At 40.2% G+C, this 288,358-nt stretch overlaps 6 protein-coding genes across 7 annotated transcripts; 1 reads left to right on the forward strand and 5 right to left on the reverse strand.

Moving 5' to 3' along the window:
* Window positions 1-37,146: 37,146 nt before the first annotated feature.
* HSD17B3 (hydroxysteroid 17-beta dehydrogenase 3) lies at window positions 37,147-58,403 on the reverse strand. The gene is made up of 11 exons (XM_054397595.1): window positions 58,376-58,403; window positions 57,855-57,901; window positions 52,264-52,339; window positions 45,722-45,829; window positions 44,945-45,012; window positions 43,758-43,793; window positions 41,557-41,591; window positions 40,519-40,600; window positions 38,393-38,458; window positions 37,938-38,087; window positions 37,147-37,257 (listed from the first exon to the last, which is right to left on the reverse strand). Exons 1-11 carry the CDS (start codon window positions 58,401-58,403, stop codon window positions 37,147-37,149), a joined length of 807 nt encoding a protein of 268 aa, XP_054253570.1.
* An 8,376-nt stretch (window positions 58,404-66,779) lies between these two features.
* On the reverse strand, window positions 66,780-85,296 carry SLC35D2 (solute carrier family 35 member D2). Its single transcript, XM_054397498.1, has 12 exons — window positions 85,160-85,296; window positions 83,179-83,212; window positions 81,452-81,538; window positions 78,739-78,806; window positions 76,643-76,714; window positions 74,723-74,791; window positions 73,596-73,698; window positions 72,150-72,242; window positions 69,566-69,633; window positions 68,814-68,892; window positions 67,492-67,574; window positions 66,780-66,885 (listed from the first exon to the last, which is right to left on the reverse strand). The coding sequence occupies exons 1-12, from the start codon at window positions 85,294-85,296 to the stop codon at window positions 66,783-66,785; spliced, it is 996 nt and encodes a 331-aa protein (XP_054253473.1). The 3' UTR covers window positions 66,780-66,782.
* A 2,954-nt stretch (window positions 85,297-88,250) lies between these two features.
* ZNF367 (zinc finger protein 367) lies at window positions 88,251-92,394 on the reverse strand. Its single transcript, XM_054398200.1, has 5 exons — window positions 92,053-92,394; window positions 91,316-91,466; window positions 89,621-89,740; window positions 89,081-89,219; window positions 88,251-88,488 (listed from the first exon to the last, which is right to left on the reverse strand). The coding sequence occupies exons 1-5, from the start codon at window positions 92,392-92,394 to the stop codon at window positions 88,251-88,253; spliced, it is 990 nt and encodes a 329-aa protein (XP_054254175.1).
* A 4,613-nt stretch (window positions 92,395-97,007) lies between these two features.
* Window positions 97,008-119,004, forward strand: HABP4 (hyaluronan binding protein 4). Its single transcript, XM_054398114.1, has 8 exons — window positions 97,008-97,305; window positions 105,975-106,119; window positions 106,992-107,153; window positions 107,339-107,410; window positions 109,076-109,159; window positions 116,353-116,521; window positions 118,162-118,368; window positions 118,954-119,004. Exons 1-8 carry the CDS (start codon window positions 97,008-97,010, stop codon window positions 119,002-119,004), a joined length of 1,188 nt encoding a protein of 395 aa, XP_054254089.1.
* A 19,734-nt stretch (window positions 119,005-138,738) lies between these two features.
* CDC14B (cell division cycle 14B) lies at window positions 138,739-178,168 on the reverse strand. 2 transcript variants are annotated; one of them, XM_054398264.1, is made up of 13 exons: window positions 178,120-178,168; window positions 177,109-177,184; window positions 175,227-175,319; window positions 164,887-164,963; window positions 160,471-160,537; window positions 159,430-159,492; window positions 158,463-158,550; window positions 157,900-158,130; window positions 155,996-156,134; window positions 155,710-155,863; window positions 154,876-154,976; window positions 145,343-145,459; window positions 138,739-138,919 (listed from the first exon to the last, which is right to left on the reverse strand). In XM_054398264.1, exons 2-13 carry the CDS (start codon window positions 177,148-177,150, stop codon window positions 138,883-138,885), a joined length of 1,209 nt encoding a protein of 402 aa, XP_054254239.1. In that variant the 5' UTR covers window positions 177,151-177,184; window positions 178,120-178,168; the 3' UTR covers window positions 138,739-138,882. The 2 variants fall into 2 exon arrangements, with proteins under 2 accessions (XP_054254239.1, XP_054254238.1); XM_054398263.1 differs by having other exon boundaries at window positions 138,739-138,922.
* An 11,210-nt stretch (window positions 178,169-189,378) lies between these two features.
* Window positions 189,379-193,707, reverse strand: PRXL2C (peroxiredoxin like 2C). Its single transcript, XM_054397924.1, has 6 exons — window positions 193,525-193,707; window positions 192,911-192,979; window positions 191,454-191,507; window positions 190,956-191,061; window positions 190,582-190,713; window positions 189,379-189,983 (listed from the first exon to the last, which is right to left on the reverse strand). Exons 1-6 carry the CDS (start codon window positions 193,705-193,707, stop codon window positions 189,856-189,858), a joined length of 672 nt encoding a protein of 223 aa, XP_054253899.1. The 3' UTR covers window positions 189,379-189,855.
* Window positions 193,708-288,358: the final 94,651 nt, after the last annotated feature.

A 288,358-nucleotide genomic window follows, 5' to 3' on the forward strand; every position in this document is an offset into this window, starting at 1 on the left:
GGATAGAGAGAAAGTGAGGACATATACCATTGACAAAACCACACAGGAAACAGAGCAAAATAATTTCTCATCTGCCTTTACCCTCACTGTGAGAACATCCTAAAAGTAAACAACCCTTTGGCTGCTTGAGACTTTTTTTTTGGGGGGGGAGGGCAGGGGTAGGAGTATGGAGTGCAAAATGTTCAGGTAGTCATCAAGTACCAAGTGGTGAATTCTTTCCACCGTGAATCATTTCAAGAGAGGAAGTGATAACAGAAGCTAATGAGGCTCAGGACTGAAATGCGGGATCTTCTGTGCATTCATGATCTTCAAGGTATCATTGCCGCCTCTTAAACTTCCCTCAGCTGGCGTCCAAATCTTGTGCTTCATGACATGTCTAAAATCATGAATGACATTCTTGCAAACACATAGACATCAACCTAGTCTTTCTGTGTGGCTCTGAAAGCCAGAGAGCAGGACTTTAAAAAAAAATTACACTGGAAATGAACATGCTGGTGAGGGTGCCTTTTTCAGTTTCTCAGTTCTATTCCATGCCAAGAAATTTCACCATCCGAGCTTCCTCCAAGGCCAAAGGGACAATATTGCTGTGAAGAGAGAAAGGACATGTATCTATTTTCCCACTTGTGCTGTTTTAACACATTCTGCTCTACCAAGCCAACAAAGAAAGACTGGAAGGGAAGGTACCACAAAAAACCCTGGGTTGAGATAAGGAGTGTTTCATGAGATGATACGATATACAGTTACATAGAAAAGCAGAAGCAGAAGCAGCAGCAGAAGCCAGATGTCAAAAATTACACCCTTCCACCCCAAGCCCTCAGCCAGTCCAGTGGAAAAGACCAACCCTCAAGAACCAGAAACCAGAAACAGGAAGCCTCTCATGTTACAACCAGAACTACAAGCCCCACTTTTATTTTAAAGCTGGCATGATGTCAGCATGGTATTGAATATTCATCAGCAGATTCAATTGGCTAAACCCATGACACCACTACATGCAGCCATGGAATTTAAGCCTATCTGCTTTCTAGATACTTCAACCCATCACGCCAAAGAGCAGCAACTCTTTCCCAAACTCATTCAGTTCTTATTCCTGACAGTGCTTGCAAAAAAGACATCAAATACAGTGGTGGGTCATGTGGGGCATGGGGGTTGGAGAAGGAAGTTGAAAATGGCTATTTTTTCCTTCAGGAAATAGGCCAAATCCCAACAAAGAGCCACTGTAACCAAACCAATGACCCTGAGTGTGATGCTTCCAGAGTGTGCTTTTCAAAAGGCAGCTTGTTATGCACATAGGATGAAAAACTGTATCCTGGAAGACACAGAAGGTAAATATTTAAAGAAAAAGAGATACAATGAAACAAATGCTTTGTGTTTATATTCCATGGGCCAGTGCCAAGTATCTCTCAGCCCACTACCCATCTAATGTTTAGTATACCATATATTTTCTAACCAGTGGATTAAACTCCTCCATGCTTCAGAAAAAACATCAGATTATTTGTTCTGGACTTCCTTTCCCTGCATTTGTTGTTAATTTACAAGTTTCTCACATCCTTCTGACAATTTCTATCTGTCTGTTTACATGCTTTAGATTTTTGATGGAATGTATATATTGCTCTTACCACCATCCAGGATCTGTTGCCTATTATCCTTAGGAACATCAAATGTCAATCAACTATATTTTAGTGGAGAGTTTCTGTGATGTCCAGACTAGGAGCTTCTGTGATGTCTTTTCAATTGCAAGTTCCTCAATGCATGCTCCTAGCACTATGTTCTTTCAAAAACAAGAAGACTTCTGTTCAAAGCTCAGGAAAAGGCTTAATCTGAATCTTTTGTGAGTAAGAATAAGAACTAGAGATTCCTAATTCAAACTTAGCCTCTCTCACCAGCTACTTTAGCCATATACTTCTCTTACTGACTTTGGATAGTCAAGCATCATGTCAGAAGCCAGCTAGGAAGCCAGGTGTTTGCACATTGCTGTTTTGCGCATCTCTGCATAGTAAGAGATGTACATGGCTTCTCAGTCTGAGAAACCTGGCCCTTGAAAACACAACCACCAGTGCCATCCATTTTGCCTCTTCTCAGCTCTCTGATCTGCCAAATGGACAAAGGGCTTCTATTAACTCCCATTCACACAGGCCTATTAATTAAACAGCAACACTAATATAAAGCACAATTTTAAAATTCTCAAATATTGCTAATATCCTCCTGGAGGCACTACTGAGACAGAAGAATAGTGAAGAGGTGATTTGGTACAGTGAACATGGCTTCACCAAGGGCAAATCCTGCCTGACAAACCTGGTGGCCTTCTATGACAAGGTCACAACATTAATAGATGAGGGGAGAGCAACTGATGTCATTTACCTGGACCTGAGCAAAGCCTTCGACACTCTCCCACACCACATCCTGGTCTCCAAGTTGGTGAAGTCTGGGTGTGATGGATGGACCATTCAGTGGATAAAGAACCGGCTTTATGGCTGCACCCAAAGAGTGGCTGTCAATGGCTCCATGTCCCAGTGGAGGCCAGTGACAAGCGGAGTCCCTCAGGGATCAGTCCTGGGACCAGTCTTGTTCAACATCTCTGTCAGTGACATGGACAGAGGCATTGAGTGCACCCTCAGCAAGTTTGCTGATGACACCAAGCTGTGTGGTGCAGCAGACATGCTGGAGGGAAGGGATGCCATCCAGAGGGACCTGGACAGGCTGGAGAGGTGGGCACAAGCCAACCTCATGAGGTTCAACAAGACCAAGTGCAAGGTCCTGCATCTGGAACAAGGCAATCCCAAGCACAAATATAGACTGGGCAGTGACTGGCTGGAAAGCAGCCCTGAGGAGAGGGACTTGGGGGTGCTGGTGGACAAGAAGCTCAGCATGAGCTGTCAATGTACACTTGCAGCCCAGAAAGCCAACCAGATCCTGGGCTGCAACAAGATAAGAGTGGCCAGCAGGTCAAGGGAGGTGATTCTCCCCCTCTACTCAGCTCTGGTGAGACCCCACCTGGAGTACTGCATCCAGTTCTGGAGCCCCTATTACGAGAGGGATATGGACATGCTGGAAGGTGTGCAGAGAAGGGCCACCAGGATGATCAGAGGGCTGGAGCACCTCTCCTGTGAGGACAGACTGAAAGAATTGGGGCTATTCATTCTGGAGAAAAGAAGGCTCCAAGGAGACCTTATTGTGGCCTTTCAATATCTGAAGGGATCCTCCAAGACAGCTGGGGAGGGACTTTTTAGTATATCAGGTAGTGATAGGACTGGGGAGAATGGAACAAAGCTGGAAGTGGGGAGATTCAGGCTGGATGGAAGGAAGACATTTTACATCATAAGTGGTGAGACCGTGGAAGAGGTTGCCCAGGGAGGTGGTTGGGGCCTCATCCCTGGAGATGTTTAAGGCTGGATGAGGTTCTGGCCAGCCTGATCTAGTATGAGGTGTCCCTTCCCATGGCAGGGTGGTTGGAACTAGATGATCCTTGTGGTCCCTTCCAATCCTGACTGATTCTATGATTCTGTTCTACTGAGGCTGAGGCTTGGAGAATTTGTTTGAAGAATAAGCATTCTTCTCTTTCATTTGCAGTTTCCCTGGAAGTCGAAAATATGGAGCATGAACAGAACTGAAGTAAAGACTAACAGAACTTCATCCTCCTTTTGAAGACATGAACAATTGGTGATACCTTTGTAATGACTTGCAGTAAATACTCTGGAGTATGTGTCTGTTAGTGAGAACCTGATTGCAGCAACAAGTATAAAACAAATTGCTTATTTTGATTTTTAAATGTGGCTCTTGCCTGCAGGAATCACATTGTCAGCAGGGTACTCACCCTCACTGGAGAAATATGGGTGTACCACATACAATGTGCATGTTAAACATTATAAAATACTTGTCTTTGGGTGCCTGCATAGAAGATAGTTAGGTAAAAGAGGTCACAAACAAACAGCAAGCAAACAGCCCTGCCCACACATTTCCTACATGATCACAGGTACAGTGCCTGGACATATGTTTGATTACCTCCACCCTCAGATGTGGTTGGGAACGTATCATTGATACAGTTCATGGGATGCTGGGAACTTGCTTATTAACAGTGTGAAGTCAGAGAATTGTCAGGATTGGAAGGGACCTCAAGGATCATCTAGTTCCAACCCCTCTGCCACGGGCAGGGGAGTTTAACAGAGGCAGATCCTTGAGGTCCCATCCAACCCTGACAATTCTGTGATTCTGTGACAGGGACACTTTCCACTAGAACAGGTTTCCCAGAACCACATCAGCCTGACCTTAAAAGCTTCCATCAACCTCATGACAACTTCCATCATCATCAGAGTCCAGCTCTCAGTGTTGTCAGAGGAGATGGAATGTTGCAGGTTGTGCAGAGAACATGGATGCATCAGCCTCCTGCACTATCCACAAGATTCTGGATCTCCACCACTGCAGATTCCACCAGGGCAAGCCCCCAGAGTGTCCCCTGTTAATGCACCTATGTGCATTTAAGGAACAAAAAGGCACCTTCAGTCTAGTCAGTTTCCATACATCCCTAAAACCCTCCTCACCTGCTAGGTCTGGACTTATCCTGAAGAAACAGAGATGTGTAGAGAGCCTGGAAATGCCCCTCTCAGCCCAAACACATGTGTGCACACATGGTCAAAGAAAGTTCGAAGCTGGGTATTATACTAACTCTGTCTCTAAGGCTATGTCATTGGTCCTCCAGGCAAGAAAATTGCAGTGAGGTTGCAGGTGGAGCTTGTTTGTGAAATACAGTGGGAAAGGACTGTATTGCACGCTTCTGGATGGAAATATGTACTATGTACTGAGAACTAAACTGCTGTCATCTTTACAAAACAGCCACAGGAATGTAAACGTTCTTCAAAAGCTGTATTATCTACATCTGGTCAAAGTGCTGCCTAGAGAACTGGCAGGTGTTTGTTCTCGTAGGACCTCTTCATTTCACAGTTCGTCTGAATATTAAAAGAGATCATTTGTGTGTGAAGGGGTAAAGAAGGGTCAGGGTCACATTGTTCTTTGCTCTCTTTGTTCTGTTAGAACAAAGTAAGGAGTCAAACTTGAATCGCGGGGGGGGGGGGCGGGGGGGGCCGTAAACTACATGTTTGGGAGCCTGTTTGCATTTGTAATTAACATAGTGTTAATTAAATTGAAATAGATTCACAGACATTGTTTCTGTGCTGTTTTACATGCGTTTTTTCGGGGGTGGGGGTTGTGGTTGGGGTTTTGTTGTTTATTTGGGGGTATTTTGTGGTTGGGGTTTTTTGGTTGGTTGGTTGCTTGGGTTTGGGGTGGGTTTGGGGCTGTTCAGTGTTTGTTTTCGTTTGGTTTGGGGTTTTTTTTGGAGTGTGATAAAGTTTTGGTTCAGGGACAGTAGGGAAAGAGGAGTTCAGGGACAGTAGGGAAAGAGGAGAGAGATTCCTTTTGTGCATGCATGTGACAATATAAGCACAGTTACTCAGGGCTCCAGATGTCTCTGCATGCATGGAGGGAATCACAAGAAAAAAATTCAGGCTCCAGAATATCACAGCTCTTATAGTAACTATACTTCAGCTTTGTTTTTTTAACTAGAAATTCTGCAAGTGAAATAGTATAGTTACATTGTTAATAAAATTTCAAGTTTAGTTAAATTAAAATGCAGTATATTTACTAATAACAGCTCCAAATTTCAGGCAGGATTAAATTACGTGTTATCTCATTAACATTCGACATCATCACTACAGCCTTCAGTGCAGCTTTATGCCTCCAAATCAATCTATATCAGGTTAGCTCAATGATACACAGAGAGAGCAGACTCTCTTCCTGGTGCTCTGCTACCCATCTGTGCTTGCAAGGCTAAGGGATACGCACAGCACATTGGACTTCAGTCTGTGAGACAGCAGGTAGTTTACATTTTACATTCATTCTTCAGAGCGGAGTGGAACCTGATAATAAAACCTTATACTTACTGAGTAAGTAATAAAGAAAGAGAAATATGTTGCTCAAGTAGGGAAAAAGAAGACATTTAGATAGGCTGTGAGATTGCTATCATTGCTGTGTTTAATGCCATTTGTATCTGGTTCAGCTCTGAGGAGGTTTGTGTAGAGTTATGGGTCTTCTACGTCTCTGAAATGTTTGCAGCAGAAGCCGGGGCTCACACGGAGGGCTAGAAAGACTAGCTCCAGACCCACTGCAGTCCTGTCTACCACTTGTTGCCTGCTGCATTGGGAGGGATGTTGGAATCCAATTATTTGTAATTAAAGCTGTGGAAGCCTAACTCCCATAACCAGTGTTACAAAAGGCTTTAAAATTCTTTGGGCCATATTATTTAGTATGCTTTCTCTTATTCACACTCCTTTAACTATGCCAATGGTGGTTTACCTACCATCAGATGATTTTTTTGTGGAATAGGGGAGTCTGAAAGCGAAGGCATTTCTCAGAGTTTCAAAATTCTGTATTAATTGAAATTATTGGGGGTTTGTGGATCTCTTTTTTACTTCAATTTTTTTGTTTCAATCAAAGAGAATGCAAATATTGAACTTTCTTAAATTGAAGGAGAAAGTAGAAATGCAATCTCATGAAAATTTACTTCTTCCTGAGAACAATAGATCTTTCCTTCCTGTGATTTCAAAGCTTGACATAAATTTTCTGATATCTTTGGCAAATGAATGATGAACTTTGATTTCATAACGAAAAACACCGCTAGGATTTTTCAAAGTTCAGAAGTAAGTTTCCAGGAAGTGGAAAAGATGCTCTTATCAAGCACTCACGACTCCATTGTCACTTTCTGTGCTTATGTGTGATGCATCCTAAATTTGGCATTAAACCAATTTTCTTTTATATTGCCTGCTTGTAGAAGTTGAAACAATTCTGTGGTAACAAGACCTGTGTTGAGGATGGTGAGAAAGTAAATAAGTTGAATGTAAGGATACAAAATAATCTTATTTCTAAGGATTGGGATTTGGGAACTTGGGGGTGACTTTTCAGGTTTTTGTACAAATTTCAGATGCAAACAGATGGAGTAGCAGACACTGGTAGCAAACACTGCTGAACTTAGGAGAAACTCAGATCTAAGAATCTGCCTCTAAGTTTTGAATCTTGGTCCTTTGGGGAACAGCAGGGGTAAGTGGTATGATGAGAGAGTGTTATTTACTTGGACCTGGGACATGGAGAGATTTCCAGTAACCTGTTTGTGTTCATTATTGCCTGAACCCTCCCAGCCTGTGGGCTTAGTCTTGTTGCCCCACTTGCCTAATTTAGAGGTGTTGATAGATGTGAAAAGTGTCTTTTTTAGATTACTTATGAACAACCATAATGACAGACTAGGGAAATCAATGAACCATCCTCAGAATGTGCTGGGGTTAACTCATTATTTATGACATCTTCACTGAATCAAGCACTACTGGAAGCCAGTTTTGCTAGGCACCCTATAAAACCACTCAGTTTAACTCTCATGCATTTGCAAAATACATCTAGTAAGGGAGTTCATCTTACGCCCTGTGGTGCCTAATGTTCATCAGTCCATCCTCAAAACAGATGAACATGACCGGGGTGGAAAAGAGGCTCAGTAGAGCAAATCCTTGTGATCTTTCACATTTCACCAGGCAGCTTATTTAATTACTGAGTTTTCCACATTTGGATGATATGAACACCAATGGATCACGAACAGAAGTATATGAAAAACTCTGTGCTGTACCAGTAAAAATGAAAAGTTCCCATTAACTCTAGAAACAACCTAGATTGTAGCAAATTTGTTTTCCCTGGCATAGCTTACTACAGAGACAGAAAAAGAAAGAGACAATGGGGATGCAGTAAACCCCAAATTAAACCTGTTCACAGCCTTCATTGTGCACACTTGACAAAACTGGTGTAGATTCATGATCTCTCATCTCCCTTCTACACCAAATACATTGCCTCTCCTAGAAAGGAGACAAGCAGACAACAGTGTCTAACAATATACCTTCAGTTTTGCTGAAGGTGACTACTGACGTGGAAGGTTCATTTGGAAGAACCCAGAAAAACAGAAGTATCCTGTGACAGTCATTTCCCAGAATCTTAAATTTGAAAACAACAGGAAAGATGGTTTTGAAATCACCTCCACCATGGACTTCCCATCAGAAGGCTGAGTGCTGACAGGATGTTTGGGTCTTTAACGACACCATTTGGTCACTGATTATTTGTAGATTGGGGCTTAGTGGGTGGCGTAGGAGCTCTCTGTGAAGTTTTTCATCATGTTGTTGCTTTTGGCTGTTTTCTTCTTTCCTTTTTTATTTTTTTCCCCTTCTGTTCCCTGGAGTGGCCATGAAAGGGTGGTGGTGGTGGGAGGACACAGCATTCACAGCTCGCCTGAGACACTGGCCAGTTTATTTACTTAAACAACAAACATCCAGCATGCCAGAAGAACAGTGACAGAGGGCAGTTCCTGAATGCAATGAGACAGTGTGTCTTCTAAAGCGCCCACCCACATTGCCTGAAAGGGTTTAGCCTTGCTAACTTCTTGCTAGGAAATGACAGTTTGTGTTTTCAGAAACGTCACAGGCTACCCAGCAATGCGTGTGATGTGAGTATCTCACAGGCTGTTTGCAAATGGCCAGAGGCAAAAATCTGCTTATTTTCCTTTTATTTCTTTCACCCTTCTGTGTCCCCCTCCTCTGGCCCCACTTTGGGGGCCTTCATTCTTTTCACCATCCTTTGTGCAACTGTAACTAAGCAGCATAGCTCATTCTCTATCAGATGTAAATAGAAAGGGTGTCTTCTATAAACAAACAACACAACAAGAACATTTCCAGGAGCAACATAAAAACCTGGCTTTTTGTTTTATGGTGAAAAGAAACAAAGATGTTCTTTGGAAAAAACAGCTTAGCCAAGAGAGGAATAAACACAAACCCTTGAACTGCTGTGCCTGTGCTGAGCTGACCAAGCAGTGCTTTGCTTTTTCAACTGGGCTCTGAACTCTGCTGGACTATAAAAATGTACGTTGTTGTTGTCGTTCTGTAAAAGCTGGTAACTTCAGAACTCAGCTGAAATAAAACAAAACAAACCTTTTGCTATCTGTTGTTTTTCTAGCAATCCTTGAACTGGATTTCTGCTGACAGCTCTTCAGAATGGCAATGTGTGACAACAGTGTTCTGTGATCTCTGTTGCTTGCCTGCTGCTTTTCCAGATTGAAGTGAAGATATTGACTTTGACCTACAAAGCCCTAAATTGCTTTGGACTTTCCTACTTGATTTTCTTTCTGCTATCTGTGGCTAGCAGAGATGTCCCAGATGCTACGTTTAAGAGACTGGTGAAAGTGGTTTCTCACTAAGGATGCCTGATGGATGGCATAAACTCCACTCTCATGAGCCCTGATCATGCAAAAAGCTTGCACCATAGCAATCCATTTAACCTGTCACAAGCCTGATGCACCCTTGAAAGAGGACCGTGGTATTTAGAAGTTTAGTCCTAGAGTTTCTAAACACCAATTCAGTGGCTTTCTTAGAGGAGTTTTGAGCAACTTGGGTACTGGTAATGAACTACGTCATCACTTAAGAGACTCATTTCCTCAGTAACAGAGAGTGAAATTAATTTCATGCCTGAAATGTAGACATCAACATCTCTTATCTAATTAATGGGTACTTATCATTTAATACTGCTAGATCTAGAGGTCAGTTGATACAAACTGTTAGACTGGACTTCATCAGCACTCAATGGGGAGAAATTTTTGTGACATATCTAGACTCCTGCCATGGAATTGGAGGAACCATGTCACAGAACTTTCTTTTTTTTCTTCACTGATTAAAGACAGCGTCAGAGAAAACTGACATGCATCTGAAACTCAGTTGTCTAAGTAATTTAGACAAATCACAGAGGGTCACAGCAAAATTATTGATTTTATGATTTTACCCATTCCCTTTTAACTAAAATACCTTTCTGTGGTGCATAATCTTTCCCAAACTGTTTACGACTGCTTTGCCAACACTGTTCTTTTTATCCACAACTTTTAAGTTAGGAATGACAGCAATGGTTAACTTTCTTACACCCATATGGCACCTTAGATAGCTTTCCACATCTGGATTTTGCTACCTTAAGTCACAGTCTATCACATCCACTCTCGCCTGGCATTATACAAATCCATGCACAGATCCACCCCTGTGTTCCTTATTCTTGTGAGAAGTAGATAAACTAAAGCTCATTCTCAGAGTACACATTTTGGGCCCATTTAGAAATCTGCTAGATTGTACCACATGTTTTTAGGGGACCAGTGAAAGCAAATCCTGAGGTGGCATCAGAGTACAGCTCAGCAGCCTTCTCTGAAAAGGGCAATTCTTCTTTTCATACAAAACACTAGATCAAGCTTATAAATACTTGGTATTTCTTCAGCAAACTCCACAGATTATTTATGTGATAATCACATTTAACAGCAGGATCCTGAACTACAGCTAATTGTGTATTTGGAGCAAGGAAGGCTGGATTCCCGTGCATGTATGTACACCAACATTTGTGAACCCATTTCTTTGCGTGTAAGAAGCACAACTATAAATGAAATTAATCTAAATATTTGAATAGATGGAAAAGCTAAGCTCCAGAACTGTGGAGAGACAAATCTGATCCTCAGTGCTGTGACCAGACCATGAAATCCCATAAGTATGTGATTATTTGTAAAGTATACCTATCTACTTTCATAGATAATGCTATCTGCCTTCTACTGCTTCACCATATCACATAGATGGAGTTGAATCCATACAGATCCTTGCCAGGCGATGTGAGGTCTCTTCTCCATAAGGGGCCATAGCAGAAAGAAGAGTCAGCTACTCTGACATCTCAGTGGACTAATCCACAAATACCCACACACACACTCAGATTAACTACTACAGTAGACACTCTACCTGAGGGGGAAGGCACTTGTGTTGTCTGACTAATAATGACTGAATCTGAACAACTGACTTTAGGCTTATGTTTCACTTGCCCAATTTTGTCCAATTTCAATGTCAGCACATGAGAAGCAGTAGGAGCCCTATTTGATAACAAACCTCTAGTGAAAAACAGATCTTTAAGAGAGTACTGCCAGTGGCAAGTATTTTAGTTGTGGCAAGAGTTTGAATCCCTTTTCAGTACCTGTTCTTGAGGAGGAAAGAAGTGGGTCACTGACACTTGCAAACTTTTTGTACTTCACTAAAATATTGCCTTCTGCCCACATCCACAAGTGACAGAGTTTTGTGGAAAGTGTGTTTTTGTAGAAGTGTTTGTCCTCAGATTATCTTTGCATGCTTCTTGGTGCAGCTCCACCAGTGGACCTTTGCGGGCTATGCTTTGACTACTGTGCGTCTTGATCTTCTGAGATAGCATGCAGATGAAATTAGCTAAACCATATGTGATGGTTTTAAAACTGTCTTTTTAATTTTTCTTTACAAAGTTCAAGCAGAGAAAGTGAAAGAATATAAATAAATCACTATTGGGTATAAGAAAACAATATAATGATTTGAGAGGTAGAAATGTTTAAGAAGTACTACTCAAAACAAGGTTGGGGAGTTGGCAGTTCTCAGCTTGCTTGATGGGCTTCTGTCTGGCTGCTGCTTCTTTTCTGGCTGAAGATAACACACTGACCTTGGCAAGCTAAGTCTAACAGCCTCTCTGCTTCTTGACTCTGTGCCTTCTGCCAGGGGGGTCTGAGGGGAGTCCTGGCTGGGGGGGAGGCCCCTTGGGGAAGACCCCTTGGGGGAAGCAAAGGGGCTTGGTTGTGCTTTTCTGTTGATTGTACATATTTATAAATGTTGTGAATAGTGTATATTTGCATATATTCATTGCATTTCACCATAGATTGTAGATTTGTTTGTAAATACAACTTTCATTTGCTTCCAGACTGAGCTAGCCTGGTTATTGTTGGTGTGGGACGGGGATTTCAGCTCTCACACTGTTACACCACATGATCTGTCTTGGAGCTAGAGTGGAAAAATCTAACTCAAAACATTAGAGTAGATACAGATATAGAGGATGAACAGCCCTCCCATGTACTATCTTAAACAAAAAATATTTAGAACAAAAGGAAGCAACATCGTGTTAATACACAAACCATACATAAAAAAAGAAGGTATGTGGAAGAGAAGGTTATAAGGAGTAGTCAGCATGGATTTACCAAGAGGAAATCCTGTTTGACTAATCTTATAGCTTTCTATGATATTGTAACTGAATGGATAGATGCAGGGAGACCAGTGGATGTAGTCTACCTTGGCCTTACAAGGCTTTTGACACTGTCTCCCATAACATCCTCATCAGCAAGCTCAGGAGATGTGGGATAGAAGAATAGTAAAATGGATTAGGAACTGGTTACACAATAGGGTGCAAAGAGTGGTGATCAATGGTGCCAAGTTGAGCTGGAGAGATGTAATTAGTGGAGTTCCCCAGGGATCAGTGATGGGTCTGTGATGTGAAATGTAAATTCTCACCAAAAATAAGCAGCAGAGATATTTATAGAGGTTTTATGAATATTTATTTACACTATATTACAAGTTATTTACAACTGATATTTACAGGTTCTATTATTCAGTTGGAAAGAGTCAATTCTGCAGAATGTATATATATACAGGCGCTTTAAACAGTTTGAGGAAATGTAGAAGTTTAGAAAGTGAAACTAACTTGCAAAGAGGTGGGGGGGGGGGTGAGTGAGTGCTTGTCGGGGATCGGCAAGCCCACAAACAGACAGTTTGGCACAAACTACTACAGAAACTCTATGAAGAAATATTTAGCTTACTCACTAACTGAAGAACTTCATGAGGTCTTTTCTTAATACTGTTCTGTATTTCCAGAAATTGTAGGGTACGGATGTACCGTAATAAAGCAATTGAAACGGCGCCAACCGCGTGGCGCTGTGCCACGTGGTTACAGCGTCTCTCAGAACAAAAGGCTCCTGGGAGTTCGACGGTGAGCCTCGGAGGCTTTTGCAAGTCAGTTTGCAGGGTGCGCTGTGTAAAACGATCTTGCTACTCCAGGGGAAAAGCCTTGTCGCTGCAGTCGCACGGCACGGCAAAAGCAGCTTCTCTGCAAGGCTGGGGCGACCATTTCCGCAATCCATGGGGATCGGCTGAGCGGGTGCCGGTCCTGCCAAAGCAATGTCCCCACCTAAGGGCGGCTGTAGTGATCCAGGACAGGTGGTGTGCTCGGCAATCAGTTGGGCAAAGGTGGCGATCTGCGGTGATGCACTCGAACACGCCGGTTCGAGTCCTGAGCAAAAGCGGATCTCTCGGCAGTGCAAGGCACAAGGCAAACACAGGCACGCACATGGGAACAGGCACAGGGGCAAGCATGGAGCAAGGAGCATGGAGCATGGAACACGGGGCACTGAACACTGGTTTACCAAAACAACCCCTATTTAACATTTGCCACATGAACACTGGTCCAGTGAGCATCCTTGGTAAACAGAGCAATTAACCAATGAAATGATGTTTCCCCAAATTTAGTGTGAGCATAACCCTTAAACAAAGCCAGTACGAGCATGTCGCCTGAGCTTTGTTTACCCCAATGGGCCCAGGGAGATTGTTTACCCAGACTAAGTGGTGCCAAGACTTCCCCCCCACTCCAGAAGGGAAAGGGAAGAGGGGGTTCAAGCTGAACATGTAGGGACATGTCCTGCCACTATTTGGGATGTAGTCTTGGGCACAGGCATCATTCACCACAGTCTGGTACTCTTCAACATCTTCATCAATGACATTGATGAGGGACAAAGTGTCTGCTCAGCAAGTTTGTTGATGATACCAAACTGGGAGGCTTGGCTGATAAACATGAAGGCTATGGGGCCATTCAACGAGACTTGGACAGACTGGAGAGCTGGGCAGAGAGGAATCAAATGAGGTTCAACAAGGATAAGTGCAGAGTCCTGCATCTAGGAAGGAATAATAAACTGCACCAGTACAGGTTAGGAGGTGATCTGCTGGAGAGCAGCCCTGTGGAGAGGGACCTGAGAGTCCTGGCAGACAAGAAGTTATCCATGGGTCAGCAATGTGCCCTTGTGACCAACAGGGCAAATGGGATCCTAGAGTGCAGTAAGAGGAGCATGTTCAGCAGATTGAGGGAGAATATTGCATCCAGTTCTGGGCTCTTCAGTTCAAGAGGAACAGGGATCCACTCTAGAAAATCCAACAAAGGGCTACAAGGATGATCAAGGAACTGGAGTATGTGCCTTGTAAAGAAAGGCTGAGAGACCTGGGGCTTTTTAGTCTGGAGAGGAGATGACTGAGAGAGGATCTAATAAATGATTATAAATATATGAGGGCTGGGTGTCAAGAGGGAGAGGACAAGCTCTTCTCACTTGTGCCCTGTGACAGGACAAGAGGAAATGGATGTAAACTGCAGCACAGGAGGTTCCACCTCAACCTGAAGAATGTCTTTCCTTTAAGGGTCACAGAGCACTGGAACAGGCTCCCCAGAGAGGTTATGGAGTCTCCTTCTCTGGAGACTTTCAAGACCTGTCTGGATGCATTCCTCTGCAACCTCCACTAGATTCTACAGTCTTGCTCTGGCAGTGGGGCTGGACTCGATGATCTCTGGAGGTCCCTTCCAACCCACAACATCCTGTGACATGCCACTCAAGCATGTGTATAAATGACCTGTTAGCTCTCATTCTGAAAATTTTAATGTGGTGGAAGGTCTGCTGAAATCCATGTGAAATAAAAATAAATTCTGATTGTCCAAGTAGCTCTAGAACAGCTCAAAAGCCATGATTTTGAATAAACTCAAAATTAATATCAGAACTGAAGGATATGTTGACATCAGGATAACCTGAGATTTGGTTGCATTAAATCTGGACCATCTGCTGTATTACCAATATCTCTATTACAGATTTCCAGTATCATCAGATTCAGACTTTTGCAGACATACAGTCCATCCACCCCAGATATCTGCCTGAAGAGAAAGAAGCTGTTTTCTGCTAAGAGGCATGCCAGACATTTTGATTTTACCATTCTAGGTTGTAGGGGTTTGGCAGAGGCTGGACATCATTAACTCCACTACAATTTTCAGTACAATTCCTACACATAGAAAAATTCCCCAAATGAGAGACTAGAGTACAGTAAATGATTGAGGAATTTTTCCAGGGAATCATGTTGCCTCAGTTACATAGAAGGTCAAAAAGAATTGTAGTAACAGCCTCCCGTGGCCTTAAAATCCATTAAATTTAATTAAATCTAGAAACAAGTGCATTTAGAGAAAGATGAACCACCTTTTCAGTGAGGTTATTTTTTCTTCTGTTTACTTTGTAACAAGTAAGATGAAATTTACATTGAACTCATAGAGCTGTTTTAGCCACACAGGGGAAAGTAAAAGTTCTATTAGATACCCTAAATAAAAAAAAATCCAAGTTACTTTGGCATTTAAATGCAACGTTCTGATTAAAAATTTGTCTAGCTTTATTTTACAAGAGACAACAATTTCCAAATTAAATTATGTATTTTGGGGATAAGCAAAAGATTCCTTGTCCATTCTCTTTTGAAATATTTTCCAAAGTCCTGGTTTGTCTGTGATTGAAAACCCAACCGATCCTACAGGTGTACTACAGGAAGATGCAAGTTTTTAGTGAAACTTGAAATATCTTCTCAGGAACACTCCCTGCCAGAACAAAATAGTAGCAATGAATGCACATGCAGGAGCATACTGATCAACCTTTGATTACACTCTTGGCAAAAGATAAGAACATGTAGTACCCAATCCACTGCACATGCCCTTTCAATTGGAGAAAGCCAGGCAACTGATGAACTTTGGCTGTACAAAATGGAAATACATTTCATCTCCAAGGTATTTCTGATTTACTGACCACTAGTAAAGGAGAACAGAATTGAGACTATAAGCATGTGGTTATTTTTATTTTTCTTTCCTGCTGAAACAAACACAAGAGCTTCAACTTCTAGAGAAAATCTTGGGCTACATTTTCTAAATTCAGCATCGTATTAATTAGATAAATAAACAATATAAACATTAATCTTCATATGGGACTGCAAACCACTTGTCAACTTCAGGAAGCTCAGATAGTCCTCTTAACTTGATACCCTACTGTGAATCATAGAATGGAACCCTTAAGTTGGAACGGACCTCCAGATAGCAAGTCCAACCCTCCTGCCAAAGCAGGATAACCTACAGCAGGTTGCACAGGAATGCATCCAGATAGGTCTTTGTGCTGGGTTACACCCATCCTGGATGGGGCTGAAAGAACCCAGCACCCAGGTGGACAAAAGAAACTTAATCCAGGTGGGACTTGGCTCCTCTCCTGCCGGGAGAAGGGGTCCCCTGACTCAGAGGTGATCTATTCCACTCCCCCTTCCTGTCCAGCAAGCTTATAAAAGGGCAGACATCTCGCTGCTTGATCTCTTTCCTTCCTTGTCTGCTTGAAAGAACATCACTGCCTCCTGTACTGATCACGTGGCCGGGGCTACTTCTTCCAAGTAAATCCACTCACATCCAGGGGAATCAAGGCCATCCAGGCTGGCTTTTGTGTATTTTCCCATTTACCCTCATCCCTCACCTTTGTGAACCCTCCCTGTTACTGCTATATATATATCATTTATTTTTTGTAAAAATAAAAATTTACCTCTTCTACTTCCAAACCAATTCCAGACTATTTCTTTCACTAATTTACTTCTCTCCACTGCCCTTTTTTTTTCTTTCCTTCCTCTCCACCTTGCTGGGAGAAAGGGAGCGGGGGGGCTGGGAAGGAATCTCAATCTATTATCATTTGAGCTTCTAAATTCCAGTCAGAGCTCAAACCACCACAGTCTTGAAAGTCTCTAGGGACTTACAAGAACAAAGGAGCCCCACAAAATCCCACCACATGCCTTGCTGAGGACAGCAATATGGAAGGGGCCTCATCACACTTCTGTCTAAAATGCAAGCAAAATTAAATAAATAAATACATACATACACATATACATCAATAAGAGAGAAAAAAATACATGGGCAACGCCTATCCTCAAAAACTATTTTTAAAATTGATCTCTTCAGTGTCCTTTTTCATAGATACAATCATGGAAGTCTGTGAAAAACATGACAAAACTGTACACAGATAGACAGACCCATAACAGAGCAAGCTGATCACGTGCTAAACCTATGGGAGTCACTCTGTTTCCTGCACTGGTTGTTTGAGGGTCTGAGCTTACCGAAGCCAGGGTGATCTGAAACAGCTTAGAGAGAAATTATTGACTGAAGAGCTCTTTTTCATGGAAAACCATTGTCTGTTAAAATTTTATGACTTCACAGCTTTTTAACGAGAGGAATTTTAACACAGAAAGTTTCCTTCAAGGTTTCTGTATGAAGTGAGTGAGCTGAGCTCTGCATTTCTCCACAGATTAAGCTCACCTTTCTCATCTTTCACCTACTGTAAAAACCAAAAGGCATAGCCTGGGTTTCTCATTGCAAGCCCCTCACTGTGAATCAAGAAGAACTGCCAGCATAATTATTAAAATCATGGTGTTTTTTTAGAGGAGCTGCTGGTAGTTGCCAGAGTATGTCCTTTGGCTAATAGTCATGAGGAATCACCTCCCTGCTGGCCAGGACATTTGCCAGGAAGAAAGGATTCAAATTTCTCTTCAGCATCACGTCATTGCAACAGAGAAGCAGCAGGGACAACTAATGACTACCATGTCACCTGAGGTCTTGTCCTTCATGGCATTCAGTGATCAAGAGGTAAAAGACCTTTCACTAAATGCGAAAAGGTGAGAAGACTTGAGGTACTAAAACACAGTATGAAATATATGCTGGGGGTGTGTGTCTTCTCTTGACCCATCCCATTGTTGTGAGGAGGTTATACTCTGTGGCAGGGTTTTCTTCACCTGTTCATCCCCAGGAGGCAATCCAGCACTTAAAACAGCATAGTATCATGTATATAGTAGCATTCACTCAGCTTTTCTAACACTACAGCACTAGCTCTGGAGTATATGGAAGGAGAAGATATCAAAATTTACACACATCTAAAGTACCTTCATTATATTCCAAAGCCTTATTAAAATCCACTGTAATCCTCCCTGCCAGGATCTTTCTGTCAGACTATCTATCACTCATGGTCTTTGCAAACCATACTCATAAACCCGAAGAATTACTTTTCATCTTACATTGAATTTTAAATTCTATTTCTGAAATGCTGTTCTGTGTCAGAACCCACCCAGGACACTAACTGATGAAAAACTAACTTTTCATTATACTTTCAAAATATATCTGAAGGAGGGCTACTACAAGTGCAGAAATAATCTGAACTGCCACATTCCTATGATACTTTTCTTAGTGTTGTCCTCCTTTCCCAACACCAGAAACATTTTCTGGATCATATGTCTTTTATGCTGTGCTCTGTTTTATTTCCCCCAACGCAAGGAACTTTCATGGTAATTAGAATAAGCCAAGGTCAAAGCAGAGGACATGAGTGAGCCTAACAAAGTGAAGACCCTTTTTAATAAATTTTAGTATACTAAAGCTTCATGCTTTGTAAATTGCATAATTGTAGGATTTATTCTTCCCATTTTTCCAGTGTTTGGACTTGATAGGAAAGCCCAGTCATCTCAAAAGAAAAAAAAGCTGCATCTTGAAAGGCAACAATTGCTCCCTAAGTGGTAGTGAACTCCCACATCTACAAGTTGATGTCAATGCACTACACAGCCATCTGGGGAGAAGGGGGTGGCAGAGCAGGGGGCGCAGCTAGAAACACACCACAGGGACAAAAGCACCACAGAGTCTTGTCTTAACTGAGCAGTGAAATGACAAGTCCACTGGCACTGGATTTTGGTGAGGATTTTTGCAAATCACAGGCAGAGCACTACAGAAAATGTTCGAAAAAGCCACAAGCTTATTTCATTTTCCTGACATTTGTATCTCTGTGCTCTACCAGCACAGTAGAAAACTCAGAGAATTCCACCTCTAATTCCTTTACACTGTGCTCTGCTGGCAGGCTCCCTGATGTTGCTGCATAGGGAGCAGTGGCAGCTACAGCAGCTCACTGTAGACTCACACCAGATCTTTAGTGGCAGCTTGAGTCATTTTGCATTCTGGTGTTGATGAGCTCTGCAGTGGTTACTATACTCATTGTGTGATCTAGAAGGGAAAAAAGCTCTTCCTTGAGGCACAGTAGCACAAGTGCCACATGTTTCATGCAAAACAACTTTGAGCTCCTCTAGCATCATCTTGGTTTTGTATATGGGGGGAAACCAAGTTGTTTGGGTACTTATGCCTTCATTCTTGTTGGAATTTCATTTTAAGATGTTTTCTCCCATTGTGCAGTCTGTGCTGTGGCAGCCTTTCTGAGCAGGTATGAGTTATACAACTTACAGAGTGACAGCAATGTGGATGGTGTCACAATATGTAAGAGTGGCTTATGGTCCCTGCAGCTTATTATGAAGTCAGAGGTATGATTTACAGCAGCACCAACAAAGAGCTGAATTCCAGTGATTAGCAGTCCAACTGTTTCTTTAAAATTATTATCTCTAAGATCAAGACATATTAGATGAGCAAGTATTTTAACCAGCAACATCTCCATTTTCTTCTCTCAGAGTAAAATAATTGTCACACTTGAGAAACCTAACGGATGAATACTGCATTTTTCAAGGAAATAATGTGAGAAAGGCAAACAGGATATGTGAGAATTGCAGCACCATTATGGCCAGGTGCATGAGAATATCTGCTACTTTGTAACACTTTTATGAATATGCAATGTGTACATGAATAATTTTCTGTCTACTTGGTAATAAAAAGTAAACAGCATTATAAATGACCTGACAGTCTCAGAGCATTCAGGTCACGCGCATGTGTGTGTGTAGAGATATGACATGATTCACACATACTTTATTCCTGTGAGTGCTAAAAGGCCTAGTCTCTCCAGAAGCAGAAAAAGACCTAATATGGTCATGAGACTGCTTGGGCTTAGCCAAGTGTTACACTGGCTTCCAGGCTGAGGTGCAGCTTTCCCTACCTCAACAGTGCACATGATGCTGTTGAACCCATCTGGGCAGTCACCACAGCTGGACGAAAGCAGTGTGTTGGTGCTTAGAGGGACTCTGACTCCCCCTTGAACTATGTTGCCATATTCAACAGAGAAAGCAGTTTCTGAAGGTGAAATAAGCTGAATTCCACTTCTGAGTATGCAGGTGTCTCTCTCTCTCTCTGTGACCAGAGAGAGGGCCTCCAGCCACACTGCTGGAATAGTCATGGAAGCTAATGTCAAGAACCAGAAGGAAGAGCTGCCCATCATAAGTGAAGATCAGGTTCGTGATCACCTGAAGAACCTGAAAGTGTTCAAGTCCATGGGACCTGACGGGATACACCCATGGGTACTGAGAGAACTGGCAGATGAGGTTGCTAAACCCCCCTCTATTATATTCCAAAAGTCCTGGCAGTCTGGGGAAGTCCCCACTGACTGGAAAAGGGGAAACATTACTCCCATTTTCAAAACGGGGAAGAAGGAAGAACCAGGGAACTACAGGCCAGTCAGTCTCACCTCTGTGCCTGGTAAGATCATGGCGCAGATCTTCCTGGAGGCACTACTGAGACAGAAGAATAGTGAAGAGGTGATTTGGTACAGTGAACATGGCTTCACCAAGGGCAAATCCTGCCTGACAAACCTGGTGGCCTTCTATGACAAGGTCACAGCATTAATAGATGAGGGGAGAGCAACTGATGTCATTTACCTGGACCTGAGCAAAGCCTTCGACACTGTCCCACACCACATCCTGGTCTCCAAGTTGGTGAAGTCTGGGTGTGATGGATGGACCATGCAGTGGATAAAGAACTGGCTTGATGGCTGCACCCAAAGAGTGACTGTCAATGGCTTCATGTCCAAGTGGAGGCCTGTGGCAAGTGGAGTCCCTCAGGGATCAGTCCTGGGACCAGTCTTGTCCAACATCTTTGTCAGTGACATGGACAGAGGCATTGAGTGCACCCTCAGCAAGTTTGCTGATGACACCAAGCTGTGTGGTGCAGCAGCCACGCTGGAGGGAAAGGATGCCATCCAGAGGGACCTGGACAGGCTGGAGAGGTGGGCACAAGCCAACCTCATGAGGTTCAACAAGACCAAGTGCAAGGTCCTGCATCTGGGTCAAGGAAATCCCAAGCATAAATATAGGCTGGGCAGTGACTGGCTGGAAAGCAGCCCTGAGGGGGTGTTGGTGGATGAGAAGCTCAACATGAGCTGTCAATGTGCACTTGCAGCCTAGAAAGCCAACCAGATCCTGGGCTGCATCAAGAGAAGTGTGGCCAGCAGGTCAAGGGAGGTGATTCTCCCCCTCTACTCAGCTCTGGTGAGACCCCACCTGGAGTACTGCATCCAGTTCTGGAGCCCCTATTACGAGAGGGATATGGACATGCTGGAAGGTGTGCAGAGAAGGGCTACCAGGATGATCAGAGGGCTGGAGCACCTCTTCTATGTGGACAGACTGAGTTACAGCTGTTCAGTCTGGAGAAGAAAAGGCTCCAAGGTGACCTTATTGTGGCCTTTCAATATCTGAAAGGGGCCTCCCAGAAAGCTGGGGAGGGACTTTTTAGGCTATCAGGTAGTGATAGGACTAGGGGGAATGGAATAAAGCTGGAAGTGGGGAGATTCAGGCTGGATGTGACGAAGAAGTTCTTCCCCATGAGAGTGGTGAGAGCCTGGAATGGGTTGTCCAGGGAGGTGGTTGGGGCCCCATCCAGGCCAGGCTGGATGAGGCTCTGGCCAGCCTGATCTAGTGTGAGGTGTCCCTGCCCATGGCAGGGGGGTTGGCACTAGGTGATCCTTGTGGTCCCTTCCAACCCTGACTGATTCTATGAGTCTATGATCAGACTCACCACTGAGAGCTTGCTGAGAGATCTAGAGGGAACAACTCATCCCCAGAGGGGCTGGCCTCTTGCTCTGCGTTGAATTATATGACACAGTTTCAAATTCCTCAGGGTCATGGTTAGCACCATGGGACCAAGAGCAGTCTTATGAGAAAGAGAAGGAGGGATTCTCTGTGCAGTTGGGGTCCCTGGGTGCAGCAGGGGAGGCAGGAAACTGTGCCCAGACCAGGAGGGCAGCACCTCAAATCCTGTACTTGAAGTTGTACTTGATCCTTGCATGGCTTCTTTGGGAAGGGAAGTGACAGCCTGCAACAGAAAATAAGGTTTCATAGGAAGGCAGTTGATGAAGAAGAAGGAGAAGGCAAAATACCCTTGCAGGACCAGCTTTAAAACAGGAATCAGTCACTTTCAGTATAGGCATGAATGCGCTAGGTGAACGTCTACAGTTACCAGAAGGTGTGAAAATGCACTGAATAACAGTTACCAGCTTCTTCCTGTGTTTGTTAGCACCTTCACCATATCAGACAGTGCTGGGTAGCCCTTTTGTTTTTTGGTGTTTTGTTTTTTTTTTTTAAAGTAGTAAATTACTTCACATTTAAATGAGATTTAAGGATACGCACGCTGCAAGAACTGAAAGGCACCTCAGAGAGCTAGAGGGTGTCTCTAGTGAGTCTTTGAGAAACTGTTAATAAAAGAAAACCTATTGCTGGCATTAAGCAGAGGTCTGCATCTACACTGGAGAATGTTCAGAAGTCTAAAAATAGAAATGATATTTGAAAATAACTTGATTTTTACCTTTACTATGAAGCCTGTAACATTGATGGATATAAACAAGAAATAAGAGATTGCTAAGAATGTATCCTTAAAAACACCAAAAGCAATATTCTAATATTCTCATTATAGTAATTGATGCATTAGTGTAGCTATGATAGTACAAGGGAAAAAGCAGTCAAAGGGAGAGTCAACATCTTTTATTGCACTGGCATACAAAAGGCCTATGTCCCTGTGAGATCATCTGTTCTGAGTATAGTCTGTCTAATAAAGGATATTATTTCTCCTGACAAACTTTATCTCATTCTTATTATACTATGCAGTTTTCTTTCTTTCTGCAACCCATGCTTACACTTAAAAAAAAAAAAAAGTTGCTTGTGTACAACATTGATTTAATATTGCTTTGATACTATTCCAACAGGCAGGCATGGGGAAGGACGTAGAGGAGAGGGTGTTTCTCTGCTATAATACATTTCTCTCCCAACAAAATGTCACAAGTCATTTAGTAGCAATGTGTTTGTTTGGACTGCAACTGCTGTAAATAAACTAAAACAGTAGATTTATAGTACAATAGATTGTTCATGTGCTTGCATTATGCCTGTGTTGCAAACACTACCAAGTCCACACACAGTTTTTCGATACTGAGAGAGTATTGTTCGACTTTTACAGAAATTCTCCATGTTTTCATCAGTAACTTGGGTTTCTGTAATCCATATGAGATCAATGGCACAACATAATAGCAGAGGTAGCTCTGGAAATCAAGGTGATTATCAATGTGTGGACCACCCACTCTCTGCCATCCATATCTACTGAACAGAATAGGAAGAGAAAGTGGCATCTACTGTGTATCAGCAACAGAGATATTTTGTTACTTTATTTATTGATCTATTTGTTGATTTATGATGTGGGTGAAGCTTTGGGGGAAGAAAGCTGCCTTTAAAAGCCTGAATCTATAAAATCAGCATGTGAGGATGGTTAGGCACTGTTCTGCAAACATTTTTGTCAGACACCAAGGGCTTCTAACGGTTTTTGTGGAGTATGTCATTAAACCTCTTCCTTTTCCAAATTGTTCCTGCCCTGGAAATAAAGCAGAATGTGCTTCGTTTATCCCTTCTGAACAACTCATTGACTATATTTGGGTGCAAGGGATTAAGCCTGATATACATAAAATTCCCTCAGAAGATTTTAGTCAGTACAATCCAGAGGACTTTGTTACTGAAAAAATTTCATGCTATAATTAAAACTATGGTCTATGGAACATACTACATTGCAAGAAAGTAGCCCCAAAACAATTGTTGAAAGAAATAACTCCACTCAGGTGGAGTTATTGTTAACTATTGAAATTAGGAGATGCAGTTAAACTAGAGCCAGTGGTGAAATCAGCAGCCCATCTGAAGTGCATGTACACCAATGCACATAGTATGGGTAACAAACAAGAGGAACTGGAAGCCTTGGTACACCAGGAAAACTATGATGTAGTTGCCATTACAGAAACATGGTGGGATGATTCACACAACTGGAGCACTGCACTGGATGGTTATAAGCTCTTTAGGCAAGACAGGCGAGGGAGAAGAGGAGGAAGAGTGGACTTGTATATTAGGGAAACTCTTGATGCCACAGAACTTGAGGTTAAGGATGAAAGGATTGAGTGCCTGTGGGTTAAAATCAGAGAGAGGGATAACAAAACTGACATCCTGGGTGGAGTCTGTTATAGACCACCCAATCAGGATGAAGTGGTCAATGAAATATTCTACAAACAGCTGGAGGCTGTCTCAAGATCACCAGCCTTGTTCTTGTGGGTGACTTTAACCTGCCAGATACCTCTGTGAACTTAACACAGAGGAGAGGAGACAGTCCAGAAGGTTCTTGGAGCGTATGAAGGACAGCTTCTTGGCACAGCTGTTCTGTGAGCCTACCTGCTGTTCTCAATTAGAGAAAGGCTGGGGGAGATGTGATGGTAGGAGGATGTCTAGGATGCAGCAATCATGAAATAGTGGAGTTTTCAATATGCAGGGAAACAAGGAGGAGCAACAACAGAACCCTCATTTTGGACTTCCGGAGGGCAAACTTCACCGTATTTAAGCAACTAATTCAGAGAGTACCCTGGGTAGCAGCCTTTAAGAACAAAGGGGTCCAGGACGGTTGGACCTACTTCAAACAGGAACTTTTGAAGGAACAAGAACAGGCTGTGCCCATGTGCCAAAAGATGAGCTGCTGGGGAAGACGACCGGCCTGGATGGGCAAGCATCTTCTGAAGGAACTAAGGGGAAAAAAGAGGTGTATCACCTTTGGAAGGAGGGGGAGGCAACTCAAGATACTTTTAAGGATGTTGTTAGAACATGTCAGAGAAAAATTAGAGAGGCAAAAGCCCAGTTAGAACTCAAACTGGCCACTGCTGTGAAGGACAAAAAAAGCATTTTTATAAATATATTAATGGTAAAAAGAGGGGCAAGAAAAACCTCCACTACTTTATTGGACCTGGAGGGGAATATTGTAATTGAAGATGAGGAAAAGGCTGAGGTACTTAATACCCTCTTTGCCTCAATTTTCAACAGTAAGACAGGAGGGCTTCAGGATAACTGACTTTCTGAGCTGGCCTCCTGAACCAGTTGATGGGGTCATGGAGCAGTATAGTCCCCCTGTAATCCAGGAGGAAGAAGTTAGAGACTTGCTGAACCACTTGGATCCTCACAAGTCCATGGGATTAGATGGGATCCATATTAGGGTGCTGAGAGAGCTGGCAGAGGAGCTGGCCAAGCCGCTTTCCATCATTTTCCACCAGTTCTGGCTCACCGGAGAGGTCCCAGATGACTGGAAACTGGCCAGTGTGATGCCCATGCACAAGAAGGGCCAGATGGAGGAACCTGGAAACTACAGACCTGTCAGCCTGACCTCAGTGCCAGGCAAGATTATGGAGCAGATCATCATGGGGGCAATCACAGCACACCTGCAGGATAGCCAAGGAATCAGGCCCAGCCAACATGGATTTAGGAAGGGCAGGTCCTGCCTCACCAACCTGATCTCCTTCTATGACCAGGTGACCCTCCTGGTGGATGTGGGTCAGGCTGTGGATGTAGTCTACCTGGACTTCAGCAAGGCCTTTGACACTGTCCCCCACAGCAAACTCCTGGCCAAGCTGTCAGCCTGTGGCTTGGACAGCAGCAGTCTGTGCTGGGTTAGGAACTGGCTGGAGGGCCGAGCCTAGAGAGTGGTGGTGAATGGTGCCACATCCAGCTGGCAGCCTGTCACTAGTGGTGTCCCCCAGGGATCAGTGCTGGTCCCAGTCCTGTTCAATATCTTTATTGATGATCTGGACAAGGGGATTGAGTCCACCATTAGTAAGTTTGCAGATGACACCAAGTTGGGAGCAGGTGTTGATCTGTTAGAGGGTAGAAGGGCTCTGCAGAGGGACCTTGACAGGCTGGACAGATGGGCAGAGTCCAACATGATGTCATTCAACAAGTCCCAGTGTCGGGTGCTGCAATTTGGCCACAAAAACTCCATACAGCGCTACAGGCTGGGGTCGGAGTGGCTGGAGAGCAGCCAGTCAGAAAGTGACCTGGGGGTACTGGTTGACAGCTGGCTGAACATGAGCCAGCAGTGTGCCCAGGTGGCCAAGAAGACCAATGGCATCCTGGTCTGTATCAGGAATAGTGTGGCCAACAGGCACAGGGAAGTTATTCTGCCCCTGTACTCAGCTCTGGTTAGGCCACACCTCGAGTACTGTGTCCAGTTCTGGGCTCCTCAGTTTAAGAAGGACATTGAGATACTTGAACGTGTCCAGAGAAGGGCAACAAGGCTGGTGAGAGGTCCTGAGCAGAAAGCCTATGAGGAGAAGCTGAAGGAGCTGGGAATGTTTAGCCTTTAGAAGACGAGGCTCAGGGGAGACCTTCTTGCTCTCTACAACTACCTGAAAGGAGGTTGTAGCCAGGTGGGTGCGGGTCTCTTCTCCCAGAATGACAGAATAAGAGGCCACAGTCTCAAACTGCACTAGGGGAAGTTTAGGTTCGAGGTAAGGAGAAAGTTCTTCACAGAAAGAGTAACTGGCCAGTGGAATCAGCTTCCCGGGGAGGTGGTGGAGGTGTTCAAAAACAGATTGGATGTGGCACTTAGAGCCATGGTTTAGTTGTCAGGTGGTATTCGGTAACAGGTTGGATTTGATGATCTCTGAGGTCTTTTCCAACCTGGTTGATTCTGTGATTCTATAACATGAAATTGCTCTAATGCTGCCACAGCCTAACATCCAAGCAGCACATTTCAGCGGGTCACATCTCAAAGCAGTTTGTTACAAAAAGGCAGAACTACAACAGATGTCATGACATGGGACAGCCTGCTGAGTGGGACAGTGCACATAGCTGAGTGCAGAGAACAGCAAGAGTCATGTAACCTCCAACTCTCTGCAGTTGTGTGAGTGAAGTCATGTTTGTGACAAACACCAAAATGTAGAGAAGGAGAAAAGAAATAGGATGGTCCTGGATTTGGCCAATGAAGGGGACATACTTCAAGGCATGTGGCATGGATTAGTTTCAGGACCTTTAGGAGTAAGGGAGGCCAGCAATTACCTGCTAGAGCAATTCCATGAGCCTGCAGCCTTGTGGACAAACAATGGGACAGACAATAATAACTGAAATGTTTTTAGATTTTGGTTGCTCTTAAAGTACAGGAGCCAGAAATATCCAGAAAACTGGATATTAAACCTCCAGGTGACTTAAGCTGATGCAAGTTACAAGCTTTACTTGTCTTGTAACTCTCACATGCACTCAGAACTCCATCTACATTTTTAGAAAATCAGCCCTGGACTCTTTGATTCAGGACAATTTAGGTTGAAGTATGCTTTTTAAATACCAGTGTGTGTGTGACTATTTGGCTGTGCTGCCAAGGGCAGCACTAAGTGGCCCCTGACTGTGCTCAAAAAACATCCAGGCAACTTGCAGCTACCAATCTGCCTTGGGAACTCCAACTTCTCTTTGGCTGTTAATGCTGAAATTCAGTTCCTTTTCCAGACTATTTCTTCTCCTTAGATTTCTTTCTCAAGAAAGAATGCATACTCAAGTCCCTCTGCCACTGTCCCACTGTATGTGAAGGAGAGCACCATTCTGGTCACGTCTGAGAGATTTCTGTTCTAAGTGAAATGTTTACTATATTGTTAAGCTAACTGTTCAGCTCAGCTGATGCACATAAGCTGGAGAATAGAGTGTGGAATGGATTAGAAAAGAGATGCAGGTGAAAATCCAGGATAGAATAAAAAGGGAGCATAAACATTTAGTTACACTTTCACACTAAACTTTGTTGGTCAAAGCGTAGGTGAAGCCAAAGCCAGACAAACTTGGAAATCTGAGTGGCAGATTAAAGCACACTGTAAATGTTAGATGAATACAACAGTAAATCTCTATCTATGACAAAACGGGAAATATAACAACCTTTGATCAGTGAGAAGGTATACAACACTATTTCTTGTTCAAAGGCAAAACAGGTCCTTTATTTACCTAATGTCATTTATACCATTGTTTGCTCTACCAGAGAAAGACCTAGAAATATTTCTGATTGTGTGGAGCACAGTGAAAGACAAGAGCCTGTAAAGCAGTTAGATGATCCAACTCACAGCCATATGTTAGCCCATGAGTAGTAACAGAACAACACAGAGATTTAGACCAAAGTCTCAAAGCAGAGAAGACATAAAACAGAACCAGGTGTGCCCTTATGGGTTGATCTCCTGTAGTGTTGATCCTTCTTCAATATTGTGTTGACATCAGTCGGTTTTTGGTGTAAGCATGCCAAGCTGGATCTTTTGGAAGTTATTCATGTGGGCAGCATATTGCTGAGAACTGTGAGAAAGGCAGAACTTTCTGCAGGATTGTAAGACTTTCCAGCTCAGGATGGAGCTGAAATGTGCTGTGTGGTCTGTGCATGGCTGAGTTTGGAACACAGACCACAAGTTCTAATGTCTTTACCTGGGTTTCACTGAGTTCTGGCTCATGAAAAACACCCTTGAAATCAGCATGTGGTTTGGTTTTTGTTTGGGGTGGTGGTGGGGCGGGGGGGTGTTTGTTTGTTTGTTTTAAAGAAACAAAACTGTATATACTCTTGGAGAGAAAAGTTGAACCGATGTATAAAGCATTAGAAGCACATTAGAAGATACAAAACGGGGATAAAACAATCGGCAAATATGACAAGTTTCTTCTGTGGTGATAGTGCCCCCATCAGGTACCTGTGTTCAGATATCTGCCTGGCTTTAATTTTTAAAGCTTTGTTATTTATGCAGCAGTGTACACAAACGCTAAGGATCTAACTTATTTTCCTAACTCTGTTTCGTTCCGATTTTTGAGAAGATTGGTCTGATCACGAATTCTGCAGATTTTAGCAACGTGCCGTTAGCGTTTTCCAGCAGGAGCTGCAGTTATATTGCTGCATGTGTTGCAGTTACATATGCTCGTAGCACCCCTTAGTGGCGAATCCACTTCTTGCTTTTCCGGTTCCCGGGAGGAAGCTTCAGCCACCAGGCAGAGTTTCTGTTTTCCAGCAAGGCATCTGAAGAAGGAATCTGCGTTGAGTCAACAGCACAAGGGCATCTCTGCAGCACTCACCGTTCACCCGGTTAGGGTCCCTGCAGTGTATCTTTGCTGTGTCTGTGTCTGCCCCAGAGGTGAAACCAATCCACACCTTGTTCCCAAAAATATGAATCCTGGACTACATTAGTGTTTCAGATGTGATGTTTTGTTCTCTTAGTTTCAATAACAGCAGTTCAATACTCAGTAAGATGTATCAATTGGTCTGATTAACACTATCAGTCACTTAACCTGTAAGAAATTTGCGCTACCTCAAATATTCTATTAGGACTGAGTATCTGAGTAAACTGGTTTTCAACACTATATTTCACTTGAAAACACAATATCTGTTCTCAGCAGAAGATGTCTGGTTTTATGCAAAGAGTCGATTTTTCTCACTAGGGATTGAGCCAAAGCCTACTGAGATCACTGGAAATCCTTCTCCCTTGCTTTCCATGCTGATAGATCAGTGTTTTCTAAAGCACACTTGCACAAGTTGGCCTGGCTGCTCTGGTCAATTCAAGCAACTATAATACTATCATATGGTGCTTCTTTTCCCTTAAAGAAGTTATTTTAGACTATTCGTTCTTTAGGGCAAGAAATTACATTTTTCCAGCATTTGCACTAACATGTTCTACATCATTAAAGAGTAGTAATACTAACCAGCCATCCTTTATGCTTGTGTTAATAAGTCTTCCAAGAAAGTGGCTTCACATCTTAATACCTCTGATGTGGGACAAACATTCCTGTTTCTTGTCTCTTTGCCCTAGAGTCCTCAACTAACATCTCTGATTACATACTGCGTTTGTGCCAGCATCAGTCCTCAGTCTAGGTCACTTCCTTTCTATTGCTCTAGCTCAGGCACCTGAGTCACTCCTCTCTCGCTCACCATCTATGCTTTAGTCACTGTCAAAGCAAATCCACCTGTGACTTCATCCTTTCCTTTCCCAATTACATTTCCTTTGCATGAATGTTTTTACCATTATTCCCTTCCACTAGTTTCTTACATTGTAAATCCTAGATCACCTGTCTGTTTGAAGACAGTGAGCAGAACTTTGACGTGCATTCATTTAACTTTCACTGAGCTACTCACTAAAGATATTTCCCTAGCACAAACTCACACTGTGCTCACCATGCATCAGGGGGACACCTCCTAGGTCACAGCATTTCAAGAGGATCCAAGTGGTTCAGCAAGTCTCTAACTTCTTCCTCCTGGATTACAGGGGGACTATACTGCTCCATGACCCCATCAACTGGTTCAGGAGGCCAGCTCAGGAGGTCAGTTATCCTGAAGCCCTCCTGTCTTACTGTTGAAAATTGAGGCAAAGAGGGTATTTAGTACCTCAGCCTTTTCCTCATCTTCAATTACAATATTTCCCTCCAGGTCCAATAAAGAGTGGAGGTTCTTCTTGCCCCTCTTTTTACCATTAAAATATTTATAAAAGTGCTTTTTATTATCTTTCACAGCAGTGGCCAGTTTGAGTTCTAACTGGGCTTTTACTTCTCTAATTTTTCTCTGACATGTTCTAACAACATCATTAAAAGTATCTTGAGTTGCCTCCCCCTCTTTCCAAAGGTGATACACCTCTTTTTTCCCCTTAATTCCTTCAAGAGCTGTTTGCTCATCCAAGCCAGCTCATCTTTTGGCATGTAAAGCTGTGACTGATCTTTCTGCTCACTCCTCCTTTCTGTAGCATTCAGCTCTGAAGTTTGCAGAAGAGTAGAGGGAAGAGAAGGGGGGAGAGGAATATAATACCCCTCTTGGGCTAGCTACCTTTCCTGTGTTTTTCTTCACTGAGCAAGTAGCCAGTAACGCTAGTCAGACTTCTTTCATTTAGCTTTTTTCATTAGCAACATAAAAGAAAAACATTTTGAGAGATAGAACCGTTCAATAGGTTATTTCTTTTTTGCTCCATTTGTTACATTTTTCACGACAAATGCCCAGATTCACTTCAATGTGAAACACTGAAGAAGCCTATATTACTTCAATTTGAAACATGCTTTATATTCACTTTTCAGTTATTCTTGTTTTTAATCATTTACCAAAGGTTAAAATACACCACAATCAATACAGATTACTTTGGTCAGAAATGAGTTTTGCTATCACTCTAACAAGTGGCTGAGTAAGCTTGCCAGCAATTTGAATGTAAATCTCACATACTGTTCTGAAATGGGGACTAAAGTGTGTAAGTGTGGATGTAGGTACCTAGCTTTACCATCCAAGACTAAAAATGTGTTTTAGAAAGTTCTCATTGTCTCACAGCTGTCGCAGGAGATGCAGGGGAATGTCAAGGAGCAGTTTACACCAGATGTGTGCCATGCTTCTCCTTCAGCCACAGACAGTGACTGATAGCCTGTCTCACTTCAGAAAACTCTTTAGTTGTAATGTTGAATTCTGCCTTCACTCTGAAACCCAGATACACCAAGATTTGTGCTACCCATTTCTTAGAGAACATGCAGAGGGCCTGCAAGTGTGCTCTTATCCAAGAAAGCTCTTTAAAAAGGAAAGGGAGGCAGAAATGACCCTTCACAGGTTGTGATTAATTTGAAATGCCATTATGATGGGAAGATGAGAGGACACAGCAGAGCTTGAGGGAGACCATTTGTAGCCTCTCTGTCTGTTTGTTGTGTTTTAAAAGGTCTGCCATTTTCTGAAGTGGATACTCCAGTCACTGTCAAGGCCAATGTCATCAGCTGCTTCCTCAGCAAAACACTCCTCTCTCCTACAGCTCTTTCGTGCTGTTACCACATACTAGCATATCACAAATAAAATTTTCAGGCAAGCTGCCATATCAAATTCTTTCTCTTGTGGGTGGTCCTTGAGAACAGTAAAGCCCTGTCTGTGTTACCAATCTTGGTAACAGATTGTTTACAACATTACGATTCAACAGTTTAGATTCCCCCACCACCCCACACACCCTCCCTCACACACACATACACCCCACTGTAAAATGCTTGTCTAGACAGATTTGTAACTTCAATCTTTGTGAAAGTAAGGTTTTGACTCTGTTACTAATGTAACCCACTGACTGAGCACATTGTATTATTAAAAGCAATCTTGCACTGTGTAGGTTCCATTTTCCTTAATTTAGCAGACTAAATTTTTTTCTTGAGTGGTTGTCTCCTTTGCCTGAACACTGGGCTAGTTCAATAACTGAGATCCATGAGTCAAAGATGTGCTGTTTGCATCCAACAGCTGTACATTGTTTTAGCTTGGAACATCTTTATTCAACAAGCAGCAGTTTTGGAAGTGGAGCAAGAAAAATATGGAGTCAAAGCTGAAAAATAAGGACTCAGAACTCTGTACTAGCCTACAAATTCAAATCCTTTAGTGAACAAGTGATACCTACAAGGAGACTGATGTTCAAAAATACCTGATGTTCTGCAAACTGGGGCCTGTATTGAATCCCATATTCAAGTAAACCAAATCCACTAACACTTTATCATCACACATGGGTGACTCTGCACTTGCATGCACACAGGAGCAAAGCAGGGGAATATAATCAGCGTAAGTGTATGAAAGAAAGAATACTAGGTTCTTAAAACATATTGCTTTGTGTGCTGTGCTTTGTGTACTTTCAGAACCTATTTGCTCCTTTCCACAGACCAAGTGGTTTTCCATCTCTCTCTCTTCAGCTCACTGACTGCTCAGAAAAACAGGGAAGGTTTAGTTGCATGCAGTAAAATTCCCATACAAGTCCTTTTTGAGAACAGCTGTGGGCACAACACAGTCCTGAAGGGCCTGCCATACCATACCCTTCAGTTAATGCTTTTGAGCCACCACCGATAGGATGATTTCCTCAGGTTCCCAAACAAAATTATGGTTCTTCAACTTCCCTGGCATCCAGTCCATGAGAAAGGTGACCATGACTACGGGTTTTGTGCCATGAAAGTCCAAGAGATAAGGGGAACTGGAACCAGTGGTGGCCTTCCCTGATGCCTGTCTGCAAGACGATGGGGTCAGCCAGGGAAATTATGGAGGGTTTTTTATCACATGACCCCAGCTGGGGCAAAATTGGCATACTGTGGGTAGATCATTGCTGAAGCAGCCCCAAGAAACACAGACTTCAAGCACAGGCTTGAAGGCACCATGAGATTTTGAGGTGTCATATGTCGCTTGGGACCAGTACTGTTTAGTATATTTATCAACAACGGAGACAGTGGCATTAAGTGTACCTTCAGTAAGTTTGTGAAGGAAACCTAGCTGAGTGCTGCAAATGATACACTTGAGGGAAGGGATGCCATCTAGAGGGACCTGGACAGGCTCGAGATGTAGGCCAACGTGAAACTCATGAGTTTCAAAAAGGCTGAGTCCAAGCCTCCAGTTGAGGCAATTCCTAATATCAATATATGCTAAAGGATGAATGGATTGTGAACAATCCTTGGAGAAGGACTCCAGGGTGCCAGTAGATGAAGATGTAGATGAAAAGTAGATGCTTGCAGCCAAGAAAGCCAACCACATTTTGAGGGGCATCAAAAGGAGCATGGCTAGCAGACTAAGGGAGGTGATTCTCCCCTTCTATTCCACTCTTGTGACAGCCCACTTGGAAAGCTGCAGCCAGGGTCCACAGTATGAGAAAGACATGGACCTGTTAGAAGAGGTCCAGAGGAGGGCCACAAAAACCAGTCAGAGGGCTGGAACATCTGTCCTTTGTGAAAAGGCTGAGACTTCTCCCTGTTTTGGGAGTTCAGCCTGAAGAAAAGGTGGCTGCAGGGACACCTTACTATGACTTTCAGTGTATAAATGAGTCTCACAAGAAAGCTGGAGAAAGACTTTTTACCATGACCTGCAGTGAAAGGATAAAGTGCAATGGTTTTAAAACTGAAAATGGACAGATTTAGATTTCATGTAAGGAAGACATTCTTTACTGTGAGGGTGGTGAGACACTGGAGCAGATTGCTCAGAGAAGTTCTGGGTACTCTGTCCCTGAAAGTATTTATGGTCAATTTGGATGGGGCTTTGAGCTAACTGATTTAGTTCCTTTCCAGAGCGTGGGCATTGGACTAGATTATTTTTGTGGAGTAGATGATGTTCGAAGGTCCATTCTAACACAAACCATGCTGTGATTATGTGATTCTGTGACCCCGAGGAAAGAAGGCATAACCCTCCATTTAAGGCCCTGAGGGCAATTTTTCCCTAGGCTTTCAACAGGAGTCAGGGTATAAGCACAGAAGCACTTGCAGATGTGCATAAGCACATATGCACAGCAGAGTTTGGCTCTAAGTGGTTAGATTTGTTGTTGTTGATGATGTTGTTGTTGTTGCTAACTAATTTGATTATATTCACTTTTCTCAGCCTCAGGACTGCCTCATGACCCAGGCACCTCACTGGCACTGAGGAGAAGTGGACAGTGTTTTTCTCAAGGTGATCCTCCTTCCCCTTAGTAGCTTGGGGCAAGCACTTCGCTAACAGGGTTAGTGCCCCAAAGTCCATGGAGAGCCACTGCTCCAGGGTGCAGGATTTTTTGTTATTAGCAGTGTTTTATTACAAAACAGGAAATCCTGTCTGATGGGTGCTTTGGCAAAGTGGAAGAGCCGACATACTGGCTAACTCCACTACTTTCTCCTCATGCAGGCAGTGCTGTGAAAAGCTCTGTCGTTTTCCTCTTCTGTTTCTGTTTTGCCACCAACTAGGTCAAAGTTTAGTAGCAAGAGCAGATGATACAACTTTTGAGTTGTCTGTTTGGCACTCAGAGGAGACATGTGGTCTGCAAAATGAAGAGGAAGGAATGATTGGTTCTCCTTCAGGCTTATGTAATGATAGATGATTCACTCACCAGCTTCTTCAAAGTGCTGAAAGAGGAGAAACCTCTTTCTGCAGCCTTTTGTTAATGCACCATCAGAAACAGCACCCAGAAGATTGCAAATCAGCATGGTGCCAACCTAATATTGTGCAAATAACATGCCTAAAGATCAAATCATGGCTGCTTTAACAGCGATCATGCAGCAAGTAACAAGATTCTCCTGTTCTTCGAGAGAAACACATCTATGCTGAACCAATTGTTTTACTTCAGTAACAGCCTGCACGACTTATGCAGCATGCACAAACATAAACATGAGACAAGAAGTATGGAAATCTCACTCATAGATTACAGGACTTGTAAACTTTCGAAGCCAAGTCTCCATTGCTTACAAACTTCTTGCCTGTGCCAATGTTACTTCTGTGTTACTGGGGTCCCTGTATGACACATTAGCTGTTATTTACCCCCAGCAGCAAGCATACAGACCTTTTGTCATTGTGGTAAGGATGTGAAACGCTGTTCTTTAACATGAGTTAGCTAACTCCTGTGAAAATGAGAGAGAAAACGAGTGAATTTGTAGCTATGCAGGCAAGGGAGTCTTCAGGTTTGCTGCTGCTGCCGCTGAATCGCCTAAGTGACCCCCATTACCTCAAGCAGAGTGAGAGTACTCACTGCTCTGCAGAAGTTGCTTCACTTTGCTGGGACTACTCATATGCCTAAGTCAAACACCCAAAAAGCCTCTGGTGGTCAAGGCCTCAGAATTTGTTTGGACTGGAGAGACAAAGGAAAGAGACATGCACTGCATTTCACTCTGTATCTGAGAACATATTGCTTGAACATCTGTTTTGTGGAAAAATAAGCATTTATACCAACGGCAAACACAAACTCTTCATTCAACGGTCAGGCTTCCTATTGACTTATTTCCCTCAAGGACTTAGGTTTTTGGCACACATGTAATGTGTATCATATATTATATTCCAAACTTATTTGTTGCACAGCTGCACAAATATCACACTTAGAAATTTATTTCAGTCACTTGAAAACATAGTCTTTATGGATTTATGCCTTGTTTTTCAAAGCAGAAATGCTGAAATGTCCAGCACAGATGTATCATTTTCACTTCCAGATGTTTTCTACATTGGGAGGTAATAGTCAGTTGTAGTTTTATTTGAAGAATTATTTTATTTTAAGGCATGAAATACAAGAGATCATAGGACTAGGACATATGATAGTCATGTAGTACAAGAAGAGTTTTTACAAAATTTCTAGAGTCACAGAAATAAATGTCTTCCTTTTCCAAAGAACAAGAATATCATTTGACTACAAGACGGAATGAAAAATAAATTAATTAGAAAATATTTTGAAAAGAGTGATTTCATACTCCAAGAATCAGTGATAACTTTGCTCCTGAACCACAGGATTTATTAAAAAAAAAAAAAAAAAAGAAGAAGAAGAAGAAAGAAAAATAAAAAAGAAAACAACAACAACAAAACCCAAAACAACTTTTTCCATTGCTTTTATTTCTCATGACAAAAGAACTTAAATGTCTCCCACACTGCTTCCTTAAAACTTTCAATTATAGTCCACTAAAACTAGTAGGCAGAATTTCTTCTGGGGTCCAGGGGTGACATTTATTAAGCTTTGTCCTACGCAGATGTAATCACACCTATTTCGTGTTAGGGAATTCTGGAGAAAGCTTTCACATCAGGATGTCCTCCCAAGCAAGCACTGCTACTGTGACAATGCAGCACTCCCACATCTCAACACTTTTCTTGCTCTGCAGAGTGTCTTGTCCCTTAACAGACACAACAGCACCTCCTAGTTTTGTACCACCAGCAAACTTGCTCATGGTGCACCCAGATCATTGCTAAACACGTTGAACAGAACTGCCCTAGAATTGAACACTGACCAACATGGTTGATGTCTGACAACCGTTAGGCTTGTCACTTGGTCAGTTCTTCACTCAGCACACCATAAACCCACCCATCTCACAGTTGGACATGTCCAGAAGAATGCTGAGAGAGACAGCTTCAGAAGCCTTACTAATATCACGAAAAACTACATTCACCACCTTTGCCTTCATCCACTAGATGACTGACCTTATAATGGAAGGATATCAAATTAGTTAAACAGGCACCTAAGGCCCACGGAAGTTACTGGAACAGCTTTAACAAATTTTATGGTCTTTGTAAAAGGACAGGAATTAATTTACTTAATAGACTCACTGGATCAAATCACATAGCATGCCATAGGTGATTTCAGTGGAGCTGCATTTCGAACTGGTTTAATTCTTTTCACATTCACACACACAGAGACACAGTAAAAGGCATCTTGTTGAAGTTCCCCATCTTCTGAAAAAAAAATGACTGTTAGGGGTTCCTCCACCTCTTCTTCAGATAACTGGTAAATTCACGCAGGACTGCTTCTTGAAGTCTGTTGCTGTGGAATACCCATAAAGGGATGAACTGCAGGACACACGCCTTCAGAATAATTAAGCAAAAAAATACAAAGGAAAAAGGTTAAAGGAACCTCTTGAAATAAATTAACTGAATGTTCAGAAAGATCACAGAAAACATCAAATGTAAAAGCTTTTACTTTATACTTTCAGCATATATGTTTCTCTTAGAGGTAAATGTTCTTTCCTCTCAGTTTTTAGCTAATCCTTCCTCTTCCCTGTACTTTCATTTACTGCTCATCAACAGCTGCCGTGTATAAATATTTATTCTATTTTTTTTAGCTCGGTATGCTAAGGAAATAATGTTTATGTGATAGCACACTCTGGTTTTAGCTCCTTCCCCACTAACAACTTTTGAATCTGCTGGACAATTTCTGTAAAGGAGTATACGTCTCAGAAATATTCCTAACAGGCTCATGAAAACAAGCAGCTAGAGAACAGGTAAAAATCAACCAAATATCAAACTGAGCTCAGCTGGAGACAAAAAAGCAGAGAAAGCCACCCTGTGCTGCTACCACCGTGCTTTACTTGTGCATTACTCTCTTCATAGTTTACTGGTGCCATAGTAACCTTAACAACCTATTCACCATTTCTTAGTTGATGTCCAATCCTAAATTCTCTGAAATAAGTCAAAAGAACCTGCCAAGGCCAGACAGCCTTGGTTCAGTCTTTGGAACACATTCACACACTCTCAAATTCAATTACCAGCATTTCATGAGCTAAGCATCCAAAAATCTCATCTCCAAAGGTAACATAATTCAGTGATTCACGAACAAACTCTTCTGCCGTCTTTGTAATAAGACCAGGTTTTTGGTACATTGTCATTGGAGTAGAAAGACCGTAAGGGGTCAGTGCCTAAAACAAGAAATCATAACAATGTAATGTCATCTAACACTTACATAAGGCCATTCGCTTTGAAGCATCACGGGGCAGCTAACAAACTGGAACAGGTATTTGCAAGGGACTAAAGTGCTATGTGGAATAAGTAATGGCAATGTGACAGAATAAGGAAGAATAGCTGCATGCAGGGAGGAGACAGAGCTTTGTCAGGGTCAGCCAGCACTTCATCAAGGATGGCTACACTATGCAGATTTAGGCATCTCAGATATAACTGAAGAAATTGCTAAAATGAAGGCAAATATGGCAAGATATAGGCTCACCTGTATGATAATTCCCTTTGCTTTATACTCTGCTTGTAGTGCTTTGGAGAAAGTGCTTATAAAAGCCTAGAATGAAATAAAACAAACATTAACATAGGAAATTATGTTCTTTCACATATACTCAGAAACATATGTGAACAGGTCCTTAACAAAAATGACCAAGCAACACACAACCTAAGGCACAGTGCAGTGTTGAACAGCAAAGATACAAACTCTGCTGGACGGTTTCTGCTAGTGCATATGAGCAATGGCAAAACTGATCCTTCATCTGCACCAAAAAAGGATTGGCCTGGAATTGTCTCAAGCCAGATACGAAACAACTACTACTGCAGACTGGACTGAACTTTTGTCGCATTTATGAAAATGCAGAGATATAAATAATTGAGTCTCACTTATTCGAGCTACTGTTTCATGTGGCTCTCATCTTGGGCTGACACATGCTCTCCCAGTTCATTGCTTATACTGTTGTTTCGCTTGGGGGAGGGGGGGTGGGATTAAAAAGTTTAAAAAGCAGTGAAATATAGCTCATACTTTCAGTGTATACCTGTCAGCATAGTGCACAAATATGATTCTCAGTGTCAGGTATTTGAGAGTTGGGACAGAGGGAGGTTATAGCTTCAGCCCTTAAGGTTTATCTTTCCAGTGCTTCTCTGCACCATGAAGGGTATGCATACACTAACTTCTTTGTGTGGAAGTTTAAATTCTTTTAAGATTGATTTTAGAACTTATAGCTTTGAGAAATGTTCAGAAACTGGACAATGTTGGATTCCTCTTCTCCAAATAAAAGTGTGAAAGCCCTACTAAGGAGACAAAAAAGACAGCAAGTGTTTCAACACCATAATTTGATAGGTTGTACAATTTAAACATTGGTAGTGCTGTGATATTGCATAAAACATCAATATCCTACAAATAAGACAGTTTCCTTTCAGGGCATTGCAAAAAAAGTCCACTTAAAAAGAAACAAGGGTAAAAAGATATCCAAGAAGATAATACAAACAATGTACCATATCACTTTGAATAATGTTAACTAAACTTTTTTTTAAGGAACTGAAATAGTCTGGTTTGAATTTAGTTCAAGTTTTGAATAATGGGAAACTTACATTAAAAAGAGACTAAGGAAATGGAAAACTAGACTTTCTTACCAAGAATAACTACTTTTTTCTTTTAAAGCTGAACTTTATCTGTCTTCAAGCAGTTATTGTTAGAATTTTTCATTTGTAGGAAACCTGAGATAAGCAAGTTGCTTTAGGAGTTTCCGTAAAAACCATTCGCTTCCCATTTTTATAAGCTCTGAGGTTTTAATGCATAGAAAAAGGACAAATGGAAATCTGTGAAGTCAGCCAACTCACCACCAAGCTGATTTTACTACCTGGAATTTTATTTTTGGTTCCCTAAGCAAAATCAAGCACTTTTCTGCATCTAGAGTTTTGAGTACACTAGTTAATTCAGTCTGGCAAAAGTTATCACTTCCCAGCATGAGGACAGATTGTTAGCACTGGTATAATACTATTTAATGAAAGACAAAAATTTTCCAATGATCACAGTATCACAGGATGTTTGGGGTTGGAAGGGACCTATGAAGGTCATTGAGTCCAACCCCCCTGCCAGAGCAGGACCATAGAATTTAGCACAGGAACAGATACAGATGGGTTTTGAAAGTCTCCAGAGAAGCAGACTCCAAAACCTCCCTGGGCAGCCTGTTCCAGTGAAGAAGTTCCTTCTCACGTGGAGGTGGAACCTCCTGTGCTGTAGTTTATATCCATTGCCCCTTGTCCTATCACAGGGTGCAACGGAGAAGAGCCTATCCCTCTCTCCTGACACCCAGCCCTCAGGTATTTGTAAACATTTATTAAATCCCCTCTCAGTCTTCTCTTCTCCAGACTAAACAGCCCCAGGTCTCTCAGCCTCTCCTCAGAGGGCACGTGCTCCAGTGCCATAAATTCACCTGGATTTCATTTATGTAGCTTCACTGACTCTTAGTTCTCAGCTAGTGATAATTCACATAACTTCACTATTTCAGTGAGCAACTGACTTACATCCTGAAAACACAGCCCCAGGTTGCTAATGCAAAGACTTTGGTAAACACTTAATACATATTTCTTTAAAAAGCAATGTGAAAGACTCACCTTAGAGGCTGAGTATGTTGTGTATAATGGACAAGGGAAAGTACCCAGACCAGAAGACAGATTCAGAATAAGACCTTTCTGTCTGAAATTCAATTTAAATAGTTACATTTATTTTACACTTGACAGTTTTATAGTAAATGCCTGCACAAGTGGAAAACAACTTTATTCCCCAGAAAAAATACCTCTCCTTAATATTATACTATAGACTACACTTTCAAAAGACTCATTTTTTATGTTTTAGTTAGATACAGTTAAATCAAAACCACCTAGGAATAATGTCATAAGTGACATTTTAATAGTTATTGCAGTGAGAACCATTGTGCACTACTGTGCATCTAATAGAGCAAAAAATGCCACTGAAGATTTTCATGCCTCTAAGGAATTGGTAGGTTCCCTTTGATTATTAGTCAACACATTCTTTCTCCTGCTCCATGTATCATTTCTTTTAGCTTTTCTATCCACAACACTCCATACAAATCACTGAAAACAATTCTTTCAGCATCAAGTGGTGTCGATGCACTGGCATGTAAAATGCAGTGGTTAATGTTTTCTAGAAACTCCATCTGATGACTTTATCTTATGGTTTAAGTACCTCTGTAAAATACACTGTACTGGAGAGAAAGGATCCTCAGCTGCATAGGTGAATTAATCTTTCTGATGTACTACAGGTACTTCCAGAGTTTGAAAAGTATTATTCCAAGCAGAGCTATCAGTCTTAGAAGAATACAATTATATATTCAAATTATATTCTTGCCTAATTAGACCCATCACATGTCATTTCATTTCTGCAACATCTCATGTTTTTACTGGACACAGACCTACGTTTTATATTTTCTGTCTTGTTCTATAGCTGACTGACAATTTCTGGCTATTGCTATTATTTATTCACATAACACTAACAATAACAGAAATAAATCTTACTGACTAACATACTGAAAAGAAAAAGTTAACTATGAAAAGGCATAGCTACCACTGAATAAATGGAAAGTAGCAGCTAAAAAGCTATTGAAAATTCTACAGGAGGGGTGGAAAGTTTACCTTGGTTCCATTTGCTTCAGTATTATTTTTGTCATCTGTAAGACAAGTATGTTAGGAACTACATCCATCCTGCCTCTTTCTGATTGCCTTTTTCAACTGATCTTGTTCTATTCACAAGATTTTCCAGTTGTACAAGCCTAAGTCATATGTATACAGTTCAAATAGTTAAAATGTAGCACATTAAAATCTTTGGGCAATATTTCAGAAATGCTAACGGCCTGCAATTCATCTGAATTGTCAAAAAATTCCAAGTATTAGTCTTCTGAGCAGTATCCAGGGCTTTCCGATTGTATCTGAATTTCATGATTTTTCCATAGTGAATCACGACTGTAGGGAGACCATTAATTTCACAGCAGTTTTGCATTTCTGTGTCTGGCTCTGCCTGAGTGGTGGTTCAGGCCCAGCTAGCAGCTGAGCCCCAAGCAGCTGCTCACATGACTGCTCACCCTCTTCCCACAGTAGAATGAGGAGGAGAAATTAGAGCAGAATGCAAAACCCTGCAGCTTGAGATAAGGAGAGTTTAACAGAACAATACAAAGTATGAAGAAACAACAGGAATAATAATACTACTACTAATGATGTAAAATAAAAAGGAGTGATATAAAATGTGAACAGCTCACCAGACACTGCTCGCACTTGCTGCACACACTGAAAACATCCACACTGAAATCCCACTACACCTGTCCATCCCAGCCCTCCCCTTATATAGTGGACATGACATCAGTATGGTATGGAATACCCTCTTGGCTGGTTCAGCTGACTATGCTGGGTGTAAGCCCTTCCCGACTTCTTGTGAAGAAAATTAATACTATTCTAGCTGAACGCAGGACAACCTGAATCAGAAACAACAGAAAATCATGAAAAGACAGCTATTTTCTGCTACTAAAACCAGGTTTAGTATTGCTAACGCTAATTATTTAGTAATCTATTCTTATTTTAACTGTTCAACACAGGTGAATCACATTGTCTTGGGTGAAGGTGAATTTCCAAGAAAAGTGGTAACCATGCTTTTGCAGTGCTGACATCTGTGGCAGCCAGGCATACCTGGAGCTCAGGCATCTCACTGCTAGGAGTGATGGTCAGGATCCTAACAGGAATTAAGGCAGCAGGTGAGAAAAAAAGGCAAACAGATTTAAAGATTATTTGGACCTAATAATGAGAAATGCTGGTTGGGAAAATGATTTCTTGCTTGTATTTTAGAAGAAAGGGAATGTTTATGAAAGAGTGAAAAGGACGTGGCTGAAGCAGTGGGGGAAAGAAGTGCCCAGGCCCTAATGAAGCAGAAGAGGTTGTTTCTGAGGTATGTATATGGTGGGAAATGGTAAAAGAAGAAATCCTTTGCATTTAGACTGAAATTATACCAAAAGTTTGCTTTTTTTTTTTTTTTTGAGATGTATGTAGAGCATCAGATATTGCAGGTATTCCTGTTCTTTTGGTGTATGTATAGAATAAAACCTAGGATCAGAAAGTTCAACAAGTACTTTATGGAAGAATTTGTTTCAATTGACTGATATGGCATGATTTAGTATCTGAAGTCATTAAACAGCATTACAGATTTGGGATGTAAAGTTTGTTAGCCAAAGAAACGTGAACATCTGTTGATAATTTTTGTGTCATATTTAGAATGACATTAGCCAAGGTTGAGATGAACCACAAAGCTCTTGTTCTGCTCTTGTTCATGTTAACATGCTGCTTGAAAACAACAGAGCAATACAAAGCTTAACCAGAGGTGGAACATTCTTGTAAGGGAAGCAGCCAGCCAGAAATTGCACCAAGAGGTAACGATGTAGAATTGGGAGCCAGCTCCTTGACTTTCTATCCTGCACTGCTACAAAAATATTTTGGCAGAACAGAATTGTGACAAAAAATGCAAACACAGTCTTCATGTCTTCATGTCTTGAAGATTTTGATTCTGAAACAAATCTCCCTGTTTAGCAGAACAAACATGTTTCTACAAAATGTTCCAGACACAGTGTAATGATGCATCTCAGCTGAGCAACTGTGTTAAAACATTTCCAGTCAGCTTCATCAAAAACAAATAAGGCCTTGGAATAATGCTGACATTCACACTGAAAATTACTATCTGCTGGTAAGTTAAATGAAAATATACAGGAAAGCTAGCTGGTTGCTCTTGTGTGGGAATAATTTTTTTTCCATTAAAATACATTACAGAGTAGAATAGATGTGAATATGTCACATACCTTTACAACAGAAACAATGTTGCAGTTGACAAGATTCTGCAGGAAGTGTGAAAACAGTAAGTTCACAGAATTCGAAGCTTGTCTAAATAATAAAGCTAGCAATTCCAACTGAAAAGCTTTCTGGTAAGGCAGCTGCTCTTAGAATGTCATAGCTTGCCTTTATTTGTCACTGACTGTGCCTTTGGCATGGGATACTCAAAGGCGGGTAAGTTCTGATTCACTTCACTTTAAACATGGCATTTGAATCTGCTCTGCAGCTCTAGATTCCATGCCCTCCATTTTGTCCAGACACATCATTGTCTGTGGCAAAGTCTGAAAGCCTGGCATACAGGCAGTGATGGCACCAACAAAACAAGCTGGATGCACACAGAAATAAATTACAGAGGTGCCAGGAAGAGGGAAACTGAGTGGCTCTCAGTGACAGAGTTACACTATCTGTGCACCAAAAGCACTGCCACATAGAGACATCCTCCCAAAAACCAGAAAGCAAATATAAGTCCTAGCAGCATCAGAGATGCCATCATATTGATGCATCTCTTAGAGTAGCAGTCTGCTTGGGCAATCTCCGATTTGTAATAATGAAAATATGTGGATCCTGAGATAGGTGCTAGTAAAAAATACATTTAGAAATCATGTTTTCTTCATGGCTAATACTACAGAGGTAAAAAAAGCAAGGAAAACCAGAACACATCCTTAATCCTGTTAAATTACATGAATAAATCAGCCCCATACTAAACGTAAATTATGTTTAAATTAGACTTTTTTTTCAATTTTTTTCACATACTTAGGCAATGATGTTCCAAAGAAAGTAAGTTTTAACAATATCAATAAGAGCCAAACATTTCAGCAGTGGCTGTAACTATGCTGGATTCCATTACATTCATTACAGGTGAGGAGTGAGCCAGGGCACTGATCCCTGCTAGATCAGCTCTGCTCTCTCCTCTGTTACTGGGAGATAAAACTACTTGCTGCAGTTTAGCTAAAATCTACAGTTCTTTTTCTCTTGCAAGCTCTTCTGAGCATTGAAAACAAGTCAAAATAGTTTCCCTTAGGCCCAGTCCTTATCCCACTCAATGGAACAGTTAAATATATGTTGACTGTAGCAGGGGCAGAATCTGTCCCTTGTTAAATAGAATTACAATTCCTCATTGTTATATTTGGAGTAGAAACCCACAGAGTAATCCTACCTCATCTATGTCTGGTCCATTAAGGAAACGGCACGGAAGAGGATTATGAAGCATTCCAACATTGTTAACTAATTAAAGGAAATATAATGATAAGAACCAAATCGAGACAAACTGCATAGTTTAGCTACTTAAGCTAATGGTTTCTTCTCCAAACTCAGAAGCTTTTGAGTCGTATGTGAAGAGAAATACTGTTTAGTTCTGTACTGACCAGTGCTGACTTCAAGGAACAGAAAAACCATCTGTTCCTACAGTTCAGGACTTTGTTTGCTTGGTTTGGGTTTGTTGTTGCTGTTTTATTTGTTTCATTATTAAAATTATTGTTTTCTTTAAAACCAAAACAAAAACATACAAACAACAACAAATAAACAAAAGCAAAAAAAATTCTCCAAAATGCATGTTTTCATTGTTGCTGCATGGATCATACCAATTACTGTTTTGTAACTCATTTCAGATTGAATATAAGAATTGCACACAGCTGTAAAGCAATCAGTAGTGAAAATTAATTCCTTCAGGCCATATAGAGATGGATGTTGCTTCTAAAGTGTCAAAAGAGGTTTAACAATAAAGAAGCAACTGTACAAAGAAACAGCTCTTGGAGAATCCTAATTCACTTTTTAAACTTGTTCATGGTAAGTAATGCTCAAATGTTTTGGTAAACTATATGCTTGGCTCTAAGTGTCAGCTAACAAGCTGTTCTGACACATCATTTATACAATTCTTTGTTTAATTCATTGGAGCCCTAAAATACCCTTCAATTAACAGACCTTAATGACTCACCCAGAACACCAATATCCAAGCCTTGCAGACCCTTTTCAATGTTTTCATATACTGAATTTTTAGTGAAATCAGCTTGTATAATCTTCACCTTTTGACCTGTGGTCTGCTCTGTAATTAAGAAAAAAAAAATTAGAAAACCTCTTTCCACCCACCTAGAAAGAGAGAGAGCTGTAATTAAGTAATGAAACAATCAGTCTGCTGATTATGCCTGTTATAAACTCTCTTAGTTTAAGAAATATTACAACACAATCAAAACACTCTTGCTGTACGCAGCTGTTTTCAGGAAGATAGCCTAGCAAGTATAGGATGAATTTATGCCCTGAAATCAATGGCAGTCTCCTCACAAAAATCTAAACATGATTTGGTCCTTCGATAAGAGAGAAAAAAAAAAGAAAAAAAGGAAATAAACAACACAGGACTTCTTCCCTTGGTTATCATAATATTTATAAGCGAACACTGTCAGCATACATTAGGCAAGTGATGATGGCAGATCCTCAACATAAGTAGTTTTGCAGAATGATTTAAAAGTGTTTTGATGTACAAGCTGAATATTTTAAGAAGCATTGGAGAAGAGGGAAACACGGCTGGATGTGATGTAGATCTTTTCTGTATCATTTTCAAACCATTCCTCTTTTGTTACAACATTTGTACTCCTGTAGAGTGAACCTTCCTCAGGATTTTTCAGTACTAAAAGGCATTTTAGGGAGGATATAGCTTAAATATTACAAGGTCAGTTTACATAGAAGGGAAAGGGAAATATGTGTGATTATTCTAGTGTCATTGCTATGCAGGAGTGAAGTCCAGCTGTACATTACCATTTTTCTCACTGTTTGATTTATTGCTGTTCCTATTTTCCACGAAGTTTCATAAGGAAAAGAGGTAGAGGATTTTATTTACTCATTTTTAAAGGCAAAATTCTCCTTTAATGGGGAATAGTAAAGTCTCTTCTAACTAAACGTTCACACTGTAAATTCTTGTTACTAAACCTGCTTTCAAATTTTATGGGCAACCAAAATCCAGATGAAGTTTGCTGAAAATGTGACAGGCAAAGCTTGGAAATGTCAACAGACCATCGGAGTGCAGACACTCTTTAAGCAGCAGGAATTTAGGTGCCAGTGGATGGCAGAAAATCTGCTTTGAGTTCTGTCTGGGAAACTGACTCTGTTTGGAGCAACAGAAAGCACTACCATGAATGATATCTACCCATAAATCTTGCCTCATCCCTTGGTGCACATTTGGAACTTAAGAGGCCTTGCAGGAGACCAAGGCTTGCAGAAAGAAAGCTTTGGGTCCAGCAGGCCAGTTTGCAACAAAACAGAGCTTTTATTGAAGGATGAGTGAAAGTCACTCCTCCTTGCTGCTCAATATACTGCAAGTCTTGACAGCCTTACACAATTCAAGTAATGCAAGCAATCTTAGAAACATCAAACACTCCAACTTCAGATATGAAATGTGGGCTACATCTTGTGCGTAATTTTAGAGGACATTTGTCTCCATGACAGAAGAAAGGAGGAGGAAGAAAAAGCTGTGGCTGTGTATATGAAAGGGATGAAACAGCCTTTGAACCTTCAACCTATAAAAGCAACTCTAGTGGGAAATGATCCCCTCATGGTTCCAGGCTGGGGAAACAGTACAACTATAAAGACAAAGACATTGTTAGTAGAAAGGCAGCAAATGGGAAAGAATAGAGCAACAGCTGGGAGCAGACACCTACACTGACCCTCTGATTGAAGAGTTCTATAAACCAAGTGAGGTGGTCTTAAAAAGTGTAGTGATGTTGTGGCCATCCTTCTTTTGAGCAATCAGGAGGGCAGCCAAAACTAAAGCAATATAAAAATGAGGATCAAACAAACCATTTGGACTTTCTCTGCATCCCCTTGTCTACAGTACTGCTGCAACCAGCACTGTCAGCCAACAAACAAGTACTCCAGATGACTTTCTTCTGTCTCATTTATGAATAAAAAAATATATTTAAACCCCATAAAACTGTCATGCTGATAAATTAATTATCCAGGGACAGCTTTTCAGAAAAAGATAACAGTTCAGTAAATCGGAGAGCTAAAAAATTATTTCCAATGTTTCTCATGTCTATCTCTCTCTCTCTCTGGCAAAGATTTATGACAAGTCTTTGAAAAAATAAGACATTCCAACTCTTTTTAAAAGTCCTAAGCATGCAGAAGCAAAAAAACCTAGATTTTCAAATGTTAGGACATCTTATCATCTTTTTTTGAAAATACAGGGAAAACAAATTTAAAGAAAACTAAAAACTTGATCTGAGTGGTTTAATCTGATGTTTTATAAAATGTGTCATAAAGAAAGATATATCTAACTCCTTCTGACTTCAGACCACTTGGGAATCTTACTTCTCAGATAGTATAATGTGATGCCTTTTGAAATTTACCAAGAGAATAAGTCAGGATGAAGCGTGGAATTGGTTAGGACATGTGGTCTGTCCAAAACTCTCCCTTTCTATTCAGAGAGTTATGAAGATCTTCTGAAAATCTGAAGTAGCAAAATGAGTGATGAAGTGACCAAGTCTCTGTAGAAAGGGATGCTTTTGAAATACTACAGAAAAAAATTAATATGAAGAGAAATGCACTCAGTCTAGGATGACATTCATATTCAGTGGAAATTTGCAGAGAGAGGAGCAAAACGAGAATTTATTTTAACAAAAGAAAATGTTTTTTAAACTATTTTAAGATGGGAGAAATATTTTTGTTAGATTGTAAGTTCTGGCTGCATTTCCAAAGTCTTTTGGACAACTCAAAAAATGTAAGACAACTCCATTTCAAAGATAACAGAAACAAAACAAAGTAAAAAGAATGAAGGTAAAAGCAGAGTTGCAAAAGATGATAGAGAATACCAGGGAATACAAACTCAGTCAGGGAAGGAGGGTGGGAGGGGAAAGACATGAGAATTTGCACTATTTACCAGAGCACTTAGAAAACTGTCAAGGACCTCAAGTGATCTGTTGTGTAATAATTCATGTTGGGAAAACGGTGGTGAGCAATAACACTTCATCCTCAAGGGATCAGTAAGACACAATAGGCATTTTTAACAGCCTTTGAGGATTAAGAAGAATGTGCCAAGGGAGTTGTTTTGTGCTGTTCAGTCATCTCGTTACCTGCTTAGCTTTTGGAGCAGGAAGGGTGAGAGGCAGAGGACACAGTACAGCAGATTGGAAACTGAACCTGTAGCACAGGGCACAGCTAAAGGAATTAGTACCTTCACAGGTCTTAGTGGGAGCAAGGCCCATTCAGTTCTCAACCATGTCGGGTAATTTTTTTTTTTTTTAGTCACTGTTTTATTCAATACCAACAGGTGTAATTTCAGGAAAAAGAGGGGGGTAAACTAATTCCTGCATCACCAAATCCAAATTCATTAACCACAAGTTCAGCTAGTCTGAAATGGTACAGCTGTGTCTTTTACAACTTTTTGAGGATCACATACCTTATCTTTCCTCAATTAAAGATTTGTTTCTTCTGGAAAAACAAAACAAAACAAAACAAAAAAAAAAAGCAAAACAAAACCAAAAAGCAACCCCATCCACCAACAAAACAAAACACAAAATCAGTCGAACAAAAGCTAAAACTCCAATCCCTGCCCAAAACAAAACCAACACAAAAACCTAAACAACTCACCACCCTTGCTGTGGATAATTTTAGTGTCTTATAGAATGTAATTTTTGTTTGTTTGTTTGGCATTAACACCCAAACACTGCCAACTCTAGTCATGTATATACTGAGAGAAAAATTTTCAGTGAGGAACTAGTCCTGCCTGTACATCTTTCTTAGGAAACACAGCAGAAGAAACAAAAATAGGAGTACAGTTAGTAAAATTCCATAATCTCTAATCTCCTGGGTTTGTGGTTTGATCGATATTCCACAATCATAGTACTAAATGTGTTAAATAGGCAGTCCCCTAACCCTAACCCACTACCACAAATTATGCAGTTCTCTCTGTCTACACACCACAAGCCTTTTTTTGTTATCTTTTATTTCATTACAAAAGAGCTTGCCAGTCCAAGCTCTGGGTAGACAGCCGGGGCTCAGTTCCAAAGCTTCTTTAATAAATGTTTTGTTACTGTGGATTTCTGCCTCCTCCAGCTCTGAGAACTGTTCTCAAGCACACCTGTGGCACAACACTGAGATCTCTGAAATTGCCCACAGTCTAGACTCTTTAGATTTATATTGTTCAGTATCCAAACTGAATGTTGACAGTGTAACAAGGTAAATAATATCATCAGTTCCAAGAGGGAGGCAAGTCTTTCAATTATGTTGCCCAACTGACTGCAAAAAAAGGTACATGGTGTAGCTGCTAAGGAAAATGACCCAATCAAGAGTAATGTGTCCAGTCCTGCAACACAATTATATAACCCTTGACGAACTTTTGTTCTCTCTATGCCTTAACCTCCTTGTGTGTTACGTCAGGGTAACAATATTTGCTTGGAAAAAGATACTGCTTTTTTAAGCAGTTTATACAGAAAAAGTCAATGAGAATTGGTAAATTTGGAAAACACTTCTGGTTAAGTTTCTGCTTCATTTTTGGTTTCTATTGTGTATTATTTCTATTATGTTATGTCACATAACATCACAGTAAATTTATCTTTCTTTCTTCCCAGCATCTGCTCAATTACAGTAAAGTCTGAGTCTGAAAACTGGAATCAGCAGAACATTTCCAAAGCTTTAGCATAAACCCACAGCCAGAACTCCCTGCTGGCTTTACTGGCCTCCAGGTCAGTTACTCTGTACTTTTTACCACCGTATCTTCCTCTCTTTTCTTTTGTTTGTGCCATCTATGTACTCACTTCCAACCTGAGCTCCAGCCAAAATTCACTGAAAACAATGGAAAGGTTGCACTGGAATTTGCCACCAATTCAGCAAGTTTTGGGGAAGACTTTTTATACACACAACTCAGCTGAAGTTAGCATGGAAACCCGAGCTCCTAGGTCACACCACCCACCTCCCTGCACCTTGTATTACATGGATAACTCTGCTGCAGTCAGTGAAGCTTCCTTAGGTGTGAGAATACTACGTCACTTTTGCACAAGCAGTAGGAGTGTTTGTAGGATAAGCTATGTCTGCAAGTGGCAAGTCCTTCATTACATGCTGCCTCACAATTCAGCGCAATGTAGTCTCAAAGAGGAAGGTAGCCAGTGGATAGCCTTGCAATAAATTATAATGCAGTGTAATTTACAGTATGTCATCTTTTCAGCCCTCCACTACATTTTTTTTTCCTTTCCTTACCTGTGTCAGTCTCAGGAATCTTAGTTTTCATTCTTTGCTTTTGATTATAGTTTACAATGCAAAGAAACTGTAAACTATCTGGCCTTTTTTGGTTGGTTGGCTGGTTGGGGTTGTTTCTTTTCAGATTTCATGTACTGTAATTCTTTAGCATTTAGCTGCAAAGAAATTACATCAGAGCTGACCTAATTCCCACAATTTATTTATTTTTTTTAATGTCCATATACTTAAAAGAGGCTAGCGTAGGCCATAGTTAAATTGGTCTCACAGATACCACTGCTTAGAGAGACTGTTCAGGGAGGTGGTCCTCTGAAACGTCTCACTTCACAAGGGAAAAAAAACCTATCCTGCGAAAAAAGGGAGGGAAAATTGACCAAAAACTTAAGGGTCCAGTCCTTGATTTTGGTAGCTGTGGGTTCAGAAATTAAGATTTTTCAGCCATTTCTAGTCTGCTATGCCACCACAAGATGCACTGCTTTCTCTGCAGGTAAGTGTCCTGGACCTGTTGGAGTCAGCTGCCAAACCTTTAAAACAAACTTTTCTGACAGAGTTATAGTCTTGGAGTGACACAAGCTTAAGATATGAAACTGTGAATCAAGGAATCTGATGGATAGAAGTCGTGTAGAAAAAGAGGCAGTAAGAAGAACAACCTTGATTACAGCAATCTTTAAACTTAATGGAGGATATGAACTTACTTGACTCCTAAAAAGACCCTAACCATCAATCTTAATGTATCTAAGCAAGCAGTTCTATAGGATAAATGCCTAATTTTCTTTGAAGAAAAAAAAGGGAACATTCATTCTAAAAACATGCTATTGAACAGTTTTATAGAAAGCCAAATGTAACTAGAAAACCTTTTAAAAACAGACAGCCAAAACCAAATCAGGTACCTTGACTTGATTTTGACGTGTTTCAAGAGCTAGCCTAATGGTAACGTCTTCCTAAGCATAAAATGTTTAACAGATTCCTCCAGCAATTCTAGCATTACATCTCCTTTGCAGTATCTACAGATTCTAAGGGCAGATAAAGCTAGCAAAGAATACACCTTCACTTTTTTTTTTAATTAGATCAAATTGTGCAGTTTGAAAAATAACATAATTTTTTAAATTGATGTACAACTCAAAGCTTCAAACACCATTATCATACTAAATATTGTTTGTAGTACTGGAGCAACACCTGGGGCTATATCTGTAACAATATTTGGAGATTCTGCTGTACTAGATACTGGACCAACGGAAGAGATCTCCAAATCCCTGTAAAGCCAGGAAAAGGAAAGGTAAGTTTGAGACGAACACTTACCAACTTCAGAGGCTACTCTCTGCAGTTTTTCAAGAGTTCTGCTTATCATAACTACATTTAATCCACGTTTTGCCAGCTACAAGAAAGGAATACAAAAGCCGTTAGGAAACAGTAAGGTGGCAATAATTTTTCTTTTTTTTCCCCAGTTTTTCAATAAAGGAAATTCTGGTTTGGGGGGCTTTTTAATTGTTTTCATTCACCTATCACCTGCTTAGTGGCTAAACAACCAATGCTAAAGCCATGGTAAACAATAATCAGTTTTCTAACAGTCTTCCAAAAACATCTCCTGCACTGTATAGTCTTGGACCCTTATAAAAAAGAACACTGAACAACATTCAAATCCCAACAATATGAGCAAAAATAATCTGAGCCAATTTCAAATGAGTGAAACCCTGCAGAGAGTGAAAGCAATGTAATATTTCCCAGAAACATACTTATATTTCTACATGGATTTTCGAGGCTAAATATTTTGAAGACTTCCTAGCAGTTTTACAACATCACCTTTCAGCCTCATGTATTTTGGTTTGGTTTGGTTTGGGTTTGTTTGTTTGTTTGTTTATCCTGAGGAAGTAGATTAATCATATTGAGTTGAAGGATCAAGAGTTTGAAAGGATTTGGGCTTCACAGAAATAAAATCTGGTTCAGGTCAGATGGACACGTTTTAACTATTTTGTTGTGGTTTGGGGGGGTGTTTCTGTTTTTATTGTTTGTTTGTTTTGTTTTGTTGTTTTTTCCCAATATATGCAGACTGAAAATAAAATAAAAAACAAGGGGAATATGTTAAGTTCATCCATAAAAACTCAAAATACAATCACACACAAGTACATCCACAAAGATGTTGGCAATAGTTGGAGTATACAGCTGTGACTGCAGCAGTCTGTTTATAGTCAGTTTGGTATCACCATATGAAGAACAAATTCACAACAAATAGAGAATGACTTTCTCCTCTTTTCCTGAGGCCTACTATCCCATCAGAGTTTTAAGTATAGCCTGAGGGAGAATCATGGCCCCAGATTAGAAACCAAGTTACTGACAAGTGGAGGCTAGAGGGAGTTGTGTGAGTAAAGAAAGGAAAGATAAAGCTGAAACTAGAAAAATAACTGTCAGAACAAGCAGAGAGATGAACTGCTCAATACAAAAGATAAAGCCAATATCATCTGAATGTCATCCTGAGACTTGCTCAGAAGAGGAAACTAATCAGTGCAGGCCACACACTGAAGACCTATTCATTTCCCCATCTGACTCCCTACAATGCCTTCTCCTTAAACCCGTTTGTGGGAAACAGTTTGTCCTGTTGAGCATTTCTGAAACAATGCAGAGAATGTTAAGGAATGAGGACTTTTGTACAACATTTGCTACGTTGAAAGTACAAGTGGCAGACTGTCTATTAAATGCGTCAGCAGCAATCACTTTCATTTTCAGCACAAAGGTTGTGCTCACCATTCTGTGCTTTTGGGGACCCTGTAAAGTAATTGATTGATGCTCCAAAAAGACCTGCACAAATTTAGACACTTAGCAGTTTTGAAAACATCTTTTAAGAGTTCCATTTGAAGTTCTCAGGAGGAGAACTCCAATTGCCTACAGAGTAGCAGATATCCCTTTACCCACAATGAGCTTGACTCAAGTTCTTTCAAATCAGACACATGGTCTCTGTTTCCATGGTCACTTGCTCATTACTGCCATTGTGAATGTTTGAATGGGGATTATTTCAATTTTTGTGCCTACAAATACAAGACCAAATACTAACTATAAAAAAAGTAAACAGTTCTGCTTCAATGTGGTTCTCAGTATAATCTTGGCTATGTCTCTGTGTTTCATATGGTAGAAAAATTCCTCCTGAAATCCATGTAAAAAGTTATTCCTGTTTCTAAGATTGCATTGTATTTCAGATAAAAGCACATATTTGTGGAAATCTTAAGGAATTTTTAACCATCAGGTGAGAGGACTCTCCCTTGCTGCCATATAACAGACAAACCAGAAGTGTAAGGATGTAGCAGCCATTTCTCAGGGCAAATCAGGCTACAGACCTGACTACTCTTTTTTGCTTCCTCACCCAGATGGAAAACGTACATCCTTTTCAGAAATTAAGTATGTAGGACATTGTAATTACCGTGCAATTCCAGTGTACTCTCAAGCAAACAAAAAGAACTGTGCATAGAAAAGAAAGGTCAATCCAGACTTAACACTACCACATTTGAAATAAAGGTAACTCTTCATGTCTGTTTCTTGAGCAGAAAGCATTTTTCTGAACATACAAAGGCTTTGGCCTTAGACAATGGTATTTCCCCTGACAGTTAAGAGTAAGTACTGGCTTCCAGCAATACGTAACTTGAAGCTGGTTGGGTTAGGAAATCCTGACTCCCAGTGGCAAAGGACTAAAATGCTCCTGACTCTCAGTCTGCCAAAATGTAAAATCACTGACTCCAGCCATAATTAATTATGATAATTTAGTATTTAGAAATGGGGTTAGTAATGAAGAATGATCAAGCAGAATTTGCAGGAAAATTAAGTACAATTTCATGAAATGGAACAAAGCTCTAAAATTTGAGAAACTGTTGTATTAATAAACGAATGAAGTGCCTGTCTCAAAATGGTTTGCTGAAACACTGACTAAACACAAGCACTGACTTGACTTGTTAGATAGTTATGAACTAGTAACTGCAACAAAAATGGTGACCATGTGAGCTACCAACATCGTGGTTTCACCCTGACATCAGAAGAGAAACACACAGAGACTAAACCTTACATCTCAGAGTATGGCATGGTCTCATCACATTTGAGGTGCTAGGTCAGCAACAGATACTAAAGTGCATCTATAGTTATTAAACCAGAGAACCAGAACAAGTAAGACTTCACCCATACCTGAAATGCTAACAGTTGAGTAGAGAGGTGACAGCCCAGCAGCACACTCACAATGGACTTGATTTTGTCCCTGCTTATGAGTGTGGTGAGCCTAAACCTCATCAGCCCAAGAATTAGCAGATCAAATCTAACAGAAACCTGGCTTTTGGAAAAGAAGTATAGTAAACTAGATCCCAAATCCCAGTACTACGACAACACAGCAGTCAGCTAACATGTATGGGGTTTTGCACTTAAGGTCAGTCTTTCAAAATCACCCTGATGCAGCAGAAATACAGTTTTTCTGGAAACCTGCACTTTCATGTAGAAGATGATAAGCTCAAGTTCTTGCAAGCCTGCCTCTTGATGCAAGATCAGGAGAACGAAGGGACAATTATTTACTCCGAACACTTTGTGTCCTAGCATCAACAAAGTAGAGTTCTGTGTCCTCGTGATTGCCAGGCTCCTCACACAGCCAGGGCTTGAGCTTAATAGACTTTGCAGATCACTGTATCCAGCTGTAAACCTTGGAAACAAGGGCAATGAATCAGTAAATACTGCAGTCTATGTCTGGACCTCAGTGTGATGGGTTTTACCCAATGAATTACCTGCTTGGATTTCCACATAACACACCAAACAAAGCCTCATTATGCTCACCTTCCAAAACACAAGGACTGCTGTTCTCAGTCTCCTCTACCATATTACTATCAAAAAGCGTGGAGCCCTGAATTTTTATCAGCCCGTGTCTGAAGTCAAGGTGTCAGAAAGAAAGTCATCATTTTGTGAGCTCAAACTCTAGAAGACCATCACTGACCATCAAGAAAGTGTTGCCTTCACATCAGCCCATAACAACAGTGAGAAGTGTGCCAGAAGAGCATCAGAGAACTTTGTACTCTGACCTGAGACCAGCAAGGCAGCAGAGTTGAGCCAGAAACTCCAAAGGCACACAGATATTAAAACAGCAGGGTCAGGATTATTTATCCACAAGCCACACATAAGCGTATGCTTTGACCTCAGCCATCAAGCTGATAAGCCAAACTATGAGCTCATGTGGTATGGGCTTGGGCTCTGCCCCACAGAGAAGTAGCTGAGCACAGCTTCTATCAAAGGGATCACCTGGGGAGGAAGGTACATGTCAGCATGGATAAAGATGGCTCAGTCATTCCACAAAAGCCAAAAATAATGAACAAAAGTTCCACAAAATCTATCCAGTTCCAGGAAAGTGTTGTTTGCTTTGTTTGTTTTGTTTTGTTTTTTGGTTTTTTTTTAAAGAACACAATAGCTTTATTTTTTTCCCATGGTATAAAGCAGCAGTTTCCATTCTATAGTTGGCCTTTTAAATGGGATTTACTCTAGCATAACCCAGAGCACAAAGGAAGCAGAACTATGACAGAGACTCTGATTTAGACATTCAGAGGTTCCCACAGACTTCACATGGATAAATTATCTTCAGGTGCTCACATATAAAGTTAATTAAGTAACCTGCATGTACAGGTGACTACACCCAAAGGTGTGGTGTTAAATAAATGTTTAAGCATTTCAGATAATTTCTCTCCATGTCTCAATGCTGTTCCATTCCCCTCTGACCTGTGTATTCACCAGACCCTTACCATTTGCTCATCACTACAACAACTCAGTATGTACACAGAGGGCAACATTCCCCCTTCTTTTTCATGGGAAAGCTTGTAATATTTGTTACAACTACGCCAAATGTTAAACTATAATGACTAGTATGTGGTTTCATGCCTTCTATTTTCAATGCACTTTCGAAAATGCATATTGCCTTTCCCAGTAATGAAAATCATAAGGAAGGTGCTTTAAAAATGCATATAGCTTAAAAAATTAGCCTTAAATTCATGTAAATTATTTCAAAATCCAACTCATTTTCTTTCCTGTGAGATATATATAGTTTACAAGCAGAAGTCGTCACATTCAAACTCTTGTATATTACAGGCTGCTAATTTTTACCTGGTTACCTCATCTCTGAAGACAACAACTCATGGTACATTGTTGTTTATCTTCTGGAAAGGGAGCCAGCTTTGAATGAAAACATCAAAGAGAAAATCTACTGTTCAGTCACTATCAGTAATAGCTAGGCTGGTACAAGACAGTACAAGGCCACCCTGCCTTCAGTGTTGATTATCACGGGTGAATAGAAAGGGACTGCTACAGTAACTGCACAGCAGCAGCTATAGGGACAGCACAGAGCTCCTCTCTCCTCCTGCAGCCTCCTAGAACTACAGATTCTTAATTAAACCATTAGGTTTCCTTATAAGTTCCATAACTTGTATTTTATATTAATTTATACAGATCTTTCAAATGTGTTTGCTAGTATAAAGGCTAGACAACTACATTTTGTATTGTATTTGTATTTTAAATACATTTGTATTTAATGCTGGACCACCCCACTGAAAGTCAAAAAAGCCAATTAGCTGCGTTACTCAAGGATAAAGAACAATTCAGGAGACTTTCTACCCTGGACAGATAATGTAAAATATTTCGGATTACTAATTTTATTTCCATGGTGTGATGAGATCACTGAGGAATGAATGACTTTCCCCTGAAATGCAGCACCAGCTTCCTTTCAGAACTTGAGTAATGCTATTCTGCACATAATGAGGAGGAGGATAAACACGATGTTTATCACAGTGGGTTTGAATCCTAGGATAATTTTGCTAATTTACGGAGGCTGATGAAGGGGTAGCAAGTGCCATTGTGTTAAAACAAACTTAAGGTTATGTAATCTATTTTACCTCAAAGGAATATGCTTTTCCAAGTCCATCTCCTGCTCCTGTGACCACTGCAGAAAGTAAAAAGAATAAGGATTACATCTGGAGCTCTGCTTTAGCTCATGCTTTCTTGAACTCTTTAATCTTCATCATCTGCCTTTCTTGAACATTGCAACCTAAATGCTTCTACTGATGCACACAGAATCAAAATTTTATAAAAGTGATGTCCTTGTGACCTTTTAATATTTTACTTCACTTATGACTGTCTTCAAAGCAGTCATTGAGCACTTTCTATCTTCCAACAGTAACCTATCTGATACAGTAGGTAGATATTACTGTCACCTTCAATGGAGTCAGCAACAAGCAACAAGTCAATTGCCTAAGCATTGGCAGAATTTTCTCCCATATACATATTATATCAAGTTCTGCTTTGCAACTATATGCTGGTAGCAGAATGGTAGAAGATGAGGACTAACTGCTGACTGAGGCTGATATAACACTGTCTCACATAAGAAACCCATAAGGAAACATCATATCAGTCTTACCACCATCTACAAAGTGTTCTTCCTTCATCGCTATCCTACTCAGGACTTTGGATTTACTGTTACTAGGAAAGCAAAAAAGGTTTGGCATTTGTAAAGCACCCTGAACTTCAAATATTCTGCAAACAAATGCCAAAAAGGAACTATAGAAAGAATATTCTTTTCACCTTAGAAATAAAGAAATAAACAAAGTAGGTAAGTAGCACAGCAATTCCAATGTAAACCTGGTAAATTTTCAGAGTAAAATGGAAAATAAGTCAACACAAAAAAAAAATAAGGACTTCTAAATTGCTCTGGGGAAGCAAAGTGATTTTGAAGAGTTAAGTTTGTTGTGAACTCAAGAGCAGGTACTCTCTCATTTCACAGAGACCCTTCAGAGAAGCAGCAGTGGATTTTGAGTTTTCCAACAGACTTACAGATGAAAAACAAGAGTCTGTTGAGAAACAAGCCTCTGCCTGCCTACTTTAATTTTCATAATTCTCAAGAAACAGCATATTATCTCAGCTTTATGAATTTGACTGGACCCATATTTGATCTTGGTAAAGGGGATGGAGCAAAAAAGGTCCACTGAAGGAAACAAATCTCTGAACCTTCAGCAGAAACAAGGATTTTGCACAGAAATTTCTATACTCTGCTCTTCACCTCATGCATAGAATAGGGGTCCTTGCCTCACTTAAATCAAAACTAGACCTGTGCATTGTTTCAGAAACAGCTTGTATTCAGGTAGGTCTCCTGCACAGGGATGGATTCATTTCTTACTAATCTGCTGTGAGATGTGCTTGCTCAACATAATCAATCTAGTCACATCAAGTCTCTAATGCAGGGCAAAGAAATGAAGCACAAATATATGGTCCAAGTCAATTCTTAATGTCATCATCAGTAACATCTGTTACCCAGAAACTGTAGTGCCTGTTCATTCTCAATTCATACTAATAATCTAATTAACTTAAGAAAAATAGCAATGATGGGCAAGAAGATCAGTAATGTTTATTAAGCATTTCTTTTATTTTATGAGAATGCATAATCTCTTTTAAAAATTACTGCCATGTTACAGCCCTTCAAGTTTTTAGGCTAGAATAGCTTTTGCTCATTACAAGTACCATTAAGGGCAGGTCACCAGTTTGGGGAAAAAAAAAAACAACACAGTGGAAAAATGTCACTGGGAACAAAGAAAAGTTGCTTTGAAAACTGGAGACCATATGCTACATATAAACTATTTGCTTCATGTATCAGAAAATTTGGGATATAGACAACGGTATTAAAACCAAAGCATTTGCAGTAGATAGAAACATTAGAAGTAGGAATGGAAGGTGAATTCACGTCTACACATCAGGTGTATCAACTGTTACCAGCTTGATTATTTTCTTGATTATTTCTGACTCTCTCTCTTATATTATCAGGTTAATATATACTTATGTACTATCCACATTATAATTCAAATTTTTTATTAAGCTACTGACTGGTGGAGAGGGCGGGGGGGGCGGGAGGTGGGCGTGGGCTTTGAATAAAGTCTGCAGTTTTGAGGGCTAAGGTGGTGGAGGATAGAACAAGAAGCTGGGAGAATTAAGGGGGGGCAGGAGAGGCCAGCGAGCCTTATGTGTTAAGATCTGGAGTAGGTGTTGGTGGGTGAAGGGAGAGCAAAGGGGGCAAGGGGAAAGGGTGCAAAGGTATGATACTGGGAGTTAGGATGTTTAGTAGATGTGGGTGGATCGAGGTTCAATCTAAGCGGGGGGGTTAGCTGGGAGAATGAAGGTGGGTGGTTGATGTGTGAAGGAAAGGAAATTGGGTAAAGGGGGGAATGGAAGGAAGAGGGGTGGGGTTTATGGATGGTGGGGGATATGGGATTGGAATGTGTGGGGAGGGGTAATTATTTTGGGATGTTTTGAGGTGGGAGGGGTGAATGGAATTGTGTTTATGTGATGGGGAGAAATGATTTGGGGTTATAGGTTAGGGTTTGAGGAAGGGTGGGGTGGATGAGGAGGTATGGGGTGATTGTGTTGATGAGAGAGATAGAGGTTTGGAAGAGGGAATATTATAGAGGGTGAAGAGGTTATAAGGGAGGGTTTTTGGGTTAGGGGAGGTGAAATTTGATTAGGGTGGGGAGGAAGGGAATTGTGGGGGTTGGGTGGGTGTGGTAGAGTATGTGTTGTATTGGGGGTTTGAGGAGGTTTTTGAATTTTTTGTTATGGGGGAGGAGGTTTTTTTGGAAAGAGGGGAGTTTAATAATTTTATTTTTTTTTTTGTTGTAGGATAATGGGGGTGGATGTTGTTTTGTGATTTGATTTAAAGATGTTTGTGATTTAAGTGTTATATAAGATGAAAGTGGGAATGTATTGATTGTTTAGAGAGGAAATTTATTGGAATGATTATTTATAGTTTAGGTGAGTAATGGAATTTATTTATAATAAAAGGTCATTAAAGTCACCTAGTTCTTTCTATACAGAGAAAGCAATATTTTACAACTTTCACAGAGCTTTCTGAAAAGAGATTAATACCATTACACCTATTTTACAAATGGTGCAATTATAACATGAACAAATAATGAGTAATTAACGAGGGAACAGAAATTTGAGATTTTCTAAACAAAGTATGTTTGAACTAGCATTGAAGTTGAGGGTATGTATCAAAATCTTAAGGGAAAGAATGCTTACAAGAACAGTATCTCACTACAAGATAAAGACTAAACTCAGACTTCAATTTTTTGAACTTAACATAAGAGTTTTTCAGGGAAGGCAGAGAAACAACCTTTAGTCTTCTTTGCAGTAGCAATTTGAAACATTATTTTTCAAAGATCTGTTTAAAGTGCAGGAAAGAAACATTGATGCTTGCACATTCTGTTAAGGTAAAACAAAACTTGTCTATGTAGTTTAATTATATTCTTCAACATTTAATATGAGTCATCTCTATATGTCTGACATCTAGAAATCTCCGAATGAAGAACAGCAATATATGTTGTGTCATGTTACTGACACCTTCAGACAGAAAACCACAGTATCTGGATGCTTTACAGACTAACGATGATGCCTGAATCACAAGAAACATAACACGAACTTATCTGTAACAAGAAGATATAAAAATCTGTACTGTCTTGGCTTAGCAATAACGCAGTCTGCTAACAAATGAGCTGTCTTAAAATTTTACCTCTTGGTTTGCCCCATAAGTAAGATCAGTCAAATAATATTTTCTTTAAAAGGTCTAAATATTACATTTCCAAAAATATTTACAACCACAAATTCCCCAAGGAATAATTCATTATTCAAGTTATATTTTAAATTTTAACAAGTTGCACTATATTTTTCATATTACAACAATGGCACTGAATGCAAATGAAGAAACCCTGAGAGACCCCATCACTGTGCATAAATATCTGAGAGGAGGGTGTCAGGTGGAGGGGGCCAGACTCTTTTCAGTGGTTCACAGTGATAAGATAAGGAACAATGGGTTCAAAATTGAACATAGAAGATTTCACCTCAACATGAGGAGACACTTCTTTACAGTGAGGGTGACAGAGCACTGGAACAGGCTCCCCAGGGAGGTTGTGGAGTGTCCTTCTCTGGAGACTTGCAAAACTCACCTGGATGCATTCCTGTGCAGACTACCCTCAGTGATCCTGCTTTGGCAGGAGGGTTGGACCTTATGATCTCCTGAGGTCCCTTCCAGCCTCTGATATACTGTGAAACCCACTAATTTTTAAATGAAAAAAATAATTCTTTTTTTTCTGTTTGATGATGGAGTCAAAGTGCAAGTTTCATAGCTGCTACTCTTTACTTTTGCAATTCCACCTCTGTCCATGCTTCCTTGCTATTTTCTTTTGCTGAGGCTGGTAACAAGCCTGAGACATGCCTACAGTACTTCATGTGCCAAATATTTGAAAATCAGTCTAAGATGCTGAGAGGAAAAATAATACATTCTTACAAATGTGAAGAATTGTTCATCCAGACCAGTTTAATTTTCTTTTTCCTGAAGTATTGCTTCTCTGACTTTCACAGGAGTCACTGCAAGACCTTTACACATTGCATGGGTACAAAGATTCTTCAGGTGACCACAGTACTTTCCCCCTCAATCACATCCCATTGCAGCTAGTTCACTAGTAAGCAATCCCTATAGGATTACAAGTATGATTATTCAATGTATAGAACAATATTCTTTTACAGTTGTTACCCTTTATAAGTTTCTTTCTATGTTTCCCTTATAAGTACACCTTGTCACCTATAAAACTTTTTAAAATATTGGACTGACTTCTGAAAAACAAGTTTTACATCTAGCAGGATATAACCACAAGGCACTTCTGTGAGGGAATATAACTTTCAGAAGGCAGTTCAATATTTCTTACAACAAACTTACATAGTAATTCCTCTAAATGTGTATTCTGAATGCTAATATTTCTCTAACTGTTTTTACCAATTTGCCAAAGAAACAAAAGTAAGCTTTTTACAGCAAACGTTTTAATATTTCATTAAGCTAATATGAAATCTATAGAAAACTAATGCTAGGACTAACTACAAACATATCCTAAGAGAAATCAGTTTTAAATTACTACCTTATTAGCTGAAAGACACAATTACTGAGATTCTGAATGAAATAGCTATTTCTAAAATTGCCTACAGTCTAATATGATAGTTGTGCCTACTTGACCCCATATTCCCAGAGTTTCAAACAGCAAATTTACCAGAATCAACATTCTCTCTGCAGCTACAGAGGAAAATAGTGACTGAAACCGAGCTCCTCTGTGAAAGCATGCAAGCACTTGCAAGTTCTTCTAAGTAGCAGCTACTTTTTGTTATTATTCCTAAATCTGAATTATTCTAAGTAATACTGTCATAAATACTGAATCAGGTCTTTATTTTAGCTGAGAAGTATTAAGTTTGAAGCACTTCAAAAATACAACATAAGCAATGAATTAAATCACTTCCACTATATTACAGAAACAGTTAATGGATAATGGAGGAGGTCCCAGGTGACTGGAGACTGGTAAATGCGATGCCCCCCTACAAGAAGTACCAGAAGGACCTAGAGAACTACAAACCTGTCACTCAGACCTTGGGGAAGTTCCTGGAGCAGATTCATCTTGAGTGCAATTATCCAGCATATGCAGGGCAACCAGATGATCAGGCCCAATCAGCAGGGGTTCATGAAAGGCAGGTCCTTCTCGATGAACCTAATATCCCTCCATAACAAGGTGCCCTTGCTTAGTGGATGAGGTAAAGGCAATGAATGTTGTTTACCTGGACTTTAGTAAAGCCTTTGACATTGTCTTCCACAGCATCCTTCCTGGCTTGGATGAGTGGACACTTTGTTGGATTAAAAACTGTTTGGATGGCTGGGCTCAAAGAGTGGTCATGAATGGAATTAAATCCATTTGGTGGCCAGTCAGTAGCAGTGTTCCCCAAGGCTCAGTTTTGAGATCAGTTCTCTTTTCATATCTTCATCAATGATTTGGACAAGGGAATTGAGTGCACCCTCAGTAAGTTTGCAGATGACACTAAGCTAGGAACATTGACTTGCTTGAAGGTAGGAAAGCTCTACAGAGGAACCTAACATCCACAATCTGTGGATTGAGACCAGCTGTACGAGGTTCAACAAGGCCAAGTGCTGGGTCCTGCATTTTGGTTACAACAGCCCCATGCAACGCTACAGCCTTAGGGCAGAATGGCTGGAAAGCTGTCCAGCAGAAAAGGACCTGGGAGTGTTAAGTGGACATCCACCTGAACATGAGCCAGCAATGTGCTCAGGTGGCCAAGGCCAACAGCATCCTGGCCTACATTAGGAAGAGCACAAGCAGCAAGACCAGAGAAGTGGTTGTGTGAGGGCACACCTTGAGTACTGTGTTCAGTGTTAGGTCTCTTACCACAAAAAATATATTGAGGTGCATGTCCAGAGAAGGGCAACAAAGCTGGTGAAGGGTCTATACTGAACATCCCGTCTGAGGAGTGGCTGAGGGATTGGGGTTTATTCTGGAGAAAAGGAGTCTGTCACTTGGGACCTTACTGCTCTTTCACAGCTCCCTGAACAGAGCTTGTAGTGAGGCCCTGAACAGAGCTTGTAGTGAGGTCACTAGTAACAAGTGATAGGATGAGAGGAAATGGCCTCAAGTTGCACCAAGGGAGGTATAGATTGGATAGTAGAAGAAACCTCTTCACTTAAATTATCAAACACTGTAATAGTCTCCTCAGGGAGACAGTTGAATCCCCAGCCCTGGAAGTGTTTAAAAAACACACAAATGTGGTGCTAAAGGACATGTACCAGGGTGTTAGAGAACTGATGAACTCCATGATTGTAAATGTCTTTTCGAACCAAAATGTTCTAGGATTCTTTTGAAACTACTTCAACTACGCTACAGCAGTTGATCCTACAGATAGCTAATACTCATGCTATGCATGTGTGCTTGAAAGCATTTTATGTGCCCATTCACACAGAAAAAAGTAAACCTTATTAAAATGGTAATCTTTGTCTCTTTATTTAATTAAGGTACAGTAACATATTAATTAATTAAATGCATACAGCAGCTGTTCCTTTCTTGGAAATACATCTTAGTTAGCAGGTGCCACTGTGTGTCCTTCAGTATTGCAATCAAATGGCTCGCATAACCTGTAATTAATTAAAATCTTCTAATGCCTTGTCCCACTTTATTTCAAAATTTTGCATTCTGGAAGGAGAGATGACCTGGAGAAAGTGAAGTCCTATGAAAGAATACTCCCAAAAATACTGAAGGCTTTGTAAGCATAAAGGAAATGGTTAAAACCAGAAATTTCTCTAAAATACCTGCAGCAATTCTTTTCCTTCCCAGCTCTTGGCTAAGTAGAAAATGAAAAGTCACATCTTAAAAGACGTGAGAAACTGCATAGCTCAAACTTCTGTTTCCACTTTGCCTTTATGCTCCACTTCCAGTATCTTCAGCCACTGCCCCTCTTGCCATTCAAATCAACACTACCAACAGGCAGCCCAGTCCCTCCCCAAAGCTTATGCTGTGAGCTGCTCATGTTTCTTAGACCTCTTCCAGTCTGGTCATTCAATTGCTAACACATAGAGTAATGCTTTTCAGATTTAGCTGTATTTTAATTTAAGCAGGGATCAAAGAAGTCATAAGACCACCCAGGTTCCATGTCAATGTCTTCCAAAATCTTTTGATTAGATATTTTAAAAAATATTGGCTCATGCATGCAGGGAATTGAGAGCTTCAACAATATTAATTACTCTGCTGCCTTCCAGCACTGCAGTGCTTCTACTGTGATCTCAGAGACTAGAGCTATATCATCAGACACAGGTAGGCATTACCAACTGTGTTTTCAGAGAAAGAAATAAAGATACAGAGTGGTACCATAACTTTCCCAGATGACACCCCATGCTAGCACATTCTGGACTTTTTTTTTTTTAACCACTGGACCAGCCTTGCCCACTGTAGCAACACCCTGGCACTGCTACAATACCTTCCACTGAATTTCAAGCACAAACTATTACCCACATAAGCTTTCACTGCATATATGCATATATGTTCAGTCTTCAATAGATCAATCTGTTTTTGAAGATTGTACATATTAGCATTGCTTCTCTGCAGCATTAAAAGGCAGTTAAAACATCAGAGGAGGGGACTGTGATATAAAAAGATAAATATACTTAAACAAAAATAGATTCACCTCTGTTATCTCTCATAAGTGCCTGTTTGGTATTGGCTTACATACCAAAAGGAAAACAAAAAAAGTCTTCAAATAGTAAAAAATCCCCTTGATTTTGCAGCAACATTATGAAGGTTCACATGCAACAAGAGTAACAATTATAGCAGTACACCATGATGTTACTGAGGAAGAGATGATTAAGAGACAATGTCTATACTATGTGCCAAACATACTAGGCCATATTCTGAATTCTTTAGTCATCACTTACACAGGGAACAATCTAGAGGCACGTTTCTTCTTTGCTCCATATGTTCTACATCACTTACTCAAGACCAAACGTGTACATGAAATCATTCTCAATCACTAGCATCTTCTATCTCTTCAATGATGTCATGTCGGCCTACATCAAAACGTAATAATGAATCAAACCTCAAGATCTTTACAGCAAGTTTTGCTTCAGAGAATACAGGCAGACACCAAAACAGAATTCAATGATCTTGTTGACTATGAATAGCACCAAAGTACAGATAAACGAAAAAAATTACAACTTGGTATTTGCTTGTGGCATTCCTTCCTACAAATTAGCTCATGGTGTAAAAAAGATATAGTTAAGCTTGTCCACATGTGAAAACATGGGGACCAAGAATACGCTGAATCAATGAATGTGTGCGCATCTGTGGCAACTGAGGTAGGGTTTTTCCTCTTGTTCCAAACGTGTTCCAGCATATACTTATTTGAGTTCTCGGCCACGCTAAACAAGATTGTATTTTCAGTGTCTTTCAAGGCAGGCATTTTGGCTAACTCTTTGACTCAGGAGGTGCATTCTCTTCATCCTCGGGTTGTGTAGGCTTGCTGTTTCCTCTTAAGGTTAAAAAAGAGTATCTCAGTCCCCCTGCCATACTGAAAAAAAAAGAGAGAGAATTAATAGAGGTGTCAGAGATAACTGTTACATATATAATTTTATAGGTATATACCTTTCCTTTCCAAGGATTAAAGAAAGCCAGATAGCATAAATTAGGAATGCCTCAGAGCTATGGAAGCCATCTGAGAAACTAGGCCCAGGTAGACATATACCAGTTATCACCCACTCCAGCTGATTGACACAAACAGATGTAACACTTCATCCAAGTACAAAAATGTAACAACTGACAAGTTATAACTCATACTCAACAGGCACAAGTCATTCAATGTTCTCACTTCCTACACCGCTTGGCTTTTACTTGGAAGCCTTACAGCTCAGAACTGCTGCTGATAAAAAACAGGAACAAACTCAATCCCACACAGTAAAATTGCAGGCATGTTTCCATGGTTAAGATCCTACCACAGTAAGATTCAGAATCTAAAAACAGACACGAAAAGATATAACTAAATGTAATGAACTTTGTATCTTGAGGCAGTGCTTCCTCAGGCTAGTAGTTTCAAAACCACATCACTTAAGTGGGCCAAATCAAGCAAAGCATAAAACTATCAGCTGGTACAAATAAAGACTATTCAAGTTCCACTCACCAAATATTTAGCCCTATGAAGTTCAATATGGAGAATATGTAATCTCCACCAATCAACATTCCAATGTAGGCAATGGATATATTCTGAAAGGAAACGAAATCCATGCATTTATTGTAGTAATTTTTTTACCTCCAAAAATATGAATGATAAAAACTAAATTACTTTTCTAAGGAAATAGCTATACTTTGTTGCTGGCCACTCTAAAATCAGCATTTAAATTAGTTTCACATCAGGTTTATAGGAAATGTAACAGTGAAATAAAGTAATAAAAATCATAATATTTTCTAAATGCATGCAATGCACTGAGAGTGAGATTCTGGGGGAAAATTTAAAAAAAAAAAAAGGAAAATAAAAAATCAGCTATTTGCTATTAGGCAAAATGGAAGCTATGACTAACTTCTGAAAAGAGAATTTTTAATCTTTGGAAGGGTCCCATTCTTAAAAGCAGGTTTTAGGTTCTCAGGCATGGAAAGTATGCTTTAAAAGTTATATTAAAAGCACTGTATTATTGATTTAATAGGGTTATCTCCTTACTTTGCCAACTGAATGTGCGTCAAAAGCACTTGGCTCCAGTTCAAGGCAGAGACAATTTAAGATTCTGCCTCTCACCTCACCCCCATTAAGTTTTGGGAAAATTGTCCCCTATAGACAGAAAGAAAGATATAGAACTGTGTGATCGTTTTACCAACATTGTGTTGACTTCCACTGTTTTAGCAGCTAGCCTAACAATGACATAATTTCTACCAGTGTCTACTGAGTAATGCTGCATCATGAAGTACTTCTCAGCTTTAAAGCTGTTTAAAACGTCTCAAAGACATAGAATCAGTGTTGCTCTATCTTAATGGTTCAATGTGGACACATAAAAGTTAAAGAACATTTTCAAGGCCGCAGAATGAAAGCTATTAAGATTAATCTTGCCAGTTTTCAAAAAAAAAAAAAAAAAAAACAAACAGTCCACACAGATAGAATACAAGTTCTCACTCAGAGGTTTAAACAGTTAACCATAAAGCAATATGCTCTCTACTATGGCTTAGCCACTATTCTCTAAGAATGCCCTGCTACAGAAATTAGTTCAGCCTTGTAGGAAAAGCAAATATTTTTTTTGTAGGAAAAATAAAAATACTCACATTGCTTTCTAGAGTATAACTAAGCTTCAATGGAATAGGACAAAGTGCTGTGAGCTTGTTTGGCATGACCAGTGTCTCAGTATTAGGCCTTATTTTGAATTTCCAGCTCAAAGCATGGTCAGGATCACTGCTGAATCAATGCTCTTCCCTGTCTATGTGAGCATTCTCATCTTGCTCTTCTGCTCTGTAACTCACCTTGATGGCACCAATGACTGTCGTTGTGAGGGCAGAATTGTAATGACTGCATAGGACAGTAGAGTACATCAAGAGAAACCTAAATAAAGGGGGGGAAAATTATAAATTCCACCCAGAGAGCAGTTCAGCAACATTTTGAAAAGTTCAGAATTTTCTGGATCAGTATTTTGCTGGGATCTTCAATCCCACTAGTTTCAAACTCTGAAAAAATATTCTGGGGATGTTTTATGTTAATGATGTGCACACATAGAGGACTCAAAATACATGTTAGAATGTGCTGCTTGAGCTCTAGTGGAGTCACCCCTGCTCTCTGTGCTTCTTAAATGTCAGTATTTGAGGTTAGTTTGACCCCAGGATCCAACTCAACTTTCTAGTCTTCCTTTTACTCTGCAGTTTGAACAGAAACAATTCATTACTTTTGAATTCTTCATACTTTTTCAGGTACTTCAAAGAACAAACGTACTGAAAACAGTTCCTATACTAAAGGGCTTACATTCTGTTAGCTTCAAAAAATCAGTAGGGATGGACAGCAAATAGATACTGAGTACCAAAAGTAAAAAACTAAATGTCATGTTGTTGACCACTGTATTACAAGGCCAAGACTACAGACGGTACTGAAACAGCTATTTACATTAGTGGAAATAACTAAAAGAAAGAAGCCTAATGAGAAAATTTCTTTTATTTTACATCTGAGATTTGCAGTTTGAAACACTGTCATTAGAACACCTTACTTGACTGCCCTATGTCCTTACCCCAAGAAGCAGGAAAGAATAAATTGAAAGACAAATAAAAAATCTGTCCAGTGCTGAAAACGCGTTGCCTATTAAAGAAAAGAAAAAAAGAGAATGATGTGCTATATAATCAACTGTAAACACATAAAAAGGTAGTTAGTATGAAAACGTGCAAAATCACAAAATACATTTGATACATATTGTCAGTATGAAACATCTATATTATTAATGGAAACAGTTTGATGCATTTAACTTCAGAGACAATAGGATGATAGCACCCATGATACCTAGATACCTAGATGCACTCTTGTAACACGTTTAGTACTACAGGTCTAAAACTGCACACTGTAAGCAATTAATACAAATGCAATACACAGAATTTCTGGGTTTATATTTATTGATACAGATACCAACGCTGTGATCAACATTATATAATAGTGTTAAGACAAAGAGAAAAAAAAACAAATAAATACTCTCCTTGAAGCATATTTCATGCCATAGTTCTAAGTTCTAAGCTTTAAGCTCTAGCTTGTACTTTTGAGAAGTACATTAAATAACCATTACTAAGGCATCTCATCAATTATGATCAATGAAATCATCACTTTGAAATCTGCTCCTTACTGATGTGTGGCAAGCAAACACACAGCACCACACAACACTAAAACATGTCAGAGATTCTTTTCCATCTCTAGTAATTCCAGGAAATGTCTCATTTTCATTTGCTTAAAGTCACCTGTACCAGTATAAAACCCAGCAAAGACAGGATGTTAGTCCATGCCAAGCTGTGACTTGCTGAACCTCCACCACGTGCAGTAATGGAGGGATACTTGGGCACCTCTGACAGGATTGTCAACAACCTTGTCAACAACATTGTCAACAGGAGTGTGCAACAACCAACTGCACAGTACAGAGAGCTACTCTGGGGGTTCCTTTCTCTTCCATCACATCATGCTTTCCTGTCCTACTCAAGCCATCTGGAGAAGTGAGTAACTGGGACACTCACAAACTGCAAACACAACAGCTACCATTCCAGAGCTAGCTAGAGGAGCAGATGCAATCTTCCTGTCACATAGACACAGTACTGCCACTAGATGTCTGTGACGGACAAGTGCAAAAAGCAGTACCAGGGTAAAAGCAAGTCATTTCTGTGGCCTGAAAATCCACTAAATACAAGTGTTATCTTCAGTGACTTGTCAGCTTTTAATCGGTATTTTTCCATTTTCTCCTTTTTTCCTGTGATTTAATCCCTGTACATCACACTGACTCTAGTTATCCACATAATTTATTAGGACTTCCAGTATTTAAAAGACCAAGCTAATGTGTATGCACTATGGACACTGTGCATTTCTGGGATATTCATTTCTTTTATTCACATAACTGAGCACTGATCTGCCATTGGAATGTGCTGCCCAGGGAGGTGGTGGAGTCACTGTCCCTGGAGGTGTTCAAAAAAGGATTGGACGTGGCACTCAAAGCCATGGTTTAGTTAGTCATGAGGTGCTGGGTGATAGGTTGGATTTGATGATCTCTGAGGTCTTTTCCAACCTTGTTGATTCTAGGATTCTGTGATTCTATGATTTCATTGTTTGTGTCAAATCAATGTGTGGGCACAACACACTCTTTTGTTTTTCCCATGGAGTAAACCTAGCAACAAGGTCCAGTAGTCCCAAGATGCATCCAGACTTGTATGCTAGGAAGGCAGTTGAAACCTCACAGGCCTACAAACTTGATCCTCATTGCGTCTGCCAAGAAGAGCATCATCAGCTGCATTTTCTAAATCAGCACAGGGTCAGGCTGGCCTAACATCACAAGAGATTTCACACTCAGAGCAGATCTAAATCCATCATTTTCAGGCAGTGATTTTTCCACTTAAAGCAGACTTCCAAGAATGCAGTGACACATTCATGTGAGTCCAGGATACAATGACATAGAACGAAGGACACTGGAATGACTTATGACATACCCAAACTCTGTAACAATTTCCAGTGGCAAATCTCAAACATTTCCAAAAAGGAATGCCAGTGTCTAGCCTCATTGTACTGGTAAGAAAATGGCAACTCAGTAAGTTTGTGAGGGAGCAAGAAAAGCACAAACCTCCTGGTCTGATACTTCACATGCCAGGGTATACTGCCCATGTTATACTATATTACAGCAAGCTATGGAGAGTCATGCTGTTATTCTAAAAAAATGTGATATGTAGGTTACTAAACTAGACTGAGACAAAACAGGTATCTGTTCTGTGCATCACAATGACAGAAGGACTGGAAATTATCTGGTTATTTGCAATCTCATTTTAGAGCACATGGCAAATCACACAGTGGAGCTGGATTCCTAACAAATTACTTTAGCTGAGAATCCCCAATTCTACATAGATCTTAAACAAAGATTCGTGTAAGGGCTATCACATACACTAAGTTTCTCCTTAGAGTAAATAATCACAAGTTCCTACTTGTGAAGGGCAACTCCAAGTCACACATTTCAAATACTAGTCACTAAGAGGGAGACAGGATTACCTCTAAAAAGGAACAAAAAAACTGCCCACCTCTGAACTGAAAAAACAGAACCAAACAATCATCAGTCCGGGATATATAGTATCGCTCCTTACCTGCTGAAAGTCTCCAGTAGAAAAGCTAATAATAACTGTTGGTACCACCATGAAACAAGCATTATAGAAAAGGACACCATATTTTCCCAATTCCTGTGCAAAATGAAACAGCATTTGGAATTACAAGACTTTAGAGAGCAAATTACTAAGTATTACTCTAGCAATCCTTCTGATACTATTGTCAAAGGGCAGACAACAGAATACATTCCAAAATACAAGCTTGCAATCATTAGATCCAGTGTATAGAACTGAGCTGACTTTCCACTTCAATCACTATGCCTGTATGCTCAACAGAGTATTACTTATCTGCTATTCTTGAACAGTTTCTATACAATACCAGCTAGTCAAAAACTTCCCCAGGCATTGGTCCAGAGCACCTTTCTCTTAGGCTCCATGTAAGTCTCTGCCTGGTCAAGGAACTTCCTATTCTATCTACCACAAATCAGCTACAAAAGCACAGGCCAGGGTGGCTCTCTGGGACCAGCATAACAGGAAAATTAATGAAATCTTACTCCTAGATGGCACATCTGTAATCACTGGTACCTGATGTAACTTGAGTCACCTGAGGGATGCCCTATATCTTGTTATTTGACTTACTTAACACAAAGGCAGAAAATTATGGGAATGAAAAGCAATTTTCCCTTCCTCCAGATTCAGCTATGCTACTTAGCAAATCTCTCAATTTTATCTCTTGCTTTGAAATGCAGTCCTGTATTTTGCAGAAAACTGTGAGGCCATCAAGTGCTTCTTCTATAAAGAAAAATACAGTGTGACTTCTGATATTATTAAAAGATGTCTATTTCCACTGTCCAGAGTGAATCACAAAAGGCAGTGATAAAAGTTCTATCCAGCATCTCCAAGACTAATCTTTGCTATGTTTTCACAACACTTCATTTGAAGAGCAGCCTGCTTAATGTTTATATAATGTACAGTGTATCAAGGTATCACCTAATTCTCTGGCATACCTGGATTTGATATAACTTGCTTTTAGATAGCCAAAAATTATATTACTTCTAGTAGTTACTGACTCAAAACGAACAGGTTGCTGCTCCTACCCACAAGTTTACTTTATGTACACCTCACTCAAAGTGTGTTCCTAGCCAAAAAGTAATCTTCCATAGATATATGTATCAAGTTTACAGGTAAACAATTTGCTTTTGGTTTGGATTTATTTTTTTTTTTAGCCAAAAGCAATGTTTTAAAGCCACTACACATTCTACCTAAAAGACTTTAGAGAAAATAAAACACACTTCATCTCAGCCTGGTCTGAGGTACTAACAAAAAGGCTTTTCCTAGGCTGCTGTGTTAAGGATGCATATAACAGCTGAAATACGAAAGCAAATGGAACTATTTATTAGTTTGTAACTGTATGTTCATAAAGTCATATAATAAGTAACTCACCATATTGTCATAACATTACCTTCAAACTAATCACCCTACAGTTACCTTTGGATCAATTTTCTGCTTCGTGTAAACTCCATTAGCCGCTGTGAAGATATCATTTAGCAGTACAAAGGTGTAGCCTTCCAGATTAAAAGACAGATCAGACCTGGAAAAGAATTGTTATATAGTAAATAAGCAAACAGTATAGAGTGCTTTGCTGTGTCTTGTCTACCTATAAAAATACCATAAATGAGGAAATGCAAATCCTGAGAACTGCTGCAAGTCACAAGTTTTGCTTTCAGCCTTCTTTGTAAGTCAGAGTACTTTACATTTCTCCAGTCACAGGACCATGACAAATGAGTAGAAAGTTCCCAGTACTCAGTGCAGAAGTGTCAGGAAATGTTCAGTTTTCATTCTATGAAAAATTCCATCTGTCTGAACCCTAACAACCTCTCCAATTATTACTGAGAATATTTATCTATTTCTTTTCACACAAAAGCCAGATAGTGAATGAAGTCTGATTACTTGCTTTTTATAGTCAGACTAGACATATTGTCATCCCTTCTGTTTTGACTAGTTACTTCAGGGATGTAAGGTAATTACTTTAATAGGATGTGGGTCTATCTGACTCGCATCTCACGGAAGTTGTTTACCTTTGTGTATAGCAAAGCCAAGAAACAAAAACTAATGTTACATTTCCAGTTAAGTAAAGGAATATTCAAACAGAAAGAAACACAGGAGACTAGCACTTTGTGAATTAATCTCACATTTGAGCTTGTTCCAAGTGACTGAAAAAATAGACATTGTCTAACTCAAAAGAATATTTGACAAAAATCAGTCTTTCTATCCGGAACAAGAATATATTTTTGTATTATTATTAAAATGTATTGATACTATGAAATAAATGCAGCATTCCCACACAGTTTTAACTTGCTTCATTTATGTTCCTGCAAACACAGAAAACCTGGGGGTGGGCAGTGCGCAGGGGGAAAGAAGGACCCATATACTTCCAGCTGGAGTTAAATTTTTACCTTTGTATTCCTGCACCTCCCAATGATGTCAGTAGAGAGATTTTCCAAACCAGATCAATCCAGAGTAACTTAGACTTAGGTTTACTTGACAAGGAAAAGAAATCCTCCTATTGTCCCTCCTCTCAGAACATAACTTTGCATAATAAATTAAAACCTTACCCAGCTGCTATGAAAGCTCCAAGAATGATGGCAAACACACTGACTACAATACTCAGTGGATATCGTTTCCTGTAGACAAAAATTAGATAGTTTACATTTTCCTTATTTGAGGAGGAGATTAAATGGTTGTCTGCCTGAAAAGTTTCAAAATAATTAGTAATCGTAGAACATTTATCAAGAGGGCACAGCCTTGATAACGTTACAGAAGCATGTGACTGACGATGTGCCAGGCTTTCAGACACTGGCCCTGAAAATGGAGACTGAAAAAGCATTGGAGTACTCTGCTACTAGATAACCACAAAAGTAAAGACTAAATGTTTAAAGTAACAGTTCTGGAACAAAATGTAATTCACTCTGTACTGGTATTCATAATGGTCATATTTCGGTGTCTTCCAGTAACCCAGCAAAGTCACTACACATCTCTTACACAGTTTTTCTTACCACCTTTCTTGGGGAAGATGCTGTAGAGCACACTACCTGGGCTATTTTTCAAACAGATACTTACTTTGAAGTCAAAGTGAAAACTTGTACTTGAAGGAGAAAACACAGAAGCTTATGATATTCTTCACTGCATCAGCACTGACACAGAGTAGGGAAAAGCACATTGTAAAACCATTATGCTTCTTACACCTGTATTATTTTAAAATGTCTTATTTTTACACCATGCTGCCATGTACCTTACAGATATTCCCCTAGTCTCCCAGGCTAGCCCTGAACTCTGATCTGGCATGCAAGAAGAGATCCATCAAAACAAAACATACAATGCTCTTGGAGAAATCCTCTATGTCAGAGGAGCACAGCTGTAGACCACCATCCCAACCACAAGGCTGTATGCAGTCTCTAGATACATTAAGCTTTGATCATATTGAGTCAGCAGTAACAACCCAAATCTTGATTGCTTTTCAAATCTCGGGATAAACCAGAATAGACTATCAGGAGTCCTTTCATTTTCAGCCCAAAAGAAATACATTGCAGCAGTGTGTATGAACATAGCATTCTGCAATTAAACTTCCCTTAGGTTAAGATATTGCTTGCATTCACACACCACATTGCTGTAGTCCATCTGAGAACTGATGACAATTTCTCTGACTCACAGTTTCCTCACTTACTTGTGGGAATCCTCAGGCCAACAGGAGAAGCCCAAAAGCTCTTTTTTCCCTGAGAGAATTTTGCAGCTGGAACAGAATTCTGGATCATCTCCAATTATGAATCACACTGATTAACTGCTGCTTCAGCCAATAGGCGCTAACAGTCTACTTCAGGGCACCCTTATGTTGCCCAAGTTCAGCTTCAACAAGCTGCTTTTGCTCTTGTGACTTCGCCTCAATCAAGAACAAGCCATCTAGATAGAACTACGACGGTGACAAAGTTTGACTTTCATATTCCTGTATTCATATTCCTGACCTGACTTTCAGGTCAATACACCTAAAACTTCTTAATTTGTCATTAAAATTAATGGAAGTATCTATAATTAAGGAGTTTTCTGATCTAATGACACACTGGTAGGTACCATTTTGCTCCATTAAGCCAGTATGTTTCTAGATTTGACTTAGAAAGCTACTCTCCATAAGCAGACTGCCACACTATCATCACTGTTTGGAGACATAAAGATCTTTTTGAAGCAGTTTGCAGCTTAAGGGCCTTCAATACAAGACAAAACCATAACTGCATAAAGTGTCTGAGCTCTGCTTACGCAATTCCTATGTAAATGAGAGCAAGCTGAAATATTTTTCCTGCATTCATTAAAATGCTTGTATCTATGTCTTTCAAAAAACGCTACATAAATCCACTTTCTTTACTTTTCTCTGTCACTGAAAAGCACTCATGCAATACTCTGATGAGGTGTTACAAGTAATCTATTTGATATAATCTAAAATAAAGTTACGTTAAATGAAAAATAAAATAAAATAAAAGGATCACCCAAGTATGATGATTTCCAGCAGTAAAGTAAGTGGAATGGTAAACTTCCTGAGCACTGTAAACATCGGCAAACTGTCAAAAAAAAGGTTTTTTTAAATAAGTACAATCCAAGCATAGTGTCAAATTACAGTATTTCTATGTCTAATTCTTATCTAATTTTACTAATCAGAAGATGAAACTCTTAGTCCAGCACTAAGCAACCAAAACAAATTCCTAGTCACTTAGCATATAAAAAAATGTCAGCCTGACACTAGAGGCAGATTAGATAACCAAAATATTGAAAAATAACAAGATTTGCCAGTCACTGGATACCTTCTAAAAGGTCCCTCTGCATCCGTGAATATAAACCCCACTTTCACCTAGTACATGCCCTATGAAATAATTCTTTCTGTAGAATTCAAGGGCAGGGTACACATAAATGACATGCAATATAGCCATCTCTGAAAATGTTTAACAGAAATAAAATACAAAGCAATCATGCTTAGTAAACAAGCCGTAGTTTGAAGGAAATAAAATAGGCCTACAAGAAAAAAGAAAGAAGAAGAAAAAAAAAAAAAAACAACAGAGAAAGTACAAGAAACATGAAAGGTGGGACTAACTGCAAGTACCAAACAAACAGATGCACAAAGTAATGCAGTTGGAAACCATGATTAATTTGAGAAAATACTTGTGCCTGAGATCTAACAAATCTAAAGCATAGTCATATGGACCAATCAATCCTCTGTTTAAGGTAACTATTAGCAACTGTGTTAATAAATTACATAAATCCTAACACAGAATTTAATCACTTTACAACAGACATTTAGAAGTTAAGCATAGGATCATCTACACCTCAATCCAAACAAGGTGGAAAATTCCATCATGTAAAGCAATGTCATACAGTGTAACAGCAATGTCATACAGTGTAACACAACACTATGTAACAAAATGCTAAGGGTAAAAACACTGCAGCCATTCTTACTTATCTGTTCCAAAACTAGTTATGAACAGTAAATCTAAAAGAGGTATGTCAGCCACAGGAGAAGATGGTGAATTTATGTTTAAAATAATCTACTGAACTTTTTACTTTAAAATTACAGTTAGGGAAATGGGAAAGAAGCCACACACAAAATTTCTACAGTGATGAAACTTCCATGTCCACAATGGCTGAAGAGCTGCTGAGGACAGTACTGTCAAAGTCCTTACATCTGCCTGAACAGTCACTTCAGAAAAACCAAATGTGTACAACAAAAAGTTGCATAATTAAGCACCTAAATGTTGCTAGTTCTACTAATTCTATAAATAAATTATATATATATAAAATGTAAACAAATTAGAAGTAATACATTTTGTCTCATGACACCTGTCTCAAAGTTATGAAACACTGAAAACCCGCAAAATTCTCTGCTGTGGTTAAGTTTACTACAAGTACTCAACTGCCTCTAACAACACGAAACCACAGGAATGGTAGCACTGTATCCTCCAGGCTTGGTACAGCCACCATGCTTCTGGTCATCCAAACTGCTACAGCATGTCCTCATGTTACATACCTTACACCATTTTAGCACTAGCATGGAAGCAGCTTTCACAAATCTATGTTTACAGGCACACAGGAGGCAGCAAGACCTTCAGCAAGGACCTCACAACCCACTTTGGAGCTAAGCAGGGCTAGGCCACTGCCAACACCACACTACTACACTGTATTTTCCATCTCTTGGTGATCCCTAAATATCCCACACTGACATCATGGTACAAAACTTTCCCTTATTCAAACTTCCCCTTCATTGAAAGCCATCTTTCTTACAGCGTTCAAACTCTTTGGTTAGGACACCCAGGAAAAGCTGATGAGAAGGAAAAGTTGGAGCACTTTCATCATCACAGAGCAGTATTCTGATTTTCTGTCAGTACAGGCCTGGCTAAGCCCCCTTAAAAGAAGCATACAAACTGTAAATGATTCAAACATTTGCGTAAGAATTTCATAGCAGTATCAGGGGTTTAAACAGACAGAGATCATATGCATTGAAGACCCTATTCAATACACTGCTTTAGTGTTTAGCTTTTACTCCTATGAAAGGGTAAAATCCAAAGAGTCTACTTAAAACTTCCATTTACTGTACCTGAGTTTGCTGGTACTTGATAATCCACTTATGTGGTTTCCAACATAAATCAGAGGCAGAGGAAACAACTGTGATAAAATTAAAAGCAAAACTCAGATTATTATGTTCTGCAGCACCTGATAGACTTTGTAACTGCAATACCAGATATACTTCCAGCAAGAAAGAGGAGGAATTTCTCAGGGAAAAAAAAAAGTAACTATGCTGCAAATTGATACATAGCTCTTGTTCACATGAATATTCACAACCACAGCTTCACTGACTCAATTATGACAGCAGCAATCCACCTCTAATGAGAGTCATATTCCATTTAGTGTGAATATTAATCCATTTTATTTTAACTACTCTAACTCTCAGATTATTACCTATTCTAACATTTGAATTTCAATTATAAAGTAATATTTACTGATAGTAGCTGAACAAGCAAAAGAGCAGCTAGAATAAAAGAATGAATAAATTAAGTATGCTGTGCTTCTCTAGGTACTCCACATATATTAGTAGGCCTGGAAGATAAACCATTTTAGATCTACCCAATAAATTATGCTATGTGAGGCATCAGAAGAGAAAGACAACTATTTAGGGGTAAATTAAACTTTACCTTTTCCAGCTTCTACAATAATGAGACTGACTTGCACAGAAACATATGGGCCCTAGCACAATACAGAGAAACTGAACTTCATAGCTTTAAGAAAACATACAAGAAGTCAGGGATCTGTACAAAATACCCAGCTGCAGCTCAGAGCTGTTGATTCTCCTACTACAGAAAAGTTGGCAGAAGATTAAAGCAAATCACAGTAATCAATGAGGACAATGGTCATGTGCATATCTAGTTACATTCACTATCAATAGAGACAAGCTGAAATGGCAGAAAGACAAAATAGATCTTCTACCCTAATGTGTAATAGTTGTACCTATACATGCTTCCAGGAGACATTGTGCTTGGTGAAGGCTATACCCTCTCAAAGTATTTTGTGCTGTAAAAGGTAGACTACATTTTATCTGTGTTAAAAATTCTCTGTTTCTTTTACATCAAAGAGGAGAGAAGTGCAGTAGAGGTTAACTACAGCTAACTAAAGTTAACTCTCAAGTGAAAGTAAGTGGGACTTACTTTTTCCCTTACAACATACAATTACTTTTCCCTTTAAAACACACATTTACTTTTCCCTTCATCAGGACTATAAAGTAAACAGGAGTATAAGTAGCAACAAATATTCGGCCTCGCAAAAATTTGAAGGATTTTTGTAATGCATTATCTCTTCTGCAGATTTTCTTTAAGGGGAAAAAAAAAGTTTATTTCATTTATAGGATTAAAACAAAGCTAACATTACATTGTTTTTCCTCTAAAATTCATTTATTGTAAAGACAAAAATAAAACACCCAACACAACATCAGAGATCAGTGAAACAATTACTTTTAAAAGGTCAAGAAATCCAAAGCTAAAACGAGCACTTAGCAACTTTAAAACATGCGCTGAAAGCACTGAAGACATAAACCAATCCGGGAGTAAAAAGCAGTGATCATCTTCGTGTCAATGAAAGCAAAAAGTTGTCAAAAGGATAAAGAGTCATCAAAAGATGCTTTAAAAAGTCAAGAAATCAACAATGAGCTAAGCAGCTGATTCACTGTGAACAGTCAAATTGAGCACTACAAACAATCTGCAAGTCCTGGATGCTGGAGTGCTGAAGACTCGCAGCATACCCAGGAAAATCTTCCAAAAGTTAGGGTATTAGTAGTTTAAAAGCTGAAGCAACCGTAGAAAGGGAATAGAGGGACAGGGGAAGGTAGAAGGAAGAAACTCGAGTTCTCAACAAATTGTTTATACACAAAACTCCAAAGTACCCCCTGGGAAATCATCCTCTTTCATATTTTGTAAAAGAATTGTCCATTTCATAATCAGTGCTATCGGCATTCCTACAAGAATTTTACATGCAGAAATGCCAGTGATTTCAATGTGGATTATGAATAAACATCATTTACCAGTAGCTGTGTGACATTCATAGTAAACTTACACGTATACACAAGAAGATATTGGTGAAGATACTGAAGATAACTGTAAAGTTATGATGTCTGAACCCTGCAACAGAGCTAGAAGCTAACTCTCTCTGCATCTCTGACTAAATACTAATACTCTGTAACAAAGCATAAACACACAGGCTTTGCATTGATATGCAAAGCTCCAGCAGCATTGCACAAGGATGCAAGCGTCTACAAGGATCACTGCTGTAGCCATTTCAGATCCTAGATCCCAATCTCAGATAATAAAACATCCTCTTTCCTGCCACATACTCTTTCCTGCCTCTTTAGACTGTACACACCTAAGGTCTGTACAATGCAGCTAGCCTTTCCCTCTTCATGCTGGGATCAAAGTTCTTTCTTAAACACAGAGCATCCATTGATCCCACAGAGCTCCCACAGATCCCACAGGGAGAAGTACACATCCAGAAAAATACCTGAGGAACTAAAAAAGATCATCCTATCCCATGTACCACATAACAAGATGGCACTGGATTTCTCTGCAGACAAAGGGCCAGAATACTGCAGTGAAATTAAAATTATCAAATCCAATATTAAATTAATCAAACATACAAATAATCACATTTGACAAACAAATGTAAAATTTTTCATGTTCTTCCTTTTTATATTTTGTCTCCATAGAAAGAACAACACTGTAAGAGGTAACAGTTTCTTATTAATATCAAGCCTACATAATCCTTACCTTCACAGGTATACTTTTGTCAAAATCAGGGAAGTGAACAATCTTATTTAATTTTGACACATACAAGATAAATATAGTGGCTGCCATCTAAACAAAAAGAAAAAACAAGTCATGCAAAAGCAAAATTGAGATGCATTAATAAAATAATTGCTCCAAAGATAAAAATCTTTACATGCATTTAACAAATAGCATTTGTAGTAATGGTAATCAAATTTTAAAAGGAAACAAAGGAAAAAGAAAAGAATAATGGTTGGACTCAATGATCTGAAAGGTCTTTTCCAACTGAAAGAATTCTGTGATCACATATTTCAACAACACAGTATGCAATTAATAAACTAGAATAAATTTACTCTTACTAATGTTGCCAGCTTTTTATTTAAAAGTACAATATAGGCATACGCTTTACTAGCTTGAGAAAATCAGTGGCACTCTGTGAAAAAATGCATGCTGAGAAGGAGCTGAGAAATTAAAACAGGATGTGATCCCAGAACAATCATATTATTTTCACACAGTGTGTTGTTTAATCTGCAAAATCACTCCTATAGCATTTTCAGTAATGTCAATGAATAGCCTCTGTCTTGCATTACATGAGGAAAAAACAATAATGATACTGACAGAATGAATGAGAATACATGAGCAATTTTCATCCTACAGTTTATGCTGGTCCCCAGGGAGGAAAATGTATGTTAAATTTGTCCTTATACGAAAACATAGTAATTGACTATCTAGAGGATGAGGTGGAGTCATGTTCTGCAGACTAAAGCATTACATCATATTATATGCACTTTATAAAGTGTACAGGGAAATCTGGAAAAGGTCAATAGAAAATGAAAATGCCATTGAGTCTAAGGTTCTGCAAAGAAACAAAGCCCTATCATTGCCCTTAAAGTGAACTATTGCCATATTTTCTAGTCTCTGGCTTTCACTGAAACATGGTGTGTGTGTGGTTCTTGGGTAGTCTGGATGTGTGAAACTCTTTCCTTCTCTCACACAGCAAAGAATTTCCAAGACATTTGACTCTCTTCAGCACCAACCAGCAGAGATGGCAGACTTGCAGCAGACTATATTCAACTCTATATTCAACTCTTTCTCACTACTCCTTAGCTGCAAAGGTGACAACTATCATTTGCTTCAAGACTCCATCATTCCAGACATCCCTCTGCAGAACTACACAATCTTCTTTATGGACAACATACACAAACATTTGAACTTTGGTTTTACTATTTCACATTTACTATCTATTAACAAGAAAAATAATGAAAAAAAAATTCTGTTGCCATAATGCAAATAAGGCAATCAAAACCGTGTGGCAGTCCTACTAGGAAATTGCTGGGAAAGAAGGGATAAGAAAATACTTGGTTTGTCTACAAATAGGAGCACTATTTCTGCACATAATCTACAACTGCTTGAGGACTCTCACAAGATCTATGCTCTTGCTGAACAAGTACTGAATTTTTAAAGTCAGACCTCTTAATTACTGAACTCTACAAGGGGAAACAAAAAGCATTTCCAGTCCTTTACATGACTTTTCTCAGGCAATGGTTTTAACTGCAACTTCCTCGATTTTATTGTAACAAATCACTCTTCCTTACAGTGTATCTTCTAGATCAGAAGATGAATAGTGCAGTGTTACAGAGATTTCCTCTCCTAAAATGTATCTCTATACTAACATTAGTTTAACTTTGCAAACAATTAGTATCTTTAGTATGCTTTACTTGTGAACATACCTGTCCAATTCCAAGAAAGATTGGTGATGGAAAGCTGAAAAGCATGAACAAATATTTAATACTAAAAAGATTAAAGGGGGGGAGGGGGGGGGCGGGGGGGGGGGGGAAGAAAAGAAAAGGAAAAAAAGTGGGGGCAGGGAATAAAAAAACAGAAAGGGAAAGATGTTGACCTTGAGCACCAAAGTCAGCCACAGAGTATGTGGATGACTGATCACGTAGCTTTAGCTTAAAGTATGGATACTTTAATGTTAAGTAAGCAGAAACTTTAGCTGGACATCTGAAGAGCTTTTGTGCCTCCATTTTTACCCCCTAAATCTAGATCAAGCTAAAACCAATAAAGGTGTGGCAGCAACTTCTAATCCTCTGCATGCATATTAAAATACAAGCAAAGAAGTTATTTACAATGGATGGCTGCTTTATACTATAATCAGCAGTGTCTGGAGCTTCTCTGCCCAAAAGCCTTAGATGTCAAGGAGCTCTGTGTCTCAGCTCCTGCAGCCTCCCACTAGTCACTCAACACTGCTGCCTGCACTGTCAGAGATGGTCACACACACATCTGCATCCAGTGAATCTAAATAAAATGCCTTTCATTCCCTGTGCACAACTGTACTAACAAATACCTATGGAAGGTCCACATTCTTGAAACGCTTTGTCATTTTCCATTACCAAGGTTCCTTTGAGGTTGTGGCTGTAGAAACAGCTATACTTTCTTGGTGTGCTGAAAAACCCACATGTCAAATGAGCACCACTGGGATAAGAACTAGCATTAGGAAAATAAATAAACGCTCTGAAATGCAGCAGGAAAGCAATAAGGACACTGGAGTCGTAACATCAATATAGGGTGAGGAGCAGCCAGGAGCAAAACGGATTCTGGGAAACAAAGGTATTGGCGGAGAAGAAGGGGGGGGAAAAAGAAAAAAAAAAAAAGAAACATGATTTCTAGTTATAAGCATGTGACATCTAACCTCTGTTTTGGTTTGTACTTACCATACCATGAAAATATGGGGATTTCACTCACCTGTACTACACAGATTTCTCCAAACATTTTTGGTGTGCAGAGCCCGAAAGATTCCCAGAAATGTTTAAGCTTTATACAAAATTCAGGCTTACTGATAAGCATGCTATTCTTGATTTCACAGATGCACTATGTCTGGGATGGATAGGCAACTGCTGATCGTATGATGGAAACAAACCCAAAACCTCAACTTGTCTCATGTGTCATTTCTGGGAGATGATATATATACAATTTTTGTGTTCAAATACAACTGAATATTAGAAAATAACGCTAAGGGGTTTTTTTCCTTTTGTTGTTTTTTTTCCTTTACTGTTTTCAGTGCATAATGAGCTAAACCAGCAAAACCTGAACAAACCTTTTGAATAAAGAATATAATTAGAAAACTACACATACTAGACAACTTGACTTCGTATAGGATTGCCCACGAAGTCAAAAACGTAGTTTTTCAGTGTTTCTACCCTTAAAGACATTTTCTGAGGTTCAGTTTTTGGTCTTGGCTACCTCAGTAAAGAAAGGTGCTCCCAGGAATGTGACATGATTATTTGGTGAGACTGTTTGTCAGGAACACTGCTTCCCTGAAGGGTCTGCGCTGGTGTGGCCAGCAAAACACCAGCCTCCACGCTGGGAATAACGAAAGGCCTTCAAAGAAAAGACTGGCATGCTTGCAAAATACGCTTGCCAAGCACTCTGCTATTACGTGGTGCAGCAACGGGGACTGAAATTGGAGAAAGTGACCCGAGTCTCAGCACATTCCCCAACATCTCCGGTGCTAAAGCTCACATTAATTGCCTCTGTACCCAAAATGCAAGAACATTACTGTTACGGTAACAATAATGAAAACAATGGCCCAACGTCCCACTCCGCTTCAGGAGCAAGGTACAACCTGCCTTCGCGGGGTAACAGCCGCCCGCGGGATGACCAGGCCTCGGCTTCAGGCGCGGCCCTGCTCCAGCCGCCGGCCCTCACCTGTAGGCGCTGAGCAGGGCCTTGTTGACCAGCACGATGAGGAAGGAGCACGTCCCGTAGAAGACGGCTGAGAGCACTTTAGGCAGCGACGAGGGCACGGCAGCACCCGCCTCCTCCGCGGCCTGCCCAGCGCTCATGGCGGCGACGAGCGGCGGCAGAACAGGGCCCCGCTGCGGGCTCCACGAGCGCGACGGACCGGTCCACCTCCGCGGCCCGGCTCGGCCCGGCCCCAAGCAGCGAGGTCTGGCCCAGAGCGCCGCTGCCTATCCGGCCGCAGCCGTGCGACCTCTAGCACCGTCAACCATGGTCACCGCGGCTCGTCGGGACACGGCCGAAGGGGACGGTACTCTGGGAAAAAGTGCATCGCAAAGTACCGCCTCCGTCGGGTGCCGTCACGCCAGCAGAGAGCTCCTGCCGTTCACGGTACCCTCCGGCACTAGCGCGCAACTGGTTCTCAGTCTCACGGGAAGGGAGTTCAGCACTTCTCATCACTTCAGGGAAGAGAGAGGTCCAGACCACCCAAAAGCAGACGGCTCTGCTCAGCTTGACTTCCATGGGCCCTGGCCGCTATGCACCAGCCTGCTCTTGCCTTTCAAGCTCTCAGAAGTTCATCAAACTGTAGAAAAAGCTCAAAACTATTTTCTTCCAGTGGTTAACTTGTGTCATATTTCAACAGACAGGGAAAATAAATACCTTCATGCTCTGCCACAAGCCAGGCTGACCGGATTATAGAAACAAGGAATAGCTCGAGTATTACTTGAAGAATTACCACACAGCACACACTAAACTTGAAAATTTGACCAACTTTTATTAAATGCTTCTATTACTTCTGCCATTAAGTCATAACAAAGTATGACAACCTTTCAAAGCACTGAACACTTCTTGTATGTAATCACTTAATACAAAAAGCAGTCTTCTACACCTCTCCTATTTTTTCAGTTATTTTACCCAAAACTGATCACAACAGAATACTGCTTCAGCTGTCTGAATTTTGTCTACAGCCAAGTATGATTCAATGTAGTCATCATGTTCATGTATTTGAAGAAATATTCTGCAAGTTACTCAAAACATTACAGCTGACAGGAAAAAAATAAATTAAAAAACAATTTCTATCCTAATGAAGTAAGTTACAACTCCAGTCTGCAACTGGCTGGTAATGACACAAATCTTGTGCCCAGTGAAACAGTTCAAGAGTAATTTCTCAGTTATGACTCAGAAGTACAACAGATTTATGCTCAGGGCTCATCTTGGGATCAGATTACATGTGCACACAGGCAAGTGAATAGTCAAAAACATGTAACTTATCTGAGAAACTCTGAACCTATGCACAAAAATTATCAGATTATAGACTAAGAAACCTAGAACAACTACAGTGTTTCATATTTTAAGCCTAAAAGACTCAAAAACAAATGAGTCTGTGACAGCTAAGTTTAGGAGCTGAAAGCAAAATTTAAACCGTATCACTGGTGCAAAATTATTTACATTCAACGAAACTGATTAATTATTCAACTACACTTCAGTTAAGTGCATCAACACATGACTTAAATTTAGTTAATGAGATTTTCAACCACAGCAGGTTATCAATTATCAGAGAACATAATAAACAGTTGCAGTTTCTGGTGTAGTATCACACTACTTTCCTGGAACAGCTGTACATATCTGATCAGTCTATTTCAACTGATTTAAAATTATTTCTTCCTGCTGTCTAAGCCTTCTTGACCTTCAACAAGAGGAAGGAGTTAAAGCAAGCAGGTCAGTAAATACGAATTATTAATATCCCCTAAAGCAGTAGCTTAACAAAAATCCAAACCAAAAGACACACAAGACCAATCTGAAAACATAGTTCTGTTAGCATATTAGGAATCTCTGGCTGCCTTCCAAGGAAAATAGGGAAAAAGATCACTGTGAGACAATGCTATTTGGAAGTTTACAACATTCATAAAGTAACAAGATATCCCACTAAACATTTTCTATCAGCATCTGACTGCTAGGCAGCATCTGGTCTGTAACTTCATTTATTTGGGAAACACATTAAATCACACTGTTAACACTTTTAACTATCTTTGGAAGCCTATATTCTAGTTGTACAGCGAATACTTTTCTGCAGTGTTTAACTGAAAACTGTGCTACAGTTAGTAAACACAAAATTGGCATGTTATCCTGAAGTAAAGCAATAAGGTGGCTTTATGCACAGAAAGTGTGGAGGCTTCTATTTGCTAATAATCATATAAGAGCAATACTTTAAAACTTAGTGTTTGCTAACAAGAGAGGCAGAATAGTTTACTACAAATCCAAACCACCCTGTAAAATATCCCCTTTATTAACAAAATCAAGTGCCAAATCACTACAGGGTCAAAAAATATTACCAATTGCTTACCTTTGTCTAGACTTTGCAAGACTAATCATTTTCAAATAAAACCAACAATGTGCAAAAAATTCCTAACATTACATGTTAGGACTAACAAGTGCTACCAAAAGATTCTGCTGACATCAAACCAGGAATTGTGAAACAGCACTCATACCTTCAGCAGTCACAGTGAAGATCCTGAGTGATCTTACTGTTTCCTGCAAGCAGTTTCTTCCCCTCTACAAGTTGATACAACTAAGCTTTTCCTTCCACCACAATGATACTAAGTAAAGGTAAAACATCAGAAGACTATGACTTCATTCCTGCATTAGACCTACCCCTTCATATAAATTTGCTTACATTGTCAGATAAATACTTTGTCAGCCTTCTTTGGCCACATGACTACCATTCTGCTAATGATGAACACTTTGTTTTGAAAGTGCTTCTCATGAAATCTGCTTCAAATAAACGAGTTAACCTTGCAAAAATCCAGCATCCCACAACACGTACATTTGTTGACCCTGCATTATGCAGTCCCATATTTACAAAATACTTAGAAACTTTACATCTATCTTTTACCTTACAAAAAGTGCAATTCTCTCACCCCATGTTATGAGGCAACAACATTCTTCATAAATTCTACAGAATAGCAGCCTATGATAAGCAAATAAGGTGCTTAGCTTATGCTCAAGATCTAACTGGTTAAGTACCACCAGGAAGTACATTTTTGTATAGGGTTTCTATCTACTTTCGAAGTGGTGCCACAGCTAGGTTTGCGAGCTCAATGAGAGCCAGTGCACCATGCATGCGTTCACGCTGTTCCTGGAGGCGACGGCGAGCAGCTGAATGAGCGCTGTTTTTCTCTTCATCATCCTCTTCATCAGACTGAAGATACTCCACTGGGTCCTGCTGTTCCTGATCTGTTTTCTGAATTGTTTTAGTTTTCAAAGCAGGAGCACGCTGTTCTCTGCTCTCCCAGTATCTACAAAATCAAATGCGGGGAATGGTTTTAAAATAGGTACAACTGACTTTCACACCAAGGACTCCAAATAGGCAAAAATCTCCCAAGCATTAGCTTGCATAAGATTAAGCACTGCCTTTTCCTTTATCTTTCAGCCCTAATAAGGTAGTATTTAAGCTGTCAGAAACCTCCTTTACTTAATATTTTAAGTGTAGTACTCAAGTGAACATCTGTGACAGATTTCTCCTTTACACAATTCCCAGCAAGCAAGCTTTTATCCTGGCATACACAGTTGTTGCCCCTCATACAGATGCAAATTCGGCAAGACAATAGCACTAACAATATTAGCAGGTTCTAATCAAGCAGAGAAGCATTTAAGGAGAACAAAAAAACAAAGGAAAACACAACTATAAGAAAGTCTCATGAGGAACTCTGACTTGACCATGAGTTTGAACTTCTTTAAGGGAAGGCAAGGTCATGCTGTTTCATATTGGAGAAACAGATGGTTTGGGTTTGTTTTGGGTGGGGAGAAGGGTTGCCCTTAAGAATAAAATGCTTTCTTAGACCATTCTTCCAAGTATTTAGAGAAAGACAACAGCTTGAGGGAACTTACTTCGCTAACCACTCAGCCACAGCTTTATTGTCAGCAGTCTCCTTCTTACTCAGCCTGTCTGTGAGCTCTTCCCTCTTCAGTCGGGCATAAGGATGTTTGGGGCAATGACGGTTTGCATGCGTAAATCTACTTAAACAGCCTTAAAAATCACAAAGTGACAATGAAGAACATGTTACGGAAGTCAGATAACCAACAAGTGAGCGCGATATTTGTGGGATGAAGATGCTGCTGAATCCAATCTTCCTCACTCACAAAACCCTATGTTTGACTGAAAACAGCACACTAGTGCAACATTCATAACATGCCCTGTCATTTTACAACTAGTATAAACTGACAGAATTACTGATAACCTACTTATATAATATTGTATGCAATCTTTAGAAACATATTTGTATGATTATACTCCTCCCTTCCCTAGAACCTTCTCCAAAATTAAAATCCAAAGCTTTTATGGATCTTTGATGTGTGAACACGCATACACTTCCTGTACTAGACTGACCCTATGTTCTGAAAGCTGTAAATTGTTCTCCATTGGCTCACCATTTTCTGGGCAGACGAAAGGTTTCTCCCCTGTGTGAAGACGCTGGTGAGTTTTGAGCTGCCCACTCTGAACAAAGGCTTTCCCGCAATCTGGGTAATCACACAAATAAGGCCTTTCACCTTAAAAATAACAGAACATATTTACGAAAAATGAATATAAAAGAAATGTCATTGTAACCAGTGGTAGTCCCTGGCTTGAGATTTACACAAGCAAGCTCTCCTTTTACCCATCCAGATGCTTGCATCTACTTAAAAAAACCCTGGTCTGTCAAACAGCAGAGATTCACTTCTACTTGAAACAGATCTTTATTTTTAAGTACTTGCTCAATGCTACTGGATAGTACCATTATTTCTAGGGGAGGAATTATAATTTTCCTCATATTTTCTGATTTGAGCCTCTTGCACAGTACTACATAAGCTTTATCCCATGAAGCTATGCACTGGAGTAGGAAATATATGAAGCGAGTAAATGGACAAGTAAAGCAACTCAAACAGATAAATGTAACAAGATAAATCTTATCCTTAATATAGCCTGAAGTAGGGTATACAACAGTATAGCAACACATGAAGTTGCAGAATTTCTCATTAAGGAAGCCTACTTGAAAAAGCTGTACTGGATAAATAGAAGTCACATGAGGAACTTATTCCAAACTTATGCCAAGAAAGTCCAGTCATCAAGAAAGACTTCCCATGCAAAATACTACAAGAACAAAGATAGCAGATGTCTCCTTCCTTAAGACTGCATGCATCTGTTCAAAGGCATGCCATGCCACCAGTCCTCAGCAAGGATGATAGAACAAGAGTGATGCTGACTTAGTAAGTCAGGGGAATAACACTAAAGTAAGGTCTACTCGGTTAAGTACTTCATGCGATATTTAATACAATCAAGTGAAATAAAAGCATCTTTTGAACAAAGAACATGAGAAAACAGCTGTTTAATATTACTATCTAGTTTAGTCTTAGTGACTTGAGTCAGTAAAAGAGATCACATAAGCCAACCTTATGCTGTGACTTTGGAACATGAAAAACAAGAAAAAAAACTAGTACTTGCTTGGTCTGAAAAAAAAAACACCATCTTTGTGTTCAGTTTAAGCTCAGCAGAGTTGATCCTAAATTTTAAGTTAACTGTAAGCTGCTTTCTACCTTCAACTCAGTAAATTACATGACCACCTCCACCCCAGAAAATGAGGAGAACCAGGTGGTGATTTTAAGCGTTTGAACTCTTTTCTCAACATTTATGGCACACATATAGGATGTTACACTACCTAGATTATCAGCCACCCTTTTTAATTCAGACTTCTCTAGCACCTAAACTTCAACTGTTGAGTGAAAAATACACCATCAGGAAGGAAGCAAATCACAGAGACCATCAGAATAAAAAGTGTTACCACATACAGAGCACTAAGCTCAAGAAAAGTTCTCCCAAGGAAGCCCATGACAGCAGCAGATAAAATATTTACACAATTTGCCTGTATTGTTACAGCCTATGTTGCTACTACACTTTCCCAAGACAAAACCAATTACAAAGTTATTTTGATTGCACTAACAAGCATCGGAAGAAAAGGACGATTAGCATAACAGTTGTAATGAAATATTAAGACGTTGAGTTTGTAGGGTGGGGAGGGTTTTGTGTTTGGGTTTTTTTAAATTCCTTATCTTCAGCTCACGCCAGCAATTCACTTTCCGTTTACTCACCAGTGTGAGTTCGTTTGTGGGCCTGCAGTGATTTCTCTCGTGGAAACACTCTGTTGCAGATATTGCAACGTATCCTGCTGGAGGAGTGCTCTCCTTCATTAATCAGGTCACGGACGGTGTCTGCTCTGGGCCGGCCTCGCCTTATCCCATCCTTCATGGAAACAATTAACGAAACTGGAATCCCGCACGATACATCTGCAGTTTAGCCAAACCCCACAACTTTCTATAAAGTAACTTTTAAGTCACGAGTGCGACCAAGGACCGGTTCTGTGACGGCGTTAGCGGTCTAGCCGTTAACCTGAGCATGCCAAGCCCTTACTTAGCTCGCTCCCAACAGTTAGACTACGGCTTGTGCCGCGGCGAGGCACGTCAGACACTGCCAGCGCTCTACGTATGCTCAGTGAAATGAGGAAGAACTGACAAAACACTTCTTTCCCTCCCCACCCCGCCCCAAACTTTAAGTGGACCGGCAGAAGCCCTACAGCCGTCGTTACGAAGAGCTCTTGGCTCGGCTCCCCGCCGCAGCGCATTGCCGCCACCCTCCCATCACTCCTGCCTCCCCCGCCGGACAACACTAAGACCCGCGCGCCACCGCCGGAAGTGACCTCACTTTAAATCTCCGGGCGAAGGCGCGGGGGGAGAAGGGACGGGCAGCTCGGAGTCACCCTTTAACTGCCTCGCTCACCCGGCCGCCCCACTGCAGCACAGCCCGACCTACCCCCCACCTACACACTAACCTTCAGGTGCCGATGTCTGCCGCCGCCCTGGTTCCCCGCCTTTTCTTCGTCCCCGTCAGGGGCTCTGCCCGCTCCCCCGCGGGGCGGAGGGAGGGATGGAGGGGCGACGGTGCCGCCGGGGCTGAGGGTCACGTTGTGGGCGTTCTCGCCCCACCGCCAGGGGTACACCATGAAGTCGCTGAAGCCGGGGCTGGTGGGAACGGGCGGGGCGGGTGCCGGCTCCTCGCCACCCCCTCGCGAGGAGGGTTTGATCGGGGTAGTTTTGATAACGGAAACCAAGACGCGCTTCGGAGAGTCCTGGCAAAAAATCACTGGCGGGCCCGGCGGCAGCCGCTCCGCCATCGCCGACCCCTCTCGGGCACTGGCTTGAAAAAGGGGATGAGTGAGTGGGGTGGCTCAGAGGCGACCCAGCCCTGCTGTCTGAGCCCACGTTGCAGGGTGGGGGGATATGGAGTAGCACGGAAGTCCCGCGGCCGCCGCCACCTATCGCTGCCCGGGCCCGCCTCAGCCGCTCATCGATGGGACGGCGGCTCCCACCCTCTGCGGCCACCCCTAAGCGGATCCGCAAAGTCGGCGCCGGCCCCCGGCAATAGCAATGCCAGCCTCTGCACACCTTTCCGAAGTGGCTCCAGTCGCACTGGTAGTCCCGGTCCCCCTGGCAGTCCCGGTCCCGGCGATGCCCGAGGAAGAGCCGCCGCCACCACTCCACGCCAGCAGCTCAGGCCAAACCCCAGGTTTTCCCGCGTTACGTTTCGCGCCTGAGCGTAACCAATCACTCAACCTGGCGCTAGTGTCACGGAGCGGCGGTTCCCGCCAACCAACCGCTAGGCGAGGAAGTCAGCGGCCCCTCCTCCGGAGGAGGGGTCCGAGCGGGAGGTGTCTCCTTTTCTGCCGGCCCATTGGACAGGCACGCGGCTCGCCGGCGGAATTCGAAACTCAGCGAGCTCGCGGGCCGCTGGAGCCGCCCCGCCCCACCCCGGCTCCCTGCGTCGGAAGGGACGGTGATTGGCCCGTGGGGAGTGGGGGGCGGGGTTGGCGCTCTGGAGCAGGCTTGGCGCGCGCTAAAGGTGGACGGGCTGCTTAGGCCAATTGCTGCAGCAGCCTCACAGAATCATCGCATGGTCTGGGTTAGCAAGGACTCCCAAAGGCCATTAGTCCACCCCCTCCCCGCAGTGAACAGGGGCACATTCAACTAGATCAGGTTGCTCAGAGCCCTAAACAACCTGACGTGGAGTGTTTTTAGGGATCCACCACCTCTCTGGGCAACCTGTACCAGGGTCTCACCACTGTCTGTAAAAAAAAGTTTTTTGTATCTCCTCTAATTCTCCCTCTTTTAGTTTAAAACCAACATCCCTTGCCTTGTCACAACAGACCCTGCTAAAAAGTCTGATTCCAGGTTGCTCACAGGCCCCTTTAAGTACTGAAAAGCTGCAATAAGGTGGCCTTCTCAAGGCTGAACAACACCAATCTCTCAGTTTAGCAGACGGGCTCTTAGCCCTTGAACTTCACCATAATGCCAATTTCCTGAGAAGCAGAACTGTATCCTCTTTTCTTACAGAACTGCAATTTACTATAATTCAGATGTAAGCTAAGTACATAAATCAGTACTTTTCTTCTTTTCCCTTTTCCCTTTTCTTTTCCCTTTTCATAATTACAGCAATAAAACCAGAACAGGTTATTAAAATTGTCACCCATCACAATCCTAGTGCTTTGCTTACAGAGCCCAGTCCCTACCATTCACTTTTCTTTTTCTGGTTGCAAACTGCAGAAGCAGCTGATCCACACTAAGGCTCAGCCTAACACTGTCTAATGTTCATTTTGCAGTTAATTATGCAAATGACTTCACTCAGGCACTATAACCTTCAAAATCTGTTTTGAAGATGGGTGGTTTTGTTGTTTTAGCCTTGCTTCAGTAGTTTTAGCCTTGCTTCATTAGTTTTAGCCTTGCTTCGTTAGTTTTAGCCTTGCTTCGTTAGTTTTAGCCTTGCTTCGTTAGTTTTAGCCTAATCAGTTCCATTTTATCTTCACAAGGCTCCACCCACCAGCCAGCTTTGTGGCACTAAATTAACCTGCATTCCTGTCCCACAGCAGCTGGGCAGTTATCTCACAGATGCTTGAAATAAAAGTGGACATCTGGACTCTAAGCATCTACATGTAATCTACTCGTTAGCTGAGAAAAAAGGGAAATAAGGAAAAAGAGGATTTGCATTGTACCAACTGTAAAATGACAAGGCAGAAATCAGAAGACAATGAGGATGTGCAACTGCTATCAGCTTCCTTGAGACAGGCAGAATTAGAATGTCCTAGTGAGGAGGAAACTGAAGCTGCCAGTCTGGTGTCTAGAAGAACTTGGGGGCAATGACATATGATTGAGGCCCTTCTTTGACAGCCTGTGGGACCTGAGGGAAAACTAGTATATTTGCATATATAGTAGTGTTAAAACTGTAATGACAACTCACAAACCTAATGGCACAATCATACAGGCTCTGCTGGAATTTGTTTACTCCTGAGAAAAGACAGAGTTTGGGATAAGGCAGCACAGAAAGTAGCTCAGAAGCAGATACTAAGCCTTAAATATATCTACCCAGGGAGGATACAAAATGGCATCCTAATAAAGGTGATGAACTGGGAAATCTACAAACTCAAGTCATGATATTCATACATGGAATTCAAAATGGAATGGCAAACAAATGGATAAAAAGTTGCATGAAATGAGGTGGTGGTATCATGTAAGGTAGCTCAAAATTAAACAGATTTGCATCTGGAGGATGCTAACTTTACAATTAGCCTGCATCTGGGTTTCATAGGTTGAGCGCAATCTGCTGCTGTTATTCATAGCATGCTGCAGTCATGCCAGCTTCAAATATGAAAGTACTGGCTGGAGCAAAGCATTATAGGGCTTGTTCAGTTTGTGGCATGGGAGGCTTCCTGTTCCGGTTGCTGCTTCTGGGTTCCAGGATTTTGGGTGTTGTCTTTTCCACTGGGATGGCGGTGAGACAAGGAGGGATGGGGGAGTAGTTTTCTGGCTTGGGCTTTTGGCCACTTGCTTCTTCTTGCTGTTGCTTTGTGCCATGATTTTTCTGCAAATGGGCTAAAGTAATTATGCATTTTGTACTATGTTTATCTCATTTTGCTCTGTAAACTCTATTATTATTTCACGTGTTTTTTTTGTGTCTGAATCCCGAGTTTTTGCATGTTACTTTTCCTCTCACTTTTGTGCTGGGGAAGCAGACAGGTTAGCCCTTGTGCTAAAACTATTACACTGGGGCCATAAAATAGCAGTTACTCTATTATCTCATAACCTCTCCCCAGCAGATAAAGGAAATCAGGAAAAGGAAATGACCTACAGACTGAAATGAAAACTGATTTAATGAAATAATCAAACTGGTATCAACATTAATACAAGGTCTATAAAGTTATTCTTTAAGCAGCAAAAGTGCGGCACTCACAATATCCAGGAAGGTAGTGCTCAAGAACAGGAGAAAGAAGAGGAACAGGGAGATTACTCTTGCCTCCGCAAAATTCATCCTTTATAGTGAGTGTAATGCTCATGGTACAGGACACACCTGCGAGCCAGTTCAAGTCAGCTGTCCTGGCTCTCTCAGAACTGCTTATGTCCTGCAGCCTGTGATTCTGTGCCAACCAAATCAGGACCATAGTATTATGAAACTGTTCAGAAGCTGTAATGTGGCATTATCTACAAAAGTTGTCAGAATCTTTCTGTCTACATAGTGCTGTTAATTACTGTGCCCTGCTTCTGGTTATTTTAACCTTTAAGGTCATCCTGTCTTTTAGTCCTTAAGACCTTTCTTTCCTGTTATCTTGGCTTCAGATTAGTTAATGATAAGCTTATTCAGCCTGAAAGTTGTTAACTCTATTTTTCTAGCATCAAGTAAAGGGACTTGAAGCTCACTTCACTCTTCTTTGCTGGCTGTGACTGACATGGCTCCTGTAGTCAGAAGGATTGCTGCACGGGCAGTCACACGTCACGGAGACTTAGTAATGGCTGATGAGCTCCACTTGCCCGTTTTGCTGAAGAGACCAGCTCTCCAAGACAAACTACAAAACCTTTATGTCCACTGTGGTGCTGCGTTTGTAAGCTGTTGGAAGTATTTATGTGCTTGCAGAGGTCCGCTGATGTAATGAACATCTCATCAGCGTTAAAGCAGTAAGGGAAAATTCAGAAACTTGGGGACCACCAATCCAGTTTATCCAAGTTTGCTGGCCACCTACAGCAGAGTTGCCTTTTGACGTCACAGTCTAGTGTGCTCCATCTTTTGTTAAAGTCACCGGTTAGTGGACGTAGATTATGTCAAAACACCGTGATGACACAGTTGTGTGATGACATGAGATGAGAAGATCTGACTAGCCAGCCTGCCCAGGCACGCACACGCTGGGGCCGCTGTGCCCGCAGCAGCGCGGCACGACTCTCGGCGCTGTCTCCACCTGCCGCTGTAGCACCACGGCCACAAGCAGGCAGCGGGCGGGTACGAGGCTCGCCATAATACACCGCTCGTGACTAATCTCAGCTCGGGTGTCCCGAGCCGCACACCGCATTGGTCAGCAGTCCGGCATTGGCTGTGCTGGCGCTGCACTCTAATTGGCCGAAGCCTCACAATAGGGGCTGGGCAGAGACCAAAGCCAGGATTGGTTGCTCACTCCTGCCGTTATTTAACATTGGTCCTACGTGTAGGTGGGGGGTGGGCTTGGTTGCGGGGCCACTTGAAACTCCGAAGCTTGATTGGCTGCCGTGACTCGACGAGGGGCGGGGCGACAGCAAAGATGTGGTGCTCTAATTAGGGCTGAGTGGGGGGGTTGGACTCACGTGGTGGGTGTGCTGTTGTGGTTCTCCTCACCTGTGCGCTTTGGTTCAGCCCTGCGCAGCAGCAGCTCCAGCAGCTCCGGGGGTCGTCGCCTCAGTCACATCGCCGGGGGCGCGAGGGATGTCCGCGGGGATGATAAAGGGGAGGGTGGGCATCCCAGTGGCTGCGGTCATGCAGGAGAACTTCGGCTGCTCCGTTGCAAACCGCTTCTGTCATCTCCTGGACGATGGGTCGGACCCCTTCGACGTCCTTCGCGAGGCCGAGCGTCAGCAGCAGGAACGAAAGAAACGCAACGAGGCCTCGACGGCTGCTGCTGCTGCCTCCAGGAGAGCCGGTCCCGGTGGCAGGGTGGGCAGCGGCAAGAGGGAGACTCAGAAGGAGCGAAAGCAGCGCGGGAATTCCGCCGCTCCCAGTACTCCGTCGCAGACGGGTACGCCGGCAGCGCTTGAGCGAGGTGAGACGGGGGGGCGATGCCGCCTCAGCAAGAGCCGGGAGCGGTACGGGTCGGGTTGGCGGGCGTGCTGGGCGAGCTGCTGGTTCTCCTGAAGGGGGGCGAAGGTCCCGGAGGCGTGGTACAGGTGCAGACAGCGTGGGTACTGCAGCTCGGCGTGGCTCCGCGATTGCCCAGCCTCTTGGCAGCTATGATGTCGCCGTGAGGCCTCTTCTCAGTAGCAGTCAAAGCAGAGCTGAGAAACCCCAGTTTATTGTGTTTTTATCGTTGTGGATGCATGCCTGAAAGTCACTTGGAGAAACAAACGGCAATTGAATTGGGCGTGGCCGTATTTGGGCGCTCCCAGCCTGCGCGGGAATCTTCAGGAGCGAACCAGGCCTTTGGGCTTGGAAGTGAAAACTTCGGAAATAAGAGGAAAATACAAGAGCCTTAATGTTTCCGCTGTATCATGGGTAGTTCTTGTGCTGGTTTAGCATCCCCGTTGTTGCATTTCACCGGGAGCTTGATAGCACGTCAGTATTTTCAGGTTTTATAACGTGTCCAGGAATCTATGCTTACTTTGCCTTAATTTACGTAATTATTTGATGCCATAGTCTTTGAATTAACTTGCTCTTTGGGTGAGCTCTTAACCGTGGTGTTCAATAGCCTATTTTTTTGTCAACTGCTAAGTTTTGATGATAAATGTTTGGGAGAATAGGGAGTCAGTTGGATTTTGCGTCAGCATGTCTGGCACTCTCCTCTTTGCGGCCCGAGGCTTTGCTGGGCTATAGCTTCTTTCATTCAGAGGTGTTTTTCTGAATATGATGTTATTCCTTACCTGATACTGAGCTTCAGGTTGCTGGATTTATCTACAGTATTTCAGAGCAGTCTAGTGGTTTCCAAATACTGAGAATATAAGAATCTTTCCCCAGAAAACTGGTTTTACCTTCTTGAGTTGCAAAGTCCCGTTCTCCTGCAATGGGCAATGAAGATAACACACTGTCTGTTAAGATATTTCTTCCTGTAGTAAAGGCTTCTGTTAAATTCACAGTAACCGATCTGTATGTTATTATGCAAAGGTGTGGCCTTTAAATGGGGGTTTTTGCTCCATCTATTCGTTGCCAGTGCTACCAATTTTATCACTCAGACTTACAGTCGTGCGCTACTCCAACGGCAATTGTCTTGTGGAGCACAGAATCTTTCAATGCCAAATGTACAAGGTAATGAGCATCTTAGCAGAGGATGATCTTTGTTGTCTCTTTTCATTTGGACAGTTGAGTGAAACTCATCCTTTGAGATTCGTCTGCAGTTGTGTGACTCCCAGAGATACTTCTCTGTAAGAGCAATTCTTACAGTAGTACTGGTGCATTATATTCAAAGATGCTTTGCTGTGATTATCAACAGAAGGCAAAAGAGCCTGTTCAGTGAACAACAGTCTCAAGTTTTGATGGAAGTTCTTGAACAAGAATTAGTTGTTACCAGCAACCTATCAGTACTGTGGAAGTATGTGAAAAACATCCTTTAGCTCCTACTTGTGTGTTTAATATACAGGTTGTGAGCGTAATTCTGTGGTGGCACACAGTGACCCTGTGGAGTGTCTTTGACCATTTTCGGACACCTTGATGTTATGAAACCCAGTTTCTCATCAGGCATGTGCATCTTATTTTAATTTCCTGCTAACTTAAAATGGAGGAACGACTACTGGCTTCTGTTCCCTTTGTGAAAAGTGAACTACTGTCTGCCTTGAGAGTTATTTGCTCTGAAAAATTACACATTTTATGCTTTAAAGAAAGTGGCTGAATTTTGTGTGCACTGTTAGTCTTGGGCTTGTTTGTAAGAGATTTTAAGTGCTGTAAATGTAAGTGCTCAGTGTGCTAAACCAAGGCAGAGAGTTAGGACAGTTAGTGTTGTCTGCATGTTCCTCCTTTGGATGTTTTGGTAAGCCTGTTCTGAAGGATGGAGATCACACCCTGATTTAGGACAAATGCAGTGATTGCATAGCTGACAAATAGAAAGCAAATGGCAGCTTGAGAGAAAAATCTAGGGCTTTTTGAAAGTCAAAGGGGTAGTTTATGTAGTCCATGCAAATTTGATTTTTTTTTTTTACATGAGATTCAAGCAGCAAACTTGTTCTGAAGTAGAAGATTAAGGGGACTGTCAGCTTAATGGTTAAGAATGGGGAAACCCTCAGGAAGGTCTTCCTGTCAGATCAATTTGGCATAAAGCTTCTAATGATGGAGACATTGCCCCAAATAAGAAAATACCCAAAGCCCACCACCAAACAAAGAAAAAACCCTCTCAAAAACCCCCACACCCCAACCTAAAAAGATTTTTGTTCTCAGTGTTTGTGTGGTTTGGATTTTGAGATTTCAAGCTTAACTCCCTCTAATTTTGTTTTACTGAACAAGCCTTAAACATCATAAAGAACCATCTAGACCCAGCTGAACGAGATTCTGGTATTAAAATTGAAATGACAAAATTCAGTCTGTGTTGTACTAGTATTCATAGAATCATCACAGAACAGCCCACATTGGAAGGGACCTTGAAGGATTGTCCGTTTCAGCCTTTCCTGGAAAAGGTAGCATAGAAGATGCTGTATAGCACACAGTTCATTTGCATCTTGAACACCTCCACTGATGGGGACTCTGCCATAAGGAGGTTATACCACTGAATGATAGTTGCCAGTTTCTTTGTGATACTGATGTCGAAATGCCACCTTGTGCAGATTGTACCTGTACCAGATTGTACCTTCATCTTCTCCCTGTATCTTGTTTGCAAAGAGAGCTTCCATCCGCTTTAAACTGCTTTTCAGGTACTGGAATACGGTGATGTCACCTCCAGTTATCCTTCTTCAGGGAGAAGGGTTCTAGCTCCTTCAGTCATTCCTTGTAGTGCAGGCTCTCCAACCCTTCGTCTTCATGGGTTTGCTTTGAACTCCATTTGGACTATTTTATCTAATTATTGGTGTATTTTGCCTGTTTTGAGTTACAAAGTTTTGTTAAAAGCTTCATGAATTTTGTTTGATTCTTGTGTTATTTCTTAAGTGTATTAAATCTGACCAAAATAGTCTTTACCTGTAGAAAGACTCTAAGCAAACCTAGTCTTTGATCCTGCTATATGGAGTTTTACCATAGTTTGAGACACCTTTTCTTGGTGTTATGTTTTGATGTTAGAGCGGACAGTTTACTCGCAAAGTTCTGTAAGTCCACATTTCTTTTTTTCTTCACTGCCTTCTCCAGAGGAGCTTTTACTTCATTTCTGTAGAGGTTTAATTTGAAACAGACTTCCTAAGTGCACTTTGACAGATAATTCAGTGCTTTGACCTTTAGAAATCAAACTATTTATTAGGAATTGGCACAACTGTAAGGAGACTACTTTTTTAATCTCTAGGGAAAAAATGTTCTCCTGTTTCATGGCCTACTAAACCATATGCTTTTGACCTTAATGATGTATTTTTTTTCTCTTTTACTGACAGTGTTATGATTTTTAGACTGTATGCTGAAGATTTGTGTAAAGGTTATTTGTAGGTATTAGAGCTCTTATAATTGCACCATTTAATGTTAACTCGGTTCATTCTTAGCACTGTGGCCAAACTGCATATGCCAGCTCTTTATTCAAAAGGCCCAGTTGCAGAGCTTTGCATTCTTTACTGGTCCAGGCAAATTAAATTTGCTGAGCATGCAGTAATAAGCTCTGTTCTGTTGAAATCTCTAAACCTTTGTTGCTAATATTTCTAAAGGGTTTTCTTCTTTCATGTACATTTGATGGCTCATGTAACATGTAGATGCAGTTCCTGAATATGATGTTTTGAGTTTTTAGCAATGTTTTAAAGTTAATACAGCAGAGAGTTTCTGGGGACTTTTGTATTGACTGTCATTTTATTTTTTAATAATTTATTCCAATATAATTCTTTCAGCTATGCAGTTATCAGGACTGTCCTGAGAAAAAGCTGTACCAGGCCATTCTGTACTTGAGTACTGGCACAAGTGAAAATAAAATACTAGTCTAACTCCAAGTGCCTTTCTTTTGTGTATTGAAATGCAGTAGCTGAAGCTTTTTGATTCGTTGGTGTTTTGTTTTGTATTTTGGAATACTGTGGTATTATTTTGTAAATTGTGTGATTAGGCAAGCTTCAGTTAACAAAATTACTGAAGTTTGAAATTAAAATCACATGGACAAACACATGCAAAGGGGCAGAAGTAAGATTGTGCAGTTTTAAATCAGCTGTATTCTGAAATTAAGCAGAGTAAAGTCCTTGAGAATATGAACTTAGTGTGTTCAGTTAAGTGGCTTTATAGTAAAGGAAGATCAGTTTGTCCATGTATAGGTGTTACTGAGATGGTAATGAAGTAGTGTCTTTGCATGCAACCATAATTAATGGCAGAGGCTGTTGAAGTATAGCAGTTTATCTACTTTTCCTCGCTCCAGACCAACCAGAGCAGTGTTTTTGTTCATTTTGTATTTACTTCATCTCCTCCCATTAAATTATTTCTTGAGGCCCATCTGCTTTCATTTAAAAATGAGCTGTTGAAAGCAGAGGAAAGACGGGGCTCTTGGAATAAGTGGAAAGAGATTTGAATTTAGGAACAGTGATTGTGCTGCTGTTAGCTTTGTTTTAACATCTGTAAGGCAGTTGAAACTTGTCTGAAAAGAAAAATGTTAAGCACAGCTTAAATTCCTGATTTTGTGTGTATGTAGGTGTGTGGAAAGTCTGTGCTGAAATAGCTGTAAGAGGGATAAGTAACTGAAATTTGCTGGTACAAGGTTATTTAGCCCAGTAGAAGAACAGGTCCAGAGCAGTGACGCAATGTAAATGAGCTATAAAATGACAGAGAAAATTCACTGCCAGTAAGTGTAAAGTATTGCATGTGAGAGAACATGGACTGAGGTGATCAGCAGAATTATAAGCTGTGCTGCAAGGTGAAAGATTTTTTTTAATTCAGACTGGTGTAGTTTAGGAAGGGGAACTTGAGGTTATTGGGACTGTTGAAAGTACAACAGCAGCTTTTTTTCTAGTTGCCACCTAGGAGAGAAGCAGTGTTGGGAATTACTGAGGTAGCAGTAACAATGAAAACAGAGACTTAATTGTTATGCTTTTGAAGGAACCACCCCTTTCCACATCTTGAAGTGTCTACTCTTCTGTTCACCTCAAAGATGTTAACACTGGAAAAAAGCACACTAAACAGCACTTCGTGCAGATTTTGTGGGATAAGGAGAGAATGCTTCTACAGAAACTAATTGACCTGTGGCCCTTCTTAGTGCAGGGTCAGCTTGATGTATCAAAGCCATGTATCTATTCAGACAGCAGTCTGGGTAAAGATGTGGCAGCCCATCTGTGCATCCATCCTTTGTAAATCAGTGCTTATAGTCTTTGATTCAGAAAACTTTTAATGGTAGGTTTCCAGGTGGAAAGTATTTTTTTCCCTGCCTTGTTAATTCTTTGCCTACATACTCTAAGATATACAAGTCTTTCATCTGGCTACTGTGGTTGATCCCTAACTGAATCAAAACTACTTTCAGTTTGCTCTCATCTTGTGTGGGCTAGTAGGGCAAAACATATCTTCATCCCAGGCTGCATTTGTGGAAATGGTGTATTCATGGAATTGTCTCATTGGGTTTGAATGTTACCTATTTTGGTGGTATGAGTTGATTTCAGCTTGTGAGAACTCAAAACATTGTGGTATTGTCAGATGGATTTTTAGGTCAGAAAGGTTTCTGTGCACTTTGCAGCAGTAACGTCCCTCAGCCTGTGAATTAACACACCAGCTGCCACCCTCACCAGCTGTGCACCTTACATAAAGGAATGGGAGAAAGAGCAAGATTTCTGCTCTGGCTTGTAGTCACTGATAGCAGTTGCAAGCTGGGCTGCTTGTGGTGTTTATCTAAAGTTAAGATTTGTTTGCTGCCTGAGAAACTTGTGTTTTTCTGAAAACTAAAAATTCTAAAAAAACATTGGAACATGTCTCAGGGCCAGTAGAGAAAATAAAATTTCTGCATTCCCAGTTGTGAGTTCTGTGATACTTATTAAACATTTTTTTAGAAGCTCTTCCTATGTAATACTGCAGTGTAAGCAAAACTAGTACTGTTAATAAAGTATGATTGTGGAGAAAGTAAAAACTACCTGACTACATTAGCTTGGTATGGTTTAGAGTTTTAACAAAAGCTTTTAGAACTGGGCTTTTTTCTTTAGCAGTGTCTAGTTCTAGTACTTGGTAACTTTTGTATTTCTACATCTTTCTAATAATAGCTCAGCTGCTGCTTCTGAGTGGAGAGGAAAACAAAGAAAAAAGCTGGCTGTGAAGAAGTTTAATCATCAGATTTCTTTTCCGATTCTTCAGCTTAGAATGTAAAGTGACAGGCAACTCAGCCAACAGACTGGGCTATTGCAGTTACTTCCTAGGGAAGTAGTGATGAGATGGGGAATAGTGAGCAATGTTTTCACAGAATCACAGGATATGTTAGGGATTGTAAGGGACCTAAAGAAATTGAGTCCAATCCCCCTGCTAAAGCAGGATCACCTAGGACAGGCCACACAGGAACACATCCAGGTGGGTTTTGAAAGTCTCCAGAGAACAAGGCTCCACAACCTCTGGGCAGCCTGTTCCAGTGCTCTGTCACCGTTAGTGTAAAGAAGTTGCTCCTCATCTTGAGGTGGAACCTCCTGTGTTCCAGCTTGTACCCATTGTTCCTTGTCATATCACTGGACACCACTGAAAGAAGACCATCACCTTCCTCCTGACACCCACCCCTCAGATATTTATAGATACTGATAAGATCCCTTCTCATCCTTCTTTTCAAGACTGAACAGCCTCAACTCTCTTTCTCCTCATAGGAGAGATGTTCAGGTCCCCCAGTCATCTTTGTACATCCCCATTGGACTCTCTCCAGTAGGTTCCTGTCTCTTTTGAGCTGGGGAGCCCAAAATTTGACACAGTATTCCAGGTGTGGTGTCACCAGGGCCGAGTAGATGGGGAGAAAAACTTCCCTAGACCGGCTGGACAGTTTTCTTAATGCACCCCAGGATGCCACTGGCCCTCTTGGCCACAAGGGCACATATGTGTCCCATGGATATCTTGCTGTATACTAGGACTCCAAGGTCTTTCTCCATGGGGCTGCTTTCCAGCAGGACAACCCCAGTCTGTACTGGTACCTGTATTCAGTTGAATACAATTTACAATTGTAACTGTAAGACTCAGGAAAACCCCATTAAAGAAGGATTGAACTTAGTGACTAGGAAAGAGAAATCTTTAGTTTTCAGCATGATGTTTGTAAGACTAAGTAGATGATGCACAGAACTCCAGAGTTTCTTTGTAATTTTGGAGAAACCCTGCATACTAGTCTGAATATTCACACAAACATGGGATGTACTTGGAGAGTAGTACCTTTTAAGGTAGTCAAGTTGTCAAACCAACACCATTGTGGCCATTAATGCAAGTCCCAGAATGCCATATCTACACCTTTTTTTTTCACTCTTACAGGCATGGTGACTCCAACTCTCTAGACAGCATATTCCATTGCCTGACCACTCTTGCAGTAAATAAATGTTTACTAATATCCTATCTAAACCTTTCCTGGTGCAATTTGGGGCCATTTCCTCTTGCCTTCTATGAAGAGTCTCTGCCTCGTCCTGTAGTGTACAACCAAGATCTTTGGAAGAATGAGAGAAACAGTTTTTATTGTCCATTTCTGTGAATTAATGTTAGCACAAATGAGAATTTTCTCTAGCCTGTCTTTTCTGGAAATATCTGAGCTGTGTCAACATCTGTAGTATGCCCCAAGGCAGTTCTTCAGTACAGAAGGGAAGGTAAGTAGATGTCTTTAAGCCAGAAAATATCTGGTAACATTAACTGTAAGTGTTTTTAATATTTTGGTGCACTTAGGTTTGGAGAGGGTGAAACAAAAGACTACAAGATGTAATCAGCTCATTTCAGTTAGTAGTCTGGTAATTGAAATTCAGTTTTTATTACTGTGGCAGTTTAGGCTGGGTGCCCCCTGCCACTGCCACATAAGCTACACCTCTGGTGTCCCAGGTGCCCACCCAATAGGGTGGACACAGGAAACGGTGTATTTCTACCCATAAATCCTGCGCCCTATAAAGCCATCTGCAAAGTCATTCTCTTCCTCTTTCTTCCCTCTCTGCTCCCATGGGAGATGTCCTCTGTTATCGGGTAATGCCGGGGGGAGTATCCTCAAGACCACTTAGGCCTGACTAGGCCTAATGCCAGGAGGAGAATGGAGGGGGGGCAGTCTCAGACCTGGCCAGCCTGAGACTAGCCTAGCAGTGGGAGGGGGAAGAAAAAACCCTGAGGGTTTGGGTTTACCCTCAGGTGGGGAGAAGGGAAGAATTGGGAAGCTTTGGGAATTCTGTGAGGGGTTCTGTATACTTTTGGGATATTCTTGGCACTATCCTTTGTAGTCTTTTGTAGTTTCACCAATTGCTTTTCCGTTTAAACTTTCCATCACTCTTCAATCCGTTTGTGTGTCATTCTTTTGTCCCTTTCAGGGCAAGAGATGATCTGTCTGGCCTCAAACCAGCACAGATTTTTGGTAGCAGAGGATGGTTACTATGCTGAACTCTGCAAATCGGATTGGAGAAGTGCAGAGGGCGCCCAGCCTAAACTGCCACAATTACACTGCTAGTAATCTATACTTATGTGTGTTTTCTATAGGCCAGAAGCAAGTACCTAAGTGGGGAGAACAGCAAGGGTTCAAGAACAGAGGACCAGAGGTAAAACAAGAAATAACTGAATGGAAACCTTTCAGGGAATACTATGCCTATGAAACTGAAAAACAAGTGCTATTCACAATGGAAAGGTATGTATCATATAGCAGAAGTAAGGGGGGTCTCACGGAGGGTCTGCAGAGGCGTGAAAACATAAATACTTAACATCTTAAAACAGATATAGTAGCCAGACATGACTTAAAAGCACGGTTGAATTATGAGTGTGTGGATTTATTACCTGTTCATGCCCATTAGAGCTATAATTTTAGCTTCTTCCTAGACCAAATTGCAGTGATTCTGGTTACATTTTACAAATATAAGGCAAAACTGAAAAAGCGTGGATATCTAAAAATGTAACCTCTTGTCTGCAACATGAAGTGTTCATTTCTGCTCTTGCGTACCAAGCTTTGCTGAACATGTGGTACAGGTTCCAAATTGAATAAATTTTACTGTTTAAACTGGAAAGAAACATTTTTCATGCTGGTTACTGCTTGGACAGTGAATTTGTATCCATTTTGCTTTCTTTAAGTACTAGAAAATTCCGTCTAAACCTTTAAGACATAAGAATGTGGCTGTTCTTACTTTACATCACAGTAGAGCGTAGCTGTTCTTACATTATATCACAATAGTCAATATTTAACAAGTTCCCTGACACTTCCAACAGATGCAAATACATCTAGGATAGACAGTGGAGCTATGATTGCCTGATACAGATTGATGAAATTTTGGCAGTTCTATAATATTTTACTTCAGTTTTATCAATAAACTGCTGAACTTTGTGTTATCTGTAATAATTCACTGAGTCCAATTTATGTCCATTTTTAATGACAGCTGTCCGGTGTGCTGTGTAAAGGTGCAAGCTAAAAATTCTACAGGAACTCTCAGCTGCACAAATTCAACTGTATTTTTTTTTTCTCCTTGTTAATTGTGGGAACAAAAATCTGACAAGAAATGTTCTTTTTAGAGCAACTGAAAGATTAGACTACAAAAGGCCAATAAGAGGTCGTGGCAGAGGAAGAGGTGGAATGCAGGGTACAGGAAGAGGTGGTGGAATAAATAGGAGTTTCAATGGCTTTAACCAAAGAGGAAAATGGGAATTTGAAAGACAAAGTGGGAATGATAAAACGTAAGTTTTACAAGTGCTACTCTTTGGTGTCTAACCAAACAATAGTCAGCACTGCAGTAGTGTCTCTGAAGTGTTCTGTTGCTTTCTATATCCAAACTGACTGGCAAAGAAGTCAATACTGATTTTAGTTTGAGATTCTAATAAAAAAGAAGCTCTTAAACTCAGAAACCCCTGTTTCTCTCTAGAGGAATGAAAGCAGATGACAAAAAGGGTAGAGGTGGAACTTGCAACTGGGGAACAGTTAAAGATCATATGAGGTACAGCATGTACTTGTGTGTACCATAGATCATAATTTTCTGTGGCCCACCTTAGATAATCATAGATCAACTGAAGTTCATCTTCCATGTCCATTTTGAACTTTGCATGCATTACTTTATGTTAATATCTATGATGAATGTATATGGTTTCTTTAATGCTGGTGAGATTAAACTGTAGCAAAGATATGATGTTTCTTTAAGGTTGCCAAAATAGTTTGGGTGGGTCAAAGTTATCTTTTAACTCAAATACCTTATGACTTTTCTCAACAATCAAACACGTGAGACTCTGTAATGGCATTGCTACAAAATCCTGATTGAAAAATCTTTCTCAGTTTTCACAGATTGTATTTCACCTTCACAGTTTAGGAACAATTCATTGTGACTCTGAAGGTAATATTTAGCTGACTATAACACTGAAATGTATTTGAACGTGCACAGGAGGATCGGTAGCAGAATCAGTAGCTGAAACTGGGGTTTTACAGATTAATTCTGTATTTCTCGTACTGGTTTCTGTTCAGATATGTAGAAAGCACACTGGAAATGCTGGCTGTTGTCCATTCTTTGCACCTTGTAATATGCTACTCTTTCTAGTAGCTTGTTATGTACATCTAGAACTCTTTAACTGAAGGCTTATTAAGGACAGAGAAAAGGCAGTGCTTTGAACCAACAGAAAATATCTTTGGCCACATACACATTTATTTGCATTTACATTTATTAGATTGTGGATTCAGACAATCTGGATAAAAGGTTGAAATAAAAAAATACTACCAGTGCTGCCTTGATGGGCAGTAATTTGGGGCTTGATAATACACTTTTTTCTGAAATGTTCTGAAATGTTGTACTAACTTCTGTCTTTTCTGAAGTATTCCATTCTAGAAGTAAAACATTGGTTAGGTACTCTGGCTTTTTAGAACAAAGGAGCACAGCTAGGTTACCATAATTCTGAGCTTTTAGCACAAAACTGGCTTTCGTAGGATGTCAGAGAAGATTGTGTGAACTTTATAAAGTACAAGAAATTTAAGATCGTTTATTCTCCTTAGTTATATACTTAGTTTTAAGTTCAGCAGCATCAGAACTTATCCTGTAAACACGGGATATCAATGCTTTCTTGTGCTGTGGAGTATGTGGTAAAAGTGACGTTAAATTGGAGTTGTTTCAGTAGTTCTAGAAGTATGTCTGTGCCTTGATTGTACTCAATGATGCACTGAAACTAGAAGGTATTAGTTTGAAATAAATACATCTGCCAGTGGACTGAAAGCAAGCATGTTACTTCTCTCATTTGACAGTGAACTAATCACTGTTACAAGAAGTGTGAACTTAGAATATGAATCTTACCTTGCTTTACAGTTGAAAAGAAACAAAGCAGCCCTAAAAATCACTGATGTACTGGTGTTAGCACTCATGATTGGAATATTTCATCTTTGTGCATGCTTTTTCACATTTTTGAATAAAAGTAGATAGAAGTCAGATTTTCCTAGTACTTCTAATTTTGCTATTCGCTCAACTAGTCAATTTGTAGATGCACTTTCCCCTTATGATCTAGAGTTTTTCTTCTTTGTATTTTCCCCTCCTAGGGAATTCTGGAAAAATGTAAAATACTGATCTGTGAGATTTCCCCCCTGCAGTGTGACCCATGCAGAATGTTTCTTTTGTTTACTGTTTTAGTGGGATTGAACAGACTGCTTCCGTGGAAGAGCCTGGAGAAACAGCTGAGCAGCCAGGGGCGTCTGAAGGAGAGCCTCTGAACAAGTATAGTCTGACTAAAATATTTTCTTTCTAAATGCAAAGAAAACAATGGACTGTTACTGATATTGTGTTGTGAAGCACACTTGAACTGTGAACTGTGAAGTTCTGCTTGTGCTCATATTTAAAAATAGAAAAGCTTTGTCTGTAATTGAGTCAAGAAAATGCATGCTTAATTCTGACTAAAGCTTAGTTTACACAGTGGTGCTTACATTCCTAAGATCTGATGGTAATTGAAGAAGGAGCTACATGTTGTCTGTTAACCTTTTTAAGTTGGCTAACTTGTAAAAACTACCTTGCTTTTTAAAATTTTCTGTGAAAGATTTTTGGGTTGCCTATGCAATTGTACAGACAGTTAAAATAGACAAACACCTAGAGAATTTTATTTATATTACTCTATCACTTACACCATGCAGTTGTCACCTATCCTTGAGGGCCTATGTAGAATTTTAAAAACTTTCTGGAAATTGTCTTTCAGTGAGCTGTAGAAGTAGGGAAGTAGAGAGAGGAATCTGCCCTTTGTATTCTGGTTTTCATTCTGATCAGCATTCAGTGAGAATTTACTTCACAGCAAGTAAACACTACCTTAAGTAGTAACTGGACAACGTTGTCAAGTAAGACATGTCAAGTAAGAGACTTTAAAGAATAATCAAATAGGAGATACTCACCATACGTTAAGGAGTGAACAGGGTCAGTGTAATATCTCAGCTTTGTCCTCTGTTCTGTGAAGCCTATTTTTACTTGATGCAGCTCCAGTTGTTAGTGGCCTTGGTTCATTTCTTAATTGTAAAGACTACTAAACTTGTTTTTTAATGTTCAAGTTGTATAACCTAGTAAGGAGTTCATACAGCTTTGATTCTTTTGAATAAAAAGCTAATTTAAAAATATAGGTAGGGTTGTGTATTCATGGGAGAACCTGTTTCTAAAATTGAATTACTGTGAATGGATTTCTGGAAAACTGTTTATAGACAAACATATCAGATGGATAGTGTAGGTAAACTGTTAAAACTTCACTGTATTTGCTAAATGTCAGAAGAGTTGTTCAGCTGTTTTTTTGACAACTACTCGCACCTTTGTTTCAGGGGTTTTTTATTTGTTTCTACTACTGTTCAAGCTCTTTGTAGAGGTGTCCTCACATCAGTTCCTTGCAGAGTGTAAGGCATGAGAAGTATGTGTAGTGGAAAAGGCATCTGTTGGTCTGCCAGGTGGTCTTTAGTTCATTACCCTTTCTCAGAGATTACAAGGTATTTGGTCAGACTCTGAGCCTCTGGAGATTTTACACCTCTTCATGTTTTTCATAAAGGTTTTGGTTAGGAATAGTTGACTGAAATCTGTAAGATTAAAAATGCAGGTAATTTACAAGTACAAAATTCTGCATTGTGTACTCTTTTCAGCCCTGTAAATATTGTTAAGAAGACTCACAAATCTATACAAATAATGAAGTACATATATGCATACACCACTGCATTTACCTTTGCCGGTAGTGTCAACTTGGTGGCTCAGTTTTAAAGTAGGACACAGTGTGTGAATAATGTCTAGGCAATTAGGCATGGTTGTATGGCATACATCTTAACAAGGTACATGGTTGTTTTTTCTTCTAATATTTAAAAGCAAAAGCTAGTGAGGCTATTTTAAGATCTTGTGTAATTAGAGTTCCTCTGCTCTTCAGAGCTGCTGTTTTCTGGCAGGTAACACATACCAGCAAAATATTCTAGCTAGGCTACTTTATACTTTCAGTATGGCCTCAATATTGAGGGTGCTGGGATATGTTTGCTTAAGCTACTGCTTGATTTGTTTTTATTTTGACTCTTAAACACAGGAACTGCAAGGAATCAATTTCTTTTTTGCTTTTATTGCAATTGTGTGCTTGTAGTGAAGAAGAGATGGAAACTTAAGGTTTTTTTTCATTTTCTCTTCTGTTATGACTCTTTAAAATGAAAAAATGTATTCCTGGAAATGGGGAATAACCTGCAGAAGTACTGTAGAGCTTTCCCGTGTGGTGCTGGCTAATTTCAGTACAACTTTGAAAGGCTTTTATGAGCTAGTGTAGCTTCTGGGGCTTCTGTGTAGCCACAATACTAAGTCAAGTTATTTCTTTACATATATTCCAATTCCCACAAGTGTATCAATATCTACCTCTATTTATAGCATCCCATGCTGCATGCTAATAGTTGGGTTTTTTTGCTGCAAGTAGTTAAGTGTGAAATATCTGTTTATATGGCAGCCTAAGCTTTCCGAACAGCTACTTGCTGTTGAAACATGCCTTTAGGATATAAGTGTAACCACTTGTGTTGACTGGTAATTCAGATGAATGGATTTTTCTTTTTCCACAGTAGGACACATTGTCTTATCAATTCCTGTCAAAGGTATTTGCAGTTAGTACTTACTGTAGGGCTTTCTTCCATTTGTTCACACAGGACTTTCTTCCTTTTTGGTGGAGCTATGTATTCTTCTGGTCACTTAATAGGAAGCTTCAAAATTTGTCCTCAGGTTTACTGAGCTGTCTTGCTCTCTTCTTTTTATTTGTTTGGATTTGTTTATTTGTTGGTTGGGGTTTTTGTTTTGCTTTATTTTTTTTTAACAGTGACATGAAGCTATCCATAGACTAGACTAGGCTTTTTGATAAAAGCTGAATAAAAATTTGTTTTGTGCAACTGCATAATACTAAAATTTACTATTAAATATTAAATAGATTAAATATTAAATACTAAATAAATATTTAAAAATATTATTATTTACTAAAATAATAATAAAAATTGATCAGAAGAAGACCCACTATCATTACTTTTAATTATATAAAAGCAATGAGCCAAGCAGCAGAGCAGAGCGGCTTTCTTTTCTGTTAACATTTCTTCAATATATTAATGTGCTCATATAGAGTGGTTCTCTGCAAGAAAGGTGTGCACAGTAACTGAAGTGTAGCTAGAGGGTAGTGGTCATCCATTGAAAACAGTGGAACAATGGGAACCATTGCTGAAGGCTCCCATTTGGGATTTCAGTGAATTCAGCTTGTTCGTGTTCAGAGCTGTGCCTGGCAATATTTTGTTTAAGCATGATTGCTGGTGTGCCAAGTAGCTTATTAACTTGATGAATGAAAATGCACACCAAGCACTTACTAAAAATGTGTAAGGTTAGATGGTATAAAGTAATGCACAAAGTACCCTCCGTGCAAACTTGGTGCCCAAAATAACATCCTATAATTGAGTTTATGTAAAAAATGTGATATATAGGTTCCTGTTGCTGTGCTCCACTAACGGGAGGTGTTTTCCTCTTGGGAGTCACGGTATTACTCTGTATCAGAGGTTGGAAGGGACCTCAAGAGATCATTGGGTCCAACCCTCCTGCCAGAGCAGGATGACTTAGGGTAGTCTGCACAGGAACGCATCCAGGTGGGTTTTGAAGTCTCCAGAGAAGGAGGCTCCACAGCCCCCCTGTTCCAGTGCTCTGTCAAAGCATCTCTGTCAAAGTCTCAGCATCCTAATCCAAATTTGTACTGCTAATAAACCTAGCAGTTGAAACTTCTTCAGAGTAAAAGTCAAACTGTATTTTGCAGTTGAGAAAACCAAATATTTGCAGTGTAAATTCACTAGTATTTTCGTTAGAACAGGCAAATGGTTGTTCTTGATAAATGTGTACCTTTCAAAGCAATACCTGTGATTGCTTTCTTGAGAGGTCAAGTTGCTGTGTAGTGAAATGCCCATGTGTTGTCATATCATAGAAATGTATATCTGAATGCACTGAACCTAAGACATGACCAACCATACCTCTGATGCTTCTTCTACTCTTATAGTTGATTTTAATGTCTTCCACCCAGTAGGCTGTTGCCAAAGGGGCAAATGCTGTTCTTTTAATGTTCAGCTTGTTTGGCTTGTGTGCAGTACACTTGCACGGTTTGGGGGTTTGGCATCCCTGGCATCCCTCCTTCAGAGCTTCTGCCTTGCTAGTGGTTCTTTCTGTGTTTGGTTTGCTGATACTTTTGCCTGAGAGGATGTATTTCTGCTTGTCTTTGGGACTTCCTGATAATGATGGGTTTGTTTTGTTGTTTTATCAAACCATTTACTTGGTTGTTTTTAGCACCTCATGCTACTTTTGAGTCCTTCCACTTCTTTTGCAAGCTTTGTGCCATAGAAAAGGTGGTAAGTGTATTATGTATTGCACTGTGGATAAAAGCACAAAGCTGGCCTTAAAACTCATTCAAATGCTTGTTTCTTCTTTCAAAATGAAAGACTGATAGATACTTTTCAAATACTTCTTACAACCAATTTTGCATCTTGGTACAGCTTGCCAAGGACTGAAACATTGCTCTCCTTAATGTGTTGAAAATTTAATGGGAAAGACAAAAGACTTCCTAAACCTCAATTATACTGGTTATTAATTCTGTCCTGAGGTAGTCACTTAGGAAGAAATTAAAACTATTTAATAGAACTTTTCTTTTTTATTAGTTTACCTTCTCTTTTAGTTCCTCTAGGTTCTTGCAACTAGTCTTTGTTGTCCTAACATGTATTCCCCAAAGAGAACCTTCAGATAATTGATCGAAACCTATCTTGTTTCTTACTCTTCAGAGTGACAAATTGAAATGTTTGAGATGCAGCTGGTTCTTAGTACTCTTACACATTGGAACAGTATCTGGTGTTTTTCCAGAAGTAGCTGCGTCTTTCATAGGATCATAGAATCATTTTGGTTGGAAGAGACCTTTAAGATCGAGTGCAACCATTATTTAATTCAGTGCTGCAAACTTTGATTTTTGTGTGACTGAAATATAAATGTTTTGGAAAAATAGCAATGTTATTTATTCACAAAAAAAGAGCTGCATGAATTCTTATGCAGCAGCTTAGGGAGATAAAACCCCCAACTCTTCTGCATATTGTTTACTTCATCCTTCTTAACTGTTTGAAGTTTGGGAGGAGATGCTGTGTGAGTTTGAATTGATAAATTATTTTAAGCAATTATTTTAATTAACATTGAACTTCATACTAATCATACAGAAATCAAGCCTCCCCGTGGTCTGAGCATGATAAGATAGTGTGCCTTATCTTAAAGTGATACTGTATCTTATATTAAAAGCTACCTGTCACTATGCCCCCCCACCAGTATCCTTTTTATTGAACTCAGCTGTTCAATTCTTTCTAGTCCTTTCAAAATAGTTTCAGGTATTCTTAATCAGTACAGAACTACAAGCTGCTTACTGGTATTTACTTTGTCTGGTTAATAGAGCTGGTATTTTTGAAATAACAGGGCATGAAGGCATGTTAGATGTTAGAGGCATATTGTATAGAGCTTACATACTTTTTTATTGTTTTGCAAAGTGCACTTAGAACTGTGTTCATCCTAGGACCAGAACGAAGGGCTGTTTTACTGTTCAGGTCTGCTTCCATCTGTCACATGCTGGGTGCTTCAGGAAAATTCTGTATAGTTTTGACTGGCAAGAAATAGAATGGTTCTCTGCAAGATCAAGTAGGAAGAGGGAGCAGGCCTGCTCCTGTATTGACTACTTCTAAATGTACAGAATACTGCCAAGAAATGTGTGTGTTCTGATGGAGTCCTTGTACAAATTAAAAGAAAATGTGTGGTTCACTGACTATCACATGACTGCATTTTTCTGTGATAAAACAAATTTCCTACTTGCGTCTAATACAGTTTACGTTGGAAAAATCAGCGTTTCATAGATGACAACTTGGATGTGCCATTGAGTGGGGGAAAACATGTACATAATTCGCTACCAGAAGGGACATAATGAAAGGGTTTTCTGGAAAAATCAGCTAAAGAAATACTTAACCAACTTTGACTGCTATTGCAACGCATTACAGTTTTGTGTGGAAGAAGGGAGAAATGGTTTCTAAAGTATCTGGAAGTAGTTAGTGCAGCTTTTTGTGTAGTCCATGGTATTTGACTTGTTTCTGTAGCAAACAGTCATTTTGATTGAGTGAGCTGTGCTCACTGCATGTGATACTGCTTAGTAAGGAATAGCTTTCTGCAAATACAATTGTACAGCTGTATTGTACTCTAATAGCTGTTGTTCCTAGGCAAGTCAGTCTTGGTCAGCATCAGAAATGTGGCAGAAGGGTAGTCATGCAGTGATGAGTGGAGAAGAATCTTTAGTTTTGTCTTATGTATCTTGTCTTACAAATACAGACAAAGCCTTGGAGTGGAGAAGAATCTTTAGTTTTGTCTTATGTATCTTGTCTTACAAATACAGACAAAGCCTTGGAGTGGAGAAGAATCTTTAGTTTTGTCTTATGTATCTTGTCTTACAAATACAGACAAAGCCTTGGAGTGGAGAAGAATCTTTAGTTTTGTCTTATGTATCTTGTCTTACAAATACAGACAAAGCCTTGGAGTGGAGAAGAATCTTTAGTTTTGTCTTATGTATCTTGTCTTACAAATACAGACAAAGCCTTGGAGTGGAGAAGAATCTTTAGTTTTGTCTTATGTATCTTGTCTTACAAATACAGACAAAGCCTTGGACTTTGTTCTTTAGTGTTCAAAAATTTGTAAGATATAATCCAACGTACTCCTTATTTTTTCCATTAAAATATCATTATTGTTGTACTTTGTGACAGATTAAAACTGGACTAGGATTAATCTGGTTTTGCCAGGTGATGAATAGTAGCTCTTTATGTATGTCTGACAAAAATTAAAGAAGCATCTTGTGAAATTAACAAAGGAAATGTTAATAATTACCTACAAGATACCACGGTGTGATCATCATGTCTTTTTGCTTACGGAAAGCGGCACTGAAACATGAATCTATCTCATATTGTCAGACATGCACTTGGGGGTGTTTTAAATGTGCTTAGATTTTTTTTTTTTTCCCATGGCTGTATTTGCTAGGAGTAGATCCCTTATTAAACACTAGGGTTGAGAATATGCCAGATCAAAAGACAAACTTACTTTTGTCTAGTGTCTGAAGTGCTTGAACTTACAGTGAGAGTGATTAAACATCAAACCACAAGAGGCTGGAGACAGCATTCGTTCATATGACTAATCTCAAATGGGCCACAGGTATATTTTTCCAACTTACTCCCCACAGTAACTGGACTTGTGAATTTTACATTAATATAAGTGAAACTGAGGCTAGTAATTTGGTGAGGAATATTCTAAACATTTTGTTTAGTGTCCTTACATTAGAGATTAGTGTTCTTGTTCATCCTGGCATGTTACAAGCTAATGGTTTTTACTTTACAACTATAAACCTTTAGAGTTGCTGAAGGAAAGCCAGTGGAAGAAGTAGTTCAAGAAATGACCTTAGATGAGTGGAAAACTCTTCAACAACAGAATCGACCAAAGGCTGAATTCAACATCCGGAAGCCAGAATCCACTGTTCCTTCCAAAGCAGTGGTGATTCACAAGTCAAAATATAGAGATGATGTAAGCATTGCCTCAGGAATTCTGTGAACTCTTCTTTATGCTCAGGATTAGGAAACTGTCTTTTCTTTTTCTACTAGTTTTAGTATAATCTGAGGAGATGGATAATCCATATCTAAACTTTATTACTGTAATGACATATGTGCCCCAAAACTTGCTTTAAACTGAGTCTGTTCATTTTCTTCTCTCAGATCATCAACCCCTATTTTGTATGCAAATGCATAGCACATCAAGTTCTAACTTATGTCTCATTCTTAGCAATATAAAACCTGTGTCCTTGCTGCTGCCACCTATCTCTGGTAATACTGCTAGAAAAACTTTGTTTATTAAACCACTTCTTATTCTAACTTTTAATCCTGTTTAGCTAACTTACCAGTATACACTTGCGAGTTATTATTAAACTCAGGTTTTGGCATCTGCTAGTCTGGATGCTAAGTGTCCTATTTCTCATCTGTGCTGGAACGCAGCTTTCATTGTGCACTTGGAATTTTTTTTCCCTCTGAGTTCTAGGGTTCTTCTTAGAAGTAACTCTGGAGAGCTTGTTCTGTAGTAATGGAGAATTCCCCCTCCTCTTTTTCCCTAACTTGTATTCCACTATATTACTGGGATTGACATTTCAAGGGGGACTTCTATTTTGTTGGTATGGCTGGGGAGGAGGGGAGGCTTCTTTCACAGATTGTTTCTTGCTTGGATTTCGGATTTTGGCATATACTCATGTTTTAGCTTCATGGAATTTTGATTCTTAAAGTCTGCATGCACATATGAATACAGGTATACATTAGCTAGCTATAGTGTCAAAATCAGAACTTGCTGCTTTTTAAGCCTTAGGTCATTGAGCACTTCCAGGGACAGACATAATTGATACTTAAGTGGCCTGCATCCTTTTTAGCATGGCTTTTGGTGGTCACAGTTGCCATTATCCTCTCTTCCTTTGCTGAGAGACACCATGGTAGATGGGGAGTATCTGTCACAAGCTCTGAAGAGTGTGCAAGTGTGTGAAGAGTACATGCAAATTTCTGTTCTTTTTGCCCTTAAAGTTTCTTGACTGGCAGTATCAAGGGACCTTATCAAAGTCAGCATAAAATAAGAGGTACAGGAACTATGTGACATGAGCATGTCAAATCCCTGTAATAGACACTGAACAAAGTAAGTGATCTGTTACTGTTTGGGATGAGTCTATATATGTTATTAATATGGTGCACGCTAAAATTATGAATGGAAATAGTCTTACATCTGCTAACTACTAGGAACACATAGGGTTAAATCAACAGTCATTCATAGATGCAGACAAAGAAATCAACTAAGATCAGCTAGTAGCCACGTAATGTGCTTTACTATGGCCATGTAACCATTGCTTGAAGATAATTGTAGGAGTAAGTAGCTTAAGTCTGATTCTCTAGTTCCTTAGAAAACCTTGTAGATGGTATTTCTGAAAAATCTCTTCAGTGTTGGAGCTGGCACAAAAGATTTTGTTGCTAGGATTCTCTGAGCGAACAAAGAACTATCCCAGGCATATGGGACACTGCAATTGCCTCACATCTGTTAAAACTGCAAGTTAAGGGCTATCTTATCTTTCAGATGTCATCTTGAGGCCAGAAAGTTGTATGTGGAAGCTGTAGGCTTTAACCAGATCATCTTTTTAGTTGCAGAAAGAGAACTTTGAAGCTAATTCTCATGTCTTTCGAAGACCAGTGAATGACATAACATCTCAGCTGGATATTAATTTTGGGAATCTTCCTCGCCCTGGTCAAGGATCAAGAGGACCACAAGGTGGTGGTGGTCGTGGTCGTCGTCGTGGTCGTGGCAGAGGAGTTGAGGAGGCAGGACCTCGACCAAAAGTAACAATATTTGTTTCATGTGTTTTGTTGCTTTTTTTGCTTGTTTTTAACTTTTGATGGCTGGTCTGTGTGTGTGTGTCCTGCCCCATTTTGTGTAGATTTTCATAGTGACAGGCTTGTTTCTAATTCTTGCCTCTTACTAAGTTGGCATCATGGAAGTGACATGATGCATTTTTTTATTTGTTTAAATAGGAATTAAAAAGGCTTTTCACAATAACAGAGCATAGAGTTTAAAAATACAAAGCAGCGTGTGCAGTAGCCTTAGAAGGTAAAAATACAATGATGCTTCTGAAAACAGCATTTCTGGGTGAGATTGCTTTACTTTTTAATTCACTTCAGTGCTGTAGAACTTGATCTTCTGGTCATCAGGAAGTAGATCTGCATTATGAATACATTTACACTGAAGAAATTGTAGTAGTTGAGACTTCTGAGAAATGCTTAGTACTTCTGTGACAGTGATAGATACAAAACATTTAACTTGAATGAACTTTTCAGAGTAAAAACACACGTGTATATATATGTCTTATCTATATACATGTCAGATGCTTTTGACATGCATATGTTTTTAAAACTTCCTGTCTTACTTTATAGGTGCAGCCTGTTGCTCCAAATCCTGACGATCCTGAGGATTTTCCTGCTTTATCTTGAAGAACCATCGTTAATGGTGGTATCTCAAAGTTGCTGTGGTGTAGCTGTGTGTAGACCAGTTTTTATGCTGGTGTGGATAAAGAAAGTGTTACTTCTATTGGAGAAGCTATTTGGGTGTTGGGTTTATGCTGGTGTGGATAAAGAAAGTATTTCTACTGGAGAAGCTGTTTGAGTGTTTGTGGAATGACTGCAGCCCTCTGCTAATGGAGTTGTGTTCTGGAGGTACCAGTGGATGGGGATCCTGTCATAGGTTCCATTGTCTGCCTCCACTTGTGAAAACTGTGTGAAAGTTTACCATACTTCACTACAAGGTGTCAAATTCTAAGTTCAAGAGTGTTCAGTGTTTAAAAGAAATCTTATATAGAGGTTCTATTAAGTTCTCCATGACACCATGGTGAAATGTAATCTGTACAACATGGACTGCAATTAAAACTTTATTTTCACTGTTCAAAGGGAAAGTAGCTTTCAAATGCAGTGTATCTTTCACAAACTCGCTAATTGTATTACTTCAGTGTTTCATGAATAAAGGAAAGTGCTTGTTGGGTTTCAGGTATTACTTTCACAAATCTAAGTTACAGTGTGAAGCTTTTTATATTTGGAAAATACAAACAAACCCAGAAAGAAACCCCAAACAAACCAATCTTCCCCCCTCCCCCCCCAAAAAACCCCCAAAAAAGACTCAACAAACGAAATAGCAGACTTTACTCACCCCAAACAGTGAACATCTCTCTGAACAGAAGTGATCTTCACAATTAAGGCAGCATGGATGCTTTTAGTTGATAGCTAACTGTAAGTGCTGTTTCAGTAACAAGGTACAACCTGCAACTACTTTTGAAGGTAAAGAAAAGTAAGGATTTTGAGTTACAGACAGAGCTAAACTGTTAAGGAAGCTTTTAATTTTAACAGGAGCAACTGCAAACTAAAATGTTTTATGCCTTACTGATATATTTGTGTGACACTGAGGATGAGATTGCGTGTACTTTCCTTGCATCTTTGCCACACTTACTTATTTGAGCCAGATACTCTAACTTGTTCCCTGTGAAAGAGGACACTCAAAGCTATTTTCAAGGATCCAATAGAAACAAGGAAATGTGCCAGAATATATGAGGGTGAGGAATGAGAGAAACAGCCACAGTGGACATTTTGGAAGTAGCTGTCAGCCTCAAAGGAACCTTTAAATGCCTGGTAAACTTGAACTCATTCTTTTAATTTAGTGGGAAAGCAGATGTGGGACTTTACATAAGTAGAATATAATCACCCTAAAAAGACTAGTGACTTTTCTGTGTGCTCCTTGCAAATAGTCTACAAAGTAGTGCTGCCCCAAAGGACTTTTCAGATGTCAATTTGCTATAACATGAGATTTCAGGTTCTACAAGGAGATTGTTTTAGTGTTGTAGAGATACTCTGACAACTTGCAGTAGAAACAAATGTGCAAAAGCAAAGGAAATGTTGGTGTTAGGGCAATCTATACTGCTGCTTTTGAAGTAATTGAACTGAATAACATGAATGACTCTTCCACGTTGTTGGTACAAGCTACTGCTTGAAATCACTGCAGTTTAAGATGTAACTGTTGCTGCTCTTTTTAATAATTATTTGTGTTTCTACCAAAAATGGCAATTTCATGCCTGTGTGGGGATTTTGGCTTTTTTTTTGCCTTCTCTTTCTGTTTCCCTTTTCCTATTGGAGATGGAAGAATGTGTCTGAATTTTTCTCTCGCTTGCAGGGAAGAGCGCATATATAGATGCGGAGAGCTGCTTTGCTAGGGTCACTTGTATTTTCTTACATGTTTTGAAGGTGTAGACTCTTTTACTAACACTTCTTTTTGCTAAGTAAAGCAGTGAAATACTTAAAAGCAATCACTTTCTTTTCTAATAAAAATGGGAAACCTTGTCATGCTGCAGGACTGAATCTGGTATAATGCGATTGGTTCAGATCTGAACTGTCAGGGAAGGCTCAAAGAGTTGTTTTATTTTATAGTCTGGTTCCTGCTTCTGCAAAGTTATTGTTTCCTCCTCTAACCTTTTGCTCTGTTTTTCAAAACAAGAATAAGAAATAGGTTATTTGGGGAATGCTTTAGAGGACTTGTCAGAGTGTATCTATGTAATCAGCATTTCATCATAGAATCATGGAACCATTCAGGGTTGGAAGGGACCACAAGGATCATCTAGTTCCAACCCCCATGCCATGGGCAGGGATACCTCACATTAGATCAGGCTGGCCAGAGTCTCATCCAGCCTGGCCTTAAACACCTCCAGGGATTGGGGCCCCAACCACCTTCCTGGACAACCCATTCCAGGCTCTCACCACTCTCATAGTGAAGAACTTCTACCTCACATCCAGCCTGAATCTCCCCACTTCCAGCTTTATTCCATTCCCCCTAGTCCTGTCACTACCTGATATCCTAAAAAGTCCATCAGCAGATTGTTTTAAAACTCCTCTTTCAAAAATAAAGTGGGCTAGTTTTAAGACTGTTTAAAAACAAAGCCATCCCCACTGATAACACCCACACATCCTTCTAGCCCCCTTCTAAGACCACAGAACTTTGAGAATGAGGTTCAGTGTAGTTAGTTACTGCTTATTAAACCAAAAGTGTCTTACAGCACCTGGGTGCAACTTTTTTTGTTGTTGTTAAGTCTGACTGAACTGGATAAGATACTATCAAATATGGCTTAAGAGTTTAAATCCAGATCCACCTGAGCCACTTTAGTCTTAGCAACCTGCTCTGCCTGCTGGTTTTTTGGGTGTTCTTAAGTGGTCCAGCTCTTGGGTACATAGGTATGGACGGTACTTTCATCACCACATTCCCTACCCTCACAGCACTATCTTGCTATAATGTATCAGCCTAGATGGGTTTTCCTCTGTGCTGCCATTTGCTTTGCTTCCATTGCTGTAGCCACTCCCACAGAGCATTTGCCACTGTCCAGCAGTCTACATACAGAGAGTGCTGTCTGCCTTCCCTGCTTAGCAATAGCTAAAGCAGTTAAATGGCTTTCACCTCTGCAAACTGATTTGGTTCACCTTTTCCTTCAGCAGCTCACTTAGGACTCCACACAGCAGCCTTCCACCTTCAATGTTTTCCTGCCGTGCAACAGGACAGGACCCATCGGTGAGCAGGCCATGTTGCTTCTCATTTTCTGGCAGTACGTTTTATAGCAGGCCCTCTGTAATATGTGTTACCTCCACTTCTTCTGGTGACATCCCAAAAATCTTTGCACTCGGGCCAGTTTGCGATCACTGTCGAGCCTCCTGCGTGGCTAGTGTTACCCTGAGCCCACTGTGTTATCAGTGTAACCCACGTGGCATCACTTGCATGGTTAGTAGAGGAGGCCCTTCACTGGAACATCCAGCCCACCTCCTGGTGTACTTCACTACCAAACACACAGAAGTTGTTGCTCAGACTCCATACGCTGCAAGTATCTTTTTCAGTTGGAGTGTAGCTGGCCTTGGATCCTTTGTCTCCCTGACTCCAAACTCAGAGGTGTCAGCATTTTGCTCTGCGCCTACTGACCTGAGAGTTTCTGCATGCAGAGTCTGCTGTTTAACTTGCTCAGAGGCTTGCCACTGCTTGGCCCTGGTGTGTCGGTGTGAGCTGAAATTCCCCCCCCACCGACAATAACCAGGCTAGCCCAGTCTGGAAGCAAATGAAAAGCTGTATTTACAAGCAGATGAAATGCAATGAATATGTACAAATATACAAAATTCACAACATTCACAAATATATACAATCAACAGAAAAAGCACAACCGATCTCCCTTTGCTTCCCCCCAAGGGGCCTCCCTCTCCCAGGAGCTTCCCCCCCAGACACCCCTGGACAGAGAAGCAGAGTTTAGTTAGAGCAGAAAGTTGTTAACTTAGCTGCCAAGGTCAGTGTGTTATCTTCAGCCAGAAGAGAAGAAGAAACAGCAGCCAGACAGCCCAGCAACTGCCCCCACTGCAGAACGCAGAATGTGCAGAATGCCCACTTTGTTTTGGGTAATAGTTCTTAAACATTTCTATCTATCCAATGGAAGTGTTTAGAACAATCGTTATTTTGCTTTCTTATACCAAATAGTGACTTATTTACATTCTTTCACTTTCTCTGTTCTGAACTTTGCAAGGGAAAATTAAAAAGACAATTTCAAACCATCACACCTGGTGGAAATCGTTCTTCTGGGTCACTTGGTAGAGAAGGCTCACAATCAGTCTGGGATATGCATCCTCCGGAAACCCGCAATACTCAGGCAAGCCTGGGTTTTTATTGGTGGTTGGAGACTGAGCTGCTATCGTTAATCATATCCATCTAGTAGTGATGCCCATCCTGCTGCTTTATCCCTAGAAACTGGATGTTCTGTGCACATCCCTTGGCTTTGTTTTGTGGCAAAACTGACCTTCAGTAGGATCTGCACTATTTTCTTCCCTTTCTCAAAAACTTACTCTGTCATGTCACCAATGTAGTGCAGGTGTTCTGAGTTCCACCCTGTTCCAGTACAGTCAGGAAGAGTCCATAGCAAATGGTGGGGCTGTGTTTCCGCACTGGGGCAGTTGATTTCAGATGTACTGGATGCCCCTCCAAGTGAAAGCAAGCTCTGGCCTACACTTGGGTGATACAGGAATAGAGTGATGCCATTTGTGGTGTACCATTTGGCTGCTTTTTATTTCAGCTGGTTTTGAAGCTCTAGCATATCTGGCATGGCAGCACTCACCAGTAGTGTAACTTCATTCAGGCCACAGTAGTTCACTGTCCGTCTCCGTTCTCCTTTAGACTTCTGCAGTGGCCATTGTAGGGCTGTTGAACTTTGAGTGAGTTTTGCTCGTCACCCCTTGCCTCTCCAACCACCAAACTGACTTACAGATGAAATCAGGGAATTTTGGTGCAATGTTGCCACTGGTGCACTGCTGTAGTAGCAATTGACAGCTGCTGTTCTTTAACCCTCAACAACCCCACCACAGAAGCTTCCTTTGAGAAACTGAGAAAAATGGCCAACTGCTTATTTCCCTCCATCTCCAAAGCAGCTATACTAAAGGCCCACCTGTGTCCTTTTGGGTCCCTGAAATACACTTTCTTGAGGTAGCATTGAGTTAAGGATGCACAGGGCCAGTCACAGTGGAGTGTTTGTGCCACTCATTCCCAATTAGACTCACTTCAGCTTCCAATACACTCCAATACACAGCTGCTGGGATCTCCCTGTGACTCCAGAAATACAGATGGATTCAACCTCCTTGTAGCTTGATGGCATAAGTATACTGTGAACCAGTATCTGCTAGAACCTTATACCCTTGTGGGTCTGACTTGCCAGGCCATTGGATCCACACGGTCCAGTACACCAGCTGTGCTTTTCTTCCACCTGGCTGGAGGCAGGGTCCCTCTAATCCTGATGAGAATTACTCCCTTCTTGCTGACTTGGAAGTCCCCTCAGGAAGCTCAGAAGCAAGATCAGCTTATTTGCCTTGCCTGAGTAATTTGGCACTGGAAACTGAAGAGATACTTTGGAATTGGAAGAATTACTTTTTGTGATTGTTTCCCTTTTAAGTCACATACTCGTGCAGCTAGTCGCTTATGTTCCACTTCCTTATGTCCTCCCCATGGTCATGTAGGTAAAACCACAGGGTATCTTGTAGAGTGTACCTGCCAGATTCTCCCTCTTGGGTAGGGAAGTGCCTCTTCTTAATAGCTGAGATACAGGACCATACAGGTGGGGGGTAGGACATCTATTTGAACTGCTGGAACTCCCTGGACACTTCCTTCACTGTCAAAATCTTCACTGTCAAAATACAGGCCCATACAGAGGAAGAGAGACTTTCTTCATATTGCCAGTCTTTAATGCCTGATAGAAGTCACATTCAGAGGCTGAGGGCTTCTGCCCGTTTTCTGATCACCTTGTCAATGCCCTCTTCCCTGGACAGGGATCCCAGCTTCTTGGCTTCCCTGCCCTCTAATTTGAAACCACTGCCCGCGTTATCCTAGCACAGGAGCAACCAAGTGGTAATTCATATGCCTGGATGGTAGCCAACATCCTTTCACATGTCTCACAGCTCACTCAGGGATAACAACTAGGTGGTTACCTCTGGCTCCTCTTGGTCTCTTGATGGCTCTACTTCATCATTCCCCCTTGTAAGGCAAGCTGGTTATTTTTGTGCATTTCTTTTCCTCTACTGAATTGACTGATGCCTGCACAGACTGGTTCTCTGGTGCAGCTGCAGCACCTGCTGCTGGGGTTTGAGTAGCCACAGGGCCTGCAGGTCTGTCTTTCATAGTAGAGACCTTCTCTTCCCCTTGAGTGCACTGAATAGTGTCAAAGAGGACTCAGTAGGCATGGGGCACATCACTGGGGCACATTTCAGTGATTTCTGTCTCTGGAATTGTGAGGCTGACAATATATTTTTTCCAAATACTTTACTAGTCTGTCCTGATTTTGCATTTGTTCAGGGTTGAAATTCCAAAACAATGGAGGTAACCACTGTCCTAGGTACTATGGCACTTTAGGCTGGGTGCCTCCTGTCACTGCCACATAAGCTACACCTCCCGAGTGTCCAACCCAATAAGGTGGACACAGGAAACGGCGTATTTCTACCCATAAATCCTGTGCCCTATAAATCCATCTGCAAAGTCATTCTCTTTCTCTTTTTCTTCCCTCTCTGCTCCTGTTGGAGATGCTCTCTTATCAGGTAATGGTGGGGGAGTATCTCAAGGCCTCTTAGGCCTGTCTAGGCCTAATGCCAGGAGGAGAAGGCAGGGAGGCAGTCTCAGAGCTGGCCAGCCTGACACCAGCCTAGCAGTGAGGGGGAAGAAAGAGCCCTGGGGGTTTTGGGTAGACCCTCAGGTGGGGAGAAGGGAAGAGCTGGGAGGCCTTTGAGTGTTGTGTAAGGGGCTCTGTATGCTTTGGGATATCTTTGCCACTATGGTTTTAGTTTCTGTAGTTTCACGAATTGCTTTTCCATTTAAACTTTCCATCACTCTCCAATCTGTTTCTGTGAGTGTCATTCTTTGTCCCTCTCGGGGCAAGACAGGATCTGTCTGGCCTCAAACCAGCACAGGTACTTGCCCAGACTCCCCCATGCCCCCTGCAACTCATAACTATCCAGCTTTGGAAGAGCTTTCTGGGGAAAAACTGTGTGTAACTCTAGACAAGACCCAGGGGCACATTCAAGAGATGCAGCAACAAGAGCAAGCTGGCTTGGACATACCAAGGATATTCACAATTCTGAAGAGCTGAGGAAGTGTTCTCTGCTGTCCTGCCCACCGATTGGGTGACATTGTTAACAAATGACAGCACTGGTGTTCAACCTATTGATGATGTGTACAATCATACCGTAATTCGACAGTACCCGGCCAGTACAGCAACATGATAGTCCTGATCTGTTTCCTTGAGGTGAAAGGAAGCATGTAGAGCACATAAGGATTTACATGTAAGCAAATGGAGCAACACTGTAAGCAGGCACGATTTTGCTAATAAAATGCATATGACAAAGTTATTTTAGCAGGCTTTGGTCAAATTTCTCCTTATGTCAACACTTTGAGCCAGCCCTTGCCCCAGCCAGCCCTTGCCTTATGTAGTGGATATGACATCACTGTGGCATGGAATATCCACTGGCTGCCAGCCTTTGGGCTCAAATCCTAAATCAAGCCCTAGTGCACCTGTGCTATTAATTTTTCTTGCATAATGTTCAAGCTATTTTTTTCCCTTCAGAGATGTGACAGGCATATGTGCATACACACAAAACATCAACATAAAAATTTTTATATACACATACATACATAGTGTGTTGAAAGTAAAGCAACATTGATCTTTGCAGAAAAGGTACATTTCAGTCACTGAGCAACAGGCATGGAATTAGAGCTTTTTCAATAACATGATGGTCGAGTACAGAACAGTTCATGCTTGAAGGGGAAGACTTTCAGTCTTCGGAAGAAGTGACAACTGTTACACTGGCTCTCTTGCTTAGAATTGAATATGAAATACATTAAATATTCAGCTGGCTTTTATTTGCAAACAAATGCCACTTTGAAGATATAATATAACAAGTGTTGCAGATAGCTGTGTCTTCAGAGGAGCTTTAAGTACTGCATTACATTTAATAGCACCATTGCTTGTGACAAATTAGCACTTAAGGAATTTAATAAAGTTGTTGCTCTCCCTATTTTGATAGCTAGTGTGAACATGTATATTCTGTGTTCTTTTGTCTTTACAATGTTTTACAGCTAGGTAATAGGATTCAATAAGCTGCTGTCTGCTTTTAGCAGTGATGATTTGTGGTATCATAGAATCATAGAATTGTTCTGGTTGGAAAGGACCTCTAAGATAATCGAATCCAACCATTGACCTAACACCACCGTGGCCATTAAAGTAAGTCCCAAAGTGCTATGTCTACTCATTTCTTGTACACCTTCAGGGATGGTGACTCCAAACACTTTCCTGGGCAGCCTATTCCATTGCCTGATTACTGAGTAAAGAAATATTTCCTAATATCCAATCTAATCCTCCCCTGGCACAATTTCAGACCACTACCTCTCATCCTTTCACTTGATACTAGGGAGAAGAGACCAACTCCCACTACAACCTCCTTTCAGGTAATTTTAGAGAGCTATGAGATCTCTCCTCAGCCTCTTCCAGAGTAAACAATCTCAGTTCTATCAGCCACTCCTCATAAGACTTGCTCTCTAGACCCTTCACAAGCTTCATTGCTCTTCTTTGGACATGCTCCAGTACCTCAATGTCCTTCTTGTAGTGAGTGACTCAAAATGGAACACAGTATTTGAGGTGGGGCCTTACCAGTGGTGAATACAAGGGCAGGACCACTTCCCCACTCATGCTGGCCATGTAGTTCTTGATGCTGGTCAGAATGCTGTTGGCCTTCTTGGCTGCCTGAGAACATTGCTGCGTCACACTCAGCTGACTGGCAGCCAGCACTCCCAGGTACATTTCTGCTGGGCAGCTTTCCAGCCATTCTTTCCCAAACCTGTAGCATTGCATGTGGTTGGTTGTAACCCAAATGCAGGACCCAGCACTTGGCCTTGTTGGATCTCAGAGAAGTGGCCTCAGCCTACTGATCCAACCTGTCCAGATCCCTCTGTAGAGCCTTCCTACTGTTGAGCAGATCAACACTCCTGCCCAATTTGGTGTCATCCACAAACTTACTGTGGATGCACTCAATCCTCCCACCCAGGTCATAGATCCAGATATTGAAATAAAACTGCATAAAACCAAGCTCTGGGGAACACCACTAGTGACTGGGCACCAACTGGATTTAACTTCATTCACCACCACTCTTTGTGGTCCATCCATCAGGTTTTTAACCGGGAGAAGAATCCACTCGTCCCAGCCATGAGCAATTTCTCCAGGAGGATGCTGTGGGAAACAGTATCAAATGCTTTACAAAAGTCCAGATAAACATCCACAGACTTTCCCTCATCCACTAGGTAGGTTACCTTGTCATAGAAAGAGATCAGGTTTGTCAAACAGGACCTGCCCCTCATGAACCTGTGGTGACTAGGCCTGATCACCTGGTTGCCCTGCACATGCTGCATAACAGCACTCAGGATGATCTGTCTGCTCCATGACCTCTACTGGCACCAAGGTCAGACCGACAGGTCTGTAGTTCCCCGAGTCCTTCTGGCTCTACCTGCAGATGCACATCACGTTTGCCAGTCTCCAGTCAGCTGGGACCTCCTCAGCTAGCCAGGACTGCAGGTAAATGATGGAAAGCGATTTGGTGAGTACTTCTGCCAGCTCTTTCAGTATGCTTGGTTGTATTCTATCCAACCATGTGTATGTCTAAGTGGTGCAGCAGGTCACTAACCACCTCCTCTTGGATTATGCCCACCTTCCCTATTTTCAGTGCAGGGGGCTGGGTATCCATTGAACAACTAGTCTTACTACTAAAGATTGAGGCAAAGAAGGCATTGAGTACTCAGCCTGAGGTAGAGCTGAACACTGCTTTCAGAGGTTTTACTAGCTCTGGCAAAGGCTCTGGACCTTGGAAACTGTTACAGGAGAAGTAAAACATAGTAAACTTTTCAGTCAAGCTTCCAGTGAAATGTATTAAGATCATAGGCTGGAAAATGTTTGATCAGTCAGAGGAAGGAACCCTGATAAACCAGTTACTAAATAATAGTTCACTTTAAAATGGAGATGATGTTCATGTGGAAGAGGTGGACAAAAAGTATCTAGAAGCATGGTGCCAGGAGAGATGTCAGCTTTTTCGTTGAGTAGCGATTCAGGCCTAGAAGTATGACATTTTGGGAAGAACAATGAAAGATGAATCTCAGCTTGGGAAGACACACAAGTGGGTCTGGAGAGCAAACTATTTGAAGGAGGGACCATGAGGAGACTGAACCCTGCCGCTGAGTAGAAAATCATGGACCTGCCCTGCTATCTTAAGAGAATAGCATGAAAATGCCGATGGAGTTGTAAGAGCAAGCTCACAAACTGTGCGTTTGCATAGTGTCTATCCTCCCGCTAACAGCAGCAATTGTGTTCAATTTTCTTGCATTAATAATAACTGCTGCCAAAGATAATCTCCTGTCTGCTCCCTTTGTCCTGTCAGGGCACAAGGAGCATGGGATTTACCACTTTATCTTGTTTGTAGCATAACTGGTGTCAGCAACAGGTGTAATTGGAAGAGCTGGAAATCAGAGGTGCTAGGGACACCTAGAACTGCTTTTTATTGCTGCTGTACAGCATGGCTACTGCATACCAAGCTGAGGGATGACAAACAAGAGCTGCTTCATGAGTGGCCAGGTTGTGGAGATTCTTTAGCAGCCTTGTGGACTGTGACAGAGTTTGATAGGAAGGATACACACCAGGAGTGGAACTGTCCTTTAGAACAGGCTTAATGGATGTCCTCCCTGAGTCCAATTTGTCACAGTCCAACACAGAGTTCTTGGATGGAGGATGTCATGTGCAATACCAAATTTACTTATATGAAGGTGGCTGATGTCATGTTTCTGATTTAAAGTGATAGGAAGCATGCTGAAAACAACACAGATATAAGTTACGCTCAGCAAAACACAACAATTGGAATACACGGTTCAATCACAATACCAGTCTGATTCCCATTACTGGGCCCTATAGATATCCTCATTATCACTATGCAGGGTGTCTGCAGTCGCCTGGAAAGAATAGGAGGGTTGTTGTCATCTCAAGCCCATTATAAAAGCTCTTTTCAATTTTCCTTTGGCAGTTGTCTGGGACTTGTATTCTATGTATTCGCTCTCCCACTGCTGATCTGGTCAGCTCAGGGAGACGTTCACTCTAAAAATCCAATTACATCACCAGCTGATCCACTCAACTGTTAATAGCTGTTTATCTAAAACAAAGACCACCCTCCAGTCCCTTTTGTGTTAAGGTGAAGTCAACACTTTGCAACAACTGTGGTCCATCACACGCTGCATCATTCCCTCAGCTTCACAAGCACATCACTCTGACCCATCTCTTCTCAGCCTTACTCAGTTTTAGGGGCTTCCTTTCCAGTCACACCTGTGTGAAACTAACCCCAAAAAAACAAATGCAAGGAAAAGCAAATATCTCCTCCTCAACAAATTCATAATGAGTTGGGCTTAAAGCACAATTTTAACACCAGCGCTGAGTATTTCTACACAGCACAGTTTTGCTATGTTGTATTTTAATCTACTCTTACATAGATTATATGTTCTATCTCTCTCCTCTGCCTTGGTTAGACCACACCTGGAATACTGTGTGCAGATTTGGATTCCCCAGTTCAAGAGAGACAGAGACTTGCCTGAGAGAATCTTACAGAAAGCCACAATGATGACTGGGGGCCTTGAGCATCTCCCCTGTGAAGTGAGACTGAGATCCCTGGAGTTATTTATTCTGAGAAGACTGAGAGGGGATCTGATCAATGTCTATATATAGGGGTGGGTGTCAAGTGGAGGGGGCCAGACTCTTTTCAGTGGTTCACAGTGATAAGACAAGGAACAATGGGTTCAAACTTGAACATAGAAGATTTCACCTCAACGTGAGGAGAAACTTCTTTACAGTGAGGGTGACGGAGCACTGGAACAGGCTGCCCAGGGGCATTGTGGAGTCTCCTTCTCTGGCGACTTTCCTGTGTGGACTACCCTCAGTGATCCTGCTTTGGCAGGGGGGTTGGACCCAATGATCTCTTGAGGTCCCTTCCAGCCTTTGATATACTGTGATGCAGTGAAATGATAGGACTTGACTGTGTTTTCCTCTGGACATCAAATGCATAAGCCTGTGTTTTCTCAGCCAAAATCCATCATTTACTCTTCTGTATTCAACTAGTTTGTCAGGAAAAGATTGCTTAAACATACATGTAGGTTTCAAAAAGTATCACCTTTCTTGCTGATTTTTCCAGCCAGAAAAAGGTATCTTTGGAGCAAGTGAAGCTTGCCTATCAAACAGGCTCTGCTTAGTGTGTGCAAACTCTGCTTTTTTGATGTAGGTGAGGTAAGAATGATTAGAAGTAATTGACTTGGTCAGTATTTTTTACCATTGTATTTGGAGTTCTTGTTTTTTATAAAGACTGAACTAGACCATCATCAGCTCTTTGAAAAAAGTGTTTCTGAAAATTTAGCTTTTACTTTTGAGAAACCTTCATTTTCATAGTAAGAATCAAAGTATATGGTATTTAATATAATGCCTGTTTCACAAAAAATGAGTACTACATGATCACAGAAGAAGGAAACAAATTACCTAGAACCCCATTCTCCTGTCCTATCCATGATTTTTTACTGTTTCAGTGTTCCAACAATTAAAATGCAATTACTATCATTTTCCAGTGTGAGTCCCCTGAAATGTAGAGTCACAAGTTCTCTATTTTTGAAATGATTAAAGTGCATGTTATAAGGATTGTACTTTAATTATTTCAGGCAGCTGAGACTCTTGCATTATTTTTCAGAGAATATTAGTCAGTGTGGTACAGATATGATGAGTTTGTCCTGATTTTATTTTTTTTTTGTAGAATGCTGGACATAAAAGTGAGAAAACAAATTTGTGGTTATTATTTTTAATTTTACACAATTCATGTTTACAATTGTCACTAGTCAATATCTTGTATAAAATTAAATACAATATGCAGTATTTTCAAATGAGACACAAACACATTTTGAACTACTTAGTATTACAAGATAATATGAAGCTTTATCTTAAAAATACCTTCAGCAAAATAAATTCCCATTCTGTCAATCCAAGTTAAAAAATATGAATAGAAATATACAGTTTTAAAATAATCAGGATGAACAGCACTGATTAGTCAAGAAATTCTAGGACTTTACAGTCTTTACATGAGTTTATCCAAGACAGTCTGCACACCATTAATATAAAAACTGCAGTGCAATAAACTGGTCAGCATCACTCTTTTTTGTTTGTTTGGGGTTTTTTATTTGTTTGTCTTGGTTCCCCCCTATTTCAATGCAGGAGTCTCTTGGTGGTTTTTTGTTTGTTTGTTTTAATCAGCAGCACTTTCTGTGGTCATACTGATGCAAAGACAAGGAATGGGTTAACATCTGGCAAGTTATTGATGCTGTAAAGGAAGCTAGCAATTTGACTCAAGATCTTACAACTTTTGAATTATGCTGCACACTTTTCAATAGAGATCAGGGGAGATGCCATGTACTTGAAAGAGGGGACAGAATTTCCAAGGAAAAATCATAATTGGTGACAGCAGAAATAACTTCCTTCATCTACCCTGCAGTACGATGGTGTTGCAGCTGCCACCGCACATTCTGTTTTGGCACATACTACTTCACAATTCAAAGAAGATTTAGAAATCAAGGACTCCCTCACCCATGTCCACTCTTCATTCTTGTCCTTAGGATAGCTTTGGTATAATAAAAATGCTAGACAAAGTACTAAAAATTAAGAAGAACAAACTAAACAATATAGTCAAATGGAACACAATGAGGTAAGGAGTTAATTTTCCATAAAAGGCTGCTTGGAGACTTCAGATGTACAATCCCTTTCACATTTCTCTCTTTCTCTCCAAGATACTGGGTTATGGATGGGGTATTCTAAAATACATTCATGTCAAACATCAGTTTTCGTTTAGCTAGTGCTGTTCTGTGGCGGGGGGGGGAGGGGGGCACTTGTTTTATGCAGATTTACTTCTGATGAACCTGGAATAGCTCTGATGCCTACTTTAAAAAGTAGCATTTCAATTCCAATTTGAAATTTAGGAGGGATATGAAATACGCTTGATTATTTTAGGTTAAAAACAAAGATGCTAAAAAGGAAGATCAGCTGAGAGCCAAACACAGTAAATATTACTAAATCTTTCCTGTTTTGATTCATACCTTCTCACCTCACTAGTTTTATCTCTTGTGCCTTCTAGGACATAAATTGTGTTAAAAAATAAACAGGGATTAATATTTGCACAATATACCTACTATCGTGGTTACCTGTATTTCAACTTTTGGGCAAGTGGCCCATGTTAAAAAAACCCAAACCAACCACCTCCAAGAAATTTTAATTGTGTCAGGGTGAATTCCGTCCCTCTCTTTTAGGTGCTTTTCACCAAAAAAAACAGTGGAAGGGTGAAGATTCCAAGGAAATCAAGAAATATCTAGGTTCTGAGCCTCAGTGTTCTGTTTATTTTACACCATACTAGCCTCTTAAGTTTTCTTTGCCTTCATATTTCCAAATTCTGACTATCCAAATTCAGGGATGTAAGCTTACTAACCCTTCACATCTCGCTTCTTCTCAATTCATAATGCTCTTGCCACAAAATGTTTTCAAGCCAGTATCTGGTTATTCATATTTGCATTCAATAATCACCAGCCTAACAGAAAGCTTTAATTTAAATGAATGTATTTTGACACTAGTCACTGAACCTGCTCATTTACATTCAGAAAATTATCCCTCTTGGAGAGGTAATCTGTATCTTTAAAAACTTCAGTTATTTCATTGCTAACATTTCAGCTCTCTCGTTTCTTTTACTTTCCATTATAAGAGTCACTAAATCAGCCGTAGCATATTTAAGGCTATGTGGTAACAGTCTTTATCTGAGGGATATGCAGCTATAAACTTCAGCTGACAGAGTAAATCACTGCAAAGCCAGCTTTGAGATTTCATAATACAAAAATTGGTAGAGAAAAAATGCCTTCTGTGTTTGAAGACACTCTTGTAGTGGATCAAAATTTCAGTCTTGGACAGATTCCTCTGAAAATGACACTGCTTTTAACAGAGGTAAGCTCTCATTTTTGAAGTGTTAAACTCAATGTTAAAATTTATACCTGGCCCTGAGTTCCATTACCAGCAAGCTTATTTTCCTTTTTTTTTTTTTTTGGTATGCTACTCTCATGTCTCAAAGCTAAAAACCATTGATATCCACATTTTATCAAGTGTACCAGTAAAACCTCGCAAAAATTCTTATATCTGAGATACTGTAATCTACCACATCACCTAAAAGACTTGAAGACAGCAAAAGGAACTGTAATGACATTTCAATATTAGTGCACTGCTTTAAATGGTAAGCTGTTTTACGTCTCCCTTAAAATCATACCAGAGTTAAAGCAATTACAACTAATTGAAAGACTGCATTGGTTTGGCTGAGCTGGAGTTAATTCTCCTCACAGCATCTTTCTAGTGCTGTGTTTTGCAGTGCTGTAGCTGGGTGTTGGTAATGCACCAGAGTTTTGGCTACTGCTGAATGAGCACTCAGGCTGTGCTTTTCCAACATTTCCCTGGTCCAAGAGTATGCTGAGGAGTGGGCCAGATTTTGGGAGGGGACACAGCTGAGACAGCTGATCCAAACTGGCCAAAGGGGTATTCCATGTCATACAATATCAGCTCAAGTATATAAGCTAAGTAAAAGAAGGAAGTGGGGAGATATTCATCCCTGGTGTCTGTCCTCCAGAGCAACTGCTACACGTAGAACCCTGCTTCCTACAAGTAACTGACCACTGCCTGCTGATGGGAAGCAGAGAAATCATCTTTTTGATGTTTGATTTTGCTTCTGCACATGGCTTCTGCTTGTGTTTTGCATTAGTAATTTGCTTATATATTATTACTGGCCTTTTGTTACAGTTTCCCTTCTCCCCTGTCCACCAAAAAACAGGAGTGACAAAGGGCCCAGCCAGGGCCAAACTGCCAGAGTCCTTTTAGGTGCATTGGCCAGGGAATTTTACATAACTGCAGCTTTGCTTTAAGCCTGCTTTAGTTAGGATACAAGCTCCTGTGCAAGTCATGGAGCTTGCTAGCAGGATTACTTTGTTTTGCAACATTTCCTTTGTCTGGCAACATGTCAAGACAGATAATGGCTATGTGTTTTTTCCTGGTAGGTCTGTTGTTCTTTGGGAGCTATGTTGAGGGGATTATCATCTCTTTCTCCCTGCTCAAGATGAATATAGAGAGTTTTATTATGCAGGCCCCAATGTTCTGGTTCATCCTTATATGAGCTCTTCAATACCGCTGATCAGTATCACTGACATGTTACGGGCTTTGTGGGACCTGGTGCCACCACGGCATGAAAGGAGCAGCTTTTGGGTGAGGAAGTTCTGAATGTGCCCTGAAGAAGCCAGTCCCTGGGAAGCAGGGTGTGTGGAAGGATTTGGGTAGATTCCTAGGACAGTTATCACCCCCCATAGCCTGGGACTTCACCCCAGAAGAGGCAAGTAACCCATGGTTGAGATGGGAACTCAAACAACAACCAGAGCGATTGCCCCAGTACTGAAAAAGAAGCAATGGACAAGAAGATAAATTGGCAATGCAGTGGTAAGACATCCAGGGCTCCTTCATTATGGCAGGACATTGCTCTTGGATAGAAAACACGACTCTGAAAGTATGTCATGTTGATGCTCATGTACCTAAGAGCCATTGCTAATGAAGAACACCTAAACAATGAGAAAGGAGACAAGGCTGCCAGAACTGATATAGCTCAGGTGGATTGGACTGGGAGCATAAAGGTGAGCTGTTTGTATCTCGACAGGCCTACGAAACTTCAGTACATCTAGGAAGAGATGCAATATATAGATGGGCTTGTGACTGAGGGGTGGACATGACCATGGAAGCCATCACACAGATCATGCATGACTGTGAAACGTGCTGCAATCAAGAGAGCCACCAGAGTTATGTCTTGCTGGAACAAAGGGCAGTGGCTGGGTTTTTGCTATGGTGAGGCCTGGCAGATTGACTACATTGGACAACAGCCATGAACATGCCAGGACAAATACTACATTCTCACCATGGCAGAGCCAACTACAGGTTGGTTGAAAACATACCCTGTAAACCATGCCACTGCCTGGAACACCATCTTAGGCCTCGAAAGGCAAATCCTGTGGTGACATGGCACCCTGGAAAGAATCAAATCCTACAATGGGACTGACTTCAAAAACAATGGCCTCAGTTCCTGGGCCAAGAAACACAGCATTGAGTGGGTGTATCACACCTGCAAGCCTCTGGGAAGACTGAAAGATATAATGGACTGTTAAAGGCTATGCTGAGAGCACTGGGTAATGGGACATGGAAGCACTGGGATGCAAATTTAGCAGAAGTCACTTGGCTGCTTAATTCCAGAGGATCTGCAAACTGTCATGGTTCTGCCCCACCAGAACCTTTACATACTGTGGGAAGAGAGAAGGTCCCTGCAGTGCACATGGGAGAGTGGCTGGGAAAGGCAGTGTGGGTTGCTCCTCCCATGGGGAAAGGCAAACCCATTTGTGGGATTGTCCTTGCTCAGGGGCCTGGATGTACTTTGTGGGTAATGAGAAGGGGTGGGGAGACTTGGTGTGTGCCTCAAGATTAAACACTGGGTGAAAAATATCTTTGAATGTGAGTTGCATGTTACAGGAAGTGATGCGATAAGGACTCAGAAACGCAAGAAACAACAGTGACACAGTGGCCGAAATCAAGATGGTGTTGGTACCCAACAGTGGAATATCCTGCTTCTCCTGTCCTGAACAGTCCCAAGTAACATCTGGAGGAGTGAAAAGCATCTATCTATTAAAGGACTGGGATACTGATCGAAATGTATAAATCTGCGTGTTGGGTATTGAGAAGGTTTAAACATGTAGTTTAAGTAATGACTTTAAGCAAGAAGAGATTTAAGTATGAGAATCAATCGAGACAGTAAAATGTACTGAACTGTGTGGAACTTGAGCATGATGCAAATGGTATGGAATAATGGGTGGAAATTGTATTGGGTTTGGCCGAGCTGGAGTGAATTCTCCTCACAGCACCTTTCTAGTACTGTGTTTTGCAGTGCTGTAGCTGGTTGTTGATAACACACCAGTGTTTTGGCTGCTGCTGAACAAGCATCCAGGCTGTGCTTTTCCAACATTTCCCTGCCCCAAGAGTATGCTGAAGGGTGGACAAGATCTTGGGAGGGGGCACAGTTGAGCCAGCTGACCCAAACTGGCCAAAGGGGTATTCCATGCCATATGACATCAGCTCAGATATAAGAATGAAGAAGGAAGTGGGGGATGTTCATCCATGGCATCTGTCCTCCAGAGCAACCGCTACCCTTAGATGCCTGATTCCCAAGACTTGAACACTGTCTGCTGATGGGAAGTAGAGGATAACATGTTTGCTTTTGCTTCCATGCGACCTTTTGTTTGTGCTTAGCATTATTAAATTGCTTCTACCTTATTACCAGCATTTTGTTATATTTTCTCCTCTCCCCTGTCCATCTAAGAAGGGGAGTGACAGTGGCTTTGGTGGGCATTTGGCCCCAGCCAGCACCAAACCACCACAAAGAGTCACTGGTTGTGATCAACTAAAAATCTATTACTGTTAAAAACAGTGAGTGTTGACTCGGAAGTAATACCTGTGATTCTGCCTCTGCTCCACTTTGAGACCTCACCTGGAGTACTGTGTTCAGCTCTGGGGTCCTCAGTGTAAGAAAGACATGGACCTGCTCCAACAGGTCAAGAGGAGGCCCACAAAGATATCAAAGGGCTGGAGCTACTCTGTGAGGACAGGCTGAGAGAGTTGGGGAGGTTCTGCTTGGAACAGAAGGAGAGGAAGAGGGAAAGGGAGAGACATAGCAGCAGCCTTTCAGTACCAAATGGGGCCTACAAGAAAGATGGGGAAGGTCTCTTTATCAGAGAGTGTAGTGACAGGAAGAGAAATTATGGTTTTAAACTGAGAAAAAGATAGATGTCAGTAAAAAAAATCTTCCCTGTGAGGGTGCTGAGACCCTGAAACAACTTGCTTAGAGAAGTTATGGATTCCCCATCACTGGAAGTGTTCAAGGCTTTGAGGCTTTGAGCAACCTGGTCTAGTAGAATGTGTCCCTGCCCACGTCAGGGGGATTGGAACTAGATGACCTTTAAGGTTCTTTCCAGCCCAAACCATTCTATGATTCTAGTCTATGAAGTTAATTGCTTATAGTTATTTTTTTCAAAATAAAGAAACCACAAAACATTTGAAAACAAATCATTCTTCAGTGGACAATAGTTGATTTGTGTGCTTGATACTGTGGCTTCATATAAAACCTCATACAAAATAAGAAAGAACAGGCCATTAACACAGGAGAATACCAATACTGTAAGAAAAAACCTTTTGTGGTTCGTTCACATTCTTTAGTGGAGACTTAAGCCCAGTCTAAATAGACAACAGAGATTTATGTATTTAAAAGCTCCCACCGTCTTTTCAGTTCTTGTTGTCAGCATCTACATTGATTGCCATCACAATTTGTACACATGCATCATACATACTAGCAAGCCCTCTTTATAATAGAGAGTTTAAGCATGTACACCTGAGTCTGAATGTACACAGATATTGTTGGTTTTTTCTGAGGAAGTGTTAGCACATTAGGAAAGTATCTACCAAGCATGGTGATAGTTCATTTTATTCTACAAGTGTTTCTCTTCTGATGAAAAATGGAATCAAAATAATCTTCCTTGAACTGCATCAAGTCCTCTCTAGACATATCCCCTTCATTCCTGAATATCCTCTTCAACACTGGTTGCTTATTTGAAATTTAACGCAACACTGTTCTAGTCCTTGGAACGGATTGGCTGCTGAAATAAAACATAGTTGAAGAAAAAAGTTAAATATGTACCCAGTATGTATTTCAAGCAAACATTTCTGGCAAGGTAAAATGAGCAAACAAACCTTCAAAGAAAGAAACAGAAGATGAAAGTCACAGCATTTACAAACACAGCAATATTGGTTGTAAAGAAGGCATGGACTGGTCTGATCACAGACAACTTGAAGGTTCCATTCTGTACACAAAAGAAACAGAGGATTCAAAGTAGCATAAACTCATTAAGTGCTTTTGCTGTAAAGCACTCCTTTTCTTTCTCTCCCTCTGAGATACCAGACTGTAGGAAAAGTAGAAGGAATAGTAAAGAAATACTTATTTTTAAAAAAGTAGATTAGGATTACATACAGACAAGCTCTGAAATGCTGCAGCTAGTTTTCAGTGTTTCAGCAATGGTGCAGAAGGCTGCTTTACTGTTCCCAACAAAGCAAGAAGGTATGAGATTTTTAAAGCACATTCCTCTTTGTGATATTCCTCTCTGATTAACAAAGCAGCAATCCATGCAATAGTTTTAATGTATTTTCCATCAGACCACCCATGATTTTTTTGGCAATCCTGCATTCCCTTAAGCACCCGGTGTCAGTCTCAGAATGTGGCCCATTCTTAATATTAGCAAATAGCAAATGGCAGCAGTGAGCAAGCCTGTCAAAACTGTGCTCAAGTAGAAGAACTCCTCTGCTTAGTGATGAAGGTCCAAGAGGAGGTTAGTAGGTTGAGAACCACCAGGGAATGTGAGATAATCTCTTGGGAGTCACATCCTGCCTTCTCTGAAACAAACCAAACAGGCAGACAGGACCCATGACACAGAGAATTCCGTGTCTCTCTTGACTGTGGTTACTTAGAAGTCAATGGCAACAAGACCCTGCCTACCACAAAAGGCAACCCAGTTTTGTCTCCCTAGCAAGTACCCTAGCTTCCCAGGCGCCCTTGCAGAACAGGTACAGTGCTCTGCAAGGGTAAGTGAATAATTACAAGGATGAAGGTTCACCTGGAGGTGACGCTGAGGTTTAGTTGGTCTACATATACTTCAAAACCTCCTCATTGAAAAACAGAAGATGGGTGTCTGGGGTCACTCACAGGGAGTCATAGGTGACTCAGTTCTGAAGGGAGTGGAAGGACTGATATGCAGACTGGACCCATTTCTTAGAGAAGTCTGCTGCCTGGGTGGGGCCTGTGATGAAAGGAGAAAGCTTCCTTACCTAGTACAGCCCTCAGGCTACTATCCACTGCTGATCTTTCAGGCTGGCAATAATGAAGTAACAACAAGAAGTCCAAGACCACTGAAGAGAGACTTCAGTGCCTTGGGATGACAGGTTAAGGGATTGGGAGCACAGGGAGTGTTCTTCTCTACCCCCCAAGTTGTGGGGAGTGATGAAGGAATAAATAGGAAGGGGCTAGCAGATCAATGACTGGCTCTGAGCCTGATGTCACCAGCAGGGCTTTGGGAGAGGAGAGAGGTGGTGTGGTGGCCCTGTATGTGAGGGTGTTTTGACTGTGTTGAGATTAATGATGATGACAATAGGGTTGAGTGTTTATGCATAAGAATCAGGAAGAAGGCCAACAAGGCAGACATACTGGTGGGAGAGTCTGCCACAGACCACCAATCAGGAAAAAGAGAAAGATAAAATATTCTTCAGGCATCTGGGAGAAGTTTCATGATTGCTTGTCCTTGTTCTTGTTGGGGACATCAATTTCCCTGATGTCTGCTGGAACTGTAACAAAGCAGAGATGGAGCAATTACTGAAGGTTCCTAGGGTGTGTGAAGGACAACTTCCTCATGCAGCTGGTGATGGAGCTAACTAGGGAAGGCACTCTACTGGACCTGCTGTTTGTGAACAGAGAAGGACAGGACTTGTGGATGAGGGAAGCATTAGAGGCACAGGTACAGGCCATCCCCATGAGCTGAAATATGAGTTGGTGGGGAATAAGGCTGGCCTGGCTGCATAGAGAGATTTAGGAAGAATAGGAGAGTTTATGGTTGTTGGAAGAAGGGGAAGGTCACTTAGGAAGGCTAAGAGATTGTCGTGAGGCTATGAAGGGAGAAAACTGGAAAGGCCAAAGCCCAACTGGAAGCTAATCTGGCTTCATCTGTTAAAGAGAAGAGGAAATCCTTCTCCAAATATATTACCAACAAAAGGAGGACCGAGGGGAATCTGTCCTTTATAGGATACAGGGGGGAACAGTGCTCAAGGATGGGGAAAAGGCTGAGGTACTCAGTATCTTGCCTCCATCTTCAGTAACAAGATCAGTTGTTCAATGGATAGCCAGCCCCCTGAGCTGCAAGATAGGGATGGCAAGCAGAACGAAGACACCATAATCCAAGAGGCAAAAAGGTTACTGACCTGCTGCACCACTTAGACATACACCTGTCTCTGGGGCAAGATGGCATACATCCAAGCATACTGAGGGAGTTAGCAGAAGTGCTCACCAAGCCACTTTCCATCATTTATCAGCAGTCCCGGGTAGCTGAACAGGTCCCAGCTGACTGGAGATCAGCAAACATGACGTGCATCTGCAGGAAGGGCTACAGACCTGTCAGTCTGACCTTGGTGCCAGTGAAAGACATGGAGCAGATCATCTTGAATGCCCTTATGCAACATGTGCTGCGCAATCAGGTGATCAGGCTCAGTCAGCATGGGTTCCTGTTTGACAAACCTGATCTCTTTCTATTACAAGGCAACCTACTTAGTGGATGAGGGAAAGGCTGTGGATGTTTATCTGGACTTTCGTAAAGCCTTTGACACTGTCTCCCACAGCATCCTCCTGAAGAAATTGGCTGATCCTGACGTGGATGGGTGGAAGCGTGACTGGGTTAAAAACTATCTGGATGGCTGGGCCCAAAGAGTGGTGGTGAATGAAGTTAAATCCAGCTGGTGGGCAGTCACTAGTGGTGAAACTCAGGGCTTGGTTTTTGGGGACAATTCTCTTTAATATCTTTGTCTATGACCTGGATAAGGGAATTGAGTGAATCCTCAGTAAGTTTGCAGATGACACCAAATTGGGCTCTACAGAGGCTCCTGGATAGCTTGCATCAGTGGGCCAAGGCAAATGGTCTGAGATTCAACAAGGTCAAGTGCCCGGTCCTGCGCCTGGGTCACAACAACCCCCTGCAACAGCATAGTCTTGGGAAAGAGTCGTTGAAAAGCTGTCCAGTAAAAAGGGAGTTGGGGCTGTTGAGTGACGGCCAGTTGATTGTGAGTCAGCAATGTGCTCAGATGGCCAAGAAGACCAACATCATCCTGGCATGTATCAGGAACAGTGTAGCCAGAGGGACCAGGAAAGAGATTGTAGTGATTGAGTACTGCATTCAGTTTTGGGTCCCTCACTCCAAGAAGGACATTTTGGTGCTGGAATGTGTCCTGAGAAGGTGAAGGGTCTGGAGCACAAGTCTTCCAAGGAGTAGCTGTGGAAACTGCAGTTGTATGAAGAAAAGCAGGCTGTGGGGAACCCTTATTGCTCTCTACAGCTGTTCCTATCAACAAGTGATTGGATGACAGGACACGGCCTCAAGTTGTAGCAGAGAGGTTTAGATTGGATATTAGAAGAAGCTTCTTCCCTGAAAGACTTAACCAAACACTGGAACAGGCTCCCCAGGCAGATGTTTGAATCCCCACCCCTGGAGGTGTTTTTTTCAAAAAACACACAGATGTGGTGCTAAGGGACATGCTTTAGCTCCAGACTTGGTAGAGTTAAATAATGGTTGCATTTGATGATCTTAAAGGTCTTCTCCAACCAAAATAATTCTATGATGCTATCGACTATAATTCCTTCACCACTCAAGATTTTGTGTCTCATTAACTATTTACTATACACATAATCCTCATGTTTGGGAACACAGAAAGGACTTTCAGCTGTAATTTAGTACAAATATGAACTTCTCAATAACAGGCAAATTTACAAGGAAGATGTTTTAGCTGGAGAAACAAGAGCATCTACAGAAAAAGGCTGTGAATAATAACACTTTAGTAATGCGATTTGTTGCATTTTAGCAACAGTGTTACTTTAACCATGAGACATAATATTTTGTGTCCACCAGTACTGGTTTTTTTTGTAGATGGCAGCTGGAGATGTTCTGCAAAGAGAATGCAGTGAATGTTATGAACAGGGTTGAAATTCCCTAAGTTCTCTCTGCAAAGGTAGAATAGAGCTTTAGCTATAAATGGATGTTTTGGTTGAGAATTCTTTCTGGAGGCATTCTATGATAGTGTCCAACAGCCTGAAGGATGAAATGGCAAATGAATTACCCAGATCTGCAGATTATATTGCACTAGGATGGGTCACAAATGTGATTTATCTACAGTAAGAACTGACTAAAATGACCTAAGGCATCAACAAATTAGATCAATGTGAAAAACCTGCAAGACGTTTTCAGTGGAGCATATCAGACAAGAAAGCTAAAGAATAAGGGTAAAAAGGAAAGCTGGAAGTTAAGAGATTCCAGCAAGTTCTTGACAAAGACAGATGTTGGTTATGGTATGAATGATCTAAATTCAGTAATAACAAATGTTCTCCTGTACCATGTAATCCACTTGATCTGGAATAGGTCAGTGAATTTGAGCACTATGAGGTAAGGCAAACTGCACAACCTTCAATAAATTAAAATAAACTTTAAAGCAAGTGAAAAAAAATAGTAAGGTTTTGCCAAATGGTCCAGGAAAAATAACAGGACTCCTACAAGATTAACTAAAAAGTACTCTGTTCATAGTCATACCAAAATACCCTTTAGAGGGACCAGCACCCAGTTAGCCCTCTCAGATGACAAAGTAATTAAGAACTCCAGAACCATGACATAACTGTTTATGACAAGTTTGATTATTTGATCCAAGCATAAAGTGAATGATTTTTTTTTTTCTATCTCAGAAGTTAGGAAAAAAGAACTGGTATATAGAGTGAAATGTTTGGGTGAAAGTTTTAAAAAATCCATTAAAATATGAAGTAGTTTATGAAGTTTGAGATCAACCTGATCCTTGGTCCTTACGAGTCATATACCTGGCAATAAACCTGCAGGATTTCTTTCAAAATAACTAAAATCTGTGAACACTGTTCCAAGGATGTTGTTTCCTCCTAAGGATAGGCAGTCTCATTGTACACAACAGAAAGATAATCCTGGAGGTGAGTGTTCCAGAAAGTGAAAATGTCTGTTCAATTACACATGTGCATGTTTACAACTATCAAGCATTCCAAGGAGCTTAAAATTGCTAGAGACATGAAGATTAAAAATGTAGGCAGAATCTCAAATCTTATTTGGACTAAAACTGACATGCAAAATGGAGGAAAAGAAACAATGCAAAATGGTGGAAAAAAACAACCAACCAAACAGGAAAACTCTGAGAAATACTTCAAATTTTGAATAAAAAGTGTTTCAGGAAAAAAAGAGATTATTTTTAACATGGTATACAAATCAAAATGTTAATTCTTATAGCCACTGCTAAAACTCTCTGACTAGAATTTACTGCACTCCACTATTAATAACAGTTTCTTTTGCCTGATAGATTATTTTTCATAACTTCTGTTACTTTCAAGGTAACAGGATGGGGAAGGGAAAAAAAACCTCTATGGGGAAAAAGCTGTGCAAGAATATGGAGTTTTCATCAATATTCATACATGAGGCTACATGACTAATGTTATGTCGTCTGCTACCTTTAACTCTTTTCTGCAAAAGTAAGACTCTTGTCTCTTCATCTCCTGATAGACCCATTCCAAAGTTTTGCACAATAAAGGACAAGATAAATTCTGGTCAATTATAACCACTGGAAATTGCTTGGTACTTGTTTTAAGCTGTACTCTCAGGCTCATCCTTGATAATGACCTGAAGAGCTGCTGTAGAGGAGCATGAACACAAACACACACAAAGAAACATAATACTAGTGTGGCCATGTTTCTGGGCCAAAAGGCATTTTCTGTCTTGGATAAATCTATCCAAATTTAAAATTTCTTTAAGCTCACTGAGCAGGTTCAGTCCAGATTATGAGTCATACTCACAGCATAAAACCTCATGCCAGTGTATACACATGCAGGTTATAAACTTTACCTCTGCACTGACGCTGCATGTCAGCTGTCGATCAATTTGTCTTATTTTTGACCTCATGTGAACAGTTTTTTCATCTCTTACTCCAGGAAGATGTTTGGTAAAGAAAGGATTTAATTTTTTTTTCCCCCTGAATTCCTCATCATCAGTAATTCAAAGTTGAAAGAGTGAGCAACATAAAAAAATGACTTAAGATCTTAGGTTCCAGATATTACTAATACATGACAGAAACCATAAAAGTGTTTCTCATTTCCCATTGCTAGGAAGAGGAGTTGAACTGTGGCAAAAGCTACTGTTAGCATTGGATACCCACCTCAAAGTATGTGCCTAGAGAACAGTTACTAGATCTGTAAGGAGGGTAATTCTCACCTTTTTAAATTGTTTTTTCTTGCAGCAGACCTGGTAGTTCTCTTAGTACTGTCTCTACTGTCAGAAATGCTAGGTTCAGAGGTTTTATTTTTCTGAACACTGGACTGCAGAATTACTCTGGAAAGAGTAGGAAAAAAGAAAGATTATATAACTTGAAAAATTCTAGGAAAACACTGAAAAGAGGGTATTACAGTTGCAGCAGCACTAACAAGTATCAGTTGGCTTTTCAAAAATCATTCTGAAAAGCAAACTTCTGCCTGAAACACATTCTTCTCTTCATAACATCCTTGTCATAATTATGGTAATGCTTGTTGTCTTCTTAGGAGCACAGCAGTTTGTTTCTTTGTGTTTTTTTCAATTAAATTAATGTGTTTGGAATTTCCTGTTAGGTTTTTGGGAGACAAAAAAAGCTAAGAAATTGTACTTTAAGTTACTGAAACAAAACAAAACAAAACAATAACAAACACTGTTTTCTATACTGACACAGAAAACAATTCAGAAAAAAACCCCAAATAATTCAACTTGTCAAAGTCTAAATCTCCCAGAATTAACAAAGATATATTCCCTTCAAATACACAGACTAAGAAAATCACTGCATATGCTGGCATTTTACTCTTACAGAGAATTACTACACCATACTCAAAACTCAGCTTTACATGCTGGTTATGCACAGCTGCTTCCTTGCAAGACTCTAGAGCAGTATATTGACTATTTCTTAAACAGGTAAAGAAATCCTAATGTTCCTTATATCAATGAGAAAAGAAGTCCATATTGTGAAGTGCAAACAACTGTTTTTGGCCACCAGCCTATTGTTTCACAGGGAAATCATGTCTTCTCTAATTAAGAAATGCTTGTAGTGAAATTATAATACTGTAACTGGTCAATGCAGTCCACACATGTCTATTTAGTGCATTATTTTATATGTCTATTCCCTAGTCATTCCATCTATGCAAGGTTCCAACTATAAAACTGCATCATTTTCAAGATGCAGAGCTAAAAGTAACTTAGCTATTACCGTTTTTCTCCCCAAGTTCTTAATAGAATCCCCTTTCAGTGGCTTCACTGAGTCCACCTGTGTCAGCATACTGCATTAGACTGGAAATCAAAACTTCCATTAAGTTGTATAAACTGCAGTCTGACTGCTTAATAATTGCTGATATCTGTAGGTACCAGAATTTCAACCAAAATAAATACTTAACAGCAGTAAAACTGAGAAGTAACCTTATTTACCACATACTTCTAGGCTGTTTAGAAAGTAGATGACTAAAAAACCCACAAAGTTCAAGTGTTTTACATTTCCACTTGGATAATTATCTCAGTATTTCAAACTTGTCACTTGATTTGCAAAGGTCCAAATCAGTCTTTTCTTTAACATAAGATACAAGATTGTAATGGCAAGTAGTATAAAATGCAAAGCAAATTCTACCATAAACACAACACACTCGAAGTTGGAGGAATTGGTAATCTGAGAGGCTGAAAACAAAATGCAGATATCTTTAACATCATATTATGCTTCTGTAGACAATACAAATTTTTCAAACAGTCTGCTTTTCTTGCATGCCCAAGGTGAAAAGGTTAAAAACCTGGAGTTTCACTTCACAATCTTTATTGTACTTGTAATACAGTTCTAACAAGTTCTAATATTAAAAATTATCTTTTCAGTGCCACAGATGTAAACAACATGAACAAATTTGTGGTACTGCATGTTCAATTAAGCTTTAAAAATGACACCAGTAGTGAAAAGATTTGCATTGTACTCTTTATCTGTGCCACTAGCAACTTCCAGTCCCGAACGGAAAGGTAACCCAACCACATTTAATCACTGAAATATAAGCATGACCAGATCATGGCACATGCTGGTTTACTAGTGCTTGTGAAGACAGAAATATAGAAAATTAATTATATATCTATATCTATATACACAGTGTCTCTGTATATAAAATGCATGTAATGTTCATACAAAAGAAAGCAGAAGTTATTGAAACATGATCCAACAGTTATAATCTTTTCCTTATAGATGTCCATTGTTTCCAGACACCACAAGTTCACAAAACAGATCAGTATACATGGGCTTAAACCCATACACTTTTCTACTATGAACTAAAATGGTATGAAGTATTATTGTACTGTCTTGCACAAACACCTAAATATTTGCATTTTGTTGCCCAGGTGGGTGGTGGAAGCCCCATCCCTGGAAGCTTTTAAGGCCAGGCTGGATGGAGCTCTGAGCAACCTGATCTAGTGGTGAGGTGTCCCTGCCCATGGCAGGGCGGTTGGAACTGGGTGATCTTTGAGGTCCCTTCCAACCCTGACAATTCTGTGATTTTCAAGATACCACAGGTATCACAGGTAAGTCCTTACTTCCCACAGAATTTAATTTTACCAATTCAAAACAAAGAAAGATGTTCTACCTGCAAATGGGACTTACAAAAATAGTCACCATATATAATTGCACCTGAATCCCAAACCAATCACACCACCACCCTCTTAAGACTGTTGCATTTACTAAGGGGTAGGGAGAGAAGGAACTGGCTAAAGGGATCAGCTCAGGGCCAGCTGTGAGCGTGGTAGAATTTTAACATCATTTTCTTATCAGTCGTTTTTATATCTCAGTGATGCACAAATTCACACAGTTACCCAAGAGTAAAGATTAACTGAAATTCCCATGAACAAAACATTTGCTGAATGAACAAACAGACATGTTTAAATCAGACCACAATTCCAGACTTCAAGGCTGATAGCACCTGAAGGAAAACAGATATGGTCCTATTTACACCACTGTCTGCCACAGTATTGAACATCGAGAGCCTTCTTCAGGCCTGACAACTGCCAGTTTAAGAGCAGTAACAGTGCTATCAGAGATTTATTAGAATGCTCTTGCATTGTTGTTAAAGGTAAGATAAGAAACTGTATTTAGTGTATGGGACTGTGATTTAACAAAAATAGACTAGCAGCCTCACTTAATATAAAGTTTGATAGACAGGTTTAATTGTTGATGTGAGATGAAGCCACATCAGAAGAAATCCTTCCAAAGTATCAGCACAAAAAAAAATTCCCAAATTGCATTAGAGAAGGGCAAGACATAAAATTGTATGTCATGCTGTACATGACAACAACCAGCTTCCAGAAACACCAGCAGAAAGCACATACGATGTATGCAAAAGGTTTTCTAACTCAACAAAATACAACTTTGTCTTTTTTTTGAAGAAAAAGCAGAACATTGCCTGAACACAGACCACAGGATGCTGTAGTAAGACAACACTACCAAAATAATGTAGTAGGACAGCTGGGCAAAGATGAACCTAATGAACTTCAACAAGGGTAAGTGTGGAGTCCTGCACCTCAGGAGAAATAACACCATGCACCAATACAGGTTAGAGTTTGACTTGCTGGAGAGTAGCTCCACAGAGAAAGACCCTGGAGTCCTGGTTGGTAATAAGTTATCCATAGGACAGCAATGTTGCCTGGTGGCCAAGAAGGCAAATACTATGCTTGTGTGCATTAAGAAGAGTGTGGCCAGCAGGTTGTGGGAGGTTCTCATGCCCTTCTACTCAGCTGGAGTTAGACCGCATCTGGAATACTGTGTACAGTTCTGGACTACCCAGTTGTGTTGGTGTGAGCTGAAATTCCCCCCCCCCCACTGACAATAACCAGGCTAGCTCAGTCTGGAAGCAAATGAAAAGCTGTATTTACAAGCAGAGTCTAAAATCTACGATGAAATGCAATGAATATGTACAAATATACAAAATTCACAACATTTACAAATATATACAATCAACAGAAAAAGCACAACCAATCTCCCTTTGCTTGCCCCCAAGGGGACCCTCCCAAAGGGGCCTCTCTCTCCCAGGAGCTTCCCCCTCAGACCCCCCTGGACAGAAAGCAGAGTTAGTTAGAGCAGAAAGTTAACTTAGCTGCCAAGGTCAGTGTGTGTTATCTTTGGCCAGAAGAGAAGAAGAAGAAAACAGCAGCCAGACAGCCCAGCAGCTGCCCCCACTGCCGAACGCAGAGTGCCTACTTTGTTTTGGGTAATAGTTCTTAAACATTTCTATCTATCTAATGGAAGTGTTTAGAACAATCAGTATTTTGCTTTCTTACACCCAATAGTGACTTATTTATACTCTTTCACTTGCTCTGTTTTGAACTTTGCAAGGAAAAAATTAAAAAGACAGTTTCAAACCATCACACCAGTCCAAGAGGGGCGACCTGGGGCTGTTTAGTCTGGAGAAGAGAACGCTGAGAGGGAACCTTATCAGTGTTTACAAACATCTGAAGGGTGGCTGTCAGGAGGATGGGGCCAGTCTCTTTTCAGTGATACCCAGTGACATGACAAGGAGCAATGGACATAAATGACAGGAAATTCCATCTCAATGTGAAAAAATTCTTTTTTACTGTGAGCATGACAGAGCACTAGAACCAGCTGCCTGTATAGGTTGTGGAGTCATCTTCAGAAATATTCAAAACCTGCCTGGATGTGTTCCTGTGTGAACTGCCCTAAGTTGTCCTGCTTTGCATGGGGTTTGGATTTGATGATCTGTGGTGGTCCCTTCCAACCCCTAGCATTCTATGATTCTAGGTAATCCACATATTTTAAGAACTTTTCACCTCCATTTGATCTGTAATGGAAGCATCATTTGTTGGTTCTGAATCTAATATACTCCCCAAACACCAAACTAGTTTATACACTACTTTCTTTCAACTTAGTATATCTGCCTTTAAAAAAATCAAAATCTGCCTAAATGGAACAGTGCTGGGGTCTGTAGTGCCATCTTTTAAACAGTTGACAACTTTTTTTTACCATTTAACTTGGAGTGCAGCGGGGGAACAGGTACGCCACCAAGACACAAAAGGCAAAACTTTACAACCCAAGATAAAATCCTAGGGAGGGATGAGGGGAAGAGAGGTTAAACAGGAGCATGTCTTCTCCAACCTGCAACAAACATTTTATTCTTGCCAGCCCTACCTGGTTTACGACGTCTGTTACATGCAACATTGCTCTCTCCTTTACCACCTCATGGTTTTTAGGAAAATAAGCCTGAGAGCTCTACCACTGTTACTGACAGCTAACAAGTCACTGGTATTCTTCACAGTCTACAGGGCTGCTAGCCCCAAGGGATTCATGATCCTAATTGTTAATTCGATTTCTTAAAAGACAAAGGACACCAGCCTCAAACTGGAGAGCCACTATAGCACCTAGCTTTTAAGAATAGCTTAAGCATTTTCCCTTCCTGGGTGTAAACCAACACTCTATCACTGTCCATCTGGATGTGGGGTAGCAGTATGTGTAACCTGATTCCTTGCATCATGACACATTTACAAGTATCTAATAGTTTTGCCTCTTTCCCTCTAGCAAGGGAGTTTTCAGACCGAAAATAGAAACTGTAGAAAGATAGGATGATAGGTGAGTGAAACTGATCTTATAATACAAGAAAACAAAAGACAGATTGTCTCATTTTTTAAAACCTGTGTTTAAGTTTAGCTTTTTAGTCTATCTTTAGAAATCTGAGGCTTACATTTGGTGTAAAACTCTGAAAACAAGCCTGTCATTTAAATATGTTCTTTGATAAAGTTAGGTACCAATGGAAAGAAAAAAAAAAACTAAAGAAGCTACGGGGATCTTTAGTTATTTTCCCTTTTTCTCAAAAAAAAAAAAAAAAGATGAAGATTAATCTCAGAGAAGGCCAACAGGATATATAAATTTCCCACAAGTCTCCCAGATCTCATTTTTCATTTATTAGGTCACTTACTTCAGCAAAAAGTACCCTATTCTTTTTAAAAGTGCAGACAAAAAGTTGCAAGGTCAAAGTTAAGAAGAATAGGAACTCTTAACCTTAATGTTCTACCAGGATAGAATGCCTTTTCTTACTTAATACTCTGGTGTAAAACACTTTTTCTGACCATTTTTCCTTTGAGAGCGTCAAAATTTCAAGCATTCACAGAAAGTAACCATTTCAAGGGCAGTGGTGCTGGAGCAGCTCCAATAAGACACATAGTAAGAAAAAAATTCTTGTTGGGTTTCTTGGCAGTTCTGCATGCTGCTGAAGTTTTGTTTGGCCAAAAGATGAAAGTTGTTTGATGAACAAATTGCACCTTCTAAGTGGAAGTGAGGCACAGCAGTAACTGCAGTCACTCTAACAAAAGTGGAGTGGAGAAACAGTAACAACTACACAAGGAACTAACGTTTTTAATGCTTTACTTGGCTCCTCAGCATAAGTAACAGAAAGAAGGGACTTAACTGGTCTCATAAAGCTCTATTAAAAAATAATAAAACCTAATTTGGAACAGAAGATGACGAAACCAGATTTGGCTGGGTAAACAAGTGAGCCTTGACCTAACATTGTAACCTGCCTCACCTTCTGTTAAAAAGCAAGAGAGTCCCAATTTAGTGCCCTTACAGCATACAACACTATGACCTTGGAGTAAAAATAAAGATCTATTAAGATTTTTAATAAATTCTAATTCTTGGCATTTCATATGAGTAAAACTATCATTTGGGAAACTACAATCCTTTGCAAGTTCATGAAAATAAAACTGGAGCTAACATCTTTGGCAATATGGAAAGGAAGGACATATTTTAAAGTACTACTTTTTCCTATTACAAATATAGTTTTGTTTATACAATTTTGCTTATTTGCAGGAGCATGCAGAGAAGACAGGCTTCAAAATTAAAATTATCGTAATTACTAAAGCTCTGCACCTTTTTGAATTGCAAGCCAGCCATAAAAATCACTCAATTATTTCAAACAATATATATAAAAACATAACAAAGCTGAAGCAGTGAAATTTACTCTTGCAACAAAGCTAGGAAGAAACGTGATATGGAAACATGCATTTATGAGACATACTAGACAGCAAGTGTGAGCTATTGTAGAGAAATGGAATGGGACACTTACACAGTGGCTCTCTCTCAGGGGGTCCTGATGGTTACTATGTTCTTAAACCATCTAGACAGAATAGCAGGCTGGGCAGGAGGAGCCACATACAATCCACCAGATCACAATGCTACACAGTGCAGACACCAGCATAGCTAGGAACCATCTAAAAAAGGGGTTGGAGGGGGAGGAAAATATGAACAAAAATTCAAAAGCAAAAGCTACTGGTGTTAAATTTTAGCTTGTTTCAAGTTCTCCAAAGCATATTGCACTACAATCTTTGCCAAGCATTTTCTTACTTTCTACTATTATAACAATCCATGCCACAAAAATCGCCAAATGTAATATCCATGTGTTGCTGCAATCAGAGCAAATCTTAAATCCTCACCAGTCACCTATTCCAAAGAAAGCCTAAATAGCTTTTTTGAAAGTAAGCGCATGCTGGAACAGTACATCTCTGGCTGCTTCCTGCCATCTCTTACACAGTTTGATCAGCCTGTGTGTTCATACATTCTACTTCACAATCATATCTTTTAACAGTAAAACATTAGATGAGAGCCAGATCAGTTTGTAGGAACAACTGATGCCAATGCCCAGGTGACCAGCTTGGTATGTTATCTTCCTGCATTCTAAGTAGCAAAAGCTAATTCATAATCCTTCACCAAAGGTGCAGACTATTGCTAACTAGAGCATATACAAAGTTCATACATTCATCAAAGCACAGCATTTATATAACCAACTTCAACAAACATTAACAAACATTATGCACAAATCCCTTGTGACCTACGCGTAAGCGATGCCTCTAAAATGGGTTGCAATTGTCCCAACTTCTGGTGTTCATATTTTGTTAGCTTTGTTTTTTTCCCTTTTCTGTGAAATAAAGCTACATAGCGGATTTAAAAGTTTCTTTTTCTTTGTTTAAACGAAACAATTTCACTGCCAGTTTAACTCCTTTTAACAGTCTGAACTAAAAGGGAAAAAGACTGACTAGTAGAGAAAACTCTCTACATCTAGTAGAGAAAACTTTGCCTTGAGCAGGGCAGCTAAATATTCCTATAAATATTTTGTTTAATGTTAGTTACACAAAAATGTACGAAGTTATACCTTCATTTTTCATCAAATTATTTCAATACAAGCTGCAAACCATGCAAGTCCAATGGAGGAACAGAAGTAGCCACAACAAACATTATAAAAAGCAACTATAAGCTCTAGATCAATTAGTTTAATTCTATGGTAGTGCAAGCTAAATAGTTCTAATTAGAGCAGACGTGCTGCAGAATGCTCTGTGAATGGAATAACATTTTAATAGTCAATAGGCTTCTCCATGTTAAGACAATGGTTCTGAACAATTATCATACAGTCTACATTCATTCCATTGAACATACAGTAAATGAGATCTTTCACAGCCTTTATTACATGATTTCAAGTATCTTTTATGAAAAAATAATACAAACTGGATACTAAGGCACTATGTGCCTTAGAAAGTAATGTGCAAGGCAGCTGTATTTTACTGTGCTATTTGAAATAGGTGATGTGTTTTGGTGTTTTTTAATGTCAGGCTTTATTCTGAATCTGTTGTTTCTTACAAGGTTGCCTGCGCAAATGATGAGCGTGAACAAAAGAGAATATTTAAAAACAAAAGCAGAATTCATACATAGCAACGTGAAGGTTTCCAAAGACATGTTCCTTTACTTTCAGCACACTTTAACCACACACCTCTTGTTTTTACTATAACTCTGATGACACTGGTCTTAAATAAAAGAGGAGGAAGAAGACCAGGCAGTAAAAAAACATACCAGCAGCTAGCAGCACCATCCCCTACAGAACAACTACAACAAAAGCCAAGTTGCTTTTGCCCTGTCACTGGTGCTCCTCCTTGCAAAAAACTGACAGCTAGGGGTCACCATTCCTTTAGTAGGAATCAAATAAGATCAAGGTAAGTCTTGCAAGTCTTGCACTGTTTTGTAGTGTATTTAAAGGCAGACAGAAAGCATTCCTACCTACAGGTGCTACAAGCTACAACAGATGCAAAGGTGGCTATGAACCTTTCCTTTATGGGTAGTGTTTCAGTACTTGTCTAAAATAGACTAGCATACCAGATTCCCTGACAGAAATGTACTTCTTTTGAATTTATTTACTGAAATAGTGATACTCTATGCCTTCCAGATCTACCAGCCATTATCACAAAGCCCACAGGATTTAGGGGAAGTTCCCCTTCAAGGTAGAGGAAATGAAATAAAGCTAGAGATTCTCCTTCTAAGTATCTGACTTTACTTCAAAAAACAGCATGTAGCTTATTTCAGCTAATCAAATGCCCGCACACAGTTACATTCTTCCATTTTCATATCACCCCAGGAAAGAGAAGACAATGTTTGTGATTAAGCTAAAAGCATAGCATGTAGAAATACCATGGGAGCTTGTAAAGTGGAGCCTACTGAGATCAAATACAACACAGAAAAATATAAACGAGTAATGTAGTTCTTTAACTACATTCTTCTGCTTCCTTAGTGCTTACCCACCCTCCAGAGAAATGGTGAATCTCGTGTTTGTTTTAAATGACAAAAAGTAGCCTTGGCAATAAACTTTTTTGGGGAAAGGAAAGTACATATAAAGAAGAGATAAAAGTTTTTCTGGCATTTCTACGTTCAGCAAACAACTTACGTTAGCGGAGACACAGTTGGAACTTTTGATTGCCTTCTACTTTTCAGAGCACGAAGCTTGTCACCTTGTGTTAAACAGTTTGTTTCATCTTCATCACTGTACTGGATAAATAGAGGAGGGGAAGGGATAAATCAGTATTAAAATATAGACAGACATTTAAGAATTAACTTTATCCTGAATCTTAAAGTTAGAATTATTCCAACAGGAAAGTCTGCCAGAATAAAACTGAAAGTAATTCACTTGGGTAAATACAACTGTTCTTTCTAGTTTCTGGTTCGCTGCTTTTGAGGCTGTAAAGCATTAAGTGGTGTCATGAACTCCATGCATCACAATATTGTCTGTCTTTAAAACAGTGTAGACATATTATCAAATCTTTGCTTAGGCACAGTGAAATCACTTAAGTAGAGCATTTCCCTCCTTCACTTAACCCCTCTAAAACAGCTGTACTGTTTCTCACAGGGCAGCAGCTAAAGGTATAGAAGTTGCCATTACTTAGAAATGAAAAGGAACAAAAAACTTTTCATCCCTTGCCTTTAAATGCAGGCAGTAAAGTAACAGGTAACCCAAAACAGTGGTTTTGACTGCAAATCTTGAGTACATTTTCATTCTAATAATTAGCTAATTACTAAAATATTGATAAGGATTCTACTGATTCAGCTATGTAATCCGTTTTTCATACTTGCTGTCCATACCTTTTTTCCCCCTATAACCCTCAATAAAAAGGACACACAGAAAAAGAATCTGGTTTTAGTGTACTCATAGATTTGTCCAGAAAAAGAGATATTCTCAAGAACAGTTAGAGCTTTTATGAAAGAACAGTATTCAGATGGTTACCAGTTCAATGTCCTTTTGGATGGTTCTCCTGTTTCTCCTTCCATTAATTGAAATATCATCTACTCCTGACAGGATTCTTGTGACAACAATTTTATGGTTTCCTTTCAACTTTGCACGGAAAATATCCCCTTCTGTCCAAAGTTCTGCCTGTTTACTATCATAAAGTGAGAAAAAAAAAGGCCCAAACACAACAAATTAACACCAAAGATTATTAAGTGTACAATAAAAGAAGAAAAAGAAAGACATTTAGATTTATTTTTGAAATCTTTATAGTCAATATACTCACTCCACCAGGAAGTGCTGTTGTGGTCCAATCACTGAACCAGGTCTGTTTATTCTAATCCAGCCAATAGCTTCAGCAGCTGTCATCCGATAATGCTTCATAATGTAACAGGCAATAAGTGTCCCGGTCCGTCCAAGACCAGCTGTGTAAAATAACAGAGTGGCTTCTTTTTATCTGCTCATCTTCATCTGGAATCTCCTGTACCTACAGACATTGCTACTTGAATAAACAGTTACTTGCCTAGTTTCTTAAATCCATTACTGATCAAACTTGGTAAGTGCAACTTACCCTTTGAATTTTTTTTCCATATACAGGTTTACTAACACATTGTTCCCATGGGTTTGAGTGAGATAACCTTCCAAAGCCACTGAATTTACAAGTATCTGTACGTCTATCTATTTTTATTTACCTAGATATCTATGAGATAGATATGTATATATGAGAATATATTTACACATGGAACAGCTGGCTTTTTTCCAAAATTCTCAAAGCACCTTCCTGCAAATTGATCATACATTTTACTGAAATAAGCTGCTCTTCTGATTGCTCCTCTAACTAATTTCTTAGTTTAGTTTCCAAGGAAAAGACAAATTTCGCAGTAAGCCGGTCTAAGTACTAGCTGACACAGGCAAAAAGCACACAAGAATGGAGATGCTTCTTTGCAATGGCTCTCAGAACAGTTCTATTTATCTTGGGAAACAAGAAGGAAAGGGGGAAAGCTCCAGCTAATTGGCTCCCCTCCTTGTTCACTTGCTGTTAGCTGTCAAACCACTCATGACGTTTGTCCGTTTAACAAACAGCTGATCAATACCAGTATAAAATCTTCAGCACAGCCCAACAGTCAAGAAAACTGTACAGCACTTGCCTTGCCTAGATCTTAGAACAAAGTACAGCATTCTGTTTTTTCTCAAGAGTAAAAGCAGGTCGAGGAACATAAGGTACACTAGACACCACTGGTATCTTAACTATCAAAGAACATCTTCATCTGAAGGAAAACAAAGCACTTGTGGGCCTGACACTCAACATTCAGGCATAATCAAGTCAGTGATATGCCTGAATTTATCATCTTGGTGGAGAGTATGGCTATGCACGTGCTTCCCAACAGTCAAAATGCTGGTTTGCACCAATGCTTCCACTTCACAGTAGAATTCTGATAAATATGTGGCAAATGGATGGCAGATCCAGGAACAAAATTGCATTCTCTGCAAGCCCCATGTTAAAGTGTTAAGAAAAGGCCTTTCTCCTTCAATCACAGCATTGTCAGGTATGCCAGTAATGCAAGGTTTGTGTAGAACAAATGCCTGATAGACTATCAAAGATAGTGTGGAAAAGGGAAACAAGTCCTCCAGGATCACATGAAACTACCTTCATATGAGCTGCATTGGGCATGCTCTGAATATCTCTTCCTTGGCAGGCTAACTGTAGAGAAACAGCTGTTCAGAGCACCTCCAATGTAGCTAATGTAAAGGCTTTCTGAAGAATAAAGATTTCTGTGGTTCTGAACTAACACTCATACTTCATGAGGAATCTCCTCAGAAAGCTACACTGATACTTTCAAAGTTTCTGACTTGGTATGTTTAATTGTGTGTTTTCAGAAAGATCTGGAAACCTTGCCAGGGCTTCAAATTCCTGCATAAAAGCATCCTTTGAAAGTGCTAACACTTTCTAGCAGAAAGAGCTGTTAATACTGGCAAGCTCACTTTACCTAGTCTCAATGCTGGAAACAGCTGGGAATGTTTTTCTGGAACTTGAAAAAAATTAGAAGATGAAGTGCAAAACAGAAGCACAGAGAGAATCTGCATGAAAAATTGCAGTTTGGCAAAAAAGTAGCAGAATTATAGTGCAAACTACCTGAGGAACTCTAACTATAACTATCACTTGTAATAGAAATTATTTTTACACAATACCTTTGCAGTGAACAGCTATAACACCTTCTGCATTGTCACAAATATTTAGAAATGATTTAACTATAGTATCACTAGGTGTGCTTCCATCAGCAAAGAAGAGGTCAAAATGCTCAAATCCAGCATCTGTAAATCGTTTGGCATCATACAGTTTTCTGTTAAGGCGTATTATGGTAGTGACCTTATGTTTCCTGAAGTATGGGAAATAAGCCTCTGGAGCATGGTGGGGATAGCCTAGTTGGAAAAAAAAAAAAAGGAAGAGAGTAAGGCTCCAACAGCAAAAATAAACAAAGACTCAAAAGCAAAAGATGAGAACACTTTCAAAATAGAACTCATGTTCAACATGAAGAAATAGACTAACTGAAAGTAGAATTTTACTATAATCACCTAGGTCAGATGCAATTAAACCAAGCATTAAAATTTTACTGCCAGGGTTCTTACAAAAGAAAAAGAGCCAAGGAAAAAACACACTGTTTGAAGAACAATTTCTAAAGCTTGTTCTTACTGGTAACAATCAACTAAGAAAGCAGTGGGCTTGTGTCCCCCACCTCCTTTTTTAAGCATACCATTTTCAATTTTACTTCTTGAATGAGGTCCACTGAAGGCAATGAATTTGTTTGGTATTATCCAGTTAAAATCTCCATTTTCTGCTCTCTGTCAAGAGAAAATGCTTGTTTTATCATTATCCCTGTATTTTCATGCTTTTTTCTTTTTGTTTCAAAATACATGCTAGATAGAAATGATGCAACGTTTTGCCAAAGGAATTTATATTAGTCACCTGCTTTTTGTTTCATTGGGAGAATGCTAGATGCTCTTAACAGCATTTTTCTTGCCTGTGTTCTCCTCTTTCTAAATCAGTTTTACAACAACACAACTGATGCCCTTCAGATGAAGGGTAACTTGCATTTTTTATTTTTTACAGGTTTCTGCATTATAACCTTGGCCTTATCTCTGTTCACAATTTAAATGATGAATTTTTAAATTCCAAGAACATTTAATTTTCTCTTTATCAAAAACTGTCAGCTTTTAATTTCTAAGGCTGAATATAGTCAGTAGTTCCAGTCCTTCACTGTTACATTGGCTTCCCATACCCCAAAGTGAATTTTATAGGCTTGGAGTTTCCCAGCCCTGTTTCCTGTTATTACACCTTTGCCATGTGTTCATAGGTGCATAGTTCGATTGCTTTCCACAATACACTTACACTTGGACTTGTATGCCCTCAAGTTTGTTATAAAGACTGCTCAAGAATATGCATGACCTGTAAAAGATGTCCAAATTCCCACTCACAGATAATCTTCCAGGATTTGAATAGTACTGGAAAAGAGTATTCATATCCATTTTGCTTTCCCTCCATCTTTGATGCTGACTATGCCTAAATCTGAATTTTAGTATTCTCTCTCTGACCACCACAAAGTTTAAAGAGACTGAACAGAAATGGAGTCTAATACTACAAAAAGAATAGCATGTATTATAAACAATCATCTTAGCATTAGTAACAGCAAACAAATCAGAAGATTAATACTGAACACTCACTTCATAATGCTCATATTCATTTACATCAAATGTGTTGAAATCCAGGAATCCATATTGCAAAGCCTAAAATTCAGAATACAGCTTTTCAGAAAGACAATACCTTTTCAATGGTGGCAGTTTATCAGTCTTCAAGGTTAATGAAATCCCCTTAATACATGTTGTACTCTTTCAGAGATTTCTTAATAAATGTGAAAAAATTACAGATCAAATCAGTCTTAGTTCAAACCAGATTTGTACATTTTGCTGTAAGTGAAGTTAGACAAGTAAATCAAATAAACATTTTCTGTTTTCATTGAATGACTACAAAACTCCAGACTACATGAGCATTCAGTCTTTTTTTTTACTGCTAGGGGCACAAAATAGTTTTTTTTTTTAATGGCAAAGATTATCTATTGAAGTTGTGAGTATATTCTAAATTATGCAGTCAAGGATTGCAATTTTTTTGGTGTGAATGTTATTCACTTTCATTACAATGCTAACATCTTAGCTGATTTTAAGTTATTCTGCATTGCCACTTTACTGCAACACTGTTTTACTATAAAACACTAGATCATCATAATTTCTAATGAATAAACCACCTGCCTCTTAACATTTGTTCTACTTGTATTACAAAAGCAAAAAAATATGAAGCCAGTAGCACGTGCTGCACATGCCTGAGAAGTATCCGTAGCCAGTCCAAAACCACTCTCAAAGGCTGTATTTGGTCTAAAACGTAACACCGTGGGGGCATGTAATAAACCTATCATGCAACTCTTAGGGATTAGAGGTGTGAATTACTGTCTTGAAAGATAACATAAATAAACCTCATAATTCTCTTCATAAAATTTCTCTAGTTGATTGCACAAGTTATTGGTTAACTTCTATGGAAGATGGATCTAACAGTTTTTTTACAGTGCACAAAACATAAGAAGCTCGTCAACAATCAATTACAATCTGCTACTGCACAGCTCTAATGGGATCCTACCTTCCTAAGATGCCCTTTTTTACGCTGGTCAGTGTTTAGTCGACCTTTTGCGACACGAAATGTATTATTTTACTGACCTTGTTTATTGCATGAAAACAGTCCAGCAACGTGAGATGAAAGCTGCAAGTACCAAAGGAAGCATCCCTAGAAGATATGATGGTGAAAATGGTAAAGTTATTATCATTTTAATCCAAGTAAAAGCAATTGAAGATATTTATCTAAATGACTTTTAAAAAACGCTTCAGGATTATTGTGAAATAATTACGTCAAATGATTTCCTCACCTTGCATCTTACAATAACAAAACACAGTAAGTTAACAGATGATCCAAGAGTCAGATTACTCCTTTTACGGTTTTGTTATAGCTGACATGTTCGGATTCTGAGACGAACACCGAAACTCACATTTCAGTGTTCATGTCAAAAAAAGAACAAACAGCACAAACTCCTTGTGGCAAAACTCATGCCTGAATTAGTATCAAAATCTAGCATACATTCCTGGAACGATTTCATCTGAAGTACACTTTCAAAAAAGTTGAATTCTAATATACTGCAAATTCTTTTCTTCAAAGTCTATTTTAAAACATGTTGTTCACATGCATTCTATGCATACATTAACAGCATCTTCTTACTAAAACTGCCAAGATATTTTTGTAGATATATTAAAAGACTTTCCATAAGATGCATAAATTAATTTATACTTAAAAGATCAGGAGAAAATGGCTTTCATTAAAACCTCTTCTTGCAACTACAATTAAAAAAATTCTGTGGATCCAAGAATGGCATGTTCTTAATATGTGTTCATTGTTACATCCCATAAGCATTGCTGAGTAAGCATTCTACAGGAATACTATGGTCAAAAAATTAATTTAAATTGAATCGACATCAAAGAAAATTATGTTTTGGCAGAACACCTTCTGCTGAGGCATTGGTGCCCCCATCAGAAGAGAACCATTAATGTTTCAAAAGAGTAAATATATCATGTTCAAATTTCAAATGAGAGGAGCAAGAACTTCAAAAGAATCTGGATGGATCCCTAAAAATTTGTTTGTATCTTTTTCTTCTCTACTGAATCAGTATGAAAGGAGAATGGAATGAAAGGCTGAGAGAGTGTGCTGGGTTGCATCCACCCTGGATGGGGCTGAAAGAACCCAGCCCCCCAGGTGGACAAAAGAAACTTAATCCAGGTGGGACTTGGTTCCTTCCCCCCTAGGTGAAAGGGATCCCCTGACTCAGAGGTGGTCTATTCCACTCCCCCTTCCTGTCCAGCAAGCCTATAAAAGGGCAGACATCTCGCTGCTTGATCTCTTTCCTGCCTTGTCTGCTGGAAAGAACATCGCTGCTGCTGCTGCTGCTGCTGCCTCCTGCACCAACCACGTGGCCGGGGCCTACTTCTGCCAACTGAATCCACTTGCATCCAGGGGAAGACAAGGCCATCCAGGCTGGCTTTTGTGTATTTTCCATTTACCCTTGTCTCTTACCTTTGTGAACCCTCCCTGTTACTGATATATATATATTTTTTGTTTGTTTGTTTTTTTGGTTGTTAAAAATTTGCCTCTTCTACTTCCAAACCGATTCCAGACTATTTCTTTTGTGAATTTACCTCTGCTCTCCCCTACTCCTTTTTTTCCCTTTCCTCCCTCTATCTTGCTGGGAAAAAGGAAGGGGGAAGGAATCTCAATCTGTTATCATTTGAGCTCTTAAACTCCAGTCAGAGCTCAAACCAGCACAGAGAGCCAGGACTGTTCAACCTAGAGAAGACTCAGGGAGAACCTTACCCACTTATATAAATATGTGAAGGGAGGGTGCAAAGAAGACAGAGTCAGGCTCTTTCAGTGGCGTCCAGTATTTTTCACCTCAAGTATGACAGAGTACTGGAAGAGATTGCACTGAGAGGCTGTATAATCTCCATCCTTGGAGACTTTCAAAAGCCATGTGGACATGATCCTAGGCAACTAGTTCTAGGATGCCAGGACATGGTATGCCAGGAGGCTGGACCAGAGGCCCTCCAGAGATGTGATTCTGTCATTCTGTAAGTGAAAACAGAAGTTTTTTGCATCTTGCCAACAAAAGTTTTTGGGTTGGTAATAAACATAAGTAGGAACTACCTCACTAGAAGACAGGAGCTTCTCTCTGGAAAAGAGAAGACTGACAGGGAATCTTATAAATGCATACAAATATCTAAAAGGTGGAGGTCATGAAGATGGGGCTGGGCTCTTTTCAGTGGTGTCCAGCTATAGAACAAGAGGCATGAGCTACAAACTAGAAGACAGGAGATTTCTCTTAAGAAAAACCTTCTTTACTTTGAGGATGGCAAAGCACTGGAATAGGCTGCTCGGAGAGGTTAGAGTCTCTTTCTCTGGAGACTTTCAAAACCTGCCTGGGTGAATTCCTGTGCAGCCTGGTCTAGGTGACCCTGCTTTAGCAGGAGGGTTAGACTAGATGATCTCTGGAGGTCCCTTCCAAGCTTTACCATTCTGTGGTTCTGTGATTCTTTTAGTAGTGCTGTTGCAGTGATGATCTGGGAATTGGAGCAGGGCATATAACCTAAATTTAAAGACACTATCTCTATCACCCACACACACACCTTTATGCATCTTGATACTTAGAAACCTTACAGTCTCCGTAAGGAAGACTTTTGTTCTTCTGGGAATATAAAAACAGAAATTAAAATCGAGAAATGAGATGGCAAACTTATGCAAATAAAGAGAGGTGCAACTACACCATTATACTACAGTGGTGGCAGAGGGAAAGTAACAGAAATTCAAATCATCAGAAGCCATTGTCAAGAGCTACAAAATACAAACAAGTAGGAACTGAATTAATCACCCCATAACAACATGTTGGGACAATAAATGAGCCTCCTAACATTAATTTTGGCCATTTTCTTCCACATATGGTGGCAGCCAAAGGAATGTTACTTTAGTTCAACTTTTTAGAAACCCTTCTTTGAAAGAAACTAAGAAGTTGTTCCTCTGCACTATGGATGAGCTTTATTTGCTTAATTAGGCAACACAGTATATCCCACTAAGAGAAGTCTGTGGTGCAAAACAGCTAGGATTAGATTCCTTCAGAGTCATGCAGCCACGACTCAATGATTTTTACACAATTTTTCATATATTTTAAATATTTCCTCAAATACTTTAAAGATACACTAAAAGGACATTAGCTAGCATTCTTTATGCCCAAAACAGTATTTGTGGGTTACTGCATACGTTCATCAAGTGGGGAAGATGGAGTTCTAAAAGTATGACAAACCATTTGTGGTGAATGACAGATATTCTGATATGTTAAACTATCAAGTGGAAGCAATGTAGGTCAAAAAGCTCAGTGAGAGGGCACGCAAAGCAGTGTAACTGCTTTACCTTGCATGAGCACACTTCAGTACCAGTCACTAACATCCATATCCAGCAGTTGCACTTCCAAGTTCAGACTATGTGAGTGTGCCACATTTTTTCAAACCTGCATGATTCCATGACTCTATGTTTCCTAGTCCTGCGTTCAGTTTTGAGGCCCCTTCTACAAGAGGGACATCAAGTTTATGGAGCAGATCCAGCAAAGGGCAACAAAGTTGGTGAACGGTCTGAAGAACAGGTATTACGAGGAGTGCCACAGGAACTGGGGTTCTCTAGTCTGGAGAAAAGGAGGCTGATGAGAGACCTCATTGCTCTCTACAACTACCTCAAAGGAGGTTACAGCAAGGTAGGGGTCAGTCTCTTCTCCCTAGTAACAGAAAAGGACTTGGGGGTTCCAATGGACAAGTGGCTGAATGTGAGCCAGGTGGATAAGAAAGCCAATGGCATTCTGGCTTTTATTAGTAATACTGTGCCCAACAGGAGTAGGGAGGTGATTGTCCCCATGTACACAGCACTGGTGAGGCCACATCTCAAGTACTGTGTTCTGTTTTGGGCACCTCAATACAAGAGGTGCTGGAGCAAGTGGAGAGGAGGACAATGAAGCTGGTGAAGGGCCTCAAGAATAAATCTTGTGCAGAGACACTGAAGAAGCTGGAGCTATTTAGTCTGAGGAAGAGGAGGCTAAGGGGAGACCTCGTTGCTCTCTACAACTACCTGAAAGGACATTGTAGAGAGGTAGGTGCTGGTCTCTTCTTGCAGATATTTAGCAACAGAACAAGATGGAATGGCCTCAAACTTCAACAGTGTAAATTTAGAATGGACATTAGGAAAATTCTTTTCACAGAAAGAGTGGTCAGATATTGGAACAGGTTGCCCAGGGAGGTGGTTGAATCACCATCCCTAGATGTGTTTAAAGGTTGTTTAGATGTGGTGCTTGGGGATATGGTTTAGGGGTGAACTTTGTGGAGTATGGTTAATGGTTGGACCTGGTGATCTCAGGGGTCTTTTCCAACCTGAATGATTCTATGGTTCTATGAAACTTCAGCAAAAAAATACCAACAACCCAAAACCCAGCTAGTCCTGATAAGTGCTACATCAAAACATCAAGGTACAGAAAGTTCTAACATCTTATTATTTACCTGAAAGGAAGATACGAAACACTTCCAGCCAATAAAAGCCTGTACACATCTTCTGGGGATTCCCTCAGATATATTATCTATTTTTGTGGAAAAAGACAGGAAATTTAAAAAAATATTTTAAGATTGACATTAATAATCTCAAGTTACTTGTTTACTTCAGAAGGCATAACTAATTATCCCAGAGTTCAAAAGTGCTTGGAAAGAGTGGCATCAAGAACGTGCAAGTGTGCAGCAATTAAAATAACATAAAATACAGGTCAGCTTAGAGGAATATATATTTTCAAACAAAACTTATAGATTTGTGCAGAGTTGTTCAGCTATAGGCTACAGTAAAAGAGCTTCCCCATGTGTGGATTCTTCCATGCTTTTACTGCAACTCCGCTGCACTAGTTTGTAGATTTTAAATTTTTTTTCTTAATTGAACTTTAAGACGTAAACCAAAACACAGAAACCCTCAGAGATATCAGCAAAGCTATGAATCATCTGGCCCACAAAACACTGTGTACACTCAGCAGACAAGATTAAAACAGTAATTCATGTATGTTTTGATTTTCCTACAGCAGTACATTTGCATTACTCCAAATCATGTACTTCCTCCTTTGCACTGGCAAAGACAGTACAAATTAACTAAATCCAGATGCCATAAAGGAAAAAAAATCTGTAGTTTCAGAAACAAAATCCTAGGAACAGAATTAAGCAACACACTTGAAGCACTACATATCAAACTTCCTACTGATAAAAACACTGAGGGAAGAATTCACAAAGGACCTGCTCACAACAAATATACATATCATGACATGACTGATCCCTCTTGAGTAGCCTCTAACATTAAGGTCTTATAAAAGAACACTGTAGAACTCCTCTTTTACCCAAATCATGTCTTCCAGTACCATCAAACACCACCCCCAGCACGTCCAAGAGTTAAAACTGTTAATAACAAACGGTTATTAACAGGTCAACACTCCGTAATTTCAAATTAATATTTTTCCTTAAAACTGCCTTTAACACACTACAACTTTGTGGATTGTGGCTTTTTTGTGTGTGTTGCTTGTTTGTTGTTTGGTTTTGTTTTTTTCTTTCTTTTCCCTATTAACATCCAGTAAAATAATTTAGATCTCTTATATTAATGACATCTTTTCTCAGAGCTTTTTTGAAGGTAAGAATCTTAATGAGTATTAATTAAACATCCTCCAAAAATCTAAGGTGGCATTTTTAGTTTCCTTTGCTTTTGACTTTTTTTGTTTAAAGTTGGTATTGCCTTTCAAATGTCTTTGATGCTGTTGCAGAGCCAGTTTGAACAAAGGGCTTAACATACCTCCAACATCCTCTCTCCACACACCCACACACATTCTTGTGAGGTTAGAACGAGAGATAGAACAGATGTTGCTAAAAAATCCCCAAAGAAATCTAATTGAAACACATCCTAAACAGAGAGATATACAGAGCAACAGGTGACTCCTTTTATTTTCCCTCTGATTTGATTACTGTGTTAAGTATTTTCTGAACACTATTCCTATGCAATTAGATCAAACAATCAAACAAAAAAATCTGCCTTGTTTAAGCAGTTTACTTAAGGCATGAAAACTGCATGTTCTCTGTGAGTGTGCTTTCACTGAGAAGGCTGAGAAGACTTCTGCATTTACATTTGCAAGCACACATCCAGAAGAGAAAAGACACTTAAAAGGCCTCCAGAATGTTATTGAATAGCTGCTCCTCATGTGGCAGGATTCACTTTCTATTCTGCAGGCATATTTATTGCCTGAACCAAATATAAAAGTTATGTTCCAAGAAATTTTAAGTTCTATGCTTTGATACTGTCATACTTCGTATCTTGCAGACAGTGAACACATACTGCTAGCAACGATACAATCTAGTACTGCTTGCTCACCAGAAAAGAACCCTGACCCAGAAAAAATTACAAAACAGAGACACAAAACAGCATTAGCAAACAGAAAGTAATGAAACAGCAAAACTAGTTTGTAGCCAGAAATGAGTCACCTGAAAAAAAATTTGGGATTCAGTGCTGTATGCCTGTCTAATATACAGAAAATACTACTTGTACAACAGGCAAATAGAAATGCAGTTAATACTAGATGATCCTGTAACCATATGTAGCTTAGAGTGGCCACAGATTTCTCTCATATCTCAGTTGAGCTTTTACCAGCTTCTTAAAGAAAGCAACCTTCAACGCAGAAGTATTTGTTTGCAAGAAGCAATTTTTTCCGTAACATTGTGTTGCATTAAAGTAAGTCTAAATAACATTACAGTGTGCTGAAATGTTAGTTCTTAAGCACAGATCCAACTTCTGAAATTACATTACCAGTGAAGTTGTTAGAAATAGCATTTCAACATATATGCAGCACATGTGTACGGATTTTCCTTAACACAGTTGTATGAACACTTGCAAAAGTCAGTCTGACTTTGACACAAGATCCATTTTTCAATGTGACAAGCTACTAAGCAAAAATATGAATTATCTAGAATATATTCACTGAAGAAAGCTCTTCAAGTTGGATTTCTCAGAATTTTCTGAAGCAGAGAGCCTGCTACACTTCAGCTGTGACAATACTACATATACAACACAAAACTTGTGAACAGTTTCAGAGACAGCAGTTGATTGAATGGTCAGATGGTGCTCTTAAGAGAAAAGTGAGAACAAGTATGAAGATAATCTGGACAGGTGCAATGGTGTGGAGTGCTCCAAAAGGGAAGAATGGCATTCGGTCTCCACACCAAATGGGAAAGCCCATAAAAAGATATTTAGTTCACAAGGAAAGAATTCTGGCAGTAACAAAACACAAGAAGCTATGACAGTCAAAATGGAGATGGGATCAGTTTCTGTCACAGCTTAAACCCTGAGAGCAAGCAAGGCTGGATGGAGGCTGAATATGGGTGAGCCTGGGTTCAGGTTGTGGGTGCACCACATTCCAGATATGGAAATACATAAGACTGAAGGAGTAAGGGAAAGAGCAGATAGCCTAGGTAGGCAACAGATAAGGAAGCACGGCCCACATCTGTGGACCACCAGAAACGCATGTGTAGACTGAAAGCCAGAACTGAAGATCTGACATATGCACTATACAGTTGCAGCAGCTTTTAACCTCAACATCTAGTTCCAGTCTGGTCCTGGTCCTCTGGACTGAATACTCATTATCTGTTGGGATTTCTCCTAGACTGTTCCATGAAGCAAACCAAAGTGCAGCGAGAAGGACTTAAGGAAATATTAACTTCAAAAACACTCCTGACACAAACTGAAACTGTTACATAGTTATATATACATAACTATGTATATAACCGTATAAAAGACTGTCTCTGACTAGAAGGCGGCCACTGAAGCCCTGAAGAATTTCACTGGAATTATGCAAGTCAACAAAGGACTACAGAGAGAGAAATGAGTAAACGAGTAGTAAATGAGAGAGAAAGCAAAAGTGATCAGAGGGTCCTGTAGTAGACAGAAGATTTGCAATAAAAATGGATTCAAAGGCAGAATGGATTCAAAAGCAGAACTGAGGTTTCAGAAAAAACCGAAATGGAAATGTTGGTCTGATGGAACAGCAAAATGAAGATATATTTTTTAATTCATGAAGTATGTACTGAGGGAAGGAGAGGAAATGGGAAAAGACATAACCTCCAGAAATCGAAATATATGATGGCTGAAAATAGTTTGTCCAGATACTGATTTTAAGTTATGTTTCTACATGACAGAAACTTGCACAAATAAAGTTGTTTTCTTAAGCTAACATCAAAAAAGCAACCAACAAGAAGTACTATTAAAAAGATGACAAATACTGAAATGAATGTCATACAATGACCTTAGCAGTTATTTAGCAGAAGCAGGCATTTTCTGGGATAGTGCTTGTCCATTCTTGTGTGCACAAATGGAAAAAAGCCTGCTAGGGTTTTATACTGATTTCCCAAGGGACTCCCTTCCTGCAGGTAAGGCAAAAATTAAAAAAAAAAAAAAAAAAGGCAGCAAAGCAAAATTTGGCAGACCTACAACAATCACCAGCAAATACAGTTGCATCTGTTTTAGAATTTTTCCACAGTCATATGCAAGTGCAGTTGGGTGTACATGCATATCTACAAGCACACAGACACATACATACACACAGAGAAAAAACTCTTAAAATCCTTTACAAATCTCTTAATTAAGTACATTTCTGGAAAAATGTTACTGTAAGGAACTGACATCTTTCAAGCCCAAACAACATACTGTTTCATTACACAGTGTAACCAACTGTGTGCCAACAATCTAGAAATTTGCTTTCTTTACACATACAAAAAAACAGCCTACTGAACCTAAAAATACAGCCAGAAAAATTTGTGATTAGCAGTTGAACCATCAGTATTGCTCTAATCATCCTTTTCATTTAGGACATCTGTTTCTAATTAACGGACTGCAGGCAGCTCTGTGAATGGCCAAGAACCATCCAAGTGTTGAGTACTGGGAAAGGTGCACTCAAGCACTGCCAACATTGCTCTGTAGTCAAACAGATGTTCTAATGTTCACTGAACAAAATAGAAGGGCTTGCAGGACCAGGCAACCCACTTATTCTGAGCATTTAAAATCAACCATAGCATGAGACTTAACTTTTAGCAAGCCACTGTATTGTCTGGTTCAAATTAGTGTTTTCAAACCAGCCCTATTTATTAAACAAAGGTTTCTCAGACTAGCATTACAGTCATGAAAACAGTATTCACAATAGGATTAAAAATATTCCTGGCGGAAAAGGAAAAGCATCTTTGGCTGAAAAAAGTTATCTTAATCTTCAATACATGAGACTGCTAAATATAGCAGTATTGCAAGACAAAACATTTTTTATAATAATCATCTACGACATAACTTGTTGCTTTTTCAGGAACACTAAGTAAGACATTTAAATATGCTGCACTGTTAGAAACTGTACCAACTCGAGTTTGTATATGGCACTTTAAATTCAAGTCTGTGATCTGCTTAGTGTAATCAACTTTATCCACCTGCTCTTGACGTTGTTACCTAAATCACATATTTTAGCAACCACACTGACTTAAAAGAAGGTGAGGTTATTTTAAACTGTTTATAAGCAAATTTCATGTGATACAACTATGTTCCACTGCCATTCACCCAAATAGCCTGAACTACTGTAAATAATCACAACCCAAACATTCTGAAAAATACAAATACCTACTCAAACACAGGATCACACCATGGCTAATTTTAGTTTTAAAGTGTTCAACGTTTTATTTAACTAAAACCTCCATTGGAAATACTGGGCAGTTAATACGTTAAATTTCTTAGCAACATTCCTTGGAAGAAAAGGTTAATGCAGCAAAATTTAAATAGAATTATATCAGAATAAAAAGCTTCCTGTATGGATTTACTGAAATGTACAGTGTACTGAAGAAATGCACATGTAGCCAGTGTCCCGTCATTAGCAGAAACATAGGGGATTAAAGTGCATTATTAAGTGGATAAAAGTGACAAAGAGAAAATAACTGCCTGTCTCTGGCAACAATCTTTGTTCATCATAAATAAAAGCAAGAAGTCTCCAAATACCTTTTAAGCAGCAGAGAAGAGGTATAGAAAACCTTATTAGCTGTAAACTGACTGGGTGGGCACAGCAATACTTCAGGACAGTTAAGAAAGCAAACTAGCACTACAGTGACAGACCTCCAAAGAGCAACCCTTCTTTCCCCATAGAGACAAGCAGCCTGGTAAGAAAGTCATGAGGAAACCTAGTACGAATGGCAGAAAAAGCCCCTGTCATGAAGACTAATCCTCATTTCCAAAATACAATTTAGATAAGGTAGCTTTTAGAGGACACAAACACAGAGAAGGCAAAAAAGACTCTAGGCAAATTTTACTTAAACGAAAGGCCAATACTTCGTCCATCTTGTCTCAGCCACTCATTTGTCATGCACAAGCACCTCTCACTAAAATGTGGCTGATAGTAAATATATAGTTTAAGCACCTGTGATTTGAGTGCTTGCTGCAGTTACCCATTTATCACCACTCAGTCTGGACTACTGAAGAGGTTTGCTTGCTTTCCCATGGCTTATCCAGAGAAATTGTGCACATGCCATGGTAAGAACAGAGCAGTTCAACATCACACAGATGAGTGCCAATTGCTTCTGCAACCTCCATCTTCTACCCAGCATTAGGCACACAGCTAGGAAGGATACTAACAAACTGAAAAGCCAAAAATACCCAGTACTATGGATCAGAAGAGATGAAGGAAACACTGCTTACCCTGAAGAAAGAAGATGAGAAAATAGACAAAGTACAGAGATGAGTCCTGGAGAAGGTGACCTGAATTACAGCAGTTCATGGGGCGGTACCCTCGGAGGGTCACCCTCCAAGTACATAATTAGTGCCAGGCCTGAGAAAAAAAACACTGTTACTAAGTTAATGCAGCCAAAGGGGAGAGGGGGGAGCTTGGGAATTGGGTGAACAGGGCAGAGAGGGTACATTTTCTTAACACAGAATGAGAAACGATGGAAGAAGCAGACTTTCCTCACCCACAGCCAAATCCTGGTGAAAATCAAGAGAAGCCACTGTAGAGATCAACTCAGAAGATCACTGCTGCTTTGGTAGAGTGGTAAAGCCTGAACAGTGCAGATAGCTTCCAAGGAAAAGCAATTTTTCTTTAAAATGTGAAGAAAAAAGGGGTTTCCCCCGCTCCCTGCTTTCCCCTCACCCCTTCCACCCAAATAAAGTATAAACACTCAACCCCAACACACCAAGTTCTGGCTGCCCTTTGTGTGGGTGAATGTGCCAAATTTATTCTAAACTACACAAAATATTATTATTCCCATTATCCAGCATATCATCTGCAAAAGTGAAACAAAATACAGAATTAAAATAGATGGAAGATGAACAATAAAGAGATTAAGATCTAAATTGTTAAGGTTTACTCTTAAAACATCATATTTTATCCTAAAACTTTATATAAAACAATGTATTTGAAAACTTTGTTCTTCACTTTTAAGGACATCTTATACTGAGGAGCCCTATAGCTTGAGTTAGGCTGTGCTGTCACATCAAAGTACACCTAGAAGGAAGCAGCAGATGCAGGATGGGGAAGAAAGAATTATGCAACCTGGAGAGTTCAGAAACTATCTCCACTGAAGAGGAAAGAAAGACAAGTTAGATGAAGGGCAGGGGAGGAAACATTAAAACACATCAGCTGTGAAGAAAAGACAGGGAACAGACTGCTTGTAAACCAGAACACTTACAGCTACCCTTACACTTCACCACACTTATGACTTGCACAAGTGCCTTAGCAGCTTAAATGAGCATATCCCTGAACAAGATATATATATACAAACACACATATATATTTAAACAAAAGATGTTGAATGATAAACCATGCTAATATATCTCAGTTCCTTTAATGAGATCTTAAATATTAGTCTGTTTAAGAATACAAACTGAATGTCAACAGCTCCTTAAAGTGATAGGCTTGGCAACTGTTCTCATCAAAATACCGAATGTTTATGAGAACACACAAGTTCCAGAGAAACCAAGTTCTATAGCTCATTATAGTTTTACAGTTAAAATATGACTGTGCTTAGAAAAAGAACAAAACTACAAATCATATATGCTTACTGTGTGTGTGTGCTATTTCTGAAGTCTCTTGTTCCAAACTAGAAAGTTAAAGCACCTGCATGTACAGAATACCTTGCACCTAAAACTATTCTTAAATTATCAAAGGCCTTAAAACACATGCAAACAAGCACAAGCATCATTTTCTTGTCTAGCTCTGCAAAGGGTACTTTCCTTTTCTACTTCCTTGGCCTTCCCACCTTAACTCTTCCAATCGGATGAACTGACACACAGTTCCTCAGCCTAAGGTAAGCTGTTGAAACGGCAACCCACAACGAAGCCAAAAATCTAAAATCAAACAAGAACACATTCATAGAAAACAAAACACAACGGCAATCCACCACTTACACTATAAGGGATCAGAAATTAAATGACGATACTAAGTTCAAGCAGTGAATAATATTGCCAACAGGACGTTTGATTAATTAAAATGACAGTAAAATTTCTTAGAGGTTTCACCAACAGCTGGATGGGTCATTGAAGAAGTAGGTGGATGCTTAAGCCTTCATACATTTGAAATAAAGAAGGCCTAAACTTCCTTTCATTTGGGAAATACAGACACGTATCTGTGCATTCTGAACAGATCCTATAGAGAACAATAGAGCTCCATAGAGAACAATTCTGTTCTCCCCGTAGAAAGCAGAAACGTGGGACATACATGTTTGAACATTTCAGCAGCCAGTGCTACACTTAAGCCAGTCTCTTCATGAAAATTAATCAGAGGGTGTTAGGGGAAGAAAAGGTAATCCTTAGAGCCACAGTCTTTCTTCTGTGATCCCCCTTCACTGGAATCCCTCCCACACTACCCTGGGAAGAAACCTACTTTTACAGAAGGACTCTATTTTATAGAAAAAGCAGTACCAAATCAAAGTCAGTTGCACCTGAAAGAAAATCAGCAACTAGCTAGAGCTACCTCACCGTCCAGGACTTGCAATTACGCAAGATGGACACACTCTCATTCTGGCGGGGACTGATACTCACATAGTGCTTCACTTTGCCATGGATCACTTCTGCCATACCCAACCTGTACAACACAATAACCCAAGTACAAGTCTCTGAACTCTAAAAATTCCTGATGGTTTTCACTAGCCTCTTTCTGACACATGCCAGCTGTCTGCAAGTAGCCCTTCTGCATCCCATGACAGACGGATCTGTGGTAGCATCCTTTCTGTACTCTGCAACACCTACCTCCTTCACTGTGACTCTCTGAAGAAAAACAATGCCTGCTCCTCAGTTCAACAGCCTCCATTCTTAATTAACATGCTTTGGACTGTCACCATTCATACAGATTAATCTTGCAGCTTTATTCAAATCTGTCAAAGAATTCCCCTTTAACTGCATGTTGTAATTGCAACATGACAGGTCTACTAGATATCAAAAATAAGATCTGTGTTAGGTTTCTTGTATACTTTTACACAGTCAACCACAGTATTTTCATACTCGATTATTTTGTCATTAGTTGATTTTCCATATAGTGGTTTCTGCTTAAAATGTCAGCTGCTGTCCTGCACAATATTACTGCACATATATTAGGGAAAAGCAAACCCCAATTCCTTCAAAATAATAGCTGATAGCTGAAGCCAGTCCTCTCCTGTTTTCAGAGCCCCTAGTATGACTAAGGCACTTGGAAAAATTTAGTTTTCCTAAAATCTGAAATTATTTTGTCAACATAATGCCTGAACTGCAAACTGCAAACAAGTTTAGTAACTTGTGTTATCAGGTTCTATGTGGTTAAAGAATCCAAAGGCCTACGGCAACATTTCTACACCACCTGTGTTTTAAATACTATGAGAGACATATTTTGAAATCTAGTTCTTAATTTGTAATAAGTACTGTAGAAAACAAACAGAGAAACCCTAAGAAGCAGGAAATGGACCTCTGGCATGATGCAGAAAGGCAGTAAAGACACCTCCAGCATCACAGCAAGTACTGCATAACATTGCAGCTAATATATGGGAATGACCTAAGGCTACATTAACTTCGATCCCTCAGATCTCAAACATCAAAAACACATAGGTTCTCCCCTCATTTTATTACTCAGTAAACAAGAGAGATGGTTACAATCAAGGTGTGTTACAAGTTAAAGCAGAACATGAATATGGTACGTCACATCTTTCATTCTGAAGCACTCAGCATTCTATTCCTTGACTACATTTTTGGCTACCAAACATACACAGTTGTGATGTAAAGCCAGTCTTTCTCCCCTTTGCAGTCATAAACCTGGCTCAGTAGATTTCCAGCCACCTTTTATACTCCCAGGCTTTATACCCACCCTAAGCCTACCACATGATCTAACTCCTCTTAGATTAACCAAAGAGATGACCTTACACTAGAAAAGAAGCAGATGGAGAAGGTGTATTTAAATGTACATGCAGTGGGAAATTATATACTGTACTTTGTGCAAGATACAGATTCTCTAGTTTAAAAAAGAATAATAGAGTATGTGTGGCTGGAGGACAGGAAAACCATAAAGCAGCAGTCATTTTTTTCAAAACAAATATATTAATCAAGATTTTTTTTCCAGTGGTGCTCTTATTCTTTTGGAGTAGAGACAAAATAAACCAGAACTATACAACTTCATTCACACATCTGCTAGACTTCAGAAACTTAGTATGTGGTACCTTGCTATAAAATGCATTAGTAAAAAGATTGTTCCAGAGAAAAGAATTGGTTTTATCTTGCTATTTTAAACATTGAATATGGAAAAAAGAGCGTATTTAACAAGCTGATGTAATACAAAAATGTAAATACTTACTGTATAGGAGCCTATGAGGAATGCAGCATTTGCTTGTTTTTTCTGATCAAAGCCAGTATAATGAACTATTTTCTTCCTTATCAATGAAAATGACTGTATCAAGAAATGAATAAGATTATGATTTTGCATTTTAGATTTTTAATGTCTTCTTTTATAAAATTAGAGGAGTGCAAGGATCTGTTCATCTGCTTTCAGCCACCTGTATTCAGAGGACAAGTATACTGCAGACTAGGCCCTCAAAAGCTCCAGAAGACTCTATTGCATCCCTACCTAGATTGTCCCAGTATTTTTCTCAGTATCCAGCCTAAATAACTTTTGATACAAATTACAGTAATCTTTCTTTTTCTCCTTAAACACATTTAGTGTTTCTGATTTCTATGTAACACATAGGTACTTGTGAAAAGTAAATATGAAATGGTAATCTCAGAAACATCACAGGCATGTTAAAGGTGTAGTAGTTTTGAAAATGGAATTTAGATTCCTTTTATTCTTATGAAAACCTGACTCTAGGTAAGTCAACAGGTAGTGCTTTTAAGGATCAGAACCACTGGAAAATATATGCTTAGACTAAAACATTTTGAAAGTATTTTATATTTTATCATAAATGACTTTTCAAAATTTTATCGCAGCTTTGCATACAGCTTCTCCAATTATTTTTGATGAAGTGATGGGTGAATGGCATTGCCAATAGAAAGAGCACTAACATTTGTGGTGCCAGCAAGAATTATCCCCTTACTGTCCCTTGAAACAAATTTTGATGTACTTGAAATACATGCTTTGATCAACTGCTAAAGCTATTATAAAATGTTACTATTTAAATTCCAATGTTTCTTGTGCAGATACTATTCAGTACGCTCAAGACAAATAAACCCCGGATCACTAGCAGTAGTATGTTATCAGCAATCCTAACATGCCTTTCCCATATCAAACCCAAGATATGCAAAAGTATTTATATTAATATAGACTTGTGTGGCTTCAGAGCATCAGAAGACTCATGTCTCCAGTAAACCGGTTCTTAGTGCCACAGGGACAAAGCATGTCTGAATTATGCAAGCTAATACCAATGACAAACATCAAGGAATAAAATAAAAATAATAAAAAACCCCACATCCAAACCAAACAAACAATCCAAGCCAAAAAACCCCAACCAACTCTGTTAAACAGCAATGTTCTACATATCTCCCAGTTCAGTGGCAGTTTAAAGATCTAAGTAGTTTTGAAGAGGCAAATGTGATTCATGTTAATGCTCACAAGCTTTTTATTTATCTAACAGGTTTTATACTCCAACATCTGTTAGAGGTGAACTAACTTGAAGTAACTCATGTTAATTAATATTGGAACTCTCTACTTTGAAGGGACTACACTCTGTCAAGAACTCCATCCCAAAAAAATCACTGAGCACCTCTCAGAGAAGACAATCTGCAGCAAGAGTATGGCAGTCTCCTTTGTGACAATGCCATAAACATGATGAGAAACTGAATGTTCTTTCTTACCAAAAAGATGTCAAGATCAGAAGAGAAGCTCAAATAAAAATGTGTTGCATTGCACCCTCAAGCTCACTCAATACTGGCAGGCTGCCAAGAAGACTGAATTCCAGGAGGGGAGCTTTTCATTTAAAGAAGTCTGTATCCATTTAGCAACTGATCTTTAGGAGCTTAACATTAATTACTGCCACAGTGGTGCATTTTCTGGATCTTAAAGCCAGTTTTCCCTCTTAATCCTCCTCCTCCTTAAGTTCACCTTGATAAAACGTAGCATTTATATTCAAAACTTAGCTGGATTATGAACCCAGCACCTGAACAAAACCTCCACCCTTTTAGTCTATTTGGTTTTGTTCTTTAAAAAGTCAGGAATACTGAATTAAAAAACCCTCAAGTTTTACCTTTAATTTCTTGTTTAGTTTGCAGCAATATCTGTAGACCATTGCCAGATTGAGTGGTCCAAAGTCTGCATAGAAGCTGGTAGGAGAAAGGGGAAAAATTGTTTATCACCTCTGTAAATGCCTTTTCATTTTTACTTTTTTAAATCAGAGGCACAAAGCAAAGAGTATTATATGTGATATATGTGCATTATTTTAAAAACAAGAATGCCTTCTTACATACATACTGGAGGAAATAGTATTGCCATCTTTAAACACAGACTAAAATTTTTTTGGTTTTCACACACTACCACTCAAAACCAAACTAAAATATTCAAAAAATCTGAAAAATTCTTGCTACTCTATCACTCTGTGATACCAGTTTAGAAACTCTATTCAGAAGCAATCCAAAAGCTTTACTTCAAAACAGGGCAATTAATATTGCTAGAGAAAATAAACATAAGAGAATAAAAATTTAGTAGTACTTTCAAAAACAGTAAGAATGACTTTGTTAAAAATAGTTAAAGAATAGTTAAAAAAATAGTTAAAGAATTAGCAGCGTTCCAGATCACACAGAAAGGTATACACTTTCACTACAGGGGAAATAATATATCCATTGTCAGCTCATAAAGGCTGGAATTGGTTTTGCTATTTTTTTCTCTTATTCTCAGAAATTCACTCAATACTAGAGCAACCAAAGACATCTTCTTCAGCTCACAGCACTCAGTGTGCACTTCCGAATGTATATTGTTGTACCATGTTCCTGCGTCTTCTAGAAAGAATGAGTATAATGAAAGGCTTCTCCTTTAACAGATTTTTAGGAAAACCTGATGGGAAGCCAAGAAAGTGTGGTAAGTCTTATAATCATCATGTCAGGTAACTCTGAGAGGACCAAACTCACGTAATTAGCTCTATAATGGGAATGGTATGTTTCCCTCAGCTACATTTAAAGGGAGAATGTCGATTAATTGTGTTCCTCACTGCTATTGCTCTATTTTTTCTGTAAAAAACAGGAGAAAATAATTCTGAACTTACTTCTCATATACAAGTTCATCATCTATGCAGAAATAATGGGTATCTGCAGCTCCACTCTTTGGTTTTTGGCAGAGAATTGCAAAATAAAGGCGATCTGAAATGCAAGAAAATGTAAAGCTTTTATAAACATCAGAATATTCTGCTGAAAGTCTGAGGTATTACATGTCAACAGAACAACTTCAAATATTTTTAAATGAACCAAATCTTCTTTTCAGTATTACTGAACTATGTATTATTATTTCTTGAGTGTTAAGCAACAATGCAAAGATTGAGGTTTTTTGCTCAGCAGTGTTCCATACTCCACAGTTCTTCAGTGTTTTTCCTCAAACAAAGTGTTCCCAGGAAAGCCACTTTTTTGAGGACTTCGTTGTACAGCAAGAACTCAGCTTGCACCCACACATGCAGCAGAGACTCATCTCCTTTTGGCAAGAGCCCCCACTTTTTGCACTCTGAATGCCAACACACACACAAACACAACTAAGCCCCAAATAGCTCAGCACCTCAAAGCACCTACAGCAAATAACAAACCACACCCATGACAAAAGAGCGTCACTTCCCATCGCTCTGTAAAACATGATCTCAACAGTAGTGGCATGCAGTTACAACCTATAAGGTGACCGACATGTGAGGGGACAAGGTAGCAGCCATGGGCTGCAGGGCCACCACCATCCCTACAGCATCCTCCTAGAGAAACTGACAACACATGGCTTGAATGGGTGTTTGCTTCATTGGGTAAATATGTGGCTGGATGGCAGGATCCAGAGTTGTTCCCCAGGGCTCAGTACTGGGGCCAATCCTGTTTGACATCATTATCAATGACTTGGATGAGGAAATTCAGTGCACCCTCGGTAAGTTTGCACACAATATTAAATTGTGTAGAAGTGCTGACCTGCTTGAACGTAAAGAGGCTCTGCAGTGGGATCTGGAAAGGCTGGATTGATGGGCTAAGGTCAACTGGATGAGATTCAAAAAGTCCAAGTTCTGGGTCCTGCACCTGGATCACAACAAACCCATGCAATGCTACAGGCTTGAGGGAGAGGGGCCAGAAAGTTGTCCATCAGAAAAGGACCTGGGAATGCTGTTTGACAGCCAGATGAATACAAGCCAGCAGTGTGGTCAGGTAGCCACGAGAACCATCAGCATCCTGGCCTGTATGAGGAATAGTGTGACCAGCAGGACTAGGGAGGTGAGCCCCTGTACTCAGCGTTTGTGAGGGTGCACCTTGAATACTGTGTTCAGTTTTGGGCCCCTCATTGCAAGAAGGACATTGAGTTGCTGAAGCATGTCCAGAGAAAGATGACAAATCTGGTGAAGGGTCTGGAGAACAGGTCTTATGAAGAGTGTCTTAGGGATCTGGGACTGCTTAGTCTAGAGAAGAGGAAAATGATGGAGACCTCACTGAAAGCAGGCTGTAGTGTGGTGGGGGTTGGTCTCTTCTCCCTTTCAACAAGTGATAGAGAAAAAATGTCCTCATATTCTCCTATCTAAATCTCCCCTGGCACACAGACTCATAGAATTATGGAATGGTTTGGGCTGGAAGGGACCCCTATGTACCAGGGGAGATTTAGGTAGGACATTAGGAAAAATCTCCTTACTGAAAAGAGTGGTCAGACATTGGAATAGGCTGCCCAAGGAGGTGGTTGAGTCACCATCCCTTAAGATGTCCAAAAAACATGTAGACATGGGACTTTAGGGCATGTTTCCACAGCCAAGGTTGTGTTACGTTTAAGGTTCAATTCAATGACCTTAGAGATCTCTTCCAACCAAAATAATTCAAATATTCTATGATTCACATCCCCATCTCAGCTGCCCCTTCAAAGCCGGGCAGGCAGGAGGAACCTCATGCTCACCCTGGCTTCTTTTTTTAAGCTGAGGTGAAAAAACATCGGCAGTATTCACACAGATATAAATTATTTTTATGGCCAGGAGAACTGTAGCCACAGTGAACTTTAAACACTGGCTGCTCTGCTGCTGTAAATTGCTGTGCTTGCGGTAATTGGTCAATAAAATTCGAGGCCTTGCAACACCACAGCAATACTTCCCTTCGTCCTGCTGAAAAAAATATCATTATGAAATACATGGATAAAATTCAAACCTTATTCTTTGCAAACTAGTTGCCTGGCACAATATATTACTTAAATATTAAAACAGATCATCTGCATATAAATGTATAAATTCAAAGGACAACTTCTGATAAACTGTATCACATTTCCCAGAGAGTAGGGGAGAAAAAATCACTTTATGCTTCAAAAAATCCTCCACGACTAGCACTCAGACATCATTATTTGCACCTTGAAAATATGTGGTAAAGTAAGTAATGAAAAGAGTCAACTCTCATGCTCAGTGCTCACCTATGTACAGTAGTACCTCAGGGATTGGAGGCCAAAAACACCACTAAAAACTCTGTATTTGCTACATGCACATTTCAGTAAAATAGCAAGCCCAATGTGAATAGTTGGCCTTAAAGTTTACAGGTCAAGTGCACCCAATGGGACGGATATACACTGACTCCTGAACAAGTCAGGCACTTACTTCCTTACTCTCTCAGAAGAAGCAAGGGATCAGACTTGCTTATTTAACTTCTAACAGTCCTATCTTGCAGGCACAGTAACTGCGGTACTGGCTGGGAAGCCAGTTCCTGCTCAGGAATTCCTGTACTTTGCAGAACTTAGCAAAGCATCTCCTGAAAACAACCCAAAGGAAAAAAAAATAAAGTAATGCTGTGCATTTTTAAGTGACTGAACCGGCCAACAAATGGAAATATGTTTGGAGAAGTAAGAACACTGATATCCCAACTGGATGTAAAATGTGCTATGAGGAAAACTTCTTCACAGAAAGACACTCCTGCAGAAGTGGAGTGTCCTCCACTCCACTTTCTGGGACTGGAGGGAGGCCCAACTTCCCACAACTGCCCTGGCATCAGTCCCCACCACTGTGTTATTCCTTGTGCTGTGTCAAGGTAGATTTGTGTGAATCAGAAACTGTAACAGGTATCCTCGCACAGTATTAAAAAGAAATCAAAAAAGAGAGAGAGAAAAAAATATTTTTAAAAAGATGTTTTGCTGGCTTACTTTATGCTGCCCTGAGAGAGAACCTGTATTTGTGGGAAGACCAAGGGCAAAGCAGGAAGTAGAAAGGAGAACTGAGAGGATATGGTATCTAAGGATTGTGTTTAAACTGGCATTGCTAGATTAAATATGTCACACTACAGCCCCAAGCTATAATTTCACACCACTTCTAGCTGATTTAATGGCTAACTGCCACTAGTTTCCTTACAAGAAAAAGTCTGCTGAGTGAGCTCACTGAACCAGCCCACTAGGGGCTAATAGTGGGAATACAGAGTTTTTCCCTTGATGGCATCTATCCTTCAGATTCAGTCTAATTATTGACATAGACTGAACTTTCTGCATACACAAACATCCACATGAAAAGTCTGGTCAGAATGGATGTAGTACTCAAACTTGACATGCCACCTTCTTGAACACCAGATTCTTCACATAAAGTTCATATCACTTTTGAAAATATAAAAACACTACATAAAGAGTAATTAAAAATCCTCAAATACAAAAGGAAGGTAACAATTAGAAGAAATATATTTGCACAGTCAAAGACATAAAGTAATTTGGCATTTTGCTGATAAATGGAATTTGGGGTAACAGAACCACTTACTCCTATTTTTACAGAAAACTTCCTGCAGCTTTTGCAAAAATGTCCAACAAAAAATAAAAATGCCTATGCTGAGTGAACAGTGTGTACATGGCCTTTTGAATTGCTGTTGGCATTCAATTCTGCACTGGCATCTCTGGATTGTGTTGTTGTTATTCCTAAAACACCAAAAGAAACTCGGGTTTAATGAATTTACAGAACTATGTCAAATGCCAACATCTTGACAAGCTGTTTATTCCTATACACGGCTAACAATTGTGCCTTACTATGTAAGCAGCAGACTTCATGTTTTTAACATGTTTCCTATAGGGAGATTTTAGAAATGAGCTACACAGAGAAGTCCTTTCCCACAAGTGCATTTAATTTTCTACCAGTTTATGAGTCCAGTATCAGACAAATGCTGTATTACTCTAGTCAGTTTTTACTTGTTTGTGATTTTTTTGCAAATGCATTCCCAGTTCTGTTTCGACAAGGAATAGGTGTGTGTAAATTTTATAATAAGAGTAACACATGCTGAGAAAGGAGAATTTGTTGATTAAAGATCTGATTTCAATAGGACTCCACAAAGGTTTGGACTGCAGGAGAAAGGGTTCCAGTTTATTATTTTTATGCTTCCTTTGCCAGTTTTAGCTTTTTAGTATTTCATTTACATGGACTGTGCACTTCCAGATTCCTGCAAATTTCTGATAAAAGGTCATGCTAAAACTATCAAACTACAGCAGACCTTTCTAATCATCCCTTAGAAGGAGAGAGTAGGGCTCACTGCCTTACAGGCTGCATCTGCACCAGAATTAGGAGATATGACTGCAGTATGTTGGATATACTTTAATTACACTTAATTTTGTTAGCCTTATGTAAGAAAACAGTTAAAATACAGAAACATGGACATCACTGTCCAATAATTTTGAGTAAGTATCCAACGTACCAAAAAATGGGCTCACATACCCCTAATTGAGGACTGTGTTACCACAGCTTTCTAGCGCTGGTACATGAACTAGTGAGATCAAAACTAGCACAACCACGTTTACACAAGCTGCAATAGTTACAAATCTGATTGCAGTGGACATACATGAGAAAAAGCGTTTTGCTTGGTTTTCAGATTTCCAGTGTTCTGTGGAAACAGATGTGCAGAAAAATGAGAGCTACCACTTCACTATCATGTTAATATGAACATAGAGACAACAAAATAATCTTCTTCCCTTTATTCTCAATAAGCCTGATGCTTCTTGGGATCTGCTGCATATGCCTTGAAGAAAGAAATTTCAGTAAGTCAAGAGACAGCTAAATAACAAACAGGCACTCACTGCAGGACAAGTCTGCATATGATCAGCAAATACCATTTCATAAAAACATAAATTCCAGAGTGCTAGTGTTAAACAGATGTCTTAGAGGAGAAATTCAGAGAAGACTGACAGTACAATAAAAGCCAACAGTAGTCTGTTTTGAATTACCAGGAATGTTACCAGAGAGTTATTTGCTATTGATACATGGTATTTTTGTTGTGCTTGATTTAAAACTCCACAATATCTGTAAGACACATGAGAAAAAAATAAAAGACAAATTCGATTGCAATGCCACGACAAAAAAGCAAAATTGTACAAGATTTGCTGTTTAGTCATTGTATTCTTGGAAAGATTCATTCACTCCACTATGGTATTTCGAATTTAAGTGATGACAGAGTCGGCAATTATAACAGCCTGGCTGCTGAAAAAACAAAATGAAAGCACAGTAAAGTGCTAAAGGAACTTTTTATGAAATAGCAAATCATTAAAAAAAAAATCCTTACAGGGCCATGTCACTGCTGACCAACACCACCATTAAAGGTGTCAATAGTCAAAATGTTTAAAAGTTTAATGACACTGAGTAGAAGTATTCTTAGCATTCCAAATTTTTTTCTACATAATAAACCAAGTTTATAATGACGAGGCTGTAATACTGGAAAAACAAAACAATTCCATAGTTTAGAAAAATCAAAACAACACACAATAAAAAAACTGAAACAAACAAAACCAAAGCTAAAACAAAACCAAACAAAAACCACCTATCAATAAAAATACAACATGAATGTTATTTCTTAAAATTTTCAAGTCATAGTAAGTAAAACAATTCTCCATAAAGAGGAAAATTAAAAAAAAAAAGAAAAGTATAGGCATATACAGTATAGCCTAGAGCATCCTTTAAGATGTTAGTTCCTCATTGTAAACAAACTGGATATACATTTAGCAAGAGGACAAACAAATGTCAAGATATGTCCCCCAGTGTTACATCACTTAAAATTTCCTTCCAATTATAGTTATTGTAGTTACTTCATTTTAGAACTACTGAAAAGAGGTTAGAAAGAAACACACACAATGACAAAGAAAAGCAGTCAAGGCAATCAACAGCTTTCAAGAATCTTATACAGAATTCCTACAGCTTTTTTATAAATTGCTTATTTCAGAGATTATAAATATATGGGAATATGCTTCTAATAAACAGAAGACATTCAGTTCCAGTAAACTGAATTAATACCACTAAGCATCATGCATTAGCTTACAAAACTAAATTGTTAAGTCTAACCACACAGCTTAACAGACCAAAACATTTTTTTTTAGAAGAGCTTTCCTGAATTAGTCTTAGTAAGAAACAAAAATAGAGATGATGCTAATTAAACATTATTCTGACATAAGGCTGATGTATACAATTCATTGGGAATAAAGAAATACAGTAATTACTCTTAAGTATTTTGAGTATAAAATCCATGCAAATAATGGATTGCAAACTTTGCTGTTTACAAATGTAACATCATATACACATACACAAAAAAGATCCATAAATCTTTAGAGCAATTTGCTTTTGTTTTCTGCCTCTGTCTTGTAGCAAGATGAAAATGAGGGTAGGTTGTAGATTCTTAATGAGTTTGTCAGTGTTTTTGGTAAGCAGACAAGCTAACACAGATCTCTTAGCCTTTACAGAAGCTAAAATATTTAACAGAGACTAAAATATTTACCAATATGTCCATTTGCAAGAATAAGGCCTTATGCTTTAAATCTATCTCCAGTCCAGAATTATTAATTCGTCAAATTTGCATTACGAGAAGGCACAATTGACAGTTCAAAATCTGAAGCAACTTCTAAACCAGCTGAATAAAAAGGTAAGGCTGTGGGCTTATTTTTTAAAGTTTCTCATTTAAAGAATATGTTTGACATAGCAGCACAATAAAAATTAGAATGCAATTATTCCATTGCTACAGGCTTGCAAACAGGACGCAGTATGTGGGGTAAGATCAAGACAAAGCGAAATAATACTAAATATAGTAATTTACTGGAATTTAATCAAGTTTGTTGTACTGTGTACTGCCATATATGGTGAAATCTCACTGAAAAAAGCCTAGGTGTTTTACTGTATAATTTAAGTGGGTGAATATTTCTTTGGAGAAGAGAGAGTAATTTAAGGGGCCTTTTGATGCCAGATGTGCATTATCAGACCGAAGCAACTGCTGTGTAAGAATGGCAAAACAGACCTATTTGCTGGAGATCTGAGCTAAGCTGGGCTTCACAGTAGTGAAATGATTTTGATTTAAAAAGTTATCACCTGCCATATGAGGCCTTTCTACATTTAACCTTAAAACTCTAACATCATTATTTCCTATATAAATGATTGCAATTATAGAAAAATACACATATGGAGTTATTGTAGTATTACAGCACTGCATGTAAGTACATCACTATGCTTCCTTGGGTCAATTAGGCCTAAAATGCTGTATTTGAAGCTGGAGTGTTTAGGATTTCATTCCCTGACAGTATTAGAACCTTTCAAAAAGAGGAATTGTGTATGCTTTGAGAGTTTACATTCTTGCATCACTATACCGAATTTTCAAAATCAAAACCTTACAGTTTTCTGAACATATTAAGTCAAGTCCAGTTAAGTCTAGAACCCTGTTTCTTGCCACAGGTAAGATCAGTGTCTTTATTTCAGATTTGTTCTTTGCATTTTTGATTGCTCTGTCTCCAGACAATTTCACATATCCTTCACAGAGAAGTGGCAGGTGGGGTATTTTCCTTGACTTTTAAGAGAAGTTGTAAATACTACCATTCCCAGATTCTGGCACAGGACATAAAAAGTAATTTTTTTTTCACTTTAAATATTTTTTTGTCTTTAAGTAAGCTAAACTCTATCTCTAGCTGGGAGATTCAAACCAAAGTCCAGAAGTGCTTCGGCTGTGATCTAATATGCTTCTCCACAGAAGTAGTTTTCAAATGGCTTCTCCACTTGGTAGGTGCCAAAATAAAGCATAGCTCAAATCATAGGGTCGTGGAAAGGCCGGAAGACGACGAGCAAACCAGCTTGCAGAAGCCGTGGGCACCCATGTGCCAAGGAGAGGTGCAACTCTCGTTCCTTCTGCCAGCACGTATATCAGGAGAAAACGTGTATCTCCAATACAGAAAAATGTTACTTTCTCCCACATCCCCGAAACATGTTTTACTGGTTCAAATACATTTTCCCTTTCAATACTATAGACAGCACAAGGCGATTGCTTGGTACCGCCTGAGTTATTAAAAATCACGCAGTCTTTTTTCTTTCGGAGAAACCGTTGCACTAGCGATGCATTTTTAACGACTACTTCGCTGCGTGAAACGGCCGCTGCATGAACCGACCGATCGCACGGCCGGCAAAAACGGCCGCCGTCCCGGGGTCCCGCCGGGGACGCTGGCGACCCAGTGCTGAGATAAGTTTTTCCTGTCTGCGGCCGCGCCTCCCAGGCGTGGGCCGGTGCGGCGCCCACCGCCGCCTGTGATGGGGGCAGGATGGGACACGACGGGACGTAACATCCCCGCACCCTAGCGCCCTCCGCCCCGTCCCGCCGCCGGCAGCCCGGGCTCGACTTGTGCCGCCACTCTTCTACCGTGCCACCACCCTTGTTCGCCCCTGCCTCCGCAGCACGCCCCCCTCACCGGCGATCCTCACGCAGATCTCAGTCCCGGCGGCGGGCGCCTGTCGCCCCGCTGCCTCGCCTCCCGCCGCTCGCGACGCCGCGCCCCGAGTTCTCTTCAGATCCGGCGGCGCAGGGGCCGCGCGGCGCCGGACCTCTGCCAAGCTCTTCCGCTTCATGGCGGAGGCGGCCGCGCCGCTACGGTGGGTGCGAGGCGACCCGCCTCATCCCCTCCGCGCCGCTCCCCTCGGCGTTCGGGGCGCCGGAGGGGAGGGATCCCGCGACTACGACTCTGGCGGCTGACGCGTCTCCCCGGACACCGCCCCCTTTCACTCCCCATGCACCTCCGGCCCACCCGACCCGAGCCGCCAGTGGCTCCTGGCCCCCCCTGCCCCGCCGCCACCTCTGATTGGGTCAGCGTTATGTGGCGTCACCAGCGAATAGCGGTGGGGACCGTGATGTGACAGTGGCGGCTCTAACAGGTGGGCCAGGGCAGCGCGGCCGCGAGCCGCCCGTCTGTCGTTGTCGCCTTGAGCGTGCTGGCGGCCGGCGGGGCCCCCGACCCCTCTCCCGTCTCGGAGAGGGCTGCTGACGTGGCGCCAGACTTCTCACAGATACCGGGGGCCTGTAGTGGTGTCCGCGTGAGCGAAGCGCAGTTCCTAAGGGTACAAGAGGGCCGCGGGGTGAGTCGGCTCCCACGAACGGGCGGGCGACTGAGCGCTGGCACAAAGCCTCCGCTGTTGGAAATTAGTTTTCCAGTTGCGTGTCTGGTGCCTCTTGCAGTACATGCTAAAAAAGGGTCCCCAGGGGACATGACATCGTGTAAGGCCAACTGAAATTGGAAAGTTAAAACAGCTTGATTTGAGTCTTCTCAGACACGGTGGTACTTTAAAGGACACCATTATTTTAAATGGATGTAGAAATAAATTAAGCTCGTGGTTAAAACAACTAAAACCCACTCTTGCCCTACCTCTGTCTGATAGGCCATGATAAATAATGCTTTCTGAAGTATTCTACTGTCTGCCGAGTGTGTGCTCAGCATTTATCTCCCACTGGTACCTACCTTTCACTGCAAAACTTTAAAAAATACTTTTCCAAATTAACACTACAGACCTAAAACTCTGCTGTCGTTGCAATTCAGTATGCACATGGAAATCATTGTCAAGCAGGGTGGTGGCAAAGTCGGTGAAGCGGTGACCAGATGCAAAATGCAGGACAAAAGCCCTAATTAGAATTTCTCTTCTGCTGAATCCTTCTGTCTTCTTCCCTTTTTTGTTTAACTGCGCTTTGCAAATCTTTCTGAAGTGTTTTTGCTGGGATGCTACAGGGGCTGTGCTTGGTTCCTGTCACTATTGAAATAGTGAAGATGGATGACTTTACAGAGCTATCAATGTATTACTTAATTCATCCCAATCCCTTTTAACAGGACAGAGTTCTTTTAATTAGTTGTATTTATTGTATTAGTGGCATATACCTATGTAGTTTTGTTGTTTGGTTGGTTTGGGGTTTAGGTAGGGTTTGAGTGGGGTTCTTTTTTTTGGTTCTACTGAACACAAAACAACAGAAAAATAGCTAACGAAGTACTTCATTTAAAAACAAAAGCACCAAGCTAAAAGTGTAATGATGGCAAAGCAAAAGTGTAACTAGAATTGGTGTCCTTGGCAGGTAAATGGAGCAGAGTGGAAGCACTACAAATAAAGTGATTTGTTTTACAAATCTAAGACAGGTTTCTAACCTGCTTTCTGTTATGATAACATTGTTTGCCTTAAGTAACACAGAGACAGCTGCATTACAGAGTTTCCAACATACTCAAAAATATCAGTGAGGTGGGGAAGCCCTGGAGGGACTGGGTGTATTTCTGAGGGTCAGGGAAGTGGTTCATGAAGAGCAGACTTTACTCCCGTGAGCCTCAGCTGCTAGTCCCAGTTTGATATCCCAAGTTCTGGGGAAGCATCTGGCCAGCTCTGGAATCATGCAGGTAGTCTGCACATGACTACTTTTAGCCCTGTCACAAGTGTTGTTCAGTCAATGCAGGGAACTGAACGTTGTATTTCTGCATTAATAATATCCTTATTCTAAATGCACCTTACCAAAATGTAATAGTAAGTGCTAAGGTGTAGTACCTCTAAGCAAATTACCTTGCTCAATATCATTATGCTCTTAGTGGAGCTCTTCAGATCTTGGTCTGGGTGGGCCAGTGACCTTAGTCAATGCACGGAAGAACCTCTTCACTGAATACCGTTTTACAGTTGCGTTACTATTAAAGCTTACAAGGGGGCACAATTTGAATAGTCGGATTTAATCCTACAGTGAAGGCCAAGATCAGAAACTGCAGAGGATGACATGCTCCTTCATAAATCTCAATCTTAATTTTAAAATTGCTAAAAAGAAGTGGCTTATAGATTAAAACCAGCACATCTGTTTTAGTGAAAGCAATAGATTCTGAACATAAACATTTTTAGAAAAGTGGGTAAGATCTGATGGCCTAGAAAGCAAAATGCTGTTGTCCTTAGCTCAGTTTTCTAGGACAGAAATAACTAAGGACATTTTTCCAGAGACCTCACCCTGAGCTTACAGACCTACCTTTTTGTGACAAAAAAAAAAAAATTCAGACAATGGATGACGTTTTAAAAATATTTAAAACTATAACATTTATTTGGCAATGTCTGCCACTGCCAGACACAAATGTAGACATAAGCTTAAATCCCAGTGTTTGAAACTGATTTTTCAAGGTGCATTTTAATACAAGACTGTCAGATAGTATTGGGAGCCTTAAAACATAGGTGAGAAGTATTGGATTAAAAGCCAGTGTGATTTGCTGAATGCAAGAATCCCAAGGTCTTCCTGAGTAAAGCTGTATTTTTTAGTTTTGTGCATCTTGAAGAAAGATTTTAAAAGTATATTAGCATTACTGTTTTATAAGGAAATAATAATCTGCAGGATTTTTTTTTTGTAGCAAGCCTCCCATGTATTTTAGTTTTTCTTACACACAATGGAAATACCATTTTCATGTCCATCTTCAGTGCTGGTACCGTGATCCAATTTTCTAGATAAGGTTTCTAGGTGTCTCATGAAGACAACAGTACTGATGCTGGTAGAAATTCTCTGGAGAATTGTTCTTGTAGAGCAGAAATAAAAACACATATGTTGTGTCAGTGTCATATATCCATAATCTGGGGTTTATTTGAGAAATTTACTGGTTTAACTCCTGCCAGCTGCAAAATTGTGTTAATGGGAACATGATCCAGCCTGTTTTTATCAAGGTGCAAAAAATGAACTTCATTGCCTGGAACAGAATGAAAATAACACGTAAGTTGTTGAATAAAATATTTATTTATTCAAAGGCAGAAGTGAATCAAAGAAACATTCTGATTTCTAGTGGTTCTTGTACAAATGTGTATTACATTTATAGATTGCTCAATATTCTGTATTTTAAACAATGAGAATGATTTTTTTTTTAAATTACAGAAGCAAAGAACATCTAATAGCATGGTGCTTCCTAATCATGGGATGACTTTGTCATGTTGCATGACCCCCCCTTCATGCATCATTCCTCTACTAAAAATATATTGAATGCCTTAGAATAAAACATAAAAAGAGAATGTAGCTGAACAGAACAATGTCCAAAAAGCCCCTTCAAACTTCAAGGCAGTTGTTCTGTCAGCACTCCTGTCAGTTACTATTGAGCTGTCATCAACTTTGTGCCATCTCTGTGGAAAATGGAACTATGCAATGACACTTCCACAGGTTCCTTTAGCTGGCAAAATGACACAGTTCAACAGAAGACTGTCTTCCTGAGATCCATAGGGACAGCAGCTGATCATAGCATTAAAACAAACAGCTGAGGAAGGCTCTTAACATTCCCACAAAACAAAGCAGCTCACCTGGACCTAAAATCAAAGCTCCTCCTTGCTGAGCAGGATCTCCTTGAAAATCAAAAGCTGGGCTAGTCATTGCTCTCCACATACTCCTAATGCTTCCCAGGAGCATGTTTGATTTCACGTGGGGACTCTGCACTAAACAAAACCACGAAATACTTGTCATCTCGAAATACAAAAGTATATGAGGAGAACAACAAAATCAAATAGCTGCTATGAAAAGTTTTCATAGTCCTGATTAACAGCATTTTGACAATGTATCCTATAAGAGATGGTCTGGTGGACAATTCCCCTGTTAACATTACTATTATATTGGTTTATCAGAATGTTCTTGCTTTGTTACTACATAAGTCCAAACAAGGTAAGAAAATTATTCTTACCTGATGCATTATTATCTTCACCTCTTTTCATGCCAAGTGTTTTATAAATTTCCCTTTGTGGATCTACATACATTTCATGTGTATACCCAGTTAAATTGCAAAAGGGCTGCAAAATATATACATACAAAAAAGTAATATTTTTAAGGTTAAGACAATAATTAGTTAAGATATATTGACACTCTTCTACCCACCCACCCCCAGTTTGTAAGCCTGTAGATTTGTCATGTTACAGGCCAAAAGCTGTTACCTCCAAAGCTTTTACTAAAACAAAGCTTCCACTGAAATCAAGAAAAAATGTTTCCTTAGCAAGCCCCAGTGGTTTTTAAAGTTTATGTTTTATTTATTTTCTTTATTTATGTACTACTATTATAATTGCTTCACAAAAATGTATACTGTCCTCTGTGGTTGCAAATTACCATCTTTTCACTCACAGCAAAATCCCTCAGATCATTAAAGCAGAATAGAGGATACAATATATTTAATTATGACTTTATTTACCTTGATGTGATGATAAGATGACTGTCCAATGACTATAAGCCTCACATTTGCCTCCTAGAACAGAGGTATTGAAACTGTAATGAGAAACTCAGTGTTTCTACCTGGCTGCAAAGCATTTGCAGAATCTGGTTCCTGAGCTAATGATCACAGAGCACTGGGGTAAAATTATTTGATTATGTTTGGAGCCTACACATTTGTCTGTATTAATTTATTAGGTGAAAAATCAGTTTTTAAGCTAATTTGTATGTTACCGATTAGTAAACTTTAGGCTTTCTGTTGCATTAGTAGTGTCATCTTTTCAACTGATTGCAACCTGCTATGAAATTAAGAATTTCCACTCAGTTTCACTTGCATCTAAAGAAGCAGCATGCAAGTATTAGTGCACATACATCTACAATTTACATATACAGAAGCTCACTATTGATATAACTCGCATCTTCATGTACTGCCGTGTTTTGCAGGTGCAACATAAGGCCTGAGTCTAGTATAGAGGCCAAAACACAAGTTCATTTGGATGCAAGTGTAACTGTTAATAAAATTTAAGATTCTTTTAATATTAGGGTGTAATTTTTGACTTTCCTGTAGAGAATATGTTTTCTTGCTATGAATAGAAGCCCTCCTAAAAACAGAGTACTCATACTATGAAAGGTGTTTTGGTTTTCTGTATACACTTATTTAAGCAGCCCAATTAAGAAAATGCCATTCTGAGTAACAATGAGCAATTTAAAAAATCTGTCCTGAGAATGGGAGATGCCAGCGAAATTGCCCCTTTTCATCTCCCAAGTTTCTAGTCAGTCTAAGGTTTGCTCTGCCATCACCTGTGCTTTTGTTGGGAACAAAATATGACAGAATTCCAATCAGCAGCCTCAGATTGACTTTCTTCATTTAGCAGGGAATCCTTATCTTTCTCTGGTATCTCCTACCACCTAACAAATACCTGTCTGTAGCAACCCTTGCCCACTCCATTTCTTCTTTCCATCAGTATGTCATTTTTTGTGCAGCTGCCTGGAGAGCAGGTCACACAACTGATGCAGCTTACAAATAACCGTAGAAGAAGAGACTGTTTTTAATCTAATTTTCTGATCTCATTTCATGCACAACTGTACTGGCATAATGCAAAAGACAGTAGTTAGTTAGAGGTCAGAAGACAGCTGCCTAGGGCACTACTAATACCAAAAGACATGCCTGTCAGATGTTAGACTAACTATTCAGAACACTGCAGAAAAAACAGCACCAAGCTAATAGGGCAGGGAGAAATAATGCTGCTGTAACAGAGCATGTAATGCAATAAATCTTTTCCTGTGTCTCCTAGGCAGGTACATTATGGCTATTGCAGCAAACAATGAAAGCCTAATTTTCTTCTGATTTTTTTTTTGATTCCTAGAAGGTTTAAGACTCATTCAAGACTGCAAGATCTGCTTGCAACACTCTCTACATATTAAGGGCAGACTACTTACGTGTAAAAATGCCTTGGGGACTTTTGCCAGATCTTCTACATACTCTTTACAGGTGTAACATAAAAAATTCTGCAAAACAGAGGGACATGTCAGAAACAGACATAATTGCATAGCAGTGGAGCACCAGGTTCTGACTTTGGGCACAAAACCTTTTGAAGATGGTCAGGAAACCAGGAACAGGAAAGATTAGAGTTCTTTGCAGTCACCAAATTTGGATTAGGAGCCTGGTTTAATTTGAATTACGATCCTTGTTTAATCCAAGACAGAACAGACACTGGTCTTGAGGCCTTGCTAATATTTCTCTCACTGGACATGTTATGAATGTGAGAGCTAGCTCGCCAGCTGGGGAATCAGGGGGACACAATACTTGTTTCCCCATACACTTGAAGAATTATTTCCTTTCACGTAAATACTGTACCATTTTACCAAAAAAAAGAGGGGTTCTTGTAAAGCAGATCGATTCTGCTTCTATTTTCATTTTCCTCTGCTCCAGTCTCGCTTGTGTAAACTCCCCACTTCTCCCTCCCGGGCCTTCCACAACCAAGCTGGCGCTCTCCGCAAGGAGCCTGTTTGGGCTCCAGGCCGCCGAGCTTAGCCCCCCTCTCCCTCCTCACCCGCACGAACAACACGATCGCTTTGTGCTCCCCATACAGGGCCTTGAAGGGAATGCTCCTCCCGTTCGCGTCCAGCACCAGGCAACGAGCGGCCTCCTGCAGCTCCCCCGGCTCCGGCGGCAGCTCGAGGCCCAGAGCTCTGCCGACCTGCTGCGTGACCGGGGGTGCCAGCGGCCGGGCCATGACCCGTTCCAGCTCCGCCGCCGCAGCCTGGCCTGGGCTGTCCTGCCGGGTAGTAGGCAAGAGGAGATGAAGGCGGCGGTGACAGGCGGAGCTGGAGCCAAAAGCTATGGGGCTCCGTGGCGGCGAGGAAGTGCCGGGGCAAAGTGGGAGGGCATCGTCTCCTTGAAGAGGCTCAGGATCGGCCGCGCCTCCCGCATAAGGGGAAGTTGGTGAGTTTAGGGCCTTCGCATAAAAAGAGAGGAATTCGCTCCCAAACCCGCTGCGCGTCCGTTGCAGCAGGAATACAGTTTGCTTCAGCAAAACGTAGTAAGATCAAACCGACCCTCCCTGAAACGGTGTGTAAACATAAGCAGTGACACTGTTACGCAGTCTCAAGGTCAGGTTTGCTTTGCAGGATGCCGTAGCGTTTCAGCGGACTGGGCAAGGCAGAAAATTCTGTTTTCGAGGAATTCTGTCTGTCAAACCGCTGTATCTATTAAAAATAGTCTCAGTTTCCTTACTGAAGTAAAAACAGAACTTCATGGGACTTTGGCAGGTGAATAGCAGAGGATGCTGAAGCAGTGTGGATGCTCATGCAAGGATAGAGTACACACGAGTGAACAGATCTCCTTAAAATATGAAAAATACTAGACAGTTAAACAGTATTGTAGTCTCTCAGATTGTTATGTTAGCTCAAAACTTATGAGGAAGACACTTTCGTTTTTGTAATAGGGAAAAAGAAGTGTCAGAGGAAATGGGGGCAGATGAAGGGATGGCCTGTCAGAGTGTGAGGGGGTGCGTGTGTGCAGATCTCCAGAAGTGATTCTCTTATATAAAGATCCCTGATGAGAGTTCTAGACTGTCTTGGCAAGCTGCCCCAGCATCTGCAATTCTTTCATCTCATATTTCTAGAATTTGTAGAATACAGGGTTTTGTACTGTTTTCTAGGAGGTTCCTGTCATTCCTGAAGCTCAATGCCTAAAAGTAGACATAATAAACACTAAAGCTAAGCATTAGGTTTATTCATAGCTTTTATTTTCTTCACCCTTTTAAACATGCTGGCATTGTGGTTGTGCTTTTTGCAACAGCATGCTTTTATTGACTTCTTGTGGTGGTTTGAGCTCTGACTGGAGTTTAGGAGCTCGAATGGTAATAGATTGAAATTTCTCCCCCTGCCGCTTTCCCTTTCTCTCGGCAGGATGTGGAGAGAGAGAAGAAAGAAAAAAAAAGGGTAGGGGAGAGGGGAAGTAAATTCGTGAAAGAAATAGTCTGAAGTCAGTTTGGAAGTAGGAGAAGTAAATTTTAATTTTTTTACAAAAAAGGGAAATAAATAATTTAATATATATATATAGCAGTAACAGGGAGGATTCACAGAGGTGAGGGATGAGGGTAAGTGGGAAAAATATACAAAACCAAGCCTGGATGGCCTTGTGTTCCCTTGGATGTCAGTGGATTCAGTTGGGAGAAAGGAGGCCCCAGCCACGTGGTCAGTGCAGGGGGCAGTGGCAGCAGCAGTGATCTATTCGAGCGGACCAGGCAGGAAAGAGAGCGAGCAGCGAGATGTCTGCCCTTTTTATGGGCTTGCTGGACAGGAAGGGGGAGTGGAATAGACCAATTTGGAGTCAGGCGACCCCCTTCTCCCAGCAGGGGAAGGGCTAAGTGCCCCTTCCCCTCCCCCCCCCCCCCCCGGATTAAGTTTCTTTTGTCCACCTGGGGGGCTGGGTTCTTTTCATCCCCATCCAGGATGGGTGTACCCCAGCACACTTCTGTTCAGTCTGTGAGCCACTCTCATTCCCACCTGCTCTGGTGCAGATATTCTGTGGAAGAGAATGCTTTACTACTATGTCTCTTGCAGTTCTCAGTGAAACAAATTGTTTCTGTCACAATGTCTGAAAAGTCAGATTAGCTCTATACAAGACATTTACAGGGGATGATACAACGTAGTTGGTCCTTAAATCGAGATACCTCCCAACTTTGTTTTAAACCTCTTGCCAAAAAGACTTTCAGGGTGTGCAAGCTGCTCTGTTGCTGTGTTAAAGAAAAGTGATCCTGGGCTGATCACTCTTTACAAGTTTGCAACACATACACGTGGGTGAAAGTATCCAGCCAGTAGTATAGCCCTGTTGTTTCAGTTCATTCTGTGATACGGATCCAGTTGGTGGATTTGCCAGATTAGTAATACTCTGCTGAGCTAGCAAGTGAGTGTTTGAATATTAGCAAAGCACTTCTTGTGTATTTGCCTGTGACACTGTACTTCAAGGATTAATCTTGCAGTCCAGCATCCCCTTACAATAGATTTGATTTTAAAAGCATGAACTCAAATTGGTAAAGAATTTCTGAAAATTGTGAAACAAATTCTGGTAGATCCAGCTGGACTCAGCAATTTTAAACATCTTTTCCTGCTTAAATGGTCTATGATTTTATAAGAATTTGGACAGCACTAATTCTTCATTACTGCTGTCATCAGGCTTCTTTGTTCATTCAACAGTTACCTGTTTATTATGCTGCCAGACAGATGTCTTCTGTGGCAACCCATGAATCAAATGTGGGCTGTGCAGCAGAGCTCTGCAGCCCCTCATCAGTACTGTTGTGAATGGCTTATGTACTCTGAACTACCGCAAGATGCAGCAAAGCAGGGAGAACTGACCACTTCTGACATGCTTTGGGTCTTTGTGTTGAGGCTGAAGTGGGCAGGCTGGGCAGGGAATCTTGCTGTGTAAAGGTGCAGTAAAACCTGCAGGTAGTTTTGTGCAGGGCCTAGGGGCACAGATTAGCACTTGTCATCAGTACAGCTTGGACCAAGGCCCCTGCCTTTGCAGCTGGAAATCAGAGCTTGAAGAAGAGGTGTTTGTACCACTACAGAGGATCTGATGCCACAGCCTCTCTGTGGAAGGACAGAAAGGCATGAGCTTGCATGAGCATGGGCATGGGCAGGGTAGTGTCACAGACTAAAATGACACTATTCCAGCTCAAATCTGAGTGTAGCTGACCTTTTGTCTAGAGTCCAGAGAGCTTGTTGTCACTTGATTTGAAATTAAATCTCTTGAAGAGTCCAGTCTATCTAGGAGAGCTAGTAAACATACCTATTAAGCCAATCAAGACTGCTGGGGACTTCATTCTTTTATGCTATGTGGCCTCCTTAAACTAGCTGAAGAAGTGTATCCTTATTGCCTGGTTTCAGCAGTATATAATTGAGGACTTTCTTCTCAGAACATTTGTCAATACATTTTCTAAAGCCTTTTAAATGGTGTGGTTCTAAGATTCTGTGTTGTTAGAATACAAATAGAAATTGCTGTCACTCCCAGTTTTACAGAGAAAGAATAGACAAAGGCACTTGAACACTGTTGTGTCCTCTGAAACAGGAAACACTCAAAATTAACAGTAACTTTAGAAAGCTGAAGCTTAAAGCCTAACAAAAATACTGATATAATTTTAACTGGGAAGAAAGACACTGTATCTGATAATATTCTGAACAGTACTATCTAACAGTGCAGTCTACTAAAACTATGACATTCTTCATTGTGATCTGTGATTAGGGAAAGTTCCCATTGTTACTTTCTTCTCTTTATAGCTTCTAAATACAGAAATGTTGATAACTTAAAAAAACATAATTGTCAGAGTGATGTCTCTTTCAGTTTCTTAAGGAGAATCAGGCAGTACATTACTGAAGGAATTGATTTAGGGACTAGAACCCCAGACACTGTCTTACTGATAGAAGGAGATGCTTTAACCCTGATGGGTGGCAAACCCTGGGAACAGAGTGCAGCTAGAAGGAAAACACAGACAAGTCGGCTCCCTAGAGGCCACTGTGACCTAAGGGAGTTATGCAGAGACCTGATAACAAGAACAAAGCAAAACTTAGGACAGAATTATGGAATCCCTTTATCTCTTGCCTGACGTATGCTTAAGCCTTGGAAAAAATATATGCGTTTGTGTGATACTTTCTCTCTGTAGCCAATCATGAATTTACAACTGTAGTATGGGCATACTAATGACCAATTACAAGCTGGCTTCTGATACTATGTTAACCTGTATAAAGAAAAAGCTTTGTACAATAAATTGACACTTGGCTTGCATCAGGCCGTGTCCTGTCTCTCGCATCACAGCACATTACCATCATAATGTTCAAGAGACAAGTCACTTTCTTCACTGCACTGCAATTTTCACTTGTAAAGAGAAACTTAGCTAATATGTAATTAACAACAACAAAAAAAAAGGGTTACTCTGTGCCATGAATAGGAAATACATATTCCTACCATTTCAAGAGGAAGAAAAATAATTATACACCAGTTTGGAATAATTTATCTGTTCTGTATTGACTAGTTAAACCAAACACCAGCTGTAATGTTGCAACCTGAATTCCTAGATTTACAACAGCTGAACAAGAGAGGTATGGGCTGTATCAGTAGCACAAATACTGTCTAGGGTATATGGTGTATATTTGTAAAGCAACATACTATCAATTTACTGCAAGATGTATTGTTTATTTAGCCAAATATATTTGCTGTTCTTGGTTATCTAAGTATTATTTACCTAGAAATAACATGGTTATTACATATCAGATAAACATGTATTAATATTTACAATTTCAGAGTAAAAACCTCATGCTAAGTGCTATCAAGAATGAGTTGTTTTAAAACCATTATTGTAATTAAAAAGCGGTAAAATGTGTACTGGCCTGTGTAAGAGGCTTTTTCCTTCACAGCTGCCTTTCATTATTTCCTTATTGTCATGATATACTGCGGGTACACTAGACTACTTGGCATAGGGTCATGAGACTGATTCTTCTTATCAGCAAGGGAATTATTTGCAGCCTTGAAAATCATGTTGGAAATGCTGGCCTCATGTCCATTTTTTCCATACCTGATGTGTTCTCTCTATCTCCAGATAGAGCTTTCTATTTTGTTTTACTTTCTATCTTTCTGCTTAGTGAGGATATATTACAGTTTCAAAACTTGCATAAATTGTACACTTTTAAATTATTTTTTTAAATTATTCACGATTATTTAGAAGACTGAGGACATTTTTAAGTCTGATTGCAGTGTCAGTATATGTTGCATACTATTTACTGTTGTTGAACAACATGAATAATAATAATAAATGTAATTAAAAATCTACTGTAATAGTTTAGTTTATACTGAAATACAGGGAGAAAATCTTTCACCTGTTATGTTTGGCATATTAAGTTTTGTAATACGAAGCCTACAGAACAGTAACTACAAACTTTACTACACACCAAAATGTAACAAAGTGAAATACCTACTCTTTGGTTAGTATAGATTCAAGGCATAATGAACCTTTAATGCATTGACTAAGAACTCTCTGCATTTGATGTATTCCTGTTTTGTGGCTACCTACTTTGTGTGCTGCGAATGAAAAACAAATGGCCATCTGTACTTCAGGAGGAGTAAATTAAATGAGAAAACACTATTTAGTTACTCTAAGTTCCACTGCTTTGAATCTTTCTTTAAAGATTAAGAGGACTCTTGTCTCTCACCTGAAGAAGTCACTACTTAAATAGATGATACGCAGACAAAAAGGAAATAAAAGATAGGCTGCAATCCAATTTGGCCAAACAGACTTGTCTTCTATCTTGTTAGCAATAAGGCTCTGAGAGGGTAAGCTAATTAACTTTACGGTTTCAATTATAGTGTAAACTAGATCAGAAGATTAAGAGACAAAGAATGTGAAGAAAAGTGGAGGTCATCTTGTGGAATATTCATGCCCAATTAAGCCTTGTTCTTCTTGATCTCCTCCAATAGTGTATTGCCAGGTAAACAAAAAACTTTGTTGAAAGCTTTACTGTTCCTTTTTTATCTTCTGTCAGAACAATCCAAACCTTTTTTCCCTTCCCTTCCCTTCCCTTCCCTTCCCTTCCCTTCCCTTCCCTTCCCTTCCCTTCCCTTCCCTTCCCTTCCCTTCCCTTCCCTTCCCTTCCCTTCCCTTCCCTTCCCTTCCCTTCCCTTCCCTTCCCTTCCCTTCCCTTCCCTTCCCTTCCCTTCCCTTCCCTTCCCTTCCCTTCCCTTCCCTTCCCTTCCCTTCCCTTCCCTTCCCTTCCCTTCCCTTCCCTTCCCTTCCCTTCCCTTCCCTTATATTCTCTTTCATCCCCTCCCCTTCTCTCCCCTCCCCATATGGCAATGTTGACATTTAGCTACAGTTAGGAATTCCCTTCTTGAGATCAGTGGATGGTATAGTGTATTTGCTGGTGGAGAATAACTTGAACTAATTTTAGCACATACTCGAAACAAATGTCATTTATTTCCTGGTGTATAATTAAGAGCAGCAGCATTTTAACGTCAGGCATACCTCTTGTGCCTCTTTGCTGGAGGGATCAACCAGGAACCTAGGCCAATTCCCATATATATATATAGATTTGAGGGGGTTTGCAAGCATTTAAGCTTGACTGCCTGCCTGTATCCTGAGGACAAATCTGTAGCCTGTGTCCACTCTCCTCCCTTTCAAAATGGCTATAATGTCTTGCGTAATTATCTCTTATTCTTGTGTACCTGAGCAAGGTGATATATGTGCTAAACTCAGATAACATAAGCCATAGGTTTAATTTAATTATCCTTCCTGAAGAAATTATTTAAAAGAACTCCAAAGGTTACATGACACCACCTGTGTGGTGTTGTTGATGCATCAGAAGGACAGGATGTCATCCATTGGGACCTGGACAAGTTGGAGAGGTGGGTCCAGGTGAACTTCATTAAATTCAACAAGAGCAAGTGCAGGGTTCTGTACCTGCGCTGGAGTAACCCTCACTTTCAATACAGACTGGGGGATGAGGTGTTAGAAAGCAGCCCTGTGGAAAAGAACTTGGGGGTTCTCATGGATGAGAAGCTGCACATGAGCAGGCAGTGTGTGCTTGCAGCCCAGAAGGCAAATCCCATCTTGGGCTGCATCAAAAGATGTGTTGCCAGCAGATCCAGAGAGGTGATTCTGCCACTTTGCTCTGGTGAGACCTCACCTGGAGTACTGTGTACAGGTCTGGAGCCCTCAATACAGGAAAGACAGGGACCTCGTGGAGTGGCTCCAGAGGAGGGCCATGAAGATGATCGGGATGTTGGAGCACCTCTGCTGTGGGGGCAGACTGGGGGAGCTGGGGCTACTCACCTTGGAGAAGAAGAGGCTCCGAGGAGACCTAATAGCAGCCATCCAGTACCTGAAAGGGGCCTACAAGAAGGACGGAGGGAGACTGTTTACAAAGGCCTGTGGTGATAGGCAACGGCTTCAAACTAGAGAAGGGCAGATTTAGATTGGATATCAGGAAGAATTTCTTTACTATGAGGGTGGTGGAATACTAGAACAGGGTGGTTGAGGCTCCTTCCCTGGAGATACTCAAGGTAAGGCTCGACAAGGCCCTGGGCAGTCTGGTCTAGCTGGGGATGTCCCTGCTGAATGCAGGGAGGTTGTACTAGATGACCTTTGAGGTCACTTCTGGCCTGGACCAATCTATGATTCTACATGGGAAAGGCCATCATGTGAATCCTCTGTCAGGAACTGAAGAGATCACAACTTTTCAGCTGGCTCTCCTAAGAGGATTTCTAAAATTTCCAGTCAAAATCACGTATTAGGTTGTTAACAATGAAAACTTCCACCACAGCCAGTAAAATCCACACCAGAGGTGAGGTGGAAGACCCAAGCCTGAAAGCAGTCTGGATCTGGAGTTTGTGTGGATGTGAAACTTGTTGCTTTGAGAGGTGTTCCTTGGTTTAATAAGGATCAAGAATCTGTGCCCTGCTGTATCTTCCAGTGTTTAAATGAGAAAGCTGTTTTTCTTCCTGCTGTTTGCATCATAATTATGTTATTTGCTTCAACAAATATGTCAATCTACTTCATAGGATTTTTACTTCTTAATGAAGCTATTTATTCTTTCCTTAGTTTTTCAGTTGCTATTTTCAATTCTCTTTATACAGATATTTCTAATTCAGTTGTTTGTTTATGCACAAAGCTACCAGTAAAAGTGAAGAATAAAATCAAAGGGGAGAATATAAATATGTTAACCATACTTCAGTTACAGCAACCATAATAAAAATGTATTAGCATATCAGCTAAAACAGAAATTCTTTAGCTGAATCATATGTTTTAAAAAAAAAGCATTATCTTTCTTCACAGGTTGGTTAAAAATAATTTAAATTATTATAAATTTATTTAACATTGTTTCATTACACCATCATCTTTCATGTTATAAGTTAGCATGTGCAATATTCTTCTGCCAGCAATTAAATATTTTGCACAAGAACTGAAGAATAAAAAAAAAAAAGATAGAATGGTAAGGAAATGAATAATGGCCCATTACATTATCCTCAAAACTCATTTTTTTAAAAACTTGTTTCCCTTCCTGTTCCTTGATGAAATGTTGCAATTTTAATTTCCTTGATGCTAGTTCCCTAGCATCAAGACATTTGTTTAAAGCAGCTTCTTCCATTTCTTCATAATACATGAGTTAGATTATTTTTTCAAACTGAAATGACTTGTTCTCATGCTCTCTCTTAAAAAGCAGTCAATAGCCACTTTTTAAAAATTCTCATTAATTACTTTAACATTCAGGCTGTGGTCCTACAACAGTTTCTGAGGTCCTGACATAGAACTGTAGTGACTTCAATATAGATTTGATCATGCAAATAAATTAGCTAGGTATCATAACATAAAAAAACATTTATTTTTTTCTAGTGCTGCTACCGTTAATTCTGCAAAGGGAAATTTTTTAAAGAACCAACGCCTGCTGTTGGAAAATATCATAAAAGGGAAGAAATCTGACTGACTGTCCAAGCAGGATCAGTACAGCAACTGGAATTGCCATGCCAGCAGTAATCACTTCTTACTTATCTAATCTGTGTGTCACTTTCTGACCAGTTATAACCATTGTTGCTTCTCTTAAATGGAGGCACAGTAAAACAGAAAAAAATAACCAGAAATGTTTGGGTGATATTTGTACATCCCATCCTACTTCCTCCTATTGCTTAGTAAGCTGTTAATAGCCAAGACAAATGAACCTAAGCAGGGATTATGTATGTATTTATTTATTTAAATAAATGTATAAAATGGCTTTTGATCAGTTTAGTTTGTAGGCATATTTATTCTGCTGTAAAAATGTCTTCATGAGGCAGTGTGGGCCACTTGGGAGATGCATGTGTAATTATTCTTTTTCTCCATAATACATTTTTCACAAGTGCAGGGCGTGTGTAGCTAGTTTGGAATGCTGCTTCTGTGGCCTGTGTGCCTCTGTGTCGTAAAGATGAGACTTTTGAATAAAAGCTTTACTAAGACACTTTAAAAAAGTAATTTTTATTATTTTTCCTTGTATATCTGTGGAGCTCTATTCTAACGAGATCATTGCAATTCAGATTCTGTTTCCAAAAACATAATAAAGAGCCTGTTCACACTTGAAATTTAATTTTGATTAGAATAGATGTAAATTTAATTTCTGTAGCTGTTGTTGATTGACTGTACTTGTAGATGTTCTCATTTGAACTTTGCTTATTTGAAATAGCTTCCAAATAATGAAATAACATTAAAATGATCAGACAAAATCAGAATAAGGCATCATTCTGCAAGAAAAATCCTGTAATAGTATGAAGTTGTTTGGAATATCTATTCCTCATATTTTGAGCAAACTATGAGAAGCCTTTTTTGTGGTACTATTTTAGCTTTCTATAGGAGTTTCATGTGATAAAATTTTCTGAAGTCTCTCAGTTGTTCTCTGATGTATATAAGATAATATATAAGATATATCTGATATTCTCTGATGATATATAAGAAAGCTTTTATTTCTTTTGAAATTGAACTAAGAGGACTTCTTTCTTTGAATAAAGTTGATTGTAATCTCTAGAGTAAGTTATTTACTCATTTCCAGATCCAGGAAAAGAATGCATGAAGAATGGGGTGTCACTGGCTAGTTTGCTGTGTTGGATGATGGACAGACAAATCTTTACACAGAGGGTGAATACTGTCTGTCTGCAGCTTTCCACAGAAACATAAGTATTATAATAAAAAGAAAAGATGTAATAATTTCCTGAAGTTCTAGAAACTTAGAGTCTTAGAAAGAATTTTCCCATTAAAAGGTGGAAAGCTACCTGTTGTAGATGTAAAAAGTCAATTTTCTATTCATTGTTGAAGGATTCGTGGGATCTACACAGTGGCGTGCTTCTAAGCATAGCATACCACAGAATTTGGTCCTACACTTCTGCAGGATGCTAGAATTTGCACTGAAAGTCTCGTAAAAGATGGAAGGAATAGAAAAAGAGTATGTCACAAGTGCAGAAGTCCCTGTTGTTAGTTCTCCTGAGTATTTGAATGACAAGTGTCACCCTGAAATCAAAAGCTTTCCGTAAAAAAGTTAGTATTTCTGCTTCTGTAACAAACAGAAGTTTGCAAACAGTACTCCAGTTTCTAAAAGTTCAGATTCAGTGTTAAAAGATCCTCAAATGTGCCTCACTTGAAAGGATTCCGTGTCAGGATCTATTTTTATTTGAAAATGGCAATGCTGAAGTTACCACTGGCCTCTTCTTTCTAATATTCCCTGTAAATGCTGCAGTATTTAGCCTATCCCCCAAGGTTGTTTAGCCTGGAGAAGAGGAGGCTGAGGGGTGACCTCATTGCTGTCTACAACTACCTGAAGGGAGGTTGTAGCCAGGTGGGGGTTGGTCTCTTCTTCCAGGCAACCAGCAGCAGAACGAGGGGACACAGTCTCAAGCTGCGCCAGGGGAGGTATAGGCTGGATATTAGGAGGAAGTTCTTCACAGAGAGGGTGATTGCCCATTGGAATGGGCTGCCCAGGGGGTGGTGGAGTCGCCAACCCTGGAAATGTTCAAGAGAAGACTGGATGAGGCACTTAGTGCTATGGTCTAGTTGATTGGGTAGGGCTGGGTGATAGGTTGGACTGAATGATCTTGGAGGTCTCTTCCAACCTGATTGATTCTGTGATTCTATGAAGTTAACTGATGATGGCCTGTGCTTGAATCAAGGAATGGGGCTGTACCATTCTTATCAAAGAAAAGCACTTTTCCCATTGAGGTCGTGCCATGACCTTGTATTTTTCTCTCCAAGAGCTTATCAACATGTGTGCACCTGAAAATATGTACAACGAGTGCACAGCACTTTAAGACAACAGCCAAAGCAATGTACAAAATCTAAACAAAAAAGTAGTGGAAATTTAGGTTGACAGAATGCAATTGCAGAAAACATGATTTATGTAGAACTCCAGGGAAAACCTTGTTCACAGTACAGTGGATATCTCTGAGGACTCTAAATAGTTCAGATATAGGTTTAATACTGCATCTGCCAGACCATGCTTCCAAGAATTCAGCCTGACACCATGCTGGCATGTTAATTAATTCCCTCCACCTCAGGGGTAAGCATACTACCTGTGGAGTCACTGGTGTTAATGCCTGCTATCTTCCTAGAAACAGGCTCTATTTGGTAGTTACTTGTGACCTTAAAAAGAAGAAACCAGCGTATAGTTTGTATAACTTTACACTTGGTGACCTTTCAGATTTAGTAGTCTTTTGGAGGATTAATGCATACAGCAGCACAAAGAGGAAACCAGAATTTGTGACACTCCAGTGCCAGGACTGAGACAAATCCATTCTCTCTGGGTGTGCAGGAAGGCTGGTGGGGGATCCATCTCCCATTTACCCTTTGTGAATATGTCTTATTTGCAGACTTATTTGCAGTCCCTTCACTGAACATTGTAAGAGTATCCTGAGCTGGTAGGGTTCCACTGGGGACTACCTGAAGTGTGTCACAAGAAAAACAGCTACAATTTGAGGAGCTGGAGTTGGGATTGTACACGTTTTCTTTCTACCATTCGTTTACTTGTTTTCCTCTGTTCCGCTGTAGTTTATGCATGGGTCACAGTTCCTTTGGGGGTGTTCTTACCCTGGTGTCCCTACACTAGTGTGTGTCATTCACAGGCCTCAGTCCCTTCGGGGCACCCCCACTGTGGGCTGCTGACCCTTCAGAGGTTCACCTCCTCTGGCATGGAGCATCTCTGAAAAGCACATTTCATGCGTGTCCTTAGTGATGTCCTTATTCATATGTCTCCTTTTCCTTTTCCAGCAGCTGCCACTCAAACATATCTGAACAGGGGTGTCATGTGGTTGGTTGAAGTTTTGATGTGTGGGCTGAAGTTTTGGGGTGTGGCCCATCACAGCTGAGTATAACATGCTGTGCCACTGCAATAAAAGCACTTACTGAGTGGGCTCCTAAAACACCCCAAGGTAATTCAGGGTCTGTCTAAATAGCAAACTCTGCTTTACTAACTTTTGTTTGTTTATTCTGTGGTTGTGTGTTGTTACTTGATATCTGTTAAATACTTCAAACCAAAATAGAAAAAATTGCACTTCTTGTTTGTTAGTAGCAAAGTCTTTCGAAAATTACTCTGTCTCAAGGGTGCCAGAGTGTCCACTGGACAGGAAATTTTTAAAGCAAATGGAACTGAAAGTGAAGTTTTTTTAGAAATTAAGTATGTTAATGATTTGTTGCAACACTTTCTTTGAAGGTATATGTTTTCAATTACCAAAGATGAGTCTTGAAAAGCTCTGAGTTAGCGTGAAGACTGAGAAGATGCTTGCTTTCATGTCTAGCTTGCTAGACAAGAAGTGTTATTCTTTATTACAAGGAACTACTGACAACAATCTGTTCCTATAATCATCACCTCAGTAAAGACTGCTATAATGATTTTTATCTGAAGCTTGTGGCAGGCACTAGCTTTAAATGATGTAAATACTGCAGTTAATTTTCTTTGTATGAAAAATACAGTATCATTGGGTTGCTATAGTTCCCAGGATACTCCACAATCTTTTATTTGACTTCTAGAATCTATCCAAGAGGCCCTAATCTATCTTTCTTAATTTGCAGCTTCATGCAAAATTTGTGGTCTCAAGTAGTCAGAAAGCTCTGGATAGATGAGGAAGGTTCTTGGAGGAGGTCACCTGTCTGCAGAGGGAGCTAATAGATGAAACAAAAATCAGTTTAAACTGCGATTTGCAATACTTGCCTGCTAGGAAAATATTTTCCATGTCATTCCAGACAGAATTATACTAATGGAAAGGTCAGGAATGAAAGAAATCAGCAAGGAAATGAGAATTTGGGTATGCTTGGCTTGCATGCCCACGAGGGACACACAGAGCTCATGGTCCACTGTGAAGCATTTGCTGAATGTCCTAAAGACTTGAAAATGTGTAGGAATTGTGATGATGATTGCCTTAGAGAATGCAGAAATAAACGTAATTTACTCATTCCAATTGTTAATTAGACACAGAAATTTAACAGGAAAAATGGCATTTTTTTTCTTGACTGCTGATCACAATCAATAGAACCTTTTTTTCTTTTTTTACTGCTGAGAGTCTGAAGACATCTGGTTCCCAATAATCATTAACTTTGAGAAACAATTGGTCTCAATGAAATGACAGCCATGGTGGTACATTTCTTTTTCTTTTCCTCTTGGCTGGTATATTTTGTTTTCTGACTTACTTCTGTAGTAGCAGTAGGGGATGGAGACAAGTCTGCTCCATGCTAGGCTTAGTTTTAACTTCTTTTGGGGCACTTTTATTGTTTGTGAGTTGCTTTTAAAGCATATTGTGCAGGTGTTTAGTGTAGTCTCCTCTGGATGTGGTTAAGGTTCCTCCTAGATTTTAAATTGCATAATCTGACCTCTGAATTGAACACCGTTTTGAATCTTGTCCTGTGTTCAGCTGGAACAGGTTCATTTTATGCACAAAAAGCTGGGAAGGGCAGAGTCAGGACAGCCAGCTGAGTCAGCTGGATTCTATGGTCCTGCTCTGGCGGGGGGGTTGTACTCAATGATCTCCAGAGATCTCTTACAACCCCTAATATTCTGTGAGCCTGTGAGCCAGCTGGCTATTTGATGCCTTAAATGTTGTGTCTGCTATATAAAGGAAGTGTGTGCAGGCATTGGCCTGGGCAGGGATCAGTGGTGGTGACAAGGGCTGCACAGAGTGAATGTGTTGCTTTTTATATTAATGGTTTTAGAGTAATAGAAAGAGGGGGGGCTCAGGACATAGTTGTCTGAGTGGCTGCAAGGGGCTTGGCTGTAGCTGGCCCTGAAATCATCACCAATATCAGTAAATGAAAAAAATCCATTTGAAAGGTAAAAGGGCTGGAGTGAAAAAAATAAAGATATTTACTTGATATTATGTGGCGTTCTTAGGACCTGTAATCCAGCCAAGGGTAGGCTGAGAATGATTGACTTTATAAGCACCTTCGTGTACAACGTCCTCTTAATAGCCTTTTGAATTCAGAGGAGCAAATGCACCTTTACAGATTAACCACTTGGTGTCACAAAAGCATTGCCCAGCATTGCTCAGATGTTGTGATGTCAAACAGACTGGCTAATACTGTGTAAACTTAATTTTGAGATGTGGCTTCAGTAAAAAGCTGTCTCTCCTGTTTTTTTATTCTTAATTTTCTCTTTTCCAACCTTCAAATTTTCACAATTCATTTTTCCACCCTCATCTTTATCTTGCTCTTTAGCTGCAAATTTTAATTTGCTAAAATGCTGATACAACAAAATCCTGTTGGAATGTGTTTGTCAGGAGTTGTATGCCAGAAATACAAGCCTTTCCTGGAATATTTTCTGTGATCAGAATTTGTCCCCAGCATTGCAACTTGAAAGAACGAGTCTTTAAAAGAATCTCACTGGCCTTAAAATGACTTATACAGGGGAGTGAAGGAGCAGGTTATGGATCTGCTTGAAAATTAACAAAAACCCCTACTGTTTTAGTTAGGTAAAAGAATGCTAGAAAGTGAGAAAAGAACTTCAAGGACAGCTAGATAACAACCTTATATTCCTTTTAAGGATTTCAGTGGGGTTTTTTCCTTTCCCCTCCCCTCCCCACCTTACTTTGTTTCTAACCTGTACACAACCATTCATCAAGACACTTAATAGTCTGTCTACATCCCTCTCACCTTATGAACATTTTGCAAAATGGAAGCAGCAATAATTTGTCCTGGGAAAAGCAGAGTTCATGTTACAGCCATTTTCTCTACCAATGTGCTGCTTTGAGCATGGAAGGGTGAGGAAGAGCTCAAGAAACAGGTCTGGTAAGCAAAGTAGAGAACATGATGTAGAAATTTAGAGTTATATACACACTTCTAGTCAAGAACTTCCTCTGGGGAAATGCAGTGTGCTGTATTTCAAATTTAAAAGAATCATATCTAATACCATGGTGTCAAAGTATTTTAGAATATCTAAAATCTAGGCCTGTCCCCAAGTTTAACAGCTTGAGCACATCTTTGAAATTATTTTAGTTCCTGAGAGGATCTGACTTCTCCCTCAGACAGAGCAAAACCTACTCTGAAATAAAGTAGGCTCATCAGGATACTTAGTTGTTGTTTACTTGCTTAGTTAAGTTAGTTAGTGCTCATGATTTTGCACCAGTATATTTGTCAGCAAATCCACAGTTCCATTCACTTTGTGCAAATTGCCCTTGCAACAAAAATTAAATTTAAGTTGTGGCTACCTCTTCAAAGTAGATTTATTCAATAATGAGTTAGATTGGAATTTACTGAAGTGATGATTTGGAAGAAACAGTCTTTGACAGCACAGAGGCACAAAACCAGAGCAGAGGAGATTGTATTTACTGTAGTTTCATAGAACCATAGAATGGCTTAGGTTGGAAGGGACCTTAGAGATCATCTACTCCAATCTCCCCACCATGGGGAGGGATGCCTCTCAAGTAGATTGGCTGTTCAAGGCCTCATCCAACCCGGCCTTAAACACCCTCAGAGAAGAGGCATCCACATCCTTGGGCAGCCTATTCCAGAGTCCCATCACCCTCATACTGAAGAACAACTCCTTAAGATCCAGTCTGACAGCTGGACATAGCCTGAGATGAATACTATCTGAAAACGAGTTCTTTTAAGCCACAAGCAACCCCATCAGAAAAAAAAAATTAAAAATACACTAACCCACTTTTCGTGTTAATAAGTGGAAGATGTAGTAAACTCCAGAAAGTGCAGTCCTTTGGTTCTAATGCTGACTGATGCTCTAGCTATGGTATTTTTCAGAAAATGTAAGGAAAAAGGTGAGATATGCTATTAAAGATTGCATGTTGGGTACACAGTCTTTCTAGTTACCTAAATAATTGCCTGTCACATCACCTGCTTGCTATCCTCTAGCTAAATCGTTCTCATAATTTAGTGTTTGTAATTTTTGAAAACGAATGCAAATATAATTAGAATGCAACTATGAGGTTACAAAGCACTGTGGCTTACAAGGAATTTCCATACACTACAATTTTAATGAAGCTTTCTATCCATTTTCTTTATGATTCAGTTGATCACCCCAGCCTTTGGCATGGTATTCTGGTACTTGGCAGCTTTTCATTTTTCCTAAATCAGAATTAGCCTGTGGGTATCTTAACCATTTGGATGTGGAAATCTCATTTTCTGGCCTCCAAGGCTATAAAAAACAGTACAAGTTGGGAAAAAAAAGTCTCTTTGAAATAAAGAGGAAAGAAAAGGAATACATGAGACTACAGAATAATCTTGCACTCACGTATATGCCATATCCCTGTCACTGTCCTGGCTCCTTACACATCTGTGCTGAATCAGTTTAAATACACATTAGCATTGCACATAGTGCAGCGTATAATAGGGATTCAGCACTGATTCTAGGTGAGTGGCAACGTGAACTTCAGGAGGTTGCTTAATATTCATTGTACACACTTTGGAACAAAGAATATGTTTTTCAAACTTCACTGCACATCTGTGCATCACTGCATGTGTATTGGTAGGCCCTGGTGGCCACTGAACAAGCTGGGCCAAATCTGCAGTTGCACTGTTAAAAATGTGGTTAAATTCCATTCTTTTAATAACAGAGATAGTCGATTTACACTACTGTAGCAGGAAGCAGATCAGGCCCATTCTTTGTTTCTGACTGCCATGATCAGCTGATGGACTGTGCTTAATCATATTACAGGCCTTTAGGGTATCTCTACAACAGTCTCAATTCAATTTGCTGATTTTAAACAAGCACAGTGCACTGAAAGTCTTCTTAGGAAGAAACAAAAAAGAAAAAAAAGTGAATGCCAACCTCCTCTGGTCTAAAAAAGGATCTAACCTTTCACGTTCTTCTTTGTGCACTTACTCCCTGAGAACTACCCTCATCCCCAGGGTTAAAGGCTTAGATCCTCTTGGATTTTCTTGGCTGTAATGCTGGCTTTCTACGTAAAAGTTTTGCCTGACAGTGTATAAAAGTACTTACAGTACTTAGCTACTGTAAATAACCTCTTGCTCCATACATTGTGCCATACTTCCTTGCCAAGTTCTAGAACCAAGCTCAGTTTTCACCTGGCAGAGCAAACCGCTACATGCAGGTATGTATTTCAATAGTCTGAGAAACTTACTTAGTTTTTATTTATCCTAAGTTATGTGATTGTGGTTGCCCTTTTCTATTTTACTTTATGTTACATGTTATGTTCTCATAGCTACAAAAGTTTCAGGGTAAATATGTATTGAGGTGTATTTGAAGGAAACATCCCCAAAAATGTTACTGAGATAAGTGATTTTTGTTTGTTCCTGTATGTCTGTTGTCAGTAGAAATGATGCTAATAAAAGCATGTACAAACTAATATTGTTTACTTCATGTCCTACTGTGATACACCTGTGACATCCCTTGTTGACACTTTCAATGACATCACCTTGCAGATAACAATGACTACTTTTGCCCTTTTCATGGGTAGCAGTCTGCAAAAGAAGACCACAACCACCAATTAATCTGTTCAGTGCCTACACTCTGTTTTGCATTGATTAGAAGTAGATTTCTTTATTTGCACCTAACCTTAAAGATGTCACTGAGTGACCTTGAAGCCATGTTGCAATGTTTCATGTTGCAATGGATTTATATCTGCTTTCATCTCACATTGCAGCCTCATTTACTTACTTGGTTAGATGGCCGTGCAATATAGCTAAAACCCCATTTGCTTCATTTCCACATGGTGCTGATTTTCATCTTTCCTTCTTGCATTAGTTGTCTTGATCATACAGTGACTGCCCATTAGAGTCATTCTTTTCAGGGTTCAGCTTTCATCAGCTTTTCTGCAAAGTGTTGATTTAGGTGAAGTATTATGAATTTTTTATGAGGATAGCCAGTTATTTGTAAAGAAAAAAAAAAGAGTAGAAGAAGATGGAATCTCTTCCTTTCTTTGGCACAGTTCTAGCCTACCAGCTGTCTCAGCTGACAAATTTTGGGAATGATAATGCTAGAGAGGGGACTGGACTTCCTTTATCTGTAGTGAAAAGTCTTTAGGGCTAACACTATTTGACTCAGGGGAAAAAAAGAAAAAAAAAATTAGGAGCTTATAGCTTGGAGGTTGTTCAATACTGTATCATCTTTGAGTCAGCTTTGTAGAAAAAAAAGAATTAAAGAAACAAGGTGAAGTGCAATAGCTGGAAATTACTCTGAATGTTGAGAATAATCAGAGACCAAGCAAACAAAAAGCCACAAAAGGAGTAAGAACCAGAAGAACTATATTGTTTTTATTTATTTAGTGTTATGGTGATATGACTCATCTCTCTGTGGCTTTCTTTATTTGGTATTTGTTAATCACTCCACAAATAATTCCCTAACTCGTCTCAGCTTTAAGCTAAACATCTCACTTTTTGAAAGAAATCTCATGTTTGGGAAAGTCATCAAGCTGACAAAATTGTACAATATCTACAAATGCAGCTAGTAAGTGATATGTCTTAAGGGGCAGAGCTTCAGGTTTCCCATGCCAATGGCTCACTGGTCTTTAAATCTGCTCTAAAGGGTACACCTCTCTGAGTATGGTAAACATTCAGTCACTTTGCTGGTTGAATGTGGCCTTACATGTGAAACAAAGCACTTTAGTGGTAATTTACTTCTCATAAAATGGGACAGACAAATGTATTTATGTGTTTTACTTCTGATTTGAAGCAGTGCTTTAAGGGTGGAAGGCTTTTGTCTTCCCAACTAAGATATCCCAATAGAGATTCAGCTGGCCTTAACTGTAGCATAATATCTAGCTGTGTGACCTGCATTTAAGAGTCTCTTGTTTTTGCGTCTTACAAACCTTTTTTTTTTCTTTTTTTGCCTTTTTTTTCCCCTGTTGAATATGAACACCGTGTCCAAACAAAGTGGATCCCGATGAAAGCAAGCCCTGAAGTCTCTGCACCTTGCTCTGTTGGGGACAAATCCACTAGATGGCAATATGTATTCAGATTTTGTTTCCATCTGCATCATGGGCTATCTTCCAAGTGCATCAGCAGATTTTGCTGGTGGAATAAAATACAAAAGAGTTCCACATGATGAAAAAGCCTTATTTAATTAAATAATCTTTATTATTTTGTTTAAATTAAAACCATCATGCACTGTTTTAATATTGCCAGATTAATATGCAAAAAAAGGATTGTTTTGTAAAATGTGTTTTCGTTCCCTGACCTATTCCATGTCATAAAATGTATCTTTGTTCACACTGTATTATTTTATTGAGGTAGATGACTCTGTATAGCAAATACAAGTAATTGTGTCCATTCATAACTCAATACCTTTTTTATTTTGCCAGTGAAGGAAAAATTGCAAGTTAATTGTGCCTGTCTTTGTATTACTTTCTCTGCCCTACTTTAGCTTAGCCAAAGATTGCTTTTGAAAGCACCCTGACTCATACACATAAATTTTAAATCACCAGTTATTCCCCTACAGATTAGGAAGCTCTTTTTGGGGCAGAGAGATGAGCAGAGGGGAATTCTCTTGTTAAAAAAGATAGACAGAAAATACTTCCCCAGCCTGCATCAAAGTTAGGACTTTCTCCTTCATTACTGTTGGGCTCTGGTGGCTTTCTTCTTTACATGAAGTAATGGATAACTAGAAGCAGTTGGTCCTGGGGGCTGAGTGCAGTAACACACACGGAGCAGAAGGACTCAGTGCACAAGAGGCTGCATTTCATCACAAATGCAAAGTGGAATTGTGGGAGGCTGTTTTAGCAGGTTTATAGCAGTTCATCACACACACTCACACACAAAATGAAGCTCATTTATGAGACAATGAAGGAAGAGGGAGCAGAGCAGTGAGAGAAAGAGAAAAACAGTTCCTCCAGAAACTGTATTACTATTAAGACCTGGTTCCCAGTGGATGTCTGCCTTATAGAGCCTACTAGGTATGAGCACAAATCCAATCTTCGCTGGCAATTGAAGGATTCAGAGACTTCTGAGAACCAACAAGTTTCTCTTTCAGGGGGTATGTTAGGTGACTAATAATGTCAGAATTCATACTTTAGCCTCTCCATCTTTGAGGCACTAAGCAGTCTCCTTTTGTTGCCTTCCTATTTCCCATGAACTTCTTTATCTTATTTGTCTGAATTGAGACCTCTTTGTCTTATTTGCCTGAAATTGAACAAAAAGTTCAAATATTGTCAAAGGGAGAGAGACTGTCAAAAGCAGACAGGTATACCACATAGTAAGAGTACCTAAAAGAAAGTTTTAATTTCTTATGATGATGGTGGGAAGAACAAAGCTAAAAACCTCAACTTCTGTTCCTCACCTCAGGGTTTTGAGGAGATACAAGGTCAGTATTGAGGAAATGAGGCTGAACTGTACCTCCTATCACACATGAGATCTTAAAGCATAAATATTTTGGGTGATTGTTATTAATTTGAATTTAATTCCTCAGGATAAATGGAAATGGGCTTTGTTTTACATACTCATTCTAAACTCCTGAATTGCCTGATAATTTTCACCACTAGAGCATCTGAACAGTTTTTACCAGACAACTTTCATATAATAAAGGCAGCTCTGTAGAATTGTCCATTACTGAGGGAATTTGAAAGACCTGCTTCTGTGTAACTAAATCTGTGAGCTGTAATCATGCATCTTTGAAGAATTTATTCCAGTATGTTGTTCAGTTTGTTTTGATTAGTTTAGTAAGGTAAGAAACAATTCACAAAATATTGTTGCCCTGCCTAGTTGTAGTTCATATTTAGAGAATACCTGGGAAATTTGCAATATATTGGAAGACCTCCAATTTTAATTTGTTAAAAGCACTGAGCATTTTCACAGCAGTGTCTCAAAAATATATATTTCAGTCTGCTGCCTCCCTGGGGCAAAGGTCAAAGACGTAAAAAGAAATTTCCTACCCTGCTTCAGCCCTTGGATTAATGTTACTAATTTTTCAAGTAGGTAGCGATGAACTTTAATCAAGAAGTTTGTGAGCAATGCAGAGAGACTTCAGGGCCCTGGGACAGCTGTTTATGGGATTGGGAGCACAAGTAGTGTACTCTATCCCACCAATTGCAGGGAGTGATGAGGGCTTTGACAAAAAGAGCCATTAGATGAATTCTTGGCTTTGAGCCTGATGTCACTGGCAGAACCCTGGGTTCTTTAAACATGGGCTGGTCTATAAGACACCAGGCCTACTAGCAGCAGAGGGCATTAAGTTGTCTCAAAGCAGGAAAAGGATCCTGGGACAAGCATTAGCAGGGTATATAGAAAAGCTTTAAATTGGATTTGAAAGGGAATAGGGATGTGAAGGGGATGCAGGAAGAAGTCAGGCCTGCCTGCAATGAGCAGAGGGTTGAATCACTGGGGGCTCCTGAGGCAGTAGAATCCAGCAAGGAAACTCCCATGAAATACCCCAAGATAATCAAGGGGAGCCCTGCTAGCGAAGTGATGCAGCTAACTGCCCAGCCCAGTGTATCTACATGACTGCATACAGCCTGGGCAACAAACAAGAGGAGCTGGTAGCTAATGTGCAGCTAGAAAACTATGACCTGATATCACTGAGACTTGGTGGGATGAATCTTACGATTGGAGTGTGGCTACTGACGGCTACAGACTGCTTAGAAGGGACAGGCAAGGAAGCAGGGGTGGAGGAAATGCTGTTTATGTCAGCAGATGGATAGAGTGTAAAGACACATCCCTGAAGAACTGCCATGAACAGCTCAAAAGCTTATGGAAAAGAATTAGAGACAAAAGCAACACAGAGAACCTTGTGGTTGCCATCTACTACAGGCCATTCGATCAAGGAGGGGGCACTGATGAAGCCTTCCTTCTCCAGCTAGAGGAGGCTTTGTACTTGCAGGGTCTTGACCTGCTGGAGAACATCAACTATCCCAACATATGCTATAAAAGTAGCATGGCAAGCTGTAGGCAATTGAGGAGACTCCTCCAGTGCCTCAATGATAACTTCCTGAGCTAGAAAATAGACAGCCTTACCTGAGGGAATGCAATATTGGACCTGATGCTCACAAATGCAAATGAACTCATCACTGATGTCAAGACTGAAGGCATCCTGGGCTGCAGTGATCATGCACTAGTGGAGTTTGCAGTCCAAAGAAATATGGGACAGACAAGGAACAGATCAGGACTCTAAATTCTAGGAAGCCAACTTTCCATCTCCTTAGGGAGATTGTGAGTAGGACCCCATGGGGAAGGATCCTCAGGGACAGGGGAACAGAACTGAGCTGTCAGATGTTTAAGGACATTATCCTTAGAGCAAAGGAAGGAAAGAAATCAGCATGGCTGAATAGAGACCTGCTGGTTGAAATAAAAAGCAAGTGGGAACTGCACATACAGTGGAAGCAGGGACAGGTAACCTGAGAGGAGTACAGGAACATCACCTGGTTGTGTAGAGACGAGATCCAGAAGGCCAAGGCATAGCTAGAGATGAACTGGCAAGGGAAGCAAAGAATAACAGGAAAGGCTTCCACAGATACATTAACCAGCAAAGAAAGATTAAAGAGTCTTCTCCCTCTGATGAGTGGGAATGGAGAGCTGCTGTCAACAGACAAGGAGAAGACTGAGGTACTCAATAACTTTTTTACCTCAGTCTTGTTTGACAGTCTTGCTCTGTCCCCCCTCCTGATTTGGTAGACCACTGAACAATCCCAGCTCACTCAGCCTGTCCTTGTAGGAGAGATGTTCCAGCACCCTGATCATTTTTGTGGCCCTCCTCTTGCCCATCTTCATCAGGTCCACATCCTTCTCTTTAAGCTGGAGAGATATGGGCTCGATGGGTGGACTGTTCACTGGGTAAGGAATTCACAGAGTGTTAGGGGCTGGAATGGACCTTGAGAGATCATCTACTCTGACCCTCCTGCCAGAGCAGGATCACCTATACTAGATCACACTGAAACACAGCCAGATAGGTCTAGAATATTTCCAGACAGGGAGACTCCACAACCCCCTGAGCAGCCTGTTCCAGTGTTCTGTCACCCTCACAGTGAAATAATCCTTCTTCCCATTTCCATGGAACTTTCTGTGCCTCAACTTCCACCCACTGCTCCTTGTCCTGTCACTGGGCATCACCAAGAAGAGCCTGACTCCATGTTCTTGGCATTCACTCTTTACATATTTATAAACATTAATGAAATCACCCCTCAGTCTCCTCTTCTCCAGGCTAAATAGCTCCAGCTCCCTCAGTTTCTCCTCATAAGGAAGATGTTCCTGTCCTTTAATCATCTTTGTGGCTCTGCACTGGGCTTTCTATAGTAGCTCCCTGCCCCTCTTGAATGGAGGGGCCCAGAACTGGACACCATATTCGAGATGTGGCCTCACCAGCGCAGAGTAGAGAGGGAGGAGAACCTCTCTTGACCTACTAACTATACGCCAGAATGGCGTTGGGCCTCTTGGCCACAAGAGCACATTGCTGGCTCATGGTGAACCTTCCATCCATTAGGACTCCCAGGTCCTTTTCCCCTTCACTGTTCTCCAGCAGCTCAGTCCTCAACCTGTACTGATCCATGGGGTTGTTCTTTCACAGGTGCAAGACTCTACACTTGCCCTTGTTGAACTTCATTAAGTTTCTCCCTGCCCAACTCTCCAGCCTGTCCCACTGAATAGCAGCACAGCCCTCTGGTGTGTCAGCCACTCCACCCAGTTTGGTGTCATCAGCAAACTTGCTGACAGTGCTCTCTGTGCTGTCATCCAGGTCATTGATGAATATATTGAACAGTACTGGTCCCAGTACTGACCCCTGAGGGACTCCACTAGTTACAGGCCTCTAACTAGACTGTCCCACTGACCACAACTCTCTAACTTCTTTTCTTCAACCAGTTCACAGTCTACCTCACTACCTGATCGTCCAGACCACACTACCTCAGTTTAGCTGCAAGGATGCTGTGGGAGACAGTGTCAAATGCTTTACTGAAATCAAGACAAATCACATCCACTGCTCTAGCATCATCTATCCACCTGGTTATGTCCTCATAAAAGGCTATCAGATTGGTCAGACATGACTATCCCTTCGTAAAACCGTGTTGACTGCTCCTAGTGACCCTCTTGATATACCTAAGGACAGCACCGAGGATAAGTTTCTTCATTACCTTTCTGGGGATGGAGGTAAGGCTGACTGGTCTATAGTTACCTGGGTCCTCCTTCTTATCCTTTTTGAAGACTGGAGTGATATTTGCCCTCCTCCAGTCCCCAGGCACCTCTCCTGTCCACCATGACTTAACAAAGATATTGGAGAGTGTTTTGGGCAATGACCTCCGCCAGCTCCCTCAGCACCCACGGGTGCATCCCATCAGGACCCGTGGATTTATGGATGTCCAGATGACTTAGCTGTTCCCTAACCCAGTCCTCATCAACCCAGTTCACATCGGCCAAGGAAACCTCCCCCTTTATCATGTCTTCCTCTGAGGCCTCAGGGCTCTGGAGCTTCTGAGTAGAGATGGAGACAAAGGCGGCATTGAGCAACTCTGCCTTCTCTGTATCCTCCATCACCAAGGCACCCATCCCATTTAGCAGTGGGTCTACATTGCCTCTAAGATTAGTTCTTCCTGCAATGTGTTTGAAGAAGCCCTTTCTGTTGTCCTTGAGCTCCCTTGCAAAGTTGAATTCCAAGGAGGCCTTAGCCTTTCTAGTAGCCTCCTTATATCCTCTGACAGCTGTCTTACAGTCCTCCCAAGTGGCCAGCCCCTCCTGCCATGATCTGTAGACTCTCTTATTCTACTTGAGTTTGCTCAGCAGTTCCCTACTTAACCATGCAGGTCTCCTGGCTCCCTTTCTCGATTTTCCACTTCTTGGCATGCTCTGATCTTGAGTTTGGAAGAGGTCTTTGAATATTAACCATCTATCATGGGCCCTTTGCCTTCTAGTACTCTGTCCCATGAGATTTCCCCTAGCAAATGCTTGAAAAAGCCAAAGTTGGCCCTGCTGAAATTCAGGGTTGTGATCCTGCTCAATACTCTGTTCCCACCACACAAGATCCTGAACTCAGCCATCTCATGATCGCTATAGGCAAGGCTGCCCTCAACCTTCACCTCTTCAACCCTCCTTGTTGGTGAGTATCAGGTCCAGTAGTGCTCCTCTCCTAGTTGGCTCCTCCACCATTTGCATCAAGAAATGATCATCAGTGCACTGGTGGGACCTGCTGTGGCTGGCTGGCTGAGTAGGCTTTCCAGCAAATATCAGGGCAGTTAAAATCCTGCAAGAGAACCAAGGCCTGTGATTGCGAGGCTGTTGTCAGCTGCCTGTAAAAGGCCTCATCAACTTCCTGATCAGGTGGCCTGTAAGAAACACCCACAACTGTATCAGTCATGCCAGCCTGCCCCTTAATTTGCACCCACAAACCCTCAATTCACCCCTCGTCCACCCCCGGACAGAACTCAATGCATTGTAGTTGCTCCTTCATGTAAAGAGCAACTCCACCACCGTGCTTTGCTGACCTGTCTTTCCTAAAAAAGACATCGCCATCCATGACCACATTCCAGTCATGTGAGCTATCCCACCATGTCTCTGTAAGTGCCATCAGATCATAACCCCTTGACTGCACATGGTTGGATTACCACATACAATGGGTAGTGGTCAATGGCTCAATTTCTAGATGGAGATGGGTGACAAGTGGTGTCCCTCAAGGGTCTGTAACTGGGACCAGTGCTCTTTAGTATCTTCATCAATGATGTAGACAGTGGGCCTGTGTGCACCCTCAGCACGTTTGCAGATGATACCAAGCTGAGTGGTACAGTTGAAATTGAGAGCAGCCCTGCAGAAAAGGACGTGGGGCTACTAGTGGACAAAAAGCTGGACATGATCCAAGAATGCAGACTTGCAGCCCAGAAGGTCAATGGTATTCTGGACTGCATCAAACAAAGTGTGGCCAGAAGGCTGAGAGAGGTGATTCTGCCACTCTGCTCTGCTGAGAACTCACCTTGAGTACTGTGTCTCGCTCTGGGGCTCCCAACACGAGAGACAGGGACCTGCTGGAGCAGATCCAGAGGAGGGTCACAAAGTTCAGTCACCAGTGCAAACAAGACACCTTGAGCACACTGAAAGTTCCAGCCTCGTGTGCTGCAAAACTTCAAATGAGCCCTATTCAAAAAATATCAACCCAAAACTGAAACACCTTTAAAACTTGGAGATGTGGCAGATGGACAGCATCAGAAACATGTCACACAGCATATGAATAAATCAGGTCCCATTGATGCCTAATGAAAGGCTTTTCAATGTGCTTAATACTAAATTACTTTTGATTAAAAAGCTTACTGGAGAGACAAATGTAATCTATAACTAGGTGCACTCACGTTACACAGTTATGTGCTGAATCTAATTTAAAATGGGTAAGTGCTAAGACATTTAATTTCCTGCATACTCAGTGAGACAATGTTTGCATTTTTTAAAACAGTAATTTCAAGTGAGTCTTTCAAAGTGCTAGAGTCAGCAAGACAGCAAGAGTGTTTGAAAAGATGGCCATGCAAATGGAACTTCTAGTGTTTTAATATGCTTACCATTGCAGGGAGATAGCTTGATCTATGGCATACTTAGAGTGATAGAACAAGCTGTGTACATCAGTGGCATATTTCAAGCTGTTAGTATTCTTAGCAAATAATGTTTAACATAGGTTTATCTTTAGTCTGGAAAACTTTTTCAGGAAGTGTGATGAATAGTATAATTTTGGAAGCAATGAATAAGTGAGGGTGGATATCTCTATGTAATAGCAAAAGGTAGAGAGAAAGTAAGATGACTGGGGTGCATCATAACTATTTTTGAGCTCCTTATTCTAAATTGTATCAGAACTGTGATTTCATATGAGTATTTGTCAGACTTGAATCTGGCAGTATAAAAGGAATAGCTGTGTGATACTTGTCATTAAAGAAAGTGTAACTGTAGGAAAGGGTGCACCACCAAGTTCTGAGACAGTCAAACAGGAAAGCAAGTATCTCACTAATACCTGAGGTGATAGAAATACTGGAAATTGGGTAACTGCACCAAAAAAGGGTGTTTCCAAATGTTAAAAGCATTGATAAAATCTCTTTTAAAAGGTAGATAATGGTAGATTTGTAAAATGTAGCCAATTCTGTTTGTGATTGGGTTTGCCCAAAGGTAATTGTATTCATTCTAGATTAAGCAATAAGCACATAGTCCAGTCCTAGCATCTTCCATTTGAAACTCCTAGGAAGCAATGAGTACACTCACTCTTTATTCAATAGCACTCCCAGAATATCGATTGCCTTCTGTAGCAATCACTATAAACAGTTTTTCACAAAAGAAATGAGTGTCTTTTTGGAAGAGGGGACTATAGTAAGGCAGGGTGGCTGCTTAGTAGATATGTCTATGTTGATCTGAGCAGGAATAGTACATTTGAACAGCTCCAAAACTGTTCTTTTTTTCTGTGAAATTTCTGCTTCAAAGTAGTAAGTATTCTTGATAGCACTTTTTCTTTTGGACCAATCTGCTTATGAGCAAATAAAAAAAACCCATTAATTTCCAGTAGGATAGAAATTATTGAAAAGTCTACATTGAAAGGGACCTCTGGAGATCACCTTGTCAAACTTTCTTTTGGAAATGAAAGGGCACTGTCAAACTGAGTCTTCATTTTCCTCAGCAAAGGGTATTCCACTATTTCTCGTGTTTAGTTTTCACAGAATCAAAAAATGGTTGAGGTGGAAAGGGACTTCTTGAGGTCATGTGGTCCAACCTTATTGCTTAAATGGGTTGGCTAGGACTGTAACCTCACAGTGAAGTATTTTTTTCTTATATCCAGATGGAATTCTCCTTGTGTCTTTTGTATTTTCTGTCACCATGCATCCCTGCACAGAGAGTACCTTTACCACCTTTTCAGCTGCCTTTAGTTATTGAAAGACTGTCATTAGTTCTTCCTTGAGCAATCCCTTCTCTAGGCTGAGCAAACCCCATTAATTTCAAAGTGGGTTTGTATATCACATTTTCCAATCCTCCAATCAATTTCATGGCTCTTTTTTGGACATTTTCCAGTACCTTACTGTCCTTCTTTAGCTGCAAAACAGGATAAATTATTCCAGGTGTGGCCTTTCAAGCACCAAGAAGAACAATGATAACCCTCAAGCTACTGGGTTACCTTAGGCTGACACAGCCCAAGATTCTCTTGGCCTCATTGCTGCCAGGGCACACTGCTCCATGAGGCTGAGCTTGCTGCCCCATGGGGACCTTCCTAGCAAAGCAGCTAGGTGTCCTCAGGCATGCAGTTAGATCATTTGTCTGATCTGCTGACACTTCTTACTCAAGATATCTTCCCAGGATCCCCATCACCACCCTTTACTGCTAATGTGGGGATCTTGTGTGACAGATATCTAAAATACAATTTAAATGGTTACATTTTTCTAGTCCAAGGGAAGTAAAATTACAATGCTCCTGCTACTGTTTTAGAAAAAGGAATAGGCATGGCATGGCATGTAGGAAGCATCCTGCCAGAGAAAAGATACCCCAGATCCAAATTGTACTTGAGCCTAGATATTAACCAGGAGTCAGTATGAATACTTAACCATCCTATCTCTGAAGAAGGGATGACAGACTGTTCTTTTTTTTCTTTGGTGAACTGTTTAATTAATGGTAGATACATGCATTTTACCTACCATTTACCTAAATACCGTGGTTTCCCAACCCATTTTTAAGTGCAGAAGAAGGGAGTAAAATACAAAAAAGGTACAAGAGAGGGTACAAACGAGATACAACCAGCCCTACAGTCCAAGTGCCAGCCTCTGGATTGATTTACTTTTAGCTTCTCTGTCTGAAATATCACACTAAACTGTTACCTTAGAACAGCGTTTTTTTTCTCTAACTTCTAGAAACTGTCAGCAGTTGACTTTTTAACTGGGCACTGATTCTAATGTTCATGTAGACTATCTAGCCCACTGAGATAAATGTCTCTTTTTCATGAGTCCTCACTGTAATTCTACTTATGAAAAAATATGTATTCTTTTTGTACTGAACCCAGCTTGAGGTTAAAAAGTACTATTTTAAAAATGCCATAAATCAGTCATGGATGTGTTGTTATTAATTAATAACAATAATACAATTATAAATATTATAATTATTAATACAATGGTTTATAATTATTAATACAATTGTTATTAAAAACAATTGTATTAATAGCAATACTAAAATTTTAGTCAATTTTAGATTAATCCATATAAATATGCTTTAAACTAACCTGTACATTTTCTATAAACCAAAGGAAAACATCTTGTTACCAGGATAAAGAAAATAGAATTGGATGAAAACTTTGTAAATCTGAACTCTGCACCTTATAGAAATACAAAGCAAAAGTTAACATTTGAAAAGGAAAAAGTAGATATACATATTGCATGAACATATTATAGTTACATAAATTATATTATATTAAATGCTTTAGAAGTCTTGGTTTCAGTTTATATCCAAAGCTATGGTTTAGCAGATCAACCTCTGATCTGTAACTGGATATAAATGCTGAGATAGGTAGCGTTCAAGAGAGAAGTCAAGATAACTTGCAGTGAAGTATCATTGCACACCTCAAGAAACAGGTGTTGGGATTCAGATGAATGTTTTTCAGACAGGGGCATGTAGTTTGACATTAGGATATCATTCCTCCATAGCTCTTCACTTTCCCACTTCTCACAGAGGTGGAATTGGGTATGCAAACCCCCTGCACAGTACATAAATCTCACCAGTTACACCTTCTTCTGCATTACTGCTTGCTCAGCACTTTGGTCACAGCAGTCACTAGATGACATGAGCATAGAGATCCTCATTTGAGGATACACAGTTACACCAGTCATCTTTGCTACAGCTGTGGTTATGAGAATTAACAATATAGGATAAGTGCAGAACTACACTCTGGGAGACGGGCAGTGTGGACCTTGTAAGTGGACTGAATCAAGTCTGACATAAGAGAGATGAAATATTACAGTGACAAACAGGATATATATTGAATGTAACAATGCTGTTTTCAGCACTTGACATGATAGGTATACTTTCTAAAATAATATAATTTATAATAATTTTTTTAAAGGCGAATGTGCAAACTGTGTATGATGGTTTCTGATATATGCATATCCATTTTGCAAAGCTACATTGCAAAAACCTGCAAAATACCAAGTCTAGTAATAGCAAAAATGTGTCAATAGTTATACATGAGTTATTATATCATAGAACTAATGACTCATTTAAGCTCTTCAGTAACCTGGCACTACGTGAAATAGAATTTGGTCAGTAAGAATAGTCCTGTTTTTAAAATCACCTCTCACTTTCTGTTTTATTTGTAAAATGGCTACTGTTAGCCTCTTTTGTGATACAGCTTCCACAGAGCGCATAAAGAATGGCATTTTCAATTAATTTGCCTGGCTTCATTTCCCAGCTGTACATCAGTGTCATGCTATGTAGTAAAATAGCTGCCTTCCTAAATTTTCCAGTAGGAAGCAAACCTATATCCTAGGCTGTATCAAAAGAAGTACAACCATCAGGTTGACAGAGGTGATTCTTCCCCTCTACACTGCTCTCTTGAAACCCCATCTGAAGTACTGCATCCAGCTTTGGGACCACGACATAAGAAAGACATAGACATGTCAGAGAGGGTCCAGAGGGTCCACAGTCACAGGGATGGAGTACGTGCCTTGTGAGGACAAACTGAGAGAGTGGGGTTTGTTTAGCCCGAAGAAGACAAGGCTCTGGGGAAACCTAATTTCAGCCTTCCTGTACTTAAAAGAGACCTACAACAAAGCTGGGGAGGAATTTTTTTATCAGGGCATGTAGTGATAGGACAAGAGGTAATGTTTTTAAACTGAAGGAAGGTAGATATACATTAAATGTAACACAAACTCTCTTCACTGGGAGGGTGCTAAGGCACTTGGCCATAAGAGTTTGTGGGTACTTAATTTCTGTAAGTGTTCAAAGCCAGGTTGGATATGGCTTTGAGCAACCTGATCTAGTAGAACATGTCCTGCCCATGGCAGGAAAGTGGGAACTGGATGATCTTTAAGGTGCCTTCCAACCCAAATCATTCTACAATTTTATGACTCTTTGAAAAACAGAATAATACTTTCTGAACTCCAAGAATTGATAATACAGACGTACAATGTTTTCACTACTGCAAAGAGAAAACTTGCACTGCATACTCGTAAAAATCTCTCTGGTGAAAATGAGGAACCAGTTCCCTGGTAATTTTTTTGTAAAAAGCTTTAAAATTTATTTTTCTCAGGACTTCATTGCTCTCTACTGTAATGCATGATTCATTATTATTATTTAATTAATTTCTACTCTTGGATTTTAAAGAAAAGTTACTCCTTTTTATCATACAGTATTTTTTTCAACTTTCATGAAGAGATTGCATCTTTTAACCTCCCCTCATCATGAGAGGGTATTCTTCTTTTTAAAAAATTCTCCCAGGTCAGAATCCTAATTTTAGACAGCAAAGCTGTCATTACTCAGAGAACTACTATCCTTTGGATTAATGCATTAGCTTGGACATTAAACCTTGATCTGTCTAATGGGTTAAATCTATATAAAGGAAGAGCTGGGAGAATGTGTTGTGATGCTAATGCAAAATAGCTAGAGGTGACTCATGGAGGAGTGCAGATCATCTTTCATCTCACCAAGTTTACCCTGCATGTCAGTGTCTCATCCCTGGCCTTTGGAGAGTGTCTTCTACAAAAAGCTAGTGTTTCTACACTAGTGGTTTAATCTTTGTCTGATTTGCTGATACTGCCAAGACACAGGTGAGTTTGAGCCATCTGCAGTGGTCATGTTCTGATAGACATTTTTGCTGTAGGATCTCATCTGAGATGGCCTGTAGGAGATTGTCCAGAGTCAGGACACAGACTCAATATGAGCTAAAGTCCTGCTCAGCCAGAGTCAAGACACAGGCCCAATATGAGTTCAGAATCTCGCTCCTTTATTATTATAAGACACAGGCTTTTATAGTATTATGTGCTGTCCACGTGAATAACATTAACCTGCAATTGGCTAACATACATTGTTCACACACCCGTTACTGTACGCTGATTGGAATATGGTATCGGCAATGTTTTTCTGCCTTGCAGTTCCAACACCTGGCTTCATCTCCTGTTTACTGCTCTGCCAAGCTTTCTCCTGTCATCCTCTCAAGGACATGTCAGCCTGTTTATAGTTAGAATAGCTTGGATTGTGCATCTCATGGCCTTTTATCTTCTGGCCATTTCTCTACAATTCCCCTGTCTCCTTTTTGCACAAGCCAAGCCTAATTGGTAATGTGAAATAATAAGCATTTTATACACAACAAAGCACAACTAAGGCATAGCAAACCAATTAACACTATTGCTAATATTAAGAATCTAATATGAAGAGTCTAGTCTGCACTAACCCTTTCAGCCAAATGCTCAGGCCCAGCCAAGCATCTAGATGTCTTGTTTTACCTTTTGAGAGTGGGAAATTAATTGCTGAATTTCTTTATGAATAGATTTAGAGTGATCTTGCAGATCCATACAATACAATCCTTCAAGTTCATCAAACCCATACTAGTGGCATTCACCTGCTTGACTACCCAGCAAGCTAGTCTTCCTAAATCTGATGTGTTGTAGCTGCTTTGGGATTTGCAAGGCTGCTGTTGCAGTCAGCATCCAAAGGATGATGAAGGCACTGGTCGAACCCATCTTGCTGGGACCCTTTGTGGTCCAAAACCTGTTAAGGCACAAACATATCCTCCACCCCAGGTTATTAATTCACAGGGATCAGACCATTGACCTGTTTCTAGATCCCGAACTTTTACTTTGACACCTGATGGCACTACGGTGGTGGTCAAAGAATTGAAATGATGTATCAGTGGTGTTTCCTGGGGATCATTCGAGAACTGCAGAAGGTTTAAAACATACATAGCTTTGTTTAACCGGGCCTCTGGAGAATCTCCTGCCATTCCCCCTCTTTGTTTTTGCAAAAGTTGCTTCAGTGTATCATGTAGGGGAATGGGGAATACTGGGAACATGAGTGATAGCCCACAGTTGCACTAATGAGTTAACTTTACCAGATATGTAGGCTGGGCCATTTGTCTGTTCCTGGCTAAACATTGCTTAACTATAACATTTTGTTGACTTAACATATAAATGCACATAAACATATTCCCTAGTTACATGACATTAAGGCACTGAAGCATTCAGTCCCAAATGAGATGTTTCCTTGGGGGACACTCATGCAGTCAGCTTCAGATCGGTGCTTCTGATCTCAGTTAAACAGGCACTGTGGTCAGACTCAGTGGTCAGCTGATTGTCAGCTTCACGGGCACTGCTGTTTGTCCCATCCTTTGAGTCTTGCACTGGGCCTAACCATGCTGGCATCAGGAAAACCTGTAGATGGGAAAAGATTAATCCCTTTCCTAGCCCTGAGTTTTCCCTAGGGTAAACCTCTGTACCAAAAAAGGAAAATAATTTTATTTTTGTCGCTTTTCATATTCTTATAACCTTACTTATAAACACAAAAACCAAAACAACACTCTATAACGTTCCTAAAATAAAGTCTTATGCCCATCTTAATATCAAAAAAGGTCCTAAAAACTTAAAAAAACTATGTGAGAGTTAAACCATCAATGTAATGTGCAAGAAAACAACAAAAAAAAAAGATAATGTGCGCTTTTCAAAATGAGAACTTATTTACCATATAGATAGAGCTCTTTTTTGAAATTTGCCGGCAGACTCAAAAAAAAAAAAGGAAGGTTCAAACCAGAAAAAAGAAAAGAAAAACCTTAATCTATAAACTTATAAACCCAGTAGCACTTATACAGTGTTATGGTTATTGATTAGGAAAAATACTTTAACACAATAACTAAAACTTATAAGCAAACGTCATTTTCTATAACACTTAATATACCTTATTACCAGCGTACCAAATTTGTCATATGAATGCTCATTGTGAACACACAACAATTGCAAAATTGCAAAAAACTAAAATAATAAATTTCCCAAATGCCTTATAATCAGAAATAATGATAAAAACAATACATATATATCAAGTTCGCATAAAATGGCGAGATACGTTTAAGAAAACTTAACACTGTTACTTTAAAATCAGAACACAGGTTTCTGCAGACCTTCAACAGCTGCAAAACAAGGGAGTGAGAAAAGGAAAGAGAAGGAAGGAGGGGGGAAGGCTTTTTTTTTTTTTTTTTTTTGACTCTGTAGAATTCCTTTAAATGCTGCTAACTACAAGTCTGTAAAAAGTTTGAAAAAACAGCTATATTTGAGTTGCAGCTCAGTCCTTGTGGGCTTTGCAGGACAGAAATGCTCTCATGTAAGAGCCTGAAGCCACTGGTGCCACCAATTCACCTCTGTGGGCAGATGCAGCTGAGTCCTCACTGATCTTAGTGCTGGAACCTTTCTTGCCATTGTTGGAGGGGGTGGACTTCCCTCTATCCGAGTTCAGCTCAGAGACTCGGAGATCCGTTGGTCCTTCCTCTTTCAGAGTCTCTGTCCTGCCCTGCGCTCTGCTCTCCACCTCTTTGAGCTCTGTAGCTCTGCTGGCTCTGAGGATGCTGCTGACTGCCATGCAGTTGCAGAAGGATGGACTATGAGGGCTTTGGCGTAGTTTGCAATCTGAGTCACAAGGGAGACACTTTCACCGCTCTCAGAGGGGCTCCCCTCTGCTGGGGCTGGCTCCGGAGGGAGGACAGCCCAGCTCTCCTCTGAGGGTCTCTTGGAGCAGTGTGGTGGCTTCCCTCCAGGTCTGCAGGGGCAGATTCGTTCTCTGCTGCTTCTGGAAATTTGATGTTTGCACAAGGCAGGAGTAACATCCCCAAGAACTCCTCGTCATCCTCTTCTCAGCCTGGCTTCTCTTGGTGAATGCTGTACTCTGCTCGCTGCTTCAGAGCCTTTGAGTAGGGGTCTCAGTGACTCTAAATCTGATCCACTGCAAATCTCCCATAAGGGTCTGGATATCAGCAAGAGTTTTTAACTCAGTCTTAAATGTAGTTTTCTGAGGGACAATGATGCTGCCGTTAATAGACCGCCCAAGATATTTCCAAGGCGCTGATCGATGCACCTTTTCCGGAGCTACTTGCAGTCCCGCTTGCCCCAGTACTTGATTACGGCGATGTTGACCGAGGCCGCAGGGTGATGATGAGAGACTGGAATGGGTTGTCCAGGGAGGTGGTTGGGGCCAGCTCCCTGGAGGTGTTTAAGGCCAGGCTGGATGAGGCCCTGGCCAGCCTGATGTAGTGTGAGGTGTCCCTGCCCATGGCAGGGGGGTTGGAACTAGATGATCCTTGTGGTCCCTTCCAACCCTGACTGATTCTATGATTCTATGATAGCGAGCAGTCGTTCCTCTGCCATTACGCTGCCGCCGCTCCCGCGGTGTTCCCAGGTTCAGGCCTAAGGGCAGGCTGGCATCACCGCTCTGAGGCTCCTAATGTCCCAATCAGGGGCCTTCTGCTTCCTCCACTTCCGCACTGATGTCCGTGCAGTTTGAAAATTCAAAGGCTGGGGGGAGAAGATACAAGAACTTCCATGCCAAAGTCTCTGGATGTTTATGCGTGCAAGCTGTTAGCACCTCATTCACAGCAGGATTTCCCAAGGCACACAAAACTCTTTGGCAATCAATGTTTCCCACTTGCTTTTCTAAGGCAACCTCAGTGTCGGACACTGCTTTAATCTCTCTGATCTTATCTTCCTTCTTAGCACAGTCCCAAAATTTAGCTCTGATTTTATCCCGGATTCCTGGGTCATGTTAGAAAGGTGGTGCTTGGTTGCTGAAAAGAGCATCCGCTGAAGCTGAAAGGCCTCCAGGACAGATTTCTGCTCCCGAGCCATGCTTCTCCACTGCTCTTTAACAATATCTCTAAGAGTATTCAAAACAGTTTACTTTCTTGCATGCAAATCCTGTACAACTTTCAAGCGCAAACTGCTGACCAGAAATTGATTTTCTGCTCTCCAGCACCCTTTTCCTCTGGCACCGACGGAGCAGCTGGGCAGCTAGGGGCGGGGGTGCGGAGACTGCTGGTATGTCATCCACTGCTTCAGTTATCTCCCTCACACTCAGCTCAACTCCCTTTTCTTTTAGCTCCGTTTTAAATTCCTCCTCCTTTTTACCTTGCTCTTGCTTGGTGTCTTCTAGCGTTTCATTAAGCATTCGCAGGGTAGTAGCCATATCTACAAGTTCTTTATCTCCTTTCATTAAGCCATCCCATAAATAATTAACCAGCTTCTACTGTGCAGCAACACTAAAGATGGAGCTGTGAAAGAAATTTCTTACTGCTTCCCCCATAGAAGCAGCCTCTTTAAATCATAGTCACTAGCTTTTATACCTCTATGCTTTAGGAACATTTCCCAAATTCCAATGACTAAATCCTTTTCCTTAGTTAGATTCTGTCCCATTATGTTCCTGGTGGCTCACCTTAATAGGAGTCGAAGTACAGGTCCGGGCCGAGGTGGATTCCTATGATGCATGTTGGGGGGCTTCTCCTGCGGAGCCGCATGCCTCGGGGGCGGGCTGCGGCGCAGTTCTCTCGCCTCAGGGGGCCCCCGGGTCCCTTGCCCGTGGCAGCGGCGGTGGGTCGGTGCTGCCCTGCCCTTGGCTGGACTCCAGCCGCCAGAGGCTGGCGGTGAGGCCGTGCCAGGGCCAGGCCAGGCAGGCCGGGCTGTGGTGTCGCCGCTTGTCCAGCAACCTGCATCTGTGTGTCCATCTTGTCTTGTCTGCGGGGCTCCGATGGGGTGAGTGCCTCCTGCTCCTAATCCCGTTCGCACTTCAGCCATACCTGCCTCCTGCTTCTCTGTGATACTAAACATGAGTTCATGGTCCTTTAAATGTCCTTGTTCTTTTACCCATTGACAGAGCTCTTTGAGCCTCTTCATGCTCACGCCAGCACCTTGTTTAGCAAGCAATAGCGTGAATGCTGCCTCCCAACTCATACTTGGATAAGCGGTCTTCCGTAGCGGGTCCAACAACTGGTGCGCTCAGTTGATTTCCAGCTCTCCCTCTAGGATGCCACCTGCTTCAATCTCCCATCCCCGTCCGCACCTTTTTCCGACGTGGGGTTCCTGGGTCCCAATACAGGAGGTGAGACGTAACTTCACACCCAGCTACTGCCGCTTTTGCCTTGCAGTGCCACTCCTGTTGAGGGTCAGAAATAGTCGCATAGCAACCCGTCTTTCTGCCAGCTTCTGCCACAGCTTCTCGGCAGTCTTGTTGCAATGCAATTAGATCCTTAATAGAGACCTGATTTGTCTCTGTTCGGGTGCCAAATGTAGGAGATTGTCCAGAGTCAGGACACGGACTCAATATGAGTTAAAGTCCTGCTTGGCCAGAGTCAAGACACAGGCCCAGTATGAGTTCAGAATCTTGCTCATTTATTATTATAAGACACAGGCTTTTATAGTATTATGTGCTGTCCACGTGGGTAACATTAACCTGCAATTGGCTAACATACATTGTTCACACACCCGTTACTGTACGTTGATTGGAATATGGTATCGGCAATGTTTTTCTGCCTTGCAGTTCCAACACCTGGCTTCATCTCCTGTTTACTGCTCTGCCAAGCTTTCTCTTATCATCCTCTCAAGGACATGTCAGCCTGTTTATAGTTAGTATAGCTTGGATTGTGCATCTCATGGCCTTTTATCTTCTGGCCATTTCTCTACAATGGCCAACTCATTTTGCATAGATTACACAAAAGCCTTCATATATACCAGTGCTGGTTGTTACTGACCATGGCTGGATTCAAACTGGCAGTTAGAGCATGAAAAGCTCCATATGCTAGTATCTCCCCTGAGCTATTAGGTGACATATGGTTTCATTCTGAGAAAAATCATGCAAAGCTGATCTGAAATTATGCATATAAAGGTTAAAGGCTTCTTTTGCTACACATCATGGGGGCTTTCTAAGAAGCATTTATGTCACAGGGGAGAAATCCTTTGTGTGGAAATTCTATATCCCCTCATTCATTTAGTATGCCTATTTATGTTAAATTGACTGAAGGCGCTTCAGGCCTTAAGTTGTTTTTCTTTTTTGTTTGTTGTTTGTGTGGTTTTTTTTTTGTTTGTTTTGTTTGATTTTTTTTTGAGGAGTATGAGAGTAAAGATGATTACATGCTTATTTGATCTTTTAAAATGAATCTGTGTTAATCCACAGTTGCTATATCATCTGTCCAGGGTTCTTGTATATCCTGGCCAACAGGACTCCTAAAAGTAAATTTTATACTTTTATCTGATCGGCACAGATAAACTGCTTCTGTACTACTCCAAAATATGTTCAGAAAAGCTTTTGAAAATTGTGGAAGGTGATTGGAATAAACTATCTACAATTGAAGACCATGCTGAAATTGTAATTTCTTCCAGGTTATGGATAAAATTGAAAATATTCAATTAATATCTTCAATATTCAAGATATTGAAAATTCAATTCAATATCTTTTCCAGTTGAGTGAGTCCTGGCATCTAAACAACACAGAGATTAGCTTGACCTAACTTACATTTCATGCAGTCCAGCAGAAAAAGAATCAGCAGACTACATTTCTTTCCCTCACTAAATTTTGAAGAAATCTACTAAAACTGAGCTTAAAGTACTAAAACTAAGCTTAAAGCACATGAATATTTAGAATAGCAAGGTGGCCTCATAGCTAGGTCATGACTGCTGGTCTGAAAGACCCTTGACTGCCAGTCTAAAGACACTGAGGTGGGGTAACAGGCCCAGGTTCAATTTCCACTGCTACTAGAGTTCCCCAGAAGTTTCATTTGGAAGGAAAAAGAAGACTAGTAGGATCCCAGGATCCAGACTTGCAAAAATCAGGTCACAAATGAATCTTCTAAGACTTGTGTTAATGACAGAGAATGCTACACTTACCCCTAATAGTTGTCACCTAAAACATTGTGTGGTTTAACCTCAGCCCCAGTGGGATGTGGAGGAGAATTAGGAGAAAAAAAAGAGGTATAAAGGAAAAGAAAATTAAATAAGTAAGAAAACCCCCCCCCCCCCAAAGGATTGATATCAGGTCATTTGAATAGTTGAAATAAAACATTGTAATAATAATAATAGTAACATGAGTAAGGTAATGAAAAGGAATATAACAAAAAGAGAGGGAGAAATACACCCCAGGAAAGACAAGTGGTGCAGAATACAATTGCTCACCACCTGATGACTGATGTCCAGCCAGTCCCTGAGTTTATATCCTGAATGGGATGTCCTATGGTTTGGAATATATGTCTGGGCCAGCTGTCCTGCCTATGCTCCCCTCCCCCCATTTCTTGTTCACTTCCTTGCTGGCAGATCACAGGAAACTGAAAAGTCTTTGGCTTAGGACTTATCTTAGCAACAACTAGAATATTGGTGTTTAACATTGTTCTCCTACTAATACCAAAACATAGCACTATACCAGCTACTAGGAAGAAAATTAACTCTATCCCAGCTAAAGCCAGGTCAAATCCTTATGGTGTAGTCATTTTAAATTGGAAATATGCCATGAAACCTGAGATAGACCTGTTGATTTCACTGAGAATTTTATTGTAAACGTTTTCATTCCACTTAAATGTCTTTCTTTTTAGTATGCAATATAAGTATAGGCATTACAGTGGGCATAGAAGGTATGTCATTATTCTCAGACATGGGTCTACCAAAGAAACATTACTTACGATGTCCCCAAACTTTTGTTGTAAATATGTCCCCAGAGGAAGAAAATACATTTGTTAAGGGAGGGAAATGAAATGCGAGAAAATACCTCAAGAGGAGGCAGAAGAAAATAGAAGTTTCAAGAGAAAGGCATAGGAGAAAAGCCATTTCATAAACCAGAGAGCAGCTTGGAGCATACTGTGTGGGACCTGGAGGAAGACATAAAACCAAGAAGATAAAACAACATGTGTTGATAGAATGATGCCAGTTATCAAGAGAAAAAAGAAGTGGCTGTGAAGAATGAAAATATATATTAGACACTTGCTGGAAACAAAGGTGTGACAGACTAGAAAGAGATGCTTTCACTAACAATCTAAGGTTCTTTAGTCTTTACTGCAAATAAAATAAAATCACACATATTTTAGTAATTCAATTCCGTATGGCATTTTTTAAAACATATTATAAAAACCTACTTAGCCAAAGATTTTGAGTTAGGAATTTTAGACTGTGGGGTATTACTGAGTGGATTGGAGTGGCTGACTGCTGCCATAATTCTGAGGACTGAACATATAAAATACACTATGTGTACACTCGGTATAATTTATTTCACTGTATTTCTGTGTCATGCCAGTCTTCTGCTTCTTTTTCTATTCTGCCCTACCAGGTATAATTAGCTGTGGTTGGTGTTGTGTTTGTGGGGTTTTTAAAATATTTTTGTGTGTTTGTTTTTGGTTTTATTTTCTTAGAGCCATCTACAACAACTCCCACTCTATGTGTTTGTGTAGTTCTTTTAAGCAAACACATAAAAAGAACTGTCAAAAGAACCTGGCATGAGCTGAACTGGAATAAATGCTGATTAACAGAACTGGGAAGAGGAATAGTATGATTTTGAGATCAAGCTTGGGATATCTGGCCAGATAAGTGCTAGGCAGCAGAGTTACTTCTTCTAGTATGACAACTCACAAAGCCACAGAGGAGGAAGCTGCAAGAGTAAAGATGATGAGATAAAGCAAATGTGAGCATTTTAGTAGTAGTGTGCGCTTCAGGCAGGTGCACTGCCAGCCTGCTGCTTGATGGGTGGTAAGGAAGGAGAGGGCTGACAGCTCAAGGATAAGGTTCAATAGTCAAAACTGGGTCAATTTTTTCAGTTTTTTAAAGTTTTTGCAGTCTTGTTTAATTTTAAGTGTAAATGAGTACACTTTCACTCAGCAGAGGCTGGAAGACCCGAAGGTACAGCTGGGGAGGGAGCGAGAAGAATCCAGTAAATGTAACTGTTCATAAGAGACAAAAAAGAAGTCACTTGTGGCATTGTCCAAGTATCTTCTGAACAGAAACGGCAGATGATCATATTGTCCCAAGACTGATTTGTATATTTTTCATGGGAGAGCATGGTTGTTTATCCCAAAGTGATTGCTTTCTGTAGGAAAATTATTAATTTACATTTTGAATCTAACCCAACTAAACTAGGAGTGCCTAAAGATTACATATGTCTGGCCAGAGTGCAAATATGGATTTGATACAAAATTTACTCAAACAGTGAATATAGAAGTCAATAATGTGACTCAGGTTTTAAGCAGGTGGTCATTCTTGAAGTTCTGCTCTGATTTTTGCTATTTTATAAGTCAGGGCTATAAATCTTTACCACATTCCAGTGTTTTACTGCTTAGAGAGGCTCTTTTTTTTTTTTTTGGTTACACACTGATCTAAATTTTCGTATAATTATGAACAGAACATGAAGTGCATGAATTTTAAAGCCTTTTAATTTGATGTGGTTAAAACAACACTTGGGTAATAAAAGATTTTTAAATGCAGGTTAACCAAGGTCTTTTTTGTTTGTACATGTATTTCCAATAAGTGGAACTCCATTAATTTCTGTAAATGTTACTCTGCTTAAGCCTGAACTGCTGCAAATGAAGAAGAGTGTGCAAATAATGAAAAATTGATTTGTGATTTTTTTATTTTATACATCGCACCAAAATAATATGTGTTTATGAATTATATGTTCAAGGCTGTGAGCTGGAGAAGTAACAGGGGAGAAGGAATAAAAAAAGAAGAACTGTTGGTTTATAAAATGTTGTGAAATATACTATAGTGGTTTAGATAGGCATGAGGTGTAGGGTGACAGGTTGGACTCGATGATCCTTGAGGTCTCTTCCAACCTTCTTGATTCTATTCTATTCTATTCTATATAATTTGATTTAGCATTCTGTAGTCATCTCTGGAGACTACCACAGTCCTTGCCCAGGAAGTCTGGGGTGCCTGGCATGGAAACAGCTCTCCTGTGTGGGATGCTCTGGCATTTGATTCAACAAAGCAGTGATTCTTCTGGCCCTCAGAAGAGCTGTTGCCGTGGTAGTTTTAGACTATGCCATTACAATTTTTCCACAGATTTTGATCAGAAAGTAGTAAAAACGTAAATAAATCACTACTGGGTGTAAAAAGGAAAAGAATGATTATTCTAAACAATTCCATTGGAGGGATATCTCCCATAAGATTTGGTTCCCAAAACAATATTTGTCTTCTTTTCTTGCTTCTTCACTGGGGAGATAATAACAGGCTTTGCTGACCTTGGCTGCATTGTTTTGTCTGGTATTAACTTTCTCTGCTTCTTTCTCTTCCCTTTGTACAGGGGAATTGCCCAGGAGAGAAAAAGGGAAAGCATATTGCTGAAAGAGGGAGCAGAGTATAGGAGGACACAAGAAGGAAGTATCTGTCTGGATTTGCCTAAATTCACAATAATAGTAAGATATTCTGAGCAGGCTGAATGTGCTTGCTCCTAAAGCTGAGCTGACTTCAACTTTCTGTTATTTGATGACAAATGAAACCGAGGAGAAATCCTGGCAGCACAAAATGCAATGAAAGAACTCTATTAAGTTGAAAGAGGCTGACATTTTACGTTGCAGCGTTTACCCTCCAGCCATCTGTAGCCGTCTATTGTGATAGGTAGAACAGCAGAGCTATGGGAAAACTGACATTTTTTCCTGAATGCTCTTTAAGTCCAGTTTAGCCAAGAAAAAAGTCTGTGTTCTTCACTTTACATGAAGCAAATTTAATGACTCACTGGCATGGATTGAGTTGAACTTGCTGCTCTTATTCATACCATACGGCAGTCATGCCAGCTTCAAAAAGTGAAAGCGCAAACTGGTGGAAAGTATTATGGGGTTTGAAGTTCAGGTTGCAACATGGGAGGCTTCCTGCTCCTGTTGCTGCTTCTGGGTTCCAGGTTCTTGGGTGTGGTCTCTTTTCTGCAGGCATGGCAGTGGGAAGAGTGGGAGCAAGGTAACTGCTGGGTTTGGTTTTCTGCTTTATGCAGGATTGTTTACCCCTGTGTATTTCACTGTGCTTCTTCTGCAAATAGGCTAAGATAAGGTAATCATGCATTGTATTATTAATTAGATTATTAGCTAAGGTAATTATGCATTGTGCTTATGATGTCTTGTGTTATATTAAACTCTCATCTCTGCGTCTCAACCCTGAGTTGTGTGTGCTACTCTTCCCCTCACTTTTGTGTTGGGAGAACAGACAGGTAAGCTCTGGTGCAAAACTGTTACACTCACTGTGGTAACTGTGTGCCAAGCAGAAGGGCATACAATTTAAAAGACTGAGTCAGCTCCTCCCAGAATCTGCTGGGCAGCAGCTTTATGACTGAGATTTTGTTATGCTGTTAGGAATTATATTTGTTTCCCATGGATCTTTAGTTTTATTCAGGAGAGTAAATCTTGCACGGTGAAACTCTGGTAAAGTAAAAAATAATGCCTTGGTGATGTGTCGGTGTGAGCTGAAATTCTCCCCCCACCAACAAGTAACCAGGCTAGCCCAGTCTGGAAGCAAATGAAGGCTGTATTTACAAGCAGAGAAATGCAATGAATATGTACAAATATACAAAAATCACAACATTTACAAATATATACAATCAACAGAAAAGCACAACCGATCTCCCTTTGCTTCCCCCCAAGGGGACCCTCCCAAAGGGGCCTCTCTCTCCCAGGAGCTTCCCCCCAGGCCCCCCTGGACAGAGAAGCAGAGTTAGTTAAGCAGAAAGTTGTTAACTTAGCTGCCAAGGTCAGTACCTGTTATCTTCAGCCAGAAGAGAAGAAGAAACAGCAGCCAGACAGCCCAGCAACTGCCCCCACTGCAGAACGCAGAATGTGCAGAGTGCCCACTTTGTTTTGGGTAATAGTTCTTAAACATTTCTATCTATCCAATGGAAGTGTTTAGAACAATCGTTATTTTGCTTTCTTACACCCAATAGTGACTTATTTACACTCTTTCACTTTCTCTGTTCTGAACTTTGCAAGGAAAAATTAAAAAGACAGTTTCAAACCATCACTTAATGGAGATAGCAACCAAAATTCCTGAATGGTTAAAATGTTTTTAGCTAAACTCAATGAAGTCTAGCAAGCTGAAGCTAGAGGTAATATTAATTAAGAAGTTTCGACATTGTGTACATCTATTTTAATGTCTGCAGTAAAGAATAGGCAATTTGCCTTCACTGCTTTACCCTATATTAAACCTATTATTTTTCATTTTGACAGAATGAGCAAGTATCAGTATGATCTAAGCCACATGAATGTCAGTGCTGTAGAAGGAAGGCTTAGGCTTTTTGACAGATTTTTAGAGTACACAGTTCTCACAAATGAAATTTCACATGAAATTTTAGGATCTTTTTAGGTCTTCAGAAAAGTAACACAATATATGCTCTTGAAGCTGTCTGTTATAACAAGACTTTTCTTCAGGGAGAAGGTAAAATAATGTCAGTATATTACCTGGCACTTGGAAAAAAGTGCTAATTAAAGCATGTATTTGGTTACTGATGTTTATTATCCTATCCCTAACTAACAAAGCAAAAATCCCCTGAGTTTTGGGAACTGAACTATATTGTGTTACACTCTTTTCCCCTGTGAGGACTGCTGAGCTGCATTTTTAAATGATACTTCCTCTCTTTGGAGACAAAGAAATGTTAAATGTCGTCAGTACCCTCCTTTCCAGTTTTTCTTTTATTTGTGTCTCAATAACTTTCTGCTTTTACCTATTTCCTTGATGCAAATTTTATTGAAATCTCAATTCCTTGAAAATTGAATCTCAAACCACTGTTTGAATTTCATCTAGAAGAAACATAAAGCTATTGAGTGACTGTTCAGTCTTATTTCTCTATTCATGCACTCTCAGTAACTCCTTTTTGTGGCACCCTTGCTCTGGTAGCTGTTTAAGATACTTATGGCTTGTATAGTGTGACTTGAAGGTCATTAATTCTGGACTCTGAGAAACTGCCAAGGAAGAGAGAAATTTTAAAAGTCAGGACTCCTCACCAGTCCTGCTAACCTGAAGAAGGAGGCACATATTATCAGTTGAGATGAGTATGAATTTGCGGATTTCCTCTGCTGCTGGATATAGTCAGAACTAGTCTCAGAGTTTTGAGTCCCCTGAAAGAAACAGCTTCCTAGTCAATCTTCAGATCCTAGCTAGAACTATATCCAGAAAAGTCTAGCTAAGAGGTGACTGCTCACCCTCAGGTCACATCAATCACTGAATGAAAAAAGCAGGGGGGCAACATACTGTGGTTGGAAGCAGGAAGCTTACTCTCCTTGATTGTAGAGGTAATTTCCAAACCTGGGAGACTGATTCCAGAGTGCCTGCTAAAACTCTGCAGAGTTCTCAAGGCTAAAGGAAGAAAAGAGATAAGTGAATCTTCTGTATGTAGCTCTAGATATTGAAGACCATTTAATCAATTTTTTTTTTCTTCACAATAATTTATTACATAGAGTCTTAGAATGCTTTAGGTTGGAAGGAACTTTTAAAGGTCATCTGGTCCAGCCTCCTGCAGTCAGCAGGGACATCTGCAACTAGAGCAGGTTGCTCAGAGCCCAAAAAAACCTGGCCTGGAATAGTTCCAGGAATGGGGCATCTCCCACCTGTCTGGATAACCTGGGTCATAGTCTCACCAGCCTCATTATAAACAATTTCTTCCTTGTCTCTGGTCTAAATTTCACAGGATCACAGGATGTCAGGGGTTGGAAGGGACCCAAACAGATCATTGAGTTTGACCCCGCTGCCAGAGCAGGACCATACAGTCTAGCTCAGGTCACAGAGGAAAGCATCCAGATGAGCCTTGAAAGTCTCCAGAGAAGGAGACTCGACAACCTCTCTGGGGAGCCTGTTCTAGTGGTCTGATACAGTAAAGAAGTTCCCCCTTGTGTTGAGGTGGAATCTGCTGTGCTGCAGCTTACATCCATTGCTCCTTGTCCTGTCACAGGGAGCAAGCGAGAAGAGCCTGTCCCCTCCTTCCTGACACCCAGCCCTCTGATATTTATAAATATTTATTAAATCTCCTCTAAGTCTTCTCTTTTCCAGACTAAAAAGCCCCAGGTCCCTCAGCCTCTCCTCATAAGTCCTTGTAGCCATCTGCTGGATTCTCTCCAGCAGGTCCCAATCCCTGTCCCTGCTAAACTGGGGAGCCCAAAACTGAATGCAGTACTCAAGATGAGGTCTCACCAGGGTAGAGTAGAAAGGGAGAAGAACCTCCCTGGATCTGCTGGGTACACTCTTCTTAATATACCCCAGGATCCCATGGATATCTTGTTATCTACCAGGGCTCCCAGGTTCCTCTCCACAGGGCTGCTGTCCAGCAGATCACCTCCCAGCCTGTACTGGTGCAGTTTATCTCCCTCTTATAGTTTAAACCCCTTGCCCTGTCACAACAGGCCGTGTTCAAAAATCTGTCCACAGCTTTCTGCTCAGCCCCTTTAAGTACTGAATGGTCTCCCTGGAGTCTTCTCTTCTCATGCGCAGGTAAAATCCCTCAGAGTGAATGCAGTGCATTTAATGCCCCCAGTAAGGTGTGGCATTAAGCAATCTGAATGTGAAGATATGAGATAGACCTCTTCCCCACTGCAGCTCAACTCCCCATTTCTCTGTGAAGTTGTAGGATAAAACCCCGGAAGCTTGAAGCTCCAAAACAATAAGAACTCAGTATTTTTAGTGACTGATCTCTTTTAATTTTTTTTTAGAGTACTATGAATTTCGTTAGTATTCATTTCATTAATATCTATGAATTTTGAATGCCAGGGACTGGCACTACCAAATATTTTTCTGTTGTGTTTGGGTTAAAAATTATCTGTTATGAGACTGTAATGAGAACTTTACCACACATTCTGAGTAATGTTAACATAATTCCAAGTAATGTTAACATAAGTAAAAGGACCACTTGAGGAAGCAGACTTCAAAGAATGCATTCAAAATAGTAATTTGAATGGTCTTTTACTTGCCTAGAGAAATACACAAAACCACCTTAAAAGCTCTTTTCTGGATCTTCCCTTTGGCTACACCTGTTATTTTGGTTAGCACTGTGCCCTGGCTCTGTTGCCTTGATTTGAAGTTTCACCTTCCAGTTCTTTCATGTTTATACATTCTTCCTCTTGTCATAGAGCTGAATGGGAACACCGAAGAGGAACTTTCCTTCATATACACTGTCTGGATTTTGTTGGGTGGTTGCCTTCTTGCTGCAGCTGGTTGCATTTGCGATTGACAGGAGAGCTGCAAGTGGTTGCCCATCGCCCTGTGTTACAATGGGTTTCGGCGAGGAGTGGAAAGGAGAGGAGAGGGGAGAGAAGGGAAGGAGAGGAGTGTATCTAGATGTGTGTCCTCAGGGCCTTATCCACCTACGTTACTCATAACAGGCTGCTCTTCCTAATAACTGAAAGGCACTTTTAAGTAGCTGAAGGAGGCTGTGAAAAACAGGGTAAAAAAGAGATCAGGAGGTAGCTTTGGCTCTCACCCCTGCTAGTAGGAAAGCAGTTGAGGAGCTGTGGGTGGCCACCCTCACATAGCTTTCTTACACAAGTCCATATGTCTCTTTACTACTTGGAGAAGATGGTGAAGCCTGCCCTCAGTGACACAGATACAGAGGTGAAAAACACACCCTGCAGGAAAAGGCAAAACTTGGTCCCACACTAAGGGAGCAGAATCTCAGTTTACCAGTGGCTATCATGGGGACTTGAATACTCTTTCTTTGACCTTGCTCCTCTGACAGAACCCCACATCCCCCAAAAAGGCACCAAACCCAACAAGAACACAAAACCATATTACAAAAATCTTTTCCTCAGGAGGCAGCTTTGTTCTGTATTTAGAGTTTCCCAGAGCCTGTGTGCCTGTGGCTACTGGGGAGATATGCTGGATCAATGTTTTACCTTCCCAGTGTGGTTTTCCTTTCTGAAGTATTCCTCCTATGGCTGGCAAGCTGCTAGGTACAGTTATGCGAAACAGCAAATACTAAGAAACCAGGTGACAGAGCACTGCATCTGTCTTTCCTCAAGACTGGAAATGGGGCACTACAAACTGATGTTTTCCTAAATCTGAGACTGGAATTGGTTGAAGGATTTGAGATAGTTTATCTGCTCATGCTTTTAATTTGGAACACAAAAAACTTATTTTTAACCGTAATTCCAGACTGCTTTCACTTTTCCAGTTGTAACTGATTAAATGATGCTACTAGAAAAGCTGTGTTTCATGCAGGTAAAATTCCCATACATATGCTTCACTTAGTTTACTTCTTAATTGACGTGTTAATCTGGAGTAATTTGGAGTATTGAAAGGCGTAATAGATTGCTTTTATTTCTGTTTATTTTCAATGATTACAAATATGTTTTCTGATACAAATCTTCCAAGCACTAGCTTCTTGTTAGAAAATATATATGTACAAGTCAAGAATTGCTCTTCAGCTTAGGAGACACAGCTTGCAGACCAGGGGTAGATTGTAATTACAAGGCAGATTAACCAAAAGCTCAAGAAGCCTGTCATGTTGACTAGAACTCATGCTAGAAGGCCCTATTTTTCCCAGTTAAGATTTGATCTTGTCTCTTGACAGCATAAATAAAACTCCTCTGCTCAAAATCCTACCGCCTAGCTGTGAATTCCTGTTGTTTACTTGCCAACAGAAATGCCAGACTTTCTTAAACTGCATTGAGGACTAGGAGTCAGAAATTTGAACTTGTGTGGTATCCTTTACAACTGAGTGCAGAGATTCTAGCTAAGAGGATACCTGAGAGAAGATGGCACTGATGGAATGAGGCAGTGTACCTGCTCAAATTTACTGGCTTTTGTTAAAACCATGGCTCAAATCCAGCAGTATTTGGGCTGGTAAATATTGTATTTTTCAAAACTAAGCTTGCTGGGAGAGATTCTAGCCATATCATGAGGACTGGCTGTTTTTCCTGGTAATTGCGGATCTGTGATGGCAGCATTCAAGTTAAACTATAAATACAGCAGCAGATGTAGTTGAAGGTATACTTACTGTTATAAATGCCAAAGCCAAACAAACTTTGAATTTAAAAAGGTTTATTTTGAAAAGGGCAATTTAAGGCAATAAAAGGCAAGCAAACAGTGCTGGGTGCGTGGGGGAGTTGGCGCTCCAACGACACGCACACTATGCATATTCTAGTTCCTCTTTAAATAGATATTCATATTCCTAATACATATTCATACAAAAAGGCGTATTTAATCAAATTAGTTATAGGTATTAGCATTTTGATATTGCGCAGGCATAGTTCGTGGTCCTCCAGGTGGTTGTTTAGTGAAGTAATCCTTCAGTTGGTCTGCAGCACGTCTCACCCTGGTTCGTTACATACAAGGTCCTTGTGATTGACTCCCACTGTCTGTTCCTGTGTTTCTTGCCAGCAACTGACTCTTCCTGCACATCCTTGAGCAACTTGTTACTGTTATATTTACTTTGCTACATAGGCAATTTTCCACACAAGCTGTTAGCTGTTAGCTTCCCTAGTTATGCTAATGTTTCAATGGACTATCCAGGCCTTTACACAAATACATTAAAGCAAACAGAATATACAATTAACAGCAAATGCAAACAATAAAGAATACTTTACACAAGTCACACAAGCATATTCCACAATTTCCTGCGTCTAGTTCCCTGTCTCACTTTTTAGTACCATGTCCTTATTTCTGATTGACACAAATTATCACTCCACTCATCACACTTGTTCTCTGCATTCCTAATCTTTGTACTGATACATTAAGTGAACGCTGTGAAAATCCATACAGCAATGCTGAAAGAGGCACCTGTACCTAGTTTGAGATCTTCAGAGATGTTTTGGAATAAAAAGAAAAAGTTTGGCTTTTGAGGTAAAGAGGAGATTCTCTAGTGTATCCACTAATTAAAGCAATAAAACATCCCATGAGACATTAGTATTTTGTCAGAACACAGTGAAGTGTTATGTATTAATTCCTTTCATGTATTGTTCCTGATTATCTGTAATGGATGAAGGTAACCAAATTGAAAATAAACACAGAATATGCAGAAACTGTCTTAACTGAACACATGCTACAGAATGTTGAGATGGCTCCAGAAGAGCTTATTATGGGTTGGAAGTACTGAAATTTGCCTGTGATTTAGGCATAAAACTTTTCAAACATGACTGCACTCTGTTAGTTTGTTGACAGACTCATTCCACACTATTGTCAGCTGCCTAGTACATATTATAGAGGGGTCATTAATTCTGGGAAAGTGGAATATTTGTTATCACTGCAGCAGAAGTGTGTACATATCATAAATGGAGCCTGAAGGGATTTAGTTCCACATTATTAAGTACTCATATGAGATTGTGGGTAATGATTGCTGTTTCTGATATTTTAGATTTGACTGCTCTTACTGCTGGTAGGACTTAGTGACTGTTAGTCTTGTTATTACAAATACATATTTAATGATTGAGGCAGTATCAACAAAACCAGTAGTATACTGGTGTACTGTCCAAAAGCTGCAAATTATCAATTCATTAGTTAGCACTTTATCATTAACTAAGCTCTGATAAGACTCCTGCTGCCACAATATCCAGTAATTAAACAAGACAGCATTGTTATTTGGAACATTTTTACATGTAAAAAATGAACAGTTGTGTGTATTTGTTAACTTAACAGAATACATATAAAAACACTGATACAAATCTTCCAGAGTAAGTTTCTCTAAGAGAAACTGCACTGGAATCAATTACCCCAGAAAAACCTAAGATAAAGACATGAGGACAGACACAGGTATTTTTTCAGAGCATTTGTCTGAAATAACGCTGTTGGCCTCTTGAGTAATGCTATGTTTTCTTTGCCTAATTGCATTCAGCCTATACTACAACCTCAAACTTTACAAGGAGTATTGCAATTGTTAACTAGGCCAGCACATCAGAGGGAGAAAAATAAGAGTAACTATAGCAAAATCTCTTTGAAAACATAATTTTCTGCTTCTTATTTGCAAATAATACAGATAGAGCTTTTGTATCAGTATCTTGTAGATACAACTCCTCTGTGTCAGATTCAAAATGGAATAGAATCAAGAACTCTTCACTATTAAGACTGTATTTTTAACCATTCCCTGTCAAAATATATTGGGAAGTTACAGTTCTGATCAAGTGGCACCAATATTTATGCTGGATATACAATGCAGTCATAGTGGAAACCAAACACAAAGGGACTATTCTTTAAACAATTGGCCAAAATAGTCAAACTAAATGTTATCTTTCTGATTTACTGCTGTATCAATTTTCCCTTTTTGATTTTTGTGAGATGATTATTACTGCAGTTGTTCGAAGTTACAACTCTCCCCAGTATGGCTGCTATTTGGTATGGAAAGAATAGTGACCCTGATTGTGAATGTTTGAAGTCATATCATTGTGGGTGTGTCCACTGAGGCTAAAAACTGGCACTGAGTACGCAGTAAAGAGCAGGTCAGTAGTCTCTCACATTTCAATAGTCACTAGTAGGAAAGATATTTCATTTAAGAAACGGCATTTGAGACAAATACATTTGGAGGTAGCATGTAGTAACCTGTGGTTAAGTTTGGCTTCCCTGACAATATAGCTCTTTTTAAAGCCTGTCAGACTGTCATTTTTGGGGATGAAATTTTCCCTGCTCTGTGTTCATCTTAGCTTGAAATATGTTTAAAACTCTGCACACTAAATGAAGCACAGATATATACACAGGTGAAATAGATGAGAAGTAAGAGAAATAAGTAAATTTTTGTGTTGTCAGTCCTGACCACTGATTTTTTTGTGTGAAATTTTGTCTCAAATACATAACACCATGGATAATTCCTGACTCGTGTAAGAAATAAATAAATAGTACAGTAATGCTTAATTGATGAAGGGAATCATCCTCAGGATATAACATGTTCTATAGCTACTCTTTTTTTCATCATCACTTATCTACAGATGCCCTTTTCAATCCATAAGTGAATTTCATGTGATTTATTGTTCCTCATTCACACTGTGGCAGTGAAGCCCCAGTCAAGCACTGTTTAATAGGCAAGGAAGAGAAGAGTATCCCTTAGGACACAGCCATTTTGTAGTTAGGAGGAACATTTGAGCTAGGAAATTGGCAATTATTCTCATATCCCTGTCATTTAACTGTAGAACTGAATCATGCATAGATGTTTTATGGTTCTAGAAGTCAGATGTATGCTGATTTTTATTGTAAAGTGGGTAGACTTTGTACCAGCACATGCAACTCCAGCAGGTCAGTTGACCAAGCAGTGCATCATTATGCATGCTAGCACATCTGTATGGCTATGTAATTAAATTACCACTCCTGAACTTAGTTGTTGTATCTATCCAATCCCAATAATTCCATGATTCTATGATTTTATGATCTGCTAAGGTCCACCCTCAGATCTACATGAAGTGTATTAATGTTCTTTGATCTCATCTCTACACCTTCGGTTGGGTTATCCTCGCCTACATTAAGAGGGGACTCAGCACATTAACAGCAGCAGCTCAGTAGATCAAAGTAGCTGGTTCAGGCATTCACATCAGACACAGTCAGATTCAGTTAGTTGGACCAAATATCCATGCTGGGGTCTCCAAACTGTCTGAAGAGCTAATGCTTTCCTTAGGTCCTTAAGAGGTCTGAGTCATTTGGTGTGCACTTGTAGCTTCTGCTCTGGCTTAGTTGCCTCTGTAAGAAGTATGGTTTGCATGCCTTAAATTTGCTTTGTGATCCAAACCAGTGTTTTGTAAGGCCTGATAATCAAGGGTTTCACTTAAAAAAGGCTCTTCTGCTCTGAATTTAAATGCTGTTTCAAGTCAGGCAGCTAACAGATGTTGCTTAAACATATCCTATATGTAACTGAGTGATTGAATGATTCTGGATGCTGTCCATATGAAGTCAGAGTGCATCTCACTGTAGTTTATAGTCAGTCTTTTGACTGCCTTGATTTGAGTATGCTAGACTCAACAATGGGCCACAGCTCAAAGGCAGTTTAAGAAAGCAATCCTTGCTTTCTCTCAAGCATTATTCATCGCTTCTTATACAGGACATAGCTCTTAAGAGTAACCATGAGTGTACTATGTGATCGCATTATTTGCATGCACACTAATTTAGGCATGCTAAGTGGGTGTTCTGCAGCTGATATCAATATGCCAGTTTGAGTGCATTGCCTTATAGATGTGATTTACACTCATTGCATCATATATCACATGGTTAAAGTCTCATGACCAAAAATGAGACCTAACCTGTACAATTTTAGTTGTCCTTTACTGGCTTAGGCAGGTGCTAGACTTGCTTATATGCTGATGCAAGACATGGTAACATCTTGGTAGTGCAGGCTCAGGGTGGTACTGCTTGTGCAGACTAACTGGTAATCAATCCCAATTATTTTTCAATATAAATTACTAATAGAAAATTCAATAGGCAAATTAATAAACTCCAAGGAAAAAATATCTGGGTAATTAGTTTTTCTTTGCAAATAGCTAGTCCACCTTTCTTAATACAGTTATTGTAATCTAAATTTCCATTTGAATCTCTCTTTTTTCTTTTTTCCCATTAGAGAGAGGAATTAAGAGCAAAGGGGGGAAACATACTATATTCAGCTGAAGGGGTCTACTATCCCTAAAACTTATGCACAGTGGATATCCTGTTATATCAGTGAGAGCTGTGTATATGAATGGAACAGATACTATTTTTTTAATAGAAGAGCTCACCTTGAACTGACTTTCATATACCTACTTTTTTAATGAAAAATGGACTTGGTGTTTTCAGTTGTGTTTGAAATACCTAAATTCAGTCTTAAATTTCATTAATTCACTAATTAAAGCAAAAAGAAAAAATGCTATCCATCACCTTACTGTCTGCCTTCAGCTTTGCAATTTGTAGGAAGTATATTTGGCTACACCTGGCCACTAGACTTCATTATTTCTAATCCTTGGTTCCCTTCTCAGTCTGGTTGAATGTGCAGTAGCAGTGAAAAACAGATGAACACCCACATTTGTGAGCAGAAAGCATCTGGTGCTCAATATCATGGAGGTGCCAGAATACTACTGACCTGTAAAACGTGTGCTAGAATAGGTAAGCATGACTAATACATATGCACTTGAGGAATTCACAAAGAGCTTGTTTTGACTAAGAGTAGGAGGATTTTAGTCTTCCACACTTGTGATATGCACACCATGCTGCAGTGGTTGTATCAGAAACCCATTCACAACTCAAATGAGTTCTATGCACTTGTGAAGATAAAGCAATGCTCACGACACTCCCTCAGCATGTACTCAGTATGGTGCTGTGTGTGTGATTGTAGTGGAAGTAATTACACACATCCCTCAACCATCTCAGAGCTCCTGATGGAAAAGCTACTGCTCAGGGACCTGAAATGGTTTTCAGGTATTGAGGAGTGCTGAAAATTGCTGTGTGTGGATCGCATCTACTTGCTTTTCCCTCTGTCTTATATAACTTCATAAACAGTGAGATGCACTGTCACAAAAGTATTCTTAACAATTAAAAGCATTGCCAATAAATGTGAAAAAATGGTAAATGCTTATTGGGCAAAATTTTCTTGGATCTTCTTGGGTCACACTGGTATAGAATGGGGGTAAGCTGCACTGATGTGAATGGCATGACAACACCAAAAAGCAGTGGCCAAGTTAGCAAACTTAGGAGATACGGTTTTCAAAAGTGAGAAATCTGGCATTTCAACAGGCCCTGTTTATGTCCTTAACCTGCTAATACAGAATAGTGAACTACTAAGCTTTTTATGTAAGTGGTAGCAGGTTCAGACCATGTTTGATCTTCTTCACCAGAGAGAATGTTTATCTTGTGTCAGTACAATAATTTTCTAGACAACAGTGAGAAACAGAAGAAAGAAACCAGTCTGCAAAGGCAAAAGCAGCTAAAAATTTATTATTTTTCAGTGTTGCTTTTAACAGAAAAAAATACCCCACTGTAACAAACAGTTGCTTTTTAGGTTGGGTTATATGAAAAGAAACTGATTTTACATTTGCTTCAGTTTTCAATAACCAAAGAATATTTCCTAAGTTTTGAATTAATTTAATTCTTAGTGCAATACCAACATTTTTATAGTAACATGTTTTGGTTTTGTTTTTGTTTTTTTCCTGTATGACAATGCCACTATGTAAAAGTAGAAACAGTCTGTGTTTTAGTGAAGTGCTGGCTGAAAAATATTAAAAAAAAAATTTCTGTGAGGTCAGAATATTTTAAGCTTTGTTTTGAAATTTATCAAATGTATTCATACCTATTTTTTCAGTGCAAACAAAGATATGAGGTCAAACTCCATCTGGCTCAATATTGTTAGAGAAAAATGATTGTTTAGACTTATGACTGTTTTCTTGCATATCAAAGAGATAATAAGTAAATATTTTCATCCAAAAGATATGGTATTTAGATACACAGACATACAGTTAAACAGAACACACTATTATTTTTCTGTGTTTAGTTGTTCTTCTATGTATTTACCTGACATACAAGAAAATGAAATGCAGCAAGTATTGGGATCAGTGCACATTAGGTATTGTAAATGATACCTTGCAAAACATTCCTGTGCTTTATGATGAACTGATTTGCTTCTTTCTCTTTCAAATTATCATGTTCACTTGCTCTGAGATTTCTTAGACTGGCTCATAATAACCTCAACAGTCTTTTTCTTACCTACCTCACAGAAGTCATAATCATTTCCTCTGTTCACTTAATGATTAAGATCTGTAAATTTTCTTATATCTTGATTGGAAAAGCTTTTGGTTCCTTCCCCCCCACCCCCAATTCCTTTAAGGAATACGTTTTTCCTCTATCCAGCTGATCAGACTAATCTTTAATACCCTTTGCTGTGGCTCATCAACACAGTCAGAACAGTTTATATCTGCATTACGCCACATGCTGTGAGCTCTGTAAATGTAAATGTACGATTTCGTATGCAGCTGTCTGACTGTATTATTCCTGTTAAACATGCAATCCTCTGTCCTAGAAATATTCTGCTCTCAGTTGGAAATGTAGAGTTATGTAAGAAAGTCCTGCTGCATCACAGTAATAATCTGTCATGTTTCTTATCTACCCCTTTGCATGGGTTTTTTGAGATTATATACTATGGCCTTATTCTTGCACTGAATTTTGGTAGAACTTTATTAGTAGCTCTAGTAAATAGTCTGGAAACAGGCCAGATTATGACCTTTTTATAGGTGCAAGCAGAAGGTCACAGGCCCAACGCTGTCTGTGTTTTCACAGTAACTTAAGCAACAGTTTTATCTGGTAAAGAAAGAGCCTCAATGGATGGCAGTGTCGTTTGTTTTTTCTCCATTTTCGCCTGCACCTGGATCTGCTTTGCTTGGCCTTCCAAGCGGAGAGTCCATTTGTGGTGGAGTCTGCAAAGAGAGCACAAGCACTTAGGAAGTACTAATCCAGATATTTCACATATATCCAGGGCTTTTCAGCAGGGTTGAAGCTTTCCTCTCTTTCATCACCATAGCACTTGTCCCGTATTTATTTACAATCTACGCATCTCTCTAGCTTGCTGGATTGGGAATGCAGAGGAGAAAGGGATAGTGCTGATGCCATCAGTGGTTGACATTTCTGGATTCCTAATGAGTCAAGCAACTGCTGAAATACTGTCAGTGTGAAGAGCTCTGTTTTTCCCTCTGGGGTATTCTCAAAGACACACAAGTACTGTCTATCCTGTAAGGTCATACAATGTGTGAATTAAAAAATACAATTACACTCCCCAAACTCCCAAGTTTACTGTAAAGTGCTGTGGAGAAGAGAAAGCAGAACTTTAAATATGTCTGTTTGGCTTTATTCTAAAGAAAAGTAGACATTTTGTATTCCAAATCTCTGCAGACCTTGTATTTGTTTAGTGAAAGGAATTGATGTCACATGCAAGAAGAGTCATATGGCTTCAAGAGAAGCCTATAGTGCAGACAGAAGTGAAAGTTACTAGGAAACACACCAAAATATTGTTGTGTGGGTAATTTTTCAAAGGAAATGATGTTATGAAATACCTGACCAAGCAATGCTATAATATTAGATATCACATGGTAATAACAAATGTGTCATGAAGTATGAAGACTTTTATATTCTGTGTGTTAAAAGAGCAATGCACCAGCCAATGACTTTATCTGAGAATAACTTAGCAGTAACTGTTTCACATGGATGCTTGTGTTAATTTGGCTTCTGAGTTTGTTTTCAAATTGTGTTTTAAACTTCACTCATTTGGAATACTTTGTCTTGACTTCCCTATTCTCTTGTGCGTAGTTAAGCCTCAAGAAAATGATGCAAATAGTACAAGTTTGCCATTGAAAGCATGGGTTTTCTTTGTCACTTAGTGTCCTAGGTGTCACAGAGAAAACCCTTGCCTATACTTAGAGCCATTCTGAAATTGTATTTTTTTTTCAAATTAGAGAGCACTTTGTGAAAAATGTCACTTTGGTTAAGTGACATTGTGTGGACTTGCTGGGTTCTGTTTCAGTTATGACTAGTCACAGAATCACAGAAATCACTATGGCTGGAAAAGACCTTCAGGATCATCAAGTCCAAACATTATCTGACACTTCCAGGGCCACTGTTACATCATTTCCTTGAGGACCATATCTAGATTTTAAATACATCCAGGGATGGAGATTCAACTAATTCCCTGTATGCCTGTCCAGGCCTAGGGCAGCCAGTTATTTCAGGATGCTGTGAAGAACAGTGTCAAAGACTTTACTGAAGTTCAGGCAAACAACATCCACAGCCTTTCCCTCACCACCAAGTAGGTCACCTTGTTATCAAAGGAGATGAGGTTCATTACGAAGAACTTGCCCTTCATAAGTCTGTGCTGACTGGACCTGATTGCCCAATGTTCATGTAAATGGTGTGTTATCGTACTCAAGATGATTTGTTCCATGTCTTTATGTGGCACCAAGGTCAGACTGATGTGTCTGTAGTTCCCCAGCCCCTCCTTATGGCCCTTGTTATAGACGAGTGCTACGTTTTCTAATCTCCAGTCTGTTATGACCTCCCTGATTAGCCAGGACTGCTGATAAATCATTAAGAGTAGCCTGGTAAGCACATCCACCAGCTCTTTCAGCAGTCTTGGGTGTAACCTATCTGGCCCCATAATCTTGTGTATGTCTAGGTGGTTCAGTAGATCACTCACAATTTCCTCTTGGATTATAAAGGTCTCCTGTTCCCCATAACTGTCTTCCAACTTGAGGGGCTGGCTACCCAGGAAATAACTAGTTCTGCTATTAATGACTGAGGCAAAACCATCATTAAGTGTCTCAGACTTTCCCTCATCCTTTATCACCATGTTTCGCCCTGCATGCAATAAAGCACGAAGATGCCTCCTAGTCCTCCTTTTGTTGTTAATGTATTTTTAGAAGTTTTATTTATTAACTTCTACAGCAATAGCTACATTGAGTTCCAGTTGGGCTCTGGCCCTTTTTGTTTTCTCCTTGAACAGCTTCACTATGCCTACTGTAGTCCTACTGAGCAGCCTCACCTTTTCCAAAGGCTATAAACTCTCCTTTTGTGCCTGAGATCCAGCCAAATATCTCTATTCAGCTAGGCTGGCCTTCATATGAGGTGTCCCTGCCCATGGCAGGGGGGTTGGAACTAGATGATCCTTGAGGTCCCTTCCAACCCTAACAATTCTATGATTCTTCCCCGCTGGCCCATCTTTTGGGACATGGGGATGGTGTGCTCTTGTGCTTTTAAGATGTCTTTCTTGAGGAGTGCTCAAGCCTTCCCTGGCTCCTTTGCCCTTCAGGATGGTTTCCCAAAGGACACTGCCAATCAGACTGCCCTACATGGTGGCAGTTCTGCTGACCCTCTCCTTACTTCTCTGAGAATTGAAAAATCTGTTATTTCATGATCACTAAGCCCAAGATGACCTCTGACTCTGACATCACCCACAAGTCCTCTGCTAACAAGCACCAGGTCCAGGAGGGCACCTTCTCCAGTTGGCTCCTACACCATCCGCATCAGGAAATTATCTTCCACACATGCCAAGAACATCCAGGACTGTTCCCTCTCTGCTGCATTGTATTTCCAGTGCACATCTGTGAAGCTGAAGTCCCCGTGAGAACAAGAGGTACCAATCATGAACCCTCTCCAACCTCACCCTCCTGATTGGACAGTCTGTAACAAACTCCTACCACAATATCTGCCTTGTTGGCCTTCCCCTGGGTTCTTACCCATAAATGCACAACCCTGTCATCTCCATCATTACGTTGTAGACATTCTTATCCCTCACTGACATAGAGGGTCACCCCACCAACTTGCCTTCCTTGCCTGTCTCTTCTGAAAAGCTGGTAGCCACGAATTGCAGTGCTCCAGTCATGCAAGTCATCCCACCATGTTTCTGTGATGGCACCTATATCATAGTCTTCTTGCTGCATGATGGCCTTAAGTTCTTCCTGCTTGCTGTCCATGCTGCCTGTATTGGTATAGATGCACTTCAGCTGGGCTAATGAGCCTGCCACCTTCTTGAGGGACAAGTTCCAATTCCTTTCAGACAGTTCTCAAACACCTCAATAGTTACCAGCCCATCAACTCTTGTGTCTTCACTGCCGCATGAATGATCATCCCTCACCTCCACTGAGAATCAGTTAAGACATACTGAATATATGACATATTTGAAGTTATTTTTCTGATTTTTTTTCTATTCAGAGAAAATATCATAAAAGCTTTTAACATTTTAAACTTTATGAAGTTAAAAATATTATCTACACCAAACATTCTAATTGGTTTGTGATGCAGTAGTTTTGTGTTAAGCTAGAGTGACAAATGTTTCCAGTGTAGCTGACCACTTTCCTTGGTTTTATTGTACAAGTTTTCTCTCCAGAAACTCAGTGATTTGGTTTTGGAAATATTATTGACTAGCTGCAGTAGGATACTAGGAGCAGGACTGTCAACATCCAGTTGGTGGCCAGTCACTAGTGGTGTCCCCCAGGGGTCAGTACAGGGCCCCATCCTATTCAATATCTTTATTGATGATCTGGATGAGGGAATTGAGTCCATCATCAGTAAGTTTGCAGATGACATAAGTTAGGAGCAGGTGTTGATCTGTTGGAGGGTAGGAGGACCTGGACAGGCTCAATGGGTGGGCAGAGGCCAATGGGATGAAATTTAACAAGGCTAAGTGCCAGGTTCTACACTTTGGCCACAACAACCCCAAGCAGTGCTACAGGCTGGGGACAGAGTGGCTGGAGAGCAGCCAGGCAGAGAGGGACTGGGGGTGCCGCTTGATTGTAGGCTGAACATGAGCCAGCAGTGTGCCCAGGCGGCCAGGAGAGGCCAATGGCATCAGGAATAGTGTAGCCAGCAGAACAAGGGAGGTTATTCTTCCCCTGTGCTCAGCACTGTAGGTCAGGCCCACCTTGAGTACTGTGTCCAGTTCTGGGCTCCTCAATTCAAGAGAGATGTTGAGGTACTAGAACGTGTCCAGAGAAGGGCAATGAAGCTGGTGATGGGCCTGGAACACAAGCCCTATGAGGAGAGGCTGAGCGAGCTGGGGTTGTTTAGCCTGGAGAAGAGGAGGCTCAGGGGTGACTTTCTTGCTGTCTACAACTACCTGAAGGGAGGTTGTAGGCAGGTGGGGGTTGGTCTCTTCTCCCAGGCAACCAGCAGCAGAACAAGGGACACAGTCTCATGTTGTCCCAGGGGAGGTATAGGCTGGATATTAGGAGGAAGTTCTTCACAGAGAGGGTGATTGCCCAGGGAGGTGGTGGAGTCACCATCACTGGAAACATTCAAGAGAAGACTGGATGAGACACTTGATGCCATGGTCTAAGTTGGTTGGATAGGGCTGGATTATCGGTAGGACTGGATGATCTTGGAAGTCTCTTCCAACCTGGTTGATTCTATGAACATCTGACTCTGTGGGCACACAAGGCCAGATCTTTATTTTGTCATCTCTGAAATGATGATAGTAGCTTCTTCCTTGTGCACTTGGATCAGAGTACCTGGGAATGTTTTAAAAGACACAGCCCTTCATCAGCACATTTCCGGTTTGTTGACTTAAAATTAATTTATGTGAATATCCCAGTTTTGAGGAAAGTTCACACAGGAAAACCTTTGTCATCTTTGGAAGGATGGACAATCAGAAAAATGCAAGACTCACAGATATTCTTTTTCTCTGTCTGTTATTAGGTAGGATATTAATTTCATGAGCGGGAGACTCTGGTTCAAACTCCTGAGGTGCAATAGATTAAGCAAGTACTTGAAGTACAACCATATTGTGCAGAATGTATGTACCACAGTCACATCTCTTTCTGGGTGGAACTTGTTGCTTTATACTGTTTTGTAAAAGAAACAGTTATAATTGAATATCCTTATTTTTTATCAGTTGTATAGGAGGAATGCTTACGTAATTTGTTTCATGAGACACAAAAATCTCACTGTACCCTTTTTATATTTAGGCTTATACAATATAAAATGGTTTTTAAGCATGATAAAGATACTATGAATTTATTTATGCTAAGCATTAAATGGGTGGTTTGTTGTCCCTTTAATGTGCTACTATTGTATTTATTTGTGTAGTTGTATCAGTTCCAGGTAAAAATTCTGGTATTTTCTGTCTGTCACAGGTCACAGTGCCAAAGTACTTTATTTTGATATGACTATGCTCCAAGCCCTTTCAAGAATGCTCGTGATGTTCAGGGGTGAGGGGTGTCTGAGTTTCCATGCAGAAGAGCCATGGAAATATGAGACAAGCAGCTGTGGGAGGAAAAGTGCCAAATATCCAGAACACTATCTGTGCTATGAATAAAGCAGTACAATAACAGGTTACCTTATTTTGAAGCACGTGATGATGTGTCTTGTGTCAAACAGAAAGTACTAACTTGTGCAGAGCGCTTTTGCTTAACCTAGATTCTTTACCTTCTCGTTGCTTAGTTTGCTCATGGATGACTTTTTCCCAGAAGTTCTTCATCCCTTCTGTATCATGACTGCCGATCTTGTGGTGTATAAAGTTGGTATGCTTGCTCATTTTCTGAAAAGCAATTTGGAGGTCAGAGCAGTCAGGAGCCTAACCTGAGGGAGACACTGTTGCTTACCCTGTTGCAATTTCTTTCTCATGAAGTGCTATTAAAGTATGTCACCAGAGAAAAATAGGTAACTGATGCTTACTCTGCCTTGAAGCTAAATAAAAAGCTTTGAAACAAGCCTTGGGTGATAGTTAAATGGTTTACCTATATTTTTTGGTACTGAGTAATGACTATGAATGGCACAATTCACTGAAATACTGTGAAGGCCTCAGTATGTTCAAGATAAGTGCTTTTGGAAGAACTTGGGGAAAAATACTTTCAGATTTAGTGCCAATATCACTGAAGTTCAGGGGAGATGTTGTGAAGAACTTTCCATTTTTTTACCCATTGTAATTTTAAGGAGATCATAGATTGTTGTTATCAAAGGGAAATAATCTTGCTTTTAAATGATTCTTCTTACCACTCCAAATTATATCAAGCACAAAATATGCAGGGGAATTATGAATCTAAAGTTGAAGCACATGGAGTGCCAAGCCCTAGGGAGCTTGTTCGAGCCTTGTTCTTTAATTTACCAACATTCAGTCTTAAATCCTTTTAAAAGTAGAGCCCACTAAAATACAGAGATTATTTCCAATAAATGAGAAAAATGACAGAAATTAGGTGAATTCCTCTTTGCTAAATGCATCCTATTCAAACACACAGAGTTTTAAAAATGTCAGTATGTATGAGGCACTGACTGATAGTACTGAATGGTTATGAGATCTTAATGGTGCTTTGAAAAGTTAAGTTCTGCTTTTCATTCCCAAAGGAAATAATCTGAAAAAGATTTGCATCCTGTACTGTGTTTGCTTCTGGCCAGATATTGCTTTGGTATGATGTTAGATAAGGCACCAACAACATGTTATACTTGTACTTCAATTGTGAAGCAGGATTTCCTTTCTTCGTCTCCTCCATTAAGCCCCTCCAACAATTGGCAGGATGCAAGGAAGAAAAAAAAAAAAAACAGTATTCATGCTCCTGAATTTTCTATGGCTAGACCAGTATATAATTTGACAGTCGCTATAACATCTCTTTACTTGCTGGCATTCACCTGTATTCTCCTGACACTGGATACTTTTGCCAACTGTCCATTCAGTAACGCTGATGTATTAACACCTTGTAGATTCTGATGTACATTACTGAGACTGTTTCATAGACAATATCCTAGTATGTGAACTATCCTTCATAAATACTATGAAGACTATGCTAATGTAGGCCATTCTGAAGGAAACTTTGATTTGTGTAATGCTTTAAGTGTTAAGATCAGAGAAAAAGAAAAGGGCAATCAGATGCAACACAATGAAGAAGACTTGTGTAAAACAAACACAATATTTTAAATCAGGCACTGTATTTTAAAGTAGTGAAGTTTTAAAAATACATGTATGTAAGATCTTGGCATCTTCTAGACTGAGTATTTTTGATGTGACATAACTTTCACAAACTCATTTTTTAGAAAGATCCATAACAACAAATAGTTTTGCCAAACAGTGCTAAGTCTGACTGTGCTGGAATCCTGCCTCACAAAAAGAAAAGCCTATGCAACATCCTGCTGCAGTACTTTTCCACAGAGAAGTCCAGTTGCTTAAAGACCAACACAGTCCATCTGGAGTATCAAGTATGAGTTTAGTAGTCCATGTAATACAATCTATGTGGCAGTGTAGCAGACATGCTTGAGTGGTTAGGGTACTGGTCTTCATCACAGCAAGGTCAACAAGAGATGCAATACCACCAAAACAAGCAAACATTTATCTCTGAGGAAAACAGCAATTTTCTGTTTTGTTTTTTTTTTTTTTTTTTTTCTCTTGCTGTGGAGCAGGGATGCTGTAGATGTAGCAAAATGGGATACAGCACCACATTTTGCTAAATGTCCTTTGTTTATCGTGATGCAATCTAAATTGGAATGGGAGTAATCTTGATCTTTTGTCTTACTCTCAGGACTAAAAATGACCACATTACATAGAGCTTCATCTTGTAAGAAGGTATGTATGCCATGGACTCACTGAAATATCTGTAGGCTTTGAGCAGTGTTAAACTAAATGATCAGGTAATCGCTTGTTACAGTGAGTGATGGAATATGATTATTTCAACATTCCTTGACCAGCAGGTCACCTGAGTCTTTGCACCATTTAAAGGCTCTTCTATCAGTAACAGCTGCCCACTTGACACTCTTCAGATAATTATCTCACTGCCTCACAAGCCAAGTGCTAGCTGCTGACAAACTGTCTGAGCAGGTTTGCCCTCCAAACCCTATTACACTTTGCCTCATCTGTCTGCCATAACACATTAACCTTTCACTAGAGATTAAGCTTTTATGATTATTAAAGTTCTAGTAGATGTTCTTCTGGTGGTACAAAGAGGGCCTATGTTTTTTATCTAGGGTCTAAATTGGTTAGATTTTTTTGGAGGTACATGAGGGTTTTAGCTGCCTTAAAGCTTGGCTGCTCCACTCAGAGAATCTATGATCAGACAGGTACCCAAAAGATGAAGGTACTTCTGCAAATGATATGTCTATGGGACTGCTTCGTAAGCCCAAACCCCTGATTTTATAATAGTTCCTAGGAATGTCAGTGAATGTGTCTCATGGTATTGCTGTGGTTTTGCTAAGATACTCTTGATGGAAAACTTTTGAAGATGGTGCTATCTGGCATTATTAGCCAGCATCTTCAGTTCTGTGATGTGCAAAGGCATCCTTCCTTTGAGCATGACATTACTGTCTATATATAGAGGTTAGAGCTCACATATACTGTGTAATGCCTTTGTTTTTGTTTTTTCTTTTGGTTGAGAGATTCTACTTGGGAGTTTGTTTTGGATTTCTCAATAGTTAACTAGGTTTGTTTTCTTTGCATCAAACTGTTGTTGCTCTAGATAACATCTTTTGTTGTTACTGTGGTTGAGTGATTTCCTTCTTTCTTTAGATACATCAATAACATAAATTTGAGTTACACTCATAACTGGACTTAATTCTGGCAAAGTCATTCTTGATTCCTTTATGCATATATCTCAGGGTTCAGAAACTAGCAGGACAGAGTAAGTAAAACCCACACTTTCACCACCAGTTTTTCTGGGTGGAAAGTGAGCAAGAAGAAGAGATTCTTTAAAATCTTTATTTTCTGTTCAGATAGTAATCATTCTAGAGAAATTAAAGTAAGATTGAGGAGATGTCTTTCTGGCTACTAACATATTTTTCCACTGATACGGAAGTAAAATAAGCCAGCAACAACAGTTCCATAGGTTCAAAACGATTCAGTCAGAAGCCTTGAATAAGTATAATTTATGGACTGAAAATTTATGTTATGAAATTTTCTACAGTGCATTTCCTTTGACGAAATGTGCATAACAAAAATGCAAGACAGAGTCCATCATGTCTTCATCTTAAGGAAGGACAATTTTTGTATGGGCTACCTGCTTATTTGAACCATAGTTGAACCAAGACAACCACAGCATTAGATGGCTGCTTTTTTGAGGGGGGAGCCAAGCTGATAAAACAATATGTAAATAAAGACTGGGACTAGACTCAGCTAAAGTGGCTTATCTCAACTATTAGAAATATGTGTGTGTACAAAAGAGTTTTTTCACAGCATTCACTATTTGTGGGAATTTTTTTTTTTGTTAAAAAATAATTAATTTATAGAGAACATCTTGCAAGAAGAAGTAATAGTATAAAATTAACAACACTGTAGAAGAAAAATCTTCTATATTTATAATCAAACTGCAAATCACATGGCCATGCAGCAATCTGTAGGACAGCAAATTACTTATGAAACACAGATAGGATCTACATAAAATATATTGATTTAAACTCTTTGAGCTGCTGTTCCAGAGCATGTACAAAGAAGGTTCAAAATTTAAATGATGAGTAGTTTTTATCTGATCTTGACAGTGCCAAGTAGAAGAAATTTGCTTCTAGCTGGAAGTTATTATATGCACAACTTTTATTCTCTGCCAAGAAATTAATATACAAACAGCCAGTGATACAACTGTCTATCTTTTTAGCTGATTTTAAGCTGAATTTGCTTTGGAAAGGGGCTAAATTAGTATGTTTCCAAATACTCTGGCCTTAACCCTTTTCTGATCTGCACATTTTGAATTATTGTAATCTCAGAAAACCTTCACTGAGGTACAAAAAGGAATTTGAACAAATATCTAATGCAAGGAATTTCTTTTCTACATAATTTATATTTCTGCTTTGGACTCTTGAGAGAGGAATTTTTGGAGTCAGAAATGGCTCTTGATGTTTTGAACAAAAGTGCTCTTTAAATAACTGTATTAGTTTACATAACATCCATCCAAAATAAACAAGAAAAATAATAAAACCTTATCTGAAACTTCAGGAGGCATTTTTAACCTTTATCCCCCAGTCTTTTTAATTTATCACATGCCTTCCTTTTATATGCAGAGATATTACATGTGCATACATTGTCTGAAAATCTTTTACTTTTTGGTGAGAAGTATTTCAATGCATTCAGTAAAGCTGTTAATGGATTGTATTTTGAGAAAAATGTCAAAGTTTATAAATGTAAATTATGTACAATTACCAAAAAAGACAATTGCTTTAGCTGCTAAAAAGAATTGTTGGGTTTTTTTGTTTTTCTTTTCCTTTCCTTACTGGAAAATATTAACCAGCAAAATAAAATTATGTTTGAACATTTCTAAGTATTATTTTCAAAATGTTTACCAAAAGACCAAAATCTTCAACAGGAATAATTGTGGGTTTGTATCCCAAAAAATGTTTCCTTTCTACAAGGTCAATATAGAGCTAATTTTTAGCATTGTTAATAAATCTGAAGATTCGGACAATTTTAAAATTGAACATGTTTTGAAAAGAATTTCCACAATCACTTCAGAGTTTTTTGAAGACAGTTGTAAGCAATGAAAAGATTATCTTTGACTTCAGCTGAACTCAGTCCCTTGGGTCATATCATGACCGTGAGCTATTTTGTGTTTGTCAGGCCACTAATTGGTCTCTTATTCCTTTTGCCCTTCACTAAGATTTGTTTGCCTAAGCATAGAACATTTTCCAGTGTTACAGAATTCTTAGAGTACATTACATGAGTTCAATGTCTCTTTAAAACAAAACCAAAGCAAATCAAAAAGAAGCTTTTCATTCTTACAAGTTTTAAATTACACTCATTGAATGTATCATTAGTATGCATATCCCATTAGATGTTTATTTTAAGGTGGTTTTCCTCTCAGTTGAAGGATGTGTAATACAGAAGTTCTAATAATATCAAAAAGAGACATAGGAACAAATAACAGGTTAATAACTGAAATTAAGACTAGAGTAAAACAAACCAGATGCAGGATACCTCTGGTATTTTATAAACCAGACAGGATCAGAATATCTTCCAGTAAAGTAAACAGGACTCAAGGTCACGGGGGGAAGAAGAAGAAAGCATTATTCAAATTCACATGATTTAAGAAATATAAATTTATATGCATGTATGTCTAGGTGCATTTAATAATCAAGATAGGAAGATAAAATCTTATTGTGGCCAAAGTACAAGAATATAAATGCTTACTTTGATTGTATAGTAGCTTCCTCTTCTGTCAAAGTATGGATTTCTTGAGTGATTACTGAATAGTGTCAGTTTTACCTCTGGGCTCCCCTTTTCAAGAGGACTTATACTGCCAGGAATAACTGATGAAATCTTTTCATCCGTCACTCATTTTTATTTGTGAGTGATGACATCTGATATTATGAATTAGTTTAATGGAAGAGAGAAAAAAAACCCAAACCCACAGTCTCATTTTGTGAAGTCTTCAACACAGAAAGTCGAATGACCAGATAGTCACAGGGCATGAACTCTGAATGCTACATTTGATCTGTGCTCTAGTTTTTGGCAGGCACTGTTGATGTCGTAGCTTGGCTCTGTAGAAATGGTTATTCTTTGACAAGTGAAGATCACTGGAACATAAATTCTGTATGACTTACAAGAATTCACTATCATCCCCTGCAAAAAAATGGGTATATCTGAAGAAAACATGTTAAATAACACAACTTTAGGATTGCTCTGTGTTAGAATTGTGCTGGTGAATGAGTAACAGATAAATAGTTTTCTTTCACCCCTTTTGATGTGTTGACCCGTAAGCCCATGGTGGGCTACATGACAAGATTCCAGCTAAGCTATTAATATGCTGAATAGCAAAGGAATCTGAACTCAGCCATCTGCACGCTGGAGTCATAGTGTATATAATTTGTTACAGTATTTAGCACTTCCACTTCTTGGACAGAATCTTCCTTTCTCTGATGGTACCATAGGTTGAACAGAAAAACACATTAGTAAAATGCTACTTAATCTGGAAAAAAAGGAGAGAGAGAAGACTGAGAGGAACCCTTAGGGTACCTATAGGAAGGCTGGGGAAGGACTGTTTAGAAGGGCTTGTAGTGATAGGAAAAGGGGCAATGATTTTAAAAATAAAGCAGAGTAGATTTAGGTTAGACATAAGGAGGAATCTCCTTACAAGGAAGGTAGTGAAATTCTACAACAGGTTGCCCAGAGGTGTGGCAGAGGCCTCCATTCTTGGAGACATTCAAGGTCAAACTTGATGGAACCCTGAGCAACATGATCTTATTGAAGATGTCTCTGCTAACCACAGGGGTGTTGGACAAGATGACCTTTGAGGGTTCCTTCCAACCTGATGCATTCTATAGTTCTGTGGCCCCTGTTCTCAGCTGTTATTGGTAGCTGAACCTGTCTGATAATTTGGCAAGCTTAATCTCAAAACGGGTTATGTTTCTTACTCCAGATATTTCCAGTGAAAGGTTAATACAGAACATTTCTGCACAAAGTCCTATGAGGTTTGTTCTAATTTGCAGCATAAATTTATTCAGTATACAAGTTAACCTTCCTTTGCCTCCATTCCTTTTTTTGAAGATGAATTACTTGAGGACTTTGGACTCTTCTCATTCTCTTGACAGATCTCATGACCTTTCTCTGCAGTCTTATTCAACAGAGGCAATGAGAACTGTATGTCATATTCCAGTTGAGTATTAATACCTTACATGGGTCCTTATTTTGTTTAGTTACAAACATTTGAATCTAGAACCACATTTTTGTTTGCCAGACATATACCATGCTCATAACCAGCCTCTAATTGATTAATGTGCCCAACTAGTTCTCCTTTTATTTTTTTCCAACTGATAAATTGCAGCTTGTAACAGAAACTGTAATTAGATCCTCAGTCCATGACCTGCCTTTTGTGACACTTTCTCTATTTCAGCCCTTCAGGTCATCTGTTTCTGTTGGTTTTGAAATCCGTTCCGCTGAGCTGATGACAACCTCTTTGTCCTCTGGAAAATTTCTGTAAGTCACAGCTCCATTTTGTGCCAAATGTCACCACTGAAACCGGTAGCAAGACTGCTTCTAAGACAACCCTGGAGGAATTCCTTTTTTCTAACCTTCTCCCTGGTAGAAAGCTTTCACTAAAAGGTGTAATCTGATTTTAGTTACTCCTTATCCACTTAAATGTCTTGTATGAGATTCTGGTGGGTTTTTTTTGTTTGCTTGTTTTTTTGTATTGCTTTGGTTTTGTGTTGGTTTGGGGGTTTGATGTTTTGTATTTTGTGTTGTTTTGTTAAGTTTGTCTAGTATTTTTTTCTGTGGCACTATGTTAAATATTTCACTGAGATTCATAGTTTATCTTGTCCGCATATTAGCTGCTCACATTTATCTTAGTCAAAGAGAAACTCTGAAGTACTGTGTCATGGTTGACTTTGGCAAACCCACTTGTTTTTTTGTTTAATTTGCCTTCAGTTCCTTAGTTATTTTATCCTCTGAAGTTTGTCTGGAAGCCTTAAAGAGTGTAAAGTCAGACCACTATCTTTATTTGAGATGTGACAGAATATGGCTCCACCTATAACGCAGTACATTGTGTTCTGGTTCTCTGTCTGCCTGAAGTTTGGATGAGATGCATACACAGAGGTAATATCTTTTCTTAGATCAGCTAGTATAATCTGGGAAAAATGTACAAGGTCTGAAATAGAAGCATTAAACTTGAAAGCTGAGCATCAGCTAGAAACAATCGTTCTGAGTTTTAAAAAGACAAACATCACTGAGACTACTGGAGAGAAAAATTGGTTCCTCTGTAGGAAAGAGGAGAAGATAATAACAGAGAGGTCATAATGTTTTCTTTATCTCCTACCATAAACAGAGACAGGTTATTTATTGTTATTTATTGGATGTGGTTAGTAAATGAAGAGAAAGAAGTGAGAGGAAGATTGTAATGTGTCATTAAGTATCCCCACTGATTCTGTAAATAGTTTAGATAAACAGCAAAATTATTTTTTCCACTAATAATTTAGTAAGACACTCAGCACCACTATTATTAGTGGAAGATGTCCATGAAATGTAACATGAGGTCAGCAAGTCAGTGCTCCAGGAAAGACTACTCTGGCAGCAGATCCTGTGCCCTAGGCAAACACCCAAGCTGCTGCTGATGGTGTCAGACTCTTACAGTTTCTCTTCTTGGAGCTGCTCCACATCATATAAATAATACAGTAAGCTCATATTGAGAGAGAAAGTCAACAGCATGCTTGTTTAATCTCGGTATGACTCAGAGAGACATTTTGCACTTTCCCACATATCGGATGGATTGCCTCATGATATAGCTACTAGGTATCTCAAAATCCTGATTGCATTCTTGTGTTTGAAACTGCCCAAATTCAATGTGTGGTGAACTCACCAACAGTTCTGCTGTGTAATTTCAGTGGTGCCTAGTGGCAAAGCAGCATAAGGAACTGTAGGCAGAGGACTAAGCCACTGCAAGGTACAAAGAGAAATAATGAAAGCTCTTTGATCTTCATAATTAAAGTAATGGAGATTTGTAAGACTCAGTCTGATATTACATAGGTATCAATAATATAGTCTATTCCACCCTCCTTATAGTGGAGAATCAATATCATAAATATTATGTGACTTTAGAAGTTGCCCAGATTAACTCTGTACACTTGACAGAAAAATCAATATTTTGAGTAAAATAGTCCAACTTTAAAAATGAAATAGATCCTACTGTATGTTTGGAGATTTATAGCCTAACCTGACAGTTTTGCCTGAGATAATTCTGCAAGTCTACTGTATGGCTCTGGCAGTTCCTTTTGCTTATTTGTGATGATTTAGAGCTGTTAATACATCTCATGTGGTGTTGTCTTGCACTGACATAAGCTTTGGTATAACTGACTGTCTTTTGGATGTTATATTATAGTCATTCTCTTTGTTATGCTATCATCACCTTGTATTTTTTTGCTGGTTGGTGCAGGAATCATTTATATGGGCCTTTTTCTTTTTTTTGCTTTGTGTGAACAATTGCAGAATACAGCTGTAAACTGTGGTGCTTATAGTAGTGTATTTTGGAGTGTTTCCTTACTGTAGTACTGTCAGGGTCCAAAAGTCCTCAAAAGGCTTTTTACAGACCTGCCCAGAGACCCACACCCCTATCCAAGCACCCCATTCCTGCGTGAGATCTCTCAGATCAGTTCCTGTCACCAGCCTTGTCTCTCACCCTGACTGTGGACAAACCTCATACAGTGGAGGCATCTGGCAAAACTATTTAGTGACATCATTATAAGTAGCTTGTTTACCTACATCTGACAGCTCCAAACTTGTCTCCTGAATGTACATGAGACCTGTGTTCATCCCTTGCCATTCCTGGGGCTACTAATGGATGGTGAATCAGCACCTGACGTAGGAACCTGCTTAGCCTGCCATTCCGAGATCCTGTGGGAGAAAGTCTTCTTCTTGGTGGAGGCCTATGCTGGGGTCACACTTGGGCTCTTGGCACGTTTCCTTGTAATGCTGCAGCTCTGCTTTTATTTCTACCTGACTGTTACCATGAATGCAATTGCATGAGTCATAGCAATGTAGGCTCATGAAATGGTGGAATATTTTCATTAAAACCAGGAAAAAGTGAGGAAAGGAAGACTGCCTTGCTTACAATTGGGGTCTCACTAGTCTCTGTGCAATTTTAAGAAATATGCTCAAAAATACTGATGTTGGCAGTACTACCTTGTTATGTGGATTCTGTGCTACTAATAGCTACAGACAGTCACTAAACCATCTTCTGTGTTGAGAAACTGTAAACCCATCTCCCATGGTTGCCACTGGTGTTTGAGATGCATTTATATAAGTAGCTCAGAACAGTTTTGTTTCATCTGAGTGACTAAAGAACACCTTACTACTGTCAAGTACATTAAGAAAGTAGAGGACAGGTGTACACAAAATATTCCCTTAGGGGTTATTACATAAGGTCAGTTGTGTAGATACTTCTTTCTAAACTAGGTACCTAAATGCAGATTCCTAAAGCCAAATAAATTTCCTTGCAGTGTCTGAGTTCATGACAAGAACACATAGATTGTGGTAAAAACGTAAGAAGATGGTCAGAGAGGAGAGAACTGAGGCTGGGGAAGGTTACATCTGTGGCGATTAGCTCCATTGCTAATTTGATGCCAGAGGGAAAAAGTATGGGACAAGATCCAGTGTATTGGCCCTGTAAATGATACATCTGAGACCATGTTAACAGACATTATGCTGGATGATGTGACATTATTTCATATTTGTTGCTCCAGTTTGGCAAGCTCATCTCTCCAGTAAAGCCAGTTGTATCATGTCACTGGTCCTGCAAAGCCTAACTGAAGAAATGTAGAATTGTTGAACAAGAAGAGCAATTGGAGAAGCCTGATATCTTGAGAACTAGGACATGCTGTCATACTACTGTGATCTACAGTTTAAAGGAATACTTGAAGGGCTGACCAATGTGAAGGAAAAGTCCGAATACTGAGAGTGTCCAGAATGGAAGACAACACAAGGGCCCAGAAAGGAATGGAAACAATTCCAAATGGAAACCAAACCCCAAATGTTTATGAAAAGTCTAGTTGAAATTTGGCATGAACAGACACCAGAAGACCATCATAAAAAGTACCAGTGGAAAATTAACCTATTATTTTGAATTAATTTGATGTTGCAGTCTGAGGTTATAGTTGGTCAGTGCTTTGCACTGTGGAATTATATCACCGGAACTGAAAAACTGGCTTTCCTATGGCAAGGAAAAGTAGATTAGAAATGCTTGCCTTAAGGGGCTGTACCAGGGTACTCATTTTGTTCAAAATACACTCCTAATGACTTAATAACTCTCCAAAGTAGAGAAGCAGTGGACAGACTATTATGACCATAAAATCTGGGAAAATAGCCAGTGTAGGGGAATCCATACTTCAGCTGACAGGAAGAAAGGAATTGTGTAAGAATTACTGTTTTCCAATATGATGGTTTTTTTCATATAAATGTATTCACATTACTTAATTACACTTAAGCTTGGTAAAGAATTGGTGCAATGGTTTCCTTGATGTTGTGTTTATAGTGATTTTTTAAAAAAAATTAGTTCAACAAGAAAGAGTTTCTGTTACTACTCCTTTGAATTTTAAACCGACTTTGCTTCATGGTATTTGCAACCTTTTCATGTTCTAATAACATTTCAGGAAACCCATTTACAGAGATGAACATTTTAAATGTAAATACTTTCTAATAAATGACTGAGCTGTTCCCAACTCCCAATTACTTACTGTGCTGAGCCATTCCTTTGAATTGCTACTTTAATGATTTATCACTTCCTTACTCCTTGGGGCAGCAAGCCATTCACAAACCATCTTTTGTATCACAGAATTTAGCATAATCACTTGCTAATCCTAACGGGCTGCTTGGTCCTTGATATTCTATTGTAATACAAATATATGAGATTTCTGTTAATAAACTTGATTAATTTTTAGTAGTACTTAAATATTAAGATGCTTTTAGATCTTAACTGTTGTCTAGAAATATCTCAGGTCTTACATACACAGGAAATTTACGCATGGCCTCTGTTAAATTGCTATTTTGGGCTGTGGCAAAACTGAAGATCCATGAGGTTGATTAATATGCAAGGGATAGTCTAAGTCAATCTCTACAGTAACAAGTATTGCATAATGAAAAAGCATCATTAGTACAAAATAATTGCTAGTGAAACTCTAAATTCCACATTGCATTTCAAGCATATTTAACAGGCTTATATGTCTTTTACAGACTATCTCTACTCTGGTTTGAAATTCTGTTAGCAGTTGGTTGATGTGTACTGGGTGGAGTCTTGTTCTCTGTCTTGATTTAGTTTTTTTTTTTTTTTTCTTTTTGGTGGTCTGAGAGGTGAATCAAAGCAGCTGGGGAAGGTAGAAGAGGTGGACAGTTGGGTCTTTTGGACTGCTGCTTCTGCATTTTTCTGAGCCTTTCTGCAAACAGACTAAGGTAATTGTGTATTGTATAATTTCCAGTAAAACTCTTTATCTCAAAATACTTGTGTTTTGGTTTTTTTGGTGTTTTTTTTTTTTTTTTTTTTTTTTTTTTTTTTTTTTTTTGTGTGTGTGTGTTAATTTCCCTCTCCTTTCCAGAAGAGAGGAGGGCGTGTGAGAGCAAGCTGTATTAACCCAAGACAGGAAAGTCACTTCAAAAGTGCTCTTTTGGTTTCAAGCGCTGGTGCTAAAGTATAAGCAGTCCAAGTATATTTTGAACTAATATTTGTTATGGACTAAGAAAATGAATCCACAAAATTAACATGAATCAGAAAATGTATAGTAACTCACTACCCATACCAGTATGTTTATGTATCTAAGCTATTGAGGCTATTTTTTTAATACTAGACAGAGTTAATTCAGAGGAAAATATGTAAGAACACAAATTATGCAAGAATACAGTCTTCTGAATTACAGTTAGTATTTCTTTTTGCAAAAGAAACCTAGGACCAAAATCCCATTGCCTCAAACATTTTAAATTAGACTGGGCAAACCACTACCAAGTGCACTGAGTCAGAGTAAAATGGCAGGGAGATAGATTAAATGACCTCAGAAGTATTTTCCGTTTATAATTTTTGTGGTTCTATATCCTCTTATATTTGCTGACTTTTACTGTTTGCTTGCTTGTGTCTTGTTTTTTTTTTCATAGAATGATCTGGGTTGGAAGGGACCTCAGAAGGTCATCTAGTCCAACCCCCTCTTCAGTAAGCAGGGACATCAGGTTGCCAGGAGCCCTGTTGAGCGTCACTTTGAGTATCTCCAGGGATAGCATCCCAGCCACCTCCCCAGGCAACCTTTCCCAGTGTTCCAATACCCTCACAGTAAACAACTTGTTGCTATCATCCAATCTAAATCTGTTCTTCTCTAGTTTGAAGCCATTGCCCCTTGTCCTATCATTACAGGTCTTTGTAAATAGTCTCTCTTCACCCTTCTTGTGGGCCCTTTTCAGGTACTGGAAGGTCACTATAAGGTCTCCCCAGTGCCTCATCCAGGCTAAACAATCCCTGGTCCCTCAGCCTGTCTTCATAGCAGAGCTGCTCTAACCCCCTGATCATTTTCGTGGCCCTCCTCTGGACCTGATCCATCAGGTCCATGTCCTTCCTGTATTGAGGGCTCCAGAAGTGGACGCAGTACTCCAGGTGAGGTCTTGACAGTGCACAGTAAAGTGGTAGAATCCCCTCACTCAGTCTGCTGGTCACACTTCTTTTGATGCAGCCCAGGATGTGACTGGCCTTCTGGGCTGCAAGTGCACGCTGCCTCCTCTTTCTCGTCTGTCAGCAACTCCAAGTTCTTTTCTGCAGGGCTGCTTTCTATCACCTTATCCCCCAGCCTGTACTGATAGTGAGGATTGTTCTGGCCCAGGTGTGGAAGCCTGCACTTGCTCTTGTTGAACTTCATGTAGTTCACGTGGGCCCACTTCTCTAGCTTGTCCAGGTCCTTCTGAATGACATCCTGTCCCTCTGGTGTATCGACAGCTTGGTGTTATCTGCAAACTTGCTGATGGTGCACTCAATCCCTCTGTCTGTATCATTGATAAAAATATTAAACAGCGTAGGTCCCAGTATGGACCCTTGAGGGACACCACTTGTCGCTGCCCTCCATCTGGACTTCAAGCCACTGAGCACTGCATGTGACCATCCAGCCAATTCCTTATCCACTGAACAGTCCATCCATCAAATCCATACCTCTCCATCTTGATAACTAGGATATTGTGAGGGACTGTGTCAAAGACCTTGCAGAATTCCAGATAAATCACATCCACAGGTCATCCCTTATACACTAACACTGTCACTTTATCATAGAAAGTCACTAGGTTGGTCAGGCAGGATTTGCCCCTGGTAAAGCCATTCTGTCTTGAATCACCTGCCTGTCCTCCATGTGCCTCAGCATGGCGTCTGGGAGGATCTGTTCCCTGATCATAGAATCATAGAATCATAGAATCAAGAAGGTTGGAAGAGACCTCAAAGATCATCGAGTCCAACCTGTCACCCTACACCTCATGACTATCTAAACCATGGCACCAAGTGCCACGTCCAATCCCCTCTTGAGCACCTCCAGGGATGGTGACTCCACCACCTCCCTGGGCAGTCCATTCCAATGGCCAACCACTCTCTCTGTGAAGAACTTTCTCCTCACCTCCAGCCTAAACCTCCCCTGGCGCAGCTTGAGACTGTGTCCTCTTGTTCTGGTGCTGGTTGCCTGGGAGAAGAGACCAAACCCCTCCTGACTACATCCTCCCTTCAGGTAGTTGTAGACAGCAATGAGGTCTCCCCTGAGCCTTCTCTTCTCCAGGCTAAACAGTCCCAGCTCCCTCAGCCTCTCCTCGTAGGGCTTGTGCTCAAGGCCTCTCACCAGCCTCGTTGCTCTTCTCTGGACATGCTCCAGCAATTCAACATCTTTCCTAAACTGAGGGGCCCAGAACTGGACACAGGACTCAAGGTGTGGCCTAACCAGTGCTGTGTACAGGGGTACAATGACCTCCCTGCTCCTGCTGGCCACACTATGCCTGATACAGGCCAGGATGCCATTGGCTCTCTTAGCCACCTGGGCACACTGCTGGCTCATGTTCAGGCGGCTGTCAACCAGTACCCCCAGGTCCCTTTCCGCCTGGCTGCTCTCCAGCCACTCCGACCCCAGCCTGTAGCTCTGCATGGGGTTGTTGTAGCCAAAGTGCAGCACCTGGCACTTGGACTTGTTGAATGCCATCCTGTTGGACTCTGCCCATCTCTCTAGACAGCCAAGGTCCCTCTGCAGAGCCCTTCTACCTTCTAACAGATCAACTCCTGCTCCCAGCTTGGTGTCATCTGCAAATTTACTGATGATTGACTCAATCCCCTCATCCAGATCATCAATAAAGACATTGAACAGGATGGGGCCCAACACTGATCCCTGGGGGACACCACTAGTGACAGGCTGCCTGCTGGATGTGGCACCATTCACCACCACTCTCTGGGCTCGGCCCTCCAGCCAGTTCCTAACCCAGCACAGACTGCTGCTGTCCAAGCCACAGGCTGACAGCTTGGCCAGGAGTTTGCTGTGGGGGACGGTGTCAAAGGCCTTGCTGAAGTCCAGGTAGACTACGTCAGCAGCCTTTCCCATATCCACAAGGCTGAGGCTGACAGGTCGATAGTTCCCAGGGTCCTCTTTTACCCTTTTTAAAAATGTGTGTGTTTCCTTTCTTCCAGTCACCAGTGACTTCACCTTACTGGCAGGACTTTTCAAATATCATGGAGAGTGGCTTGGCAACTACATCAGCTAATTCCCTCAGGATCCTAGGGTACATTTTGTCAGGTCCCATGGACTTGTATATCTTCAGGTTCCTCAGCTGATCACACACCTTGTCTTCGCTTACAGTGGCAGGGACTTTGTGGGCCATCAACATGAGATCCATGAAGAAAGGATTTGCCAGTGAAGACTGAGGCAAAAAAGTTGTTGAGAATCTCAGCCTTCTCCTCGTCCATTGATACAAGTTCCCCACTGTTGCTCGTCTCAGGGCAGATGCTTTCTTTAACCTTCCTTTTCTGGTTAATGTACCTGTAGAAGCCTTTCTTTTTTTTTTATTTCTTTACATCCCTTGCCAAGTTCAGTTCCAGGTGCACCTTGGCCTTCCTGACTTCATCCCTGCATAACTGGGCAACATCCCTATACTCTTCCCAGGATGCCTGTCCCTTGTTCCATTTCCTATGTAGTCTCAACTTGCCCTTTAGTTTGACCTGCGGGTCACCACTCAGCCATGTTTTGTTTTGTATTGGTTTTGTTTGGTTTTGTTCAGATTAGCTAAAGTTAGGGAGAGAGAATTCATAGATTCACATAATACCAGGTAGGAAGGGACCTCAAGAATCAGGGTAAGAGTACAGCTTCAATGAGATGACCCAGCATCCTGTCAATCTGGGCCTTGAAACTGTCTAATGTTGGGGAATCCACCACCTCCCTTGGGAGTTTGTTCCAATGTTTAATAGTTTGAATGGTGATTTTTTTTTTCTGGCGTCCTGTTGAAATCTCCCCAGTAGCAACTTGAACCTATTAGGTCTTGTCTTTACCACGTGACTTTGTAAAAAGGGAGTCTCCCTCCTCATGATAGCCACCCTTTATGTACTTGTATATGGTTATGAAGCCTCCCATAAGCCTTCTCTTCTCAAGGCTGAACAAATTAATTCTTTGAGGCATGAAACTCAATAAAGGAAGGGTTAGCAGTTTGGGCATGTTTACCATGTTCAGCATTTCACAACTGGGCAGGTGTAATACACTTTTTATTGTATTTTATTTTATTTTTTGTTGTTCTGAAAGTTTAATATGAGTAACAGTAAGCCCTCAGTTCAAGAAAGATGTTGAGTTGCTTGAATGTGTCCAGAGAAGGGCAAGAAAGCTGGTGAGGGGTCTGGAACACAAGCCCTGTGAGGAGCGGCTGAGAGAGCTGGGGTTGTTTAGCCTGGAGAAGAAGAGGCTTATTGCCATCTACAACTGCCTGAAAGGAGGCTGTAGCCAGGTGAGGATTGGTCTCTTCTCCCAGGCAACCAGTGACAGAATGAGAGGACACAGTCTCAAGCTGTGCCAGGGAAGGTTTAGACTGGATGTTAGGAAGCAATTCTTCACAGAAAGAGTGATTGACCATTGGAATGTGCTGCCCATGGAGGTGGTGGAGTCACCATCCTGGGAAGTGTTTAAAATAAGACTGGATGAGGCACTTAGTGCCATGGTTTAGTTGATTAGATGGTGTTGGGTGCTAAGTTGAACTAGATGATCTTGAAGGTCTTTTCCAACCTGGTTAATTCTGTAGATTTCTGTAGAACCATAAGCAAATGAAGACTCTGATATGCTTGGTGTGGGAAAAATTTCCCACTTTCAAAAAACAGCTCACCCAGTCATACCTCCTGTACTTTCTATAATGAAATTGCACAACTTCACAGTTACTCTGACAGTGCCCATAATTTGCTTTGTTTCTTTATGAGATCCAGATACTACTTCTTGAAAATGAAACCCATCTTAGCTGACATTGCCTGGATGCCCAGGTCATAAATATTTTACATGCAGACACTGGCAATGTTGAAATTTCTTGTGGTCAGCTATAAGTTGCAAGAATCCCTTCCTTCTCGTGTAAGGCCAAAGGAGTACATATCACAGTGGGGAGTCTTGACTGCTATGCAGGCATCACAACATAGGAAAGGCTTTCCACCCCTTGCTAAATGAGCAGTAATGTCTTAAGCTAAAAATTGATTTTCTGCCAGCGGATGATTTGTTGACTTTTGTGCTGTGCATTTGTTTTCGCTCACCTTAAAATGTTCATTCTGTAGCTTTCGTGTAACATATTCAAGAGCTCTTAGGTTCTGCAACTGTGCAATCTGAGGCAATGACCAACATCATCCTTCTTAAGCTACTCACCTACTTAAGCTACTAATGCTAGCAGCTACCTCCTCTCCTGCTCTGCAAGATGCACTGCTGAAAAGAGTCCCTAAACTCTTCATCTGGTGGAGCCTAGAAGTTTAAAGAGTCTGAAGAGTACGTCCCTGCTTACACTAATGTTTTGATGGAAACAACTGGGGATGAGATCTGAGAAGCTCATCAGCCAGGAATGCTGAGAACTGCCATGAGGCCAGTTCACTGCAATTAAAAAACACTTGTTCCATCTTGTATTATCTCAGACATGAAGGAGAGCATAAGTTTATGTTTTCCTAATGCTTTTTTTTTTTGCTCTCTCTAGTCCGACAGCTGAGTTACATGCTGTGTTTCTCTACTGCAATGTGCATTGAGTTTTGTCGTAGTCACAACGTGATTTTCTAGGAAGAAATGGTAAAAGTAACAAATAATTTTAAATGAGCAAAACATCACCTGAAGGTGGTAGAAATAAAACTATTCAAAAATATTTGGAAAGAGCTAACATCTGTCATGGTGATGAATGTTTCTAGGTTGGGAGAAGGCTATGGCAAAGAGCATTTACTACATGGTGTTTTGTGCAAATACAGGTAAGGCGGTGAGCATCCTGTTGCCAAAGCTTCTTTAGCTGAAATTAGGTTATAGTGTAAAGGCTGAGAATAAATATAACATCAGTTATATCACAGTTGGATGTGCCTTTCAAAAGGTATAGATGCAGACTAATAACCTACTTAAGTGTTGACATTCACTGATTCTCTTTTGAAGCACAGATTGCTGCTGAGAAGTTACGTCTTTATGAGTACAGGACAGATGATTTAGATAAATAAGTGTTTTTTTAGAATTACAAATATTTGTTTAAACTTTGAAGAATCTATTTTCTTAAACTCCTGCTGCAGAGAAATGAAGTTGCATAAAAAGTTGCAACAAAAGTCTAATTGGTTTAGAAGAGATTTTTAGAAAAGATGCTTCTCACAAACAAGGCATTCTGAACTTTTCCTGTCTTTATCTCATTATTAATCCTTTTCTGTATGTTTGGAGTATGCTATGAGTGCAAGGTTATGGGTGGGGATGTGGATTTTAGAGTCTCCTCTTTCACAGCACAAGAGCGTGTCAGGTAGCAATGAATGGCAGTTTTTCAAACTAATTTCCTTAGAGGAAAATCAAGCAATTTGTAAAATAGGGATAGAACAAAACACAAAACAAAACAAAAAAAAAAAAAAAAGGAAATTAATTTAATAGCTATTGTGATGGTTTTAAGACTGTCTTTTTAATTTTTCTTCACAAAGTTCAAGCAGAGAAAGTGAAAGAATGTAAATAAATCACTATTGGGTGTAAGAAAGCAAATAATGATTATTCTAAACACTTCCATTGGAGAGATGGAAATGTTTAAGAATCACTACTCAAAACAAAATGTCTCAGCTTGCTTGGCTTCTGTCTGCCTGCTTCTTTTCTGGCTGAAGGTAACACACATAATGACCTCGACAAGCTAAGTCTAACGAACCTCTCTCTGCTTCTTGACTGCCTTCTGCCAGGGAGGTCTGGGGGGAGTCCTTCTGGCTGGTGGTGGAGACCCCTTGGGAAAGGCTCCTCGGGGAAGAAGCACAGCCCCTCGAGGTGAGGGGGAAGCCAGGGGGCTTGGTTGTGTTTTTCTGTTGATTGTACATATTTGTAAATGTTGTGAATAGTGTATATTTGTACATATTCATTGCATTTCATCATAGATTGTAGATTTGCTTGTGAAGACAGCTTTCATTTGCTTCCAGACTGAGCTAGCCTGGTTATTGTCAGTGTGGGAGGGGGATTTCAGCTCTCACACTGTAAACAGATACACTGGGGTTTCAGAAAACAAGGGGGGAAATACTCACATTCTAATAATTCAGTACCATTTCTAATTAAGAAATATGTTTCTGTTGAGATGTTGCATCCAAGTTAGTTTAAAATTAGATCTGAATCTAGTTATGTTCCGCCCAGCCTACTTTAAATGTGGCAATTTTCCTTTATAATCACTAGGATGACATTAAAATATGACCATCTGAAACAACATAGTCATTTATCAAATGTTGTGTTAGCCTGCTTGACATTTTAGTTTACAAGCTTTTTGTGATTAGTTTGGTCTCTCAGCTATTAATTGCTTGAAAACATGTAATTTTTCATGTCTTATATAAAAAAATACAAGAAGGGTAAAATTTTAATTTTCACAGTATATCAGAGATTGGAAGGGACCTCAAGAGATCATTGAATCCAACCCCAGGATCACCTAGGATAGTCCACACAGGAATGCATCCAGGTGGGTTTTGAAAGTCTCTAAAGAAGGAGACTCCACACCCCACCTGGGGAGCCTGTTCCAGTGCTCTGTCACCCTCACTGTAAAGAAGTTTCTCCTCATGTTGAGGTGAAATCTTCTATGCTCAAGTTTGAACCCATTGTTCCTTGTCCTATCACTGTGTACCACCGAAAAAAGCCTGGCCCCCTCCTCCTGACACCCACCCCAAGATATTTATGCACATTGATCAGATCCCCTCTCAGTCTTCTCTTCTCAAGACTAAACAGCCCCAGGGATCTCAGTCTCTCTTCATAGGGGAGATGCTCAAGTCCCCTAATCATCCTCATGGCTCTCTGTTGGATTCTCTCCAGCAGGTCTCTGTCTCTCTTGAACTGGAGAGCCCAAAACTGGATACAGTATTCCAGGTGTGGTCTCACCAGGGCAGAGTAGAGAGGTAGAAGAACTTCCCTAGACCTGCTGGACACACCTTTCTTGATACATCCCAGGATCCCATTGGCTCTCTTAGCCACAAGAGCACATTGTTGTTCCATGGAGAACTTGGTGTCCACCAGCACTCCAAGGTCTTTCTCTGTGGAGCTACTTTCCAGCAGGGCATCCTCTAACCTGTACTGGTGCCTGTTGTCAATCCTCCCTAGATGTAGGACCCTGCACTTGTCCTTATTAAACTTCATGAGGTTTGCCTGCATCCAGCTCTCCAGCCTGTCCAGGTCACATTGGATGGTTGCACAGCCTGACAGAGTCTCAGCCAATCCCCAAAGGTTTGTATCATCAGCGAACTTGCCGAGGGTACTCTCAGTCCCCTCATCCAGGTTGTTGATAAAGATATTGAACAAAACTGGACCCAGTACCGAATCCTGAGGGACACCACTTGCCACAGGCCTCGGCTCCAAGTTGATTCTGTGCCTCTGATGACGACCCTCTGAACTCTGTTGTGGAGCCAGTTTTCAATCCACCTCACTGACCAACCATGTATGCCACATTTCCTGAGCTTTTCTATGAGGATGTTATGGGAGACTGTATTAAAAGCTTTACTGAAGTCAAGATACATGACATCCACTGCTCTTCCCTCATCTACCCACTTGGTCATAACTTCATAGAAGGCTATCAGATTAGTTAGACAAGATTTCCCCTGAGTAAATCCATGTTGGCTACTCCTGATAACCTTCTTGTCTTCCATGTGGTTAGAGATAACATCCAGGATGAGCTGCTCTATCATCTTTCCAGAGATGGAGGTGAGGCTAACTGATCTGTACTTGCCTGGATCCTCCTTCTTGCCTTTTGTGAAGACTGGAGTGACCTTTGCTTTCTTCCAGTCATCAGGCACCTCTCCTGTTCTCCATGACTTTTCAAAGATGATGGAAAGAGGTTCAGCAACCTCAGCCAGCTCTCTCAGCACTCATGGATGGACCCTGTCAGGACCTATGGATTTGTATGTCTTCAGATGGTATAAGAGATCTCTAACCTGGTCCTGACTGACCAGTGGAGAGTCCTATTCCCTGCAGTTCTGCTCCCTTGCTTCTAGAGACTGAATTCTGGTGAAACCAACATCATTCAAAGATAACTGCACCAAGTCAGTGAAGTTACTCCAGTTAAGGCGGAGAGATATCTCCCTGCTTATCTAAGCAGACAGAAATGAAAGTTTATTTCAGTTATTATGTAGGAAAGGCATAATTTTTTTACATGGATTAAAAAATAAATAAATAAAAATCAGTCTGGGTTTCTTTCGGCAGCAGTAGTAAAATCACATAAAGTATCAAGAATATTTTCAGCTGTTGTATTTCTTCCAGTCAAGATATGTTTTGAAGTGTTTCCTATAAGGATTTGGATTTCATTCTTTGAAGTCTATAAATAAGGACTTGTGAAGAGAAAAAAGAAAAAAAGTAAAATCACCTTTTGCTCCCATTGGAAAAACACTGTACTTGTTGTCTATGAGCTGGTATGCATGGCACATATATTAATTTTACTGAAAAATAATTAAGTTTCGTTGAGAAAACTTGACATTGATGTAGTGCTTATCATCATTTCATTTCATTGTTATGACCATGATTGCCAGACTGCTTAATAATTTGCAAGATGTACGTGAAAAAATTTACCAAAATCGTCGTGTTAAACTATGAAGTGTTGATAATAAGATGTTGAGCACATATAACCAAGCTGTCCTGAAAAGCACAGTACTGTATGTCAAATCAAAAGTTGGGCTTTATATTCACATCTCTATCAATAAACCTAAAAAAAGTGAGAAGCTAACACTGCAGAATTGGTATCAGAGGAAATGCAACTTCTTTTTTTCCCCCCCAGAAATTTGGAGAAAGTAAGGGTGACAGCTATCAGTAGTGGAAGCATGAGGAATGCTTTGTTTATGTACAGTGCTTTTAACTTACAGATCTTAGAGCATTTTATTGGGAACACAAGTCTTCCCATTATTTTATAGATGGGAAGAATGAGACTTTGAGTAGTATAGTGATTTGTTTGAAGCAACTTGATGACTGATCCAGGAATCCATTCACTAAATAACTCCAAGTGAATCTTCTCTATGCCATACGCACACTGGAGATTGAGACAGAAAGTTTTGATGGGTTACTCACTTCCTCCACATCTCCTTTTTCATCTTAATGTCCTTTCTTTGAACATCCTTTGGGCATGAACAAATGCCAGAATAAAATCTATTGTCTGATATTTCTAATGTGGGAAAAGGAGAAAACGGCAGAAATCTTTCTTACTCTGCTTTTACTGTAGAAGCTCAGTAGGACTGTTAGTAAGGCTAATGTGGCTGTGTTACAAGTGAGTAACAAGTTTTTTTCTGTTTCTTTTATCTTTTAGTCTTGTTCAGCCTACTGTTTTCTGAATTACCATAATTAGACTTTGATAACCTATTTTAAAGAGAAAAACCTCTTTCAGTGTAGTATCTGACGTCCTTCACAGCCTTTAATGTGTCTTTTAGAGAATGCCTGTGTGTATTATGAAAGCAACCTTATTTTTGCTCTGCTGCGGGAAGTCAAGGCATAAAAGAACTGACACATTATTACAAGTTTATATCTTCTACAAACATGCCAAGAGAAGTTACTGGCTTGCTGTGTATTTTTTTTCTTAACGTGTTCTCACATTTGTACTCTCTCCTTTTTGTTGCTGTCCTTTATTTCCAGATAGTGTTCAAGATCTTAACCCAGAAAAAACCCAGGGTAGGAGATTCACAACATCTGTTAACAATTCCTGATGAGATCTGACTTAATTTTAAATAAAATCTGCACATTTTGCATTTGTCTTGTGACTTGTTTACTTATCTCTCTGATGTTCACAGCTTTTGTTTTTAAAATATGTCTCCACCAGACCTCTCCAAAGCAAGCAAAGTCTTCTTAAATACCCAGCTGTAAGTCTGGAGGCCTAGCTGAACCTCAGTATCATTTAAATTCCTTGTTCAGCCCAGAGTCAGTGGCATGGTACTGTCTGAACACATCAATGCATTCGGTCTTGAATGTTATGAAAAACGGGAAACTATCTCTTGTGGATTTTATGAACGAGTCCAAACCCTGCATCACTTCCCACCACAGGCAAGAGACACTCATCCTCCTTTTCTTTGGAAGAGTTATTTCTAGGAATTGGAAACAAAGGTAGAAAGTTGCAAAGGCTGAAATGTATCTGAATGGTGGTCATGGAAGTGAATGGGAACAAGAAGATGGAGAATAAAGAAAATCTATGAAAGTGGAAAAAGTTAAGTCAGTGTTTTATTTGTATACACTCAGTGGCTCATGCATGGCTTGGAAAGTCTACGTTCTCTGCGCCTCCCTTTCAACTTGGGTTTTCAGACTTACTATAAATGACTAAACAGGCAGTTTTAATTATAGTAAAACATGACAACAGAAATGAATCGTCATGGCTAACAGGTCATAAGGCTGCATCACAGTCCTCAGGGACTGAGGCAGAGAGGACTCAAATGCTTGTAAATAGTGCAGGTGTTGAAAATTGTTATGAGGTTATATAATGTCTAGACCAGAGAAATACCAGTATGTCTTGCAGCACTGTGGTGTGTGATAGCAGATTTTTAGTGACAATTTACACGAAGAGAAAAAGGTCATTGATCTCACTATAGCTAGCAACATTTACATTTCATGTTCGCTCAACACCATTGTAGCATGTGCTAGTTTTCAGACAGAAGCAGTAAGACTAAGAAGAAATGGCCAGTAGTAGCAACAGAGGTTAATACAATTTCTCTGAACAGGTTTTTATCATTTTCGTTCACTATTGATGTCCACATTTAAAGCTGAATTTCTTTGAATTTTCCTGGTAAAACTTGCTGTATTAAAGTTCATAAAGTGATCCTCAGGACTCAATTTAGGCAGAATAAATAGCAGATTTTATGAGGTATTTGAAAAGATATGCCATACTTTCAGGGCAAGATTTTCAGGAACATATTCCTGTTTTGCTTTTGGTTTACTTTCCTGAAACAATTCTGTAGTGCTACTGAAATATTATTTCTGTAATAGCTCACTCAAACATGAAATCAGACATGTAGCTATACAAAATGAAACCCAAAGAGTTACTATATCGTGACAGGAAATTAGCTGTCCTCTTCTTAGCCAGACTTTGCAGAAGATGAGTTTGAAAGGTGGTGGGCTGCAGCACTTTGCAGCTGTTCACTGATGCACAATAAAAATCTGGTAGGAGACCTCATCGCTAAGTGTGGCTTCTCAAATGACTTTCACATGTTGCTTTTAATACTAAGGTGATAAACATCAAGAAATCAAAAATCTCTTAGTTCACAACACCTTTTCAGAGAAGAAAGTGTCACAGATTTTATCCCATGCTGTCACTATTTTAATTTTTTTTTCTTTTTTAAAATTTCTGCTCTTTTGTGGTACACTAGGTAAGAGAAACATTATGTTGATAGCTTTTTTTGGTGACAGTTGTGTGTATGTTCTCATACAGATACATTTTTTGTAGCATGGTCAGAAGGCCCTGAATCAGCGAGAAAGACCTATTCAGTTATTTGTGGCATTCTTGGACTTCCTGGCAGCCGTTCCTGTGCCCCTCCAGGAGACAAAAAGCACACAGGCTTTTTGTACAGCCACTAACACTGCCATTCTAACCAGAAACTCTTGTTTCTGGCACTGTCTCAGCGGGTAAGACTCAGAGCAGGGCTATTCAGTGTTTCCTAAAGGCTGTAATTTTACCAGGGTCAGTTTAGCAGTGTGTCTGATTCAGGCTTGCTGAGGAAACCAGGTGCTTCAGGATACCTTTGTGTCTGAAAATTATAATATGCTGTAACAGCTCCTCTGGAGAATGCAGGTGCTGGCATGTGTGTGAGTCACTGGCAAAGCACACAGAGATACGTTTGCAATCTCAATCCAAATCTGAGACTGTTACTTGTCTATCCCTGTGCAGGAGCATGACAAGCTGCACAGGAGAAATAGGCTCAGTGCTTGAGAGAGAAGGAGGATAGAGTCAGTTATTTCCAGCTGAGGTGAAAAGTCTTTAAGTATGACTTTTGTAGTGGATTTTGTCTTTTTTTTCACAGTTCATCAAGAAGTGCGGAATGAAATGAAAACTCTGTATTTCTATACTGCCAATACTTAAAGTAAAATAATGAAGAGTAAAAAGCTATGCTTTGAAAGACTAAGAAAAGTCACCTGGGTAATCAAATTGTTAATAACTACCAGTTGTATATGAATAGATTTAATCAGAAAGGCAGAAGTGCAAATATTTGCTGTCATGGACTGATACTTCATAATCTTATGCACTCTTTCTCCATCCCCTTCTCTTGCCTAATGAAAAATAATGATAATTTCCATGATGGAATTATATGTACAGTGGGATAATGTATTTAATCTAATTTAGTTGTGACTAAGGCAGGTAGCATTTTTTTCTCTCTGGTAGCTCTGATGAGAGAGATATCAGAATTAAACTGGAGTCCATTGAACTGCTCTGTTCACATTATTTTTCTGTTTGCTTTCTCAATTTCTTTTATTTGTACATGGATAGGAAAATAATAGACACCACATATATCTCCTTAAGTGCTTAAATCTTCTAAGGAAAAGGAAATGGAAAAGTAAAAGGAAAAAAAGAGGAAAAGAAAAAGAAAAATGGAGGGGGAAAGGGAAGGGGAAAAGGAAAGGGAAAAGGAAAAGGAAAGGCAAAGGCAAAGGGAAAGGGAAAGGGAAAGGGAAAGGGAAAGGGAAAGGGAAAGGGAAAGGGAAAGGGAAAGGGCAAGGGCTAGCAAACACTGAGCTCTTCTGTGTGTAGATATGTATTGTGAGATACAGTACCATGTATGGTTATCTTGAACTTCCTGTATTAGCATAGACAAAGACCTCTTATTGTTTCTTTGATTCCCTTCTGTGAGAAAAACTCAAACAAACAGTAAACCAGACAGAGTATCTGCTCAGGAAGTTTGGTAGTGAAACTAAACTGGGAAGCTTGGCTGATACAGCTAAAAGCTGTGTGGCCATCCAGTGAGACTTGGACAGACTGGAGAGCTGGGCAAAGAGAAACCAAATGAGGTTCAACAAGGACAAGTGCAGAGTCCTGAATCTGGGAAGGAATAATAAACTGCACCAGTACAGGTTAGGAGGTGATCTGCTGGAAAGCAGCCCTGTGGAGAAGAACTTGGGAGTCCTAGTGGACAACAAGTTATCCATGGGTCAGCAATGTGGCCTTGTGGCCAAGAGGGCCAATGGTATCCTGGGTGCATTGAGGAGTGTGTCCAGCAGATGGTTCTCCTCCCCCTCTACTCTGCCCCAGTGGTGCCCCACCTGGAATATTGCATCCAGTTTTGGGCTCCCCAGTTCCAGAGGGACAGGGATCTACTTGAGAGAGTCCAAAGGAGAGCTACAAGGATGATTAAGGGACAGAGCCTGTGCCCTATGAGGAGAGGCTGAGAGACACAAGGCTTTTTAATCTGGAGAAGAATGAGAAGGGATTTAATAAATGTTTATAAATATCTGAGGGCTGGGTGTCAAGAGGGAGGGGACAAGGTCTTTTCCATTGCACCCTGTGATAGGACAAGGGGCAATGGATATAAACTACAGCACAGCAAGTTCCACCTCAACACGATTAAGAACTTCTTTACTGCAAGGTAAAGTGCTTTACAGAGCACTGGAACTCTGGAGGCCCCTTCCAACCCTGAACATCCCATGAAAACCAACAAATAATACCTGGTCTTGGGAGTAAAGAAAGCTGTCACTGATTATGTTGACAATTAATGAAACAACCAAGACCCACAGATGTTGTTTGTGCTCTAGGTAAATATTAATATTATTAATTCTACTACTATGTGTCATAACCAGATTCATAAGACTGATAAAAGATCAATTGGTGCTAGTTTAAAAGACATCAGGCTTAATAAATAAATTACAATAAACCAATACTGAACATATATTTTAGCATTTGGCTTCAGTGATACGCTAGTTCTGTTGTGATGTGCCCATCACAGCAGAGTCAGACTCCTCCCTAGAGGAAAAATACCCAACATACAAAAAGCAGAAGCAGAATTGAATTTAATGACTTTTACTTTCACACGGAACTCTTTAGAAAGTGAACAATTTGAACAGTTAGGTACTTATCAAAACTGAAAAGTCTCTAAGTGTGCAAACTGAAAAGGCTCTGAGCGTACAAACTGTAAAGAAAAACGTCTTTATTTTAAGGTGTTATTAATTTTCATGTGAGTTTTCCAGCTCTACTGAAATTTAAAATATAACTGAGAAGAGAGACAAAGATAAAAATGTTAAATGAAAGAAAATCGATAATGCCATTTTTATTTTTGAAAGGAAGATCTGACATATTAAAATGTCTATGTTTTGCATTATCTGGTTAAATTACCTGGTGTTTTCTATACAATTTACATGTTTTGAAATTCTAACAAGCATTAGTACTGTATGCCTATCATTTCTAAGAAATAAAATATACTAAACGCTTCGATTTGTTTTGAAAAGTGTTATTTACCCATGGCAATAATAACTAGAAAGGTGAAAAACACACCTGAAAAAAAATGCAATAAATATTTAAATGAAAAATTTAAACCGATGTTTTAAGAGAAATATTTTTCTTGAAAAATCCAACAAACCCACCCCACCCCAACAGCTTTACAGAGAACACTATGAAAATAGTTTTATCTTTTCAGTAGCTGAAACAGGCAAACAATTAACAATACATTAGAAAAACAGCTAAGTATATGAGGTACTTTTCTTCCAGTGGAAGAAAACACTAAACAAATACTAAACGATGACACTTGTTGGATGTAATATAGCCATTTCAAGATGCAGAAGAAGTGGCGTTTCTTTCGGTTTCCAGGAAACTTGCCATCCCTCTAGTGCCGCAGCCCTAAAGAGAACGTGGATACGGAGATCCCCGACGATTCCTCCACCACAATCAGTCAGTTCTGGAGCTGCCAGCTACCCGAAGCTCCATACACAAACTATTTTGTCAGTCAGGCTACCACTGTTTTGTTTCTTTCTGTCTCTCGAAGCTGCCAAAGGAGTGAGAACAGGGTTGGTTGGCACAGTAATGAGGCAGGCTTTATGCTGAAAGCTTAGTCCTTCTGACCTAAGTGCAACCTCCATCCAGTCAGGCGGATTTGCTTTTGAGAGACGTGAAAAAACACAAAACTCCATTTAAATATCTTTAAATTAAGCAGAAAGAAGAATGCTTTTCCTGTGTTGTTTCAAGTTCTTTGTTGCTCTAAATGACTTCCTTTCAGCTTTCCCAGAAGCTGCTTCAGCTGAGCACGCTATGATGGAGGATCCTTAAAGACAGTGCTCACAGTTTTGAATGAGCATCAAGCAGCGGCACTCAGAACGTTTAAGAAATGACTGGTGAGATTTTGTGGTGCTTAGGAGAAAAAAAAAAATTGGAGTATTCATATGTAAATTTCAGATATTCACCAGAACGTACTGCCATATTTTTCTTTGTGAGTGCATATGGAGTAAGTAGCTGGAGGAAATGTTCCCGCTAGAGACTCAGAAATTTGTTTTAAAGTGAAACAAAAATGTCAGAGTACTAAAGCTCTCAGGCTTTGTCTTCCTTTGCAAGGAAAGTCCTCAAGGGAACACGGATAGAAAAAATTATGCTAATGAGATTAACAAAATCCAATTAACCTGGTAAAGCCATTAAGTAAATTAGGAAATTTGGTAATCAGAATGTTGTCATTTTTTTGTTTGCTTAATTCTAACATTAATAGGCTAACATGGCAAGTGTTTAACAAAGACACCCCCCCCCCTCCCTTTTTTTTTGGTCACACACAAACACAGATTAAGTTAATGCATTTAGAAGACTTTTGTTCAAATTAAAGAGCTTCTGAAAGAAGTTCACCATAATTACTCATGAATCATATTTGATCACCCCATTTGAATATAGAAAACTAGTGTTTTTGTATTTTAGTGTACTGCGCATATACCTACATTATATACATAAATAAATATAACTGTGTATTCATATCTCTGCTTGTGTACAGATGTTTTTTCATTTGTATATGCACATGCATGCACACACACATATACTCACTGGATACCCAGTTTCCGATAGGTCACATAAATTAAAATTACTCACCACTTAAAGCAGGGAAATTGAAGTGTTCTTCTCTGTTTACTTTGCTGCAAAAGGAAAGTTTCACACTTCGGACAAACCTGCAAACTCCAGATATTTTTATTCAAACCTTTCAAACTTCACCTTGAATTTCATGTGAGAAAAAAAAAAAAAGGAACACACCTTCCCCCACCCCTGTTCCTGTCCCAATCTCTGCTTATTTATGAAGATAACACCATAATTAGGAACTACACAGTCAGTATCATGAGCGTGCCTAAAATTTGGATCTAAAGGAGTGATTGTAGGGCAGAAAACACTACACTTCATTTTCATGAGTCTCTCTACTTCTGTCATGGGTCAAATGTCACTGTTCCTAAGGTACAAAACACTTGGCAAGTGCTGAAATCTAAAGTAACTAGTGACAGGCTAGTGTGTAATGGGAGCCATGCTGGCTAGCAAAGCCCATCCTTACATCCCAAAGAAGTTTCCTGGTGGAGCAATTCCTCTATGGAGACAGGCTACTAGAGCTGGGGCTGTTTGGCCTGGAGAAGAGAATACTCTGGGGGGACCTTATAGCAGCCTTCCAGTACCTGAAGGGAGTCTACAAGAAAGCCAGGAAGGGACTTTTTACAGGGGCTTGTTGTAATAGGAGAGGGAATGGATTGAAGTTTGAGGAGGGTAGATTTAGACTGGATATTAGAAAGAAATTCTTTCTAGTAAGGGTAGTGAGACCCTGGAACTGGTTGCCCAGGGATGCCCCAATTGTGGATGCCCCATTCCTGAGTGTGCAAAAGGCGGCTGGATGAGGCCTCGAGCAACCTAGTCTAAGGGAATGTGTACCACCTCACTGTCAGGGGCACTGGAACTAGATGATCTTTAAGGTCACTTCCAATCCAAATCATTCTATGATTCTATGATCCACATCCAACACCACCAAACCCCATGTTTTCCATTTCAATTTACCTCAAGCCATAGCTACCCGTTCTATTTGGGAGGCATAAGTGCTGCTTTGGTAGCAGTTATGACCTTCCATCATTTTGATGATCAGGGTCATGAGGATCCAGTTATGGTCAAGGAGTAAGTATCTCCAGATGCCCAATCTCATTTAACACTCTGATGCAGCTGAAAGGAAACTCCACAAACAGCTTGTCATTGTTTTAGGCAGGTGAATTGATTCAGCAGTATTCAGAGGTGTGAATAACAAGAATGGACAAGTAGGTGCTGGTTTAAGGACTCCCATCATACACTGTCTCTTATCACAACCATCTCCCAGACCATAAGAAAAACTGTGAAGACCACCACAGACACATTGGCAAAGCAGGTAGCCATCTTTGGTCTGCTCCCCATGCCTCACCATCCCACAGAATCTGCGATATTATGGTTTCAATTAATAATAATAAAGTCTATGAAGTTTTTGAACTATGTCTTGAAAATAAGCTTGTTACTATTTCTGGGAAAAAAATTACACTCCACATTTATCACGCTCACAGTCTCTACCAGTAAAATACTTTGAACGTGTACAGAAAGCCCTGGGAAATGTTGCTCCATTTTGGCATCAGTTCCTGCTCAACTCATGGGGTACAGTCAGAAATAAGAAATTATTGTAGGAAATTTGCTGAGCAAATAAGGCAGATAGTTGGGCCACCAGTTTAAGGCTGCTGTTTTGTTTAAATTTGCTTTGTTTGCTTATTGCGAAGACTCCACACAGTTATCCCAGCTTCTTAGCAGACTCAAAAGGTCAAAGACTAAATTAAGCAGCATCCTCATAAGTTTGAATTGCTCTTTCATTAATAGATACAATTACATTCAGGCTTTTGTTTTTGGTCCTGTATTTAATCAGAGATTAGAGTTTGTAGAGGTGCTCAGTGAAGGACATGACCTTTTAAATGTTCTTTAAAAACGTAACAAGAGTTACTTTCTTCAATCCAATTTTCTGACTATCAAATATGGAAAACACATGCAAACACTGGTGTCTGAACGGGTGACTACAACTCTCAGATTATTTCTGGACTAGATGAGTCTGAATTCTTAATAAAAGGGAAATTCTTAATAAAAGTAGGAAGGTGGCACCAAATAGAAAACTATTTACTAGTATGTATTTTCAGAGATGTTTTGGAAGATAACTCCAGATAATGGAGACAAGTGTTTTATATATATATATGTATATTTAGTGAGCAGGCACTGCACATTTAGCTGCAGCTGAAACTGGTAACCAAGTAAAAAGTACCAGCTCTTCATAATTTCCATGGAAACCGAGGCAAATGTTAGGAAACATAAAAGGAAATAGCTCGCTCTGTGTCATAGTGATGTCCCATGGCAAATAAAATTCACCAACTTTGTTTATACTGCTAAGAGCAGGCTAAGGGAGGCATCCATCTCCTTTACTGCTGTTTTCTCTTTTCCTCTAGAAATTTAGAATTAACATGTTAGAATTTTAGAAATACTTTTCATCCCTACTGAAGTAAAGAAGAGACTTTTATAGCTGGCAATAACCAGTTCTGTTGTTGTGCATCCCAAGGCACTGACCATGGGGTCTAAAACTAGCCTTCTGACCCCTGTGTATGAAACATGGAGTTCTTTACACACCAGGTTCTTGATTGTGAAACTGCCCTCTCATCTTGAAATTTGAAGCACAAGGAGAAAAGATTTTTTTCTGATCACATGCCATACAGTGTTTAGTTGGCTGTATGATATGAAACTGTTATATCACCTCTGAAGAAGTGAGGATTTAGCACAAATTTCTGAACTTCACTGTACAACGAACAATTCTGAACAAACTGTACAACTGTTGCAATGAAACTATGACGTGGCACTTCTTGTTTCTCCATAGTGCCACCATATTTCAAGTACTTCCACGGATCTTTTAGCAAGCATTTGTGATATCTTCCAGAACACAGAAATGCATTTGTGTTCATTAAAAGGTTTGCTAACCAGGCTGCCAAGGCTTGCTTACATACTTAGGCTTCAGAGGTTCATAGACTCCCTGCTCTTTGCTAAAACTCCACACTGTGGTGCAAAGATAATTTGCATGGAGTCTGCGTGTTTTCTTTATTATGCAGAGGGTTTGTTTTTAACTAATGTACCTATCAGTACGTACCAAAGTCTTTGGCAGATGTGGGTGTGTATTTGGAAAATTGGTTACAATCCTCTGTAA

The sequence above is a fragment of the Indicator indicator genome, chromosome Z, assembly GCF_027791375.1.
Source record: "Indicator indicator isolate 239-I01 chromosome Z, UM_Iind_1.1, whole genome shotgun sequence".
NCBI lineage: Eukaryota > Metazoa > Chordata > Aves > Piciformes > Indicatoridae > Indicator > Indicator indicator.

What these genes read in the sequence shown, in the direction of transcription:
- PRXL2C (XM_054397924.1), bottom strand. Translation starts at nt 193,707, where the DNA reads ATGGCCCGGCCGCTGGCACCCCCGGTCACGCAGCAGGTCGGCAGAGCT. An exon ending in TCCCCAAGGCATTTTTACAC is followed by an intron (nt 191,508 to 192,910) that starts GTAAGTAGTCTG and finishes CCTCTGTTCTAG; the next exon opens with GAGGCAAATGTGAGGCTTAT. An exon ending in CATCTTATCATCACATCAAG is followed by an intron (nt 191,062 to 191,453) that starts GTAAATAAAGTC and finishes TATATTTTGCAG; the next exon opens with CCCTTTTGCAATTTAACTGG.
- HSD17B3 (XM_054397595.1), bottom strand. Translation starts at nt 58,403, where the DNA reads ATGAAGGAAGAACACTTTGTAGATGGTG. An exon ending in AGAACACTTTGTAGATGGTG is followed by an intron (nt 57,902 to 58,375) that starts GTAAGACTGATA and finishes TACTTTCTGCAG; the next exon opens with TGGTCACAGGAGCAGGAGAT. An exon ending in GCTTAGCTCATGAAATGCTG is followed by an intron (nt 37,258 to 37,937) that starts GTAATTGAATTT and finishes ATTATTCTGAAG; the next exon opens with GCGTGTGTCCTGCAGTTCAT.
- HABP4 (XM_054398114.1), top strand. Translation starts at nt 97,008, where the DNA reads ATGATAAAGGGGAGGGTGGGCATCCCAGTGGCTGCGGTCATGCAGGAG. An exon ending in CAGTACTCCGTCGCAGACGG is followed by an intron (nt 97,306 to 105,974) that starts GTACGCCGGCAG and finishes TGTTTTCTATAG; the next exon opens with GCCAGAAGCAAGTACCTAAG. An exon ending in AGTCAAAATATAGAGATGAT is followed by an intron (nt 116,522 to 118,161) that starts GTAAGCATTGCC and finishes TCATCTTTTTAG; the next exon opens with TTGCAGAAAGAGAACTTTGA.
- SLC35D2 (XM_054397498.1), bottom strand. Translation starts at nt 85,296, where the DNA reads ATGAGCGCTGGGCAGGCCGCGGAGGAGGCGGGTGCTGCCGTGCCCTCG. An exon ending in ACAAAAGTATACCTGTGAAG is followed by an intron (nt 78,807 to 81,451) that starts GTAAGGATTATG and finishes ATTTTATCACAG; the next exon opens with TTGTTTCCTCTGCCTCTGAT. An exon ending in TCAAGTACCAGCAAACTCAG is followed by an intron (nt 76,715 to 78,738) that starts GTACAGTAAATG and finishes TTTTTTTGACAG; the next exon opens with TTTGCCGATGTTTACAGTGC.
- ZNF367 (XM_054398200.1), bottom strand. Translation starts at nt 92,394, where the DNA reads ATGGCGGAGCGGCTGCCGCCGGGCCCGCCAGTGATTTTTTGCCAGGAC. An exon ending in CCACAAACGAACTCACACTG is followed by an intron (nt 89,741 to 91,315) that starts GTGAGTAAACGG and finishes GTTATTTTTAAG; the next exon opens with GTGAAAGGCCTTATTTGTGT. An exon ending in GTGGCTGAGTGGTTAGCGAA is followed by an intron (nt 88,489 to 89,080) that starts GTAAGTTCCCTC and finishes TTGATTTTGTAG; the next exon opens with ATACTGGGAGAGCAGAGAAC.
- CDC14B (XM_054398263.1), bottom strand. Translation starts at nt 177,150, where the DNA reads ATGGTCTACAGATATTGCTGCAAACTAAACAAGAAATTAAAG. An exon ending in GTTTCGTATCTTCCTTTCAG is followed by an intron (nt 160,538 to 164,886) that starts GTAAATAATAAG and finishes CATATCTTCTAG; the next exon opens with GGATGCTTCCTTTGGTACTT. An exon ending in TCCAAAAGGACATTGAACTG is followed by an intron (nt 154,977 to 155,709) that starts GTAACCATCTGA and finishes CTATTTATCCAG; the next exon opens with TACAGTGATGAAGATGAAAC.